Here is a 212,500-nt window from a genome sequence, read left to right as displayed (position 1 = left end):
ATTCTACCTATACTACTATACATAGTATAGATATCCTGTTAATAGTAATAGAAAAGTAAAGCTATATACTATCATTGTTCCTTGTTAATATTAGAAATGGCTCTAAATTGTGTTCCATTATGATGATGAAATTCAACAATTTTTCTAAATGAGCTCTATTTTTACAAATTTAATTAAATTTTAAATGCTAAGTGTAGAATAACGTTACTAAACATTACAGGATGGGGACATATGCTTCATTGCACAAGGGTCGAAAATGTGCTAAATCTACCTGCCAAAGGGTCTCGAAATTGTATTGTTCTCGCTTGACCGTCCCATGCCCCCATTGAGATAGGTTTTACCCATTTAGATTTATCAGATTAGTCAAGTACCTGTTACATAAAATTTATTTGGTCAACACTAATTGAGCATTTGTCACCTGGTCATATGGGGCATATATATTATGAATCGTATATTTATCTCATATTGATCAGGATTTTAGAGTTTTAAATTAAAAAAAGTTTAATGAACAGTGTTTTTGTCTTTGAACAATCTTTGTCATCGACAGAAAGATTGTTTATTTCATTTGTTGTCAAAATTAACGTAGCTTCTCTTTTGTTTTAAATAAAAAACGTGCCGCTTGTGGACAGGAGTGAAAGTTAAGTCCGGCTGATCCAGTGAAAAAGGCTGGATTTTGGTTCGTTTAATAATACAGTTATTCTGTCACAGATCGGGCAGTATAAAAATAATTGTATTGTTGAGGGAGACGGGTTCTGAGCTATTCATTGGTTCAGTTAATATTTGTTCTTTTAAAATACTAAAGTCGCGATAAACCAGTGGATGCCAAAGTGGGAAGCCATTTCAAAAAGGTAGGTGACTACTGAATCATTGTTCTTAAATTTTCATAGCCACAAAGATTGAATCATCATTAGCTGCAAGCGAGTGTTTTCCCCATTAATTCATATCAATCATGTTTTTATAAAAAAAAATAATCTTGTTTTGTTCATTATTAATTTTGTTATATATATATATATATATATATATATATATATATATATTATATATGTTAACATTCATTAATTAAATTTCTAGTTATTCTGTTCTCTTTGTTATAATAATAGTTTTTCCCCTCACAAAAGTTATCATAGTTCTTTTCCGATACCCCTTACATAATTGGTGGAGGCACATCGTGCTTACACATTTTGGTGGAGGCTTCTCCCGCCGTTCTTTTCCCCCCTTACACATTGAGCAATTTATTCAAATGATTCGGATTTTCAAAAATGAACCTCGTCGTATTTACGGTTTGTCTCAAGTTGAGATGAAATATATTCAAGCAATAGGTGGTTGGATGATGTTATTTCTTCTTTTCTAAATCATGTAAATACCAATGTATCGGACAAAGCGTTCATAAAAACGGTAGTGGGGGGATTGTTGGAGGTTAATTAACTAGAAGAGTTTCCATCAAATTTTTCCAGATATGCAAGAAACCGTCCTGGATCCATCCCGGCATGCAATGATTGCATCAGTGTTGAGTGAAACCTGAAAATCGACTGAATCGGCTACCATGGCAGCAGAAACTGATGATAATCTGTCAGCATTGATTGAATGGATGGATGATGCGCTACATCACAATTATTGATGCTTATAGCTCCAAGTGAATCTCATTACAATATACAATAGTTTAGATTATTAATATTGTATAATAAATGCCATATTAATAAACTTGAATATAGGTTTGTTACTTGTAAATTGGTTCTGAAGTTTTCAATTCACGCTCATAGTTGGATCCAATAATCAAACTAACGCCTTCATAGCTTATCTGTTTTGAAAGAATCGTCTCTGGTCCTGTATAGAGTTCTACATTCAACCTGAAATGAATATATGAACAATTATAACATGAATACTGAATAGATTACAATTATTACAGTAGCCTAAATATTTGATAATTCGTAAAATATGGAGATAGCCTACCTCAGTACAGCACGATTGTAATTATATTTCAATTCAACAGCTACCCCATCTACTATAGACTTCCACAAGCTTCGCCACGTCAACAAATAAAGAAGTCATTCTATTCTATTCTATAGAATTGCTGGCAAGTTCGCAACGTCAATCTCACCAGTCTTTCAAGTTTCTGGATGAAAGTTCGTAATTTACAATACAAAGATACAATTTCTCTCCTGTTGTTTATTACTCACATTTCGTTCTTCCCTTACCCTCCTTGGTTTTTAGTTTCTTTTCAAGTTTAGTAAGTTTCTTTTCATATTTAGTAATTTTCTATCTGTTTTATTTTTCCTTCCACTAAACTAAATATTCTATATTTTATCCTTAAATTTTAAAATATCTAGATTTTTTAAACACTCGGCCTCTGCGCACAGGTTTTTAACCTTGCGGGGACCTTCGTTATTTTTATTGTATTATTAAATTTTATTCTAATGTAATTCTAATTTCTACGTTTTTATCTTTTGTCATAATAATAATAATTATTATTATTATTATTATTATTAAGGCTAAATAAACGATTTGATTTGAAAGAGAAATTATGTTAAGTTTTGATGTTTTTTTTCAACAAAAATATGGAAAACGAAAAAATGAAATAAAACTTTACTCACTGTGCTCTTGAAGATGTGGAAAGTCTTGATGACCTTCTGCTTTCAGAGCAAAAACACACATTGAAAACTGTGATCGCAATTACAAAAAACCTAATAATATTATTACACCCCATATTATTAGAAAATGCGTGAACCATTATCAAAGATAAAGTTGCCTAGCTGGCATAGTGCCAAAAACTGATCAATATTGTACAAGTGTCGTGGCAATTCGACAGCAAATTCTAATAATAGCATCATTATTATTCAAATACATGATCTACCTCTAGGCTCTAGCTGTCAGCATTCCTCTTAACTAACGCCAATGCTTTCCTTTCAACTAATGCTGTCAGTTTCAAGTGAATATCACTACGCTTCCAATACGTGAGTCTATTTTGAGGATAGCATCGATAACATTTTCTTATAGCAATATCATTCATTCAGAGCAAATAATAGGTAATAGCACAGAAAAGAGAAACAATAAGTTGCTCAGTGCGGTATTCCATGGTAATAGCAGAGAAAACTTCTATAACACGTATGCTGTATTCCATGGTCATAGCTAACATTTAGAACATAAAGTACACTTTGTAACTGACTCGAACATGAAACATTGAAAATATTCATATTATACTACTATGCATGATCTGAAACGTTTCTGAAGAAATAGGTCTTTCACCAAAATTCTCAATTTGCTGTCTCTCTTGATTCTCATTTTAAAAAAGAAAAAGTATGCTATTTTTTCATTTCAATTCATTTAATCCTCTTTAATCTTATTCCACTTTTCAAGTCTTCATCCCAGCCAGCACACCATGTATTATGTATAATACGTATTTTTGGAAGATGTCAAGTATTTTAAATACGTATAGTTTACATATATTATACATTAAAATATTAAAATTAAATACTTGATGTTTTTTTTGTAGTTGAGCTTAAATGGCTGTAGATTCATAATATATTTGACTGAATTAAAGCAATTTCATGGAAAATTCAAGTTTTCATGGAAATTCAAATTTCATGGCAATTTCAAGTAAATTATTTACATGAAATATACTTTCCAGAACTAGAATTGGCATATTATTTTTGTATATTTACTTACAGTATACATTCAAGTATTCAAAAAAAAAGAACTTGATGAATTCTAGTTGTAGTTGAGCTAAAAGAATTGGGCTACTGATTTTTGTTTGAAGTGATTTGTAAAAGTGATTTCATGGCATATTTCTCAATAAATTGAATGTGTACTGGAAGTAAATCATTTTCATATAATATACTTCTCATAATTGACATATAATTTATGTAAATTCACGTATACTATAGGTACAATTATTTAAAAATAAAACTTAATGAACTTTAGTTGTAGTAAGGCTGAAACCGCTGTGTTACTGATTTTTCATTGTTTAATAGCGATTTTATGGCCTATTCCTCAATAAATTGAATGTATTAATACTAAAAGTAAATGATTTTCATAAAAATAATATACTTTCCAGAATTGACATATTATTTATGTATATCTACGAACAATATATATTCAACTATTCAAAAGAAGAACTTAATGAATTCTAGTTGTAGTTGAGCTTAAAGAATTGGGCTATACTGATTTATGTTTATTCAAAGGTGATTTCATGGCCTATTTTCTAAGTACATTGGAATCATTTGGAAAAAATGATTGAAAATTTGATATTATTGAATTGGAATGCTTCAAAGTACGGTTCAACTGAAAATTATTACTAGTTTTTTCATTCAATAATAGGGTAATATAAGAAAATTGATTTCTTTGAGGTTAAATAGTAGATAGGCCTATATCAATATTGGAAAATCTGATTCCAAAGATCAATGATGATCAGTAATTAAAAGAAAAGAAAACATAACATGGAAGTAATTACAAAGGGTTGTGAGCAGCAATTTTCACAGCTGGTGGGATGTAAATTGTTTTGGAAGTCATGAAACTATAACTACCTATATAGAATGTAATGTTTAATGTTTATAGTTATAGTTCTATAAGACAGTAGACTCTTTGTGTAGATTCACAGAACAAAGAATGAAAGACAGTTGAAGACGAGAAAGTTGGAAAGGGTGGAAGGGATTGAGTGAGAGGTAATAGGCAGCGCGAGAGTGAGTGAGAGGGATTCATATTGAGTTGAGTTATGGGGAAGAAAGGGATTTGCTGGGACAATGATCTTGGCAAGAAGGTCCTTGGACAAAGTGAAGAGACTTTATCTTTAGCTGTTGTCAAGAGAGAAAGATTTACAAGAAATACATTCTTCTAACACTCTCTGCACCTAAGCACTCTCTCTCTAAGCACCTCTCTGCCAGATCACCAGTGCATGTGGAACGTGGTCCAATCACGAAGGTTGTCGTAGACTCAGCAAGCCCGGGAGATTTAAACTCTTCTGAATTTTTATTCTGAAAATAAAATCTGCCAGTACAGCTTGTACTAATATAATCAGGCCTATCATTTTGTCGAATCCAATAATTACAATAAACAATAGAAGTGTCACCATCATATTAAGTTCAATCATCACACCCAATCATATCTACTTGGAAATGCCTCTAATGATGGTGAAGCATGTGTTGAAATGAAAATACTGTAGCTGGAAGGGAACTCTAATTATTTTTTTATTCATTATGAGTACAATCTGTATAGGCACTTAATTTATAGACTTTTGGCTATATTTCAAGTGGTATATTTCATCCATTAACTCGCCTATATTTTATACAAGTTAATTAATATTCTTGCGTTTGATAAAGTGGTCTCTTTATAGAATAGGCTATAATCTAGGCTACTCAACACAGTTGGATCCAAAATTTATTCGCAGTTTTTTTTCGTTTGAATGTAACGCATTCACACCATTCAAAGCATTCATGAGTTTTGACACGAATATTGTTCATTCTTTTCTCTATATTTTGCATTTTGAGAAAGTGAGAAAGGATAAACTATGGACTAGATCCAGGTTTATAATATTTCATTATAGTATTAAAACCAGCTCTATAGCTTTCAAGCGAAGGAGCAACTTGGAAAAAATATTAGAAATCAGTTACTGTTGAAGAGAAGTTAGAATCAATTTTTTAATAGCCTATGTTTGTATTTCTCGTGAAAGTGGGACTGTAATAGCCTATAAGTTTGGCAGATTTCTCATGTAGCACTTTGTCCATTGAACCAATGTTGAATTGAGACACAATATTGAAATTTTATTTCTAAAGAATGTTTCAAATTACACAAACAATCTACCATGGACGCTTCCATAATCTTTTAAATTCCCTTCTAAAACTTGCAAGCAGCAATACGATTCTTATTAGTCCAGGCAACCAATGCTCAAAAAAGGTATAGAGGGAGAAGTTTGGAACACAATTTTCCACCCCGCAGCTCTTTTATGGATGGTAAGGAGGTAAACATATCAAAAGTCCTCACTCCTACCCCTGTGCTAGGGGTGGGGGTGGTTTAGAAGTACCATATTTTGTTTTTTCACATATCTCAAACAATATGCATCTTTCGGAAATTTTTATCGAATACAAAATTAAAGCTTACAAATTAGCCTACAAGTTCCATTTGTAACATTTTTCCATATCTCTTCTAGCTTTGAGCTAGGTTTGAGCTCTCGAAGGTGTCACATTTTCAAGAAATCCCTTCCGGCTCTGATTTTTTCATATTTCTGGCCTTATAACTTTTTAACGATTGACTGAAAAAAATCCGTGCTAATCATGAGCTCATAGAGCATTATATTCTCCTCAATTTCATGTATTATTTTAAGCATCTCCCTACGATTGTTGCAGCTGTTATAGTGTTGAGTGTAAAATCTTCAGTTTAACAAGAATAGAGCATTTTGACAGGGAAACTTGTTGGAGGGAACGTTTGCAACACAATATTTGACTTCGCAGCTTTGTTTGGACTAGTTGGAAGGTAAACATATCAAAATTCCTCATCCCTAACCCTTGTGCTTAAGGGATGAGGGTGGTTTAAAAGTTGCGTTTCTCCATTTCCGGCTTACACTCATTGAAAACAATGCATTTCAGCGACATGACTAACTGAACAAAAATTAAGCTAGATAAACTTCCTTGTGTGTGAAATTCTCTGACTGATCAATTCCAGGGCCTCTGACATGACCTAACATATATTAAGCGAGCAATTTCTGCATGTCTGGTTATTTATGTTCAACGGATCTCGAAAACGGCTCTAACGATTTTCACGTAATTTGGAACACAGTAGGTTTATGATAAAAAAATTCGATTGCACTAGGACTCATCCTTGGGGAAACTCGCTGAACGACATTAAAAGGATAATTCATCCTTGGCTGAAACAGCTGAGACTTTCGTCGTCAGTGGATAGTAAAAAGTGAGCGAGTGATTCTGTGGAAAATCAAAATATCGCATCCCCGAAATTCATAAGCTGATGTGTAGCCAGCTGTAAAATATAAACAGGATAATTGTGTTTAACGAGAAAATTGTGTTCTGTTCATCAATAAATAAAAATAACGAGCGAAGCTAGGTGCCCCGATATTTCACACTGAAGTGAGGAGGCACTGACTTCTTGTCACTACCAAGCCACTCCCATATAAACGTGTGGTCCAATGCAAAAAGAAGTAGCGTTTCTCCACGCCACTTCTGTTTGCATTGAACCATATATGTTTATATGGGAATTAGAAAGTTAGCGCCACGTCACTTCAGTGTGAATTGAGCCAAAAGTGAGAAATTTGTTTGTCGGACGGATCTCGGTAACAGCTCTAAAGATTTAGATGAAATTTGGAATATAGAAGGTACCTGATACAAAACTTCTATTGTAGCGGGTCTCAACTCTTGGAAAGATCGCTGAAGGTCCTTGAAAAATGATTTAATTGTCCTATAAGTAGCAGCTGAGCGAAAGAGAGTTTTCCATTGTCTGGTGAAAACGTAGCAGTATGTGTGAGCGAATGAAAAAAGATTATAACAGCTGTCGAGTTACCAAATTTGGCGACACTATTAAAACATTGCATACTAGTAGTTCTGTGAACAGTAGACCTTACGCAGTATTCTCATCCACAAGTACCTGATGTCAACTGTTTTAAATGTTAACAAACTCAATTCACGTTTGAATTTGTATTCCTTATGATATAAAATTAATTCATCCAGTTCCGTGATGATCTTTCTATCAGATGAAAATTAATTTTTTAGAATCAAAAATATTATAATTTCTCCAGCATTATTTAGTTTATTTTTATTATGTTTATGTTTATTTTTAGTTAAATCTATTAAATTAGTTTTTTCAAATGTGAGAATATTGATACTGATGGGCACGCATAATAATACCATTACTGCAAAACAAAATATTGAAACCAAAGACCTTAAAGCTACGATTAGACCAAATTTATTAAAAAAATGTTAATAACTCAATCCTTATAGATTATATTAGATTGGACATAACTTATCATACACATGATAACATGTTTGTTTGTCAGCTTGCTTTATAGAATCTATAAGGATCAAGTTATTAACATTTTGTTAATAACTTTGGTGTAAACCCAGCTTAAAGATGCATACCTCTTCAAGGTATTTGATTGAACTATAGACCTTATACAAATACAGTAATAGACTGGCTTCTCCACACATCTGTGTAATCACTTGTCAGCTGATTTATGATGAATAATTCTATAGTCTGTTATTCTGTCTGTAATTCTATTTTTACTCTAATATTGGCATATGAAGGAGGCTCCTTTTTCCTTTTACATTATCCTTGAAATGCAAAATTTTCAAAAACCTTGTATATACGTCGACGCGCAATTTAAAAAGGAACATACCTGTCAAATTCCATGGAAATCTATTACCGCGTTTCGCCGTAAATGCACAACATATAAACATTAAGAGAAATGCCAAACCGTCGACTTGAATCTTAGATCTCACTTCGTTCGGTCAAATATAAGTAATAGTCCAATAAATGAAATGTTATAGAGGGAAAAGTTTGTAAGACAATTTTTCACCCCATAGTTCTGTGCAGGTTAGTAAGGAGGTGAACATATCAAAAGTTCCCACTTTCAAAGGTATCATTTTTTGGTTTCTCGCATATAGGCTAGCCACTAATGTTGCATTTCGCTGCACATTTTGACTGACAGGCAAACAGTCTTCTATAACAGCTGACATGCACAAACTATTACACACACATGTGTCGGAAGCGACCTGCACCAACTCGGTATACGACTGTGTAGTCCGAAACATCCAGTTAGTCACCGTTAGTGGCTTGGCTTATAAAAATTAATAATAATATTTATTAATCAATTATATTCTTTATATATATAAATTAATGTATGTTTGTGTGTTAGTTTGTCCCTATACACTCGAAAACTACTTGACAGAACGGCATGAAACTTTGGGAATATGTTGTGTGAATATTGGAGATGGTTTCTGACCAGAAATTTTAATAGGGGGGCTAATAATAATTTATTACAGACCATTATATTTATTTTACAGACCTATGTTTTCTAAATTGTCGGCCGAGCGGCTAACGTAGAACGGGAATATGATCATGATTCAAGATCATGTTGTGATAATATGATTTAGCATCTAAACTTACCTGCTGTAATAAACACGTCACTCTGTGATAAAATTGTTTACTGGTTTTAAAACGGTAGTTTTAAGCTAATAGGAAGTCCGTATTGAGATATAAATGAAACTATCGTTTGTCAGATAACTATTTCATGATTCAAAAAATAAACTAAAGTGTGACATGAGATACTTTGATTTTTTGGCGGTACAAAGTTCGCCGGGTAAGCTAGTTTCTTAATGAAATAGTAGGATGATAACAAACAACACAGGCTTGCGAATAAAAATAATGATAATTTAATACAACAAAACTTGATTAAAATCAGTTTGGGATTCAATTTTTGAAATCATAATTGTGATAAAATTCAATTTTAAACCCATAATAAACGTCAAGTGAAATAATATTAATATTATGCTATCAGTATTGTTCATTAAAATATCATCTATAGTAGATCAACAGCTTAAAATTAATTAGTATTGAATTAGTATTGACAATATACACTTTATAATATTATATAATTTCAAGTATATTTACAATTGCAGTACAATAGAACGCTTAAAGAAATACATTATATTTCGTTTTTCGTGTTTAATTTTCTCAAAAATATTGTTTCAGTGAGAAAAACATTATAAGTCTTGATTGAATTACGGAGAACAGAATTATGCACTGTATTTTTAGAGTGCAATTCAATTGAAATGTAACTTCTGAAGGCGATTAAGAATGAGAAACAATATCAATTGTAAAACAAATTACACTAATTAGGTTATTAAATTTAATTACTAATCTAACAGCCTGTTAAATAACTTACAACACTGATGAAGAAGTCTAAACAAGAATAAATAGTAACGAAAACACACATTGATGGACAAAAAGTTTGAAATCGAAAATGAAACTCAAGATATGGAAGAATAATAGAACATAATTTAGAAAAACAATCTAAGGGTTACATTTTTGAGCATAGTTCACTCCTAAGAAGGCAATAGATGTCTGCGCTGAGAAAATATATTGAGAAACGGGAATTTTTTACAGTAATAGCATTCTGATGTTTATGAATACAACTCATAGATATTTATATTATTACTTCAATAAAATACTGTACAGCTTAATTTATATTAAGAATTGAACTACGTTTCATCCCTCCATAGTGTCCTGTGAACAAAATAAGAAGGATATTAATAGCTGGAACAAGATTATTGAACATAGTTAGTGATGATATAGTGATGTTTTAGACCCATAAGAATAACACGATCCCTCTCCATGGCAACTGTTTGTTTAGAGTCCAAAGTGGGGTCGTAGCAACGTCTTGTGTCAAACTTACATCGACTACAGGTGTATCCTATATCAAAATACTGAAAATTTATGATTTAAGTGCGTAAAACTTGAAAACAGTATTCTCAACTCCTAGAAATTAATTATTTCATAGATATACTCGTAAATGTAAGGTGATGTTTTAGACCAATAAGAATAACACGAACTCTCTCGATAGCAACGGTTTTGTCATTACTTACAACTCCTATAGTAGACATTATAATGGAAGTAATGTTGTAAGAAAGTCCATTATTTTGAAACAGATATTCGCTATTAGGAGGTATTCGTTATTGGGAAGTTGTGTCGAAAATATTGCACCCAATCTTCAAGATCTAATATTATTGCAGGTGGTATATAATAATAGTACAATAGTTTATGCAACAGTTTTATTTTTAGTCGAGCACGAGTTAAATGTAACAAGCGCAGCGAAACAGCACGTGTCTGAAGCACTGGGACATTATTTGCGTTCACTAGCTGATATGGGAAAGTAAACTCGACTTTCAAAGTCACCCAAATAACTCAAATGTTGAAAAAACTTGACCAATGTAAACGCAGCTATACTTCTCGATAGCATATATTTTTTTAGGTTTATCAACTTGCTTACAATGTGAGTTTGACCTTTTAATTCCAAAAAAATAATTCTTTCTAAAACAAGTGATAGCCACCTATTAAATATAGGCAAACCTATAAACAAATCAGCAAATTAAAATGTACAACAGTCTTCTTTAGCTGTTAAAGAGCTGCCAATAACGAAGTTTAAGAGAATGGTGAAGAAAATTGATAGAAAGGGCATACTTCTCAATGAATGAGTTCTTTGAGTGTTCCATAAGAATACTGCTCTTCCTATTGTATCAGTCTAGACAGTGTTATGTTATTCTGTTAATTCCTGTTGGAGTTGTGTTCTATATGTTAAATTGTGTATTTTGTGTTACGCATCATGTGGGCTACACTGTATTTTTATGTTTAAGGTGCGTACAGACTTATGCGCTGCGCCGCAAACAAACGGAAAGCGAGCTTTGACATACAACGCTCCGAGTGTTTAAATTGTCAACTACAATGAGTACAACTTTAATTTGTGAAAAAAGAGTACTGATAAAGTAGGCCAATGTAAAATGTCTAAACATACTCATTATTGGTCTAATCTCGTTTCTTTGTTATTGTAATTCGAAATTAATTCAATGTTATTCATTTGTTTATTCAACAATGATAAAAACACACAACATAAAATGATTAGAAATGAAAAAAACATACTCATAGCCCTTAGAATTTCATTCCCGAATTTCGATTGAAAAGTACTCCAAAAAAGGTATGTTTTGTCAACACTTTCAAACACAGATATTTTTGGTCGCAAAAATTACAAGACAGTCATTTTTTGAGTAAATACAGTTTTAATTAATATTTGAATACCGATTTCAACTATAGCTTAGGAATTAACTTATGATTAGTTCTCAGTGCTATAATAATTACTAATTATAACAAGACTGGTTATCTTGTTAGCTACGGTACTGAATGTTCGTGGGTATGAAATCAACAATAATACAAGCGCGCGATCATCTTGCGAAACTCTCACGTTCCGTTCATGATCGACGCGTGTTCGTGGCGCATAAATCTGTACGCATCTTTATATGACGAGATTACACATTTTCTAGAATGTTGTAGCAAATTATGAATGTTGAAGGCCTACCTGTTGCAGGGGTGGAGGGCGGGGCTAGTGGTCGGGCGGCGAGGGGAGGGGCTTGAGCTCCTTTATCTGCTTGATGAGGTAGGCCTTCTCGTCGTTGAACTGCTCGTCCTCGGACCGGTCCGTGTGGAACTTGGTCAGGAACTCGACCAGCTTGTCCTGGTTGCGCAGCAGGATCTCCAGAATAGGCTTCGGTTTGTTCGGGTTCGCCACGAACACCTGGACAACAATTATATAATTATCAAGCATTATGTACTCAATGTAATGGATAAATAAATGAGATTATTGATTATACTTAATAATATTTTAAAGGAAAGAATTCGCTTATACAAGTAGGGGATAGGATGACGCATGTGATACATGAATGACGCATCATCACGGCTCAACAACTCAACTGATTAACTTGAAATTTTGCATAAATATTCTTAATTTAACGAGGATGGTTATAGAATTATAAATAAATAGAACTATTGCTCACAGTGTGAGCAATCCGTATTTTGGTTTGCATTGGTTCAAATTGAAACAATTCTAAATATACTTTCAAGATTTACTAATTTTCCTGCAAACGTTCAAAATGAGAATTCTCGGCAGATTGCTTCCATTTCTCAAGCCCTCTGAACACAGGGACAATGATATTGTAACCTATGTATCAATGTATAAATAAATAAATAGTGACGTCCACTAGACCTCGCCATTGGTGGCGGCTACTGAATTCAGTTTATTGTCCATGTGAGACGGGGCTCTGACAATGCTATTGTCCTGTTCAATGACCATTTTTACGAACTATGTATAAACTCATTTTGCGAACGCAATAATCAATCAGTATGTCCAGAGATTGTCAGTTTGGTGTAAGGGTAAGCATTCCTGACCGGCAATTAGGAGGTACTGGGTTCGGTTGTACAGTAGCGCTCATCGAATTTCCATCTACCTGTTTACCCTGTTGTCAATATTTGCAGTAGCAGAAGTCTTCGGGGTGATTTACAGCATTTAATTGGGATTTTCGTTTAATAATAATATTCATTCATTAGCATTTGAACAAATGCAACTTACAATTTATTTTCATCAAATAAAATAATTAATTTACTAACCTTAAATACATGGAAGGCTTCGAATTGTATATTTCTCGACTTCTCTTTCAACATATTCATCATCAGTTTCAGATTGTCGGGATTCGAGATGTAACGAGTCATTACCTATAACAAAAACTACATTCATCAATTCAAACACAAACAATTACATTGATTTTGTATGATACGATGAATTCTGACTTGGATTATGATTAATAATATATCGGAGTTTAATAGTATGATATTGAGAGGGTATTATTATAGTTTTTGGGTGTCTCATATATTCTTTTTCAGGTTATTGAACTGATTAGATAGAAGAAACTGAACTGAGATTGAATTTGATTTTTACTGTGAATTTTTAAATCATGCCTTGATTTAATTTGTTAACTTGCTGCATAGTTGTAAAAATTAAAGCAATTTTCGGGCATTTTCCGAGTATCAGTTTCAATTCCATGTTTAGAGAGCTACTATATTTGGAACTGTACGATTGACCTTTTTGAAGCTTTGGCTGTTCCACTGAAAGTGCATTCTAAAGCTGTGTACACATATTCGCGCTTCCAACCCGCACCGAGCACGCTCCTCCCTCGTACCGTCCTCGTACCGCCCTCGTACCACCATCGAACCACAGTCGCTCCGCCCACGCACCCATCATGAACGTTACGGAAGATGTTAGATCTTCTCGCGTTCCCCGGTCGAACCACTCTTGCTCGCCGGTCGATCATCAATCGCTCTGCTGGAGTGACGTTCGGTTGCGGAGCAGAGCGAAAGTCTGTACGCACCTTAATATTATTGTAGTAGCCCTTCAAGTAAAATTGAATACTTCTCAGCTATACATCAGCAGAATGATTGGTTCTCATCTCATCATGGTTGAAATTCAACAGGTTTTTGTGCGATTGGGCAATTTGAAATTACTATAATATTGTTTCGAGTTATGGCAGATTTTGAACAGACTCTTCGGAGAGAACACCCAAAATATAACTTTTATTTACACTCTACCAATTACTAAAATATACTATTGTTTTAATATATCAACATGAATTGGCAGAGTGTGAACACATAATTAAAGAAATAGTTTATATATATTTTGGACTCAAAATTGAACAGAAATCATGAAGTAATAAACATAACCTATTTTTGGACAATTTCTATCTAAATTTGGGAAAGGAACAGTTTTGGGCTTTAAGCCTGTTGTTCCTTTCCCAATCATTCATAGTTGACAATGATATTGTATGTATCAATGTATAAATAAATAAATTCATGAGAAAGGACATCCTAAATATATATTTCATTGGCACTCTACCAATTACTGTAATCATCAAAGTTTATTCATCAAAACAATTACAATACAAATTAGAATACTATAACAATTAATACAATTCATCAAAAAGAATTACAATACAAATTAGAATACAATAACAATTAATACAATTGTAACAATTAAGTTTTATGCACTGAATAATTTCTTAATAGGCAAAGATAATTCAATGAGTAAATATACACCCCACTATAAATGATATGTGTTAGGGTTAAAAGTTATTAGTTGCTTGTTGCGTGTTGTAATTACTATTTACATACAAACTTCATCCAGTGTTTTTTTTATATTGAAAATTTATAGTACAAACAAAATGATTGAATTAGTAGATAAATACTAATGTTCTATTAAGGATAGTCCAGGCGCTGGCTTACATTGAGCATACATGAGAGAGGCAGAGAATTTGACTTCGGATTATTGTTAGGGGGTCTTTAGTGTATATGAAACTCGATGTCGTCACGTCCCAGGGTGGTCGACAGCTTGGGGGGGAGGGGGGTAAGTTGTAAAAAACGCGCGTTTATAAAATCGCCTGTCCTGCAGTTACTATTCATAGTACAGCTTTTAATTTTTTCTCAATATTATGTACACATAACTGGCTTTCAATGTGGTCCTATACATTTTTGCGATAACGCATAGTTTTTCCGTAAAAAATAAAATATCTCGAAAAATGTATTTTTCTATTATGGACTTTTTGATATTTCTCGAATATTCAAGTAATTAGCCGACTTAGAGGAAAAGGCTCCCAATAAACGTTGTAGGCCGTTTCTTGCTGAATCTAATGATATATAAAGTTTGAGGGTTACGATCATAGATGCGGCGGTGGGAGGGGGATAAGTAGCACTGTTACGCTGCGGCGCGGTCCTACCACATGATTAATGCGCGTAATGGCCTGTCTATCGCATCGCTCCTACTAGTCTATGCATTCAAATTATGTATTACAGGAACGCTATCTTATGTATTTTCGGTCGCTGAACACGATTTTCTAACTCTCAAGCCTTAATAATTATAATTTCATCATAATATACTAATTATGGTCAAAATTAGAAACTTCATCTCATTCTGCAAGGAAAATAAGAAATGACTGTTTGAAATGAACGAAACTTGGGTTTTCAGAAATATATTGATATAGAATAAAGATAATATTCATTATGTTTATGTTCTATTGTTTTTATCTCAAATAATTTATTGTGTTGCGCTGCAGGCTGAATTATATTATTAATTGCACACTGGCCACGCTTACTTGATATGGGTCAGTTAATTTCCAAGAAATATTTGTGGAATTTCTCAGTTCTTCATGGTGGAAATGGAATTCATCATTCATTCATTATCATATGATTATGTTTAGTATGAAATGTTAATCTCCGTGAATCTTCAGTTTGTCGTGAACTTTTGAGAAATTATATCCAATATAATAATAGATATGTGTCAAATCAAAATGAAATGAAAATTTAATATTCATCCATATATTTCTAACAGTATTATTATAATGATATTTCACTAACTTTGATTGATTCATCCATTATGGTATTCCCGTTATGTAGACTGTTTATGGTAGACTGTTTTTGCCTGTTATTCATTCCCAAACATATTTATATGATTTGTAATTTTATCCACAAATGAATGAATTTATGTATTCCTGCACGTAGCTAACGTATGGATTATTCCTTTATAGATTCTTGCATGTCACATTAATAAATCTCTGGCAAAGATTTAGAAATCAAGTCTCGATGGTTTGGAGAGCATATTATTGGAGTGATTCTTTTACTCTGCTGCTTTTAATATGTTCACTACCTTGTTTGATTTTAGACCATAGACATGAAAAGCTATGTCCACCTGTATCACTCCATCTTTATTGAGAATTTTCATAACTCTTCTCATCACAAAGTTACCATAATCTTGCAGCGTATTGAAGTTTTGAAAAGTGAAGTAGGAGTTGATTTCAGGAGAGCCATGTCATCAATATGCGAATTTGTCAACGATATTTAGGGATTTAGTCAAATCCACACTAGTTCCACTTACAATTTTATGGGCCAAGTGAAATCATTCTCACCACTCATTATTCTTGTTTTACTTCATTAGATGACTTTCTCACAATCTCCAGTGATATCCATAATAATGTCAACATACTTGAACAGAATATCTTTGATGGAAGATTTATTTATACAGTAGCAGCCATTTTAGAAAGCCTTGAAGAACTAGCTATTCCAATCACTCAGTTTTGGATGATCGAATGAGGGTTTGCTCCAAAGCATGATCGGTTGTCACATTTATTAAATTTTCAAGGTTTCATTTGACAGAGAGTCAATGTATTGACTGTATAGATCTAATGTTTCCTTATTGGAAATTATTTCTACTTCTATGGGTATTTTTTCATATTTTCTAGATATAACACAGACTTTCTAACATAGTTTGTGTGATTGAATGAAAAAAGTATGGGATCTTTTCTCGTACAGTTTCTATGTGCAGTACCAGAGTCCTTCCTTATGAGCATGAATACAATTTAAGATAATTTAAGCTATGTTACAATAATCAGTCATAAATTTCAAGTAGTCATTGATTTGATTCTAAAAAAACTCCACAAATAGCTCCTGACTTCTTTCAAATATACTTTGACAATCTCTCATATTTGAACCGTTCATGAGTCCTTGTAGTTGTTTCATTAATTGATTGCTTGCTCTCACACCTTAATTATACTGACTCCCCTCAATAGATTTCCAACAGTATTCTCTCCAAATATTTCAAATTCAACAAAGATATCTCTCATTCCACTTTCATCCAAGTACCACCCCAAGACAATCAGTCAAACTCAGCCAGATGAAAAGTATCTATTCGTAGTTATAAGTTACAGAATCAGTTGATAAAGCTGCGTTTGCACCAAAGTTATTAACAAAATGTTAATAACTTAATCTTTATAGATTCTATTAGATTGAATGTTAATACCTAATCTCTATAGATTTTATTAGATTGAACGGAACTTGGCAAACACATATGTCCATCATATGTATGATAAGTTATGTTCAATCTAATAGAATCTATAAAGATTAAGTATATTAACATCCTTAATACTCTGATGTAAACGCCGCTTTAGAGTTTTATTTCCTTTGTAATCAAATATTTAGTCATATCACATGGGAGTAATTGGCATTATTTGTGCTTCAACTGTAAATTTATATAAATAAAATATTTTACTCCTGTTACACGGTGCTCTATATGGGTAGCCTATATTATTTGTTTAACTTACTCCATTACTTGACTTTCGCAATTCCAACGTGATCATTGAACTAAATCGAATAATTATTCTCTCCTAATGGAATATCAGTTTTTTATCGACTGAGAAACACATTAGGATTCCTAACAGGATGGTTAATCATTACAATGTAATCATAAATAATGATAATGAGATGAAGTTTGTAATTTTGACCATAATTAGTATATTATGATGAGAATTATCAATTATTAGGCTTGAGAGTTGAAAAATCGTGTTCAGCGACCGAAAATACATAAGATAGCGTTCCTGTAATACATAATTTGATTGAATACATAGACTAGTGGGAGCGATGCGATAGACAGGCCATTACGCGCATTAATCATGTGGTAGGACCGCGCCGCAGCGTAACAGTGCTACTTATCCCCCTCCACCGCCGCATCTATGATCGTAACCCTCAAACTTTATATATCATTGGATTCAGCAAGAAACGGCCTACAACGTTTATTGGGAACCTTTTCCTCCTAGTCGGCTAATTACTTGAATATTCGAGAAATATCAAAAGTCCATAATAGAAAAATACATTTTTCGAGATATTTTATTTTTTTACGGAAAAACTATGCGGTTTATCGCAAAAATGTATAGGACCACATTGAAAGCCAGTTATGTGTACATAATATTGAGAAAAAATTAAAAGCTGTACTATGAATAGTAACTGCAGGACAGGCGATTTTATAAACGCGCGTTTTTTACAAATTACCCCCCCTCCCCCCCCCAAGCTGTCGACCACCCTGGGACGTGACGACATCGAGTTTCATATACACTAAAGACCCCCTAACAATAATCCGAAGTCAAATTCTCTGCCTCTCTCATGTATGCTCAATGTAAGCCAGCGCCTGGACTAATAATAATTAGACATTTTTTTAATGAAAAACTAGTAAAGGAAAAGAATGAAGAATAAATAGTTTCAATATTTACAGTCCAACTACATTATCACAATTTTCTACTCCAATATCAACTAACCAGGAAAATAAACTTTTCTTGAACCTGTGTCTATTGAATTCTTCCCTAATGTTACTTGGTATTGAGTTGTAAATTTTTGGTCCCAAATATATGTAGTTTCTTTGCCCAAATGTAGTGTTTATCCTTATACTATTGAATATACTATTGTTTTATATCAACACAAATTGGGGGAGTTTGAATAATTGAAGAGATTATTAGGAAAAGGCATCCAATATAATGTTTTTATTGGCACTACTATCAATTACTATAAGGCTGGCCTCTAACGGTAGGACATGCAGATGAACATGTATGTATACATGGCGTCATACATTGTTGTGTCATCACAGCAAAAGGCTTCGAGAAAACTTTTTCGAGTTTAGGTTTTGTATCTTCGATTTTGTTATTTTTCCTTCGCTGCTCTATTTGAGGTTAGGTTATTTTTGTAACATTATAAACTACAATTTTCCAGTGTTTTATTTCTTATTATTGGTTGTTTATTTTATGTTGGAAGCCTCTCGCTGATAACAAAACCTGCATGATGAACATGTGTATGTGCATGGTAATGCATCTACACACATGTTTATCATGCATGTCATACCGTTAGTGGCCAGCCTAATATCTACTTGAATTGGTGTTCAAGTAGATTCTCGGGAGACGCAAAATATTGTTCCCATTATCACTACCAAAATTGAATACGAAACCAGAGTGAATACGAGATGGAATTGATTGAAATGAATGAATGAATAATGACTAACGGTGAAGTTGTGTATGAATGAATGAATAATGACTTACGGTGAAGTTATGTATGTATGAATGAATGAATGATGACTTACGGTGAAGTTGTGTCTATCTAATAGCAGTTCGCCGAGCAGCTTCAAACTCTGACGCCGGGTGACGTAGTTCTCAGAGTTGAGAAGGCGCTGGTAGTGCGTGAATACCTTATCGTAGTTCAGTTCCAGAAATTCGGCACATAATAGTTTATGACGTGTCAAAAGTTCCTGAAACATAATTCAAAAAAACTCAATAAAAATGTCGATTTTGACAATAGAAATTGTGAGAATTAAAATTCAACATCAATTACTACTGTAGTACTGTATAACGGTGTGAACATACATAAAGCATTCAGTGGTCAGAGTGATCTTAGGAGGAAATAGATTTGAATAATCCTGAATGGATAAGGCCCGGTTGCACAAAAGAATGATTGAAATTTAATCATGATTGAATACCCGAGAACCAATCAGAGAAGTCTTCCTTTCAAAATAGCCTTCTCTGATTGATTCTCATCTCATTTAAACATGGTTGAACAGATTTTTGTGCAATGGGGGACTAAAGGCCGGTTTCCGAGCTCGGGATTTCGCTAAGTTCTAGACTTTGAACAGCTGGAGTCAGAGAATTGGCTTTTCGAAACGGGGCATAGTCACAGTCCACGTTTAAATTAAATTTTGAAAAACTAGAAAACTGAACACAAAATAGAATAGAGAAAATATTGTAGTTTTATTATTTTTAATATTACGGAATGTTTCATTTCGTCATAATTGGAAAACGTTTCCAATTATAGAAATGAGAAAATAAAGATTACCATGAAAACTACGACTACGCCCCGTTTCGAAAAGCCAATTCTCTGACTCAAGCTGTTCAAAGTCTAGAATTCAGCAAAACCCCGAGCTGAATTTATGGGTTACTTGGAGGTAATCCGTGCTTCGCAAGGGTCTATTTTAAAAATTGACAAACTGAAAACTTGACGTAATGAAATCTAGAAGAATTGAAAATAGGCCTATAGGAATCCTTGGTTAAGAATTTATATGCATTATTTCAAGTAAATTAGTTCAGTAGTTCAGACGTGATGATGCGTCAAACATAATTTTCCTATCATTTACATGTGTATAAGCCAGTTCTTTTCTATATCATAGAATAGAACATGATAGATGAATGGATGATATCAGTATCTTTGAATAAGAATACATTTTGAAAGGTTTGAGATATCGAAGTGCGGTTTTTAACACACATTTTCTCTGGAAATCCTGTATCGAAATCATGTATCATATGACAACCTTTCAATTAAAAAAAATGAAGTTGGATTCAAAATGGCGGTTCCAAAATGGCGGAAAAAATTTGGGTGTGACGGGAAACCTGTTTTAATCATTCGAAAAGGATCCCCAATCATACCTATCTTCTAATTTCCCTTTTAAGAGAAATCTTCAGCTGCTTCCATACAGTTGTTGTGTGACAAATAATTGGAAACTTGACAAAATGAAAACTTGATTTAATCAAATCTTGAAGAATCGAAAATAGGTCTATAACCATCCTCGGTTAGGCAAGAATCTATATATAAAATTTCAAGTTAATCAGTCCAGCAGTTTAGACGTGATGATGCGTCAAACATAATTTGACTATACTTTACACGTGTATAATCCAGTTCTTTCCTTTATTATAGTACCTACAGAAGATGATAGATGGATGGATGATCATTGATATTTTACTAAAAGATAGAATAAGTTGAGTAGTTTCCCTTTCAGAGGAAGTTTTGACTACCCACAAAACTCATTTTTCATTTGAAGATATATCGAAAAGGTGGACAGGACCTTATCTTTTTGCTCAGCTTGCCAAAATACCCCTCATTCCAATATTAAAATTTTCGACTGACTGTACAGTGAGTCAATCATTCTATCAGGGCTCGAATAATTTTGAAATGTTAATTAAATAAAAATGGAAGAGAATAATTTCTTTATGTAAATATCAAAACCTTTATTCAAAGACATATTAACTACATGCGTTTTCATAATGCCGATGCATCATTGATGAAACTGTAAACGTTTATTTAGAACTTTGTCTCAAAAAACGGTTTTAGCTGAAAAATCAATAATCCATGTCACGTGAAGTAGTGCAGGCAATATAGACATAAAAAAGGGGGTGTGCTTGCAATTTGTATTGTAGTTCTGATTCTTTAATATATTATTTGGGTACATGAGAGAAGTCCACAAGCAATTTCTTGATGCAAAATTTCCCTGTGTTAGATACAGAGTGATCCAAAAACCTCGTATTTTCGGCTCATTTTCCAGTTTTCAGCTATTTCTGTCAAATCTCGTAATCGTACAGAAAACGTTGCTCTTGCCTATTTTTCAGATTATGAGATTCTGGATAAAATGAGATCATTCGGAACTCTCTATTTCTAATAAGTACTGAGTTATGATTTTTCAAAAATGAGTGAAATTTGAAAAAAATCAATTTTGATGAATTTTAGTTTTTGATCAACAATATCACTTGATTGTTACCATTATTTAGAGGTATAATTCAAAATCCCTCTGGGCGTACTTTTGTGCTCTACAATCTGAGATTAGGAAGAGCGCTCTATCTCATATAGATTTCCAGGTACACCTGACAACATTGCTCCTTGTATTGTGAAAAACACCTAATTTTCAGCTTCAACCATCATCATCAACTACATTGTCCTCACGTTGATATTTTGCACAATGACATAAGTTCATGAGTGAATAAGTTCTATGTGAATCACCCGTTAGATGCACTTTATTTCAGTATTTCCTAGTGGAGAGGCGCGCTTAAGGACACCTCAAGGATCAAAATTTCAAACACTTATAACTTTTGACACAATGCTTATATTTCATCGTACTACACTTCATTCTCCTCGGCTCGTCAAGGCGGTCCAAAATAATGCATCATAAGTCAAATTCGGTCGAAAAATGGAAAATTTATTGTTGAGTGTACTTAAGCCCATATTCCAATACATAAAAAATGGCCAATTTCAATATTCAAAGCTATGTATCTCGGTAACCCCTTATTATAAAAATCATAACTTGATCTTGAAATGTACAATAGAATTTTATCTTTTATCTGCTGTAATAGTACTTTACTTCACAAGTCCGGTAACGGTAGTTTACCGCATAAGTATGATTGTTTCTGCCCGAAACGTATTTGAGGGCAGAATTATCATACGAATGCGGTAAATACATTACCGTACAAGTTACGTACAATATTTTTTGTCATACTTTTCTCAGAAAGAATAATATTGCTGAGAAACAGTAACCATTACCTTACCTGCTGCTGTTCGAGTTACTGCATTCTATAAACATGACCTAGCCCATAGCTCCTAGGTCATAACAGGTCCATCTAGCTCAAATAGAATAATAGTGGCCAATGTTAAAAAATGTCAGATGAGTTCTTATAGCTTGAAACTTATTAGATGAGTTCTAAAAATATTTCAGTTATTCTATTAGTTACTTAGATATTATTAGCTCACTCTCTTCTTCTCACTAAAGTTCTCAACAATAAGACGTTTAAATTATTGTTACCAATATAACAACTGAAGCCTATAACGCTAAGACTATATAGCTATTTGAATCAATTTGAATGTTCCAATTTCGGAACTGGGAAACATACTCGACTGTAAAGAGAACCATATGATCTCTTTACAGTATAGTATGCTGTAATGAGAATCACATGTTTTCTTGTTCTGCAAACAGCTGTTTACCGGTTTGATTTGATGCATGGAAAACAGCTGCAATTGAGTAAGTATGACAAAAACAAGTTTAAAAACAATATGTTCGTAAAGTGAGATTTGATTGTTGAAAAAAATCCTGTAATTGTAGATATTTTTCTCATATTAACGATTTTGACAGTTCTATGAAAGGGAAAAGTGATTCAAGATGGATTTTAGGCAACTGAGCTCGTAGGGGATGAATTTATCTACAATTTGGAATCGATCGTGATTTTCTGTGATGTATCAGACTCGTTTTAGAAACTCTTGACCAACAGTAAAATCACGAAAAAATGTAAAAACTGAAATCGCCATTTTAAAAATTTTCTGTAACTTTTGAATCGTATTGGGATCGAAAGTATTATTCATTTCAGATGAAAGAAGAAATCCTATTGTACTTTTGAAGATCAAGTTATGATTTTTATAATAAGGGGTTACCGAGATACATAGCTTTGAATATAGAAATTGGCCATTTTGTGTGTATTGGAATATGGACTTGAGTACACTCAACAATAAATTTACCATTCTTCGACCGCATTTGACTTATGATACATGATTTTGAACCGCCTTGACGAGCCGAGAAGAATGAGGTGTAGTACGATGAAATCTGAGCATTTTGTCAAAAGTTATAAGGGTTTGAAATTTTGATCCTTGAGGTGTCCTTAAGCGCGCCTCTCCACTAGGAAATACTGAAATGAAGTGTATCTAACGGGTGATTCTAGTAGAAAAAAATCTCATGAACTCATATCATTGTGCGAAATATCAATGTGAGGGCAATGTAGTTGATGATGATGGTTGAAGCTGAAAATTAGGTGTGTTCACAATCCAAAGAGCATTGTTGTTGTCAGGTGTACCTGGAAATCTATGAGATAGAGTGCTCTACCTGATCACAGATTGTAGAACACAAAAATACGCTCAGAGGGATTTTGAATTATACATCTAAATGGTACCAATCGGAAGATATTGTTGATCAAAAGCTAAAATTCATCAAAATTGATTTTTCTTTCAAATTTTACTCATTTTTTAAAAATCATAACTCAGTACTTATTAGAGATATAGAGTTCCGAATGATCTCATTTTATTCAGAATTTCATGATCTAAAAAAAGGCAGGAGCAAATTTTCCTGTCCGATTACGAGATTTGTCAGACATAGCTGAAAACTCGAAAATGAGCCGAAAATACGAGGTTTTTGGGCCACCCTGTATCTAGCACAAGGAAATTTTGCATGAAGAAATTGGCTGTGGACTTCTCTTATGTACCAGAATAATATATTAAAAAATCAGAACTACAATATAAATTGCATGCACCAATGTATATAGTGACTGGACTATACGTGAAAATTGGTTACTCAACATTTGGGACTGTTCTTGGTTACAAAAGTTATTCTGACATTGGTGGACCCACTCCATTTCAGTTCCTGAAAACCCATTTTGATAGTGCTATTTTGTTTGAAAAAGTAGGTTAATTTGGTTAAAATATTTGCCTTTTAATTTAAAAATATTTTTTTCTATTTAAAGTTTATTCCATATCAATAAATAAGAATGGAAAATCTTATTTGTGATCTACTTCATTTGGAACATTTCCTAGAAAAATCACTTAGATGGAAGAAGGGCCTCTGTTTGTAATGTTTTTTATCCAATATTAAACAATGTAGGAAGTGATTCTCAGTTATTGTAGCACAATTACTAGACAAATAAAACTTTGAAGTTCCATTTAACTAGAATAATAACTGCTTCACAAGATAATAGTTTCCTATAAATCACTTTGAAATCTTTGACAGCGTTTTTCTCAAAACATGGTTTTTGCACATGGGCCCTTCTTCCATCAAACTCCTCAATTGACAAAGGAATTTGGAGAGAATGTTTTGAACACAATTTTTGACTTCGCAGCTTTGTTGGGACCAGTTGGAAGGTTAACATATCAAAAGTCCACATCCCTACCCCTTGTGCTAGAGGGATGAGGGTGGTTTAAAAATTGCATTCTTGAATGTTTTGCTTACACGCTCAAATCTTGGGGAAATGAGTTCAACCGACATGACTAACTACCGACATGACTAACTATTCAGAGATGAAGCTTGATAAATTCTCTACAATATTTGTTCTGTGGTGAATTCTGATATCTCCAACAGTTTTCGAGATATACGCTCTTAAAAGTGTAGAATTGTTGAAATAACAGCTTTTAATCCTATTTTTTGATGTTTCAGGGCCTACAACTCTCCAACATCAACTCTACAACAACCCTACAACTCTACATCAACTATCTTACAACTCTGCAACTCTGCATCGTGAAAATGAATGCTTACAGTAGATTTGTAGAGCTTTGTTTTCTCTTCAATTCGATATATTATTTCACTACTTGATGTCTTCCTTCTATTGTTATAGCAGATTCAATGTGGGGGGTGAAATTTTAATTTTGTAACAATTGATCACTTGACAATGAAATTTGAGTCTAGACCATCTGGTACACAATTTTTGACTTAATGAAGACTAGTAGGGAGGTCAACATAGCAAAAATGCGCATCTCTAGCCCGTCTATTGAAGGTGTGGAACTGCTAAGTTGACACTTGTTGCAGAGTAGAAAATTTCACCCCCTACATTGAATCTGCTATAACAATAGAAGGAAAACATTAAGTAGTGAAATAATACATCAAAGCTCTACAAATCTACGGTGAGCATTCATTTTTACGATGCATTGTTGGAGAGTTGTAGGCCCTGAAACATCAAAAAATAGGATTAAAAGCTGTTATTTCAACAATTTTACACTTTTAAGAGCGTATATCTCGAAAACTGTTGGAGATATCAGAATTCACCACAAAACAAATAGAGAATTTATCAAGCTTCATTTCTGAATAGTTAGTTTTGTCGGTTGAACGCATTTTCCTCAAGATATGAGCGTATAAGCAAAACATTGAAAAATGCAACTTTTAAACCACCCTCATCCCTTTAGCACAAGGGGTAGGGATGGGGACTTTGTATATGTTCACCCTCCAACTGGCCTCAACAAAGCTGCGAAGTCAAAAATTGTGTTCAAAACATTCTCTCCAAATTCCTTTGTCAATTGGTCTATTTTTGCATAACTGAAAATCTCACACTCAACACTTGCTGCTGTTGCTGCTGCAACAGTCGTGGGGATGTGCGTAAACTTGTGAAATAATTATACATCAAATTAAAGAGAATTTGATGCTCTATAAGTTCATGATCAGCATGGATTTTTCCCATCGATATTCAAAAAGTTATAAGAGCAAAAATAGCAAAAAATTGAAGGAAAATGTGTTTTTTCAAAATGTCACATCTTTTAGAGCGGATATCTCGAAAAGTAAAAGAGATATAGAAAAAGTTGTCAGATCAATATTGTAGGAAATTATGTATTTTTGATTTCTTATAGAATAGTCATGTCTGTAAAATGCATAATTTTCGAGTTATATGCGAGAAACCAAAAAATGGTACCTTTGAACCACCCCCACCCCCTTATCACAGGGGGTAGGGGTGGGGACTTTTGATATGTTTACGTTGACTGGGCTATAGGCCTATTACATTGCATCAAGAAAACGAAGTTTCAAGACTATGTTTTCTCTAAACAGATGGTTTTGAGATAATTTCTTTGATGCAGCTGTTTCACATCAACCATACTAATATTTCTGTGAACAGTAGACCTCGCGCTCAGTAAGTTACATTGACCTGTTGTTATGTTTTCTCAAAAATTAATAAAAATAATTTATCAATTTAAAATGTCTAGAAAAAAACCTTAATAAACATAGAGCTCTCTGTCCTATCGTACCGTGACAAGTCGTCCCGGAATGTGAGTGTGAGCGCTGTGAGGTCTGGCTGCAACTGTCTACAACGTTGATGGAATAGTACTTTACGTCACAAGTTCGGTAACGGTAGTTTACCGCATAAGTATGATTGTTTCTGCTCGAAACGTAGTTGAGGGCAGAATTATCATACGAATGCGGTAAATACGTTACCGTACAAGTTACGTACAATATTTTTTGTCATACTTTTCTCAGAAAGAATAATATTGCTGAGAAACAGTAACCATTACCTTACCTGCTGCTATTCGAGTTACTGCATTCTATAAACATGACCTAGCCCATAGCTCCAAGGTCATAACAGACCCATCTAGCTCAAATAGAATAATAAAGGCCAATGTTAAAAAATGTCAGATGAGTTCTTATAACTTGAAACTTATTAGATGAGTTCTAATCATATTTGAGTTATTCTATTAGTTACTTAGATATTATCAACTCACTCTCTTCTTCTCACTAAAGTTCTCAACAATAAGAAGTTTAAATTATTGTTACCAATATAACAACTGAAGACTATAACGCTAATACTATATAGCTATTTGAATCAATTTGAATGTTCCAATTTCGGAACTGGGAAGCATACTCGTCTGTAAAGAAAACCATATGATCTCTTTACAGTATAGTATGCTGTAATGAAAATCACATGTTTTCTTGTTCTGCAAACAGATGTTTACCGGCTTGATTTAATGCATGGAAAACAGCTACAATTGAGTAAGTATGACAAAAAAGTATATTTCGTACCTAGAGCAGAAAATGAGATTTTTCCGGCTCGAAATCGGTTTTCAAGTCCGAGGCCGTAGGCCGAGGACAAGAAAAGAATGAGAGCCGGAATAGTACTTTACGTAACAAGTCCGGTAACGATAATTTACCGCATAAGTATGATTGTTTCTGCCCGAAACGTAGTTGAGGGCAGAATTATCATACGAATGCGGTAAATACGTTACCGTGCAAGTTACGCACAATATTTTTTGTCATACTTATCTGAGAAAGAATAATATTGCTGAGAAACAGAAACCATTACCTGCTTATGCTCGAGTTACTGCATTTTATAAACATGACCTAGCCCGCAGCGCCTAGTTCATAACAGACAGACCCTTCGAGCTCAAATAAAATAATAAAGGCCTAAATTATAAGATTTCAAATGAGTTCTTATAACTTGAAACTCCTTAAATGAGTTCTTTAATTATTCAAGTTAGTATATTAAATACTCAGATGTTATAAGGACTCAGTAGAGTCCAAACATACTCGACTGTAAAGAGAACATATGATCTCTTTACAGTATAGTATGCTGTGATGAAAATCACATGTTTTCTTGTTCTGCAAACAGCTGTTTATCGGCTTGATTTAATGCATGGAAAACAGCTGCGATTCTGCGATTGAGTAAGTATGTTTTGCCCGTGGTGCGAACGCTATTTTTCGCCACACACAAAAATAAACAATATATAAATAAATAAATAAATAAATATATATATATATATATATATATATATATATATATATATATATATATATATATATATATGAGAATAGTTGTTTACTAAGCACTTCCGAAAGCAGAAGTGGAAGGTGATAGCTCTAGCAAATCTGAGGTAATCTGAATATCAGGAAATTGTCAAAGTATTTTTATTTTTTATTCTGATTTGTCTAAATAACCTAAAAGATGATGTTCAATTATGTGGGAGGTTGAGTTTATACTTTTTTATTCTTTCAAATGACAATAAGATGATATTATTATAAATGTTTTAATTATTGAATAATGAACACAAATAATGAAAAGTTTTTTGATCAGCTGTTTTTTGATCACCTTTCTTAGTTCCATGTTAGCGGCTGGAAAGGGTACTATGTTTCCAGCATAGGCCGGAAAGAAACCTGTTCTGACGTCAGACGAGAGTCGTCTGCAAACAATGTCTTTCAGATCTACGTAGGGACTGGAAAACAGCTGCTTTCTGTGCAGTGTGGCGAAAAGATATATTTTCAAGATGTTCGATGTTTTTGAACGGATAGTATTATAATCAGACAGCTGATTTATGATGAATAATTCTATAGTCTGATTTTTACTTTCCTTGCCCTATTACCATAGGTAAGGAAAGTATTGCTTTCCAAAAAAAATTAAGGTACCCCAATTTCATGTTTTCTATACGTTTCAAGGTCCCCTGAGTCCAAAAACATGATTTTTGGGTGTTGGTCTGTGTGTGTGGGTGTGTGTGAGTCTGTGAACACGATAACTCCATTCCTAATTAACCGATTGACTTGAAAATTTAAACTTAAGGTCCTTATACCATGAGGATCCGACAATAAGAAATTCAATAGAATTCAATTCAAAATGGCGGAAAAAATGGCGGATAATGGCTAAAAAACCATTTTTTTCACGGTTTTCTCGAAAACGGCTATAACGATTTTATTCAAATTTATACCCTAGATAGCTATTTATAAGCTGACATCAACTGACATGAGTCTCATTTCTGGGGAAATAGCAGGAGCTCCGTAATATTCCTGAGAAGAATGAATTTTGTTAAATTTCTATCACAATTTTCTCAAAAATGACGACCGATTTTTTTTCAAATTCATAGCTTGTATAGTTATATATCAGCTCTATTAACTGGCATGAGTCTCCTCCCTGAGAAATTAACAGGGGGTCCACCCCATCCTTGAGAAATTTACTTTGTAACCTCCTTCTCGTGCGTGAGGTAGGTAGGTAGAGCAGTTTATTCAAAAGAACACATGTCGATATTTTATTTGTAGAACAGCTGTTTTGACAACTTTTAAAAAATACTCAAATTTCATAAAACAGCAGATTTTTGTGGTGTAATGTACTACATAAGAATACATTTTATTCAACTTTTATTCAAATTTAGTTTACACAGCATACATGATTCTTTTCAGAATTAAATTCTATACAATTTTTGTTGCAAAAAATTATTTGTTTACTGGTTATTAAATAAAGTTATTGGGCATCAAACGTAGAAGTCTGTGTTTATCTACTTAAATATTTTGCATATTTAAATTTTTTCTCAAAAACTACTCACACTACAGCTTCCAGACTACTTTTATTCAATTTTTCAGATATTTTTCCATATGAATCCAGCATAAGTTTCTCAAAAACTAGTCCCCAAACAATTCAGCATCGGTGTATTTCACCAGAGGAACTGAATTCCGGGCGAAATCTTTCACCCTGAATAGCTCGCTAATGAAGCGTTTATGGATATATGTTTATAAGAACATTTTTTCTTATTTTTACCTCTACTATCACGTATTAAATTTTTTTACCATAATTAAGAATCACCCTGTATATATTTATAAGCCCGACCCTTATGTTTTACTGGAAAGTTGAATCTAGCACGTCTTAATAACTGTGTCAATAGTCAATTTTAGTATTGCGAGAAGGTAGTGTGAGAAGATATTCCATGCTACAGGGCGTGCTCCAAATTTCACTGTTTTTCAAGCCGATTATTGTCAACTATTGCTGATGATTTTTGTCTTGGAAAAGTAAGAGTTTATGAAGAGCACAGTATGAGATACGTAGTATTTTTTTTTAGAAAAATTCTATATTGAGATGAATAAACTAACAAATACATTCCAAATATCAAATACAATATTTTACACAGCTTCACGAAGGCTTGAATAAACAATGAAATTTGTAATATCTTCACCTTTTCTATATGATAAGTTACTTTCAATACTAAAAAAACACTCAATAAAAACTGTAAAACACTCTCCGATTTCTTGTGAACCGTTTTAGACTGGTAGTAAGACCACTGCTAGGATGTTCTGCTAGGATGTTCTGCTACTATAAGTTTCATGTATGCAAAGTTTTCTACTATTTTTTCAGTTTTTCTCCAACTCGATAGTATTAGGTACATTTTTCATTTTTCTTATTCATGTATTGTTTTTCAAATTGTACGGTACTGCTCAGTTTGCGTTGAGGCCAATTAAGAGATTTAGTTCTTGATGCCCTCAAATATGTATATTTTCAAATAATAAATAACTGACAAATCTGTCCTATCTTCATTGTAGAAATTTATGACTAGAGTTATGAATAAATTCTGTTCATTCCTGTTGATGAATTGACTTGAAAATTCTAGCGTAATTTTGTCTTAGAGTGTGGATTTTCAATAAATTTGAATATATTCTGTTGGGTATAGCCTAGATCCATCTGGTGGTGATATTCTCTTATTGTGTTGTTTTAATTCAATTACTTACAATTACACAACTTACAGTATTAGGATACCCTATTCCACCCCCTAGGTTATCTAATAATTGCGAAGTATTGCTACAACGCGGACTAGCTACAGTCGGATATGGGTCGGGGTCAGTAGCCTTACTGACAGGTGGAGTTACCGGACCTACGCTTCTCCCTCTATCCTGATTCTTTACCCTCTGCTTCTTTCGTGGGATTTTTAATTTCAGGGGAAGAGTATTAACCCGTGCCGTTGCTGGCCGATTCGGCCCTCGGCCTTTGGAATACAGGGTGGGTGTTAAATGGGATTGAGATAACCCTATACAAGGAGACAGATCCGATTATCGGATCCCTACAAATAATTCTATTTATGAAGGTAGTACGCAATCTGAGCCAACTGCGTGTTGACGGCGGGCAGACTGGATCTGCGAGCCCGGAAAGAGGTTTTACTATGGGATTGAGAGTGAGAGCTATGGGGTAAAGGTATGGCGGAACTATTAGGGTGTTAGTGGTATTCAAGATATAGTTAAATAGGGTACGGTATAGGGTGTAAGCTATAGAAAATAGTGTGCAGGGTTTGAAGTATGCAGTATAGGGTATAGGGAACAGAGAATCAATAACAAGATTATTATTCTCTACAACAAACAGACGTCTGTTCAATAATCCGCAATCTGACAATTGCGCTGTAGCTCTCAGCAAGCTGGACCTGCTAGCTAAATACAGGGTATAAATTTCCAATACGGGATATTTAAGATTCAGTATACAGGTTTTGAGGTGTAGGATTTCTGAATCGCGAGCCTGTAGCTGCGAAAGGATTATCAGCAATTCTGAAACTGTAAACAGGATTTCCGTGCCAGTCTAGCAACTGCGCTACGGTTGGTTATTAAGAGCTAATCTGTAACAGCCCTTAAGGGAATGGAAATCACTCTCAATCGTCCGAAACGCTTTTAAATTAATAGTCAGTATGTCGACTATTATGAGAGGGTAGAAAAAGTTTTCACAGACACAGTCTGCAGAATAATATCGGGAAGACAACAGTCTGTCGTTGTCAGGATAGGAAATGATTTTTCCAGGATTTTCCACAAGGAAAATATCGAGCCAGAGACTCCTAATTCAGGAAAAGATTTCAATGGGCTTTTCCAAGTAATTGCGAGTCTAATGATTACAACAAAATCGATCTCTAATTTGCCACTGAGATCACGGGAAAATTCGTGAATTTTCCACAGGGAAGACCAGCAAATAATATTTTCTATTAAAGGAGACAGGTTTCTAGGAATTTTAGAAAGGATTCGCGGGTCTGAAAATCGCGACCGGGACGATCTCGAATTTGGAACTGAGATCAGGAAGGATTTTAGATCAGGAAGAATTAAGAGAAAGTAAGATGAAGCTTGTCGCAGTCTGATGACTTCGACTGGGAAGTTCTCAAGCTGTACCTGAGAGCTGGAAGGATTTCAGAACAGGAAAAATTAAGAGAGAGAAAGAGAAAGGACGTCACAGTCTGAATGACTTTGACCAGGACGAACTCAAGCTGCACCCGAGTTCCTTAGGAAAAGGATTGGAATTTTCCTACTAGGAATTACAGCAACAACTGCTGAACAAAGTTAAAATACAGGGCCACTCTACAGTATGAAAACAAAACATTAATCAAGAAAACTATTCTTAAAAAGGATAGGGATTTCCCTACAAGAATAAAAATCCAATTCAGAAAAATTACTCTTTAAATTGAAGGCCACCTTACTACAGAGAAAGAAAAACATACGGACTACCAGTCCTGACATACAATTACCTGAATCGACGTGGATACTGATATGGAGAATGACAAACCGATTCTCACTTCCCGTATTAAACTTAAAAACGTTGTGAAGCGACAGAGTAGAGTCTTATAAATTAAGTACTCTAAAATAATCCTCTACAAGAGCCTAGTTAAATTCCCCACTCAACTGTTTGTAGCATAAATATAAGACCCCTCCAGGTTTCGAAACCAAGGATAACTCGCTCACCCCCAGTGATACGAGTTTGGGAGAAATAACTAACAAGAAAGAAAATCCCCAAGGAAAATCTAACTTCGAGTTGTCCGGAACTCGTCCTACAATATTTCTATTCTAACACACAAAATAGAATAACTCCCCTAGAAATAATCTAGTACCGGGAATGTCGTAAGGAGAGGAGATTCGCGGCCCGTTCACACGCTCGACCACCGAACAACTGCACTATAAATAAAATCTACAAGGATAGAAAATCCCCCTTCAAACAGTCAGTAATTCGACTCACAATATTCTATTCAATAAAATAGAGAATAGAATATTATCCCTCTAGAAAACCACTATTGGGAGCGCCGCTCGGAACGCGGCCGTACACAAACTCGATCACCAAACTACTGCCTCTAACCCAGGTCTGCTCCTCGCAGAGTAGGGTCCGTGGAAAATTGGGAGGCCGGGGGAAAGAGATTACCGACCAATAGGAGTCTCAGGAGACGATCACGCCACCGATCAAGTGACAGGGTATGATTCAGATGATCTTGATGCCAAGGGTGAAACCATGATGACAATACTGCTAATTACTATAATAGATTAGGCCAGTAAACAATCGAATGAAAAAGACTAAGAAATTGTCAAAGTAAACCATCTTTCTCACCAGAAATGACAAGAAGCGGCCGCTCTGGCGCGACTGCTGCTGACTGTATGATAGATAACAGAACGTTCAAACCAGTAAACAAAATCTGGAAATTTCTGGTTCATATGATTCTGCTGATAATTTATAGTGGTTGACGGCGATGTGATGATGTACATACTCAACTCTAAGCTTAGCAAAATACATCTGACTGCCGACCCTATTCTCTACTGAAATAAAGAAAATTATCCAAATCATATGCAAAATGATGCTTCTCCTTTCGTCACAAAATTCACTTTGAAACAACAGAAAAGCACTACAGGCTCAAGCCCAAAACGGTTCCAATTCTAATCTATACAACAGTCAAATTTAGCTAGGTTATGTGACACTTTTACTTTTAAATTAATAGACGCACAATGACACCTTCTTACCTTGAAGGTAGAAAAAGCGTCAGACGCTATGTCAAAAGTTGAAACTTCAACGTAACGAAAGAAGTTGAAAAAATCTTCAGAGTGCAGCATTATTTTCGCCAATGCTTCGTACCTGGCACACTCTCTTAGCATTGTACCGCAGTTCAGTGCTATGTCTTGGTGCTCGTATCTGGAAAAATATATTTATAATAATATGAATATACAATTTTCAATATATAGCACCTAACAGAAAACACTTTAAAGTTTTATAATATAAATATAAACAGGATACACATGACACGGATCGATTAAAATATATATTATATTATATTTTATATATATATATATATATATATATATATATATATATATATATATATATATATATATAAGAAGCGAAATGGCACTCACTCACTGACTGACTGACTCAAAAAAACTAAAAATCTACCAGACCAAAAACGTTCAAATTTGGTAGGCATGTTCAGTTGGCCATTTAGAGGCGCACTAAGAACGGATTTGGAAAAATTTCCAAAGATACGCACAAAATCTGCGTTTTTCCAGCGTTTTCTCAGCTTTATCGAGAACAAATGAACAGAAAATGTTCAAATTTAGTACAGAAGCTAAGCTAGAGTGATATAATGTTGTGTTAGAAAGAATTTGAAATAACGCCAAAGATACGCCCAAAATTAGCGTTTTTTTGCGTTTTCTCAGTTCTTTCATCAAGTAATAGACAGAAAAAGTTCAAATTTGGTACAGAGGTTTAGCTAGGGTCTAAAAATTTTGTGATGAGGTGACATTGATTTTTCATCAAATATACGCCCAAAATCAGCGTTTTTCTCAGTTTTTTTGCGTTTTCTCACCTTTTTCAATAATTGGTGGAAATATATTAAAAAAAATTCAGTACACAGATTTAGCTGAGGTGGAAGAATTTTGTTCGCCAAAGATACGCCGATATAGTACCACGTGTTTTTACCAGCGTTTTTCTACGTTTTCTCAAATTTTCGTGATCAAATTGACATAAAATGTTCAAATTCCGTACAGAGGTTCCGCTGAGGTCTACACATTGAGAGGCCTTCAATATTTCGCCTTTGATATGCTCAAAAATGGCGTTTTTCAACGTTCTTCTAGATTATTAGCTTTCTCATTATCTTATTGACCAAAATTGTTAAAATTTGTTACACAAATCCGTCTGATTTTTCAGGTTTAGAGTAAGTAATGGCGGTGATAAATTGGAGGGTTTCTTTTCTCCAGTTTTTCATTGAGTTTTCAATGCATATTTCTTCATTTCTCAGGAAAATTTCAGACTCAAGAATGAATGAATTGTAAGTTGTCCACGTCATTCCTATCTTAGATTTCAAAGGCTAGACTGGAGTACAATAATTTTCATAATATCCTAACGAAGTTTTCCACCCTGCACTAAATAATTGAAATTAATCGGTGATTGAATCGAGCGAGGAAGTACTTTGACTTTCTGATGGAATAAAGGATGCTCGAATGAAAAATGCAGGCGAGCGAAGCGAGCCCGCTGATCTAATTTTCGGACGATCCTGTCGGGGGTCCAGGGGACGGAGCCCCCTGGCTAGACGGATATGGCGAGCGTAGCGAGCCTGACAGCTAGTAAGTATATATAATACAAATATTTCGAAAAAATTGAGTAGAAACTCAAATCTTTGGGGTCACTTTAATCTCTCAATGTTTGTTTCACCATGTTTCCACACATAGGGAAATATAAGGTTAACAGCGAGGTGTAACTACTGTTAGGCCCAATTGCACGGTAAAATATTCATCTACTCAAACATCTTCAACCAACTTTGATGAAAGGATGATGAGACTTGGAAGTCCTAACTCCCCCTAAAAGAGATTTTTTTTCAAAAATTTGATTTCCCAAAAGGTGTTAGTCTATGGAATAAGTTATTTGATAAATTATGTCCTATTGCACCATAGAAAACTATTGACCAAATATTTGCCACTACAATGGGACCCTTAGGTCTCAAGAAGGCAGAGAATAACTGAGATGAAAAAGAGAGACAATAGATGACAGCTGACCGTCTTACCCATTCATGAGTGTGAAGAGAATCTCAGGTTTGGTGCAAATGTATTCCACAGTGGGTGAGCGAGTACCGATCTGTCGTCTTAATATATTATTGAAAACCTGAGCCACATCTTTCTTCCCCTATAAATGAATACATTTATATGTTTATGAGAAAAATACACATAGAGTTGAGTCATTTTGAAGAATGGAGATATTTATGCATGCTTACATTTTACAATATCATATAATTAACGAAATTTTTGGAAGTATTTTAAGCTCTGTAACTTAACGAAGAAGTAATAAAATAAAAGGAAACAAGAATATACGAAAAGTAAGATTCACTTGAAACTAAATGTATATCGGTTTTGTAATGTTGATGAAATGTATGAATCATTCTTAAAAATATTAACCTCTCACAATAATCAGGCGTTCCCGCTAAAAAGAAAGAAAGTATCACAGCTTAAACAGAATAAATGGATGAATAATGATGTAAAAACAGCTACGGAGGAATATAGAGATGCTGCTCTCTTCTATAGGCAATACAAAACTAATTCGCTCAAAAACTTAATAAAACAAAAAAAAAACAAGAATACAAGAACATTTTAAACACATGCAAAACACAATTCATAACTAGGCAAATATCACATTCAGACAACTTAAGTAAGACTACATGGAATATTATAAATAATGAGGTGGGTAATAGAGCTAATAATAGAAGAAGTAAATCTATAATCAAAATCAAAACAGAGGATTCAGAAGGTAAAGACCCAGTGAAAATAGCCAACGTCTTCAATGATCATTATGTATCTGTGGCTGAAAAAATACGGAAAGGCAAGGGAAAACAGAGGTTTGAATACTGTAGGAACACATTCCACTGTTTAAAAGTAAGGAGAGGGATAACATAGAGAACTACAGACCGGTGTCAATTATATCCACATTCTCAAAAATATTTGAAAAAGTATTAGAAAATAGAATAGTCTTTCTAAGTACAAACTTCTTAGTGTTGACAAGCATGGGTTCATAAAAGGAAAATCCACAGAAACAGCATTCGTTACCTTTGTGAATAGAATTATTGATAAATTGGATAAGAAAAAACACTCAGCAGCCACTTTTGTTGACCTTAGCAAGGCATTTGATACAGTTGAACTTACAATTCTACTAAATAAGTTGGAAAATATTGGCGTTAGAGGGCTTGCACTGAAATTACTTGAGTCATACCTACTTAACAGAGTACAATATGTTAAATAAAAAACAGCAATGGCAATTTTAAATCTAAGTTAAGAGAAATCAAATTTGGAGTCAAGGATCGGTGCTAGGTCCGCTTCTTTTTAACATCTACATAAATGATATAAAGGGCAGTGGATTAGGAATATCAGCACCTAAATACTTTATATGCGGATGACACTAGCATCCTAAATGCTGAGAATGACTGTGAGCGGCTGGAGTTGGATGCTTATGTATCAGTCAATAACATTTGTCAGTGGTTCAACAGCATCAATCTGCATTTTAATGTTAGTAAAACTGTTAGAATGACCTTTTCAAATAGTGTATGTTGAATTGGTTTATTGTTGGATGATGAGTTCGTTTCAGAGGTTGAAGTGTGTAAATTTTTAGGTATTCATCTGGATTCTAGTCTAAACTGGCATTCTCATGTGGATCATACTTGTTCTAAACTAAGTTCAGTTATTTTTATTTTAAGAACACTATCCCACTATTGTACTTTCAATATACTTAAATGCATATATTTTGCTTTATTTGAATGTCATCTTAGATATAGAGTAACAGTTTGGGGCAATTTCTCTGAAAGAAATGTAAGAAGAATATTTACTTTACAAAAAAAAAAAACATTAGATGTATGTGTAAACTGACGAGATATCAGTCCTGCCGAGATCATTTTTAAATTGAAATTATTCTCACATTTCCATCTTTGTTCATATACAAGACTATCCTTAGCACCGTTGATAATAATTTTCTACCCACTAATAGCAATATCCACAGTCATAGAACAAGAACTGCTAATAACTATCATTTACCTAATGTAAATTTAGCGATAGCAAAGAAAAATCCATTTTATCAAGGAATAATTTTTTACAATAGGCTCCCAAATTAAATAAAATCTATTAAAACAAATAAAAATGTATTTAAAGCCCAATAAAAGAAATATTTATTGAATGGTGGCTTCTATTCCATAAAGGAATACATGGATAATTAGTGAATACATTTCAATAATATTGTGTACTTATCAATTAATAGCTGTGGTTGATAACTTATTGTACTTTTGTGTTTTGTACTTTGTGACATTGATCATTTTCATGTATTTTATTTGTTTTTATAATATTGACGTTTGCCATATCTGTAATTGTACAGCTTTTTATGCAATAAAAATATTTATTTATTTATTTTTATCAGCAATACATTCAGTAATTGAGTGAATCATGGCTAGTTAAGCTGAGTTTACACCAAAGTTATTAACAAAATGTTAATAACATATTCCTTATAGATTCAATTAGATTCAATGGAACCTGACAAACACATATTATGTTCATCATGTGTATGATAAGTTATGTTCAATCTAATAGAATCTATAAGGATTAAGGCTAGGGCTACAAGAGCGCACAAAGTGCGTCTGTTGCAACGTATTTTTTGACGTCCATTGTAGAAATACATGAAAGTGAATTGGTGACAACACACGAGGTACGTGCGTACCAAGTAACAGAAGTCGTAATGGACGGTGATTTTTGAACTGCGTAGAAATGCTAGAACGCACGTCTAGACATGAGTTGACAAGCAAAAGTTATTGCTTCATCTGGTTCCATTGCATAAAGCCAACTGACGACGCACCACACTCATTGGCGCTCATTGGCGACGGCCCAAAAAGTAAGTTGCAACGGACGCACTTAGTGCGCTCGTGTGGCCCTATCCTAAGTTATTAAAAAAATGTAAACGCAAAATGTCAAGTGTAAACGCAGCTTTATAATAACGAGTTTGCATAAGTTACGGGTCATATATATTTTCAGAAAGTTGAGAGCGCTGTTGAGAATCAAGCGATTGTTGATGTTGTACCATGCAGGTTTTGGTAGCCGCATACAATATGGTATCCTCATCTGGGGTCATTCGCCACATGCCAGAGACATTCTACTGCTCCAAGAGAAAGCTCTTCGAATCACCACATAATTATAGCAAGCATGATGCACATTGCCAGCCGATCTTCTGCAGATTGGGCATCCACACAGTTTGTGGACACTACATCCTGGCTTTACTGCTATATGTGAGGAGCAGCATTACAAAACTTCATAAAAGAGAGCAAGTGCCCTCCTAGAGAAGGACAAATTTGTATGTGTACACTGTCTTTGTCTTTGGTGAGGAACCCTGAAGATTTTTTTGAATAAAATCAACTGAGTTAATCAATTACATTTTTTAATCATCAACTCCTTTCAATACAGTATTTCAATTATAAATTACGTTTAACAACTTGAACCACTTATCAGAGCCGTTGAGGGCGCGTAGCCTACAGTGGATGTCTTCAGGTCTTCCTTGTCCAAGTGGCTGATTCAAGAGTCTATAAAATATCAATGAATTTTTTAATGAAGATCGATTTTCGCATGTGATCTGGAACACTGCCATCTCGATCAAGTGTAGAGTGTGGTCTGTTTGACCAGTTTATGTTACATGTTGAAACTGTAGGCCTACTGACTGACGCCATCTACCCAGGAATGGCCTTGTTCTTCATCGAGGAATTGGATAATTGATAATCCAGCAGACAGCTGATTTGCAATCAATTGATGCAAATAATAATTCAGTTGACAGCTGATTTGTATTTCTAATTGATAAATTACTACGTACTTTATTTAAAAAAAATACTAAGAAATTGTCTTAAACCACAGATTCTATTGATAGAAAGACCGGTTTCGGTTGTTACACCATTGTCAATCTCTGATAAACTAAAACTAGCCCAAATATAAGAGCAGCAGAATTTATACTAGTAGGCGAGTACTGCTATTGGTCAAGGGCATGAACGCCTGCCATTGGCCCAGCTAGACAGTCTCCTCCCACTTAATGGTATAACAGAATAATATTTTCACACATACAAAAAAACGTAGATACAATACAAAATTACATACATATACAAATGTACAACGCAAACCAGTGTTATAACATACACATTCAAATGTACGAGCAAATACTCACACATTGGTTTAGAAATTGGTTTCGATTTGAAGCATGAATTTTACAGTAAACAGTCAGACTGAATTCGTTATTGCAAGGCTGCACGAAAAAGTTGTTGCAATAATTTTCATGAGACAGTGCTAATATTTGCCGAAATAAATCGTTTTCCGTTGACGTTTCTATTGCAAATACAATTGAAAACTGATAGAAAGTTTTTTCACAATCCCCTCTCTCTCCCAATGATGGAGTTACGCATTTTGTTCAGCCTTGGTTTGTTCCAAACTGGTACCAGAGATCACAGAATAATATTTACTTACTTTATGCTGGTACGTATTATTATTTCCCCAGTTGAAATGAATTTCTTTATTTTATCAATTTACTCAATTTGTTTCGAATTATTGCAATTCTACTACAAAAAGCTAGCCACTTTTCCTTTCTCTCTATCCAAGATATCTGTCCCTCTAGCTATATTCTCATTATCGTTCTCTTTCAGTCTTTCTTCAAACTCTATTTCCATCCTCTTTCTAATTCTTGTATTTTCATGATATTGTCTCTTCATAATCTTATGATATTGAGTTTGAAATAAATTGTGTGTGATTATTTGAGTATTTTGTGCTTCTGTTCCTGTACTATCCGTTATTTCAGACCCAGTTGCCAACATGCTACATCAGATCAACAGATAGATGAATAGCTCATTTCATCAAATTGTTAGTCACGCTGTTGATTATCGAATGAAGCATATTATATTATTGATGTAGGCAAGGCCTGCATGGACACTAATCATGTGGACTCAGTTGCCAAGGTGATTGTTTTTGGTAACCAACTGTTTATGAGAAAATAACTAGTTGAGTTTTAAGTTGGATTTTGATGAGAGATGTTCAAATATGTTTTATTTTATTTTGATCTTGCTTAATATGTAAACTTTTTGATAAATAAGTGACAATTAAAAAGCACATCTACAACATTGGTGTCGGAAGTGAGATTGAATCCTTGAAAAATTGTGCTTAAAATTTGGTTAAAAAAAATATTTTTTATGAAAACAAGAGCAAGCTCGAAAAAGATTGAAAATGGAGATAGAAGCATTCAACGAGATGGTGAATTCACTTAAGGAAGGTATGCTAGAATCTATATCTGATATGGGACAAAACTTGAAACAGGGATTTGAAAAAGACATAGATTTAGTAAGGAAAGATGTGAAGGCTGTGAACAATAAAATAGAAGACTTGAGTAATAATTCAATTCAACAAAGGCAGCAAATTGAAAATGAATTAGAAGTTGTAAGGGGAGATATGAATCTTTTAAATAATACAATTGAGGTCTTGTCTAATAATACAAATGAACAAATTGTTAAAATGAACAATACAGTCGAGGTCTTGTCTAATAAGACAAATGAACAAATTTTAACAATCAATGCAAAATTAGGTAGGTTGGTGAATGAGATTAATGTTGATGGACTATATAATATATATATATAAATATATAATGGACTATATATGGAATATATTATATTCAATGATGGCATCAACAATGAGGGAACTTACATTATAAATGATGAGAGTAACCTTCCAACGTTAGCTGCTAACAATACAATAGAGAAAAATAATGAAAAAAGTAAAACTACCAAATTACGATGGTCATTCTTCTTGGAACATATTCAAAATACAATTCGAAGCAGCGGCTACATTTAATAATTGGACCAATAAAGAGAAAACTGTACATTTGACGTTAGCCTTGACAGGGCAAGCTGCTAACCTGTTGAAAACTTTATCAAGTGAAAAATTAGATTTTGATAAATTAATGTTAGCACTAGAACAACGCTATGGGGATGGCCACTTACAGAACGTATACAGGTGTCAACTGAAAAGTCGTTATCAAAGAAATGGTGAGAGTTTGCAAGAATTTGGAGCTGATGTAGAGCAGTTGGCTCAAATCGCTTATATCTCTGCACCAGTCGATACTCAACAACATTTAGCCACGCAAACATTCATAGATTGGATTCGTGATAACGAAATAAAGAGGTCATTGTTGATTGGGAACCATCTTAATATGCGGTATGCACTCACCCAAGCTCTGACATAGGATGCTGCTAAGAGAGCAGATCATGCTGTACTACCAACTCGCCAGAGTAGAGTACTAAATACGGATGAAGTGACACAAACTAACAACGATTTAGAGTGTTGGCTGGGTGGAGAGAGTGGACATATACAATTATGGTGTCCGCAACAAAAACGTGAAAATTGATTTTGGAACTGTGGAAAAGTAGGACATTCGAAGAGATACTGTAAATTTGTACCTACGAAAAATAAGTCAGTAGCAAAACCACTAAACAACACTGAACAGAAGGAAAACTAAATTCAGCTGACATTGGGAGGCGAATGTCAGCTGCTACCAATGAGACCTCAGAAGAAATTGGTAGTGTTACTATAATTAAAAGGAATGGGAACAACTTACACACGAATGGGACAATTGAAGGAAAAGAGTGTTTGGTAACAATAATTGACACAGGAGCAACATCATCAATCATACGTCCAGATTTAATTGATTGTTCAAAAGTTAAACAGATAGAAAGAAAATTTGTTCTTCAAACTGCTTCTGGAGAAAACGTCCCTGTACAAGGAAAAGCTGACATTGTCTTATATCTTGATCGAAAGAGAATAAGAGCTACCGTTTTCGTTGCATCAATAATGGATGATTTCCTTAATACCTTCAGCTTCATCCATTACCCACAATTGTGGGATCGATGGCGTCAAAAAATCAAAACACGTACAAACACATGAAAAAAAAACTGTAACAGTTCAGATGGCAGTGATCCAGTGCTCACGCTCTCAATAAAAATTCAAATTGTCACCCATAAATTCGTTTACACTGTAGTATGCCTTTGCACACAGTAGCTTCCGGATGGTTCTCCTGAAGGCGGCCTCATCCAATTGCTTCACACTATTAGGCAGCTTGTTGTAGAATTTCAGGGCTGAAATCCTGTAACTGGCCTGTGATCGGTGGAGGCGTCTCCTGGGGATATCCAACAGCTCACTGCGCCTGGTGTTGTGGCGGTGGATGTCACTACGGGCAGCTAGAGTATGCTGTATCTTCTTGACATACACCAAGCACAGGAGGATGTAATGGCTGAAGACAGTCAGTACACCAAGGCGAGCAAAGATGGGCTTGCAGTGGGCAAGATGATCACTGCCTGTTATAATTCTTATAGCCCTCTTTTGCAGTCTCAGCACATCAGCAGCCCCCGCTGAATGACCCCACAGAAGCAAGCCATAGGTAATGTGGCAATGGAAGAGCGCATGATACATCATTATCAGGTACTTCTCAGTCACCAGGCCCCTCATCTTGAGCAGCAGAAAGCAAATGCGGGAGAGTCGACTGGTTACTTGCTGTATATGACTGTTCCAGCTGAGTTTGCTGTCCAAGACAAAACCCAGCAGCTTCATTCACTTTCATTTTAGGCCTAGATCTTATGAGAGAGTATAAATTTGTAATTGATATCTCCAGGAATGTTATTAAATTTGATAATGAATATATGCATTTAAATCATCACCAGGAAAACAAAACAATAGAACAGAAAGTTTGTAACAAAATAAGACTGTTTACAATAGAAGAGGAACTTATACCACCTTTTTCAGAAGTATTGGTCATGACAAAACCTGAAAGAATGTTGGAAAATGAGACAAACCTAATTGAGCCTAACCAGAGCATGTATAATAGAGGGTTGTTGACTGGACACTCAATTATCGGAAAAACTGAAACAATTCCCGTTCTCATTGCAAATGTTACTGAAGAACCGAAAGTGATAGAGAAAGGTAAGGCAGTGGCAAATTGTAATGATGTTGAAGTACTTGGAGAAAACAATAATAACAAAAGATTTAAGAAAAGTTCCAATGAAGTTGAAAGGTGTATTAATCAATTACTGACTGATGGAGAACAATATATGACAGATGAAAATCGACAGTCAGCTCAACAAATGTTAAGAAGGAATATAGACATTTTTGCTTTTGAAGATGAAGATATGGGTTATACTAACCTCACATATCACAGAATTGATACTGGAGATGCTCATCCAATAAAACAACGAGGAGTACCATTCGCAAAAAGACAAGAAGTAAGTGATATGTTGCAAAAGATGAAGGAACAGAATGTTATTGAAGAATCACACAGCCCTTGGTCATCACCATTAGTTTTGGTTAAGAAAAAAGATGGCAGTATGAGATTCTGTGTGGACTACAGAAAATTGAATGAAGTTACAAAGAAAAATAGTTACCCACTCCCTCGAATTAATGACAGCTTAGATACACTTTCCGGTTCCAAGTGGTTTTCTACACTTGATCTGAAAAGCGGGTATTGGCAGGTGGCATTACATCCTGATGATAAAGAGAAGACAGCATTTTCAACAGGGGAAGGTTTATGGCAGTTCAATGTCATGCCATTTGGTCTTACTAATGCACCAGCAACATTTGAGAGATTAATGGATATGGTGCTTCGTGGTCTGTCTTGGGAAGTATGCTTAGTCTATCTTGATGATATTATTGTAATGGGAATGACATTTGAAGAACATCTGGATAACTTGGAAAAGGTATTTTCTGTACTAAAAAATCTGGTGTGGTACACTCACACAACTTTCCTTGCTCATTGAACTGTAAGCCTCATTCTTAGACGAGAATAATTTAGGGGAATAACATAATGACGATTGGCGGCAAAATATTTGCAACTACGATCAGACAACTTTATATGTGTATTTATAATTGTTCTCAGAGTACTTTTTCCTTTGTGTAAATTGTGGAATTCGATGATTTTTTCAAAAGTCGTCAAAACAGCTGTTCTACAGATGAAATATCTAAACTATGACTGTGTTCTTTTTATAAACTGCTCTACCTACCTACCTCATGCACTAGAAGGAGGTTACAAAGTCCATTTCTCAAGGATGGGGTGGACCCCCCATTAGTTTTCCAGGAAAAAGACTCATGCCAGTTGATAGAGCTGATAAATAACTATACAGGGTATGAATTTGAAAAGAATCGGTCGAGTTATTTTTGAGAAAATCGTGAAAAACATGGTTTTTTAGTAATTATCTGCCATTTTTCTCAAGAATATTACGGAGCTCCTGCAATTTTCCCAAAAATGAGACTCATGTCAGTTGATAGGGCTTATGAATAGCTATCTATGATATAAATTTGGAGAAAATCGTTGAAGCCGTTTTCGAGAAAACCGTGAAAAACATGGTTTTTTAGTCATTATCCGCCATTTTTCTCAAGAATATTACAGAGCTCCTGGAATTTTCCCAGAAATGAGACTCATGTCAGTTGATAGGGCTTATAGATAGCTATCCATGGTATACATTTGAAGAAAATCGTTAGAGCCGTTTTCGAGAAAAACGTGAAAAACATGTTTTTTTAGTAATTATCCGCCATTTTTTCCGCCATCTTGAATTGAATTTTATTGAATTTCTTATTGTCGGATCCTTATGGTATAAGGACCTTAAGTTTGAAATTTCAAGTCAATCGGTTAATTAGGAATGGAGTTATCGTGTTCACAGACTCACACACACCCACACTCACACACACACACACACACACACACACACACCACACACACACACAGACCAACACCCAAAAATCATGTTTTTGGACTCAGGGGACCTTGAAACGTATAGAAAACTTGAAATTAGGGTACCTTAAATTTTTTTGGAAAGAAATACTTTCCTTACCTATGGTAATAGGGCAAGGAAAGTAAAAACAGCTAACCTGAAACTATCTCCATAGAAGTGTATCCTGTTTAGAACTGAAGTGAAATATCTAGGTCATATAGTCTCAAGAGAAGGCTTAGCTACTGACCCAGAAAAATTGAGTGCTGTTCAAAATTGGCCAATTCCAACAAATAAGTCTGAACTGAGAAGTTTTCTAGGATTGTGTACACATATTCGCGCTTCCGACCCGCACCGAGCACGCTCCTCCCTCGTACCGCCCTCGTACCACCATCGAACCACAGTCGCTCCTCCCACACACCCATCATCAACGTTACGGAAGATATTAGATCTTCTCGCGTTCCCCGGTCGAACCACTCTTGGACCCCGGTCGATCATCAATCGCTCTGCTGGAGTGACGTTCGGTTGCGGAGCAGAGCGAAAGTCTGTACGCACCTTTACAGACGTTTTGTTCCCAACTATCATGATTCATCAAAACCTCTTACAGAATTGACTGAAGAAAAACGACAGTTTAATTATTGGACGGATAGAGTTTCAAAGTCTTTTAATAAAAGAGTAATTTATGCTCAGCTCCAATTTCATCATATCCCATACCTGGAGGTACATTTGTAGTGGACACAGATGCTAGTAACACGGTATTGGTGGAGTTTTATCACAAATTCAAAACAAGGAGGAGAAAGTAATTGCAAGAAAAGAATTATTGGCCGTAGTAGCAAGTTTAGAACATTTTCATAAATATTTCTATGGTCAAGGGTAAGAACAGATCATTCTGCTTTACAATGGTTGTTTAACTTCAAGAATTTGGAAGGTCAGACAGCAACGATTACAAGAATATAATTTTATTATAAAACATCGAAGAGGCAAAGTACATGGTAATGCTGATGCGCTGTCAAGGAGACCATGTCTTCAGGACTGTAAATATTGTGAGAAAATTGAAAGTAAACAATCTCTGATAGTGAATGCAATTAGAATAGAGTCTGACGATTATTGGAGTGATGCAATGCTCAGGAAAGACCAGATCAACGACAGCAACATTGGAGACTTGGTTACTTTTAAAGAAGAGGGTAAGCGACCAGCTTGGGCTGAAATTTCACATAGAAGTGCTATCTACAAGAGCTATTGGGCCCAATGGGATTCTTTGCAGGTTGTTAATGGAGTACTGTTTCGGAAATGAGAATCGGCAGATGGTCTTTCTATGGTTCTACAAAAAGTCATACCCGATAGAAGGGTACCAGAAGTCTTAGAAGAGATTCATGGTGGCGCTTCTGGTGGTCATTTTGGAACTAATAAGATGCTAGAGAAGATACGGCAGCGCTTCTATTGGGTCAATTCTAGAGCAGATATAGAGTTGTGGTGTCGGCGCTGTGATACCTGTGCTGCAAGTAAAGGACCAGGGAAAAGGTTCAAAGGAAAGATGCAAAGAAATGTTGTGGGATCCCCTTTTGAAAGAATTGCTGTGGATATTGCCGGTCCGTTACCAGTGACTACTAAAGGTAATAAATATCTGTTGGTGATAATTGATTACTTCACAAAGTGGCCAGAAGTAGCCTATACCCCATTGCAAATCAAGAGGCCCAAACCGTTGGCAGAATGATAATAGATAATTGGATCAGTCGATTTGGAGTGCCATTAGAACTACATAGTAATCAAGGCAGAAATTTTGAATCAAATGTTTTTCAAGAAGTTTGCAAATTGTTAGGGATAAAAAAGACATAAAACCCCACTTCATCCACAATCTAATGGAATGGTAGAGCGTCATAATAAGACATTAGGAGAATTTCTACGAAAATCAGTTTCATCAGATCAGAAAAATTGGGATATGAAACTTCCTTTATTTTTACTGGCTTACCGCTCAGCCGTACACCGATCAACTGGTTGGAGACCAGCAGAAATGCTTTATGGGAGGGAGATTCGACTCCCTGGAGATTTAATGTTTGGTAGACCACCAGATGAACAAAAATATCGGATGGAATACATTGCTGATTTGGAAAATCATCTTTCAACAATTCATGAAATCGCCAGAAAACATCTAAATTTGTACAGTACTAAACTAAAAATAAAGTATGATTTGGCAGCATCAGAAACAAAACTTGAAGAAGGGAAACTCGTTTGGCTATATAACCCAAAGCGAATATGAGGAATTTGCTCAAAATTAGAAAGAGCATGGGAAGGCCCATACTACATTCTGAAGAGAATAAAATGATGTAGTGTATAGGATTAGGAAAACTGGAGGTAGAGCCAAACCTAAGGTTGTACACATTAATCGTCTAGCACCTTATCAAGGAAATCTGGATATTGGAGACCAACATCCCTAAGGGGGGGGGATAGTGATGTAGGCAAGGCCTGCATGGACACTAATCATGTGGACCGGGGTGGTTGCCAGGGTGATTGTTTTTGGTAACCAACTGTTTATGAGAAAATAACTAGTTGAGTTTTAAGTTGGATTTTGATGAGAGATGTTCAAATATGTTTTATTTTATTTTGATCTTGCTTAATATGTAAACTTTTAATAAATATAGTGACAATTAAAAAGCACATCTACAATATTATTGTCATGTGCTTGAATCCAATTCAATATCATATTATTAGGCTATAATTGTGTAAAACTGGCTGTTTTAATATTTTTCAGTCACGTTCTCTCTCTTTATAAATCTCTCTTTGAACTGATAATTTTCAATTCTCATTTATTTATTCTCTTTCTATCGCTTTCCTCACTCACAATCCCCCACTTTCCCTTTCACTCTATCACTCTCTCTCACACACACTCCTCCTCTTTGCAACTTTTTCTCTAGTTTACTCACTCCATTGCACTCATTTGTGTCTATTAAGTGGGATAATGGTATAACAGAAACCTCACAAAATGGCGGCTTAAGCAACAGACTCGCCATGATAACAAAATTTACTTCCAGTACAAGAATGTAGAATACTACATTTTATTCTAGCGCACTTCCAAGATAATATATCCTATTATATCCTCATACTGATCGAGTATAATGATGCAAAAAATGTGTTGAGAATTTGAAGTTGATTGATGAAAGAATTCGACAGTTATTGCCGAACATACACACACAACAGGGCAACGACTCGACCTTCAAGTCAGAAGTAGGAAAGTTCTTGCTAGGCTCGATCATAAAAAATTATATAATTATTGAGCTTAAATCAATTATTAATTTAATGAGAGAATAGTATGATAATTGATCTTGACTCACTTCAAAGTCGATCCGATTCAAGTTGTGAATTAGGTGAAGCAAGAGGTTACTGTTGTAGAGCTCCTGAGCCAGCTGAGCAACTATAATGTCGGTCTGAGGCTCCGCGTCTGAAGTGCCGTACAGCATGTTCTTTATTAGTAATAGATTTTTACTCACATCTTCCTGGGCCTGCAATCAATTTAATTTATTAATAAAGTTACTTGAAGAAATTGAAAAGAATTTGATACTGGTACTGTTAAGATTAAAAAATAAAAATGTCTGGGTTTTAACAGTGTCATTTTGATATAATGGTGATTTTTCTGAAGAAATTTGATGAATAATTATGCAGGCAAAATTACGGGTTTTCTTTTTTTATTAATTTAACGGTGTGACGAACATAACTGCAAGGCTACTACTGGGATTTCAGCCAAGTTATTACGTGAGTAAATATAAGCGATTAGGCTTCAAGATCATAAAAATAAGATGTACCGTAATTCATAAGGAAGAATTGATTTTTTCAAGTGGAAAAAAAATTATTGATATTTATAAAAATTTTGGAAATGTAGACCTACAGACAGGTTTGGAGTGTGCTTGTTGTTCCTTTGGGTAGGCTACAGTCGGCCTTGTGTACCTACAGATCCTTATGTACCTATTATGGATATTGAGTGCATCAAAATATCAAATCACACATGTGTTCAAAACCTAAAATGTTATTTTTTAAGATAAAAGTGTAGGTTAACGAGGTTTGTTTTTTCTTTGGAATGGCCAATTATATTTTGATATTATTCAGACAGTTTACAGTCATCATTGTATAAGTAATGGTGTTAATTTGAAATTTTCGATACTGAATAAATACACCATATACGGAACTTTTCCTAATAGTATAATATTAATCAAAATACAGTGTACAGTTATCATTGTATAATAGTGCTGTATTCGATATTTTCAATATCAATAATAAGTACACCAAGTAAGGAACTGTCACCCAATTCTATGATGTGTTGCCTATACCACCAATTTAAATTAATGAATAAACCGTAGGATTTGATAAAAATGATGTAAGCCACGAAATTTCTGATAAATCAACTACAAGAAAACACTTAATTAATGCAAGAAAGTATTCTTGGGACTTCTGTAATGGGAACTGAATTCTCAAGTGAAAAATTAATTGACTAAAACTTACCTTGTCTGCTTTCTTGTCACCTCTCTCCAAACAGTTTACTGCTTCTTTTAATGCTTTAACCACCTCAGCAGGACTTTTTTGAGACTTTCCAAAGAGAGGCATTGTGAGTAAACTGCAAAAAAGCAAAACTAACCTTCAATAAATGGGTTAAGCATAGACAATACTCAAGAGATCTCAATCACAACTCTATTAGTTCAAAGTTAAAAAGATGTCAATTGAATGTTTATTTTTGAAATAGCATCTAAAAGCTTAAATATAACATTCATTTGAATGATTTTCCAAATTTGTGATTTTTTTCAAGGCACTTGATGAAAAAATACAGAGTTGAAATATGGTTACCTGTACATAACATATGTTCAATATAAAACGTCGAAAAAGTAAAAGATCTATCAATGCCAATGAATTAATTGATTTTTCTACCACTAGTAGATTTAGAACGTAGAAAATTAGATCTCACTTGTTAGATGTACAGATCAACGAAGTATCACACCACCATTAAAAATTATCTCAGTGTAAAAAGAAAACTGAAGTAACACAAACTGTAGACGGTCGAATAACAAATAATAAAGTTTAAATACACTGTCAAGATATTTTCAAAAATGTTAAAGTAATTGAAAATACTTCCTGTTAATGTACATAATTGCATACATCACAGGTTTAAGATCACACATCAATAGGATTTCACAGTTTTCATTCCATCCATACTTCAAAATTTCACGATCTCGATTGCAGTGGGCTTTCCCAGAATCACAGAAGATACGTAGACGACTTACAGCAAACTAGCAAAAAGCTACTTGCGCGACCTCTATGTGATAACTTTTGGTATATAGAAGTGGGGTACGCAGCACAGAGAAGAAGTACGCAGTTACTAAATAACAAAAATATTATGATTTACTATGTTTAATAGAAACAATTTTTATTTTATCAGCAATAATGAATTATGCTATTTTTTTATTATTTATTTACACAATTGTTAGGAGTCCCTGTTTGTGGTTTTAATTATCTTCAATTAAGCAAGATTCAGTGTACTATTTATAGGTAGACTAGTGTTTAAATTTTAGCAAAAAATTTGTAATAATTTTGGCGGCTAATCTCAAATTTATTTCTCAAAGCCTATTCAAGAGGTTGTATAGAACAGGCTATAATTATAATTTATGTTGAGAACAGTTATAACTATGAAACATAAACTTATATTTTGGAGAGTTGACTTCTACAATAATATAGCCTACCGTAATATTATTGTAGATTTGAAAATTAAATTTAAGTTATTCGATTAACATGAAATGTAATTATTAACAGTACCTATATGGTAGGCATACTCCCATAATAAGCCTACCGTATTCATTGTAGATTTTGGGCGCGTTTCAAGGAACTGAATCTTCACCTCACTTTGATATTATAGTGAGGTCCACGTTATAATGGCAGTAGATGAAGATAGAAGAATAGCGATGCCGATTCTCCGCATTAATTAATTATATTTCTACACTGTCAAAAACATAATTGGCATTGTTGTGGACCTAGAAAAGGATAGAACCACCGGCTTTGTCGAATGATAGACAAGGATAGCAAAACCAAAGTTGATCAAATACTGTCATCATAACGTGGACCGCACTATAGGCTACGGTACTCTACAATGATAAGATCATCAATCAACACCTCATCTCATGCGAATGATGAGAACTATAAAAATCACTTACCTAAGGCTACGTAGCCCATAGACCTTAAAGATGCATTTATCCCTTCAAGGACTTTGATGTAGCCTATCTCAGAAAATGAACCAAGATGACAATTTGAAGTCGATTTCACTCTGTGAAACTCCTTGAGAGTCATATACCGTACAGTCACAGAGAAGGATCAGAGGGAACATTCTTACCGACTATTGTTTCGCCTAATGTGTAGTATCACTTATACCGGTAGAAAGCGCTTGTATACGCAAATGACGATTTCTGTCTGAGCTTGATTAGTATTGTTGTAGGGGGACGTAGTGGGGAGTCATTGGCATCCTACACTTCCCTCTCCAACAAACCAGTTCACACCACTCTCTCCCCCCAACAAAACAACTGCTGACAGGATTTATGGCTTGAGGCATGCATGCATGTCATTGTTTTGCTAATAATACATAGACTAGACATTCATTTTTCTTATTCTAATCACTTGCTACTCTCAACTCTCCAGATCGCATGAATGCTGCGTCTCCAGTGACAAAGAGGATTAATTTTTATTTCTAATCAACAAGAACTAGAAAACAATAAGTGAATGAGTAGCCAGATAAACTGTTGTCCATTATAAAAATATAATATAATCCAAACTTTATTACATTATGTACTTCAATTCAATAATTGAAAAAATTTAAATCAATCTAATTTAATCCATAATATTGCGATTTTGAACTTAAAAATTGAGAAAGAGCATGGAATAATTTTAATCATGACATGTTCTTGAGGTGCTGTGTAATGCAGCATTATATTTCTCTATTATTGTTCTAAAATGATTTTAATAAATGATGTCAAAACTGCTCATTAACAATAATATTGTTTCAGTTACTTTTTTTCATTGAATAGCCAAAGATTGTTAACCTTAAAATATATTATTTCAGTTGCTTTTTGTTTTCATTGAATAGCCAATGGTTGTCAACCTTTTTCATGGACTGTACCCATAGTGGAAAGTTCTAATTTTGCATATGAACTAAATGCTGTTAGGCTAGCCGTCTAGCGGGAGATTGGGGAAGAGGGAGTAATTTGAAAATTCAATGAATTTCTCTCATTATAAACTTATAAGAGTTATAATCTTCTTAGCATTCAGTAAAATAACATCCAGTTTCATTGTATATTATAAGGAGGAAATTGATTGATACTCTTAAAAAGATTTACCTACCCCTGTTATTATGTATGTGTATTTTTGTCGTAAATGTATTTCCTTTGCTTGATATAATACAAAATTATAAGTAGAGCAATAAAGAGCAAAACTAAAATCGTAAATCGATTTTGAAATAATCTTCATGACCTTTTAGAAGAAACTTTGTGGCTGAATCTGCTAATCAATTCCGACCGTGTTGATAAACTTGAAACGCAAAAAATGCTGTTGATTTTATCATTTTTATTCATAGTTCACTTGGACGCACGGTACGATTCAATCACTTGAAAATATCAAGAGATTGAAGATATTCTCCTCATATTCACGATCTCGGTAGTTCTAAGATGGAAAACAGTAGTTGAAGATAAATATTTAAGGTAACTGAGCTCCTATAGGATAAAATTTAGAACCAATCATGAGTTTCTATGATGTATGATCCTCGTTTAAGAGACTCTTGATTAACAGTGGAATTGCGAAAAAATGGTAAAACTTTAATCTTCACTTTTTCAATCGGTTGCAACTTTCTAATGGTATTGAAATCGAAAGTATTGATTGGAGTGAGAAGAGGAGGAAATTCCTCACATCCTTGACTAGATTTTGATTTTATATCTGAATTATTTCATAAGATATGCAGCATTGAATAAATAAATTGTCATTATTTTGTGTATGGAATATGGGTTGAAGTACAGTGTACACTCAACAAAAAATTTCCCATTTCTCTTGGGAACTTGACTCATGATATATGATTTCCAACTACCTTCACAAGCCGAAAAGAAAGAGCGTACGGGAAGATCCGAAAATTGTATCAAAAGTTATGAATGAAATTTCGATCCTTGAGGTGTCCTGAAAATCTTTGAGATAGAGCGTTCTACCTGTTCTCAGATTGTAGAGCACAAAATTACGCCTAGTAGGATGTTGAATTATACATTTTTGAATTGTGACAATCGGAAGATATTGTTGATTAAATACTATAAGATTTATCAAAATTGATTTTTCCATGAAATTCTACTCGTTTTGGAAAAACTGTAGGATAGAACTGATTGAAGTTAGAGAGGTCTGAATGATTTCATTTTATTCTGAATTTTATGTACAGTAAAAAAGGAGAGAGACGATTTTTTTTGTCCAATGACTGGATTTGATTGTAATAGCTCAGAACTGGAGAATGAACCATACATATTAGGTATTTGGGCCACTCTGTACAAGAAAATTTTGCATGCGAAAATTGGTTCTGGACTTCTCTTATGCATACAAACCCTAAAAAATCAGAACTGCAATGAATATAAAATATTGCCTCTTTTTCATGTCTAAATTGACTGGACTAATTATAATGTTATAACGTGAGTCACATATCTATCTTCTATAGAAGGTGGCGACAGGCGCGGATCGCCCCGATCCCCCCCCCCCCACCTATTTCACAAGTGGTGTTTGAAAAAACTACAGTTACTATAGTTCAGTCACTATAGACATCAAAAGGGGCTGTGCTTGCATTTTATATTGTAGATCTGAATTATCAAATTTGGATACATGAGAGAAGTCCAATTTTGTCATGCAAGATTTCCTTGTGCAAGATACAGAATGGCCCAAATATACCTAAAATATATGGTTCATTTTCCAGTACACAAAGAAATGGCCAATTTCTATATTCAGATAAATTATAGAAAAATACTTGATCTTGTATTTTAGAACATAATCTCCTCTTTTAGTTGCTGAAAACGATTCATGGGAGAATATGATCCTAGTGTAAGATTAGATTGTTGAAAAAATCATGAAATCAAAGATACTTTCCCTAGTATTATTCTTTGTATTAGTATCACTCATGTTCATTCTTATAGAACATGATCTAATGAACTTATATCATGGTGCGAATTCTCAATGTTATGACAAGATTATGGAGTTGCTGGTGATGATTGAAGCTAAAAATAAGGTATTTTCCAAAATACAAGGAGCATTGTTATCAGGTGTACTTGAAAATCTATATGAGAAAGAGCGCTCTACCTTGTCTCAAATTGTAGAACATAAAACTACCCTTATACCACACACTCGAGTTTGTGCCACTATACAAGCTCTTTATTACTGAAAGAAACCTAGTGGACATTCCCATAGATGATAATTTATAAAACAAAGCTCCTCTATTCACTGTATCGAATGCAGCCCGGTAGTCCACAAAGAAGGCATATAATTTACCACCTTTTTTGCTGTTTTCAATTCCGCCAATGAAATAAGATTAAATGAATTATCTGCTGTCGAGTACCCTTTTCGGAAACCTGCCTGATTTTCCTTCAAAATTTTATTACTGTGTACCCAGGACTCCAGTCGTGGTACTAATGATAAATTCTTCTTCTTTTGGCTTTACAGCTCGATGTGAGCTTTTGCCTCTCGCACAAGAGCCCTCCACACATCACGGTCACATGCCTTTCGTCTCCATGTCACCAGTCCCATTCTCCGGAGATCATCCTCCACTTCATCAAATCAAATCAAATCAAATTCTTTATTTACACATTGTTGTACAAAAAGTTAACTGTATCAAATAGTAAATCGTAAAATAGTAATAACAAATAATGAGCTGTCTTTGTTTAAAATGAATGAATTGCCTTTCGTGACAGCTATTCTTTCTAAACTACCTTTGAACAGTTGCTCTAGTGAGCCAGGGTGTCAATTTGTAGATTGTAGATTCCAACCAGTTTGACACACGCACATCTGCCAACGCCCTTCTTGCAGAAAGGTGTTGCTGAAGCCTACGTGAACAATAGTATTTCAAAACATTGTTATTCAAGGAGCTATTCGCAAGTAATTGTCAATAAGGGCCTGTCTATTATAAACTGTAGGATATTGAACAAACTAATAATACGAACCTCTCTATAACAAACCTCCACCTAACGAAATCCTCTACACAACGAATTTTTACCTGGTCCCATGACATTTTAGAGTTTTTGCTGCTTATTTACCTCTATTTAACGAATTTCGGACCTCTCAGCAACAAAGTTTTCTCTTGACTTCCACATACAAAGTGCAGTGTGTATAGGAAGCAGACGGTCATTTTCAAGGAATTCTTTAGTTTCAGCAGAGAGGTCAATAGACTTTCAGACTGTCAATAATGGCAATTCAGGTAGGAAGAAGATAGAGTGGTAGACAGTCAATAGAGGGTGAAACACATGTCGGAAATTGAATTCCAAGAGCTTGTCATTATTGTAGACCAGGCAGGTGAACGACTGGACTTTCCCATTCTCGCTTTTGTCACACATTCACAATTCTTTGAACTGACTATGATGATGATAATGATGACTGTGACGAACCTGAGGAAAAGAATCCGCCAGATCAAGAAGTTCTAGAGGCTTTCAAAATTATCAGGCGAGGATTAAAACTGAAAAATAGTGTACCAGACATGTCCGACTGTTTGAATAGATGTGAGTCGTTTATCGAACATGATGTTTTATTCAAATGCAAAATCCAACCGATATTACTCACTTTTGCAAATATAAAACAAAAAAAAATAGGAAATTTGAGTTATTATAGACTAGTATTTATAGTGTAGTTAACCATATTTTGCGTTCCATCTAATAGTAGTGTAAAAAGTTGAAAAATATTGCTACAGAGTATGTACTTTGATTAAGCTCTACTAATAGTACAAATCAAGCTTTCTGGAAATAAATTGGTGAGTTTACTTATTAGATTCTACAAATATTAAAGAAACATGTTTTTTCAACAGCATAAATTTTAAATTTTTTATATTAATATTGGCCTAATAGGTACCCTACCTACGTTTGCGATGATATGTTTTATGTACCATATTCATTTATTTACCGCCGTGATACGATATAAGATCCATAGGATCGTGGCAGTTTTCTTGACAGAACCTCTCAATAACGAATACCTCTCAGCAGCGAATTTTTTCACGGGATAATCGACTTCGTTATACAGAGGTTCAACTGTATTTTCATTTTCATAGTATTGCTTTTCGTAACATTGAAGGACTGATGAATTTCGAAGTATTTTCTATTCTTGTTGGGAATATAGATGTTATTGTGGAATGTTGAATATTATTGTTTAACTTTGGGCTCATATATTCTATTGGTATTCATTATAAATTAAGCTTAGTAAATATATTTTGTTCATTTATAGTGGTTTTGTATAGACTAATTATTGAACTAGCATGAGTTTTAACTTTTGACTTACTGAAGGACAAAGTCGTTGTCCGTCTGTTTGTATGTTCTACAATAACTTTAGAAAGAATTGATCAATCTTCTCAAATTATGAACTTGTATTCTCCGAACCCTTTTACAGGTCAAGTTCGTTGGACAACAAATTGACTCACTCTTTCGTCCTTTTTCAGGATATAAAAATAACATTGAAAGTGCATAAGAAAAAAATTGTTATGATCTATCATTTCGTCAGCTGAAGAATTCTTTGCATGCAATTACTACAGTTTTTCCATTCATTCATTCGTAACATCAACTGAGGTTATTTGGGAGCAAAGTTAGTAGACTGTCTACTAAAGTTGATTTGGGAGCTATCACACACGCTGACATATGATTTTAGCTGGTTCTTTATACTTTACAACTTTTGTATCAACAAAATGATATGGGTTTATATAATTATCAATTTGCGGTTTTGGCTATTTATTTTCTCTTGGAACTATGTATCGAAATCATGTATCAAACGTTAAAAAAAATGATTTTGGATCCATATGAGTGTCAAAGATGTTGAAGCGACAGAGTAATATTTTTAGAGTAATTTTTCATTTCAAATAACATTCCCAATGGAAACTGCTGTCAAATTATTATTGTAAGAGGAATATTTAGCAGCTTTATTAATTTTCATAAACTCTGTATAATCAAAAGTTGAGGGTTTTAAAGATTACAATGCAAAACAGTTCTTGAGCGAGTTCTCTGAACCACGGGGGTCACAAGTTCATACAGATAGAAAAAAGATAAATTCTTTTAACCGCATATTATCATAATATGCTAGAATAGTATCAGTAGTTATTAGTAATTTTTCATATAGTGATAGCTAATAGAAGGTTATAGTAATTGCAAAAATAATAGACTATTTATTATTTGATATAGCCTATTACTAAATAAGTTTCATAGAATGTGTAAATTATTTATTATGCAGATTTTTATATAATTTGCATTCGTCAATTCCATTGAATTTTAATTCTGGGATATATTATATCACACACTGTCAACAAATTTATTACTTTATATTTCTTTACTTTGAAATATATTATTGAAAGGAAATAAATTATGGAGGTTTCTGTTTTCTTCGTGATCTATTCATTATTTGAGTTTATGAATTTTGTACTCAGAAATAAATATGGCTGTCTAGCAAGTAGTCAAATAGAAAAAAGCATGAAATATTTTTTTCTGTATACCCAGTTTCCAGTAAGTTACAATTAATCCAGAAGATATAAAGAATAATTTTATTTGACTTTAATTTTTATTAATGGACTAATCATATGAATAGATGGTATGGTGATTTAATAATAAATTATTTGATTTGAAGTTTCACTTTGAATTGAAAAAAAAGTATAACAATAATTGATGGAGCCTCAATTTAATCATTGATAAAAATTATTCTGGAAGGATCTCATTATCAGATTATTTGTCAATGAGTAATAGAATCGACTGCCCTTGCCTGCTCAATCCTACTCCTTACTTCCTGGTCGAAACTCCATTTCTCATTGACACAACATCCAAGATATTTGAAGCTTTGTACACGTTCCACCAACTTACCAGCAATTCTCACTGTTGCCTCAACACGTTCTCTGCTAACAACCATGAACTTTGTTTTGCGTACATTCATACACAATCCATACTTATTGCTGGTTGCATTTTTCAGAATGAGAGGGGTATTATGCAATCGGAACCTTGCTCTCAAGACTAGAATTCGTTTGTTGAAGTGCTACATCATTCCAGTGTTGTTGTATGGGCATGAGGGATGGACATTAACGAAAGCATTGGAGGCAAAGCTGCAGGCGTTTGAACTGTGGTTGTATCGGCGCATTCTTCGTATTTCATGGACAGAAAGGGTGACGAATTCTGAGGTATTGGAACGAATTGGGACTACAGTGGAGGCTCTTTACTGTATTAAGAGTCAGAAGCTTCAGTATTTTGGACATGTGATGCGCAATGAGAAGTACAGATTCCTGCAGTTGATAATGGAGGGCAAGATTGAAGGAAGACGCCGGCCTGGAAGAAGGAAAACATCCTGGTTAAAGAACCTGAGAGAGTGGTTCAACATTGACTCAACATCTCTGTTCCGAGCTGCAGTCAATAGAATCCAAATTGCATTGATGATCGCCAATCTCCGTCGCGGAGCCGGCATATAGAAGAAGAAGAAGAATAGAATCGACTCATTCATTCATTTATTTATTTATGAATTCATAGAAATAAAATAATTCCAAACTTATTATGAATTACCTATATTGGAAAAGGAACAACAGCTTTTATGTTGATATCAGCAGCATGAGATAATACTGAGAGGGAAATTATGGAGTACTGTAGTATCACACAGAAAATATATTTTCCTTTCTCCTCTCTGAGAAGTTACTGTACTAGTGTGTGCTTCATAAAATTGAAAAGACAGCAGAGCAGAGCAAGCCGATCATCTACTAGTAATATTGGATAATTGCCAATCGTGACTTGTTTTTATTTTGTTGAATGTGGATGTAGAATGACAATAGTGGAGCAAGGGGAGGAGGTGACAGAGTACTACAACTGTTGGTGGGGGATTTCTGAATTAGCGGGGAAGGCCTGTCGATGGTACTGATCTCTCGTAGCGAGTTGAAGAACTAACTGTTAGTCACCCACTTTACCCCCCTCCACACTGCTGGTCACCCATTTAGCGAAACATTAGATGAGTTCTCTGTCCTGTTCTCTGTGGTACAGTAGAGTTAATGAAAATTATGGAAACAACCCTTATATTTCCTTTACAGGGGAAATATTAAATTTGGTGATGTATCTGATTGATCTTTCAAAATGAAATAAATGATAAGGGCTTGGTACCTACAAAAATCTGACCGATCAAACTTTTCTCTTCAAAGTGTTAAATATGTGATGCTACTATAATTGTCCTATACTACTATAACACTTAGAAAAGTGAAACTAGATGGGTGAGTATTTTTTTAAAATTGTACTCATTCATTTTATTTTTGTATGATTTATTAGTATCTCCGAACGTAAACAACTCTGAAATGGTTTGAGATACTGATGTGCGGTTTTCACATTTTTTCCTAGGATCATCACATGCCGATAAAAAAGTGAAGTTGGATCAAAATTCACAGAGAAGCAGTAACCTTCCCATTTAAAAAAATAAAGTTGGCACATTTTGAAGTCATAGAAAAGCAATTCTTTCACTTCAAATAGGATCCCCACTCAAAGCTTTCATCAAATTATCATTGTAACAGAAATACTGAGCTGTTTCCATAATTATTATCATCACTTCACCTGCAATGAATAATTAAATAATGGATATTGAATAATTCAAAAAAACTTATAAAGACAAAAATTCTACAACATCTTTGAAACAGTGTTAAATTTATTAATGGAAAGATTACTAACCAATCATATATTATTCCATCTATACTATAAATAATTTAATCTGCTAGCTAATTGCTTTCAGTTCAATAAAGCTTGATGTAGCAGCAGAAACTACCTCAAAGGTGTACTAATTTGAGCGAGTGATGTGACAATTTTAACTCGTTTTATTGGATATTATATCAACAATCACTGAATGTTGGTTTAAAAATACCAATATTTTGTGGAGTTAAGGGCCTGGATACACAGAGAGCAATCTGCGATCAGAGAGGTGTTAAAATTTACGGTAGATATCTAAGATATATACACAGATTCAGCTCTGATCACTCTCTGTGTGTCCAAACCTTAATATCTTGATGATATTAGACATAAAAAAATTAAACTGTAATGAAAGAATAATAATTTTGAGAAAGGCTGTTGAGATACAGGGGATAAATAAACAACACTCAGAAAAGCAACAAATTTCATTTATTAGTATCTGTAATTTTTTCATTAAGACTTTCATCATGACCTTACAAACATTTTTATTTCTTTTTAATAATTTATATTAATAACGCTTGTTACTCTTGAAATATTGTGGTCTACGTCTCAATACAAATAATCATTCTTATTGACAATGTCATTAATTTCAATGATCTTTACCAAAATTAATAATATTAATGTAAGGCATTTATTTCAACCGTCAAACTCGGCTTTGTTACAAATTCCATCTCCGTTTTGAAAGAAGAGCGCAAGATGGTTGTAGAAGAGTAGACCTTTTAGAAAATAATATAAGAGTGGTACATAGAGTAGAGTACACTCAATAACAGTAAATTTTATATCAACATGGACCAAACGATTAGAATTTCTAAAAATCACAAACCAATGATTTCAAAAGTTTTGTTTTACACGACAATTTTCTTAGAGAAACGTGGCAACAATTTATACACACCTAGAAAAAATATCAATTTTCCTACAACAGCCAATAATACTAGTGTAAACTACAAATTTTTCGAAAAAAGACAAAATTCTACCATAGAAATAACACAACATGGAGGGTCAATATACATTACAAAGTACAAGCTTTAGCACACCTTATGTCTAATAATAATAATCAAAACACTTTTAAAATTCCCTTTAGCCTAGTATTATTAATTTATTAATTAATTTACATCCACAAGACTTGTAATCGACACACATTTTTAATTTATTACTTGAACACCAAACAATCATTTTATACTTAGAACAATTACAAAATAATACATTTCCTTTCCATGTTGTGTTATTATCGACCAACTAACACACAAAAAGTCGAACAATACCAATAAGTAGTAGATGATACAAACAATCAATTATTATTCTAAAGAGCGAATTTTGCCCAACGACCTAAACTACACCTGATTCAAGTGGCAGTACCTCTAATAGTCCTACTATTACGAGGTGATTTAGAAATTTGTACAATAATAATTCATTAAAACTAAACAATCAACTTCATCGATTACAATTTTTACTAATACGTAACGCTTTAGAAGCGGAAAAGAGATTACTAGAAGATTTTTTGAAAATCTTGAAAATAAACCAATAAAAATTTACAGAAACGAGTCTGTTGTAAGACTCTCGCCAAACATTTTTTAACTTCACTTTTAGAGTACAAATATCACATACAATTTTTCGAAATTGACAAGCCAAATATCAATTTGCTACTAGAATATTAGTAATTTTGAACCAGTAATATTTGAAATGGTTTCTGTTTCACTATAGATTATAGAGATAGCAATGGGGAAAGAATCTGAATGAATGGGGAAAGAAACTGAATAAAGCGAGCACTACAGTATTTATCTTCAGAAGTTAAAAATTAAACTTTCAGGGTCCTCTTCCATAAAAATACAAGTCCAGCAATGCAGGGAAAAGTTACCAACACACTATAGATTCATTACATAGTGCGTCGTGCTTCAAGAACAGTGAACATGGACTTCCTTGTATCCCACGACTTTTCCTTCCTATGAAATATTGCAATTTTGTAGAATAATCAATATTATAGATAAAAGCCTGAATTATGAATTTGGTTTTAGGGAATTAAAATTCGTGTAATCATCACAGAAAGTTCTTAATTACAAGTGATGGTATCAATTCGAATAGACTTTGCCCAATCTAAACTAGAAGCTTACATCCTAAGTTGGAAAAGATGACTAAATCACTTAATTTTCATTAAATAAATAATAAGAAATTTAGAGTCTGTGACAGACTTGAAATACTAAAACCAATAAAGGGTAGTATTTTTAAATACAATTAAATACATAATAATATTGATAAATAGTTTTTATCACTTTATCAACAAGATTTAAACATAGTTTACTGAAACCATGTCAAAGATTAATAGAAAACAGCCGAAAACCACAAGTGAGTTATTTTGCCAAACAAGTAAATGTGCAGTATTTGTTACTTTAAAAGTAAGAAAGCCGAATATTACATTATACAATTTATAACTGTTTTGCAGATCAGGAATTTTTTTTCCACCTATTATCAATTCTTCAAAATGTTACTTTTTTAAATTCGACAACCTGTTTCATTATTGAATCTGAATAGAAGTAGACTAACATTAAAAACTCACACTAAATTAACAGGTACATGCAAAAAATGTAATTCTCCATTAGAATTTCTCGATTGTTTTCAAAGAAAAATGACTAACACCTAGAATCACTGCCACATTAAAATCACCATCAACAGTGCTGAAAGATAGTGTAAGAAAATTTTTGACCCGAATAAAACTTGAAGATCACATGCTTTCTGCACTGTTGCATCGTACATTAACACAATGGAAAGCTGTTTGAAGGTGGCATTCCTTTTCGATTTAACATTTTTACCAACTATATTTTTCCAATAATTAAAGCTTACTCTTATCATCTCAATTTTAGGTATCGAATTTACCAAATTTTGATTTCTACCAAGAGTTTTAAAAAATCCTTTTCGATTTTCAAAACATTTTTCACAAAAGTTCAATTACATTGTAATTTTTTTCTCAATTTCTAAAAAATTAGCACACCTTCAATTCATCATCCATCGGTTCAAATTTTTACAAACCATTTGGGACCAAAAACTTGGTTGCAGCAAAAAACCTTGATTCTCAAACATTTCATTTTTTCAATTTTGAACTTTTGAATCCATTTTAATCAATAGTTTCTTGAATCAACAACTGCCACCTAAAAGAGTTGAATATTTTGTTTGCTGCCGATATAAAATGATAATGATTTACACAGGACACCAACTTCGTGTATAATAATGTATGGGACGTTAAAACTCAACTCTCTATAAAAAAAATCGAAACAGACAAATAGTGGAGTGGGAAAGTTGAAAAAGTGAAGATAAAGCTATGATTTCTTTTTGTAAAAATTAAAATATTTAAAAGTTGGGAGAATTTATTTTAAAACTTTATGTTTTATGCACTAAAATTAATCAGTTTTATGTTAACAGCAACAAAAAATCCACTAATTCTGGCAGGATACAAGCCTAGAATTTAGAATGATAGAAGCTTGTAATTGCTTGAAGCTTATGCTTGATTCTATTTCCAATTTCTTTTCCAAATTTAAAACAAAAATTTATGTAACTTCAATTGTGAGTATATCAATGTTTCAACATCATAACCAAGCCTTTGCTCGCTCAAATAACCAAATCTTAGACCTAAGAACATGTATAAATTGTTGCCTTGGGGAAAAATACGTTTATATGAACACATTTTTACATAGATGTTAATTGTATTCATTAACATAATATAATCTAATAATTGTATCATATCAATCAAAATAAAAATTTCAAGAAAAATCATATATTTACAACTGCAACTTGAAATAGGCATAAAATGAGTCATGCTATCCAGTAAAGGATTTAATTGCAAATAGAAAAAATGCCCATCTGTAATAAAATAATCAAAAATGAAAACAAAACAATTTCAAATGTTGCTGACGAACTTACGAGTTCCAACTAAGTACAAGACTTTGCGCTTAAACACACTGGAGAAGCCAAGTTCAGGAGAAACATCAACTAAACAAATTCAATACTTGAGCAAATTTATAATCCAAGTAAATACACCCAATTAGTGAAATTGACACAGAAAAACGCATTAAGATTTTTTAAATATCTTGAATAATAAAAATTAACGTTCACGGTAGAATTACAAAAAGCTTGCAACATTAAATTGGTAATTGAGTAAAATACTCTATCAAAACTCTGGAAGTATTGAAATACAGTATCGTATAATTAACTGAAATCCTTTGATTAGGAATACAGTTGAAAATTATTTGAAACTTAATTATTGAAATGTTGTAATCATGAAGTTGTTGTATTCTACTCAGGCCATTTTTACTCTCCTTGCCCTATTACCATAGTAATTTCGCTTTCCGAAAAAAATTAAGGTACCCCATTTTCCAAATTTCTATACGTTTCAAGGTCCCCTGAGTCCAAAAAGTGGCTTTTGGGTATTGGTCTGTATATGTGTGTGTATGAGTGTATGTGCGTCTGTGTACACGATATCTCATCTCCCAACTAACGGAATAACTTGAAATTTGGAGCTTAAGGTCCTTACACTATAAGGATCAGACATGAACAATTTCGATCAAATGCAATACAAGATGGCGGCTAAATTGCAAAAATGTTATCAAAAACAGTTTTTTTAGATTTTCTCAAAATCGGCTCCAACGATTTTGATCAAATTTATACCTAATATAGTCATTGATAAGCTCTATCAATTGCCACAAGTTCCATATCTGTAAAAATTTCAGGAGCTCCGCCCCATCTATGCAAAGTTCGATTTTAGATTCCCAATTATCAAGCATCAGATACATTTTAAACAAAAAATTTCAAGTGGAAAAGATTGAGCATGAAAATCTCTACAATTAATGTTCAGTAAAATTTTCACCTAAAATTGAAATAAGCTCGGAATTTGAGAAAATGTGATTATTCAATTGCAAACTGTTGATGCTATCATTCACTATGAAGAGATAGCAGACCTCGTGTGTCTCCAGCATTATTGTCCCGTCACCAGCTGGCTCAGATCTTGGAAAAGTAGACTTGAGATGCGCGTGAACACTAGCGTCAGGTGATCAATTTTCATAACGGCAAGGAAAGTTGTGTGAGTGCGCCACACCAGATTTTTAATGAAAAACGATTAATAATGAGAAATTGATAAATTCGAACATTTTCTTAAAAAAATAAAACGTGAACCAAAACCTGGGTAGTTTGCAAATTCAAATTGGCCGAAAACCCCATTTCAAAAATGAACTAATTTTGATAACACTGATCTATCCTATAGATGCGTTCAAGTTGTCTCGCAAATGTGTAATCTAAAGCCTACTTAAACCTACTTTGTAGCACGGGCGAAACAGCTTCAACACATTCATTGATAGAATCTACACAAGCAATATTTCTAACGTTCATCCTGAAAATGGCTTCCATCAATGTACACAAGTACACAGTTATTTTATTTAAAGTGTGATTGGCGCAAGGTAAAATAACACAAATACATATAATTATAAAATAAAAATAATTATCTTTCGTACAACGAATCAATAGTATGTGTTTTTAAAAACAACCACACTTTGATGCGTAACCCCTTTCGGGTGCTGATTTTATCACTTAAAATGATAATGAAACAAACAGAAAAACTATAAGTAAAGAGTTTACAATATATAGAAACTATCTTAATAAAAAATAATGATTGTTTTGTATTGATTATAATAGAAATTATATATATATATATTTATAATATTGTATGATTAAAATTAATCAATAACTAATAATAGAACAAAGTATGCGAGAGAGGTAGAACAACAGAAACACATTCAGTGGACGGGCCGGGGGGCGGGGCGACCAATCACAAGGGGCTAGCCTCAAACCAGGTGCTTGAGGCTAGTCGCTGTACGGGCCGGCCGACCAATCACAAGGCAGCTAGCCTCCAACCAGGTGCGGGACACCCTGTAAGAGGCTAGCCGCCTTCTCAACCGACTTTGAGCGAATCCAAATACTGCAGTTTAGGCACCTCAACGCCTTAAAATATTATTTAAACTATCTAAAAGGTGCCTAAAAGCAGACTCTACAATGTCCAGCTGTGCGAAGAAGCTCCAATGACCACACCATAATCATCATCAACATCAATCATCAATTGCATCTATGCCTATTGTACATTGTTAAAAATATATATTCTCATTTATCTATAGTATTATAATCCTTTGATCAATCATCTTCATCGTAGTCGTTATCTATTACTATATATATTTACATCAACGTAATAAACTCTATTGTCGGTTATAACAAAAATATATATCAAGCTGTAAATAAAAATAGTAAAATTCCAATGGTATGTACAGTGTTGTAATGGACTATTCAACTGGCACGGACTATTTTATTGTGTATAATATCATGTGTAATTGACTGGACTAATTGAGTGGAACTGGGATATAATATCCTATCATGTAAGGACAACGCGCAGGGTGAGGGGCGGGGGGAATGTTCCACTCTAAAAGACCAGCAATTGGTGGAAACTGAGAACCAATCACAGCTGCGCTGACTGTGAGTATCTAAATATTACACAGCACCAAGATACGACAAGGGATTGTGGTTTAGAGATTTTCACTTCCAAAAAATGAGTCAATTTTATGAAATATGGACGATTGAACGCGTTTTGTAAAATCAAAATTGATGAAAGAATCGATTTATGGAGAAAAAAAAGTCGAAGACTTGATTGGATCTTTTCTACATCTGAGAAAAACATGAAAATAGGTCGTTACAAAAAGTTGAAATATAATTTACAAGAATTCAGACGCACTATTGTGGGGGAAAAGATGAAAAAAAATCGAAGAGTGTTGACATAATTTAAAACAATGACATTAAATTCAAAGAAAATAATAATTTATGATAATTGTATGATTTGTTATGGAAGAAATGAGCTCCATGACAATAATGATTATTGTGATATGAAGATTGCAAACATTATCTAAATATTTAAAATATGTCTACATCTATTACAAGCTAGTTTTATAAATATTCCAGCCAAAAATGTAACCCTGAGTTATTGTATTGCTTTTATTGATATTTTGTACTTTGTTAACCTGAATATACATTCATTCATTCATTCAAAAATATAATATCAAAATAAATCAATAAACCACAAACCCAAAGTCTTAAAACCCAATCAGCCAGCTGTGTATTGATTACAATGAGCTCATCGATATAACTTAATCTGCATTTATGTACAAGTATTATCAAAAAACTTACGGCTAGAATGTAGCGAAATTCTTTTTATACTGTCAACATTTCTTATAAATAACATTAAAACTTCTTATTCAACCAATGATGACAGTTTAAAGTGAATCTCACTATAGACGTCATCCACACAGAGTAGAATCCTAACTAACAGAACAACCACTAATCATCAGTTACAAATTAAAAAATAATGTCAAACTCAACAAAGTAATGTTTAACTAGATACTATTGGAGATAATAATTATCATTACTATTATTAACCAGTGTGATGTGTAATGTTATATCAAGTGTTATTTTGATTATCGTCTCAGTGAACTATTGCTAGATCTGTTAGTAAATAACAGAGCACCAATGGCAGAAAACGGGGTGGGCTATTAGCATGGAGTGGTCGGTAGAGATAGAGTGGCCAATAGTACAATTATTATTACATTGAAAAATTAGTGATAGTTATTACAGTTAAGCTGTAGATGAATTCATGTATTTTTCGTCTATTTCAATAAAAGGATCCTTTGATCCAAGGTCTAAAGATCAAATATCACTGGAAAAAAGTTTTGATTTACCAGCCCTGTTGATTTGCACAGTTTAAACATTCAATTGTTTTAATTCATTTAATTATTGAATTGAATTATTTATTAAATCTTTATTTATTTATTGTTGAAATGTCATATTGAATATTGAATTTTATAAATAGAGCTTCATTAAAAGAGAAGAAAGATAAAAGTGATAATTATGAACTGAATTAAAATCAGATAACAGCTTGAAATTTTGGGTGAGAAATATAAAATTCATGTTTGAATTAGAGAATAATGGTTACTGTTATCATAATTTTTATGATTAGTATAATTAAATTTAGTATAAGTAGATCTAAGTTCGATTGTACCGGAATATTGAATCAAAGTTTTGTATTATTTTTAATTTTCTTTGCAATTCTATATTTATAAGATTTTCTTGAACAAGTGTAGCTCACGATTAACGGAAATGTACAAAGGAAATAGCTAGACAAAAAAAATCAATAGGCTGGATTATTTAAATTTTCCTACCTACACAAGTTTCAGAACTAGGCTTGCTAATTCATCAAGAGGGGAAGAAAAATTAATGTGACATCTATTATTAGTAGCTAATAATGTTGGACAGTTGTTAGAATTATTCGAAAATTATTAAAAGCATAAATTATGTTGAAAGCAGAATTGAACTGACTAAATTTTAAGAAATTCAATAGAAAAAAACTACAGAAATTAAGGAATAGACAAAGTAAGGACATTGATCTTTACTACATATGGTTTTCATAAAATATGCAATTACATTATAAAGTGCCACAGATCTGATTTGTATTTGTAACAACTTTACTTATGGCCGTACATCTATTAGATACCAGTACCACATCTTTAGTTGGATTCCCTTTGAACAGACAGCTTTTTTCATGAGTAACATCAATGTCTCCCATATAATCAATGCTGAAAGCTCAACGTGAATCCAACTACATATCAACCAATAGCCCACTAATTGAGTCCTGTGAGGGGTGGGGGTGTAACAGCGGGGGCGGAAGAGAGAGACAGAGAGAGGGGTAACATGGCTTTGGATGTGTCAATGGAACTTCTTCATCACCTATTTAATATAATAACTAGCTCTCATTTATTAGACTCGCATACTTTTTCACACACACTCACTCACACACACACACGCAATAAGACTCTGTCTACACAACTCATCATACACAATTATCGTCTAAATGTTTTATCTTTACCACATAATTAATTATTAATATACAACAAAGTTTCTTGTACTGGTTTTTCACATTTAAAACATGGAATTTCCTACTTATCGAAAAATTTTCATGCCTTTTTTGTTTACAGACACACAAAATTTTCCGCTCAACAGCTTAATATTATATATATTTATATAGAAATAAAAAGAGAAAAATTTTCCCACACACATTATACAACTCTCCGTTTAACACTGCTGTGGACATTAATAATTATAATTACACATCATGTAAATTTTTGAATTTGAAATCAAAAACAACTACAACCACTAGATAATGAGAATCGAAAGAAGTGAAATGATTCGTTATCTTCATCTCTCATTGATAATTATAATGCTACACAGAAAGTGCAAAAATATAGATTATGTAGATGAAGATATCAACTACCCACTTTCGATAATATTATCTAGGTAGCGAGTTGTTGTAAACAAACAACAATAATATTGTTACAGATATCAAGCGATTCATACGAATAGAATAGAAAAACACTACAATTTTGCACACCTACTTGTAACACATCGTTTATAATCTTAAGAGTAGGAGAAAAGTGAGAGTGCCAGGGTTAAAGCAATAGGCGTTGACCCAGAATGCAGGTGATCTTGGACTTTGGCCTTTGACCTTGAAAGAGCCACAGTTGAGGTAGATACTTTGGAATGGTTCATTATCAACTTAGCCAAAAACATCGACATTACTAAAATTTGTCTCCTAGGTTTACTATAATACACACACGATCTACGTTTTCAAACTAAAACAATATTACCTGAGTTGATGTGAGCAAATAGATCAATCTAATTACATTAATTTATCATAAACACATCATTACCATTACTAATGCATCCACAATAACTTAGCAATGTTATAGGATTTTGTACATATATATGACAATGAGGTAAGATATAATATCAAGTGCACAATATAATGTGTAAGTGAGAGAGATATAGGTTAAATTCTAACCTAAACACCTTACTTGAACCCATGTTTAAAATACCTGAGTTTTCCCTGAAAGGTTCACTTGTTGCTTAGTGAGTATCATCGATTGACAACTTTATCATCGTCAATTGATAATTTATCGTACAACTACTGAATATCAATATCAAATCAATGAAAAAATTTAAAGCTGATAGAAGAATATTAGAAATATTGATTCTGTAATTTAAGAAATTCATGGTAGTCGCAAGCAAAAATAGTAACTATATAAGACATTTTTGGAATAACATTAAGTGAAATTGATAATCAAACCTGCATTATTATGCGTTTTCGAGTTAAATAACTCATTAAATGTGATAATTCAATAGTTGTACCAATTTGAACACAATTTTTGGTCAAACAAGACATTGGGCATTCAAAATATTCAAATCACAATAATTTTGTCAAACAAATACATTGATTTAGCTGATTGTACTGTTCTTATAAAAATATTGCAGATAAGTAGCATTAGTAGAAAATATGTGAAACTACCATAAAGGTCGACCGTAGCTAAAAATTACAATTAACAATTGAAAAATATTCAAATTTGTAGAACAAATATTCCGGACATCTTACTCAAATTTAAATTTCGTAATAAAGTGATTCAAACGCTTTGATTAATATCACTCATTAACCGTAATGATATAGCTATTTTGGTGAATTATTTGACAACAATGTTAATAATTTTAGTAGAGGTCGACGAAAAATTAGTTACAACACAAATTACCAATTCAATCACCTGCATTCCTAGTCGAAGCTATATGTAGTAAAAATATTTAAGACTAAATACATTTTTTGGAAGAGGAACTCCAAACATTTTTCTGACATTGGTAATATCAAAAACAATTCCTGAGTAAAGCTGTAAATCATAAAAAAATCCGTAAAATAAATAGCAATAATTTTCTATTCATAACAATATTAATATCAGTGATAATCTCTGTGGTGTATGGAATATATTGAGGTAGCAAAGGTCCTTAATAAACTCTATAATATATGATAATATACATCCTATTTGTATAATATAGTTAGCCTACATATAAATTTATTCATTTTTATGTGTTTTATACTTTAGTAGATATGAAAAATATTCAACCTGAGTGGATAAATAAAATCTAGACATAGATTTGCACGATGTTATTTAGGCCTATTTAATAATAAATTATAAAATTAAACCTGAGGGCAACCTGTAAATATTTTATAAATATATTTATATATAATATGATGTAATATTGCAATTCAAATTGTTTGAATATTCTCCGTATAAATATTGTAAAACCTCATCTCAATAAGGAGTATAAGGATAAAAAAACCGGTGCATATACGATAACAATACATGTGTTCAATACACTAACAACAATAATATAATAGTAGAATCTGGAGTAACTAAAGATAACATTAATAAGAGTAATAATATAAAAGATGATGAAGTGGACCATGATTATTTAAACTAATCTACCAAGGTTTATTGAATATGAATATAAATTACAGTAAAGTTTATAATAGATAACACACAATCAAGAGTGAGGTAGATAGCTTTGTACTATGTTATAATATGCAGAGTATCAAGGTAGAAAATATAACAATGTTAATAAATGAGAGGTGGTTAACATGGAAACCAAAGCCATAAGCTCTAATAGTGAAATTGTAGAGTGAAAATAAAAACGAAACTATCTTTGAATGAAAAATAGAGATACAAGTCTAAAAAACTGAGGGACAACTAATACTAATAGCCTAAATATTATAACAATACTAAATAATTCAAATGTACTATAAAATACGTATTTGAATGCAAGGGCTTGCCCAGAAATTATGAGAAATGTGAATCTTTCTACCAGAATCTTTTGAAAGTTTTTTATTATTATTATTATTCGAATGGACTTTGGAGACTTTGAGGACTTTTAAAAAGAAATATTACACAATTTGATATTTAGCTAATAATGAAATTAAAACAAAAAATTATCTGTTTCAAAATAGAGTAGTAGGTAAAAAATTAATTAAAAATCCAAGAGGTAGATACAACGAATAAATTGAAGAAAAAGGAATAAAATTTATGAAAAGTATAGAAAAAAATCACATGAGAGAGCAAAATATTTCCATCAACTTCCGGGTAAGCCCTAGGGATGAATTAAACCTACTCATAAAAATGCTATGAAATAAAATTAATAAATTTTCAGATTTTACCCGTGACAAATATAATAGTTAAGCGAAGTTTATTATAATTATTGACCTGATTCAATCCCTGATTGTTTCAATCACTAACACTACAAATATGAAAGAACAAAATACCTGAGTGTGCCCTGAATGGACCTGAATAACCTGAGACTTGAATGGACCTGAGTGGATATCTTTGCTGTTATATCAATAACCAGCATCAATAACACAATAATGTGCTTCATAGTTTGAGTATAATTACATTTTGTTCTAAAATGTTAACGTATGTCACATTTTATCTGCAGTAATAACGAAATCAAATCAAATACATGTTTCGTATTCAGAAAACACATCAGAGTTCCTCTTCCAACACATAAATTTCAATACCATATAACATTTAGTTCACATAGAATAATACAATTTAACATTAAAATAGATTTGGAACAGGCTACAATCAATTACGAGTGATAATAGTTTCAATTTCAAGTGCCGAACCTGTTACTATTTTGTCAATATATTTATAATATATATTTTTCCAATACATCCAAATATGTGTACAACACACAAGTACATTTTACGCCTCCAATTTTTTTTCATCAATTTTCCTTCTTGTGACTAAATTGCAAATGGTGGAAAAATAAAAGAAAATTGTGTCGCGTACGCGTGTCAAGAGCATTTTGAAAAAAAAATCATTCGCGTTTAGGTGGTAGATGTACACGAAACAGCGTACAGTCGTGCGACAACGATTTAGAGCCGAGAAAATAGAAGATTTTTCAAAAACTATACACACAGATAGACGAGAGAAAATGAGAAAATAAAGAATGGTAGTGATGAAGTATTTGGGGAAGTTTTTGCACGCAAAACAAATTACAATGAGGATATTCGTTGGTTGATAGTGAGTGTACAGTTACAGCTAAAAATAAATTGTCGAAAAATTCCTGAGTTCGCGAATACTAATAATTATCTATTATTAGAAAATTCTACTAAAATAATCGTGTAGTGGTATGTTGCATAAAAAATTATCATGTGAGCAATATTATGTTGTGTAGTAAAGTAATAATAGTTAAAATGCATATTTATTACAAAAAAAGCAGAGAGAACAACAAACGCTCAGAGCAAAGTATCCCACAGCAGAACAAAGACACTTTTGTGAGGTAAATTGTACTAGACGAGCTCTATCCAACAACGGGTGGTCTGGGGGGTCGGGGGAAGGGGCCCTCTGCTAAGGGGGGAGGGAGGGACCCCAGCTAGCGATCGGCTTGGGCCGCAAATCGCTCCAGTCACAGTCAACATGCAGTCGACAGCTTGCCAGCGATACTATAATATCGTCGTTATCTAAAATTATACAAACTTACTGTAAATGAGGCACTAAATATCATCAGTTATATCAAAGGCAATCAAGCAAGGTGTGTTGGTTGACGTCATTATTCATCATCGATGAATATTCATTATTCATCATTCATTTATAATAATTATTGTATTGTGATCGTTGAGACTATTCGTGTATTCACGTTTCCAATTGCGAGTTGCTGGGTGAGTTTACAAAGAAAAGAACAGTTTACTGGAAACTCGGAAACAAAAGAGTAGTTGAATAATTGAAAATATGAACGATTTCTAGCGACAGTCACAGCAAGATGAATTAAAGTAACATAAATTAATATTTGTGATGAAGAGCTTCATGTGGTTTCATTTGAAGAAGATTTTCAGAAATAGCTTTTTAGTTCAACTGTTAGTTTAGCTATCAATTTTTCAGTAATTTAGTTCATTACAGAATTAGTTTTTCTTATCATAAAGTTTTACTAGATATAGGTTGCTTACATTTCGAATAGCTGGAAATTGCTAATTTCTATCTAGAAAATATGTTATTTAGAAAATAATGAATCAATAGTCAATATCAACTAGGTAATATTTAAGATGTAGTTCTTATGAAAAATTAAATGTTGACAGAAATAAAATTTTCATTACTCTAAGGAAATATGAGTATTGATTTTATTGGAATCGCCAAAAATGGCGATTGCATAACAATTTAGATTTAGGAAGCCAAGTTTGAAAGCACTTTAGATTTGAAGGTCAGCATAAATAATCTGTATTGAAGTTAATCGCCAGGAATCTAAAATTGACGATGTTTTAAAAAACGTTGTATGAGTAAATTCATCTAAAATCGATGAAATATCATGATTTATCTTCAAAAGTTGGGAATCTTGATTATGATTTAAAAAGCAAGAAATACACTATAACTTGAAATCTATACAGAAACAGAGAAGATATAACGGTAAAAAACTGAGAAAGACTAACTAAAAAATGTATAACAAAAACAAAGTATTTCAAAGGCAGATTAAAAGAGGGGATTTCTGTAAAACAAAATATATGTTTCGAATCAACCACTACACATGCATACATCAACACACACACACACACACACACACACACACAAGTAATACAAGAGTAACACCGTTTACTCTCCTAACAAACGTTTCACACACACACACCTCACACATACAGTAAATCAAAAAATCAAATTTCTGTCGTTTATAATCGTTTCCAACAGTCGCTCTTTTAATAAATATAATTTAAATACCCGTCTGTGAGCGGCGTGTTGGGAACAATACAATGAACAACAAGAATTCCAAAAAACTCACACCAACAATTCGCAATATTCAACCGTTGAAAGCTGTCTTGTCTCAACCGTAGTTGTTTCCACATCATTGCATTATATAAATATATCATACATGTATTAATCTATTGTATACGGCATATATATATATACATATACACACACAGAGACTTGAGTTCAGTACTTGAGTTCATTAATAATTAAGCGGTTTTTCGCTGGCAAGCTGGCAGCTGCGGTAATAATTAATTATAATTATCTAACACGGTTCAACAGAAATGATCAAGTAATAAAAATGCTATCACTATTGATTATTACAAGTGTTGTACAGTCGGATCTACCTGAGAGTAATATATTCATATATCCGTTATAATAATTATTATATAAATTAAGGGCGGGATAGGGTGCTCGCTCTCTGAAGAGTGTGGGTTGATGGGGGGGGGGGGGGTTGTTTAGATTGAGTAGGAGGTAGGTGAGGAAGGAACGGATACAGGACAGTAGATGTCTAGAAGTAGACTTGTGTAAGAAACTTGAAGTGAAGAGAATCAGGTTTGATGTATTTTTTAGCGGAGGATATATTTTATAAAATTTGAATTTCCTAGACAAAAAGTAGATTGGGAGTTAAGTGGTTTTCAAAGAGTTGTCATCATCGTTCAAATGCGTTTTTTCCATGAGAGGCGGTTCTGTAAGTTGCAGTTAGGAGATGGGGCTAGAAAAACTGTAGTAAGATATCAACAATTAAAAAAAATTAGAATAATAAAACATTTAAAAACATGTTATGAATTTTGATTTCATAAATCTAGAATTCATTTTCAAATTTACGGCTGACACAGCCTAATTCCGTAAAGTTTATTTATGATTTTTATTAATTTCAAGATTGTAAGTATTGAATTTAATATTATAATTGGTTTTCAAGTATTCAGTTGCAAACTTGATAGACAAGATAAGAGCACATTGTTTGGTAGATTGCATTATTCAAGAGCAATAGGATTGATTTATTGAAAATTCGCTCAGCTTTGACCAAAGTAGATCCCAACCATTCTTTACTACTAAGCTTTGTCTGAGAATAGCTTACCTTTGTCTCAAATGGATAAAAAATAATATTTGAATCGATTGATAAATTGAGTATTGCTATTTCAAGGTAGAAAGATCTGTTAGTTTGGAAAACATCACAGTTGAAATACCTTTCAAATCAATTTAATTACAATCAAGTCTGATGACTTCCAAATTACCAACGGAATAATAAAAAACTTTTTACAACTAGGCATATTTTGAATAGGTTGTTCCGGAAAATATCTAGTTTCATAGTTTGCAACTCCAACAGAGATTTTGAACCATCTGGAAATCTTTAAAAGAAAATATGATAAATTCTCAATTCCCCACCAACTAAAACAACCCAGAACCGCTCAACCTTTCTGAATCCAATCAAAAAATGTTCAATTATTGGCAAATCTTAATTACAACGTCAAACTATGTAGTAATAGTTGGTACATTGATTCTCAAACTGTTTCATTCTATCCAACAAACCATATTGTCGAGTGAAAGTGGACAGATTGCAAGATCTATATATCTATATCTAGAGAAATACTCAACTGACTAGCAACGTGTTAACAGCCGCAAGTATTACTATAGCCAGAATTATATAGTTTAACTACAAGACTTCCTCCCAGAAGTCCAACTAGCGGCTGTTTAGCGTTGTCCACTATAAACATTCGATGAATAAATGAAATATTCATTCATGAAAAATTGAGAGCCAAATTCCACTTTGAAAATTGACGACTCTTCAACGGAAGTAGATACTTTTTGAAAGCACCTCGTATTATTTTGAACATCTGGTGGGGGTTGAGAGGGGGGTGGGGAGGAGGTAGGAAGATGGATGAGATAGAAGTTTAGAAACATTAGTGTCAACAAAAACCACCGCGCTTATACATATATATTACATAAAGTGACTTCCTGAGTTTGAACGCGGTAGCATTGTCAAAACATCATCATCATAATACACACTATAGCGCAAACGCACGCTATCACTATTTTATTTATACACAACAGGGTTTGATATATAATATATTTATAAAGAATAGAATTATTGAAGAGAATCTAGAATAGAACGGTTGATGGTTGCACTTCGATTGACTAGTTTGCTTAATTCTCTCACATTTCATGTGAGCACTGAGTATTTTCATTGTGATGTTTAGAGAAAGACAGAACAGAGAAGATGAACGATTGTGTGCGTGTAGACCAGAGTAATATTCGAATGTAAAAAGTTTCCTCAAATAATGCTCACAAAAGTTAGAAATTTTTGAGATTGAAAAACTTTTGCCCATGAATAAGAATTATACTCCGCATTACCATTAAATGGTCACATAGGTTGAGAATTTTGTAAAAACATTTTCATCAATAGGATTGTAGATTATGTATTCACAATTGAATAACTGTACTACAAAATGGGTTTAATTGCCATACAATTTAAACAGTTAGCTTACAATAACGTAGTACGGGACTCTGACAAGATATTTCACAAAAAATACATCAAAATTTGACATTAGTCAATGATTGTAATAAATAAACGATATTCTAGTTTGCATTGTTGAACAATGCTGATTCAAGTTTTTATTCATTGGAGAAAATAAAGCTTTAAAAACTATAAATAGGTATTAAGTATTGCGAAAATAATAACATATTTCAATATGTAGCAGTCTATTAGATAGACATCGACTAGGGTTAAAAGCATGAAAATCAAGCCGTCACAGGTCAAAGCAAAATAAGAAATATTTTTGAAATTTAATACTTTTTACAGTTTTTGCCAACTCAAGATGAAAGAGTGAGTACATTAATCCATAATTCGCATAAAAATTACGCGAAAGAATTATACATTCAAGTAAAGTTGGCCAATCGATCAAATTTTGTTGTATACTAAAATACACAATATTTTGGTAAATTATTCAAATTACGGTACCTTCAACTTGACATACTTACTGTAGAGTTTGTACTAATGTAGAATATTACATATTCTATTTTATGAGTACAAAAACCTACAGTTATTGTTTTACAAAGAGAGTATGTGAGAAAATCACTAACAAATTTCACAAAAAACACGGGGCGCGTTCAATAGAAACAACGACCAAGTGCCAATACGTGTTCAAGACATTTTTCTTCAATACTACCCTGATAACCCACACACAATCTTAGAAGTTTTTTCTCCCAATTGGAAGGAAATCCTACCTAATGTGATGTGAGGGGGGAAGCAGCGGAACATGGCAACGGGGTGGTTAACAGAGACAGAGCGAGAGGGAGAGAGAGAGAGAGAGAGAGCAGTGACAGTTAAAAATATGTAAAAATCAAATAAAACAGACAAAAACAAAAAAGACGATCAACATATGTCACCATCATAGCACGCGCGAAGGTGATAACAACGTATGTATATTATAATATTATCTCGTATTTTATGCTCTGAATAATAATAAATTCACATAATCGTAATAATAATAGTTACTCTTTAAATATATAGTTTTCTTCTTTATCTTCTTCACCTACAGTAGTAAAGCGCGACAATAAAAAAGATCTGATGAGGTATTTTGTATGGTTTGAATTGTGGCCGTTGAGTGGGGGTAAAGGGGAGATGTCGGGGGTCTGTGTGGTTTGCGGACGTAACGTAACGTTCGCCTGTGTTACGCAGACCTTAAGCTTATAACGCTTACTGCAGTCCTTGAAAACACACTATGTTACTTGTTACAGTATATTTGCTTAGTTTTCAAGTACTGGAATGTTACAGTACACTTTCTGTTTGTTCTAATATCAGTTACAGCATTGCATGGTACACTGCAACATCTCTCAATCTACAATTGTAACATTAATCCTTAGTAATGTCAGCCTGCAGGTCTACAGTAACATCACTCCTAGCCTGTCAGGGTCCGGACACACAAACGTCACGTCACGTTCGACAAACGACGTCAGTCGTGCGGCAACGGACGGCAGTCGTAGTCGGACTCAACCGACAATAATCCATCCGCTACCTGTCCCTCCGACAGCCTTCAGTCCCCTTCACCCGCCATCCGAGTCAGGTTCGTCCATCTATCAACCTTGCACTAGAATCAAGGTGAATCAGTTGAAAGGATATTGGATTCATTCATGTATTAGCCTTGTAATAGAATGTACCTGAGTCAAACTCAATAATTAGAATCGATCTACCTTATAATAGAATATTCCAAGGTCAAAGTTAACTAATAGAAAGATGTTGGATAAATTCGAATATTAAAATTGTGATGGAATCTCCCTGAGTAAATTTGAATAGATAGGATCAATCCAGGATTCATTTATCAATCAACCTTGTAATACAATCTCCCTGAGTGAAGATTGACAAATAAAATCAATCCTAGATTCATCTATGAACTAACCTTGTAATACTAACTCCCTGAGCCAATTTAATAGATATAATTGATCTACCAATTAACCTTGAAAAAGAATCTCCCTGAGACAAGGCCAATAAACAGAATCTATGTCAGTGACATCTCTTGTAACAATATCTCCCTGAGTCAAGGCTAATACAGAGAATAAATCCATGATTCATCTATCAATCAACCTTGTATTACAATCTCCCTGAGTAAAGGTTGATGAATAGAATCAATCCATGGATCACCTACCAACTAATCTTGTACTAGAATCAAGGCTAACAGATAGAATCGATCCTTCAATTAACCTTGTAACAATATCTCCCTGAGTCAAGATGAAATAGATCAAAACTTGCACAAGGCTAAGAGATGGACTCGGCGCTGCTGAGCTGGCGGTGTCTACTGGCCGCCACTGTGATTGTGGCCGCCAATGTCCATGGCGGCGGCACTAGCGCCCGCGGCGGCAGCGGCGACAAATGCGCCCGGATGCTGTTGTTGCGCCTGAAGCGCCTTCAGACTCAGCTCGTTCTTGTGTTCGCGCTGGATGTGTCGGCGCACCGTGTTGTTGCGCGTGAACGTTCGCGAGCAGAACGGACACGGCACGCGAATGCCTTGGTGCCGTTGCCTGATGTGCGCGCGCAGGTTCGTCTCGTAGCCGTACAGTCGCTCGCAGAACGGGCATTGCAGTTTCTTGCCTGTCAAACACAACACCAGATAATTATTCACAAAATCTGCAAGTCGTCATAATTTAGTATTAAAACTTGAACGCATAATAACAATAATTTTTATTTGCCAAAATAACATTACAAAACATTATTTTAAAAGTCGAACACTGACATTCAGTCAGTTATTTTTACTGAAAACTACTCAGTTTTTTTTAATAAAACGGTCCTTGATGCAACAAAAGCAAGAAATTGAATGTTTATTCGCCATTTTTGAAATGATATTGGATGTCAGCAGTTTTGCTAGTAGCATTCAACTGAAAATCTATTGAACCAAAATCTTTCAAATTTGGCGGAAATGATCAGTTGGGCCTCTAGACGCTCACTATGAATAGGCTTGAAAATATTTCCAATTAATTTTGTTATCAAGTGTGTCTATATGTCTAGCTCAGTTTGACATGAAAATATATGCACCCGTTTGCACAAGTCTGTTGAATTTTAATAATGATTAATTTTCACAAGAACCAATCTGAGAAGGGTTTTCTGAGAAGAAGGCTTCTCTGATTGGTTCTCATGGCATTTAATCGGTATTAAAATTTAACAGACAGTGCAAACGTGTGCATATATTAGTCTATGTCAAACTGAGCTTGACACATAGACACACTTGATAACAAATTTCATTGGAAATATTTTCAAGCCTGTTCATAGTGAGCGTCTAGAGGCCCAACTGATCATTTCTGCCAAATTTGAAAGATTTTGGTTCAATAGATTTTCAGTTAAAGGCTACTAGCAAATCTGCTGACATCCAATATCATTTCAAAAATGGCGAATAAACATTCAATTTCTTGCTTAAAAACGTTGTCAATAAAATGGTATCATCAGAAAAATACCATATTCTGAACCTTTCAACATTTCACGTGGAAAACCATAATTGAGAGTCTATTTCTTTCCCAGATTGTTAGTCGCCAGTCTATCAGTTGGATTTGTACTGTAGGCCTACAGTGAGGTTATAGTAGTTCTTCAAAGTATTGCAAACTCATCAAGTGATTATTCAACTCGGTTTAATTGAAATAGTAACGATACTACAGCCTAGAACATAGAACTCAATTTCGTTATAATTCAAGTTAAGCTGGTACTTTAACTTTTAACTTTCAGCATACACTCTTATTCATACTATTGCTTAACTATAGCCTATTCTCTATTGATTTCAAATTATCATTGGTTTATTATTATTTGTTCTTATTAAGGATTGATGAAAATGAATAGGAGAATGAATCAACTCGACTTTCAAAGATATCAACTTAGAATAGAATAGAATAAGTTTTATTGTAACCGCTTCTGAGGTGTTCAGAAGCATTACCTCAGTCACAATATACAGAAAATGTCACAAATACAATACAATAATTGGAAAGATACTATGTTTCCAAATAAATATAAATCACAGGCTATCATAGTATGGTGAAATCTTCAAGAAAATCCTCAAATTGTTTTATTAGGTCATGACTAATGACCATTAGTTCCATGGTGCAAACAACATCTTACCGCCTTCCACACTTAACAAAAACCCCATATAACCATATATTGGGCCATATGAATAAAGTTGAGCATTTGCTTATACTTCTAAAATATTGAGCATAAGCTTCCTTTTCTATGAATAAACGTAAGCAAAACCTTTTCCTCACGCTCATCAAAAAAATAGTTTGAGCATTTGCTCAAAAGTAAAAGCTTATGCTCAAAATTGTATGAATAAACTAGAGCATTTGCTCATCTTTTGAAGCAAATGCTTCAAAAAAGGTGAGTCTAGTCTGGAGCAGCTTTTCACCTTTTGCTAATAGTAAAATAGTTCAACTAATTCGTGTGAGTAAGAGGAAACTATACCAGATACGATCACAATCAATAGTTGAGAACTATAAAACTCTTTTTAGATTCAATCATGATATAATATATCACTATTACAAAAGAATAAATACAAAAGATACCTTCCGATATAAATATAGCCATCACAGAATAAGAAATAGGCATTTAAGAAGATTAGAGTGTAGACGATTATAAGAGGGCTATTGAGATTATAAGATTATGCTGAAAATAGAGATGACATTTTTCACGCTATTATTTCAAAATTCAGAACTCAACTAACCTAAAACTCAATTCATAGTGTCATGAACCAGAAGGTTTGACAAACCCCCAAACATCAGTTCCTTCTTTAAGAAAAGAAATATTTTTTTCCAACTTTAAAAACTAAAAGCTGATCAGTTTTGGCTGACAGAGTAAAAACGCTGAGGAGAGGTAGAAGTGGGGCTAGCATTCTAGTCTCCCCTCCAGCCAACTAGTGGAAAAAGCTTTCCACTTTTCTTCTGAATCATTTCACACACTTTTCCATCGCCTACCTCCGGAGACAGACCGAGCCGACCCGTGGATGGACATCCCCTGGTTTTCGATTCAGACCATGGCAACTTAGGATGGACGTCAACTGTATAACGGTATCGTTCCAATCTCAATTTATTTTTCCATATTGTTTTTAATTTTTAGAAATTCCAAATTAATTATGCCTTGAATCATGTTTTTAAAACTTTCATATAACTTGTTTAAATAAAAAAAACACAATAATCAAATAGTCCAACACAAGTCTTTGGCAACAAGTTTATTTTAATTTTTAAAATTGATTAAATGCTCAAAATTCCATAACCTTCCTTAATTGTTTTGTATTAAAATAGATGTAGGATAACTAATATTATAAAACCAAAATATGTTAAAATTCACATTTAAATCTCACAGAAATTTCTTCTTTTAAATAAAATAAATCCGACTCCTAAAAAAAATGTTTTTCTTTCAAATTCCAAAAAACACCTAGTTGAAAATATCGAAAAAACCAACTGCTTTTGCTCTACCATCAAATGCTACGCAACAAAAATTTTACAGTGCTACAATTTTACAGTTCCTCGTCTGGAAACTGGTGGATCGCCCCCTTTTTTCAAAGGTTTTTAATGTGGTAATTGAAATGATTGATTTCTCTATGTTTGCTCAATTAGTTGTATCATTCGAGGAGTAAGTCGAGATATCTGAACTGATTGCTAGTACACATGAGTCATTGATTGTTTCGATTCCTTCCTTAAAGATTTTTGAACATGTTTGATTAAATAATTACTTTACAAACAGGCCACCGATCATTTATTACAAATGATGGATACCACTGTTCAATCAATTTGATGTTACAATAGATAGAGAGCAGAGCCGACGACCAAACACGAACACGGTGTCTATACTTGCATATTTAGTGCTTATGTGATAGCTCATTCTAGCTTTTCACTATAAAAAGAAAGTAAGGCCACAAAGGCGAATTAGCTGATGAAAAATCTTTAAAATACGTGAGCATTTGCTCCAGAGTTCAGGAGCATAAGGTAAAAAGGACAATAGTAAAGCTTATTCTTATAAAAATGAGAAAATGCTTATGCTTCTACCTAATGCTCATGAGCAAAACCTTATGCTCCATGCTCATGCTCATGAGCATATGCTCTGTTTTTATTCATATGGCCCAATATCTTATAAAGTATGGCTTCATAAGGACAACATTACCATCAGGTGTTGAGGTAGTCGTGCCCGTCTTGAAGGTGGGCGCAATTTTTGTACTTGTTGTTCCTGAGTTCCACATTGCAATGTCAGGAGGCGTTGTTGTTGTTGTTGTTGTGGATGATGTTGAGTTGTTGTCACTGGGTTGTGGTAGGGGGCCTCCTCCTCCTCTTTCATCTCCTCTCTCTCCTCCTCCTCCGCCGTAGCCGATCCAGTCGGACGACGACTTCTTCATCCTCTGCTGTCTCTGTTCACGTTCTCTCTCTCGTTCCCTCTCACGTTCCCGTTCCCTATCGTGGTCTCTTTCTCGATCGCTCGACGGTTCGCTCTTAATCCGTAAATCTGCAACAAAGTAAAGCTCAAATGAAAACCACATCTAGTTTTATTCAATGACTTACAAAACATACTTTAGTGAGCTTCACTTTGTTTATTCAATAACATAACAGAACAAAGTCAGAACCTGGTAAACATTAGTTTGCTATCCTTGTTATGCCATTAAAAATCCAGATAGCTGTATCCATTCAAACTCCTCGCCGTTGTGTAATTGTTTGTAGACTATGTAGAAATATGATGAACTACCATAATACTAGTAGTTCTGTGAACAGTAGACCTCGCGCTCAGTAAGTTACATTGACCCGTTATGTTTTCTCAAAAATTAAATAATTCATCAATTTAAAATGTCTAGAAAAAATCCTAAATATACATAGAGCTTTCTGTCCTATCGTACCGTGACGTGTCGTCCCGGAATGTGGGTGTGAGCGCTGTTATTATCATGTCTAGCTGCCGTCGATACGCCAATCCAATCAACCCATCAGAGAACATTCTGTATTGTTGTTTTGGCGAAAAATCGGTGTGTTGAAATTAACAAAATAAACTAATATAATGCTGATTTCCTACAAACTTCATTTCTCACTTTTCATGATTTTAGAAACCAACTTCTTTTCAATAATATTTGTTGCAATTTTAATCATCAGATTGAAAAAGAAAAATGTTTTCTATCAATAACTCCAAACTAGAATCATGGCCTCAGCTTATGGAAAAACAAAGTTAGTAGACAACTATCTACTAACGTTGATGGAAGGATACATTTTCAAGATGTTCGATGTTTTTGAACGGGTAGTATTATCATAGTCCACTAGACAGCTGATTTATGATGAATAATTTCAAAGTCTGATTTTTACGGCAATATTAGCGTTCAAAGAAGACTCTTTTTCCTTTTGTATTATCCTTAAAATGCAAAATTAAAAAAAAAAACCGTATTTATACGTCGACGCGAAATTCAAAAAGGAACATACCTGTCAAATTTCATGAAAATCCATTGCTGCGTTTCGCTATAAATGCGGAACGTAAATAAAAACAAAAATATAAACATATAGAAAAATGCAAAATCGTCGACTTGAATCTTAGACCTCACTTCGCTCGGTCAATTAATCTTAAAATGTATATTTAAATCATGAAAATATAATCATGAAAATGCTCCGCAATTTTCCTGGACATTTCCAAAGCCTATGACTCCATAGAACATGAGTTGCTTTTAGAGAAGCTAGGAAAAATAGGGATAAGAGGAGTGACAAAGGAATGGTTTGCAAGTTACTTACGAAATAGTCATCAGCAAGTAAGGGTAGATGATAAAATGAGCTATTCAGGCTTAGTGAAGTATGGCATACCCCAAGGGTCAGTTTTGTCCGCTTTACTCTTCCTAATCTATGTGAACGGCTTATGTAATGGAAATCTTTTGGGGGAAATCGTATCCTTTGCAGACGACACTGCAATTTTCTATAATGGCCAAGATGAATTGACAATGCATGGTAAAATGAGAGAGGATATGAAATTCATTCACTGGTGGTTTTGTAGAAATAGATTATTGCTAAACGCAGATAAGTCAAATCTAGTTCATTTCAAGCTCAAAAACAACAAATCAAATAATACCTTACCAATTCTAAAATACCATAGGTTTAATTGTGAGGATAACTTGCTCAATTGCCATTGTGAAATAATAAAGGAAACAGATTGTGTCAAGTACCTTGGTTTGCTAATAGATAGTAGGCTTTCATGGTATGAGCATATCCACAAATTGAAATTAGAAATGTTAATTTCGATAAGAAATTTTTACTTTTTGAAGGGTATGTGTCCAAAATATTTTCTAGTCCATTTATATCACACTTTAGTAGAATCGAGAATCAATTATGGACTAATTTGTTATGGAAGTGCATACATCACAAATTTAAAGCCAATTATTGTAGCACAAAAGCATTTTATAAGATTAATCTGTGGCAGGCCAAGGACCGAGCACTCACTACCCCTTTTCAGGTCCCTTAATATACTAACGATCAGACATTCTTTCTTGTTTAAAGCAGTTCTAGATACATTCATAAATAAAAATCAATTGATAACACAGCCTCATATCCCATATCACAATGTTCGATACAGAAACAGAGTTCAATTACCAAGACCTAGGCTTGAACATAACAGACGATTTTTCAAGTATGTAGGTTGTAAGATTTTCAACGCCTTGCAACCTGACTTACAAGAGTGTCAATATAGCCGAGCGGTTAAGGCCAGATTGAAAAAAATCATTGCTGAAATTGATGACATTCAATTATTTCTATAAGAGTATTCCATAATCTAAGGTCGATATTTACATGTTTGTAAATCATCAATTATTATTATCATATGCTTAAAAATGTGAATTCCATATGTAATTTTGTGTAATTATTGTGTCATAGCACCTTTAATCTACATGGCTTTTTCTGTTAACTGAATAATACTAATGATCACTCAGAATGTGCTGCCCGCACAAAATCCTGTTTAATTGCTTTATGATTTTATATTTTTTATGTTCAATTCTTTTTCTCTAGTAATTTTTTTCAAAATTTTACAGTTTTTAAATTTATGTGTAATATCCAAGTATGACTATATTTTCATTTGATTTTTTACTTATTTCATTTCATTTTTTTCTATTGTGAATAAAAGTATGAAGAAGGGCCCCACACAGGATTACCTTGGGGGTTTTATTTAGACTTTGATATACAATGTATTGTGCATGCGAAGGTATTTGCTAAACCAGTTAAGAGTGTTTTTTTCTGAAATATTATGTACATGTATGTTGATTGGTCGAATAAATATTATTATTACTATTATAAATTTTCTTGTTGAATATGATGTATTTTAATTATCATCAACAACAAGGATAATCCAACAAGAATATTTGTGTTATATCCAGATTAAAATTCATTTATTAATGTGTTCAACAAAATAAAATTCAACATACGTTCTAACGTTAAAATAACCAAAAGTAAGAGTATAATATCATAATGAATCATAATAAACTACAGACGTAAGTTTTTACAATAATATGGAGCACAGATAGGTGATGGAATATGCAAAATTGAGGTATAACTGTAATGTTTTCACATGTAAGGGTGAATTTTGGACCTTTAGTTGTCAGTTTTGGACTACTATATAATATACCAGGATGATTTGAATTTCATAGCCATCTACTATAGAAGGCGGTGAAAAAAGAAAATTGAAAACGATGCCGACCTATCATTTCCACTGACTACAGCTTGAATCTCATTATAGTTATATTCAGACATCAAAAGACGAACAACATTACAGGTTGTATCACAGACCATTAAGAATAAGAATGAATTTTATTCCTTTAGTGCCAACAAACAATGCTATCGGAAACGTCAAATTATACATAATAATAAAATAACAGAATAATAGAATAAAAGTTTCATTCCATTCAGGAATATATGTCAATAAAACAATAATATCAAGAGTAAAATAATCCAACGTACATAATGCATAATTTAAATATAAACACATGAAAATATAAAAGAGTACAGAGTACTATCACGTATGGTTTCCAAAAAATGATTCTCTACTGGCAGCTGGAGGAAATCAGAAAGCGAGTATAGTGGGAACTGTAAGAGAAGGTTTTCAAGTTTTTGTCGGAATACTGTTAAAGGCAAGTTTCTGGCGGAGTCTGGCAGAATATTAAAAAGTTTCAAGGATACATGATTAGGACTAGTTAATACTTTTTTCAGTCTTGTGTAAGGTGCATCTACTTTTGTCTTATTTCGTGTATTATGGCTGTGGATGTCAACTCTGCATCTATATGATCCTATATCCTTCTTTACTTGAAGTAGCAGTTTGAAAGCTACCATACTGTAAACTGTCATAGCTTTTTCTTTTATAAATAATGGCTTGCAATGCTCCAAATACGCTGCACCTGATATAATTCTTATAGCCTTTTTCTGTAGTAAGAACACTCTTTGCACATCTGGGGCACAACCGCACAAGACCAATCCGTACATAAAAACACTCTGAAAAAAGCGAAATAGCACATTCTTAAATAGTGTGCGGGTACACAATCCCTGAGCCTTCGAAGAAAGTATATAACCCTACTAGGTTTGGAGCAGACACTTTCTATATGAGGTATCCATGCGAGTTTATAATCTAGTGTAATGCCAAGAAGCTTAGCACTTTTTGCACTCTGATCTGTCTCAAACCAAGCACTAGCTTCTGGGTCTTGGTTGTATTCAAAAATAGACGGTTTGCCCTAAACCAGGCTTCTGCCTCGCCCTGACATCTGGACATATTTTGTTCAATAGCACTGAGATCCACATCAGCAGTAACTAATGATGAATCATCAGCATAGCATACCACCTTGGATCGAATGCTAAACCCAATATCGTTCATCATAACCAGAAAAAGAAGAGGCCCAAGAATGGACCCCTGAGGAACGCCATGTGGTACAGCAATTGGCTTGGAAAACTCTGAGTTTACACATACTGTCTGGATACGACCCTGTAAATAAGATTCTAATAGTTTAAGAGCATTGTTTTGGATACCAAGAAATTCTAATTTACTTAATAAAATGTTGTGATCCACCACATCAAATCCTTTAGTCAAATCGAAAAGAACCAATCCTGTGTGCTTCTTATCATTAAAACCATTCTCAATGTCAGCCACAATGGTACTAACAGCATCAATAGTTGACCTACCTTTCCTAAATCCGTACTGAGTTTCACTGAACAAACTATTTGATTCAAAGAATTCATATAGTTGTGAGGCAATAATGTATTCAAATATCTTACTAAAGATGGGTGGTACCGATATTGGCCTAAATTTTTCTGGTGAGTCTTTGTCCCTCCTCTTGTATATGGGCACTGTTCTAGAATGCTTAAGTGATGATGGAAAAACTGATTCTCTGATACAGGCATTAAAACAGGATGTTAATGGCTGTAAAATAAATTCAATGACTTGTTTTATGAAGGAGCTGGAAAGGGAATAAATATCTTTGCTAGTGGAGGACTTCATTCTAGAAACTATGTAAGAGACTTGATCACATGATACTTCTTTTAATACAAATACAGCCTGCGTTTTTGGGGAAGATACCAGAAGCTCCTCAGCAGAAACAGCTGATGGCTCAATCACTTTATGAATTTCTGCTACAGCACTGATAAAGTATTGGTTGAATTCTTCAGAGGATACAGTTGTAACAGTAGACTGAGGAGGCTTGGAATTTTTTCGAATAATTTTCCAAGCCGCTGAGCATTTATTGTTAGCCGATTCAATAAACTTGACATTATGGTTCAGTTGAGCCATTTTCAATTCACATCTGTATAGCTTCTTAATATTATTATACGTCAACCTAGCTGAGTATGTACCTTCTTTTTTTAATCTATCATAGGCAATAAGAACATAATTTTTCAAGACATTCAAAGCAGGTGAATGGATATACTTTTTCTTTGCTTTATTATTATGGCTAGGTGTGCGTTTGACAACAGGAAAAGAATCTAAAAATAGTCCATTGAATCTATTGAAAAATGAATTAAAATTACATTCAGCACTATCATGAACGGTAACTCTGCTCCAATCAACCAAATTAAGCCTATAGCAAAACCAGTCTAAAGCACTTCGAGTGATAGGCCTGAAGCTTTGTACTTGCAAACTTTGTCCATTACTGGGATGCTTAGCTTACTCACTAAAAGATTAGATTTTACATAAAAGCAAAGTGCATCATGATCACCCAATGCAACTGGGTCAACCTTCACAGAGAATGATTCCGGTTTTAAATCTGTTGCAATATTATCTAGGGCTGATTCAAGTCTAGTAGCTACAAAATTAGTGAAATATAGGTCAAGGGACTTCGAAAGATTGATTAAGTCTGACCTTCGGGAGTCCATAGTTAGAATATTTACATTGAAGTCTTCACCAATTATAAAATTGTACTTGTGCTTGTATTCATTCAAAGACAAAATAAGTCTCTCCAATGCATCAAAAAACAATTCTAGATTGCCATTTGGTGATCTATAGATTACTATAATTAAGAGCTTTAATCTGTTAACAATAATACCTGCGAATTCATGATAAATTTCATGACAATGAGAAGACAAATCAAGAGCTTGTACCTGATTGGCATATGTATTTGCAATAAATATGGCAACACCTCCATTTTTAAAATTTGATCTACAGAAGGCAGTTGCGAATGAAAACCCTTGTATTTGAACTAGATTTAAAAAATCTTCTCTAAACCAGTGCTCAGAGAAACAAAGCACATCAAAAGCTTTTTCCCGATTTATCATCTCGATTTCATCTATTTTGTTATTCAAAGATTGCACATTACAATACATTACAGAGAAAACATCATCTCCAAGAATATTTACATTGTTTTGTTTAAATAAGTGAAAGGAGTTATTTCTAAAAAAAGAAGTATTTTCAAAAGACTGATGTAAGGATCGAAAGGAAGAGTTAATTTCTTGACTGATGACTGCAGGGATCGTGACATCAGGAGCTGGGCTGCAGGGCGCAGGAGAACTGGAAGGAATAGGTGAAATAGGAAAAGATTCAATGTATTGAATGAGAGGGGATACAGTCTTTTCACGGCTCACAATTACTTGCTTCTCCGTAGAAACCTCATCACTACTCCCATCACTTACAGACACATTGTCAATACCATTCGTAACAGAACGCTTAATCCACATTGTCAAGTTTTTCGACACTTGTCTTTTACCTTGTCGATTAAGATGGAGTCCGTGTCTTGTGCGATGAGATCGCTGAAGGAAGATGTTGAGATCATAATAGCGAATTTGCAGATCCCCTTTATAGCTGCTCACCATTCGAGATAAGCAGGCATTAGAGTACATTATGCTTTCATTGAGATCAGGATCATCATACCGATAGGGCACACTACATACGATAATGTTCGTTTTTAATTTAAGTTGAAGAAGTGCACTGATTCCTCTGATGAAGGGATAACTGATACGGTTCATCTCTATGAAGGTCATTAGTGCCTCCAAAAATAACAACAAAATCATCCTCAGTGAAATCCCTGATAAACTCAAGTCCATCGTGAACAATGTGTTTAAGTTTTGCTCCCGGCTTAGAATATACGAAAATGTCAGTCATCTTGTAATCTTGTCAGTCATCCTTCTTTTCTTAATAGAATTATTTAACATACTGCTTTTCGAGTAACAAGTCTTAGGCACTGTTTTTGGGTCTATGAACTTGCGCTTCAACGATTACTTTATTAGATACGAACCTATCCGAAGAGGACACATTATCAGAGAGTACTGAAAACCGATTATTCACTGGAATAGCACTTTGATTCGTCTCAATAACTTTAGTTCTAGATCTAATAGAGAATTTAGGCGTAAAGAAATTGTCCTTCCTGTAATGTATTTCACTCAAAAAATCAGTGTTGTTGGCATCAGCTTGAATAATTCTTATAATTTCATCTTTATTATTTAATATTTAATTCCTCCTTTAAACTTTTATTAGTTGAATGAAGTTCTTTTAAGCAAGCCTTTAAAAGTAGTAATTCCTCATCGGCTTTCTTTTCATTAAATAAAAAGTCTTCGAGAGCTTCCCTTCTTCTGTTTTTTTTCGAGTTCCAGCAGTTTAACCAGTTCATTATTTTCTTTCGAAATAGCGTCCCTATCATACAAAAGTTCATTGTTGTCGGAGATAGTCGAGTCCAATTTATTTAAAACTAGAGCAATGTCAGGAATTAAATCAACAACAGCATCGTTAGTGAATTTATCTGCAATAATAGACAGAGTTCCTCTTATATTCACGGCTAAATCTATAACCAACTCATTACAAAGTTCACTGTTTATATTATTGATTTCTGACTCCGCAACTCTGATCAAACACTCACGCATACGACGAGTTGTCATAGGCCTATTCATTTTTAAGTTCGAAACCTAGCGCCCAAAACAGGTAAAATCAAACGTCACTGATAACGCAACAGAGCTGACAGATGACAATAGATAGGTCAGTAGGTCAAGCACTCAGTCAGTCGCTATCGGCATAGTGCAGAAAAACATCCGATTGTACTACAGCTGACCAGATTACCGCTCAGACATGAAATGCCGCAAGCCGGTTACAACTTTGATAACTTGGTATTGAAAGTGAGGTTATACCCTTTGAAAGACTATTTATAAGTCACAGAGTGGGGATTATAATTATCATTTTGCTTGAAAAGCCAGCAGTCACACAATATAACATCACTACTCACTTTGATAACCGTATACGTGATAAATTATTACAATACTTTATAAACTAATCAGCAGACAAACCATTAACAACCATCACAGGCAGATCAGCGCTGCCAACCCAATTGAAACTGCTTGCTTAACATTAACTAAATATAACCCTGGAGAAATTAAACTCATGGAGATTTCTCATGACATTTGAATGTTAGTTCAAACCAGTCATCTACCTACGAAGGGCTACAATCTCACCGTTCGATCACATACATTTCTCAAGAGCTAGTTCAAGAAGTTCCACAGAGACTAACAGGTAGCGGTCCCAATTTTTAAATTCTGCCATTACTCGTAAAGTGGGATTTAGGCTGAACTCACACTTACGCGACACAGGTCGAGAAGAGGCTCGACTCTAGTCGAGAGCATGTGTTTTCAAATGGTGACGTCGCGAAGACTAGAATCGACTGGTCTGAGTGTCACCATTTGGAAACACAAATGCTCTCGACTAGAGTCGAGTCTCTTCTCGACCTGAGTCGCTCAAGTGTGAGTTTAGCCTTACAGTAGTCAAGTTCATTTGAATTCAAGTTTTCATAATCTCAAAAGTATATAATTATAAACTAAAAAATCTCAGAGATTTCTGCTAACTTTTCATACTTTTGTATTTAGTTGTTTTTATATGTTGTACGATTCATTGATCATTGACTGACAACTGTTTTTATGTCATTTTCCCATTTGTAGGTTGAATTGTTGTTGGTGTACCTTTGTAGGTTGAATTTGTTGTATCTTCAAGATTCAAGTTGAATCAACATTTACAATTAAATTTTATAATCATCAAATGTTTAACATTTACAATTGAATGTTATAAACATTAAAGGTTCAACATTTACAAAACTTGAAGAAGGGTCTACTATGGTGAATTTAAGTTTCTGTACTTGAAAATTTGACTTCAAGTTTGCAAAATACATTCATTTTTTATTAAACTTGAATTCAAGTGAACTTGACTAATGTAAACCCCCTAAACATGGTGAATACATTTTTATTCCAGTATGCTCATTCTATGACATAACCTAATTGTGGATGAGGCCAAAATGTAAGATGTTTACAAAACACAATATAGGCCATCACCCAAAAGTTTCCAAATACTGTCTCACAAATAGTCCATGAATTTCAATGTTCATAGAATAAAAATAACCCTGGACACAGATAATATCAACATTTCATAAAACAAAAATAGCCGTGGACAAAGATATTATGAAGATGTAGTGTTTACCTTCAGGACAAGCAGACTGAGGCTGCCACATGTGATGTTGGTCCTGAGTGTTGGCGGGCGGTTCATCCACAGCAACAGTTCTGTCATAGGCGGCATTAGCAGCTGAAGTCACAACAGCAGTAATGGCGGCGGCGGCACTCTCCCCTCCACCACCACCTCCACCCCCGTCCATGTAGCGGGGCGGGGCTGCAGCGGGCGACGACGACGAGTTGTAATCGCCGCCCCCACCGCCCGGGGGCGGAGAGCTGTAGTCGGACGGAGTGCTAGTTGGCGGCTGCGTCTAAACACAAATCACAATTCAATTGATAAATAAATTAGATTTATACATAGAATTATTCCAACAACAGAAATCTTGTTGATGTGAAACTCCTCTTTGTACATAATCTCGAAAGATTAGAAGTTAAAAGGGGTGTCATTCAAATGTGCGATAACTTTATGCGTGAGTGATCATACGTTTCATTAACTGTGTTCATTATCTAGAATTATTCGAACATTTCAAATAATATTGTAACATATTGCTATTAAAAAGCCAAAACCTAACCTTCCTAACCTCACCTTTTACCATTAAAACCTTCAAGAAAATTAGAAATCTCACAGATTCAAGGCACTCCCGTTAAAATAGGAATAAGTTTGCAAGTGTAAGGGTTCTAACTATCCTACATTTATACACAACAAGTTGGACAAATGAATAATGGATCGAGATCTCTATTACCACTGTCTAGTGAAGGATTATGGTAGAGTATAATAAAAATGGGTAGAATCACTTCAACTACCACCAAATATGATGACCAGAATATAAAATAAAAATATTGTCTTTTTTTCAAGTTTTTTTCAAGTTTATTATGATTTTATTGAGGGCACAATGGTATTATATGAAATTAAATTCCATTAGAGAGACTAAAAAAATTATCATTTATAAAATATATATATTTTTTTTTGTAAAGAATTTTTAGTTTGGAAAGCTTAAATTTATTTTCTGATCATTCCATTGTAAAGGCTCCGTTTTATTTATAGTTTACCTAATCTAGGTTTAAAACTACAAAAAAGACATTTATGTGAGCCCCTCGAATTATCAAATTATTAATTTTTAGGTAAGCTGAATAATACAGAAAAACGCAATATATTTTTGCACTCTCTAGTGAAGCACTATAAAAACATCAGTGGGTTCTCTCTAAGCACAACTAATTATGATGAACAATTAGTGTTAATTAAGTATTATGTAAAATTATCAACCTGACTTGTCTTATAGGCTACTTCATAACTGGAGTCCATAGGACGTAAAAAACACACAATATAATCAGTTCGCTTCCGACTATCAGAGAGGAAGGTTGTGATAGCTCTGGCTCGGTAAACAATATCTTATCGCTAGTGCCGTTCAATTCTACTGAAAGCTTCAAAATGAGCAAACTCTGTATGGAATGTAGTTTAGAATTTAATGATCCTAAAAATTCAATCGACTGTTCTAAGTGCGGAAATAGTTTCCACTCTGAGTGCTGTCACATTGGAAATATGGAAAATCTACGAAAGATGGGAGGAAGGAGATCTACGTGGAGGTGTGAAAGCTGTAAGGACGTTTCTCACGCACAGGTATTGCCTAATGTTAGTGGTGACAAAGCATTAGCTATAGCCATATCGGATTTAAGTGAAAAAATTGACATTAAATTCGAAAACATTGAATCCTCAATCGCGAATTTGAAGACAGAAATTACCGCTTACCGTGCTGAACTGAATACCGTTAAAAGTGAGTGTGAAAAGGCTAAAAAAGACTGTGAACTCATCCTAACTGAAAATTCAATCTTGAAGAAACAACTTGGACAGATACAACAATACACTAGATTATCTAACATCGAGATCTCTGGAGTGCCGAAAACTAAAGAAGAGAATGTTTATTATATTGTTAAAAAACTTTCAGAAATTTTAAAAGTGCGTTTCGACCCTTCCGACGTTTCTATAGCTCATAGACTTCCGAAATCAAAAGACGCTTCCCATCCATCAATAGTGGTTAAATTCATTTCAAGAAAAGTTCGTGCTGAATGGTTGGACTCTGCTCGTAAACTCAAAGTAATCCAGGCTAACTTACTTCATGAATCATTTAAGGATGGAAGAGTCTACATAAATGAACACCTCACCGTCGATAATAAAATTCTGCTTGGGATAGCCAGGAGTTATGTAAAACAAAAGAAACTGGCGTTTGCATGGGTTCGAGACGGAAAAATATTCATCAGAAAAACTTGCGACGGCCCTATTAGAAAAATACTGGATACAGCAGACCTGGACAAGGATTGGTGAAGTGGACTCATTGATTAAACAGTAAGCTGAGGAGAACTCTTATATAAAATACATATTATCTATATATTTTTTTTTCTATATCCTATGGAACACTTCTACAAAAAGGACTACAAGAACAAACTCATTTTTATTTTTTTTATTCCTCTCAAGCGAGGATCAAAGTTGAACTCTCTTATTATTTTGTTTTTCTTTCTTGAACTTCCCGCATTGTGAACTTATAGTTTATGTATACGGTTTTTTCTCAACAATTAGTAATTATTATTTATCTAACTTTCAGTCAATGGTTTATTTAATTTTTGGAATTAAGTAAGCAATGAAATTTTTTGTTCCAAAGTAGATGGTTATTCATTTATTTTTATTTTTTCTTCCACGATATTGTAATGAATTAATTAAGCAAGGTAATTGCAGGATGACATAATTTTCCTTCCATTTTATCTATTATTATGCACAGTTAAAACAGTATAATAATTGATTTATAAAATCGTTGGGAACTAGGCTATTTTAAACGCATGAAATATCATTTATATTACCACATATTAATTTAAAGTCAAATATATAACTCTAACTACATTGTTGAAATTACGCGAATCAGTGAAACCACAAACTTGATGCTTGATTTGTTGTGCAATGAACGACTGTATAATTTACATTTTAAACGGTACTAGCGAATACAAGCTATGAACGTTCTAGATGATTTAACTTATTTTAGGCATGTTAGTTGTAATGTATTCGATGATTGTTGTGTGTATGGTGATTTCCTAAGAGTGAATGAGTTGAATGGTTTTAGTATATTACACATGAATATTAGAAGTTACAATAAAAACTACGAAGAATTTTTGATTTTCCTTGATAGTATAGCTTTCAAATTTGATGTTCTCGTGCTGACCGAGACATGGATGTGTGAGGATGATTATGTACATTGTTTGGATGGATATTTGGCATATCAAACTACTACTAAATACAACCAAAACGATGGTATAATAGTATACGTAAATTCGGAGTTGTCTTCATCGTGTAATGAGGTGGAAGTGGGGGGATTGCGTTGTCTCAACTTGAAGTGCGATAAAGAAAACCAATGCTATAATTTACTTTGTGTTTATCGCTGTCATGATATTGACATGGCCGGTTTTATCGATGGATTGGAGGAAAGATACAATCGTACTGATGATAATAATAATAAGATAGAGGTAATTGTCGGTGACATCAACTGTGATATTCTCAATGAACAAACTAGCAGCCTAAGCAACAGGTATCTTGACGTGCTTTATGAAGCCGGCTTTGCTTGCTGCATTGATTCTCCGACTAGGGAAACTCCTTTTTCTTCTTCATGTATAGATCATTTATTTGTTAGACACCCAGATACTAATTCTCTTTTTCCAGCAGTATTGAAATCCGATATCACGGATCACTACGCAATAGGCATCACCATAAAGCATAATAAAAATAACAATAGCTCTCATATTCAAAACTCCAAATTCAAGAAAATTGATAATGAAAAATTCTTTAAACTTCTGGCCGAACAGTCATGGGATGAAGTAATCTCTTCACAGGATCCTAATTTTTGTGCTGAGAAATTCATGGAGCTTATAGCTCTGCTCCATCAGACCTGCTCTACAACTATAAATAGATGTAATAATAGTAATAAATTCAAAAAATTAAAGCCATGGATCACAAATGGGCTTATCAGATCCATAGAAAAAAGAAATAGATTAAGCAGATTAATTAAAAGTCAGCCCTTCAACCCCAATCTCATTCATCAATATAATGAGTATCGCAGTATGTTGAGTAAATTGTTAAAAAAAACCAAAAAAGAATATTTCAAAAGGAAACTATTAGATTCAAAAAATAACCCCAAAAATTTTTGGAAAACAATCAACGAGATATCAGGGTCTAGCAACAAAACTGCTTCTTTTCCTATTCATGATTACACAAAATGTAACAATAGCGACAACAATCCCAAGTCTGCGTTAGATATAGCAAATGAATTTAACGATTACTTTTCTAATGTTGGAGCCAGGCTAGCTGATGAGATTAAGCAAAGAAACCAGAGACTTAGAGCTCCAGTCCGCCCTGTTTGTCCTCCTGTCCAGCAATTCATCTTAAGAGAAGTGTCAGAGCAGGAGGTTAGACAGTGTGTGGCGGAAATGCGCGGAGGTTCTGCTCCTGGCTGCGATGATGTATCGGGTTATTTGTTGAAAAATGGCATAGATTTTATTACTATTCCACTTTGTCATATTATTAACTGTAGTTTCAATTCAGGTATTTTCCCCAATATTTTCAAATTGGCTAAGGTTATTCCTCTATACAAGTCAGGTGATAAGGGAGATAAAAATAATTACCGTCCAATATCTTTACTGAGTGTATTTTCAAAAGTTATTGAAAAATGCTACAAAAACCAACTGTCTCAATATTTAAAAATAAACAAATTATTATCTGATTGCCAGTTTGGATTCAGGAACGACTGCAACTCTTCCAACTGCTTCTATCAACTGAGTGACTACTTGAGAAAAGGCATTAATAATAACAAATATATTCTTTTGCTGTTTGTTGACCTGGCAAAGGCTTTCGATTCTATCGATCGCGCAATATTGCTTTATAAATTGAAAAATATTGGGATAATTGGCGCTTCTCATGATTGGATCGGAAGCTACTTGTCGGGTCGCAAACAAATAGTAAACATAAATAGTCCATTCGGTTATAGTAGCAATGGTGGTAACAATGAAATTAATAGTAATAATATAAAAAACAACAATACAAATTCTGTCAATAGTGAGGTGCGAAGTATCGATTTTGGGGTTGTCCAAGGAAGCACACTTGGGCCAATCTTATTCCTTATATACATCAATGACATTATCAAATCTGATATATTGGGTAGAATGCTACTGTTTGCTGATGACACTGCAGTCTATTTTGAGGCAGACAGCTGGATGGAAGTCTACGAGAAGGCATCCAGAGACTTAATTACACTCAAAAATTGGTTTGACGACAACATTCTTAGTATGAATGCGAAGAAGACCAAAATTCTTCCAATATTCCTTCATAAAAACCGCGCCCCTCCGGATAATTTACTGCTAAAACTACATTCTTGTGGTCAGGTGTGTAATGATGACTGTGATTGCCAGGTGATTGAATCGGTCAACGAGTTCAAATACCTGGGTATAATCATTGATAATAATTTATCTTGGCATCCACACATTTTCTACTTGAAAAAAAAATTACGGAAATTGATTTTTGTTTTTTCAAAACTGAAGGGCATTCTTAACACGAAGGAATTGAGGACAGTGTATCACGCACTTGTGCAGTCAATCCTTACCTATGGAATTATTGTCTGGGGAGGTGCGTGTGATACTAAGATTGCAGAACTTTCAGTGTCTCAGAAAGCTATTATCAAAGCCGGACTGGGCCTGGAAAGAACATATTCTTCCGAACGTTTATTTGTTTATTTTAATGTTCTAACTATTAAGAAGCTTTATGTTAAATTTGTCTTAATGTATGCGTTCAAGAATAAAATGAACTTAAATATTCCAGCACAACAAGAACATAGGACTAGAAGCGGACATCTTCTGCATCCCAATTTAGAGAGAAATTCGCGAGCTGTTTGCGACAGAAATGTCTCTTATGTAATTAATATGCTTCTGCGGAATGCTCCCCCCCACATAAGTCATCCAGGTCCTTGTACTGTAATAAAATACAAGAAAGTGCTACATGAATGGTTGGCATCTTTGAATGACTATCAGTGTGGTAGATTGATCAAATCAATGTATGTGTAACGCCTTGGAATTTATTCACTCATGTGTGTGCGTAGTGTGTGTGTGTGTGTTTCCCTTCCCGTGCGAATGTTGATAGTTGAGCTTGAATATTAAAATTAAATAAGTATTTTTATCTTTTATTTGAATAGTTTTGATATTGTATTGTTCAATACTATTAAATATTGGTAGCTATCTATAATAGTAATATTACTTCTCTGTATCATAGATAAGTTATCTGTGTAAATTAAATTTCAATATACGTATGCGAACTCTTACTCACGAACAGACCGACAGGTCCATGTGAGTACAGTTTCAATTATTTTGTGAAATAGTTTAAACATAGATATAATTTTCTTTAAATTAGTACATTTACTTATGTTTTATAAGTCTTTTTTTGTGAAACAATAAATCAATTCAATTCAATTCAATTCAATTCAATTCAATTCAATTCAATTCAATTCAATTCAATTCAATTCAATTCAATTCAATTCAATTCAATTCAATTCAATTCAATTCAATTCAATTCAATTCAATTCAATTCAATTCAATTCAATTCAATTCAATTCAATTCAATTCAATTCAATTCAATTCAATTCAATTCAATTCAATTCAATTCAATTCAATTCAATTCAATTCAATTCAATTCAATTCAATTCAATTCAATTCAATTCAATTCAATTCAATTCAATTCAATTCAATTCAATTCAATTCAATTCAATTCAATTATAGTAGCAATGGTGGTAACATTGAAATTAATAGTAATAATATAAATAACAACAATACAAATTCTGTCAATAGTGAGGTGCGAAGTATCGATTTTGGGGTTGTCCAAGGAAGCACACTTGGGCCAATCTTATTCCTTATATACATCAATGACATTATCAAATCTGATATATTGGGTAGAATGCTACTGTTTGCTGATGACACTGCAGTCTATTTTGAGGCAGACAGCTGGATGGAAGTCTACGAGAAGGCATCCAGAGACTTAATTACACTCAAAAATTGGTTTGACGACAACATTCTTAGTATGAATGCGAAGAAGACCAAAATTCTTCCAATATTCCTTCATAAAAACCGCGCCCCTCCGGATAATTTACTGCTAAAACTACATTGTTGTGGTCAGGTGTGTAATGATGACTGTGATTGCCAGGTGATTGAATCGGTCAACGAGTTCAAATACCTGGGTATAATCATTGATAATAATTTATCTTGGCATCCACACATTTTCTACTTGAAAAAAAAATTACGGAAATTGATTTTTGTTTTTTCAAAACTGAAGGGCATTCTTAACACGAAGGAATTGAGGACAGTGTATCACGCACTTGTGCAGTCAATCCTTACCTATGGAATTATTGTCTGGGGAGGTGCGTGTGATACTAAGATTGCAGAACTTTCAGTGTCTCAGAAAGCTATTATCAAAGCCGGACTGGGCCTGGAAAGAACATATTCTTCCGAACGTTTATTTGTTTATTTTAATGTTCTAACTATTAAGAAGCTTTATGTTAAATTTGTCTTAATGTATGCGTTCAAGAATAAAATGAACTTAAATATTCCAGCACAACAAGAACATAGGACTAGAAGCGGACATCTTCTGCATCCCAATTTAGAGAGAAATTCGCGAGCTGTTTGCGACAGAAATGTCTCTTATGTAATTAATATGCTTCTGCGGAATGCTCCCCCCCACATAAGTCATCCAGGTCCTTGTACTGTAATAAAATACAAGAAAGTGCTACATGAATGGTTGGCATCTTTGAATGACTATCAGTGTGGTAGATTGATCAAATCAATGTATGTGTAACGCCTTGGAATTTATTCACTCATGTGTGTGCGTAGTGTGTGTGTGTGTGTGTGTGTGTGTGTGTGTGTGTGTGTGTGTGTGTGTGTGTGTGCGAGTGTGTTTCCCTTCCCGTGCGAATGTTGATAGTTGAGCTTGAATATTAAAATTAAATAAGTATTTTTATCTTTTATTTGAATAGTTTTGATATTGTATTGTTCAATACTATTAAATATTGGTAGCTATCTATAATAGTAATATTACTTCTCTGTATCATAGATAAGTTATCTGTGTAAATTAAATTTCAATATACGTATGCGAACTCTTACTCACGAACAGACCGACAGGTCCATGTGAGTACAGTTTCAATTATTTTGTGAAATAGTTTAAACATAGATATAATTTTCTTTAAATTAGTACATTTACTTATGTTTTATAATTTTTTTTATGAAACAATAAATCAATTCAATTCAATAATAATATAGAATGTGGCTATAATAACTATGGGTGAAGGCATGTAATAATGTAAGGTAACTATGGTGTATTGATAGCGTGAGTCCCCTCATTAAATAACAAACCATTAAATAACAAAATTTGGTTCAATTAGATATCTACCAAATATATGACGACAAGAATTCAAACAACCAGTCTATTTGGAATGTTAGTCCCAAAAAATCAAGCTGAATTCCCACGTATATCAGTAGCAGTGTTTGGGTGTATTATCAGTACAGTGAAAATATTATTCAGTGAGTTCTAATGATACATTTATACTCGCTCGGCCGGGCTCATTGGGAATTAGGACTCATGGGAAAAATATATTCACTATACTGGACACTTACACTGAAACTAATATGAAGGAAAATCAGCTCAAAGGCAAACGCACACAGCAACAGACGAACCCAGGTGTTCGAATGTTGCAACGTACACAGACACCGTCTGTCTTCATGCAGACGTTTGATTCTTCCCCGTTTGTATGTTACTGTGTAAGTATTTTTCCTAGTAGTAAGTACTAAGTAAGTATTTTTCCATACGTCTGTATGTTACTGTGTGCGATTGCCTTTCAAGTGCTAGTCAGTATTGGTTGAACGGGAAACAGTGATGTTATTTATAAGGAACGACGACAGATTTGAGTGAGCTCCAAAGTCGTAACATATCAGTAATATTTGTATTGGTAAATTCTTCATTCCTTATTCTTATATAAGCACATCATTAAAATTATATGAAGAGAAAAATGGGGTAAAACCTTGTGATATTCCTCTCCTGAATTTGCATAAGGTTACAAATAGTCTTGTAGATGTTCACTTTACTAAATTTTCAGTCTAAGAATACTATCACAAATCAGATTTTTAAATTTTGATGTTTCAAAACCAAATTTAGAATATTTAATTGCACATTGGCAATAAAAGAGGTGAAACTCTTCATTACTTGACTGTCTATACAAGTAACAAATTTAGTGTCTGTTTATTCCCCCTTCTTTCCTTATTGGATTGAAATATCTAATTTCATTCAATAAGGGAATTTAGATGATTTCCTTTCATCCAAAATATGAAGGGAAGTTCCTCCCTTCATATTCTAGAGATAATCATAATTATTATCACTAGAATAAGAAATATTCGCATTATTGAAGAAAATGTTGAATGACTGAAAAACAAACTTAAATAAATATCTCACCTGTGCCTGTTGTTTACTGCCATCCCTTAGCACAGACGCGCGTATGGCTGCCGAATCGGCGGCGGCCGCAGCCGCAGCCGGCGACGACCGCAGGTGGGCCCGCTTGCGCGGATGCGGCTCGTACCGATTTTCCGCCTGCGGCTGCTGACTGGCGGCTGCGGCGGACGCACTGCTCTCATACACGTACTGATGATGCTGCATATTGTGGTAGGGCGAGTAGGACGGAGGGTGTTCTCTCTCCCTCATTTCTCCCCCTCCACCCCCCTCTCCACCACCCCGATCGTCATCCTTCAGCGGTAGCATGGTGCACGTGGTCTTGAGCATTTTACTGCTGTTGCTCAGTGTGTTGTTGGCACGAGTGCTGTTGTTGTTGTTATTGTTGTTGTGGCTAGGTGAGTCCATCTGCTGTGATGTGGCTTGTGGACTTGGCTCCAACGGTGTCACGTGAGTGTGAGCCACCGCCAGTTTCTCGGGCTCTATCGATAGACCTTTCACCTGTTTTAACACAACATAAACATTTCAGTTTACCTACTTGCAGAACTTAAAAAAAATTCTTTTCTACACAACATTATTACGAATACATTTTTGTTGCAAGAAAATAACCATAAAAATACTGTAAAACACAGCAGTGAGGCTGAGCGCAGGGAAGCTAATAGACATATTATTAACATAATAGAGCAAATATCTATTAAAGATAGAAACATAATTAATCAACAGAGTATTAAAATATCAATAGTTTGTACAAGTTTATCTATTCCAATCATAAGGAGCCATTACATTCATTACAAGAATCATTAAAGTAGCTTTCTGGTAACAGAGTTTGATACAATCCGATCGAAGAGCTAGCACACTATAGTGAGATTCACGTTATAAAGTCAGTGAAAATGATAGGACGGACGGCTTAGTTGCCCAGTTTGCTTTTCCTCCGCCTTCTAAAGAGGGTATCTGTGATTCAAGATATCCCGGTGTATGTGATCTATCCCAGTAGTTGACTGACTGTTCTTGATAAGTTCTTATCAATTTTATCTTACAACACGACTTTGACATCAATTTATTGCTTTGTTTTTTCGAATTAGGCTCTGATAGCCAATCCAATTACCTAAAAATTCTATGGAATTTCATGGAAACACAGGACCACCATGTATGAGAAAGGAGTAAAGAGTGCTAGGATTCGACTATACAATAAATTACCATCTAACATAAGAGAAAATACAACACGTAAATTCAGAGTATTGATGAAGGAGCAGCTTTTGAGCATTTGTGCATAATCAATTGATGAATTTGAAGCACATTACGAGATGAGTTAGGTTGCTCAGTATTATATTATGTATATATTTTTATGTAATTTTGCTACCTAAAATAATTGAAATAGGACTTGATTTGAATACATATTATAGATATATCCAAATACCCCTTCCGTGGGTGGTAAATTGGACGAATAATAATAATATGGTTGACTGATGCTTTGTGTTATTCTATAGAAAGTGTATTCAATTATTTTTTTAAATAATGTAAATTATATGAGTGATTATTGTTATTACTCTGATGTTTCCAATTATCATTGACATGTTAATGTGGCTTAAAGACATAAACATAAACATTCGTATTCTCGAATCATTATATATTTTTCAACAAGAGAATATACTTTTGCATGGTTCAATAATACATTTCAAGATTGAGATTCAGTCAGGATTGAAGACTGTTAGTAAGTAAGACCTGGTTAGATGAGCACATTCTCACACTTAATTCGAATAAAAGCGTCTTCATGACCTTCTCTCCCAATATGGTTGGCCAACCACTTGATCTAGACCACATTCATATTCATGGTTTAAACTGTACTCTTTCAATCTCGAACGATAGCTGTGGCTGCTCAAAATTGAAAAGAGAAATTATTTTAAATATCTAGGCGTTATAGTTGAACAGCATTTGCGATGGGATATTCACATAGATGAGCTTTGTAAAAAATCAAGCACTGGATAAACAAATTTTATAATACCAGCAGGTTGGGTAACATAGCCGTTTCAAAATTGGTTTATTTTGCATACATTCAATCTCATCTCCAGTATGGTATAAAAATTTGGGGTGCATCTTATTCGAATCACTTCAATAAGATATTCACCATCCAAAAAGCATTATTAATTAAAGGCCATTTTGGGCAAACCTAAACGATTTCCAAGTGACAGTATTATTAATGAATTGAATGTATTGACGGTTGAGCAGCTGAATATAAAGAATTTAATTATATACATTAATAAGCATAGAGAACTTTTCAACCTCCGTATATCGCCTTACAATCTCCGTCCCTCAACCATTACCTTTGAACCACAAAATGCAGTTATATCCATCTATAGAAGACAGTTTGATTATATTGTCCATAAGCTTATAAATGTGATACCTGCTCTTTTTATAACATATAATTTGAATGGAAGACTTCTGAGAGAGATAGAATTATGGATTGCTTCTTCACATCCTAGGATCAGTGATTTCTAGTAATACTGTATTATAACTAGGATAAGTTAACAATCATTCAAGAATGTCTGCTTTTCTATTTTATTATCTCGTATTTTCTAATATTTTTTTACTTTCCTTCTTTGTAATTTTTTTCAAATTTAGATGTTAATAGGAATCCACCAATTTTATTTATTTTAGAAATAATTTTGTTTTTAGTAACACTCGGCCCCTGCACTCAGGTTTTTAACCTTTTCAGGGACTTTTCGTATTTAATAATAATACTATTTTACTTTTAACTTATTTTGTTATTGTCAATTGTATTTATGTAATTATAGACATTCATGTATGTATTGTATGAAGGAAAAATAAACTATTGATTGATTGAATCTTCTGATAGTTCATTAAAAGTCTACATAACAATAAGAAAACAAAGATATTGTAAAATTTCATGAAATTTGACAATATCTTTGTTTTTTTATTATGGAGAGATTTCACAACATCACCATCAATTCTACTAATTTTGTTCTACATAATCTTTAAAGTGGCAAAGTTGGAATAGGATGGAGCTATCGGTTTTGTCTAATGACAGAGAAAGATGTCAGCAAGGAGTGTGAAGGAGTCTGGAAAATAGCCAGGACCATCACTTCCTACAATTAGCTTGTAAGTTCAGACCAGAAGTAAATAAGCTCATTGACGAAACGAGTGATGTGATCATCACGTCTATAGTCCGTGCAAATTTACTTCCGACTTGGGATGGACATGCGCAGCAGAGAAAGCATACAGCGGGAGGGATACAGAGGCGCAATGTTGCCGTTTTGAAGCGGCCAGCGATCTCCAACTTCTAGTGACTGTTCATGTGCTCATGCTACACATTCGAAGTTTCCTGTCTGAAAGCGGTCAAACGACTGACAAATTGGCAACTGCGCTTACACCTATTACTCTATTAATCACTGTAATTAGCTTATCTCCCACCATTTCTCTGCGCTGCATATTCCTCCAAGTCGGAAGTAAATTTACACGGACTATAGCGTCAAAAATAAATCGGACAGCATAATTAAGTGTTGTTTGCAGTACAGTATTCTGCACAGCAGTAAGATCAATGTAAGCCAAGCAACAGTAATCCAGCAAAGTGCTGAGTGTGTTTAGTTACCTGCAAGCACTCGGCCGCCTTCAGGAAGGAGGATAGACTGTCGTGTGACACGTGCACCTCTCCCTTGTACATGAACTCGAGCAGCGCCGACATGTTGGTGGACGAGGTGCCGTCCAGAATAACCAGCACCCCGCCCCCGCCACCCGCCCCACCGTGCGGGGCCGCCGCCTCGAACAACTCCTGAAAGTGTTTGCTGCATGCCGCCAGTATCAGCTTGTGCGCCTTGAAAGTAACTCCTGCAAACAACACACACAAATTAGCAACTGTACTACTAGACTATTGCAAATAATGAGCTCATACTCCAATTGTATTTGAAAAAATATCAATTTAATTTGGGTATATATAAGTTGTATTTGAGAATAGTCATTTATAATTTATTGTTGTAAAAATTAGAACTGGAACCGTTTTGGGCGTAAGCCTGTGGTACTTTTCTGTAAGTTATGTAATTTTGAATGATTGAATAAATAAATAAATGAGAAAACTTCAGATGTAAATGAGAAAAGTCAATTTTATTTGAGAAGTATCACAATCATGTAATTGAGAATAGTTACACCTATTTGAAAAAATGTCAGATGTAAACGAGAGGTTAATCATCACCATCAGCACTACATAATTTTAGCGGAAAGTGACCCGACTATTTTTCAAGTTATAAACAAGATCTTCAATCTTCATTTGTAGGACCATTAACCAGCCTGATGAGCTGGGTTGGTCATCACGTCAAAAATACAATACCACACAGAAAGTTTTTGACAACACTGTCACGTCAAAAAATAAAACATAATGGCATAGATGGCTAAACACGGTGATGGCCACTAAATGTCAACTGTAGACTCCTGAAAAAATTCACTCAAGGAGTAGTATGGTCTGGCACGCAGCCAGGACTTGAGTCTCCTCTTAAACTCACTGTCACTCAAATGACGCACAGATGGAGGTAGCATATTAAACATTTTAATAGCGATATTGGGATAACAGTTCTGAGCCTTACTTAGTCTACATCGAGGAACATTGACTTCGAGAGCATTTCGAAGTGAGTAGGCACTCTGCAACCCCCTCAAATTCACTGTCAGATTGGTATTCCTAATACCAACCAGGGAAGCAAAGATGAACTGGCTAAAAGCTGTGAGAATCCCAAGTCTGGCGAAGAGTGGCCTACAGTGCTCCAGATGACCACTGGATGACAATATCCGAACTGCCTTCTTCTGCGGCATAAGAATACTCTCACAGTGTGAAGAGTGTCCCCACAGCAGTATTCCATAGATAATGTGACTATGGAACAGTGAATAATAGGCCATAATCAAATGTTCCTCAGTCAGCAAGCACCTCAGTCTTCTCAACAGGTGGATCACACGAGACAGTCTTCTGCATACAGCATCCACATGAGCACTCCATGTTAACTTTGGATCGATGTTAAATCCCAGAAGCTTCACCGGTTCATTCAATGAATGATTGAAGTGGTTTCTCAGAGTGCACATGATATTCTGTGTCTTGCCGACGTTGAGCAACAGCTTGTTCTCCTGAAACCAGCATTCTGCACCAGCAAAGGACTCCTCCAACTCAAGGGTGGCAGCTGCAGGCGAGGATCCTCTCCCAATAAGGGTTGTGTCATCCGCAAACAGCAGCTCACTTCCGCCGACTCTCAAATCGTTCATATGCAGGATGAACAGGACTGGCCCCAGGACAGAGCCCTGCGGTACCCCATGCCGTACATGCAGTTCGCCAGATGATGCACCCCGAACATTCACTATCTGCCTTCTGTCAGAAAGATAGGACTTGAAAGTGTCAGCAACAATGTCCGTTATACCATACTGACTCAACTTTCCAAGGAGAAGCTCATGAGACACACAGTCAAAAGCACGTGATAGGTCACACAGCCTCACTGCCACAGAATCTCCACTCTCGAATGCATCAATGACTTCGTTGATCAGCTAGTTGATTAATTGAATTTCTCAATAACAACCGACATCTTCTCAATTGCAAATGATACTTTCTCAAATACAATTAATTATTCTCAATAACAAGAGATAACTTCTTGAATACAATTGACTATTCTCATTTACATAATTGAATTTTTCAATAACAACTGACATCTTCTCAATTGCAAATGATACTATCTCGAATACAATTAATTATTCTCATTAACAAGAGATAACTTCTCAAATAAAATTGACTTTTCTCATTTATATTTTCTTGAATACAAATGACTTTTCCGAATTACAATTGATACTTTCTCAAATACAATTGGAAAAGGTGTGGTTTACTTGGATTTTTTCGAAACGATCAAGATATTTTCAATGATTTATCAGGCCTATACTGTCAGTGTTTGGTGGGATACAGTAATATTTATTAATCATCAGTGACAACATCTTCGTTTCAATTATGAATACATATAAATATCATTACACCTCAGTTTGACCGATACAATAATGAAAAAATAGTCTTCCTGCACTGCTGGAAGAAGAAAATCTGGTGTTTTGGCAGTGAGTGACAGAATGAAACGACAAACGCATACAAATGAATATGGTTCATGTATTTTCCATGAATGAAGCCTAATTTTTAAATGCTGAAAGAATTATTATTATACTGCATTGGCGTTATAGATTTATAAATAATTGTTTGAATAAATAAACATTCAGTTAATGAAATAACTCTTAACTCTAATTTTTAAATGCTGAAAGAATTATTATTATACTGCATTGGCGTTATAGATTTATAAATAATTGTTTGAATAAATAAACATTCAGTTAATGAAATAACTCTTTGCATATAAATCAACATACAGTATTCTATAATGATACCTTGAATATTCTTGATCCAGCATAATCAAATTATGAATATACTTTATAGAGAGTACTTAATGTAAACGATCCATTCAAGAAGTGAAAGGCCCGGTTGCACAAGAGCCTGTTAAATTGTTTCAAGTAATACTCACTTGAATTGATGCTACAAGAATTATTTTTGAAAATAAGGTTTTCCTGACTGGATCTGATTGTAACCACAGATAAAATTTTACAGGCTTTTGTGCAAGCGAGCCAATCCATTAAAAAAATGAATTTTTACAGAATACAAAATATGACCTACCTTCACAGAATAATGTGACATCTGTGAGACTTTCAGATTTGAACAAGTGATCAAAAGCTGTGACCAAGTTACTTCCAAAGCTATTCCATTTAAGACAGAACTGTTGCTGTGGATCCATTCCAGGTAGGGATGGAATGTAACACCCTAACTGAAAAACAAACACACAACAAATTATATACAAGAAATGGCGCTATAGGTAGTAATATTCTCTCAATAATTTCATACTTGCTTAAATTGGAAGCAATGAAGTGGAATAAGATATGCTGACAGATTGGAATAAATCTCACTTTAAATAATAAACTATCAGGAATAATGAGAAAGATTTTTAAAATGTTAATATCATTAAAGATAAATAAGCATAAGTAATTATGTGAGTGATCATTTGTTGAAAGAAATAGAACAGCCTACCTGATAAACTAGGTTATTATTATTAATATATATGGAAGTTTATGAGAAATTGCATTTATTCAAATGCTAATCAACAAATAATTATTATTAAACGAAAATCCAAGGTTAAATTATGTAAGCCACCCGAAGACTTCTGCTACTGCAGATATTGACAACAGGGTTTACAGCTAGCTGGAAATTCGATGAGAGCTACTATGCAAAAAATATTTGCCAGCCCGGGAGTCGAACCCGGTAACTTCTAATTCCCAGTCAGGTATGCTGAATCTACTAACACCTCATCGAATGTCCAGCTAGCTGTAGACCCTGCTGTCAATATTTGCAGTAGCAGAAGTCTTCGGAGTGGTTTACACCATCAAACTTAGGATTTTCATTCAACTAAGTTATAATTTTATAATATATTTATGATAACAATAACTTGAATCATTCTACTGATGAGTAGCTTATTAGAAATTAGCATCAATAAAAATTGGGGTTTTCCTACGCAGTAAACTATTTATTAGAAAACAAGAAGCGTGTGTTGGAATTGTCTTAAATAATTAAGCTCAACCTATTGTGTAGCATCAGAAAAATCAATAACGCTACAAAAGTCAACACGAATAACCTATCAGAGTAATTGAATGATGATGCTCCCAAAGAAATAAATTAGAACATTATTAAATGACTAGATTTTTATAGTTAGTTACCATTATTTGAAGTACTGCACATGTATATTAAATATCTAATTAACGCGTTGTCTACATTCATTGTGCAAACAGCATGAATAATGCACAACAAACCCAAAATAGAATTGTACACCAGAATCGTAACAGATCAACAAGAATATTATAATCATTTCAATATAGATAACAGAGCAGGAGTTGAAATAGATCAATGCAATCAGCTGAATTTTTAAACCAACAAGCTCGGACGCAGCTAAAATTAAAATAACTTTCTTATCGTTTCGTCCTTGCTATTTTTAAAACACATTTCCATCTATTTTTTTATCGAAAACGTTGAAATACACTGACAACATACGAAATAAGAGAGTGACACTCATAAACATTGATTGCAATGCATGAAAACGAAATCCAATTACACGTTGAGCGTTTTCCTTGAAAATAAACACTAATCACACTGCAGGCTGCTGCACACACACATTCCTGATTTGGAATTAAAATGATCACGCACTACTCACCTCAAGGCTAATCTACATTATCACAATTGATCAAGTGTAAAAATAACTTGTAGAAAAAATTAAAACATAATAATCGTCAAACATAAGCTGTTTTATTTATTATAGCAGAATGCGAATTCAGAAATGCAATTGCACAGGTGTGGGCAGATAATCGGTATTGAAAACAAACCTTTTTATCAATTGATTATCCTAATAACACTTTCACGTTAGTCCATAATGATATAAAATTCATCCTAGAAATCGATAAACGATTAAATAAGTTAAATTAATTAGAAATAAAGATGTTTTTGTTTCAAGGTTGACCTATACGCATACGCAAAAAATATTCGCGTGCAACCATCTTGACACGGTTCATGCAACATTGATGTAACACTCCATTCTGCATTGCCCGCAATTTCTTCTCACAACGAAACAACACTGAAAATCACTAATTAAAAATACTACAGAACACTTATTACTCTTCAAATAGTTGAAAATAAGTTATGTTTACCTCAGAGGGGCCCCCTGTTTATTTATAAATATATCTAAATTTCTGTAACCCGTGCATAAAATGAAATTTGTTGTACTACTGCAGGAAACGAACAAGCATTGACTAAATTAGTCAAAACATGGTGTTGCGAATTGTGACTTTTTAAAACTCGATTTCGCATGAATTAGGGTTTGATACATCAAATATGATATACATAGGTAGTTTTTATAAGTTTCTTATGAAGAATGACACAACTTTTACATTTTTAGAGATTAAATAATAAAATTAATGATTTAGGCATTCTTTTGGATTACTAACTAGCGGATAAAAAGTGAACTATGCGAAGGTCGCCCTCTAGCTCAAAGGGACGTCAGCTGAGTTCATTCGGTTCTGCAAGGTGCACTATAAATTTTTAGCAAACCGAAAATGATTATAGGTTCAAAATCGGGAAGTATTTCCCCTTTTATAAAAGCCACCAGTCAAACAGTTGCATCTTCAATTAAACCACTAATTCCTCCTTGTGTAGTGAAATCGGAGAATGTCACTGTTGTCCCCAAACCAACTAGTGTATTGAATTTCAATTTGAGCAAACTGCTCCCAAATAGGGATATAAAGTTAAAGCATGGTGTACCAGGTCAGTATTTTAAAATACTTTGTTCATTTTTAGAATTACTTATGCGTTTTATATTATAAATACTTGAATGTATAAAACTGAGCTAGTTGCATTTGATTTAGGTTAGGTGCTTACCAATCTGGGTTTGACATTAACTTTTTAACCTTGTCTTTGAAACTTGAAGCATTTTTCATTGTCCCTTTTTTATGTTAATAAATCATGTTTTATTTAGTGTATACATAAAAAACAAAATTTTTAATGAATAATACCTGTCCATAACTTAACTTCCTAGGTTAACTAGCATTATTGATAAACATAATTCAACCAACAAATTTTTATAAATTTGCAACTAAAATCTAATAAACCGTAATCTTTTGTTCTTACTCTTTATTATTAACGTTTTATTCAACTTATTTTTACTTTTTAAATGTTTACTCATTTTTCTCTCCACTTACAAGTTTACAGGGGTTTGTCATTGTGTCAAAAGAGATTTAATAAAGATTTCTGCTGAAACATGAGACTAAATTTTCCAAACGTTTTCCTTCTATCAACGTCTGTGTACAGATTCCTAAAAATCCATGATAACGTATAGGTTAGTATCTGGTAGAGTTAGATTATACAGAAAAGATTCATTTGTATGCTATGTTCTTTCCACAGATATAACTTATCCATTACCAGATATAATCATTTGTTAGATAAAAATATTTAATTTTAAATATGTCAATATCATGATATTGAGTTGACTAAGGCGTTGCAGTCTTTAGTCTGCTACTTGTTTGCGGGTTCGAATCCCATCGAATATGCATGGACGTTTGATCATCTCATTATTCAACCTTGCACTTCCCATTACTCACACTCAAGCAAGAAGCTTAAGTGGGCATCATTCGCAATAAAAAAATATTTTGTTTAATATCACCAAGTTTTATAATAAGCCTACCGGAATCTTGTTGCCACCAAAAAATACTGTTCAATCAGTAAATTTACAATGAATATTGTTTATTATTTCATCAACTTGAATTTCATTCAATTCAAAGTTCTTCTTATTCCTGATTAATATTATTTACCTTATTTCTTCTTGCAGTCACCACTCAAGTACGTTGGGCTCACACCGACATGAAAGTGCCCAGCTTTGACGACTACAGAAAGAAATCAACTCTGGATCCGACTTCGAAAAATGCGAATACAGCTGACGAGAGGAGGAACTTCACATACTTCCTTATTGGAGGTAAGTCGGTTTTAATCTTTAGGCGTTCCTTGTATGTAGAGCTGAACTGAATTGATGTAAATAAAGTGAATTGCTTTACCATGAATTCAAGGTATTATGCCTTCCAATGACCGATTTCCGGCCGACACTCAGAATTTTCCTCCGATGTTGATTCACTGTATGCATGTTGATTGGGATTCAATTCTTAGTGTTGGCCGACAATCCGTAAGTGTGTAAACGATTATACACGGAAAAGACAGCTAGCAACGTGTATGTAGGCTACCATATCTCATAACAGTAGAAACATTTCAAATCCTACCTATTAAGTTGTACCTATTAAGTTTGTACCAATAAATATTAAAAACTGGATACTTCACAACTATTATTTCCATCTTAATATTTTATGAGTTCAAAAATTTTTTCAGCTTTTAAAACTATTCATTATTGTCTGGATTAATTCACAATTAATAGCATTTATTTGAAATATACTTACCATTGTTTGAATAAAAATATTCCATTTTAAATTATTAGCTTAAGAATTAGAAACAGTTATGGTAAGTCTCCACTCCTACTGGCGAACAAGTGTTTCACTTATGCCAGTAGTTCTTCACCTCCAGCCGTATTTTACAGATAGATGATATAGATATTTAGAATAATAATTATTGTTTTTTTTCTGATTGTCACATCTTTGTAAAGTTTTTGTGTTTTGGTGAAATAAATTGAATTGAAATTGAAATACGATCAACCCACAGTAGTGCCTTAGAGAAAATATGGCAAAATTATGCTATCCTTTGTCTATGGTAGTGCGAAATGCATCACAAACAAAAATGTATCAATCTCTACTCCTATAAGCTATGTGACTCTTTACTTACTTTTTTTACTTCTTCGGTCCTCCCAACGGTCCTATGTCCGAGGAGTCGTCATGAATTGTATATTGTATTCTGGATTAGTCCAGGTGTCCTGTTGTATGTTCTTCAACATACTCCGCTAATTGTGTAGTAGGGTCTTGCCATTCTGAATCCTATGGTCGTTTTCACACTCCGAAGCAAGTCAATGTGTGTGAAAACGGCCGTTAGTGTTTGCAGGTAGCTTTAAATTCCAGAATTTCCAATTTCTAGATCAATGACCAGGCATTCCTGATTTTTTCGCTGAGGGTGATGCCCACATGAGCCTAAGCTTGTGCGTGAGTAATGAGGCGGATGATAATGGAAAATGAATGGATCACGAGTTACATGATTGGCAAGAGTCTAATAATTAGTTCTTAGTGAACATAAGCTTGGTGAACATTGTGGTAAGAGTCGGATTAGTTTAGAGTAAGATTAGGTCAGTCGGGTATCCTCTAAGCACTCGTTCAGATTATAATTCCAAATATCCAAAGTCTTGATCGTTAGCCAGGTGTTCCCGGATAGATCGCCTCAAAAATAAAAAAAACTTTAAACTTGAGAATCAAGATGGCGTGGCATCACACTCTCTCAAAGCTATCCCCAAAGCAATTGCTCCGGTTAGTTATTACAAAAGTTATTACATTTTGAAAATACTGAACGGAGCCGACTGAAGCGAAGGAGACAAACTATTTAACAGCTTCATTAACAATTTCACAGTGGAGCAGGCTTATGTCTTATGTTTAATATCAATTATTCAATATACCAAAATATGCGAAAGACGTAATTGGAATAACTAGATTTTCTATGTATGCGGATGATATTGATATTGATGTTGATGATATTGACTTTGATATTATCGAAGAAAAATGTAATGACACAATTGTGCTTTTAAAAAACGTTACAAGTAAAATGAACCTTTTGCTAAATAATGATAAAACGAAATTTGTACATTTCACCCGTAGAAATCCCAATAGAAAAAGTACAGTCAACCTAAATAACCTAGAGAACATAACATTTTTAGGTCTAGATGTAGATAACAATCTCAATTGGGAAAAGCATGTATCAAGAATATGTAAAAAATTGAGTACAGGAATATTTGCACTTAGAAGGCTGGCACCCATTTGTAATTTATTAACTTAAAGATCCGTGTATTATGCCACTGTCCACTCTCATATTTCATATTGCATTGAGATTTATGGTGGGACTAGTGCATTTAACTTGAACATGATATTAAAACTCCAAAAAGAAGCAGTAAGAAAAATATTTAATTTAAATAGACAAGAGCCGTGCAGGACATTTTTTTAAAAGTTAGAATCAGTGACGGTGTATGGACTTTATATTTACAAAACAATATTACACGTAAAAAATAATGAAGACAAATTTCCCAGGCAATTCAGTGTGCATGTCATGACTATAATACAAGAAATAGGAACAACTTTATTCAAAGAACATAGTAAAGAGAAGTACAAACAAAGCCCAACCTATATGGGCATCAAATTCATTACTTACCTTCCTACTAGTATTAATCATGAAAAAGATATTACAAGGTTTAAAAACAAAGTGAAAAAGTATATTGTGGAATTGAAATTGTACAGTGATGAAGAATATTATAGTGCCAACTCATTATGTATTTAGACTATCTATTGTTGATGTATTTTGGTTTTTTCACTTGTATTGATTTTATTATTTTGTTGAAAATAATAAATAAAAAGAGACGCATTCATGTACATTTTGATGTATGTTTTGAATAAAGAGATTGATTGTTTCAAATGAAAGCCAGGAGCCATCTTGTTATGCTTTACCTATATTTTTGTGTAGTTTTATGTATGAATTGATTTTTGTTGTTTAGGTGGCTCAGTGCTGGGCGTGTACAGCGCGAAGACAGTGGTGACCGAACTGGTCAGCTACCTGAGCGCCTCTGCCGATGTCTTGGCCATGGCCAAGATCGAAGTCAAGCTCAGCGAGATCCCCGAGGGCCGAAATATGACCTTCAAGTGGAGGGGCAAGCCTCTCTTCATCAGGCACAGGTAATAATTCACATAAATCACAATTATTGAAAGAAAATTCAAATTAAATGCTTTTAAACACCTCAAAGACGTCTGCTACTGCAAATATTGACAACAGGATAACCAGTGTTGGACTATTGATTATTATGTGAGATTGAATATATTTGTTTTGACGTTTCCTTATGTAGTGTACCTTTTGGCTAAATAAAATCGATTGATTAAACAGCTAGAAAGTTAATTAGTATTTGAACAAAAGGAAAGCTCATTAGTATTTAAACAAACGCAATCTCTGAATTACATCTGAATTCAAATAGTGTTTGGTTTACTTCTTCACTATTGTGATAATAATGTGAAATATCTGTTCTATTTTTTGTTTTGAAGCATCTAAATTTGAAAATTTACTTTGTGAACATATTAGTGGTCTGAAAATTTTGCGAAGTGAAGAGCTACAATACTTAACCTATTTCGGACTATGTGTAACCATATCTAAATTGGGGAGAGGAATAGCACAAGGTTACCTTATTTTTCCTCTCCCTATCATTTATATGATGTATACTTATTATATCAATCAATAGAGAATTTCAATTTCAATATAAAGAACTGTTAGCATTTGTGTGCTATTAAAGGAATGCTGACAGTGTAAAGTGAATCTCACTAAAGAGGCGTTTCAAAATAGTGTTATATCTCAATTATTCACAGTTAATTAATATGACGGTACACACACAGTGCTAAATAACTAATACTGATTAAGGGGAGCAGCGTTTATCATTTCAGTACTGTTTGCAAATGAATTCATAAAATTTTGAGTATTAACTGTTCAAGGTAATGATTATCGAATTACATACTTTATTTTTCAGACTATCAATTTCAGAGAAATTATTGCAGTTAATGAAAAGTAATAAATTCAATAAAAAATTAAACAAAAATTCCATAATACCTACCCTTTGTTTTTAAAATTAAAAGCTTTTTTATATAAAACACAATCACAACTAGTTTCGACATTTTCAATCCATTTTCAAGTTTTTCTCAGAATGAATTCATCATAACTCAAATTCGGTTATTCTTTTAAAACGGAATAAATGTCCCTGGAGTTGAATAGAATATTTTATTTGCATTTGTTCCTTTCACATAATACAAAGAGGTTGGTTTAATAATTTCAATATATTTACAGTATCAATCAATAAAGAATTTCAATTTCAATATAAAGAACTGTTAGCATTTGTGTGCTATTAAAGGAATGCTGACAGTGTAAAGTGAATCTCACTAAAGAGGCGTTTCAAAATAGTGTTATATCTCAATTATTCACAGTTAATTAATATGACGGTACACACACAGTGCTAAATAACTAATACTGATTAAGGGAGCAGCGTTTATCATTTCAGTACTGTTTGCAAATGAATTCATAAAATTTTGAGTATTAACTGTTCAAGGTAATGATTATCGAATTACATACTTTATTTTTCAGACTATCAATTTCAGAGAAATTATTGCAGTTAATGAAAAGTAATAAATTCATAGTACCTACCCTTTGTTTTTAAAATTAAAAGCTTTTTTACATAAAACACAATCATAACTAGTTTCGGCATTTCCAATCCATTTTCAAGTTTTCCTCAGAATGAATTCATCATAACTCAAATTCGGTTATTCTTTTAAAACGGAATAAATGTCCCTGGAGTTGAATAGAATATTTTATTTGCATTTGTTCCTTTCACATAATACAAAGAGGTTGGTTTAATAATTTCAATATATTTTGTAACATATTAAATCTGGGTAGATAAAAAGCCCTAACAGAAATAGTAATAGGTCTAAAAATAAAGTAATTGGCTAATATCGCCAAGCAGATAATAACCAAGATTAGATAGCATCAGCTTGTTCTGGCTAAATGGTACAAGAACCTAAAAAGGATTTGAAGGAAGTTTATTGCTCATAAATAGATTATTATATAAAATATTTGAAGATTGAGGTTATGTAGATGTATTCACGGATCGGTGACCTAGAGATCGATCAAACCGAAGAACGTAGAATCTGACCAAAACCCCTTGGCAGAGCTTTATTGCAATCGGATGGTGTGCAATGTGAAAAAACACCTGTCCACGTGGCTAATTATTAGGTAGCATGGAATTAATATTAATGTATAGAATATTAACTAGCATGCAAAGAGCATAAATAAAAAACCAAATAAAAATATTTTAATGTATTCAGGAAATAAGAGTTACCAGGCGCATGAATACCGAATAAAATTTGCATGCACCAATAGTAAAACGGCAGTTAATAGGCGGCAACTGTAGGCCAATTCAAAAATATTTATATATATTTATATAAATGTACTAGATTTGTGTTAAAATTTGTGTAATCTATGTTATCGATATGGCTCGAATGCAAAGAAATTATTAATCATATAATCTAAGCAATATTTTGGCATTTTTTGTAAGATCTATTTGAACTTAATGGCGGAGGATTAAGATATTTAAATTTTATGCTAATTTGAAAGTCGGAAAGAGGATCTGTAAAACTTGAGAAGGAAGAACCAGCACTCGCCAGCCAGATGCCACCATAAGAGGACCCCAAATATTTTAGAGCGAAGTACCTTATTAATAATTTTGTAAAAATTAAAGTTAAAGTAAATTATTAAATTTCTTAAAAGACTTCGTGATGCTATTGTGAAGCAGAAGTCATTTTTCATTTTAATTAAATTTATAACCCCTTGGAGGAGACGATTCCGGCTACCATATTCCCGGACCACATGGAGTTGGATCGACATCGGCGGCTTACAAGAAGATTTTCGACACGTGAGTGATTAAATTTGAATTTAGTGATGGGCGCCCTAGTGCTTCGAATTAATCTGATGATCAAAGCTAGCTCGCCGAAAGGGTTATTATAAATTGAGAAATTAATAAGAGTAATACTTGCGCAAGTAAAAATTAGTATTAAAGGTATTTAATTGAAAGAAAAATATATAGATCAATATTTTAGAAATTTCTATTTAATCAAAGAAGTACGAAATCTAGGCTATTAAAACATATGCATATAATATTTAATTTTTTGCAATACAATTTGCGATAATTTATCATAGTTCTAATTCACTAGATGAATGGCTCTACCTATTCCGTCAGGTGCCGAATCTTGCACCCTGAGATAAAAATATATATTCGATACAAATAAATCTACTAAATACTAGAGATTTTAATATATATATATTTGGATTATTAGTGGCTAATTTATCAAGCTGATCTTAGAGCACATATTTTTGATTGAATTATCCAAGTCGACAAGTATTAGCAAGTGCATGTCGCAGCTACATGCAAAAGAATGCATATGATTTTAAGATAAAGGCACATGGTAATGATTCGTGCCATAAATCTAGAATATAAAGTTTAGCCTGTGATATTTTTATTGATTTCAATTATTGTTCTATTTTTATATTATATTTTTTATCGCTCTATATATATTTTTTGCCTCGATTGATCTTTGCATTATTTATGTAATATATGTATGAAACTTTCATGGTGTGCAATTTATTTTTTATTCCTCAACTCTATAGTATAAGTATCATTTATATATATATTTATTATTTATTGAATTACAAGAGTTATTGGAGAAGCCCATATCTAGGCCTATCAAGATTTTTTAAGACTGAATACTATTAGAAAACCACGACCTAATTATATTAAATCTCATGCTTTACCGACTGATGCCAAGCAGGAGGCTAATCGTTATTTTAATATAAAGAATAACGTGACACAAAGACATGTCGTACCAACGTGGGACTGATGATGAGAGCCAAGCTCATTGAATAATTATTTGAAATTAGGTCAATAACCATATTGAAAATTATAGATAACTTATACGAGTTGTGAGGAAAACTGGCGAAGGAAATTTGTATTACTTTTTGGGGAAACAAGAGCTTTAAATAGAGAGAAATTATATGTTTTAAAGAAAATTTTATATTATTAGTACTGTGAAAAATTACATGTTTATAGAGAGAGATTATATTTTATAAGCCTAAACTGCTATTACTTTCTAGTCAAAAATATATTAGGTGTTTAAGCCGGTTGGAAAATAAGTCGCAGCCTGTAAACTAGCCAAGAATAAATCAACAAAACATTGGGGGCGCTAGAGCATTGTAAAAAACTTAAGTATAAATACCTTGTTGTAAGAGTATCCAAACACTTTACACATCACTGTTCACTGTAAGTCCCGGTTTGTGTCTCTTTTTTAAGCATTTTCGCTTATCATTCTTATCACTGTTTAATTAGCATTTATCATATTTGACATAATGAATCACACTCCCGCAAACTCTGAAGTTTCATATATGTACGGCGGTTGCACAGATCCCACTTTGTCGACTCCGAGCACATCAAACCCCACCACGGTAGATGCCAATACGCCACGAGAAAGGGAACCAGGAAGCGTCGGGTCGATAGTCTTCGATCCACCAGGTCTGCAACCTCTATCCTCCACTCGAATCGACGCCGCTGACACACCATTGAATCAACGGATAGTAGAGATCAACTTTGAAGGGGGCGAGGAGCAGCCTGCAGAACCCGCATCGCCGGAGGCCGAGTCACACCTGGGCAAACAAAGTATATTTTCAATCACAGAATTAGATCCGCTTCAAAAGGTAATAATGGAACAAACTAGTAGCACTTTCAACATTATGTTACAAAAAACAATGGATAGTATGATGCAGGAGATTAAAAAAGAGATTGCTACAGTAAAAGAGGAAAATAAACAAACAGTGGAACAGGGTATGAAAGAGACCACAGGCGCTATAAAATCAGTAGAACAACGGTTGGATAATATTGAAACTAAAGTAGAGAGTCATAGGGAAGAGTTAAAAGCAATGATAACCCTACAAAAAGAAAGTCAGGATAAAGTTACGGCAGGATTATCGGAAAGGTTGGATACGGTTACATGTGAACTCAATGAAAGGATAGATAACCTAAATACACAAATCACTACACCTATTCAGGATATAACAAATAACATTAAGGCCGATTGCCACCAAGAAATCCACAAACAAATTACCGTTGCCAATCAAAACTTAACAACTACAGTTGACAAAAATATTAACAATATTAAAGAAATACAAAACAAACAGATTAATATGTCCACAAAAATGAACCAACTGCAAGGTAGCATCAATCAAAACACTGAAACCTGTAAAGCTTTAAATGGAACTCTACTAATTCAAAAATCCACTCTGACTCAATTAAATCAAGAAATAAACGCAAATAAAATTACACATAATAGTCAATGGCAGATAACACAGGAAAAAATAATAGCATTGGAAAATCATATTCAACAACAACCTCAAGGAATTCAAACAGACAACCTCAACGTACATAGTATATTACAAGGACTAGGAAAATTTGATAACACTGATCGCCATTTGCAACCTCAACCATTCATTGATCAGATAAAATTAGTACAAACTCTTGCACCTACCTCTTGGAATTTTTGGCGTCTCCGTTTGACTAATTTATTGATTGGCGAACCCCTGATGTTTTTTCGGAGTAGAGCCCATGAATTTACATCATTGGATGAGTTTGTCGCTGTCTTCCTGGAACAGTATTGGAGCAGAAGTAAACAGTTGGACGTGCTAGCGGACATCATATCATGCGATTTCAACCCTAACTTAGACGGTGCATGTACCACTTTCGTCACTGCCATACAGTTTAAAAATTCTCAATTGAGCGAGCCCATTAACGAATCGGCATTAGCAATATTATTTTAAAGAAGCTACCGTATCAAGTTAGAATGGCACTCGCCACACAACCCATTACTGATTGTAAGCAGCTGATTAATCATTTATATGGCATACAGTCTGCAATGGCAATATCAAACCACCGCTCAGACCAGAGATACGCATCAAATCAGCATAATTCAAAATTTAATCCGCATAACAGCCAAAATTATGAACCGGTATCATATGATCGCTACCGATCTGCTCCTCAATTTGAACGCCGCTATGAGCACAGGCAAAATGGTAATTGGAATAATGAAAAATTTCAAAATCGTACAACCAACCACTATGCCCAGCAGAGCAATCGTAGGAATCACTATGATGGCCGTGATCGATTAAACTCACATAATAATCACACACAAAACAGTTACAACAGAAATTATAAACCACCACCTCAACAAGTAAGTACAAATTATACACTAGCACATGCAATAGGTTTGAATCAACAAAAAACCCGGAACCCAACACCCAACGACCCGCCACCAGACATACAGAAAACTACAGCTAATAAACCATGACTATATGATACCCCCGATACAGCAAGCACAAACTCAAGTGAAACAAACCAAGAAAAACAAGACATTTCAACATCATACACCACATTCAGAAATGATTTACCGGAGACTTTGTTAGAAGAAACGGAAAAAGAAAGCAGGCTACCGGATATACAAATGCAAGCGTATATCGATATAGAAATATATGGAATGAAGGTTCAAGCATTAGTAGATAGTGGTTCACAATGTAGCCTCATACAAACAGACTTATTCCAACGTCTGAAAGAAAAAACAAAATTAGCTACTCTACCGTTAACCAACGTATATGTATCAGGTATCAGTCCAGGACGGCGAATACATATAACTACTCAATGTTTACTGGAAATAAATCTTCAACAACAACGATTCGCATATACATTTCTTGTATTACCTGTTTCCGGTCCGCACATAATAATAGGTACAGATTTTCTACAACACTTCCAGGCCTGTTTAAATTTCCAAACCTCGAAATTTCATGCATTTACCGAAACCGAAGCATACGAAGTCATAGTACCCCTTGATCTGAAGAAACGCACTGAAGGAATCGCTGAGGTACATTTCGCTCACTACATGGAAGGCGTGCCGAGGGAGTGGGGTATCCACGGAATGGAAAATGCTATGGAGTGTATGGAGGTATTAAGCCTAACAACGAAGGACCGAGCACCGTCAAGAGCCGACTCTAGTACCGAAGAATTGTTAGAGATACTGATAAACAGAATTCATCAACGTACCGATTGGCACCCTGACACTAGACAGGAAATAATTCAAGTATTCCGCAAAAATGCAGACGTTTTTTCCGAACAACCTGGCCTAGCTACTCACTTCAAATGTTCACTCAACGTTAAACCACACGACACGTATTACCGCAAATCATACCCCATACCCTTCACCTATCGATCCGCCGCCATAGCAGAAATATCTCGCATGGAACAACTAGGAATTATAGAAGAATCCACAGCACCCTATAGTTTGCCGATTGTGTGTGTAGCCAAAAAGGATGGAACAGTGAGACTCTGTCTGGACGCTCGCGCCTTGAACCGCATATTGGATGATGACCGAGAAGGACCAGACCAAATTGAACAAGTTATGCAAACCTTCCATGGCAAGACCATATATTCAACGGTAGATCTGAGCGCAGGATATTGGCAAGTCCAAGTAGCACCGGAATCGCGCGATTATTTATCTTTCCTGTTTAATGGACGCAATTATAGGTTCACTCGTTTAGCGTTTGGATTAAGAAATGCTATGGCTATATTCATACGATGTTTGAGACAGGCGCTAGGAGACGATATCAGTGACTACTGTACATTATACGTGGACGATGGGTTAATAGCCTCACAGAATATACGTGAACATTGCCAGCATTTAGATATAGTATTTGATAGATTGATAAATTGCGGATTGAAACTCAAATTATCTAAGTGTGAATTTTTTGCGAGAGAGGTGAAATATCTAGGACACATAATTACACCCACTGGCATATCACAGGACCCGGACAAATTATTAGCCATCAGACAATTTCCATCACCAACCAACCGTAAACAATTGCAAAAGTTTATTGGATTTTTACAATTCTACCGCCGTTTTAATAAACAAATGTCACACTACACTGCTCAACTCAGTCATATACTGTCTAGTACCAAGCCTTGGATTTGGACTAACAAAGAAGAGATTATATTCCAACAACTAAAAGAAGCCTTCCTAAATTCCGTCGTGTTGAAACACCCTAACCTAAAGAAACCTTTTTTCTTGAATGTCGATGCATCAGATTACGCGATAGGCGCAGAGATTTTCCAAGAAGATGAGCAAGGAGAGAAAGGAGTGTTAGCATTTTTTAGTAAGACACTTAATCCAGCCCAGCGTCGTTATTCTGTGACCGAAAAAGAGTTGTTGAGTATTGTGGAAGTATGTATTAAGTACCGGACATTGTTACTCGGCAATAAGATATTTATCAATACCGACCACAAAGCCTTAACATTTTTCAAAACAGCCAAATTGAATCACAACCGCTTATCTAGATGGTTTCTTGCGCTTCAAGAATACGACATCGAATTGACCCATCTGCCAGGAAAGAAAAATCAGACCGCCGACTTTCTATCCAGAGAAATAGACGCTACATATTGTCAAGATACCAACCTAAGATGTTTCGCCGTAAAAAGTGGAGAAAGCATACCGTATCCTCCCAATATCCAACCACGAATTCATACCGCCATGTTAACACCTGAAAGAATCCGTATCGCCCAATATGAAGACCCAAGACTGTCCCGGATCCGTGAACTGATGGAAGAAGGAGCTGCCGAACCGCCCGACTACCTGCGACAGTATACCCGCTACAAAGGATTTATGTTCCACCGACCGGCTAAAAATACTTACGACTGGCGCCTAATCATCCCCGCTAATATGGAAACAGATTTGATAAAAGAAGCTCACGAACGCATTGGACATTTTGGAACTACGAAGACCCTCCACCTACTAAAAGAAAGCTGTTATTTTAAAAGCATGCATAAAAAAGTGGCCAAAATAGTGAAAGCTTGCGATATATGCCAGAAAGCCAAATACCCGCGATACCATATCAGAGGTGAAATGAATCCCATTCTCCCCAGCGCACCATTGGAATTGATATCAGCGGATATATATGGTCCATTGCCCATGGCGCAATACGGAAAAAAATACATATTCGTTCTTACATGTGTTTTTTCAAAATATACCATGCTATTTCCCATAGGCAAATTGACCGGAGAAGTTTTGGCCCGATGCATAACGGAAAGATGGACAAGTGAAGTAGGAAAGCCCAAACGAGTACTATCAGACAACGCAACCTATTTTTGTAGCAAGCAGTGGAAAGAAATACTTCACCTGGCTAATATTAAATGGTCGAGGACATCTCTTTACAGCCCCAGCGCTAATCCGGTAGAGCGACGTATGGCAGAGATCTCTCGTTTTATGCGGACGTACTGTAATGAAAAACACCAACAATGGGTTAGGTATATACCATTTTTAGAAGAATGCTATAATAATAGCCTAAATGAAAGCACCGGTCGTACGCCTTACGAAATCATATTCGGTAAAAGGAATAATACATTTATCGAAAAATTAATTGATTTTCCAAGCTCAGAAGTGAATAAGTTAACAAACCCCAATATCCATCATCTGGTAAGGTTAAAGCTAGAGCAGAAGGCAGATAGCAGAAAGAGATTCCACGACCGAGCATATAAAATATTTTCATATAACATTGGAGATGAAGTTTTAGTAAAGAGCCACAGGTTATCAAATGCTTTGGAGAAAGTAACTCGCAAATTCTTTTTAATTTATTCAGGGCCATTCACTATAGTAGCCATATCGCAGCATAACACAGTTCAGTTACAAGAGAGTGAGAACACGCACATTGTTTGGTGGGAAAATGTAGCCAATATTAAGCCATATCACAGAATTTGAAATAAATATGATAAGAAATCAAGGAAAACATTATTATCAAACCGATTACTAACCTTCCTTAATAAATTTAATATTGGTATAGGACCTCGTGGCAACAATCCAATGTTTTAATTCCTTCCAGCCGTTAGAAGCCTGCAATAAGGAAAAGAACAATTTTTAAATATGTAATTAAATTATATACATCAGATAAAAAAGGACACAAGCGGGGATAATAAAATTAAAATTTGTTAATTACCTTTTTAAGAGAAAAAATTGAGCAGTTAGGTTAGTTATGAAAGTCGATAGCAAATTCTGATGTAACATGTAGCACTATGAATGTAGAACAGCGACCAGCTGACCAAAGCCACCCAAATCAAATGAATGTAATGTCTGTTGAACATATGTTTATAAAAAGAAGTACTGTACCCAAAGAGTTATTTATTATTGTTATTTATTATATTTATTAATGTCGATATATTTATTTATATGTTTTTATATTTATTACTTTTAATTATGCCACGTTTGTTACCTGAAAAGACTTAAAGTGAATACCAGCTACCAAAACCAAAGAGCCATTAGCAAAAGAAAGTATTGTACCTGATGTATAGAAAATTATTTATATTAAGACCTAAGAAATACTATAAGATATAAGCCCAGAAGTTTATGAATCGAAATTATTGTCTAAAAGGAATCATTTATGAGAATTATGAAATGTGTGTAGTTAAGTTGGCGGCCCTGCAAGCGGCGAATTTAAAAATTACTATGTTTTAAGTGTTGTCAGGAGGAATACGTTTAGAAGTTTATATTTATGATATTTTATGTGTGTTGAGGAGGAGAATTTGTTATTGTATTTGATAAAGGTATAAAGGAGATGCAGCAAATATGTCTGCGAACTGTGATAGAAGTATGAGAGTATAATTTATAAATAAAGTATAGTGTATATCGATGTATTGAAGGGTGGGTTTTCATTAAAAACATTGTGATTCTCAAATATTTTGAATTCAAACCCAGGGGCGCGTGTAACATATTAAATCTGGGTAGATAAAAAGCCCTAACAGAAATAGTAATAGGTCTAAAAATAAAGTAATTGGCTAATATCGCCAAGCAGATAATAACCAAGATTAGATAGCATCAGCTTGTTCTGGCTAAATGGTACAAGAACCTAAAAAGGATTTGAAGGAAGTTTATTGCTCATAAATAGATTATTATATAAAATATTTGAAGATTGAGGTTATGTAGATGTATTCACGGATCGGTGACCTAGAGATCGATCAAACCGAAGAACGTAGAATCTGACCAAAACCCCTTGGCAGAGCTTTATTGCAATCGGATGGTGTGCAATGTGAAAAAACACCTGTCCACGTGGCTAATTATTAGGTAGCATGGAATTAATATTAATGTATAGAATATTAACTAGCATGCAAAGAGCATAAATAAAAAACCAAATAAAAATAATTTAATGTATTCAGGAAATAAGAGTTACCAGGCGCATGAATACCGAATAAAATTTGCATGCACCAATAGTAAAACGGCAGTTAATAGGCGGCAACTGTAGGCCAATTCAAAAATATTTATATATATTTATATAAATGTACTAGATTTGTGTTAAAAATTTGTGTAATCTATGTTATCGATATGGCTCGAATGCAAAGAAATTATTAATCATATAATCTAAGCAATATTTTGGCATTTTTTGTAAGATCTATTTGAACTTAATGGCGGAGGATTAAGATATTTAAATTTTATGCTAATTTGAAAGTCGGAAAGAGGATCTGTAAAACTTGAAAAGGAAGAACCAGCACTCGCCAGCCAGATGCCACCATAAGAGGACCCCAAATATTTTAGAGCGAAGTACCTTATTAATAATTTTGTAAAAATTAAAGTTAAAGTAAATTATTAAATTTCTTAAAAGACTTCGTGATGCTATTGTGAAGCAGAAGTCATTTTTCATTTTAATTAAATTTATAACCCCTTGGAGGAGACGATTCCGGCTACCATATTCCCGGACCACATGGAGTTGGATCGACATCGGCGGCTTACAAGAAGATTTTCGACACGTGAGTGATTAAATTTGAATTTAGTGATGGGCGCCCTAGTGCTTCGAATTAATCTGATGATCAAAGCTAGCTCGCCGAAAGGGTTATTATAAATTGAGAAATTAATAAGAGTAATACTTGCGCAAGTAAAAATTAGTATTAAAGGTATTTAATTGAAAGAAAAATATAGATCAATATTTTAGAAATTTCTATTTAATCAAAGAAGTACGAAATCTAGGCTATTAAAACATATGCATATAATATTTAATTTTTTGCAATACAATTTGCGATAATTTATCATAGTTCTAATTCACTAGATGAATGGCTCTACCTATTCCGTCAGGTGCCGAATCTTGCACCCTGAGATAAAATATATATTCGATACAAATAAATCTACTAAATACTAGAGATTTTAATATATATATATATTTGGATTATTAGTGGCTAATTTATCAAGCTGATCTTAGAGCACATATTTTTGATTGAATTATCCAAGTCGACAAGTATTAGCAAGTGCATGTCGCAGCTACATGCAAAGAATGCATATGATTTTAAGATAAAGGCACATGGTAATGATTCGTGCCATAAATCTAGAATATAAAGTTTAGCCTGTGATATTTTGCTGATATAAAATTATTGTTCTATTTTTTATATTATATTTTTTATCGCTCTATATATATATTTTTTGCCTCGATTGATCTTTGCATTATTTGTGTAATATATGTATGAAACTTTCATGGTGTGCAATTTATTTTTTATTCCTCAACACTATAGTATAAGTATCATTTTTATATATATTTATTATTTATTGAATTACAAGAGTTATTGGAGAAGCCCATATCTAGGCCTATCAAGATTTTTTAAGACTGAATACTATTAGAAAAAACCACGACCTAATTATATTAAATCTCATGCTTTACCGACTGATGCCAAGCAGGAGGCTAATCGTTATTTAAATATAAAGAATAACGTGACAATTTACAGTATCAATCAAAACTCAAAGTTATATCACTATGAACTACAATTGGAAAAAATTTACACATCAAACTTGAAAGTCCATTTAATTGAATTATTTTGAACATTCTTGAATTGTTAGTATGAAAAATCAAATAATGTGTCATTCCATAAACAATATCTTTGAGAATGTATCCTTGAATTTACATGTTAACAATTCTGAAATCGATTGTACAAAAGAATTCAACTTAGGCGCTCATATATTATCAAGAAGTAAAAATGAAAAGGAAAGTTTTTGCTTCGAAATTTGTAACTTGATAGTAGCCAAATCTAAATACTTTGAAAAAGGCTCACGTGAAAGATTTTCCAATGCGTGGTGCACAACCTTTATAATCAATCATTTAACTATCAATACAATAATTATCAGTACTATGTATTATATATAGCTATCATTATCTGGAAGAGAAAAACTAAGCTCAGCTTGTATCATTCCTTTTAAAAATTCAACTGGTAATGAAGTTCAAAAGGTTATGTGTTTGTCACGCACTTTACATTTCTGGTCCGAGAATACTCCTTGAAATAATAAATTGACAAGTGATAACAATCTTGAATTTAGCAATGTTGTTTCAAAAACACTTGAAAGCTCAATAATGTCAATTAAATTGAATTTAAAAGAACATTTTAGCCGAAAATTTACAAACAACCACTAGCTACACCATAGCAGCAAAGTTTCCTGTTAATATTATGTATTAATACTGTATAATGTGCAACGCCTGAAATCTAGTTGGGGTAGCTTAGAACAGATAAACACTGGTACCGTATTGACATTTTTGACAAGCTTGGCCGCTATAGTGAGGTCCACAAGGCTATAGTGTGGCAAGGCAGAGAATCGGCAACACTGTTCTCCGAACTTTCTCGTATGCCATTATAACGTGGACCTCACTATAGTCTGATTGTCACTAATATCAGATGTGTTTTGGTTTGTGTTTTTGTGTCGTTTAGCTTGGCTGCTAGTCTTACTGTTTTATCAATTGTACGTTTTGTGTTTGGTTGAGTATCGATTGCGTGTTTAGGGCACCGGCCGAGATCAGCGCCGAGCAAGCAGTAGACGTGGCAACACTGCGCGACCCCCAGCACGACAGCGAGCGCGCCACAAACCCCAAGTGGCTCGTGGTCATTGGAGTCTGCACTCATCTTGGATGTGTGCCCATCGCCAATGCTGGCAAGTATACTTACAAGATATAGATCCTTAGAACTAGATCCTGTAGACTTAGCGACCAATTCATGAAGCCCTGTCAGGTAGGGCAAAGTCACATGAAGAATATATCACTGTTTCAAATGAACAATGGCGTAACTGCCAAAGTTGAAATTTTCAGAACAAAAATAGTTTTTTTGTACTAATTTATTGATTCAAGATACACAATCATTCATTAAAATAATTGGGGGAAGACTAACAAGCACAGGCCAAAACGCTTCCTCCCCCGAATTTTGTATCCTATACTAGTCCACAATGAAGTTTATGCTTTCCACTTTATACGATTTGTGTCTTATTTACTGAGCAAATACATGCAAGAAATTTTGAATTCTAAAAGATTGAGAACCAATTTAAATAACAAAACTACTTTCACTAAACTCTAGAAATTCTAAAACATTTAATTTTTTATTTTCAAAGGCAACTCTTTACGAGTATTTTAAGCCCAGGGGCATTATAAACAGCATTATATGCAGTATAAACGTTTCTATTTGTGGTGATTAAATGAAAGGATCTATAGATAGGTGAATAGCTGAAATGAAACTTGAGAATGAGTAGCTGATATAAAATGAGAGAGAAATTAAACCTGAATTACCTGTTGAATCTATACTAAGAACCTACTTGCTAAACATTGAATGATTTGAAAAATTTGATCCGAAAATTAAAAACAAACTCCACTAAAAGAACAGCTGAGATCATATATAAATAGGTTCTTATGGTCAAAACATAGTGGAGCGGCGAAGGTAGAGTGTGTCAGAGAAGGCCAAGGTCTATAAATACAGGTCATGACACAATCCCGTGATGCATTGCAAAATCGCCATTATAGATTGAACTATATGATTTGTTATTGTGTTATAATTGTTTAAGGGATATTGCTTGGCTTTGAATTGTAAAATAAAGTGTTCCGACAGAATAATAATATTTAGATTCCAACTAGGAACCGAATTGTTAATTTTTAGATTTAATTGATCAGGAACTTGAAACTATTTTTGAAGTTGGCTCCGCATACTTCTGTCTTGTCCCAATGCCTTATGAATCATAATCCTTGAGTTGAAAGAATAAGAACAATTTTTAATAATAAATAAATGAATAATTGAAGCATTTATCATTGAAATTTCATTATTAAAAAATTGAAGTCAAGAATTCCAATGAAAATAATACAAATTTTTTTTCCTGTTTTAGAGAAAATGAAAAGGTACCGGTACGGTACGGTGTACCGTCGAGTACCGTCACTAAACAGCACTGGCTGAGAGTGAATCATGTATTAATGGGGCGTCGAAGGTAGGATAGAAATAAGGGATGGTAGGTAGGGTAGGTAGGAGGAGGTAGAAGATAGTTAGGTAGCGTAAGGAAGTGGATACTTTTAGATACATGCATTATTTAAACTCTCAGTTACCTTCTCTGCTACATTCTACCTTCGTCGCTCCACTATTCTCTGATCGTTAGAAGAAGCCCTGTAGATGTGGGGCACGACTCATTAAGTCGTGTCATTTAGGGGAATTACTAGCCGTCAGGCTCGCTTCGCTCGCCATATACGTCTAGCCAGGGGGCTCCGCCCCCTGGACCCCCGACTGGATCGTCCAGAAATGAGTTCAGCGGGCTCGCTTCGCTCGCCTGCATTTTTAATTTGAGCATGCTTCATTCCATCAGAAAGTCAAAGTACTGAGGAAACGCAGAAAAGCTGAGAATAACGTTGGAAAAACGCTGATTATGGGCGTATCTTCGAAGAAATATTAAAGTCACCTCATCATAAAATTTTTAGATCCTAGCTAAACCTCTGCACCAAATTTGAAAATTTTCTGTCAATTACTTGATGAAATAACTGAGAAAACGCAAAAAACGCTAATTTTGGGTGTATCTTTGGCGTTATTTCAAATTCCTTCTAACACAACATTATTAAACCCCAGCTGAGCTTCTGTAGTAAATTTGAACATTTTCTGTTCATTTGTTCTCGATAAAGCTGAGAAAGCGCATAAAAACGCTGGAAAAACGCAGATTTTGGGCGTATCTTTGGCGTTATTTCAAATCCCTTCTAACACAACATTATTACACCCTAGCTTAAATTCTGTACTAAATTTGAACAATTTCTGTTCATTTGTTCTTGTTAAATCTGAGAAAAAGCAAAAAACGCTGGAAAAACGCAGATTTCGGGCGTATCTTTGGAATTTTTTTCCAAATCCGTTCTTAGTGCGCCTCTAAAGGGCCAACTGAACATACCTACCAAATTTGAACGATTCTGGTCCGGTAGATTTTAAGTTCCGCGAGTGAGTGAGTGAGTGAGTCAGTCAGTCAGTCAGTCAGTCAGTGAGTGAGTGCCATTTCGCTTTTATATATATAGATTATTCGAGCTGTTAGTACTCTTGTTAGCTCACTCTTGATGCGGCTAGCCCACCAGAGCAACAAATGATTGTTAATAATATTAATAGGCAATATACTTTTTTGTCGCACACAAAACCAATAAAACCATCAACACACCAACGCAATAAAATGAAATGGATTGGTATGGCTTCAGCTGATATTTCATCATATAAAGGTATGTTTTGGTTTATGTGGCTGCTGCCCTGCCGTCGACCGTATATATATCGTATGAGATAGAGCACATCACATCATTTTATTTACAAAGTAAGAGTCACACAGTTAAATTCAGTGCGTCAAGTCATTGGATGAAATTTGGTGTTGCTTGATGCACCTACTGTACCGTGCATCGCGACGGCCGTCGACCATAAGAGAATACCACTGACTTACGGGAGTTCACAGATTTTAATTGTGGCAATGATTGAACACTCCTATAAGAACCAAAGATTCCTCTGACGTCAGTCGCGGTCGCATAAACGAGAACGTATTTGAAAAAACACAAATTATAGATGTGGTGAAATATTTTCAAAAGTTGGCTTATATAGGAGAGATCTAGAAGGTCAATCTAGATATCAAGCTTGCGCTTTGGCGAGATTTGTTGCTTTTCAACAGGAAGTGATGAAGAGAGAGAGAGACAATTGTTGCTCTACAAATATGACAGTGATGTCGTATGGTTCCAACGTGTGATATCAGATAAGATTGTATGGAAAACTACACCAATAATGTTGATTATTGCTTGTTGCTCTAAGTTTCAAGATATGTTTATCAGTACCTCTCTACTCGAATATCGCCCATATACTAAGCATATGATGTACTTAACGATCTACGTAAAATACGTAACGTATTAACCCAGAGTTATAAACTTTTTACATATTAGCTTACATGGCATAAACTCTCGTAAACCAATTAATAATAGTTATTGAGAGTATTTCTATAGTATTGAAACTGATTAGTTGGAACAGTTTTGATGAGTGGCTGCACATTTACCTGTAAAAAAATGCCGTCCCCTGGGGAGAATGGCAACGTCGCATAATAGGTTCTTTCAACTTATCAGCCCAAGTTGAAAGCAGTAAAAAGCGTGTTAAAAGTCAAATATAAGTTGTAATGCATTGAGATATGCCAAGTAATATAGAATACATTTATTTATAAATATAACACATAAATGTATATAATATTGCTTGAGATGTATAATTATGTCATGCATCATTACCTACCGTAGCTCACAGCTGATTATAGCTCTACTTCGAAATGTTTTCAATTCTTATTGCATCATAGTTGTATTTTAAGTGGCATTTCTCACTTATGAGTAGACACAACAAATTTTTTTCATTCTATATAGTAGTTGACATTATTTATTTGTGTCTATTCTATTAGAGGTGTCTGTGACTTTGGTGGTAGCCTTGAGCAAGTATTAATTTATTCAAGTCAGAATGACTTTTCCTATATTCAAGATTTTATTCGTTCAACTACGGTGTATGTTTTGTCAAATTTTACTAATATTTCTTATCAACCAACTATATTATTTTCTTCCTTCATTTAATAACTATTCATTGAGGACATAATCACTAATCCTGTATTCATGTTTTTATTCATCACAATTATTTCCCATTCATCCAACTATATTTTTTGTCAAACGTTTATTCAAGTTTTCATTTTTCACAATTATCCCATTCATCCAACTATTTCTTTTTTGTCAAATTTAACAAATTTTTCTCGACCACCAAGTCAATTTTTTGTAACTTCACTAATTTTGGTTGTGATTTGCAGGTGAATTCGGCGGCTACTACTGTCCATGCCACGGTTCGCATTACGACGCGGCCGGTCGCATTCGTAAGGGTCCCGCCCCCCTCAACCTCGAAATTCCCCCCTACGAGTTTGTCGGCGATCTCCTTGTTGTTGGTTAAGCCAACCCACATCTAACACACTCATACAATAGTATTTGTTGATTCATTATTTAATGTTAATAAACTCCACCTTGTAAATAACGCTAGTGTTTATTCATTATTTTCAATGCGGGGTATGTAGGGGCCCAATTCGTCAGTCCAAAATAACGTTTTTTTAATGAGTTGAAAAATGTTAGTATTTATTCATCATTTTATGGGCTTTGTAGATGAATCTCCTGCCGATATTTATCTGTTAAGTTTTGATTAACACGATTCCAGATAGACCTAGAATAGACCTAGAATCTTAACATGTTTCCAGTAGACCTAGTTACTGGAGGAAGCTAACCGAAAGCATGATAACTTGAGCCTTGTGGACACTCAGATGAACCTGTAACTTGTAAGTGTGCTCACGTTTCAACTAAATTGCTCCGGTAACCTGCCTCCAGTTACTAGAACGTATACAGGAATCGTGAAAACATTGCATCAAATCAGAATAACATAGTTTATATTTTTGCTAAATTAAATAATGGTTGTAGTTTTATGAGGTATATAGATGGGTCCTCTGATGGTGGTGTTGATCTGTCTGTAAGCCTTCATAGTTCTAAATTGTTACAAAATATTATTAAAGAATAGTCATGTATGTTGGATTTTATTATGGGATACCTTAAATAGGTTCGTGTAGTATACTTAGAATTGAAATTCCAGTCATTATTCAGAATAACAAATGATACTAATTAAGATGCAAAAAAGATGAGTGATTGAAAAGATACACAGCCCAAACACTAAGGGTATCATCGATCACATTGGATGCATGTATGTGTAAGTGCACGCGAGACCATGCATGATCACGCGTGCGGATGAGAAAACAAATCTGCAAAGAGACATACTCTCTAGGAACACTCACACTGAAGGCGTTCACTTGCTGCTGTTCAGTGTGATCAGCGACAGACAAATCACAACATGTTTCTATGGATCTTTCCATTTTTTTTTTTGTTTCTCGATCATCTCCACGCGTGTTCATGCATGGTATCGCGTGCACTTACACATACGTGCATCCAATGTGAACCCTAATATTTTCGAAGTTTGGGTTGCTCTGTTTATAGTTTTCGTTGCACTCAGTTTTTTGGAAAGTCTGAACGATTGTTGGATCCAACTCAGCTGAGTTTTTCTAGGTTCTCTAGCAACTAAACTCTGTACTAGAATTATTATGCTATTGATTGTGGAAGCACACATAATGGGTCGATTTAATAAAAACTAGAATCCAGTGACTAGCAATTAGTCATTGATTCTAGCAGCTATACAAATAAGATTTTACAGCTGACTCGATTCCTAGCATTTGCTTGAAAATAATTACTTGGAACCAATGTACCTAGAATATTCTAGGTACATTGCTTAGAACTAGAAATTGCTAGCTTTCATTCAATTCACCTAATGTATTGATAGAGAGCTAAGTTTTGCTTAGCTAAGATAAACATCCAACAATGTTTCATAAATTGGCAGTATTTAGGCTAGTTGCTCGAAAATCTCATCAAATGATATAAAACATTTCAAACCATCTTGAAATTATCTCATGCAACTGACCATTTCAACGGGAACCGATCAAGAAATCTAACGACAGTACAATGACATCATTTCAAGGTTGTAGGAACCACATTGGATTTTTTTGCATCTGACCCCTGAAGTTGGAATAGGCTACTTAAATATTCATAAAGTACCTTACATGATATCTGTTGATTCCTGTTGATGATTACTTACATGATTCCTGTTGAGCTGCAACCACAATATGATTGAGATGATTTATGAAATATGGTGGGTTGGAACACCAATAAAATACATAAAAATACTACCATAACGTCAACTGGGGCTACTTTGCGCCATAAGGGGGCAGGTACAAGCATTTTCATTAATACGAGAATAACACCACAAGTCTACTATGTTTATTCTTTGAAATAATTTTTCAGTTTCAATCCAAAGAGGTCTAGAGCATTCACGCTTCAAATCTCAGAGCAATGTCCTCCCCAGTGTTTTTGTTGTCGCATCTGTGGAGGTGCTTCTCCAGACATGGACGTTCTGTCGTTGGTATCTCAATGGTTGTTATCTCGATGGATGAAGATAGAATTTGGTGGAACATCCTCAGAACCATTCATTAAGATTTGCGTCACGTGTTCATTACCTGTGAAAAATATAAAATATATTAGCCCTAGAGATTAATACTTAAGTACTTTTTTACAAGATATATAGAATGTGATAAAACTTGAAAATCTACAAGTTTTCTCGAAGATTTCATACATTATTTATTTATTTAATACAGAATAACTATTACAGACTACAGGCATTAAGCCCAAAACAGTCTTCACTACCATGTACAATCGAATAAAGTAAGTTAGGTACTTAAAGAAATAAAAATGAGAACATGTAGGTCTGATTATGATTATGGGTAATGATTATGTAGGTCTAATTGCTCAAGAGTAAAGAAGTGTGACTGAAAACTTTTGGAAGTTCATTCGACTGGAAGTGATATTGATCAATAAAGTTATAAAGTATTAAATGAATGTGGATACTCACAATACTAATTGTATGTTTTGGAAACTACGGACGAGTTTTAAAGTGAATGATAGTAAGTTATGAGCTTTGAAGATGGGACCCAGTGTCTTGAAACGAGTCCGGAATTTTCTAAACACGTGAGTAGACCAATCATTTGTAGAGTTTACATTTGTTTCTAATCGTTCAAGATGTTGCTGAAATATAAAAGAAGAAAAAATTGAATTAATACAACATGATTACGGTACTGAATTTCAATAATACAAGTATTGAAATTATCGCCGGTAATTACAATAGTATTTCGTGATTCTTCTAAATATGGTAAACTTTTGTAGCTCGATGATCTGAAAGCCACAGAGTAAATAATGTGAAGTGAGGATGAGCAAGAAACTGAACTTGCAAAGATCAATGCTCCATTGAAACAACTATAGGTACCGTACTCAAAATGGAATAGTAATCAATTCAAGTTTGAATTAAAATGACAATTTGTCACACTCTTGACCAAGCTCATTCTAGTATTTTATTATTTGTTTAAGAGTCTCAATTAAATTCAATTGAATAGACATATTGTTCATTACAAATGACAAAATATCAATCAATTAATATTTCACAAAAATAATACATACACTTCATGCTACCTGTATAATTTTGTGAACACTTTTATCTCTCATGGAAAATTGTAAAAAAAAAAAAACAGAAAACAGATGTGTGTCAAGTGCCGAGACACTGATGTTTTTCAAAGGTGTTGTTTGATGTTTTTCAAAACTGATGTTTTTCATACATAATCTATTGAGCATGTATTGTTCAAAAATGGAACGTTTTAAAAGTGTTTTTATTATTAGGGATAGCCGACAATTATTCAACAGTTGCTATGCCATATATTTTGAAGCGAGAGTATGGTGGATTATAAAATGAAACGACTTGAAATTTTCTCAACCGCTCATTGAAAAATATCGAGAAACTATAGTTCCGGCTGCTATACAATTATCAATCTAAGATTCTAGTAAACTAAAGCCAGTTACACACAGATCGATTTTTGGACGTACGATTTTTTGCCGTCCTTATAAATTCTATTGGATTGAACAGATGATCTCAAACAGATGTCAAGTTCCTTTTAATCTTATAGAGATCATAAGGACGGCAAAAAATCGTTCATCCAAAAATCGTTGTGTGTGTACTGTGTAGCCAGCTAAAGTTTGAAAATCGATCTGCAGAATATAGGTACGATCAGTAGCCTACATTACAGTGTGAATGGAGCCATATTTATGTGGTGGGTAAGCAACTTTATAGTCAAAGCTACCCTATTTATTGAAATGTCGAAAAATTGTTTCGGATTTAGACCTTTAAGCTTTATTATAAACAACAACTATTAAAACACATTGTGTAGGTTGCATAAAACCAGGTTAAATTTAAACTGATAATGTGATTATTTCACATGAACCAATCAGAGAAGCCTTCTTTTGAAAAAGGCCTTCTCTGATTGGTGAAATTAATCACGATAAAAATTTAACCGGCTTTTGTGCAACCGGGCATAAGTCTCAAATTCTAGAGATGAATCTCTAATAAACTGGAAGTTTGAACTTGGAACAGCAGCAGTGTTGTGAGCCCACTTGTGTAAATGAAGCCGTATGATTGGTAGGTGGTCGACCAATCAAGGTTTTAGACTCTGTCATTGGCCGAAACTAGACACGCTCACAGTAGGCGAAGCATTCAAACTACAGACATGAAACATCGTTTACAAATAGCTAAAAATAATCACGATGGTGTATTGTTTACTGGATTGAGAAGGCTATTATTTCTTAGTATATTAGCACAGAGGAAAGAAGCACTGTATGCTTATTCCGTGATATTAGGGTACTGTTTGACCAGCGAAAGAATGCCCCCGGCGGAGTGGAGCAATCTTAGGCTGTACTAGCTTTTTCGAACCGTCCTAAAAACATGTACTACTAGAGCTGGTGAATAACAACAATATCATAATTCATAATATACTAGACTATAATTATGCAGAACTTAATAGAAGCGTTTCAATAATAAAAGTTGACATAGATGTAGCAAACTTTGTAGTAGAATCCAAATTCTTAATTTGCACATTATTTATTCACATAATTGGTGTTCACAGTGTTGAGGGGAGGAGGGTTCACTGGATCGCAGATTGAGACATCATTAAAATTCTTTCGATTTACAATTCCCGTCAGAAATGTTTAACAAGACGACTGAAGATGGCTTTTTTGTGATGATCTCGCAGGATGACTAATTTATTGGGGGTCTGGTCACTACCTCCGTAAACAAAGCCATAGTGCATGACAGGTGGTTGATGTGCATTCTGGTGACACCAATTAAAACACTAGCTGATATAGATCAGCTGAAATCAAACAATTTTGACTGTTGTAGGAGCCCTACCTGTGCTGACGTCACCAGAATGCACTATGGCTTTGTTTACGGAGGTAGTGGTCTGGTCCTCTACTGATATTTTATTATGGAGGACATATCTCCTGCATTGATACTTGACATTAAAAATACTACTAGATAGATGAATAGATTTGATATACTTCAAGATCGTTAATAAGGCTTCTCCATTAAGCCTTATTAACCTATCGAAGAAAAAACGCTTTTGTGATAAAGTAGCGGTATCTACTTGGTGCTCTAGATCAACCCAAAACACACAGAGCAATAAATAAGCCGACAAAGATCCCTCACAACATTTAGTTCCGGGCTTAGATAGATGATCTCAGTGAGGAGTCAGGAGTCAGCACCCTCTCCAGTTAAAAAACGATGAGGTTAGCAAAGCGACACTAAACCGCGCAAAAAATCTTTTCAGCTTTTCACCCAGGGTCTCATCTCCCCTATTGCCTTCTAAAAAACCCTGTTAGCTATCTTCAGCTACTTTATTGTACTTTCATTGAGCTTTTCTTCCTTGTCACCACTCCTCCTACTCCTCACCCACCTCCTCCTTCTCCTATTAATCACCCCCACCATTCGTTCTACTTCTCCTGCATACCTTATCCTCTTCCTCCTCTTCCTCCTCCTCCTCCTCCTCCTCCTCCTCCTCCTCCTACTCCTCCTCCTCCTCCTCCTCCTCTTCCTTCTCATTCTTATCCGTAATGACGTCACCTGATTGCCATACGACAAATGGCAGAATCGTAGTTTGTTGGAGACGATAACAGGAAAGGAACAAATGTGAGAAAGGAAGGGAAGATGAAGAAGATAGAGGAGGATAGAGGGAAAGAGAGAGAAAGTTGTCGTCTTTATTTGGGGTGGAGTTGTAATTTGTCTTCCTTACCAATTTTTCTTCTTTTGTATTTTTTCATTTTATTCTGATTCACTATTCTAAATTGGAGTCAATTTGTCTTTGGGTCGGAATTTGTTTTGGATATTTCATAATATATATTATGTTGAAGAACTTGGAATGACTATATCAAGTTGACCGAATTTGTGATTTTGTGTGTATAATATTGGGAAAGCATAAGGAATACACAAGTTTCATCAGTTAGTATTGGTGTACAGTTTACAGTATCGTAAAAACTTTGTGATCAGATTTATTTTGAAGAAAAAATATCTGAATACTAGAAAATGCAAACTGCAAGCAAACACTCACAATAATAACCTGCGAGAATAATAATATACTATTATAACAAAAAAAAAACAACTAACTAGGTACTAATTATTATGCTGGAATAAAAAAACTCTTTCAACACTGATTCATGAAACTTTGATGTTGACGCATACAAAAATCAAATTCAGCCGATTAAGTTTTTGATTGAATAATTCACAAGTTTAAGAACATTTTTATCACTCGTTCATTACTAGCAAATTTATTCATTCATTTATAATGCAAATGACACTAATGCAATAACATTAAAGAATATAAAAAAATAAGGTAGTCCTTGTGCTATTTTTCTTCCAAATTTATAGGTGACAATGTCCAAGATAAGGTTAGAATTTCACATGTACAATTTTTATAAAATTTTAGTCCAAAATAAACATGAAAACTATAAATTTTGAACTTAGATGACTTGAATTAATAAATTGATAAGTAATATTCCACTCAATTACCACTTGAAACTAATACTATCGAGTTATTTTTAAAAATTTGGAACCATTGAAGAAACACAAACTTGTAAACACTAAAGCTCAAACAAAATCGAAAATATTCAATTCAAACTTTAAGAATCACTATTCTCAACATATCATTATTTTAGTCTAATAATAAAACTAAGAAATTTTCATAACATACATCAGTAACCTCTCCTGTGATATCTAAAAAGGAAAAATAGGAAGAAGAAGAGGGAGGAGATGAAGAAGACAGAGGAAAAATAGATGTAGAAAGTCCTAATGGACTGAGCAAGCATAGGGTTGGAGGTTGGACTTTATCTTAGCTCCGCCCCCACAGATAATCTTAAGCCTCATCCTGCTCCAGACAATGTCTCTCTCTGTCACACACACACGCTCTCTCTCTAAGTGTTTTGACTTGAGAACACAGCAAAGGCGTATCTATTGCTGATCTCAGCAGATTTGCCAACTTGTCGAAATGTCGCGCGTCTCCTCCGAAAAATCCTCTCTTCGGATTGGAGGAGATGTCTGTGTGTCTCTAGTAAAAAAGCGATTCACCTTTGAACTGTCAGCATTGGTTGAGTGGGAACCATTGATGATATTCTATAAGGAGTGGTGACAGTTTAAATAGCTTCTATCATGATCATGAGGTGGGTTTTTTTAGAAATCAAATTGTCGTCCTGTTCCCGTCTTTAGATAAGAGTAGCTGATAACAGTCTGACAAAGCTGCTTTTTCAACGCATCTTCTTCCGTCCCTATAAAAACAGTACTTTTCCAGTAGTGTTTTCCCTCTCTATTCCCGATTCTTTGTCTCAAATTTTCTTCTCATCCCACACAGGAAACCACTCCTATAAATTGAACCTATAGCCTACTACGATTAGATAGGTATCTATTTTCTCAGTTTGTTATAACTTACATGAAGTGAAATAAATATGAGAGCTCTTTTGTATGAAATAAAAGCACGCATCTTTATTATTAACGAAATGATAAATTGGAAACAAGAATCCAATAATCCATTTTCTAGGATAGGTTTGGGAACAACCACTTCGTTGCCGAGCTGACTTTTTAACAGTGCTGCCACACTCTGGCAGCATAATTAATATGATTGAATATATCCTATTATATTAAGCGAGCAATTTCTGTATTTTTATATCTGGTTATTATTTATAATTATTCATATCTGGTTATTTATGTTCAACGGATTTCGAAAACGGCTCTAACGATTTTTACGAAATTTGAAACATAGTAGGTTTATGATATAAAATTTGATTGCACTAGGTCTCATCCTTGGGAAAATTCGCTGAACGACATTAAAAGGATAATTCATCCTTGGCTGAAACAGCTGTGGATAGTAAAAAAGTGAGTGAGCGAGTGAGTATGTGAAAAATTAAAATATCCCATCCCCGAAATTCATAAGATGACATATAGCCAGCTGTGAAATATAAACACGATCATTTTAGAGAATTATTGTGTTATGTTTATCAATAAATAAAAATAATGAGCGAAGCTCGGTGCCCCGATATTGTAATGTAATGTATGTAATGTCTCTGAAATAATGTAATATAATAATTGGTAGTTGTAAATGATAATAATAGGATGTTGTTGATCATTTTATTTTTTGAACTAGAGTCATTTAATATGACCTAATAGCTTTGTTTTATTTATAGATGGAGGAAAGCTTCATTTCATTTTCTAAAATAGTTTATTAGTGTTGCTTTGCATTGCATGTCAGGGGCAGTCTAGTTCCATAGAGTAATGATTATTGTTTTAAAGTTTTAATAATATTCAGTTCTTGACTCAACCTATTGGAAAGTCATGTGAATTGGAATAGGAACGGTTTTAGGTTTCATCATTTCAGGACTTTCCGGAAGTTTTACAAGTGTACTTGATGGAATAAGTACATCATATCATTGATCATATCTTGATCATATCAACCATCATATCTTGATGATCATAAGTATCATATTTACATTTTATCCTTTTAGGACTTTCCGAAGTCTTCAAAGTGTACTTGATGGAATAAGTGATCATATCTTGATGATGATAAGTATCATATTATTATAATGATGGTTGATTCTATGATGATGTAGATGAAACTGATGAAGGAGAATCATTTAAACAAAAAAGAAAAATAATGATAGCCAAACGGATCACAATGTTACCCGCTAAAAAAACTGCAACCCTCGTAAAAGTCAGGTTTTTGCGTTCACTCCAGTTTTAATTCAAATGTCAGTCTGAATTTTTTATTAATAATTTGTACTCCGTACTAATTGAACCACCACGCAAGTGTGTCCATTATAAAGCTCCCTCCAACCACTCCCCTAACCACCCCCTCTTTCCTGAATGGTTGAGATTATTGAATGAACCACCCCTTCCACCTTCCCCTTAAACATGACTAATTTGCAAAAATGATACGCTTGCCACCGCCAAATTATGAATTGGACATTTTCGATGCACATTGTCAAATGGATGTTGTAAATGTGTACGGTGTTTGTAGTAGGAGTAAAACTCCAATTGTAATATTATCCCTCCTCTTCTGTTTCTCTACACCTCTTCTTCTAATCTCGGACTTTTTGTCTTCAACATCACTTACTTCTTATTCACATTTCAAACTTATGAAAAGTGAAAAAATAATAACTTATTTTTCCACTTCAATTATTAATATCATCTCTTAATTTTCAAGTTTTTGCCATATATGTCCTATAGTAAGATTCCAGTTTTGAAATCAGTGGAAATGATCGGAAGGCATTGTTGTTACTGTACATTTTCGTTTCCACCGCCTTCTGGAGTAGACAGCTGTGATTCAAGTTGTATCCATTAATCTTTACTGATCTATTATTTTTACTGATTGTTGATTCTTGCTAATAATAATCAAGATCTACCTCAATTGAAATGATTATTTTATCCATCAAGGGAATATATCTTTACATGATTTAATGATAGATTTTCATAATAATTATCATAATATGTAATTTCAATTATTGAAATTACATATCCTGGTAGTTCATCATGATAAATGGCCTACAAAAATGTTTGTCAATTTGGTAACGGTGCGAAGTTGGGAAAGGATAGAGCTATCTGCTTCCTTGAATGATATCCGAGTAATAAAGTAATAAGTAATTGGTGGAATAAGATGATGAAGTAATTATTTACTAAAGTAATGAATGAAAATTGAGGCAATTGTTTTATGCTGACTTCATAATCTGAATCTCACTATAGACTACGATTATAATGTCCCAATTATCTTCATTTTCTTCTGCTCTCTTTTAAGAATTTTTGGGCCATATACAGTATTTGGAATCAAAACTCCGTAATAATACGCTTGTTCTATCTACTCAATCACAACGTTTTCATTGAATAACTAATTTTTTACAGGATCACATTTTCTTGTATTCTATCTTCGATGATTTGATTGTATGGTATGAGATGTTGTGGTATTTTTCCATAATTGAAAGAATAATCTTCGAATCTATCTTCGAATTTGTTGAACTTTTACGTATAGTGGAAAATTTGTATATCTCCATCATGCATCAAAATGCTCCCTATTCCATCCTTCTACAATACGAAATTTGAATACCAAATTCTGCAAAAATCAAAATTTTCTTTTCCCCACAGTATGTCACCCATGACTCATCCATCGACAAACACTCACACCCTCGGCATTGAGCCTCAAAATTCAATTTTGCCAATATGCTCCCTCGAAAAAAATTCAGGAAAAATGTCAAAATGGCACGCACAGACAAACAAAGACAGATCACATCCGCACACGGTTAGAGATCAATTCTAAATGTATTATGATGGATGACTGCCCAATGCAATGTGGACCCTAGCTTTGATACGACCCTGTCGTTTAGGCACACTCCATATCTATATATACATCATACTGGTACTGTAGCTGGCTGAAACACCCTGGACATGACATGTATATACTCGTAACACACTGGAAGCCCTGTATAGATGCATAGTAGCTTGTATATTAAAATTCTAATTGAGTGAAATATTTCGAACCTCCCCTTAGTAATAGCCTAGAATCCCAGTCCCAGTGAATGGCAGTCTATTGGAGGGAGGAAGAGGGTCTGGGTGAGAGGAGGTGGTGGGGGAAAGACAGAGGGAGGTGGAGGAGTTCTATTGTGAAGGGTAGATTAATATTAATATTGTTTTGGATTGATAAGATTTCTCTATTCATGTTGATTACAATATATGCTGGCAACTATATTAAATGATGATGAAATAACAATACTGTTAACTATATGAGTATGATAAAATTGATCGATTTGAAGATGTAATATGTAATGCAATTTGAATAACAATTGTATAATATCATAGAGAAACGATAGCATAAGTAGATATCCCATGGTATAGGGCGTTTATGTCGCAACTTTTACTGTTATCCCAAGCCAATAGTTCACGTAGTTCTTTCCCGTGCAGCTGTATAATGCTGGTAGTCGATCAAATTGTGCCGTTCGTACACTCTCACCCCAACAAAACAGTAGAAATTGGCAATAATCGACAGTAATCGGTTTGAGATAACAGTAAAAGTTGCGACATAAATTCCCTATACCATGGGATATCTACTTACGCTATTGTTTGTCTATGATAATATCTACATCAATCACGGGTTTTCAACGGATAACTGACCATCGTCCATTCTTGATAAAAGTATATTCAAGGTTAAGCTTTCCCCAAACACAACTGGACATAGATTATGTAAAATTGATCAATGAGTAGAGTGATGTGGGAGTCTGACATAATTATATGAAGAAGAAGGGTGAAAGTGGATAAGTGAAAAGTAGTTTAGGATGTAGATGTGGAGATAGATTTTCTTTTTTCTATTGGTCAATACTATAGCCATCTAGTCTAAAGACTAATGAGCTAATTTTTTCTATCCTAAATTACTACTTGAAAAATTGAACAGTGAATTTCTCATTAGAAACTCTTACTGCTATTGTTTAATTAATATGTACACTTATTGACTGCACTATAGAAGCTAGATTCACTCAATCACTGCTCTGCTCTTTCACTGGACACTACTTGAACAATCACTACACTAATTCAAACGGTTTCCTCCTTTTGAGCCTCCGCACCAACCCTCCATTGTCTAGCAGCTGGATCGCCTCGACATTGTCATGTTGGTGCAGTCGCCCCTCGTGCCTCTCCGCATGCCTCTGGATCTCGGTGGACACCAGATCGACGTGAAGGTCTCTATGAAGATCGCTGTTCCTGACATACCAAGGAGCATCCACAATGTTCCTTAGCACTTTGTTTTGAAAACGTTGAATGACATTGATGTTGCTGTCTTTGGTACACTCTATCATACCATACGTCCATACTGGCTTTAATATCTGTTTGTACAGAAGTACTTTGTTTCGGATTGAAAGGACGGAGTTTCTTCCGATCAGCCAATACAGCTTCTTATATTTGATTCCAAGCTCTTCTCTCTTCTTCTTGACATGGGCCTTCCAGCGAAGCTTTGCGTCCAAGGTCATACCTAGATACTTGGCATCATTAGCATATGGTACAACTTGGTTGTTGATAGTTATTGGTATGGGCAGGTCCTTCTTATTGGTAAAATTGATGTGAATCGACTTTGTTTCATTCAATTTCATTCTCCACTTTCCAGTCCAATCTTGAATTTTGTTGATGGCTCTCTGTAGTTTCTCTGTTCCAATATGAATATTACTGTCTACTGATAATATGGCTGTGTCGTCTGCAAATGTTGCTGTAGTATTCTCAACAAGGCTGGGAATATCGCTGGTATAGAGTAGGTAAAGAACTGGTCCCAGAACACTGCCTTGAGGAACTCCTGCTTTAATTTCCTTCAAATCAGAATATGAACTTTCATGCCTGACCCTAAAGTATCTGTCAGTGAGATAGTATTGTAATATATCTGTATATTGCTTTGGTAGCACTTTTTTGAGCTTGAAAATGAGACCTTCATGCCATACTTTATCAAAAGCTTGCCCTATATCAAGGAAAGCTGCTGAACAAACTTTTTTCTCTTCTAAGCACTTCTCTATTACATTTATAATCCGATGCACTTGATCTATTGTTGAGTGTTTCACTCTGAAGCCAAATTGGTGATTTGGAATTATGTGCTGTCTCTCAATTATTGGTTTTAGCCTACTAAGTAAAATCCTTTCAAACAACTTGGATAGGACCGGTAACAATGATATTGGCCTATATGATGATACTTCATGTGGCTCTTTACCTGGCTTCAGTAGCATTATAACCTCTGCTACTTTCCATATTCCTGGTACGAATTTTAGTCTGAAAGAAGCATTCAAAATGTTTGTTAATTTCACTATTGCTTTCCTTGGTAGGTGTTTGAGGACTGAGCCGGTTATCATGTCAAATCCAGGGGTTTTTTTGTTATTCAGATTTCTTTTTTCACTTCTACTGTGACACGCATTATTTCTTGATTCGGTTGTAAGATATTCTCATCCGCTTCTAAAGTTTCGTCTTCACCTGAGTTGATTGGCTGGAAAACGTTTACAAGATGATCCGCAAATGTCTGTGCCTTTTCATCACTACTCCTTGCCCATTGTCTGTCCTGCTTTCTGAGAGGAGGAGATTGTTGAATGGTTCGTTTTATTTTTTTAGCTGCCTTCCAGAGTGAGTAGTCCGTGCTGCATTCTGCTGTCAAGTTTCTCAAGTAACTATTAATTGATTCTTCCTTGATACATTGAATCTCTCTCCTTAGTTCTTGAGTTAAATTGTTCAAAACTCTTTTGTCTTGGGGAGAACGTGATTGCTGCCATCTATTTCTAGCTCTTCGTTTTTCAACAATCAATTCTCTGATTTCCGCAGGGTAATTATTTCCAGTGGTTCTTCTTCTGATTTGTGGGGTATTACACCATGCTGCCTGTTGAATATCAGTCACAAACTTCTCCAACTCCCGATCAATATGTTCTTCGTTCCTTAATGGTGAGTTCAATTCTATTCTTTCCTCCAGCATCTGTTGGAAGCCATCCCAATCAGTGCGGCTATTTGCTAACGCTGGACAAGTATTTTCCTTCCGTAGAATTGAATCACTCAGAGTCATAATGATGGGTGAGTGGTCGGAATTAAGGTCGAAACTATCCTCTAAATGCAAATAATTAACTGATATATTTTTTGTCAGGAAGAAATCTATGAGATCTGGGATTTTCCTCGTATCGGTGGGCCAGTAGGTTGGTTTACCAGTTGAAAGAGCTTCGCACCTCATCTCTTTCATTGCTTCGAAGAGCTGTCTTCCCTTGTGAGTTGTTAAGCGCGATCCCCAATGCACGTGCTTTGCATTGAAATCACCACCAAGAATGAATTTTTCTCCTAACATATCAAGCAATGTCGAATACTCCTCTCTTCTGATGGAATATCTGGGAGGACAGTAAATAGCTGCAACAACAAAGTTATAATTTACTGCTTGAACTGCTACACATATCAATTGAATTCTATCACTTTCATGTTTCACTTCTTCATGATGTTGTAGATTGTCTCTGATAATGATGGCACTCCCACCCCTCGCGACATTGCTGGGATGTAACGCATGATAGATCTTAAAGCCTTTGAATTTGTAAAGTGAGTTTCAGATATAAGACATATATCTATTTTTTCTATGTCTAGAACTGCTTCTAACTCCTGTTGCCGTTGTAACAATCCATTCGCGTTCCATTCCATTATTTTTAGTGAATGAATCATTTAAATTTCAGTAGTCTACTCTGTTCTAACTGCTGAAATTTAGATTGTAGTGAGGTGATTATTTGCTCTTGTCTATCCAGTTTTGCCAAGATTAGCTGCAAAATATTATTGGTGCCTTCTTCTACTTCACTTTTTGGCTCTTCCAATTTCGATCTATTTTCTTTTGAGACAATCTGGGCGAAAGTCAATTTCTTAACTGCACTACCATTGTTTAGATTGTGAGCTTCTGTATTTTCCGTGATTTTTGGTGGGATATTTTGAATGATTTTCTTTCGTGAATCTGCAATAGTTTTTGTTTTAGTAGAATTCCTGATTTTTTGCAATTCGATTGCAACAGTGCAACCTCGATAGCTGGCTGGATGTGCTTCACCGCAATGAATACATTTTGGTAGAGCATCGTTGGGTTTCGAACATTCCTTTGTTTGGTGTTTACCTGCACACTTAACACACCTAGGCTCCTTGTTACAATATTTTTGAGTGTGGCCGTATGCTTGGCAACGTTTGCATTGCGGTATCAGATTGGCCTTCTTCAATGCTTCAACTTCCACTCTACAGCCAAGTATATTTTTCAATTCAAATACTGTTTTTATATCTTCTTCCGCGCTGAATGATACCATGAACATATCTAATGGTTCTCTTGTCTTCCACCTCAGCTTGTTTACAACTTCTAGAACTTTCAATCCTCTTACTTTCAAATCTTCCAGAATCATTTCTGTACTACAAGAGTGATGAAGCTTTTTAATCATCACTCTTATTGGTCTCGACTGTTTATCTTCATAGGAGTGCCAGTTGAGCCCATCTTTAATCAATTCTCTGGTAATATTCCGATAAGTTTCCGAATCAACTGCATTTACTTTAAATGTTTCTTTACTCAACAGTTTAATCCTAAATTTGTCAGCTGGTGACACTTTTTTCAAACTTGTAAGAAGTACATTCAGATTCTTAATACCATCCACAATGATTGGCGGTGGTGGCATTTCTTTCTTCTTTCTCTTCTCCTCCTCACTGATTGGTTTTTCCACAGGAGTGATTTTATTATTCAAATTTTGTTGCTTCTTTTTTGCAAACTCATTTTTGACTTCTGGCGATGGGGTGCTAAGCTTCCTCTTCTTGGTAGCCCGCTTAGTACGAGTTCTGATCCATTCAGTTTCTTTAGCCAATTCTTCTTTATTTGTCGAGTAGTTCTCGGCTGCTGAGCTGGTAGGCTGTGGGCTATGGATCTTTTTCTCAATATTGAGAAATATTTTTTCCAAATCCTTCATTTTTTGCAAGAGTTCGGCGTTGCCGAGAACTCTTAGCATATATGATATGAGAGAATTGAAGCATTTGATACTGCTTCCTCTCACGAATCGAGAAGGACAGTTCAAGAATTATCAGCAGAATAAGAGAATAGGTTTAGTATCAAATGAAAAATGAATTATTTTCTCTCTCTATTATGAATGACCATGACTTCGAGTTTCCCAGGATAGATATTTAAAAATTGTGGCTCCGAGTCGTCGAGGAATGTAGATTATGGAATTATCTCTAAAACCTAGCCTTCCTGTCACGACATAGAGTGCGATAAGTTGGAAAACAGCAAGTTTTACAATAATTATAACAAACTAATGATTTTGCAGTTACTATTTGGTCCTAAGGCTCTAGAAGCCACGCGACGACTGGTCAAATTGATTCCCTTCGCCCAATAGGAGACCTGTTTCTAAATACAGTAGTGGGGCGATTCCCCAGCTGAGAGACCAGATTAGGTTTCGGAGGGCACTTTGCTAGGAGCACTACGAGAGTAAAGATGTAGTCATTATGTTTCGCCCTTTTTGGGCAAGTTTATATTCTTCCATTATCTTCCATTATCTTAGTTTATTATCTTCCATAATTATAATTTTTTCTAAAGAAGTACAGAAAGTAGAGAAGAAAGTTTTCAGTTATGTTACATTTGAGTTATTGTTTCTGAAGATATATTATTGTAGAGTATTGCTGGGAGTCAGGAAGATGGTCTTTAAATTGGAATGAAATTTTCAAGATTATGTTCATATTGAGATTAAGACTTGCTAAAATCTTATATTTTTACTGACTGTGTTTTCTCATGGCGTTAAGGCTTTTAATTGAATGCTAATTTATCAAATTATAGGTACCAGAACTTTTGAATTATATGTGAAGGAAGATCCATTAATTCTGATACAAAGAATCAGTAGTTTGAAGATAAAAATCTATATAACATGAGGATTCAAATAGAATGAGAGAATTTAAATAATCTGTAATCAATAGATAACTCAAGTTAAGCTTTTAATGAATTGTAGGAAGAGTTAGAAATTAATGCTGTAATACATTTATTTACAGCGGTTCAGGTGTGACCACAAATTAACTTCATGTACCACCCCTTTGGTTCCGCAACTTTATGTAACACCGCTTCAAGACACCCGTTCAGATGATAGGTCTAGGAACGTAAGATGACGTCGCCGTCAAGCCAAATTCAACCGGTAAAAGTTCACCGCCAAAAACAAGATACTGTAACCTCGACGATAAAGCAACTTACAGACCAACGAAAGTGCAGTGTAGTGAAACAAAGGTTCATTCAAGAATGTCAATCAAGTGGGGATTAATTTATGAAATGGGTTATATGGGTTATTATCGACGAAATTTGGGTTCAACGGGCTTTTCTTTCTTGAGTAATTTCATGTTGAAATTAATTTTTTATTTTATGACTGATATTGTTTGGTTATGTGACGTATTGCTATCTAAACGAGGGATAGTAATGCGCCGCAAATCAGATGAAGAATGTCAACAAAGTAACATGAAATTGTTGTTTCATTTGACTGATTTTAGTTGCCAATGTTTATTGAAGTTGTATTTTTCAAAGATTTCAAAGTGTAGTGTTAGTTGATAGTAGAAACCTATTAAATCAGGCATGGCAAAATTAATTATTGAAGTTTTCTTGACTCTAGCCCGTTCACCTGCATGAATTGACTATAGACTCAGATCCATTTTCTAGATGTGCCGGCCTATTTCCAAATTCTAAATTTTATTCCAAATTATCTTTTATTATCTTTTCAAAGGTCAGGCACGATAGAATCAAATGTCCATCAATATACATGTCTTATTGACCGAGCGAAGTGAGGTCTAAGATTCAAGTCGACGGTTTTGCATTTATCTTCATGTTTATTTATATGTTCCGCATTTACGGCGAAACGCGACAATAGATTTTCATAAAATTTGACAGATATGTTCCTTTTTGAATTTCAACTCGGGCTGACGTGTTGCCAGTATGTCTTGAAGGAAATTACCTTTTGGTGTTAGCATTCTTGATACACCAACCTCAACAGCCATTAGCCCTCTTCACACCGATATCTCGCTGACACGACACACAGACAGGATTCACTCTGACGGACAGTATAAGTAAGAGGAGGCTGTGGTTTATAACTGCGCGAGGTCTACTGTTCACAGAACTACTAGTTGTAGTAGTGGCTTGAAGAAAATGTTTTTCAGGTAACTATCTTTTGAAATCAGAGATGTATTGAGCAGCTGGATTCTGACACATCAGTATGTCTGGTACAGTGATTTATTATTCCTATAAGTTTCAATGCCGAGCGAATAGGACGATTAGTCCAATAAAATCATTACTATGGGTATTTTTACTGTACCGGACACGTATACTTCTGACATGTCGGAATCCAGTTTCAACCGTATTAAGGCCGGACCCACTAGAATAACGTGAATTTAAAGGAATCTGGAATCACGACTCTCTCAGATTTCAAAATAATATCTGTAATAAGGATTCAATTTAAATATTGAGAGAATTCTTCATAAATAGCATGAAAGCAGTCTTTTTTCTTTAGGGCTACTCTTGTAATATAAATAGAAATACAAATCTCAGTACCCTTTTAAATTATTTTATCACAACAAGGTTCGGACATTAAAAGCTTTCTACACAACCAACGCTAACAATTTCAAGTAAATATCACTAGAGACAATTTTGTAGAATCATTTGAACGAAACATTTCCTGGCCCATTGATAAATTAGGGTACTATTAATCATTCATTCATTTATGTGGAATACACAGCACACGAACATTCCGTTACTTTTTTGGTTGTAAAGATTGATTTCATTGACGTATATCGGGTAGGTAATTAGAAGTGCTGGGTGGAAAAATGTGCAAAAATGCAGCAGCATTTTCCCGACTTTGAAAAAATGACACACGGGTCAAATTGAACGTGAATTAATTTTTTTGCCGGTTCGCCGGACGCCTAATCAACCGAAATATTTCGCAGGACGGAAAGTTTGAAAAATTGAACACAGCATAGGGTGTGACATATCTGTATGCACAATTTTTTGTCGGCGACAGAGTTTTTGGAGTGCAGGGTTAATAAATACAGATGCGTTTCAGTGATAAGTTAATAAATTTCTACGGTTATTGGAATGGAGAGCCCAGTTTGGTGACAGTGTGGGGTTGGGGCGGTAGGGATAACATTGTTAGCGAAACATGCGCGTATGGTCGGTTCAGATTAGATCATTTATATGGGGAAAAGGATAGGGTTGGGAGGTGGAGGGGCAGGTGATGAACGAGGATGTGAAGGAGAAGGCGACAGAGGAGAAGAAGGATGGATAGTAGAAGGGCTAAGGAAGTGGGGAAGAAGCAGGAATAGAGAGGGTAGCAGAGGAATTTGAAAAAATGAATGTAAGTTATACGAGAATTGAGGTAAAATAAGCTTGATGAAATATAATTAACTTTTAAAGAGCACAAAAATCCAATAATTAAGAAAAATTACATTATTATAGTAACTTGCAAATACTTCTCAGTGGTTGAACTTCCTATTCATCACAAGGAGAAGGAGTAATAGAAAGGTGTATACTAGTCTTTGAAAATTGAGTAAATTGTCACAAGGCTCCGATTAGCCTTCTAGTTCCAAATTCTCTTTGAGTGGATACATTTTTTGACTTTTTAAGTCAATGTCTTGTCCAAGAAAATATTATTTTTCCAATTATTAAATCCAGTAATCCTATCATTTAATTCTATTACCTAACATCACATAACAGTAAATAACACAAATCAGATTCAATATCAGACATCAATATTAATTAATCACAATATCGTCAGTCAAATCGCATGAAACGCTCTACAACTACCAAACACAGATACTGGCTCCATCATAATATTAATATAGTGATATTATTCACTTCAAACTGTCAGTATTGATTGAATGAAAAGCATTGATGTTATTCATTAGGAATGCTGTCATTATGAAGTGAATCTCACTATACCTCAATCAAATTAGTGTTCAACTAACAATATTTGACTTCATGCTACAGATTTTGAAACGTGCATGTCCAACCACTCAACAGCAACTATACCTATTGATATTCCTCCGTAACAATATCTACAAATATAATAACAGTATATGTTGTATATGTAAACAACAGATATCTACAGATATAACGATGAAATAAATGGACGAATTGAAGCCTCGAGCAAATCCCTGCATCGGTTACTGCACATGAAACTTTTCCCAGATATCCGTCAAAATATCAATTGTAATTTGCCTCTAAGCCGCTATCAATCACTGTTCGGAAGCAGATCGCTGATTGGCTGTTGGCAAATGTACAAATCATGCATATTATATCGGACTGATAATCCCATCAACTAGAGTTCACTCATCAACTGACAAGAACAGACGGTCTCGAGTCTAAAGCGTGTCCATCAAATCTGTGTCTATTCATGAATGGTGGATATTGGGATATTGAATGTATAATATCATAATGTAACAAGAATTACCCATTCAGGAATACTAATCAGAAATCATAGAGAGAAAGCGAGAGAGAGTGAGAGATTGGTGTGTGCTCACTTAAACTCGAAAAACTTTACTCCTCAAATATATAGTATACAGTATATACTATAGGGCTATACAGGCTATAGAAGAATATATTAATAAACAGCTCTTAATACAGCGCGACTATTGCCGCCCGGCTAGAGTTGTCGCTTAGGAATTGGACCTTTAGATATCTTATTTCAGCCAAATATGGCAAATAAATAGCAAAATTTAGCAAATATTTGCAACATCTCGAAGCCAGAATTTCAATATTCTTTTGAGATTTCTCAGAAATCATGATTAAAAGTCGTCACATTCAAAATTACTATTATGTCTAAGCTCAGGAAATCGAAGCAATGGAATTAGATGAACCTAAACATGTAAATAATTGATGTGGATGTAGTGAGATCAAATATAAATTCAGTTGACGTTTACATTCATTTAAATTTTCTTCGCCAATAATTTCCAACTTGGATGAAAATAAATTCTATTTTCAACTTGGCTGAATTTTTTCCAAACTGGAGAACTTTGTGTGCGATGCCCACATCAAAACTCAGGGTTCTGCGTGGGTAATGAAAGCAGGTAGTTCAGGCAATGAATGCTCAAAAAAGGGTATAGAGGGAAAAGTTGGGAAGACAATTTTTGACCTTACAGTTCTATTGAGGGTAGTAAGGAGGTGAACATATCAAAAGTCCCCAACCCTACCCCCTGTGCCAAGGGGGTGGGGGTGGTTTAAAGGTACTACTTTTTGGTTTATCACATAGAACTCAAAAAATATGTATCTTAAGGACTTGACTGTTATATAACAAATTAAAGCTTACATAATTTCCTACAATATTTATTCCTTAACTTTTTTATATCTCCTCTAGTTTTCGAGATATCCGCTCTTGAAGGATCTGCATTTTTGAAAAAAACACGTATGCCACCATTTTCTTTTTGTATTTTCGCTCTTATAACTTTTTAAAAATCGATGGAAAAAATCCATGTTGATTATGAACTTATAGAGCATTGAATTCTCTTCAATTTGATCTATAATTTCACACTTCTACGAATTTCCCTACACCTTTTGCAGCAGCTTTAATGTTGAGTGTGAAATCTCCATTGCAACAATAGACCACTTGACAACGGAATTTGGAGGGAATGTTTTAAACAAAATTTTCGACTCTGCAGCTTTGTTGAGACTAGTTAGGAGGAGAACATAATATCTAAAGTCCCAATTCCCAACTTATATGCTATGTGGGTAGGGGTGGGGACTTTTGATATGTTCACCTCCTCACTACCTCTAATAGAACTGTGAGGTCAAAAATTGTCTTCCCAACTTTTCCCTCTACAACCTTTCCTTGACTGGACTAAGGATGATATAAGAGATGAGTGAATCTACAGATTCAGGTGGGTTCCAAGTAAAAATGAGTGCGAATTTCAAAATCATAGATGAGGAATGAAAACACAATATGTTGTTTTCTCTATTGAAAATGTTCTATTTTCACAAAATCTTCGTATTTAAATACCGTATTCAATTGATAATTAAGAGTTAAAGGAAGAGGGCTTCTCAAGGGGTCACCCGTCCAACGGGAGTAGAAGATGCATGTCTCAACTTATCTGACCAATACGATTGCGGCACCACCACTGAGACAACAATGCTTTTTCAAATGTTATTAAATTCATAGTTTAAATATCAACAAGTGTTATTTAACAATGACAATGACAGAATAACAATCATTATAAAATGATTGGAAACGGAAAAACAGTCTTATAAATAGCCGTTACTATTCTACTCCCGAATTTTGATTGCATATTAGTCCAAAAAAGGCTATGATTCTGCTGCAGTTTTAAACACAAACATTTCGATTCCAAAATAATAACAATAACTTTGAATTTAGAATGTTAATATAGGAAATAAATGTGAACAATTAATTGATAAAGTACTTGATTAATTCCCAAGATAGCAGTACGATCATTTAGCCAACAATCGCTTCTCCTAATTTGATCGATAGGATTCACTGAAGTTTTTGAACGAACGTAGAGTAGCGTGTTCCTACAGATGACTGGAGGTTCGATTCCTGGTTTTTGGGTTTGTGTGTTTATATGTTTGACGATAACTTTCGATTTTTTCAATCAATCAACTTTAAATTTCCAAAACATATTCTTTGAATCATTTTCAACAGATCAAGTACGTTGGCCGAAGAAAGCGACTCACTTTTTCATCATTTTTGGAGAAATAAGAAGATGAAAAAGAAAGAACTGTAGTAATTTATTGTTACAAATCACAAATAAGCTTTCAGCTGGTTTATTTAGTGCATGCAAACAATAAGTAAATGCAACTTGAACTATTCCTCTTGATTCTCCTCTGTTTTCAATAGAACAGCTGCAGAATATCAGCGGCTGTTTGAGCGAGTTCTCCAGCCTGGATGGATTATAACTCGTTACAATTTATTGAAAGTATTAATGAAAATAATACTAGTGAGTTTATGAATGGTATTGTCCCCATATCAATAACTCCACAAATTCCCAGACTTCATTTTCATCTTGCCTGTCCGAATGCATTTCAAAATTCTCTCCAGAGTACAATTTTTGTAATTTTATTAGGTGTGTGCCCTCACACAACAGACTTGTAATTCAGTTAGTTGTTGTGGTGTGGGGGGGGTGGAATATAGGCTGTTCGGGTAGTGGAGAGGAGGGGTTGAAGAGGGAGAATTTTTCAACTAACAAAGTCAGTCAAAACCAGATGCCCGCCTGCTTCCATATTGCGTAGTATCGGCTATCAAACCGAATTAGAATTTTACTTTGTTTTGTAGCTTGGTAGCCGTAAACCTTGTTTGACGGCCAATTTATAGCGATGGCCGGCGCTTTTTATCTGCGGCTGATGATGCAGCCAACTCCCCGGCTGCTTGTGCGTATGCCTCAGCTATCAATTCTTTGTTTTCCGTGTTTGTTTGCTGACTGTGTACACAAAAATGCATCTATTTGTAGGTTTGCAGAATCATAAAGTGAAGGATTGAATTTTATTCCTCCCCGTATTTAGTGTGCCAAAAAGTTCAAATTCTATCATAGATGTAAGTTTGCTGAGAAACTAACATAAAATTAAAAAAGAGTGTTCCTATCTCCACTTTGGGATATTAGATAATTGTTTCCTGATTTCAATGTGTTTAAGCATGTTGTAAATTGAAAATTAGATTTCGTAGAAAATAGGTAAATTATTGTATCAACATGGTTTACTATATTAAGTAGATGAATTTATCATCAACCACATTCGAAGAGGAGGAGAAGGAGAAGGAGGACGAGGTGAAGGAGGAGTAAGAGGAGGAGTAGGAGTGGGAGTAGGAGGAGGAGGAGAAGAGGAGGTGGTGGTGGTGGTGGTGAAGGTCGAGCAGGAGAAAACCACACACAAAATAGAAGGACAAGAAAGATAAAGAAGTCAATTAAGTCAAGTGCAAAAATATGTGGAGTTGAATGGGTATTGAATGAAGGTATCAGAGAAACTAGAAAGTGTGGAGTGAGAGAATAGAATGATGGTGGAAAATGTGTAGAGAAAGAGAAGATGAAGGAAAGCAGTTTGAAAAGGAAAAGTTGATGAGAAACTGTATTGTTGCTGTATTGTTTTTAAATTATGACTAGCCGTCAGGCTCGCTTCGCTCGCCATATCCGTCTAGCCAGGGGGCTCCGCCCCCTGGACCCCCAACTGGATCGTCCAAAAATAAGATCAGCGGGCTCGCTTCGCTGGCCTGCATTTTTCATTTGAGCATGCTTCATTCCATCAGAAAGTCAAATTACCGAGAAAACGCAGAAAAGCTGAGAAAAACGTTGATTTTGGGCGTATCTTTGATGAAATATTAAAGTCACCCCATCACAAAATTCTTACACCCTAGCTAAACCTCTGTAACGAATTTGAAGATTTTCTGTCTATTACTTGATGAAAGAACTGAGAAAACGCAAAAAAAACGCTAATTTTGGGCGTATCTATGGCGTTATTTCAAATTCCTTCTAACACAACATTATTACACTCCAGCTGAGCTTCTGTAGTAAATTTGAACATTTTCTGTTTATTTGTTCTCGATAAAGCTGGGAAAGCGCAAAAAGACGCTAATTTTGGGCGTATCTTTGGCGTTATTTCAAATTCCTTCTAACACAACATTATTACACCCCAGCTGAGCTTCTGTAGTAAATTTGAACATTTTCTGTTTATTTATTCTCGATAAAGCTGAGAAAGCGCAAAAAGACGATAATTTTGGGCGTATCTTTGGCGTTATTTCAAATTCCTTCTAACACAACACTACTACACCCTAGCTGAGCTTCTGTACTAAATTTGAACATTTTCTGTTCATTTGTTCTCGATAAAGCTGAGAAAACACTAAAAAACCCTGGAAAAACGCAGATTTTGGGCATATCTTTGGAGATTTTTCCAAATCCGTTCTTAGTGCGCCTCTAAAGGGCCAACTGAACATACCTACCAAATTTGAATGTTTTTGGTCCGGTAGATTTTAGTTCTGCGAGTGAGTGAGTCAGTCAGTCAGTCAGTCAGTGAGTGAGTGCCATTTCGATTTTTGATTATATGAAGTGCCATTTCGATGATTATATATATTATAAAGATGCAGCTACATTCAGGAAAAATGAGAAGATTCAAGTGATATGGAATCACGCTTCAATTAGAAGAAGAAGTACCAAGTAAGAAGCGGAAGAGAGAGTAAAAGAGTGGTGGGAGGTAATGGAAAAGGAGAAGCAGAGTGAGGCGGAGATAAGCGTTTGAACTAATCGTGAAGTGATTGAAAAAATGGATGAGGTGTCTTACTAACAAGAGGATGAGTAATATTGAAAGGTGGAGGAGGAAGAGGTGGAAAAGGAGAAGGAGACGGAGAAGCTGAAGGAGGAAAAGGAGGAGAGGTTAGTGGAGGGTGAAGAGGAGAAGGAGTAGGAGGGGGAGGAGGAAGCGGAGAAGAAGGAGCAGGTACAGTTGGAGAAGGAGGAGGAAGAGAAAGGGTGAAAACAATAATAATTTAATATCACTTTCTATAATAAACTACATGAGTTCTATAAAAGAGAAAAACGAAGAAATATGAGGAAGGCATATAGGTTAAAATTTGAAAATGGAAGGAAAACGGAGAAGAAAACTATAATTTGATAGACAGCAGACAGCATACAAGTGAAGTAGGAGCGGATAAAACGGTCAGTATTTTATCATCTGTTGACTGGAGGAACTTGTTGATTATTAATTTGCTTCCCTGCTATTCGCTCATGCAGTGAGATGTCGATAGCTTCAAGGGGGATGATTAGCAGCAGTGGAGAAGTTCAGAAGTTTATGGGGAGAAAGAAGGAGGAGGGTTTAATTTAGGGATGATGAAGAGAAGGAACACAGGGAGAAGGAAATGAGAGACTAAATAATAATATCCGTGGAAACCGGCCATCAAGCTTTGTGAAAAGCTACTAATTAATTATCCGTCATTATTGAAGAGGTTCTCTCTCTCTTTATCTTTCTCTCTCTCTGTCCTGCTAACTCCTGGCCAAATAACTCGTTAATTCGAACAAGGATTGTCCATTCTCTAAAGATGTAGAGAGATACACTTCAAACTGTTAGCATTAATTGAATGGGAATGGTCGGTATAAGGAATACTGACAGTATTCAGTGAATTGGAATATAGATAATTCGCTACACAGCGATGGAAAATCAGAAAAGCTCTCGCAATCAATCACTCTCTCTCCCTCCCTCCCATTCAACTTCCACTTCACTTCTATTTTCTGACCATCTTCCTCAATTATTTCCATCTCTTTCTTCCATTCTACGTCCAATGCAGTGGTCGTAGTAGTCCATGCCTCTTGTTCTCTACGTCTTCCGTCTCCCTTCGTGCCACTGTTCCACTCTTGTGCTTTTACTTTCTTATTCATCTGCTATTTTGTTTTCGTTTTTTAACCTTCTCATAATTTTCTTGGATTTTCTATCCATTGTTCTCCTTACTAGCATTCTCCTGACTTTCTCACCTCCACCTCCTTTGTTTCCTTCCTCTTCTTCTTCATCATCATCATCATCATCATCATCATCATATTTTTGAACTTTTCCTCTTTATTGTTTTCGTCCTTCTTCATCTTAATCTTCCCCTCCCTGTAATTTTTCTTCTTTTTCTTCTTCTTCTTTGTCTCTTCTTCTTCTTCATCATCACCATCTTTTTCAACTTTTCCTCTTTTATACATTTTTTGTTTTTCTCCTTCTTCCTTTTTTCCCTCTTTTATACATTTTTTTTGTTTTTCTCCTTCTTCCTTTTTTCCCTCTTCTTCTTAATCTTCCCCTCCCTGTTATCCTTCTTCTTTTTATTCTTCTTCTTCTCCATCTACTCCATCTCCTTCAACATGATCTTCTCCATCATTACTTATCTTCCCCTTTTCTTTTAATATTTTTCTTCTCCCTCCTCATCCTCTTCCTCTTAATCTTTTTCTTCTCCCTCTTCCCCCTCCTAAATCTTTCTCTTCTTCTTCTTCTTCTTCTTCCTCTCCTTCTCCTTCTTTTTCTCTTTCTTCTTCTTTTTCTCCTCTTCCTTCTTATTCTTCATCTTCTTTCTCTCTTCTCATCAGTTTACAACTCTGCACACTTGAAACAATTATTTTACCTTCTCTCAGGTATTTGTGTCCTCTAATTAGTGCTCTAACTGCTCTGCTCAGCAATTTAAAGAGTAGTTGATAAGCAGCCCTTCAGTTGCCAGGCAACCCAAGTGGACGATGGTCCTTGGAAAGGAAAGGATTTCATCAGGAAATGACCATTGGCCGTACCTGTTTTTAAGTGGAACTAATTATACTCTCTTTGATCCTCTTCTCCTGATCCTTTCATTCCACTCCTTCAACTTTATCTCTCGTTTGCACGTACTTATATTTAATTTAACTCCGGTTAAGTGATTTCATCTTACAAACCAAAGCCTTGAGAACCTATGAGTAGCAATGGATCTAACAATTATTGAATGATGTCATCTAACAATACTAATTTTCTGTTTGGGATTTTATTATAGTTTGTGTAAAATAAGTTGAGACTTGGCCCTCCATCCAAAGAAATTACATGGTTGCCAATTCGTGTAGAATTGCAACTTTCTCAAATTTCCAATTCAACGTCAGAATTTGATGTGGAATATCATCCCCGATATCCTAGTAGTGCTAGAAAAGATCCAGGTTTGAAGGATTAAAAGGAAATTTAACTTTTATGATAAAATTGGAAACATCGCGAAAATTTGTTTTTATTTAGAATATCACTTCTCTCGGAATCATGGTACGTCATAATGCGTAATAATTTTGCATCAAATTAACGGGGAGAATGTGTCCTTTCTATTGGTGTCTGAATCATTTTTATCCGACCCATAGATATATTTTAATTAATAATAATTATTATTTATAAACTAATTAATACAAGTTATTTTTTAATTAATTATTATGTTCGTCAATGTCGAGACATCTCAAGCAGAAAACATGCAATTTTCGACATGCTGGAAACTTTTTTGTTTCAAAAGATAAGTGGGTGGTGGAAGCGAGAAAGTTTCTCAGAAATAATTGAAATTATTTTTTCAATTGTCAAATGAAGTCGGTAGATCGTATTTTGGTCTCCAAGGAATTTTAAAGTTCGGAGGGCGACTGCATGGTATGCATTGTGTACCAGATTGTATGCTAAAAGCTGGAAATTTACGAGATATTTGACTGAATTATTATTACAAACGTAAGCAGCTGATTGCCTCTAGAAAGGCTGTAATGAAACTCACTGCTTGGATTATTCGAGGCGAGGTTGTCATTTTCACTATTTTATAATCATGTGGCTTGCAGTTGCTGAATATTTTTCAATCGTATTGTATTTTGTTTTTGTTGATCCCAGCTATTGAATGGTGGCACACCATTCAGTCGCTATCCATGACTTTGAAACTCCTGAGAGGCCAAAATACGTTGTTCCGAGTACGTTTGACAATTGGAAAAATAACTTCAATTATTTCTGAGAAACTTTCTCGCTTCCACCACCCACTTATCTTTTGAAACAAAAAAGTTTCCAGCATGTCGAAAATTGCATGTTTTCTGCTTGAGATGTCTCGACATTGACGAACATAATAATTAATTACTATTGGTCGGATAAAAATTATCCAGACACCAATAGAAAGGACACATTCTCCCCGTTAATTTGATCCAAAATTATTACGCATTACGACGCCCCATTACGACGCCGCATTACGTGATATTCAAAAGAAAAACAAATTTTCGCGATGTTTCCAATTTTATCATAAAAGTTGAATTTCCTTTTGATCCTTCAACCCTGAAACTTTTCTAGCTCTACTAGGATATCGGGGATGATATTCTACATACAATTCTGACGTTGAAACGGAAATTTGAGAAAGTTGCAATTTTACACGATTTGGCAACCCTGTGATTTCTTGGGATGGAGGGCCAAGTCTCAACTTATTTTACACAAACTATAATTGAACTTTCTCCATTATTATGACAAGTTTGCATCTTGGAGTATTTGAGCGATTAAAATTGTCCTCATAATATAATTGTTGAATGTATGTTATTGAGGCAAGTAATTCCAACGAGACTAGAGAGCTGAAAAGATAGAGGTTGGAATTTGGCCCTGAGATTGAAGTTAGCTGTCATACAAATAACGATAGCGACAATAGGAGTTCGTAGAATATTTATGTAGTCCTACACTGACAGTACTGAGAGGAACAACCCTCAAAAATCAATGAACCGTTTACTTGAAGAGTAGTCCTGTTACATACCAATCTTTGCCCATTATGCCAGTCTTTTTCGGGTGTAATAAAGATACTCATCGCTTATTTGGACAGTAATTTGTTGAATACATGAATCATATTTGTTATTACCGAATACCGTGAATTCCTTTCCCCTCCAAACAAACCTCTCTCTAAAAGGGTTGCGATAATGTAGAATCTCAATAACTTCCGCACCTCTCCTCTCCCAAGGGGGGAACCGCTCCCCTTTTCGAGGGTACTCACCCCCCAACACCTAAAGGGCAGCTTGCATTATGGAAAACCGCCCGAAGAAACAGAATCGCTTGGCTCTTGCCGCCTTTTTCACGGTTAATTTTAATCACAAACGTCCTAAAAGACTGCGCTAATGGAAATCCGTTTCCGGAGTCAGCCCCATACGCTTTTTAAAATTCCCTAAAACTTTTTTCGGGGGAAGAAGGCTCACTGATATCCACTCATGTTTCTCCTGTGACGTCATGATAGACGCATGTCGGTCTGTAGACGCGCGTGTAGTTTGTGAATAATTGATTGTTATGTACCCTTTCACACCAAACGACAACGCAGTGTCAACTTTTTCACGTTCCTATTGCGTCAACTTGTTACATCAACTATTCTGCTTGTTTTCAGTTACTTCTGTTTCTTTCTTGTTTTTTCGACACCTGTTTCTGTTAATTTTCAGTTTCATTCCGACTGTCGCTCAGAGGTTTGATCAGAGAGTACCAGAGTATGCAACTTGAAAAGGTGTCGAATTGTATGTACAAATTAAAAGAGAATATTTTATTATTTTTCTTCACTATTTTATTCACGACTTCACTTATAGAGCTACTTCAATAATAATTGGAATGAAATAAAATCATAAAGTACTCTCTTATATTAATCTATTAAAGCACCAATAAAATAATACAAGTTATGACGAAAATACTCTCAAGTGAGAAATTTGAACACTCACTCTTGGTGGTTTTAAATTTCTTGCTGGTTTCACACATTTCAAGTCGAACAGAAACGTGAGTGTTAATACTTTTCACAAAATAGTTATTTCTGCAACTAGTGCGCAAAGTGACAGTTTGCTGCACCGAAAGAAACGTTTACAGGAATGGCTTCTTGAGTGCAGCAGAGGAACTTTGTGCACGTATTTCACATTAAATTTTTCCTACAGTTACCATTGAATATGAGAAGTGGTTGATTGAATGATTATGGGTAAAATGATGGCTGAAATCCATCAAATGTTTGTGTGTGTGTGATGCTGTTATTATTAACAACCTTAATCCATTTAAAAATTAATAATCCAATGAAGTTGAAAATTCTCAGCCAAAGATCTCATTTTTATTCATTCAAGAATCAGAAAAAACACAGATGGAACAAAAAATTCACATTCAAAATACACGTCAACAGCTTGTTGGCTGAACCGAGCTGCAAGATGGCTGAATACAACAAGATGGATGAACCGACAAGCGCGCGACCTAGCGGGAAGAATCGTACCTAAGTTTGTTTCATCAAGCTAAAAATTACTGAAACACGATTCAGAAATTTAGACTTTTGCTCAAATTACCGAGAAAAATGCTCAAAGTAAACTGAAAAATATTTATAAAAATAACATAGACAACAGAGAATATTTATTGTAGTATTTTTATGTTTTTTATAATTTCTATTAAATTTATATGAATATCGAACGGTAATCATTTAACCTCAAAATTCGAATTTTATAATGTATATTTGCTACTTTTCTCATTTCTTGCAGTTGAAATAATAATTATCAATAGAAAAGAACTATTATTTATTATTAAATGATAAGAATTCGTAAATGATGATAATTCAGATGAACATTATTCTTGTTTTGGATTTCTAGATTGGGATTTTATCATAAATGTAGGGTAGCCATTGAAATGATTCTTATCTAAATCTAACCACAGTCATTGTTACCAACTTAATTTTTGTTTTCGTGCACTAATCCTCCATATAACCCACCAACTATTTTGTGTTGCCATATTGCAAATCTGGAGTGCAGAAAAAAATTTTCCCGCACTAGAGCGGAAAAGTGAATCTTTGCGTTCTGTAATCAGTGCAGGAATCGTCACTTTTCAAGGTAACTGTAGGAAAAAGTATTTATTAGAGGGAATAATAGCTCTACAGTTACAATTCTATTGAATTCAAAAAGACCAGTCTGGATATACTGTATAAGAAATTGTGATGTAGTGAGATGTCTACTGGAAAAAATTAAATGCTAGATGGATAATTCAATTTAAATGATCAGTATGAAATTACTTGTGATCGTAATATTCGGCATGAGATTGAAATAAATTTATTTGGTTTCATATTTACTGTACAAATAGAGAGGCTGAAAGGGAGCGATTTTATGAATGGAGAATGTAGTGTTGTGGTGATGATGAATGGAGCTTAAAAGGAATGGTGAGCATTTCTATTTAAATTTATTGTTTGTCTTTCACAGGAATTTCAGGATAAGGATATGTTCCGGGAGGTTTTGGGGAAGGGTGGATTAAGAGGTTGGAAGGGGAACACTAAGGGGAACTGCCCCTCCACATCGCACCAAAGCAATCCAGTCAAAAACAATAATTCTAGCTCCTCTTTTCGCGTTTGATAATAACTTAACTCCCCAAATCACCCTCCGCCCCAATGTACATTCTCATCTTCTTCTTCTCATTCTCCACTCCTTCTTTATATTCTTTGTCAACTCTCCTGCTTTTCCTCTTTCTTAATTCTATTACTCCTTTTTCTTCTCCTTCTCCTTCTCCTCCTCCTTCTCCTTTTCCTTATCCTTCTCCTTCCCCTTCTCTGCCTCCTCCTTCTACTTCTCCTTCTCCTTCCCATTCTCCTTCTACTTCTCCATCTTCTTCTCCTTCCCCTCCTCCTTCTGCCTTTCCTTTTCCTTCTCTTTTCCTTCTCCTTCTACTTCACCTTCTCATTCTTCTTCTACTCCTCCTTCTCCTCCTTCTCCTCCTTCTCCTCCTTCTCCGCGTTTCTACTTCCGTTCCACCCACTTCATGAATTAATTTCCTCCAACTTTATCCTTTTCTCCTGTTTCTCTTTCTACTCTTGTTTATCTCTTCTGATTCTTCATAGTTTTTAGACACTGTTTCCTCACCTGTTTTTATCCTCTGTTACTCATTCCTTCTGTCACCAGTTTTCCTTCCTTCTTCTTCTCATTTATCGTTATCCTCCTTCTACCATGTAGCTCATATGATTCCTTAACATATATTATATATTTCACATCATATCCCAGTCATATGTTGGTGAGAATAAAGAGCGGGAAGGCGGAAAAGCGGCATGTACGATATTTTCTCTCAAAATTCGGGGACACATGACACGGCCAGATTCAACAAACTAGGGTTTTCTCTGATTTTCCACGTATTTTCCTCGGAATTCCCTCGAGACGTGAGATTGTCCTCCGTTGAATGTACATGCTAACATTGATGCGTGAAAAATTAGCTATCAAGTTCACTGGATTTGAAAGGTTGCCTTCGACAAAGAATCTTTGGTCTGTATATGTGTGTGTTTTCAAATTTTCTATGAAGGTTTTCTAATATACAGTCGAACCTCTGTATAACGAAGTCGATTATACCGAGAAAAAATTCGCTGCAGAGAGGTATTCGTTATTGAGAGGTTCTGTCAAGAAAACTGCCACGAACCTATGGATCTTATAATATCGTATCACGGCGGTAAATAAATGAATATGGTACATAGAACATATCATCGCGAACGTAGGTAGGGTGCCTATTAGGCCAATATTAATATGGAAATTTGAAAATTCATGCAGGTTAGAATAAAAATCATGTTTTTTGAATATTTATAAAATTTAATAAGTAAGTAAACTCACCAATTTATTTTCAGAAAGCTTGATTTGTACTATTAGTAGAGTTTAATCAAAGTACATACTCTGTAGCAATATTTTTCAACTCTTCACACCACTATTAGATGGAACGCAAAATACGGTTATTTTGTCAATAACTTCACTATAAATGCTATAATAACTCAACTTTACTATTTTTTTAATGTTTAATATTTGAAAAAGTGAGTAATTTTCGGCTCAATTTTGCATTTGAATAAAAAAATCATGTTTGATAAACAACTCACATCTATTTAAACAGTCAGACATGTCTGGTACACTATTTTTCAGTTTTAATCCTTGCCTGATCATTTTGAAAGCCTCTAGAACTTTTTGATGTGACGGATTATTCTTGTCAGGTTCGTCACAGCTATCATCATCTTAGTCAGTTTAAAGGATTGAAATGTGTGACAAAAGCAAGAATGAGGAAGTCCAGTTGTTCACCTGCCTGGTCTACAATAACGACAAGTTCATGGAATTCAATTTCCAGTAACTTGCATTCAATTTCCGACATGTGTTTCACCCTCTATTGACTGTCTACCACCCTATCTTCTTCCTACCTGAATTGCCATTATTTTTATAAAAGCTATGACTATTTTATACAAGATTAAAGCTTAGGCTACATAATTTCCTACACTATTTTATACAAAATTAAAGTTTACATAATTTCCTACAATATTGATCTCAAAACTTTTTCTATATCTCTTTCTAGTCTATTGACCTTTCTGCTGAAACTAAACAATTCCTTGAAAATAACTGTCTGCTTCCTATACACACTACACTTTGTATGTTGAAGTCAAGAGAAAACTTTGTTGTTGAGAGGTCCGAAATACGTTAAATAGAGGTAAATAAGCAGCCAAAACTCAAAAATGTCATGGAACCAGATGAAAATTCGTTGTGTAGGGGAATTCGTTAAGTGGAGGTTCGTTATAGAGAGGTTCAACTGTAAAAGGTTCCATCTTCATGATCTGCCATCGTATCGTATCGCACATCTACTTTCTTGCACTAAGTATAAAATACATTAGATATAAGAGAAGAAAGAGAGGATAGAAAAATATAAGAAAAATAATAATAATAATAATAATTTCAATTTATTTAAAGTTAAAGTTACATAGTATCATATACATACAGTGTTTTGTTGCTCCTCTAGCTTAGAGCTAATTGAGGAGTATTCAAATTTCATACTACATCATAATAGTTATCTATATATATAAAAGCGAAATGGCACTCACTCACTGACTGACTGACTGACTGACTGACTGACTCACTCACTCACTCACTCACTCGCAGTACTAAATATCTACCGAACCAAAAACGTTCAAATTTGGTAGGTATGTTCAGTTGGCCCTTTAGAGGCGCACTAAGAAATCTGGCAATATTTTAACTCTAAGGGTTGTTTTTAAGGGTTTAAAGTTCGTCTTTTAGCATGTATATTCTTCTTCTCCCAATCTCTTAATTATAATTGAAATTTCCATATCATAATTATGTTACTATAGAACTATAATCTAGATAGAGTACCTCTTCGAAACAGTTGTTAACTGGCAACTAAATTAATAATTTTGTCAGTTTGGCATTAAGTTGAGTTGACTTTGTTAGGTTGGCACCAAGTTGAAGATTTAAATGCATTTATCGCGGAAAAATTGATTGGGCACTGCTACTTCAATCCTGGGAATATTATATTACTAACCGTCAGGCTCGCTTCGCTCGCCATATCCGTTTAGCCAGACGTTTAGTCTGGCCCCCGACTAACATATGATAAAAATGCTCAAATGAAAAATGCAGGCGAGCGAAGCGAGCCTGCTGATTTCATTCTTGTTCGATCCAGTCGTGGGTCCAGGGGGCGGAGCCCCCTGGCTAGACGGATATGGCGAGCGAAGCGAGCCTGACGGCTAGTACATTCTATAAATACTACAAATGAAAATTTTTGTAAAGTGTTCAATAAACTAAATTGAAAGTCTATTATAGTTCTATCTGGGATTTGATATTAAAGTTCTAATTTCTACCACTTGAATCAAAACATTAGTCACTCTATATTCTACTAAATCGGTGATCAACCTTGCAGACATTATTGTCTCTTGCATTTAGGTGGCTGTGAACAGCTGACTAGCTGAACCAACATGCACATCAACAATATTACAACACACACACAGTCATAGAATACAAAAACATAACCTATCCTCCAAAAAAACATTTATTATACTACAAACTGTAATATACACTCTCTTAATCATTTTCAACTGCTTCTAAAGCACTTTTTTGTTTACAATATTAAAATTATTCTTATTTATTTATTCGTCCATAGTTTTTTTCTTTTCCATTTCCCATTGTACAGTGCAGTTTATTATTGTCTACTATGTGCAAACTAACCTATCTACTAACTAACCTATTAGAATATTAACAATAATCTTCAACATATCTTTCCATTCAAACAATTCCTATAAAATAATTCTTAAGTTTAGTTTTTATTTCATTTCTTTGTAAATTTTTCAATTCTGGTGGCAAATCGTTCAACAGGTAAGGGATTCTGTATTTTAATAGGTTCTTACCATAATTATTATTATAACGCTGTGCTCTAAATAGCCTATTTCTCAAACCATAACTTATTTCATTTATTTCCCTTAATTCATCTTCAAAATAATGTCTGGACAAATCAGTGTATTTTGCGAGAGATTCTGGTGTCATAATACCCAATATTCCAAGCTCGACTCCATTAAATAATGTATTTGCTACTCTTCTAACTACATCATACAACGGCTGTCTCAAATACACTGGTGCTAAACTATGAATTGTAATACCATAGAATATTATACTTTGAATCATAGAGAAATAGATAATTCTTTTAATATTTATTGGAAAACAGTGGCTAATTCTAGAGCATTTGTATAAAGCAGCTTTCATAATTCGCAGCATCCTATTATTGTGTGAATTGAATTTCATGTCTGCATCAAAAACAACTCCTAGATGCGTAATATTCTCACTGAATTCCAAATGCTGACACCCGCATGTGTTTCTCAAATTATTATATCTTAGACATTCTGCTTTATGGCAAATTAATTTATAATTGTACAAACCTACGTTAATTCTAGGATTTCTAAATATAATTACCTTTGTTTTCTGTGAATTTATCTTGATACCGTTGTTGAAAAAATATTTATTAGCCAAACTGAGATCCTCTTGCATGTATCTTATGCTCATTATTATGCTAATATTATAATACTACTATGCCCATAATAATAATAATAATAATAATAATAATAATAATAATAATAATAAATAATAATAATAATAATAATAATAATAATAATAATAATAATAATAATATATAATAATAATAATAATATAATAATAATAATAATAATAATAATAATAATTATAATAATATGAAGAAGAAGAAGAAGAAGAAGAAGAAGAAGAAGAAGAAGAAGATGAGGAGGGGGAGAATAATTAGAATTGAGATGGTAATGAGATGAAAATAGTGGATGAGGGCGTTATAATGGAATGGTTTGTAAGTTGAAAACGTAATTAATATTGACACGATTTTAATAATAAGCAGGAAAGAAGACAAACAGGGGAAAAGCGTAGGAGTAGAAGTAGAAGAGGCAGAATGAAATACAGAAGAAGAAGAAGAAGAATAGAAGGAGGGTGTAGTAGAAATAAGGAAGGAAGCGCAAACCGTACATTGTTTAACGACTGCAAGATTTTCTCATTGTATGTAGACGCTATTTTACAAGCGGCTTCTTCGCCTAATCATGTGTGCGACAAAGAGGTGATGAGAATGATGAGGAAAGAAAGTAGAAAGGAGGTAGAAAGAGAGAGAGTGAGTGTGTATGTGCGTGTAAGAAGGAGAGAGAGTGAGTGAGATTGATGAGAAGGGTGCGGTTAACGAAGTCTATTCATGTGGATGAATGAAAGAGGTTAGAGACGTCCATTAATGAGAATGTAAAATGTTCATTGTTCTAAGACTACTGTGTGTTGTGTAGCAGGCTGCCTTTTATCAGCTACTGAACTACTAAAATCATCAGACAAAGCGGAGCCACGTAATTGGCTCTCCTCACTCGTGGAGGCAAGAAGAAGGGAGAAGAAGACAACAAGGTGGTGCGAAGAAGTGGAAGAAGACGAAGAAGGAAAAGCGGATACGGAGAAGTATTTGTGGAAGAAGAACTTTTAATAAAATCAAGGAGGAGATAAAGTAGAAGAAATAATTATAAAGAAGACAAGCTGGTGCGGAGAATTAGAAAAAGACGAAAAAGGTGAAGCGGATCAGGTGATGTATTAGAAAAAGGGGAAGTTTGAATGAAATTAAGGAGGAGATAAAGTAGAAAAAAATTATTATAAAGATGACAAGATGGTGCGAAGAAGTAGAAAAAGACGAAGAAGGTGAAGCGGATTAGAAATATTAGCAAGAGAAGAACTTTGAATGAAATCAAGGAGGAGGTGAAGTGGAAAAAATAAAAAATATTTGGTTGTAATACATAGTTATTTGTGCAACTAGTGCGCAAAGTGTCAGTTTGCTGCACCGAAAGAAACGTTTACGCCCGAGCCGTAGGCGAGGGCGGAATGGTTTCTTGAGTGCAGCAGAGGAACTTTGCGCACGTATTTCACATTAAGTTTTTCCTACAGTTACCATTGAATATGAAAAGTGGGTAATTATGGGTAAAATTGCCTGAAATGCATCAAATGTTTTTCTGTGTAATTTTATTATTGATAAAAACCTTAATCCTGAAATCCTAAAGTCCTCGTTGTCGTTGGTTATAATATATAATGAATAATATATAAAATATATAAAATATATAATGAATAATTAGCGCGTTGTGCTTGGTTGCACCTCTGCTCACTATAGCAGCCACAGCAGTCACTGTTACCAACTTCATTTTGATTTTGCTGCACTGTTGCTCCATATAACCTACTAAGTATTTTGCGTTGCCATGTTGCAAATCTGGAGTGCAGAAAAATTTTTCCCGCACTAGAGCGGAAAAGTGATTCTTTGCGTTCTGTAATCAGTGCAGCAATGGCCACTTTTCAACGTAACTATAGGAAAAATAAATAACTTCATTATTGTTTTTCACTGCTAAGTAGTTCCTTATGGGAGCTTTATCTCCCTGAGTACTTGGTTCTAATCACAAAATAAGGAGAATCAATGAGGAAAACATTTGGGGATCGAAAATAAGAGAAGATATTGTTCCTTACTCCTCAGCTGTAACGCACAATGAGAAAAGGTTGGCCCTGACATTACTCTGTAAAAGATAAATATGTTCAAAATATAGCTCCCTGTATTCACAAAATAATATCGTTGTACCCTTTAAAAAAGGGTACTAGTACCGTTATAAAAAATGGGTTCATGGTACCCTTTAATAAAAGGATACTATAATGATATTTTATAAATAGAAAATAAGTAGCTCTGAATACATACATTTCAAGCTCCGTGTATGTTTTACATGAATAATGAACCCAGATGTATGAGCCTTTGCTAACCTACATGATGATTGACCTGAACTATTTTAAGATGAAAGACATGGCTAAACAGGGAAAACCAGGTTTTAACAATCACATATGCCATATGGTATTAAAATCTCAAGAATCAATACTACCCCGGTGAGATCTCCATTATTCTACATTTCAATCATTCTTCTATTCTTCTTTGAAATTATTTTCGGCAATTACTTCGCGAATTCTATTTTGCACACTTAAAAAATGTTATAGGATAATTATGTATTGTTTCTTATTCTAAACTTTTTTTTTGTAAATGTAAATGGAAAATACATTTATTTTTCTGGTGAGTATTTATAGAGATGTCCTTTTCACAACTTTCTTCCAATTCATGTTACGAACTATCATAATTATTCGTTCAAATCTGGTGCCTTGTGCAGCCCTAAGAACCATTCATTGGCTAAAACTACAGTAACTATATAACTATAAAACTGGTTATAGCCACTGTAGCTAAGACCAATGGATGTGTAACAATCCGTCATCATGACACCGTACAACTAATATAAAACTGCGATAAAACTATATTTATAAAACTACACACTTTATAAACGCACTTGGAAGTCCGTAAAACTAAAGAATATTAATACTAAACGATACTTCAAGTTGAAAATACGTAAGGAGTAAGATAGCCAACCAGTGAAAGGTACACCATTTTCAATTAATACTAAACGATACTAATATATTTATAAAACTGCGATAAAACTATATTTATAAAACTACACACTTTATAAACGCACTTGGGAGTCCGTAAAACTAAAGAATATTAATACTAAACGATACTTCAAGTTGAAAATATGTAAGGAGTAAGATAGCCAACCAGTGTAAGGTACACCATTTTCAATATGTCCATCAGTCATCATGACATCGTTAATACAAACGCACTTTTAAGTCCGTGGAGATATACTCGTATTTCAGTTACCATGAACAGAAAAAGACAAACCACCGGTTACAAGAGAGAATGCACTGTTTTAATCTAGTGAACCAAGCGAGTCCATCGACGCATATTATAATTATTTATGGTTGGTCTCCAGAATATCGTTGAAATATCTATTTTATATCTCACAAAATTGGATTGGAAAGTCCGTTCCTCGAAACTTCGGTTTGGTATTGTTAAAGAGGAGCTTCATCCAGAGAGCGACTTTAATTCTATGTATTGTCTCTGAAAATTAACACATCATTACTGATTTTATAATTGTCTGCGAATTTCATTGGAGAGAATGAATTTGTTAGCAAGTTTCACTGAGGCGTATTGCAATTCATGCTTGGTCACCAGAATATTACTACCACGTGACAGATTCCATAACTGGCTGTCGGAGAATTATTTCGTTGAGGAGTGAATAATCATTGTTCTGAGTAGAGCTCGTTGGGCGTAATTTAGGATGTAAACCGGTGTTGAATTCAGAATTCTATTACAGATGAGAATGTAGTTGTTTCAGTGGTCATAGTCAGGATAATGATTATCAAGTTCTGTGGTGAGATTCTCATTTTAAAGTCAGCATTTAATAAACATTATTTGCTATTCGTGTCTGTCATTAGACAAAGCAGATGTCACCATCCTTTCCTAATAAATGAGTTATTAAAAATATTGTTTGAACTGCAGGCCTGCACAGTAGTACACTTTTTTTACAACTGGTAAGCGCGACATTTTTTTTTTTTGGTTTGTAATGTTACTGTTTATAGTGTAATATTGTTAGTATTTTAATAATGTTAAACTGATACTGAAGCTCTTTTTCCTTTTTTCTTGTCTTTTTAGTTTTTTTTACTCTTTCTCAATTCGCTTTGTAAACTGTAACACTTCTTTTCTATTTTAATTAGTCTTTTTTCCGCCCAAACAGGTTTTTGTAACCTTTGGGATTATTTTTCATGTTTATTTGATTTTTGGTAATGTTCTTCAGGGTATGATTGTGATTTTTTAGTTATATGGTAATTGTTTCAGTGACTATGGTAATTTCATGCTCTGTATGTATTGTAAAAAGGGAAAATAAATTGATTTGATTTGAATTTTTTAATATCAAGTTGTTTTCATGATCACAACAACACAGAACGTGTCATAGTTATAGTGAAATTTACGCATAGTCAGTTATAAAGTACAATATTGTTGCAACAAATTTCACAGCACAATTCTAAATCTTCGGTCTCAATTTCTTTTCAAATTCTGAATATTCGTAAATCACCTGCTGCTCTATAATTCATGACCAAATCATACCAGGAAGCCAACCTATCCTTGTTATTTTATTGACAATCCAATACTTCATGACCCCATATTTATTGCTCATGAACGACAATTCTCAAAATGCTCCACCCATTTACAGAATGGTGGTACAACCCTAATTACGTCATTTTACGTTAGTAAAACAGACCAATAAATTTCTCTTTTGTCCAATTCGAAATAGTGCAAACGAACAGAGGGAGCATTTGAGCATGGTGTAAATCAAAACAATAGATACGTGTAAATCAGGCTGTCGATTATGTTTTTGACATTGGGTCGAGGAATTCGTTCCAATAGGTGTGGCGTTGTTCTGGAAAGGTTTGCGGTTTTGAAATATGGGAGAGAATTATTATCCTAGGAGAGGAAAGAGTGAGGGGAGGGAGGAAAATAGAAGTGCAGGGGTGGGTAGAAGTTTGTTTTGAATGTGGAAAGCGAGAGAGAAGAGTGATAGGGTGAAGAGAGAGTATAGTGATTGAGGAATAGTGTATTAGGAGACAGAAAAGAAATATGTTTATAAGAGTTTGAGTTAATAGGATGGTAAATCTCTCTTATATGAATGAAAGTAAAATGCACCTGAAGTTGAAAAGTATTGGAATTCAGGGATCACGAAGAGCCTGTAGTCTCCTCTCAATCATATTACTGTTCAATGATTTGTGATTATAAATGAATGAAATGAATAGATGAAAAAATACTGTTTATAGGGGTTGCCCAAATGATGCTACCACACAAGATTTTGAAGCGTTGTCGAAAGTCTCACACACAACCCTACATGACTACAACCCATTAATAAATAGAATGTCGTGTAACTTCAATCACATCAATGGTTACGTGGTAAGGTCGTAAATTATGAATGAGAATTGGTCAAAATCAACAATTTTACAGCGATTCAATAATATTACTGTTACGTTGAGCACATACTTTTTGGAAGGCTATGGTGTGTTTGGATAGTTGGATAATATTATTATTATAACACTCATGTGCTTCATACTAAAGGTGGGTTTTGGTTTATGCGAAATGTTTTGATGACTATGTAAGACTACTTTTGGCGTTTATGGAAATGTCTACACTTTTTTAGGCTGCGAACGAGTGAAATTGAAGTACCATAAGAGCTTGAAGTATTCTTCAGTAGTCGTCGAATTATTACCCTTTAGGTTATTCTGTATCACAATATAAAAGAACCCTGGCTGAATGGCTATCTGGTTTATGCCAGGGGGATTGCGGGCGTCTGTTTCGATCTGTTTATGTTTGACGTATCCTTGTGTGAATTGGATGGCTTTATGCATGGGGGAGCATTTTAATTAAAATTAAAAAAATTAATAAATAAAAAAATTATAGCCTAATAAAAAAAAGGCTTAGTCATAATCATAAACTTTGAGGTAAACTTTCTCAGTTGCATCATCTGTCGCTGGGCTCCGATATGCATGGGGCTGTTCAGTTGGACCTGCACATAGATTATAATTATTATAGTTTCCTTAAAAAAAAATTCTAAAACCTTAGTGACTCCTTTAGCAGCTATCGTGGTGACTCCTGTAGTTCTCCTTCTCTTCTGTTATCCTCATCCTCGCGCGCTTGTGTGTGTGTGTGTGTGTGTGTGTGTGTGTGTATGTGTATGTGTATGTGTGTGTGTGTGTGTGTGTGTGTGTATGGTGTGTGTGTGTGTGAATTATTGAATTTTAATTTACTAATTTTGTTTAAAGATAAAATTATATAATATGTGGATGGTTCTTATAATCATTGGTACTGAGTTATTATTATCATTATTATTATAAATCAATAAATTCAACTACATTGATTTATAACAAGCTGTTTTTTATTAGGTAAGATTCGATGTATTCTCTTCTTTTTTATTTTTGCTATAGTAACGTTTCTATTATTGTATTACTTTATGATTGGCTACCTACTGTACATCGACCCAAATACAGACCCTAGAGGTCCATATGAGCGATTATTGAAGTGATTGTAATACTTGTTTTGTTTTTTTTTTAATAAAAAATTTGAATTTGAATTACGAGTCATAAACAAAGACCTACCTTCTATAGTGAGGTGCACTTTATAATGGCAGTGTTTGTTTAGCAATGGTATTGCTATCCTTGTCTATCATTCAACAAAGCGGATAGCGCTATCTCTTCCTCGCTTTGCTCTGTTGCCAGATCGTCTTTTAACAATGTAAAACTAATTATTAATTGACAAAACATTTCATCTTAATTATGAAAATTCATTATGAAATTATTGAAAAATATAATTTATTGCCTAATAAAATATATTGATTACTTTAAACGAGAATGAACAGTTAATATTACATAAATAAACCTGTATCAGCTACCGTCTATAGAAGGCATTGACAAGACAGGGGATCGGCAACATTGTTCTCCTATCTCTCTTCACTGCCATTATAACGTGAACCTCACTATAGGTGGAGCATAGTATAAAGAATGAATGTCATCCTATTCTATCAATTTCTTCAAGTTAGCTCAACAGATCTCAAAAATAACAATAACTACAACGATTCTCAAGGAGTCTTATCAAATTTATGATGAAATATGTGACAGCATTTCTAGTGAAATTTGTGACGAACTCCAAACGAAATTTGTGACAAAAATTTGTGATGAATTCTAACGGAGTTCGTGATGCAAAAACTCATTTGCACCGGGGTCTCCCCCTCCATCTGTCTTTTTATGTATCAATTTTTGTGAATAAACTCCTCTAAACTGTTGGACTGTAATCTGCTGCTGCTAACTTGAGCTGCGTCTGTCTGAGATTCATTGTCGCGCGCGCGAATTATTGGCGCGTAAGTGAGCAGGCTTGAGCGAGGGAGAGCGATTGTCGCGAGGCGTCCAGGCGTGATTTGAAGCGTCGGCGACAAAGCTACAACCGGACATCTGTTCGGGATCCCAGCAGACAAATCGACGACGCTAAGTCGGTTTTATGCTGACTGAGCATTGAAAGCTCCATATTATAATATACACGGTATGAGAATATTTCTGTGTTCGTGAGGGTATATATATATATATATATATATATATATTATATATATATATATATGTGTGTGTGTGTATGTGTACATTGCATGTATAATATAATGTGATATATTATAATTTATAAGTGTACATTCCATAAATGTGACGGATTTGAAGTGAAGCTCAGTGGCGCAAATTTCTTACAATTGTTCAGAGCCTGATGGAGAAAATTTCTTAAATTTTAAACTTGAATGAGATTAGACGCTTGGTAGCCTTCCAAAGCTCATAATCTCCAGCTTGAAAGTAATTTGAAAAGTATAGAAATCATTGCCATATTGATGTAGAAACTGTCCTATAATAAGGTGAACTATTTTCACTGAAATTTTGGAAATAACTCAACACGAGTACGCCATTAACAAATACAAGGAAATAACAGATACAAGCAGCACAATGGATGTCTGTGGTGGAAATCACTCAGAAAAAAAAATGATTTACGAAAAATGTGAATTTCATGGATATTGCTTGTACAAGTTATTCAGGATTTCATTTTTATCTAGGTATCCGTTATTTTAAACTCTTATATATAATATTCTCCAAAATAGTAAGTTAACGAAGAGAAAATGAGGAAGAGAAGGAACAAGGTGGGTAGTTGAAAAGGAGTATATAGTTGAAGCTTTCACAAGAGTATAAGAGGAGAAAAACAAGACATCCATGTGAGAGATGAAATGGAAGAACATTTTTCGAAAATTGTCAGTAGATTGACACTGCACGTCATATCTGAAAAAAAAAACATTTGAGAGGTTAGAGAGCAGCAACTCTCGCTGTTGAGGGAGAGAGATGTGTGAGAGGTGGGGTGGAACAGGAGAGTAGTGATAGAGGAGGAGGATAAGGAAGAGGTGGAGGAGGAGGAGGAGACAAGCATAGTTCAACAGGTACAAAGCTTCAGATCCAGTAGCAGCTCTTCTGTTACTCCTTGGGGACTCACGGTATTTGCCCCTATCATTATGCAGTCTCTTAGACTTTGAATAAGCATTTGACATCTACACCCTCCTCTTCCTCCTCATCCTCCTTCTCCTCAAATACCTCCCAGGAGATCTTGCAAGCAGGCTGCTTCTAATTTCCACCTCTAAACGAAAAAAAGACGTGAAACTTTACAAAAACCTGGAGCCAGCAGTTCACCTTACAAATCGAGTGTGCTCCTCCCCAAATACCTTGCAGAGTCCACCTCGGGGATTCACTGAAATCCCGAGGTTGTTCCTCGGGAATTACTGACTCAGAGTTGTTTGTCTTGCAAGAAGACGCTTAATAGAATCTGGTTGCTGGGGGACGCTAATTAAATAGACCTGTTGCGGTGTCTTTAGGGGTGACCTGGCAAAGTCACCTGTACTGAATCTCACTTCAAATTGTCAGCAATAGTTGGATAGGAGACATCCATGTTATTCAATAAGAAATGCTGACACTGTAATGTAAACTATCCATAGCTTGATTCACTTTAAACTGTCAGCGTTAGTTGAACGAAAAGTATTGATACTATTAATAAAATATGCTGACAGTCTAAAGTCTATCTCCCTGAGCACACGTCTGTGACTTCGTTTATACTGCCACTTAAAAATTCAGCAGCTTCCAGTTCAAACGGTCGGGCTGCTCAAAGGGTATCAGTTCAGTATTGAATTCATTATCAATTCATCAAGGAACAGATGTTATCTTGGTGAGCTGGTGTGCGCTGTGCAGCCTCTTCAATGAGCAAATAGAGATTCTGGTTGATAAATCTTCGTAGGATGTGGTATCTGGATCGACAAAATTTCCTCCACCTTCATCTGCAAGGTGTGTTTCACGCTACAGAAGTGTATAGGTTTGGGGTGAAAAATAAACATATTGTCAATTCCACATCTCGTTTATTTCATCTTAATTATGTGGGAATTCCACAGAATTTCAAATTAAAAACTGTATAGTTTTGTTGGATTGTTATGTATCTCTTTAACTAAGCTTCTGCATGCAATGATGAGACAAAGACTTCGATTATTGTCGTATTTGGGATGACAATTTTCTTGTCACCTTAATCTAAGAAATTATAGACATCGTAAAATTTTACAGTAGTCCACTCTCTAAAATGGTGTTTTATTGTGACAAAAGTTGCTTAACCAAAATTGAACAGTAATTTAGGGCCCAAGTTGTGGTGCATTGTATTTTGTAATAAATCGTTATATGAATTGTGTATTATTGATAGTGGACCGTCATGACATTATATTTTATGATCAATTATGCTATTTTTGAACTCTTCTATCTGTCATCCATGATTTCATGATTGTAATTGTAACATTAATAATGGTGAGTACCATCTTCATAGAAATACAGATAAAACATTTCAAATTCTATAAAAGGACTTCAATCGTCATTTCCAACCATCAGTTCGCTGCATTCAAAAATTTTATTGTGATTTCAATGCTTTTTTTGATATATCATACATATCTCTGCTAATACACATCTCTATTTTCGCTATATCCATATCATACATTGATTAAGCTGAATACAAACTGGAGTACAAAAGCATAAAAAATTTATTACGAAAGAAGAAATTATAATAACATTCATACAGAAATGTTCCATCTAATGACAGTGAATTGAGATTGATTCCCAGAGGAATGCAAAAATTTCCCTCACAAAGGCCCAGTTGCACAAAAGGTTAAATTTTAATCCTGATTAATTTCACGTGAACAAAATCAGAGAAGACCATTTCAAAAAGATGGATCTACTGGAATTAATCAGGATTGAAAATAACCCGGCTTTTTGCAACCGGCACCAAGTACCTGATTGAATGATTACAAAAGTTCAACAGCTGAGACATAATTTTGACAGAGTCCCACACACATGAACTCGCTCACCTACTTCCATCACCAACAGACGACGAAATAATATTATTATCAGATGTTTTTCCAAGGATGAATAATAATTATCCTTTTAATATCCTTCAGCAAGATTTCTCAGGGATGAAACCTAGTGCAATCGAATCTTTATATATTATAAACCTACTATGTTCTGAATTTCGTGAGAATCGTTAGAGCTGTTTTCGAGATCCGGTGAAATACAAGCATATAAACATATAAACATCTAAACATCTGAACATATAAATAGAATACTATGTTCTGAATTTCGTGAGAATCGTTAGAGCCGTTTTTGAGATCCGGTGAAATACACACATATAAACATCTAAACATCCAAACATCTAAACATATAAATAGAAGTTGCTCGTTTAATCCTAAACATAGTATAGGATTACTCGGTGGCTCCAAGATGGAAACTTGGAAATCTTGATATTACATAGAAAAAAGTTGAAAACTGGTGCATGATGAATAGTTGAATAGAGATTATTTAGAGGCAGTATTCATGAATCAGCTAGGTTGCAAAAACAATTGAGTACTATAAAAATGCTCGCCAATAGGAGAATACTCTTGGTCCTCAAATATGAGAATATTTATACATTGGCTGATTGCGGAGGCGTTAATAACCCCATAAGAACTAATATAGTATTTTTTCTGCTTAGAGTAGAGCAGAAATTCAATGAAAAGAGAAGCATTGGACGTTTGGATATAGGCTGCTGACAATCAGAAAAAAGTCTCTACTTTGAAAAGTCTATACTTTTTCTGACTCTATAAGTCAGAAAAAAGTTCGGTATCAAGTCAAGAATATAGAAAATATTGTCCGGTATAAAAATGTGTTTTTATCTATATTTTTCCTCAAACTGGCTCTCAAGTTATGAATACACCTGTCAATTGGAAAAAGCTTGTTGTCCTTCTCCTTCTTGCTTCCTTATGTCAGTTCAGTTCAAAGTTTTTGAAATACTTCACTGATAAATGTGCACTGTTCATAACACGCTATTTCCATAATTTATACTGAAAATCTCTTCAAAAATTCTAGGAAGAGTAGGACGTCTTCGAAATTCTAATACTCCATCACCGGGCAATAGAAGGATAATACTACGGAATTTTGGAGAAATTAATTACAATAATAGGAATAGAGATGGAAGAGGATGGAAGAGCAGTGAAATGAGATGTTGATAGAGTGAAAGGGAATAAGGGGAGAGAATAGCTAGCGATATAGGTATGGGTGGAGGATAAAAGAAGAAAAGTCATGAAAAACAAAAATACGAGGTTGATCTCAAAACTCAAGATAAGGATCTCTGTGCTCCTTCCAGATTATATTGGATAGTAGGCTATATACTATCCAATCGATAATCGCATTACATCAAGTAACACAAAGTGTAATAAAACAGGATTTGGTCGATGATGCAATCAATTCAATGAGAAATGTTGAGAGAAAGAGAGAAATGAAAAAAGAGAGATAGAAATGAAGAGAGAGGGATTAGATTATATGGATTAGAAAAAGAGAGAGTAAGTGAAAGAGATAGTGTGAGAGTGATTGGTCAGAGGAGACTTGGTTGAATTATTCAATCGAAAGAGGAGAATTATTCAATAGACGGTAAGGAAGAGGGGTGTGGGGGAAGCCCAGATGGTGTGCCAAGTGGCAATGTCTTGTATAAATTATTTCAGTGTTTGCCTCCCGCGAACCCCTCTTCACCTACCGCTGATAATCACTATTTAAAAGGGGTTTCACTCTAGAACAATGTTGCGGCTTGTGAATGCTGGTTGAGAAGTTGTTACCCTGCAAGAGATTGATTGATCTGCTGGCAAACTGGATAAAACTTCTTGGAATTGGAAAAACCACTCTTTTATTAGAATCTTCCCTTTTCAATACAATAATCAATAGTTTATGAATCTGTGAGCTAAGGCTGCGAGTAAATGGGTGATAGAAACTCTTATTTCACTAAACTTATTGACCTCCGATAACTTAGATTCGTTGCAAGAGGTGATAAAAAAAGTCAAACATTAATTGGATATATATTGAACTGCATGACATCAATTACCATTTCTGAAGTAGCCAACGAGTTAGGGAAATTAGTAGAAAAACTCAATTTCATGTCTCGAACAAAGTCCATATTCACAAACAAAGTCCTGTATTGTGCTCTTTATCAGTAGTACCTTGTTCACTTTGAAACTTGTCCTCGTATATTTTGAATGAACTATTTAAATATATTTGAATTTATCTTTCTCGAGTGATCCTACAGTTCAAATTTAACGTGAAACTTATGTAGTTTAAACATTACTCTTGGTATTTTTCTATTATCAGTTTCGAATTTACTTGAGATTCATAATAGTGTAGCAACAAAAAGTAGTTCACTTTTAAACCGTGAAACTTTTTCACAAAATGAATAGTTGTGACAATTATTAAAAGTGCTTTATTAAATTTGAATATCTGTCGAAATATCACTTTTATTAATCAAACGATTAATATTGATAACATATACAGTACGTTAGTGTAAAGTTACACGAATTACAGATGTATACATCCACCTAAAGAATGAGAATATTCAAACACTCATATGAGTAGAAGTTCAACAGAGAAATTACAAAGATTATGGAATCAGACGTTTGAAGTTACGGCATAATAATGTGCGATGTGTTATAGGATTCTATATGGAGTTCGAGATGGATAATGGCAATTCAATTCCTATCTTTGATATATGCAGTGCTGCTTTTGTGAAGATATGCGCCGGTACGCCATATAGTCCAGTCACTATATACATTGGTGCTTATTTTACACAGACTATAACGAGTGGTTTTCATAGAACGTGCGAAATATCACCGTGAGGACAATTTAGTTGGTGATGATAGTTGTAGCTAAAAATTTGGTGTTTTTCACAATACAAGGAGCATTGTTGTCAGGTGTACCAGGAAATCTATACGAGATATAGCGGTCTACCTGGTCTCAGATTGTAGAGCACAAATTACGCCCAGAGGGATTCTGAATTTTACATCTAAATGTTGAATAATCGGGAGATATTGTTGATCAAATACTAAATATCATCAAGATTGATTTTCTCTTGAAATTTTACTCATTTTCGAAAAATCATAACTCAGTACTCATTGAAGATAGAGAGTTCCAAATGATCTCATTTCATTCATAATTTTATAATCTTAAAAAAAGGCAAGAGCAATTTTTTCTGTCCGATCACTGGATTCGGCGAAAATAGCTGAAAAATGAATCGAAATACGAGGTTTTTGGGCCACTCTCTATCTAGCACAAGGAAATTTTGCATGGAGAATTTGGTTCTGGACTTCTCTCATGTATCCAAATAATATATTAGAAAATCAGAACTACAATATAAATTGCAATCACACCCCCTTTTTTATGTCTACATTGACTGAACTATTACCGGTACCTCTTGGGACAAAAAATAGAGATAAAAAAGTTGTAAATTCAGGTAAGCCATCAATTTACGCGATTGAAGCAATGTTGAAGTTTGATAGGAGTGGAAAATCTAAAACTTCCTCAGACAAAATATAATTATTTGTAGTTTTTAATAATGCAGCCAAGTGAAGATGATTACCTTTGATTGACCTTGGATAGATTACCTTATAGACTTAGATGAATTACCTTATATGCTATGAAGTTTGATTTATCAATTGACCGAGCGAAGTGATTTCAAGCGATTCAAGATTCAAGTCCACGGATTGGCATTTCTCTTAATGTTTAAATGTTCATATGTTTTTTTAAATTGTTAAAATCATATTATATGTTTATATGTTTTTATGTTGCGCATTTACGGCGAAACGCGGTAACAGATTTTCATGAAATTTGACAGGTATGTTCCTTTTTAAATTGCGCGTCGACGTATATACAAGGTTTTTGGAAATTTTGCATTTCAAGGATAATATAAAAGGAAAAAGGAGCCTCCTTCATACGCCAATATTACCGTAAAAATCAGACTATAGAACTATTCATCATAAATCAGCTGTCTAGTGGTCTATAATACTACCCGTTCAAAAACATCGAAGATCTTGAAAATTTATCTTTCCATCAACGTTAGTAGACAGTTGACTATAATACTACTCGTTCAAAAACATCGAACATGTTGAAAATTGTATCTTTCCATCAACGTTGTAGACAGTTGACTATAATACTACCCGTTCAAAAACATCTAACATGTTGAAAATTGTATCTTTCCATCAACGTTAGTAGACAGTTTACTATAATACTACCCGTTTAAAAACATCGGACATGTTGAAAATTTATCTTTCCATCAACGTTAGTAGACAGTTTACTATAATACTACCCGTTCAAAAACATCGAACATCTTGAAAATGTATCTTTCCATCAACGTTGTAGACAGTTGCAGCCAGAACTGATAGCAGCGCTCACACTCACATTCCGGGACGACACGTCACGGTACGATAGGACAGAAAGCTCTATATTTATTTAGGATTTTTTAGACACTTCAAATCGATAAATTATTTATTAATTTTTGAGAAAACTTAACAACAGGACAATGTAACTTACTGAGCGCGAGGTCTACTGTTCACAGAACTACTAGTTTAATTCAATAACTACTCTCACTACTATTATTTGAATGACACTAAGAAGTTCTACCAGAAAGATATACATCTATTATTTACTCGGATGAAAAAGAGTTTTCTTCGTTTCCTTCGCACATATCCGAGTAGTAGTCAATTTTTTTACTGTATCATAACAAATAAAACTAATTCAATTATGATGATTAATAGGAAATTATCATTTCATGATCTACAATCATCTAAATTCCAGCAGTGGAATTCAAATCCCCCAAGAACAGTCCTTTCTCTTCAAGTAGTTCCAGAAACACCGACAGAATGCGCTTGGAGCGTCATTTGGAATTTTCCAACCCCTCAGAGCACACAATCGCTTCAAGTAAATTACTGCATGTAATGAAGGAGTTCTAGATCTTCTCCATTTTGTTAACTACTCATCACCTACAGTAGCTAGCACAATATTGAGGGATTAATTAATCGCACTTTATGACACTTCAATAGCTTATTTCATTTTTCTGACATTTTTCTCGCACCTACTCTTCTATATTCTCTTTGGGTAATCTCACTGATTCTCTGATCCCCCTCTCATCAATCCTTAATATAGGATTGATCAAACTCCTCCCTCAATAAAGACGGAAACAATGTGTCTCCGATTGGAGACAATCAATCAAATCAATCAATCATCGTCTTTTCTTTTCAACTTCTGTATGAAACAGTCAATACTAGTAGTTCTGTAAACAGTGGACCTCACGCAGTATTCTCATCCACAAGTACCTGATTCTTACTCTAATATTGGCGTATGAAGGAGGCTCCTTCTTCCTTTTATATTATCCTTGAAATGCAAAATATCCAAAAACCTTGTACAGTATATACGTCGACGCGCAATTAAATAAGGAACATACCTGTCAAATTTCATGAAAATCTATTACCACGTTTTGCCGTAAATGCGCAACATATAAACATTCAAACATTTAGACATTTAAACATTTAAGAGAAATGCCAAACCGTCGACTAGAATCTTAGACCTCACTTCGCTCGGTCAAATATTCTTATTTTATTCTCAAATTCACCAACTGCTGTAATATTCATGATTGATTATTTGTTGTAGCTGGAGCAGCTATTAATTGAGTTTGGATAATATTGTAGTGAGAACTACTTTCTTCTTGCTTTGTTGAATAAATTTTATGTGGTGAAAACTGCGTTCTATTCTCTATCCGATTAATTTCAATCGCATACTCAGTTTTATCAATATTTCTCCATCATCACACCTCTATTATCGCACCCTTTCCTCTTCATCTTCCTCTCGCCGCCTGCCTTTTCCGACACCTTGTCTGTCGGTCCTCCTCCTCTTCCTTTCCTCCGACATCTTTTTCTTATTTTTCACCGCGTCCTTTTTCTTCTTCTTCACCATCATCTTCTTCTTCTTCTTCTTCTTCTTCTTTTTTATGAATATGATCGGGATAGAACAACAGGCATAGCCCGAAACTATTCTGTTCCCAAATTTTGAAAAATAATGGAATGTCCGAAAAAATAGGTTATGTTCTTACTGAGGAAATTTAAAGTTCAAAGTTCTGTCCAAGAATATATATTAGCTAGAGATTTTGAATTTAGAATGATTAAAATACCAAATTATAGTCAAATTTTGCACTTAATATCACCGCACTTTGAATAAATTAAGTTATTTCAGAAAATTTTGAAGCCAAAAATATACACACAACTTTCAACTAGGCACAGCTCCTTCTTCTACTTCTTCTCATTCTTCTTCTTCTTCTTCTTCTTTTTCTTCTTTTTTTTTCTTCTTCTTCTTCTTCTTCTTCTTCTTCTTCTCCTTCTTCTTCTTCTTCTTCTTCTTCTACTTCTTCTCCTTCTTCTTCTATTTCCTTCCCTTGCCATTCGCTTGCTCGATAACAAATGTAATTAAAGGACGATAATAGATTCAATGAAGGCACTGCCACATAGCCATGCATCAACCACCGATTTATCACTCAGCCGCCATTGTTCGAGCGCTCTTTCTCTCTCTCCAACAGCCCAGCCGATGGATGCCAAGATGATTAGAAGGATTGGGAGGTGAAAGAGAAGAAGAAGAAGAATCTGGAGGGAATGGAGCAGAAGAGAAAGGAGAAGGAGAAGAGACTGGAGGAGATGGAGCAAAAGAGAAAGGAGAAGGAGAAGGATCTGGAGGAGATGGAGCAGAAGAGGAAGGAAAAGGAGAAGAATCTGGAGGAGATGGAGCAGAAGAGGAAGGAAAAGGAGAAGAATCTGGAGGAGATGGAGCAGAAGAGAAAGGAGAAGGAAAAGAAAAGACGAGGTGAGAAATGAGAAAAATGAAAGCAGGATGGGTACGAGGAGAAGGATTGAGAAAAAAAAGAATGAAGAGAAAAGAAGGAAAATAAGAGGAGACAAAGGTGAAGGAGAAGAAGAAGCAGAAGAAGAGGAAGGAGAGGAAGATGAATAAGGTGAAGAAGGAGAAATGAAGAGACATCAAGAAATGGAGAGATGAAAAGGTTGCGAAGGGGAAGGTGGAGAAAAAGAAGAAACGGAAAATGAGAAGGGTAAGAACAAGGAGGAGGAGGAGAAGGAGGAAGAGGAGGCGGAGGAGGAGGAAGAGGAGAAGGAGGAGGAGGAGGTTAAGGTGTATCTATCTATTTCATTTCCAATACAGGAACAAATCACAATATTAAACATTGATCAGGAAAGGATAACACGCTATAAGCCCAAAACCTCTCTCTCCACAGTCCACACACAATTTTAACCTACATACAATTTTACCACTTCTATCTAAGGTCATTAAGAGAATTATCCTAATATAAGGAACATAATATACATTGCAGTTCAGTATGTATTAAAAATCATTATTTTTATCTCTATTTTAATTCTTGTCCGTCCTTTAAACAGTTCTTAAACAAGCTGACTCCTCTAGTTCCAAAAACTCCAAATACTGCTCAAATATTTGAAATACTCCAGAACTCCCCCCATTACAAACCGTTCCAATTCCAACACGCAATAACCCTGAACTGCTTTCAAACGCCTTTCAAACGTCTAATAAATCTCAGCCTTCAATGTGCATTTGTTTAGCGGAACCAAACAGCATGTTGTGTTTGATTAAATACCATCCGACTAATAACCGGGGCCGGGGCAGCCTTCCTCATTCATTCAACTTCTGAGGCTTTCCTTCTTTTTCAAACCGTTCCCCCTCCCAACACCCCCTCACCAAAACAACCCCTAGTCTCAGTGCCCTCTATCGGATGGTTTTGTACTACTCTTTGTACAGTTCACTAATAAACGGTCCATTGAAAGTGGGAGAGGAAAAGCTTCCAGTTGATATTGTTGGAAAACTCCATTATTTGTTTTCAGGCAGCAGCTGACAGCAGATCGACTGACCGTTTGAAACGAGCCGTTAAAGTTGAAAGCCTGGAGGATCTACACAAGTGTTTCTGTGTGCATGCAGGGGCTTGAGGTTCGACAAAACTTGAGAATCGAAATTAAGAAACGGCCTTAAGATTCGCTGTAGTCAAGTGTTGAAATCAGTGAGATGTAATCATATTGGAAGTCATAAATGAAATTCAATGTAATACTGTGTAGTCAAAGACCTTAAAGATGCATCTTATCTCTTTAAAGTCTTCGTGTGTTATATATGTGTTATGTATCATATTGAGAGAGCCATATGAGATGCAACAGACCCCATAGACCTGGTTGCACAATAGCCTGTTAAATTTCAATCATGATTAAATGTAACGAGAACAAATCAAAGAAGTACTGTTTGAGAAAAAATTCTCTGATTGCTTTTAGTGACATTATTCGATCAACGTTGAAAATTGAAGAAGTTCGAAGTAAATGAGACGATTCGAACAAAAGAACTAAATTTTTATTTGGAAATATCAACTCTCAACAAGACACATACAATTTGTTTCTCAAAAATACTAAAATTTTTGTTATTTTTTTCTAAAATTTACAAAAATTCATTATGGATTCAATAAATCAATCAATTAATTATTTCACAAACGAAAATAATACAAAATTACAAATAAAAATATAAAAATGTGGAATAAAAGTGGACAACCCTCAGCATAAGCCCGATTAGGAATTATCAAAATTCGCAATAATATGTAACTTAATAGGATCACAGACGTATTCTATAGGAAGATTCACTTTTAAAGGAAGCATTGATCTATTCTCAAGGAATACTAAACGTTTAATGTGAGTTCCACTGTACAAAATCATGTGATTCGCTACTCGTCTTAATCGACTATGCCGATAGATTATTGACCGGGCGAAGTGAGGTCTAAGATTCAAGTCGACGGTTTGGCATTCCTCTTAATGTTTATGTGTTGCGCATTTACGGCGAAACTCGGAAATAGATTTTCATGAAATTTGACAGATATGTTCCTTTTCAAATTGCGCGTCGACGTATCTACAAGGTTCTTGAAAATTTGCATTTCAAGGATAATATAAAATGAAAAAGGAGCCTCCTTCATACGCCAATATTAGAGTAAAAATCAGACTATAGAATTATTCATCATAAATCAGTTGTTTAGTGGACTATAATACTACCCGTTCAGAAACATCTTGAAAATGTATCTTTCCATCAACGTTAGTAGACAGTAGTTGACTATAATACTACCCGTTCTAAAACATAGAACTTCTTGAAAATGTATCTTTCCATCAACGTTAGTAGACAGATTGCAGCCAGACCTTATAAAAGCGCTCACACTCACATTCCGGGACGACACGTCACGGTGCGATAGGACAGATAGATCTATGTTTATTTAGGATTTTTCTAGACATTTTAAATAAATCAATTATTTATTAATTTTTGAGAAAACATAACAACAGTTCAATGTAGCTTACTGAGCGCGAGGTTCACTGTTCACAGAACTACTAGTCATAATCGACTACCAAGATCGATCACCTTTAATCGTTGAGTCGTTTCCGAAACTTTGTGAAAGTACTGTATATCAAGAGACCCAAAACATATATCATGTGAGCATTCATTCTGTTATTACGGACACCCGAAATACAATTAAACCCCCAGCAGATCCCGACTTCCGCTAACGCATGCAATTCCAATTTGCCTCACAAATAGTCTTGCCACTGTCTATATAATCCCTCCTCACACACTCACAATCAAATACGAACCTACACACACACACACACACACACACACACACACACACACACACATCACAACGACAAAATAATAGCAGAAACGCGGGCGACATACTTCAGATCGAAATATAATTTGCCCGATATCCAGAACGCTGTGACTTTCGGGATAAAGCTGTTTGCAGGCCTACCAGGAACCAGGAAGTAGTAGGTACAGTGTGACGAGATTCACGTTCAACTGGCAGCATTGATTGTATGGAAAGCAGTGATGTTATTCAATGAAGTAATGAGCCAGGGATCGCGTTCTCGCAGAAGCCCAGCAATAGGCTTGTAATTGAATATAGTCCCTCCACTGGACCTCTGGACCCTGGCACCATCAAAAGCACATTAAAAATACATCACTGGTTGTAGCCAGTAAATCGACGTAGATCTCCTATCGATCATGATTGTTTGTATTGAGTTGTTTTGTAACTGACTCTGATCTCTGATGATCATTCATTCATTCATTCAAATTTTCGTTATTTCCTCACATTCTGCGGAAATCAATAGAGTTTAAATATGGAAAGATGTTATTGAATTGCAGTTTAATCATCTATTTTGATTGGAGAGAAAAAATATATCGTCGTCGTTGTCTTCTTGCAGGGGTAGGCATTATTATTAATACCTGTTCCGCCTTCAAACATTCTCCCACCTTTTTCTTGGTCTGCCAATACTTCTCCTCCCTTCTGGCTTGTAAGCAATGACAGCTTTGGGGATTCTTCTGTTTCCCATTCTCTCAACGTGTTCTCTCCACTGTTGTCGATTTTAGAAAAAATATATAATTCTATTAATGAAAAAGATATTTAGACCGCCATGAGCCAACAATCAAAATAATAGTAAAATTAACAATCATATTAACAAAAGGATAAAGAAATAATTAACTAACTTGCAAGCCGGTAAAATAAATAAAATGTATAAAAAATTAAAAACTTTAGACAGAAGAAATGCTATAAGAAGGATATTCAGCCAAATAGAAATATAATTTGTGCTTCACTCACAAGTAATATTATTAACATTACTGTTGGAATATTATTATTGTATAGTACTCTATATTGAATAGAGTATATAAAACGAAAATCCAAATTAAATGCTGAAATAACCCCGATTTGTGTTTGATTATGAATGTGTAAGGAGTAATTATATAGACAGTGGCAAGACTATTATTTTGTGAGGAAAATGAAATAGCGTTAATGTAATTCAATTAGCATTTGAATAAATGCAATTTCTCATCAATTTTCATCTGTATTACTTCAAATATTCAATGAAACCCATATTAATAGAACTAAGGACTTCTGCTATTGAAAATATTGACCGGAGAACTAAATAGCAGAAAAAGTTTTAAGAATAAAACTGTCCAAAAATTGCGCTCATAACTGTATCAATTTCACCTGAGATACAATTCTTCAAATTTCTTTCTCATATTTAGTTTCTACGTCAATAAGTAGCAGAAGTCCTTAGTTTTATTCATTATGGTGTTCATTGGATATTTAAAATAATAATTATTGTACAGTAATAATAGAACTCTGTGAGAGCAGAAACTACCATGTCAATTTTTAAACTCCACTAAAACCACCATGAAAAAGTTGAATTTAGAAATCAACAAATTTTGGCACACAGTAACAGCAATTTATGCACAAATCATAAAAATTATAACGAACGAAACAACAGGTGCAACACAAAAATGTTCCAAAATTGTACCGCGAATAAAGAAAAAGCGAAATTAAAAACATGGTCAGAAGTTGGTAAAAGCTTATCTTCAAAAGTTTCATACTTTTGATTATGTTGATAATGATAATAAAGTTTACTGTGAGAAGAAGCGGGAATAATGAAATCATTGATGAAACAATTAAGCGATTCGTTCACAAAACAGTGTGCTATAGTGAGGTCCACGTTATAATGACAGTGGATAAAGATAGAAGAATAGCAATTCCGACTCTCTGCATTAATTAATTATATTTCTACACTGTCAAAAACATAATTGGCATCGTTGTGAATCTAGAAAAGGATAGTACCACCGGCTTTGTTGAATGATAGACAAGGATGGCAAAACCAAAATTGATCAAATACTGTCATTATAACGTGGACCTCACTATAGCTGTGCTGCTGAATTATTCCTTTTCATAATTCATTTATTTCTATTGCTCCAGACATGTAACTGAAGATGCATGACGGTGTTTATAAAAAAATTAAGTTTGGCGTAACCAGAGATAATGTAATTCATTCATTCTATACTCTTCAGTAGCCTATACATTCTATAATCTCTGGCATAACCTGATATCCGTGACATCTCTCTATCATTTTTCTCTTTGAAAAAATATCACTAGTTCATATTTCTCAATAACTTACACCTGTATTTTATAATTATTATTAAACGAAATTACAATTAAATGCTGTAAATCACCCCGAAGACTTCTGCTACTGCAAATATTGACAAAAGGATAAACAGCTAGATGGAAATTCGATGAGCTCACAAATAATTTTTTTGTATAGTGGCACTCATCGAATTTCCATCTAGCTGTTTACCCTTTTGACAATATTTGCAGTAGCAGAGGTCTTCGGGGTGATTTAGAGCATTTAATTGGAATTTCGTTTAATAATAATTATTAATTGATTAGCATTTGTACAAATTCAACTTTCAATTTATTTCCATCGTAGACCTGTATTTTAAATTAAAACCCTTCAATATCAACTATTGTGAATATTAATATATAATCTATATATTATAGTATCAACTCCTTTATTCCCTCATCTAATTCTGAGAGTTAAAATTTACATACTCACCTTAAAACAAGATAGATTTATATTTCCAGTAAAACATTCACCTCCGTCAAAGCCCTCTACAAAACCATGGCCTAGCAAAAATACGTTGTTGACCCATTAATTTCACCATTGCTCTTGATTAAAAATTAACGAAATTACTCGTAAAACTGTCCTCTACATTGCTACTCAATCCCTCTCACTTGCATCCATTCATATACTAGGCCTACTCCCTCACTCACTCCTCACTCTAAACGTGGAATACACTTGAAACTGTATGCGCATTCCTTTGCAGTTGCTTCCCATTCACACAATGCTGACAGTTTCAAGTGAGTGAGCTCACATCAGGAGCCATCTCCACCTCTTATTAATATCACTCCATTCAATTGTTTTATAGTTCATAAAGTTCTTGTTGCATAAAACTTTTATGCTACTCCATATTATTATATGCACACTGACACACTGACAGGCAGCTATTTGCATGGTGTGAGTGTGTTGCTAATGAAAAACAGTGTTGTTGATGTTGGTGATGCTCCGCTAGCAGTTCAGTAGAGTAGAGTCACTCGCGTCGGTCGACGGGGCTTTTAATTAAAAACTTTAAAAACGTACTTATTTTCCGTCATTAAAGACTCGAACTTAATTAAATTTAGTTATAGCTGTAAAGAAATTTTTCCGGGCTTCATCGGCGAGTCCCCCTTCTCCCCTATTCTACCCCACCTCCCACCCACCAACACTTTCCCCTCTCAGCGATCCATCGTCTGTCCATAAAAATAAAAAAGACGGACTCGCTTTATTTCTTGTGCATTACAATTAGATCAATTATTTCTTTTTTTCTTTGTTTTTCGGAAGGCGTAATTAATTTTAACGAGAGCTATCCTCCCTCACCTTCTCCTCCTCATTCTCCAACTTACTCCTATCACCCTCCCCTACCCACTCCTTGTTTACTTAATTGGAAACTCAATTAATGAAATTTATAGCTGGAGTTCTCTATATTATACCGTTGTGGCGGGGTGGAAAGGAGGTGCTGCTTACTTTCAATGCGTGGAGAGGAGAGAGAATGAGGAGGGAAGAAAGAGAGAAAGCGAGTAATGAGGATAGGAGGAGGAGGGGGTGAGAGTACTTCATTCGGTTATTATACTGGCAGCTTTTTTCATTACTCGCGCACTGAAATTTTACTAGTCTTAATCAAAGTTTCAGCAGCATCGAAATTACGACACTTCTTCTTCTTCTCCACCTTCTCCTTTTTCTTCTTTTCCTCCTTTTTCTGCTTCTTCTCCTTCTACTTATCCTCCTTCTTTTTCCTTTTCCTTCTTTGGCTTCCGATTCTTCTTCAATCATTATCTTTCCCTTTTTTGTCGTATTTTAAAAATTTTTCCATGTCTCTTCGCTCCTTTTTTGATCAACTCATCTCCGCTTTTCAGCCATTGTCCACATGCTCTTCTTCTTTTTCTTCCCTCAGCTTCTTTCTCTCTTCTTCTCCTTTTTCTCCAATATATCGTGTATAAATTTGTTGTATCTTTATTGAAGATACTTTTTCAAGACACATTATATCAATCGATTGATAATACTATTATATTAAGCGAGCAATTCCTGTATTAAATTTATATGATCTGGTTATTATAATATCTGGCTATTTATTTTTAACGGATTTGGAACATAGTAGGTTTATAATATAAAGATTCGATTGCTCTAGGTCTCATCCTTGAGAAAACTCGCTGAACAACATTAAAAGGATAAATTCATCCTTGGCTGAAACAGCTGTGGATAGTAAAAAAGTGAGTATGTGAAAAATCAAAATATCGCATCCCCGAAATTCATAAGATGATGTATAGCCAGCTGTAAAATATAAACACGATCATTTTAGAGAATTGTGTTCTGTTCAACGATAAATAAAAATAACGAGCGAAGCTCGGTGCCCCGATATTTTATAATAATAAAGGAATTGATACTGAAGCAAGGCATTGCATGCTGCTATCGTTTCTTGATGAATCAAGTAAAATGAAATCAGTTCAATGAACCATGTAGTCTAACGATGGTAACGACCAATTTGGCATTTGAGTATCAGTTTCTTCATTACTTCAAACAATCAACCAATTACAATAATCCGTCTCACAGGCACAAATAAATTAACACCAATAAAAGAAATCAAAAAATGAAAGTTCAATACGGTAGATATCAAACTACCAAAAACTAAAATTTCCGATAATACAATAATGTTTGTGCACATTCAGTGCACTGTAGCTGATAGTGGAGGACAAAAAACCTGAAACATGATCAACTAGGCGAGATTTGAATCAAGAAAATGAATTGAGTAAGTATTAAATATTAGAATATAACATGATTGAAAATTATTGAAATAATATAAAAACATGAAGTACCCTTTTATTTGAGACATTTCAAAGAACTAGTTTCGGCCTATGACCATTTTCAAGCTTAAATCTTTATGAGTTGAACTTGAAAATGGCCAAAAGCCGAAACTAGTTGTTTAAAATGTTTTAAATAAAAGGCTACTCCATGTTTTTATATTGTTTTTAATAATTTTTAATGAAGTAGTTCATACAAGTGAAGAGATTTTATAACATGATTGAGTATTATGCATTATATTGAGTAATAGTTGAAGAGAAACAAACCTGAAAATTATATGAAATGAGAAAAGTATTCAATGGGGAGAAAAGAACATAACAGTTTAAAGTTAACTGAAAAGGGTGAATGATGGAAACTAAATGGTTGGGGTTGGGGGATAGTAGACTTCCACTTCATGTTAATTGAGGATGTAAGTTATCCCAGGGATTAGTGTAGGCAGACCAGTCTGATTGGGAGAAGTTCTACCCCAATTTCTCTCTCTGCTCTCTCACTGCCGCTCTTTTTCAGCTCTATCCCTCTCTCTCTTTCTCTCTTTCACTCTCTCTCTCTCTCAAAACAACTTATCCAACAGCAGTCTCTTCTCAGAGCTAAACGTTGATTAAACGACTGTTAGATTAAAAATTCCTCAGTAAGCTTCGGTTTTAAAAATTTGCCCCCTTCATTTGAAGAGCGGAGCGGGGTTGGGTAGGGTAGTGTTTGGTGATCCACCGAAATTAAAAAATATATCGGTCTGTGTTCCCTTCGGCTTGCTTAACTCTTGTGCGGGCTTATAATTGAATGTCCGATTAAACACATATAAACACACACTCACATACAACCTTAAGTGTTTAAAACTTACACACACACATATATACAAACAAAGACTATCAACTGAACTTATGCACAAACAAAAGTGACACAAGCTAGAATAATATTCACTTTAAATTGTCAGAATCACTTCAAGTTGTATACAAAGAATGCTGACAGTACATAGTGGATCTGATAAGTAGTTGAGAGTAAAATATTAAGTTACAATTATATAATACAATACAATATTGTACAATACAATTATTATATAATACAATATTATAACAAAGACTAGGGAAAATTATGGAAAATATGTAATACAAAAATATGGTGTGGCGCACTCACACAACTTTCCTTGCCGTTATGAAAATTGATCACCTGACGCTAGTGTTCACGCGCATCTCTCAAGTCTACTATTCAAAGATCTGAGCCAGCTGGTGACAGAACAATAACGTTGGAGACACACGAGGTCTGCTATCTGTTCATAGTGCATGATTTGATAGAATCAACAGTTTGCTATTCAATAATCCCATTTTCTCGAATTTCGAGCTTATTTTCAAATTTGGGTGAAAATGTTACTGAAAATTACTTAAAGAGATTTTCATGCCCAATCTATTCCGCTTGGAATTATTTGTTAAAATTGTATCAGAAGCCTGATAATTGAGAATCTAAAATCAAACTTTGCATAGATGGGGCGAAGCCCCTGAACTTTCTACAGATATTGGTTTTGTGGCAGTTGATAGAGTTTATCAATGACTATTTTAGGTATGAATTTGATCAAAATCATTGGAGCCGTTTTTGAGAAAATCGCAAAAAACTCTGTGTTTGACAAAATTTTCGTCATTTTAGCCGCCATCTTGAATTTCAGTTGATCGAAATTGTTTGTGTCGGATACTTGTAGTGTAAGGACCTCAAGTTCCAAATTTTAAGTCATTCCGTTAATTGGGAGATGAGATATCGTGTACACAGACGCACATACACTCATACACACACACACACACTCACACATACAGACCAATACCCAAAAACCACTTGTTTGGACTCAGGGGACCATGAAGTTTAGAAATTGGGGTACCTTAATTTTTTTCGGAAAGCAATACTTTCCTTACCCATTGGCAAGGAAAGTAAAAAGGAACGGATCTTCAGTCTGCTATTAGTAAGTCTTCAGTCTTCCTATTTAGTATGGAATTTATTTTTATAATATTATTATTATTTAATTATTTAGTCATCATCATCGTCATTCAAGGATTAGGCTCTGTTGGCCTGTTCCGGCATCCATTTCTTCATCGGTCGTCCGACGCCTCTTCTCCCATCGGGTTTGTAGTGCCAAGCTTCAATTGGAAGTCTATTTGCTGGCATACGAAGTAGATGGCTGGACCAGTCTTCCCTACTTTTCTTCAATATTTGCAATAAAGACTCTACATTCAGTTCGGTTCCTATTACTTCGTTTCTTATGTAATCCAACTAAGTGTAACCTTTGACTGCTCGAAGGAACCTCATTTCGGCTGCTTGGATACGTGACTCAGTTTAATTATTTAGTACCATCTTATTATTATTATTATATTATTATTATTATTATTATATTATTATTATTATCATCATCATCCGTTTCTTAATAACATACGAGTATAAGTCATATTCGTACTCATGTAGGTGCGAATATAATATAAATAAATTATCTATAATATAATAAATAAAAGAATAGGCTTATACATGTACGGGATAGGTGGTTCGCTTCATCACGTCTGAACTACTAGACTGATTAAATTGAAATTTTCAATATAGATTCTTAATTATTCACCGATGATTGTTAATAGTCACCTATTTTCAATTCTTCAAGATTTCAGTACGTCAAGTTTTCAGTTTGTCCAAATTCAATATATTTGTGTTTTAAACAGACTCTTGCGAAGCACGGGTTACCTGCTAGTATAAACATAAGGTGAAACAACATGGAAGAATAGATATAGAGATACAATTGGTAGGCTACTATACAAAAAACACACACAACAAGATCTACGAAACGATCTACACAGAAACGAGATCTATTACAGAATACGATTATAATAATAAAAGTGTAATGAAAAATTCTTTTAAGATTGTTAAAAACTATGTTATATTAGTATCCTTCTTTGAAAAGAGATATGCGATTCATTCCTATCAATTCTTGACTGAGAGGGAAAAGGAGGAAGATTGGAAAAAGTAGTGGGGAGCGGTGGAAAAGTTGACATCTGAAGAGGAATAGGAGACCTATACATCATACCTGATATTAACACGCATAACTTTAATAAAAATAAAGTAAGTGCATAAAAATACACTTTCGTGCAAAGAGAATGCACAAATTTACTGGCATTCACATAGGAACAAATACAGGAGTGAACTGACACACACAAACAAAAGCAACAAGCAGCCACTAAAACACAGAAACAATTACAAAGAGTACAGAATACAAGAGACATACAACTCACACCATCACAAGTACAAAATTGGTCGGCCTCCATCAAAGTGATGAGTCGGCGAGTTTAGAATAGTCCGACTCTAATTATACTCTTATTGAACTCAGGGGTCGGAAATTTTTTAATTAAATAGGTTGTAGACTAAATAAGGGTTAGAACGGTTGACAAGGTGAATTCGTTTAAAGTTCTTTGTGTACATGCGTGTGTGAACAACTACGAGTCATGTGTTGGAGTTAACAAAGGATCGGTAGAGTTTAAAGAGTTAAAAACACTCATTTGGTGGTGATCTGTTGAGAACTGCTCCATAGTAAAACTTGGTTTATTGTTTTCATTCAAATTGAAATACTTCTACATTTACAATCGATGTCAACATTGGAAAGCCTTTTTTCTCAGAGTCATCCTTCCAAGTTGACTAACTGAATCTACTCAGTCCGATTATCAACTACTAACTTTTCACCATCTTATCTATTTTAGCCTCATATCCAATTCCTAGATGATTTATTCAATGAGTTTTGCCAGTAGTTTCATAATATCATAAACTTTTCAGGTACATAACTATATAGATGTAGTGTTCTCGAACTGTCCCCTGTAGCTCTCACATTCAACACTCTCCTATAATAACACTTATTAGATGAAAATTAAATTGATATTCTGTAGAATACTGTAGTAAATAGGTGCAAGACTTTCAATTATATTTTCCAACAGATACCTTGAAAAGTGACCATTTCTACACTGATTGCAGGCTGCAAAGAATCACTTTTCCGCTCTAGTGCGCAAAGTATTACTTTGCGTACTCCAGATTTGCAGCATGACAACGCAAAATAGTTAGTAGGTTATATGGAGCACCAGCGCAGGAAAATCAAAATTAAGTTGGTAACACTGACTGTGGTATAGTTAGGTTCACATTATAATGGCAGTGAAGAACAGCATTGCCTATTTATTATGTGCCTTGATTATAGTCATTTCAATGCTTGTATAAGATAAACCCCCTGCAAGCAGTCAGATAAATTTTCAATTGAATTACTAACCATTATAATAATTATAAGAATAATAATTATTATTCAATTTTTAATAAATTAAGGTTTTTATTAATAATAAAATTACACAGAAAAACATTTGATGGATTTCAGGAAATTTTACCCATAATTACCCACTTTTCATAGTCAATGGTAACTGTAGGAAAAATATGTGCGCAAAGTTCGTTTGCTGCACTCAAGAAACCATTATTCCGCACTCGCCTACGGCTCGTGCGTAAACGTTTCTTTCGGTGCAGCAAACTGTCAGTTTGCGCACTAATTGCACAAATAACTATTGTATTCTACATAGACAATAGAGAGAATTTATGTTGTAATATATGTCATTAAAAGTGTCATTGATCCTATTTATGAGGAATTTTGACAGTTTGAAGTGAATGTGATCAAAAAATTGAATACGGTATCCACCTGGGCAACCTTACAAAAATATTTGACCGAGCAGAAATCGAACCTGGTCGTGACGATTGCTGGTCGTCGATATTTGTGGAAATTGATTTTTCCAGAACTACACTTGAATTGATATTAGAGGGTGCACAAAAATGAACATACAAAAATCCAGTAAGCCCTGGAAAGTGGAAAGTAAATGTTTGGTCACCTCATTTTTCCTGTTTGTTCAGCTTTCATAATTCTCCACCGACATTCAACGTGAAAAAGTCATTCTATTCATTCACTCATCGTGGAAAAGTCATTCTATTCATTCCGGAAACGAAATACTAGCAATGTCGAAATGAGTCAAACAAGTAGAGAGTGGTGTTCTATTGAAATGAGGGAACAAGCTCTTTAACATTAAAATCATAATTTCGGACGGGATGTTCTTCCCCCATTCAAATCGGTCCCTTATTATATCGACTGTTTGAACAGCTTATAGCTGCTTCATGAAGTGAGTGCGAAAGAAAACGGAATTAGCTGTGATGGCTGTTGATGAATGGGAGGGGATGTTGAATAAGAAGGAGAACGTCGTGAAGGAGGAGAACGTTGCGAAGGGGGAGTTGGACGTGGAGGGGAAGGAGAAAGAGGAGGAGGAGAAAGAGTATGTAAAGGATAAGGATGAGGAGAAGGAAGAGGAGAAAGAAGATAAGGGAGAGATGAAGTAGGACCAAAAATCATTATTATAGCATCATTAATTTAATTATTCGAGTATTATCATGAATTTAATTATTCGAGTATTATCATTTTGTCAATGTGATTGTCATTCATCAATATTTGACGTCATAAATGACAAAGGTAAGACATTTTTTATTAGGACAATGATGTGTTTGAAGTATTCGTTTCCTTAAATCTGTATATTTTTTCTCATGGAAGAGCCAAGGATAGGAACTTCAAGGAGAAAATCTAGTAAAGGCTAGAATTTTACAATTAATTGGATAAAATAATTAATAATTGTGTTGGAACTACACTCATCAATTTGACAGTATCATGATTCCAAATCACTTGAAGTACATGAGTATGACATCTGGAAAAAGTAAATTGAATGTACAGGAGCAAAAAACAAATTTGATGAATGATATACAACATGAATATTAAGAAAATAAAATCTAAGATTGATCAATTCTAAATTTATCTTCAAAGTTCTTTGAAAACTATTTTCAAGGATAATTTTTGTAGCAAGAATTCATCGTCCCTATGAACTCTCAAGAAGTGTCTCCTAATAGCTAGTTAGACGTAACGGTCCAATCCTTCTTCACGAGGAAAGCAAATTGTTATGTTATCATGCATGTCTCCTGTCCCATCTTCCAGTGTTTGACTTTCGTTTTCCCCCCATTTCTTCGCTAACAGAAAGTAAAGCAAAAATCAAACTCCTCTATTCTAAGAACTCGACTCACTCGAATAACGTCTTCGCTCCCTCTATAGTGAGACTCAGTTATAGTGAGTCAGTAGAAATAATAGGAAGGCAATGCTGTCACTTTTCATTTTCATAGCCTTCTTAACAAGGTGGCAGTGATTCGAGTTATGTCGGTAGATCTGATACAATATTATTTGTTGATTCTTGATAATAATGATCAATATTGTACATCAATACAAGCATAGTGAAAATAGAGCATAAGAAGATATCACATGGTATAGGTCGTTAATGTTCCAAATTTCAAGTCGATTTTTGCTTACTGAAGTCCATTACTGTCGACCACCATCTATTATTATTATTAATTACTGATATTATAGATTATTATTCACTATCTATTATTATATTACTGAATTGGCTCAGTATGAGAGATTACCAGCGTCACATAGCTTCACGAAAAAGAATTACCAGGACTATCGGCTTGAGTTAACAGTGAAATTTGGACAATGAACGCCCTACACGATGGATATCTTCTTATGCTATCTTTCCTCTTTGATACAATATAATTTCTTAGTGGTCTATGTCTTCGACAGTGTCTCCACATTCACAATCAGAATCATACCAAGGTTCCAAGTTTTTACATTCTATTTAATATTGATTATATTTTTCTTTTAAATACGAAAAATACTTTTTTAATACTCGTACTTAAATTATTACGACATAGCAGTCAGATTTGACTGATGCTAATCTGAATGCTATGTCGTAGTTTAAGTTTTCAAAAGTGATTATTAACAAGCAGTTCGTAATGGAAAGAACATTAAAGAGTATATTTTTCTGTTATCTTCTCAAATTCTCAGTTGAAACTTTTCAAGACAGTAGTAAAAAACAAATTCACGAACGAAAATAGTTTGGATCGAGCTGCTCGCCAAAGAAGACGTAGTAGGCACTCTCAACTATGTGATAAATCTCCACAAGCAGAATCAAATCATGCAATAAGTTGGCAAGCAAACATTCTTGACAAACACGTTCATCTGTAATCGTGATAGAACAAAATCACCGAGGGATTTCTAAGCAAGCTACTGCAGATAATAGGCGCTCAACAAACACTATTACATTTAGTGTGTTTCACTTGGACATGTCTCACATCCACTCTTTATCCATATTGAGATTCACCCCATACTGTCAGTGTTCTCTTAGATGGGTTGCATTGATGCCATCCATGGGGTATACTGACAGTATGAAATGGATCTAACTATATTTATCTACACGCAGGCAGTCGAAAACCACACCGAAGACAAAAAAAAGACAGGGGGAAAGGACCCTGTAATAGAGAGTCAACAATGTTGGGGTTAGGTTAGGGGGTGAGGTGCTCTTCTTCTTACCCCTTGGAGACGTCCTTAAATGTCCAGGTGGGATGAGGGGGGGTCTCGACGTCTTCTGGTTTACGAGATTCGTCCCCCCCCTTCTACCTAAAAAGATCCCCCCAGTGTCTCTATAACAGCTCGCTCTCTTGAATAAACTCAACAGCCTTGAGATCTTTTTTCACTTTCATTGCCCCCTCCCCCACCCCTGCTCTCATTATCCCTATTAGAGATGTCATAACTGATAAAAGAAATTACCTTTTACAGTTTTTTTCCTTGCTTGACATCAATGAATCTGTTACGTTTGATTTGATTTTTCCTCGCGAAATAAAAGTGAATATTGCGTTAGTGATTGGTGATTTGCCTTTTTGGGGGAAACGGAAAGGTGATGATGCTTGATAATTTGTTGCTCGTTACTTTTCCATTGATTTATTTACTTGTTCATTCACTTGTATTCATTCCTTAATAGGACGGTGATATTTCACGTCTTCACTGTCCTGAAAGAGGACCTGTTTACCTGTTTAGTATTATTGATGGTGATTCTATTATTAATAGGCTCTTGAGTAGACTTTTCAATGTATTCATTATTATCACATTAGTGTAATGCAGGCTGTTAGTGGATTAATTCTCATGCTAATTCAACAAAAATCAAGTAGATATAAGAGAATAGTTGACAGGAGTAGATCAAAAGCTTGACAAATAATGTGTTTCAATTAAAAAAATAGTAGAGGAGGATTGTGGGAACAAGGAAGCTTTTTTGCTCGAGATCCCCCTCCCCCCTCTCCCCCCTCGTCCATCCCTCCTCCCCTTCCCCCCGCCTGTAGGGCCGGGGGTGTTCTAAAAATAGATTTCCCCTTCCCCCTGTCCAGTGGAGGTGAGGGGGATAGAGTGAGAGGGAGATATATCTTTCTCTCTCTTTCTAAAAATAGATTTCCCCTTCCCCCTGTCCAGTGGAGGTGAGGGGGATAGAGTGAGAGGGAGATATATCTTTCTCTCTCTTTCTAAAAATAGATTTCCCCTTCCCCCTGTCCAGTGGAGGTGAGGGGGGTAAGATATCTCTCTCTCTCTCTCTCCAGGTGAGGGAAAAAAAAAATTTCCTTTTTAGGAGGAAAAATTCCCTCTCTCTCTACTGTCAAATTGAAGTGAATCCATATTTCTACATCTAATGCTATGCTGACAGATTGAGGTGAATGATAGATGTGGGGAAAAAATCTCTTTGAGAGGGAAAAATTCCTTTGGTGTCAAATTAAAGTGAATTCATATTTCTACATCTAATGCTATACTGACAAATTGAAGTGAATCCATTTCACTCTACTACGATGACGATAGAGATAGAGATCTCCTTCTTTTACTAGTGCCATCTCTTTCCCGCACCCTTTCCGAAAGGAAAGGAGATAAGAATCAATTCTTTCTACATCTAATGCTATACTAACAAATTGAAGTGCATCCATTTCGCTCTAATGATATACTACGATGACGGCTCAATTGATCCTTATCTCTTTCCCACATCTGCTCTGCTCCCTGTGAGGTCCCTTGCTAACTCCAATATCTCCTGCATCGAAAACCGTTGCATGAAAAAATCGATTTATGTGACAAGTGTTTAGTCGTTAAAGTTACTTCACACAACCTTCTTCAAGATTTATCGATATAGTCAAAAATGACTAGGGTGAAAACTATAGGTCTGTACTTCTCTCTCTCACACAAGTGTTTATACAATCAATCACAGAGGTGTAGACTGAAACAACATATCGTTCACTCTCTCTCATAATATGTCAACCTTTTACAAGATTTATGCATGTATCAGATTGCTATGTGCTTATAACATTGCTTGAATGATAAGAATATAGATAAGAATCTGAAAAGGTGAATGTGATTTGAAAAGGGGGAGGTGCCCCCACCCACATCTGTGGGAGCACGAGAAGGAGGGGGCGAGAAGCTGCCAGCGCTTGCCTGCACAGCTGTGTGCCTCTAGCGGTAACTCTACTGAGCATGCTCACAACAAACTATAAAAGACCTGCTCACCTTATTTAAATTATCATTCACAACAGAGCAGCTGAAGCATTTCTTTTTCTTCTGTGTGATATTCATTACAAACTTATCAACATCGTCAACAACAACAGGTAAGAATTGAAAACAATTTTTTATCAAATATGCACACATTTTATTCAACTATTCACACATACATACAATTCGTAACACATAGGTCATATGTATACAGATATAAAATTGTTAAGCTTTAACAATTTTTATATCTGACCAATTTACCGACTTATGTGTTACTACCAACACATATTTTTACAGTTGATGTTAAAATGTTCTATTTTTTCTCTGCTAATGCAGGAAGCAAATCTTTGAGGTAGATTTGCTTCCTGCATTCCTTATTTTTAAAATTACACACCGACCGTGTTTATTGGTATGCTCCCTTGCGCTGATAATGGGGTAGGGTACATCCTCTTTCAACTCTCTCAGTGGCACCCAGGGTTTGGGTGCAGGCTGATTGATGAGTTGAACAGAGTCCATCTCCCTCCTCTCATCCTCCTCTGCCCTCTGCACTTCCTTCATCAGGGTGACAAGTGATGACTTGTTCTCCACTGCAGCACGTTTCTGTTGAAAAATATTGATAAGTGTCTTATTTGTTTCAGATTATCATCAGATCAGATTTGTCAAATCATACTAGAGAACTTGATCAATAGATTCACTACACAATCTCAAAGTGAGTAATTGCAGAATCTGCCAACACTAATATCTTGTAATTCAATTGTATCTCTAATCAGTTCAAATAATATTTTCTTGCTATCAAATAATTTATGCATGAGCGATTACTTTTAACACTAATATCTTGTAATCCAATTGTATCTCCAATCAGTTCAAATAATATTTCCTTGCTATCAAATAATTTATGCATGAGCGATTACTTTTAACACTAATATCTTGTAATTCAATTGTATCTCTAATCAGTTCAAATAATATTTCCTTGCTATCAAATAATTTATGCATGAGCGATTACTTTTAACACTAATATCTTGTAATCCAATTGTATCTCTAATCAGTTCAAATAATATTCAGATCAAATAATTTATGCATGAGTGATTACTTTAAACAATAATTCTTTGCTATCAAATAATAATAATCAAGACTTGTATGTGTACAGATTTTTTTTCCAATGATCGATTGTTTTATAAAAAAATCTGTACACATACAAGTTAATAATATTTGTTGAAACTGACCTTTGTTTGTGAGCAGATTGACTCCTCCTCCTCTCCCCCGCCAACCTCAGGCTCGTGCCCCAAACACCAACTTCCTCTTCATCTGCTTCTTCCTCTCATCATTTTCCTCTCCCTACATTTTCCTCTCATCACTTCTGTTTATATAGCATATGTTTCTCTCTCTGTTCCAGGCACGTGCGAGCGAGAGCGTGGTACAAGGCGAAAAAAAAAAATTCGAATTTCTCCCCAACAACACGTGCTCCCAGATCGTTATCAGATTGTAAGTATGCCACACACGATCATTTTTTGAATAGCATCCATGTGTTAGAAGACGAAAAAAAAATCTCGTCTAGAACTCAGCATGAGACTTCACCTGCTAGAATTTATTCTACGCCCCAATAAAACCCTAATTTCAAGTTTTCTACTCGTTTCAAGGTCACCTGAGTCCAAAAACATGATTTTTGGGTGTTGGTCTATGTGTGTGTATGTGTGCATGTGTGTATGTCTGTGAACACGATAACTCCATTCCTAATAAACCGATTGACTTGAAATTTTAACTTAAAGTCCTTATACCATGAGGATCCGACAGTAAAAAATTCAATAAAATTCAATTCAAGATTGCGGAAAAAATGGCGGTAATTACTAACAAACATGTTTTTCACGGTTTTCTCGAAAACGGCTTTCTTCTTTCTTCCTTCTCGTGCTTGAGGTAGGTAGGTAGAGCAGTTTATAAAAAGAACACATAGTCGAGATATTCAATCTGTAGAACAGCTGTTTTGACAACTTTAAAAAAATCATCGAATTTCACAATCTACACAAATGAAAGAATACTCTGAAAACAATTATATATACACAAATACAGTAGTCTGATCGTAGTTCCAAATATGTTGCCACCAATCATCATTATGTTATTCCCTAAATTATTCTCGTTCAAGAATGAGGCTCACAGTTCAATGAGCAAGGAAAGTTGTGTGAGTGTACCACACCAGATTTTTTTGTAAGATATTCATAATAGCTGATTTTGAGGAGCCTGCAATTAATGATCAGGCTGTAAACTGTAGATCAAGGCTATTTTGTAGATTTTCATCAGGCTGCAAAATTTGGTGTAGTAAAGTACAAGTTGTAAAGTACAAGTTCTACATGGGGAACAAAAAAAATAATAGAGAGAAATGGAGGGGTAAGTGGATAAAGTAATAAGTGACATTTGTACCATTGTAACAAAGGTTATAAGCAACATTTGAAAAGTTCTGAGATAAATTACTTTAACATTTTTCAATTGGAGGTTTTTATTTACAGATTTATTATTATTGGTAATAAAAATTATATAGTAAAAAGGGTGTACTGACTATATCATTTTATCCTAGAAAGAGTTTGAATGAGAATAAATTCCTTCAATTACTTTCATTATAATAACTAGGCTTGGCCACAGTATACAGTATAGAAGTTTTCTCTGACTTGACTTATATACTTTATAGTTGGATTTGCTCATTATTATTTTTATCACGTTGCCTACAACAACATGAGACATGAAATCACAGCTATTATTCAATTGAAGAATTTTTGACCTGTGGATCGTGTACAGCGGCACTTATAAACTTTATCCATGTAAAAATTTCAATTTCTCAAAACAATGTTACTTATCGCCTTTATTCACTATTTACCCCTTCCATTATAGACTAATAGGAGAGATATCCGGAAAGAATAGAATTTTCATACTCTGAAGATAATGACAGATGAATGGTTCAGAAGCTCAAGGTGGGTTCCAAACGAAAATGTGGGTATTTCAAAGCTTATAACTTCCACTCGGTTCAGCTAGCCTCAATCAGATATATTCATCGAACACATCTTAAACACATCATGAATAATTTTCTTCACAATTGATGAAGATACAGGCTCTTCAAAAATATAATATGTCTTCAAACTAGAATCTCAATTATGGAAACATAATAAATTGGTAATATGGAGTTCAATTTGTAACAAAATTCAGCAAAGTAAGACATTCACGATGCCTGGTAATGTCATTCATACGACGACATCATCGTATATTGTTATGACATCATGTCTCTCTTTCTCTGTATTATGACATCATACTACGTCATGACATCTCCCTCTCAACAACGAACACGAAACACATCCAAGAATCACCCACAATAAAACAAAAAGCTCGGGAAACAATTGCCGCCAAACCTATAAAGTTGTACATCATGCACCATCGCAGTAGTAACCCATGTATTTAAATATAGACCAGCTTTTTAAATACAGTATTCTCCCGGTGACTCTCTCGCTCAAAGCTGTAAAGCGCCGCGTTTTTACGGCCGTGTGTGTGGTCCCTGAGCGTTCTTTTTGAACGTTTTTTCCTTCTTTGTCCATCTAAAACGGTTCTCTTGAATTTTTCTGTTCCGCTACACAGTTACATGAACGAAGGTCTTGACTGTTTTCCCCTCCTGTTCTTGAACTTCTTGAAAATATTCGTCCTCTATCTCTGTTCTCCTGCATCGGGAGTTTAGAACGGCGTTTTCTGTATCTTACGTTTTTTACGCTTCTGTTGAACGTTTTTTTTACGGCCTGGACATTTGACGTCGGCAGATCGTGACAGCTGACTTCTTCGGACTGTGGCGGCAACGACTCTATGCATAATTGAGAGGGAGTCTCCGGGGAGTTGCTAGAGCAGTCTAGAGGGGTTGCGCGCAACTTTAAACGTCCGCTGATGACGTCGCAGCGGAGAACTGTCCAACTTCCGGTTTGTCGGAGATCCTTCAACATGGAAGCAAGAACCTAATTTTTCATAATCTCTCACAAAAGTTAAATATTGTAGATTTGTCCATCCTTTTTCTGCTAATCGATGCAATATATCTAGGTGCGTGTCCAAGAGTTCACTTAATTTATATTGATATCTCATTTTTTCTAAAGGAACAGAATGGTATTCACTTAATTGATTAAAATGTCTATCTATAATGACAATGCTCGAATCTGAAGACTTGTTCTCCACACCAAACACATTATCCATCTCAGTACACTAGCTTGATGTTGTATCAGCAAAGACAAGATGACTACCAACAGATTACCTTGCTCTAGCTTATTATTATTATTATTATGAAAAGCACACTCTAGCGATAATTTATTGTACTTTATAGCACTCTATTTCTAATAAATATTTCACACCATAGGGGAATAGCATTCTCGATTCAGTTATTAAATATTTCACAACATAGAGGAATAGCATTCTCGATTCAGTTATTAAATATTTCATTGTTTTCACAGCATTTTCTCACCTCTCAACTCAAGTTCCGAACCTCATAACCAGTTGAGCTCTCGTCGAGACAACACAGCTGAGAGGAATCAAAGGACGGTCACCTGAGGGAATCAATCATAGCATAATCATCTACACCTGTATCCTGCTATCTACACTGTATCCTGCTATCTACACTCGAGGAGATTCACGCAGGATCAAGCACTACATGTAATACAGTTTTACTTTGATTTTATCCTCTGAGGAGGAAAATAGACCTCCAAGGAGAGGTTTTCTCCTCCGATGACTATTTTCCTCCTCCGAGACAGGTTTTCCCTCCTCCGAGGAGAAAAACCTTCTACAATATACTGCATGCATGCGATTTATCTTTAGAATATGCTATATCCGAACATCCAAGCCCCGCTCTTCTTTCTCACACTCATCGTATAAACAAAACGGTAAATGAATTACTTTTTCAGTTGGTTCACCGATATATATTTACAATAGACACATTGCAGATATAATGGATTTTTATGTAGAATAACCATTTCTCGCAAATACTCTGCTTTATTGCATAATGATTTACAAAAGTCACAATGTAGATGGTGTGGAGGTAGTTTTTCAAAGTACTCTCCTTGGACGGATGAATCTTCTACACAATTAAAAGTTAATATCTTTCTTCATATAATCGTAGATATTATTATCGTAATTCTCCTCTTCAATTGTTATATTTCCTTTCCTTCTACAGTTCGGGCTAAACTTTGCATGTTCGTTGGCTACAACATCATTTTGCTCCCAATCTCCTATACAAACTGAACAAATACGCAGCGCACAATATCCGTTCACTTGCGAATACAAAACCGTCTTTCGCCATATTTTCTGCCGACAAATTCTGTCTAGTTTTTGTCCATTTTTATCGAATGTTAATAATCTCAATCTTCATGTAACATTATCTGTCCTTGTGATAACATCGTGAATGCCAATTCACAACTGATTGTGAATTACATTCCTTTACACATACTATTAATTGGCTATGCCATCCTGATCATTATTCTTTTTGTTTTCAGTATCATGCCGAGGGAACGCAGACTTCGTGGTATCAATTCCGCAGCAGTCCGTCATCGCATCAGCCTCGATGAGGAGGATATCGACATCACCAGCGTGCTCAGAGCTCGAAACGTCGAGTTTTCGATATAATTAGAGAACATGCCGCACGCTATGATGGGATGTAAATGGTTCATCGTCCTCAACATTTTGCTGTATAAATTAGTGGTGATGGATGACAAGCAGGTTGGTGACTCTGTCTCATCTCTAATAAATCTACATAGTTACTCCAACATAGCACTAAATGTGCTTGAGAACTATGAAGAGTTTAATGAGCATTTCATGTTAGCTGTGAGAAAAATCCTCTCATCTTTTGAAAATTTTGTAAGACACGGGAGTGGATGGTGCTAAAGAAAATTGAATCACTGGATGTGAACGTGATTAATTTAATCCTATATACACATCCAGTTTCATTCAAACACCCCAGTTTGAAAAACAAAAAATGTATTATAAATGTGAAAAATCTCTCTGACGAAAAATGCTTTTTATGGTCAGTCCTCGCATATTTCCATCAGAAGCCAAAGGACTCACACCTGACTGTAAAGTATTTGAGCAAGTTTGCTCACAGACTCAATACGCGAGGTGTAAATTTCCCGGAGACGACACGCGATATTAAGAAATTTGAAATACTCAATCCGGACATTGCAATTCATGTCATCGCATACGACAACAAAAAGTTTTTCCCCTTCCGTACAAGCATTTTCCGCACGCGTAAACACCAAATTATCTTTTAATGCTAAAAGGCGATGCAGGAAAAACTCATTTCTGTTTAGTAAATACCGCAACGGAAGAATGGGCTATCTCGTCTTCTCTGTCACCTTTCAAACCCAAGGGTCAAGTACATGTTTGTAATTTCTGTTTTCCACCGGTTCACATCAGACAAAACTCGAAATGTAGACGGTAAAGCAAATTTGTTGAAACATGTGGAACTTTGTTCCAAGTTTGAATCTCAGCGCGTTTCATATCCTAAACGCGGAGAGACAATAAAATTCAAGAAACTAGGTGCGATGTTGAAGAAAAAGTACACCATTTACGCGGATTTAGAAACATACGTTGTTAATATCGATAATGATGATGATGATGATTCCGATTCTGATGAAATTACTCGTAGTTACACAAAGAAAACGGCGCGACATATTCCCTGCGGGTATTGTTTCGTTGTTATCGATGTTAACGGCGAAATCGCTCACGACCCTGTACTCCATAGATCGAGTAGTTTAGACGAAAAAATCATGGAGAAATTTCTTCAGGAAATTACAGATCTCGGTGACATTTTGTATGAGGATATGAAACGAGAAATTCCGATGCAAGCTTTATCCGAGAGTCAAGAGCGTGAATTTCAAAATTCAGTAAACTGCGGGCTTTGTGCTGAACCGTTTTTAGACACTGATATTAAATGTCGTCACCACGCGCATGAAACCGGTAATTACTTGTGTGCGGCACATGTTTCTTGTAATTTAACAGCTCGTACTCCGAGTACATATCGTGTTATTTTCATAATTTCTCCGGTTTTGATTTGCATTTTATTCTAAAATCGCTCGGTAAATGTAAAAAAGAAATTTCCTGCATCGCAAATACGTCAGAGAGATTTTTGACACTTTC

The 212,500-nt window shown here is 34.5% G+C and overlaps 4 protein-coding genes and 1 long non-coding RNA gene across 9 annotated transcripts in view; 1 reads left to right on the top strand and 4 right to left on the bottom strand.

Moving 5' to 3' along the window:
* LOC120350305 overlaps nt 1–2,789 on the bottom strand; it is a 24,086-nt gene extending 21,297 nt beyond the window's left edge. The window contains exons 1-2 of the mRNA XM_039422956.1: nt 2,592–2,789; nt 1,722–1,847 (exon numbers count right to left, since the gene is read on the bottom strand). Of these exons, the coding sequence (XP_039278890.1) occupies nt 1,722–1,847; nt 2,592–2,728 (263 nt within the window). The 5' untranslated portion in view covers nt 2,729–2,789. The remainder of the gene's footprint in view (nt 1–1,721; nt 1,848–2,591) is intronic.
* A 6,972-nt stretch (nt 2,790–9,761) lies between these two features.
* Nucleotides 9,762–51,189, bottom strand: LOC111047415 (protein Mo25). 3 transcript variants are annotated; one of them, XM_039425030.1, is made up of 9 exons: nt 50,876–51,189; nt 50,419–50,530; nt 49,257–49,424; nt 36,196–36,314; nt 34,163–34,331; nt 19,481–19,645; nt 13,150–13,254; nt 12,065–12,280; nt 9,762–10,221 (listed from the first exon to the last, which is right to left on the bottom strand). In XM_039425030.1, exons 2-8 carry the CDS (start codon nt 50,518–50,520, stop codon nt 12,089–12,091), a joined length of 1,020 nt encoding a protein of 339 aa, XP_039280964.1. In that variant the 5' UTR covers nt 50,521–50,530; nt 50,876–51,189; the 3' UTR covers nt 9,762–10,221; nt 12,065–12,088. The 3 variants fall into 3 exon arrangements, with proteins under 3 accessions (XP_039280964.1, XP_039280963.1, XP_039280965.1); XM_039425029.1 differs by having other exon boundaries at nt 50,758–51,155; XM_039425031.1 differs by having other exon boundaries at nt 50,419–50,546; nt 50,876–51,155.
* A 10,068-nt stretch (nt 51,190–61,257) lies between these two features.
* LOC111047404 (zinc finger protein chinmo) lies at nt 61,258–112,302 on the bottom strand. 3 transcript variants are annotated; one of them, XM_039425026.1, is made up of 7 exons: nt 112,149–112,302; nt 110,077–110,224; nt 106,999–107,234; nt 103,398–103,892; nt 93,915–94,194; nt 84,153–84,488; nt 61,258–80,612 (listed from the first exon to the last, which is right to left on the bottom strand). In XM_039425026.1, the coding sequence occupies exons 2-7, from the start codon at nt 110,192–110,194 to the stop codon at nt 80,317–80,319; spliced, it is 1,761 nt and encodes a 586-aa protein (XP_039280960.1). In that variant the 5' UTR covers nt 110,195–110,224; nt 112,149–112,302; the 3' UTR covers nt 61,258–80,316. The 3 variants fall into 3 exon arrangements, with proteins under 3 accessions (XP_039280960.1, XP_039280961.1, XP_039280959.1); XM_039425027.1 differs by lacking the exon at nt 112,149–112,302 and adding an exon at nt 111,828–111,966; XM_039425025.1 differs by lacking the exon at nt 112,149–112,302 and adding an exon at nt 111,168–111,305.
* On the top strand, nt 112,035–135,109 carry LOC111047414 (cytochrome b-c1 complex subunit Rieske, mitochondrial). The gene is made up of 5 exons (XM_022333165.2): nt 112,035–112,761; nt 113,822–113,965; nt 116,678–116,855; nt 130,591–130,739; nt 134,892–135,109. Exons 1-5 carry the CDS (start codon nt 112,554–112,556, stop codon nt 135,026–135,028), a joined length of 816 nt encoding a protein of 271 aa, XP_022188857.2. The 5' UTR covers nt 112,035–112,553; the 3' UTR covers nt 135,029–135,109.
* A 1,808-nt stretch (nt 135,110–136,917) lies between these two features.
* LOC111047409 lies at nt 136,918–138,286 on the bottom strand. Its single transcript, XR_002605841.2, has 3 exons — nt 138,175–138,286; nt 137,573–137,745; nt 136,918–137,180 (listed from the first exon to the last, which is right to left on the bottom strand). It is a non-coding gene; the product is annotated as an uncharacterized LOC111047409 (long non-coding RNA).
* Nucleotides 138,287–212,500: the final 74,214 nt, after the last annotated feature.

Source organism: Nilaparvata lugens, chromosome 3 (assembly GCF_014356525.2).
Source record: "Nilaparvata lugens isolate BPH chromosome 3, ASM1435652v1, whole genome shotgun sequence".
Classification (NCBI taxonomy): Eukaryota; Metazoa; Arthropoda; class Insecta; order Hemiptera; family Delphacidae; genus Nilaparvata; species Nilaparvata lugens.
Note: the sequence above shows the minus strand (reverse complement) of the source record. Positions and strands in the feature narration are given on the sequence as shown.

Excerpts from the sequence above, each read along its gene's own strand:
- LOC111047404 (XM_039425025.1), bottom strand. Across the intron at positions 103,893-106,998 it reads AGGCGGCCGAGTGCTTGCAG|GTGAAAGGTCTATCGATAGA; the intron begins GTAACTAAACAC and ends GTGTTAAAACAG. Across the intron at positions 84,489-93,914 it reads TCAGTCTGCTTGTCCTGAAG|ATTTACGGATTAAGAGCGAA; the intron begins GTAAACACTACA and ends ACTTTGTTGCAG.
- LOC111047414 (XM_022333165.2), top strand. The coding sequence starts at position 112,554 with ATGATTATAGGTTCAAAATCGGGAAGTATTTCCCCTTTTATAAAAGCC. Across the intron at positions 112,762-113,821 it reads GTTAAAGCATGGTGTACCAG|TCACCACTCAAGTACGTTGG; the intron begins GTCAGTATTTTA and ends TTCTTCTTGCAG. Across the intron at positions 116,856-130,590 it reads CCTCTCTTCATCAGGCACAG|GGCACCGGCCGAGATCAGCG; the intron begins GTAATAATTCAC and ends TTGCGTGTTTAG.
- LOC111047415 (XM_039425029.1), bottom strand. Across the intron at positions 34,332-36,195 it reads CTCTTCACACTCATGAATGG|ATACGAGCACCAAGACATAG; the intron begins GTAAGACGGTCA and ends ATATTTTTCCAG. Across the intron at positions 12,281-13,149 it reads AAGCCTTCCATGTATTTAAG|GTGTTCGTGGCGAACCCGAA; the intron begins GTTAGTAAATTA and ends ATTGTTGTCCAG.